The 240145-nt window shown below is 38.6% G+C and overlaps 11 protein-coding genes and 3 long non-coding RNA genes across 32 annotated transcripts; 8 read left to right on the forward strand and 6 right to left on the reverse strand.

Moving 5' to 3' along the window:
- Positions 1–392: 392 nt before the first annotated feature.
- Positions 393–2994, forward strand: LOC112554079. The gene is made up of 4 exons (XR_003097189.1): positions 393–411; positions 860–910; positions 1934–2032; positions 2616–2994. It is a non-coding gene; the product is annotated as an uncharacterized LOC112554079 (long non-coding RNA).
- A 499-nt stretch (positions 2995–3493) lies between these two features.
- On the forward strand, positions 3494–10326 carry LOC112554607. 5 transcript variants are annotated; one of them, XR_003097269.1, is made up of 8 exons: positions 3494–3611; positions 3931–3992; positions 4811–4897; positions 5878–5988; positions 6611–7091; positions 8082–8184; positions 8926–9099; positions 9756–10326. XR_003097269.1 is itself a non-coding variant. In XM_025222494.1 (3 exons), the coding sequence occupies exons 2-3, from the start codon at positions 8979–8981 to the stop codon at positions 9995–9997; spliced, it is 363 nt and encodes a 120-aa protein (XP_025078279.1). In that variant the 5' UTR covers positions 8082–8184; positions 8926–8978; the 3' UTR covers positions 9998–10326. The 5 variants fall into 5 exon arrangements, 1 of the variants encoding a protein (XP_025078279.1); XR_003097268.1 differs by having other exon boundaries at positions 3527–3611; positions 6611–6789; XR_003097271.1 differs by having other exon boundaries at positions 3527–3611; positions 5881–5988; positions 6611–6789.
- Positions 10327–12130: 1804 nt separating this feature from the next.
- On the forward strand, positions 12131–30360 carry LOC112553991 (beta-hexosaminidase subunit alpha-like). 3 transcript variants are annotated; one of them, XM_025221539.1, is made up of 12 exons: positions 12131–12576; positions 24126–24238; positions 25377–25487; positions 25891–25992; positions 26108–26216; positions 26914–27118; positions 27409–27495; positions 27914–27986; positions 28223–28394; positions 28651–28741; positions 29000–29104; positions 29725–30360. In XM_025221539.1, exons 1-12 carry the CDS (start codon positions 12162–12164, stop codon positions 29786–29788), a joined length of 1647 nt encoding a protein of 548 aa, XP_025077324.1. In that variant the 5' UTR covers positions 12131–12161; the 3' UTR covers positions 29789–30360. The 3 variants fall into 3 exon arrangements, with proteins under 3 accessions (XP_025077324.1, XP_025077323.1, XP_025077322.1); XM_025221538.1 differs by lacking the exons at positions 24126–24238; positions 25377–25487; positions 25891–25992; ... (6 more) ...; positions 29000–29104; positions 29725–30360 and adding exons at positions 12937–13049; positions 14462–14572; positions 14978–15079; ... (6 more) ...; positions 17944–18048; positions 18721–19591 and having other exon boundaries at positions 12135–12576; XM_025221537.1 differs by lacking the exon at positions 12131–12576 and adding an exon at positions 22400–22846.
- Positions 30361–32703: 2343 nt separating this feature from the next.
- On the forward strand, positions 32704–35320 carry LOC112553713 (cytochrome c oxidase subunit 5A, mitochondrial-like). Its single transcript, XM_025221111.1, has 5 exons — positions 32704–32864; positions 33217–33347; positions 34239–34343; positions 34588–34739; positions 35135–35320. Exons 1-4 carry the CDS (start codon positions 32786–32788, stop codon positions 34732–34734), a joined length of 462 nt encoding a protein of 153 aa, XP_025076896.1. The 5' UTR covers positions 32704–32785; the 3' UTR covers positions 34735–34739; positions 35135–35320.
- A 275-nt stretch (positions 35321–35595) lies between these two features.
- LOC112553712 (STI1-like protein) lies at positions 35596–39923 on the reverse strand. 2 transcript variants are annotated; one of them, XM_025221109.1, is made up of 8 exons: positions 39776–39923; positions 38848–39057; positions 37863–37931; positions 37614–37698; positions 37243–37343; positions 36820–36890; positions 36576–36634; positions 35596–36235 (listed from the first exon to the last, which is right to left on the reverse strand). In XM_025221109.1, exons 1-8 carry the CDS (start codon positions 39785–39787, stop codon positions 36123–36125), a joined length of 720 nt encoding a protein of 239 aa, XP_025076894.1. In that variant the 5' UTR covers positions 39788–39923; the 3' UTR covers positions 35596–36122. The 2 variants fall into 2 exon arrangements, with proteins under 2 accessions (XP_025076894.1, XP_025076895.1); XM_025221110.1 differs by having other exon boundaries at positions 39662–39787.
- A 513-nt stretch (positions 39924–40436) lies between these two features.
- On the forward strand, positions 40437–45252 carry LOC112553710 (tRNA modification GTPase GTPBP3, mitochondrial-like). The gene is made up of 8 exons (XM_025221106.1): positions 40437–41040; positions 41779–41914; positions 42091–42244; positions 42588–42660; positions 42944–43087; positions 43274–43439; positions 43931–44392; positions 44972–45252. Exons 1-8 carry the CDS (start codon positions 40761–40763, stop codon positions 45204–45206), a joined length of 1650 nt encoding a protein of 549 aa, XP_025076891.1. The 5' UTR covers positions 40437–40760; the 3' UTR covers positions 45207–45252.
- Positions 45253–46408: 1156 nt separating this feature from the next.
- On the reverse strand, positions 46409–58293 carry LOC112553711 (Golgi membrane protein 1-like). Its single transcript, XM_025221108.1, has 6 exons — positions 57792–58293; positions 55438–55492; positions 54846–54906; positions 54556–54684; positions 52329–52984; positions 46409–50105 (listed from the first exon to the last, which is right to left on the reverse strand). Exons 1-5 carry the CDS (start codon positions 58146–58148, stop codon positions 52357–52359), a joined length of 1230 nt encoding a protein of 409 aa, XP_025076893.1. The 5' UTR covers positions 58149–58293; the 3' UTR covers positions 46409–50105; positions 52329–52356.
- Positions 58294–61245: 2952 nt separating this feature from the next.
- LOC112554122 (zinc finger protein 324B-like) lies at positions 61246–71450 on the forward strand. Of its 3 annotated transcripts, XM_025221730.1 has the most exons (7): positions 61246–62600; positions 63136–63243; positions 63513–63675; positions 63994–64187; positions 64611–65554; positions 65939–66179; positions 66455–71450. In XM_025221730.1, exons 2-7 carry the CDS (start codon positions 63214–63216, stop codon positions 67163–67165), a joined length of 2283 nt encoding a protein of 760 aa, XP_025077515.1. In that variant the 5' UTR covers positions 61246–62600; positions 63136–63213; the 3' UTR covers positions 67166–71450. The 3 variants fall into 3 exon arrangements, with proteins under 3 accessions (XP_025077515.1, XP_025077516.1, XP_025077517.1); XM_025221731.1 differs by lacking the exon at positions 63136–63243; XM_025221732.1 differs by lacking the exons at positions 61246–62600; positions 63136–63243 and adding an exon at positions 62626–63093.
- An 885-nt stretch (positions 71451–72335) lies between these two features.
- Positions 72336–155900, reverse strand: LOC112554120 (furin-1-like). Of its 10 annotated transcripts, none has more exons than XM_025221720.1 (18): positions 155400–155900; positions 149090–149188; positions 147395–147484; positions 124695–124823; positions 101303–101379; positions 99153–99241; positions 98802–98974; positions 97470–97682; positions 96782–96882; positions 95589–95692; positions 95261–95378; positions 94567–94901; positions 89808–90317; positions 87351–87485; positions 81545–81601; positions 81261–81293; positions 79753–79889; positions 72336–77994 (listed from the first exon to the last, which is right to left on the reverse strand). In XM_025221720.1, the coding sequence occupies exons 1-18, from the start codon at positions 155562–155564 to the stop codon at positions 77527–77529; spliced, it is 3033 nt and encodes a 1010-aa protein (XP_025077505.1). In that variant the 5' UTR covers positions 155565–155900; the 3' UTR covers positions 72336–77526. The 10 variants fall into 10 exon arrangements, with proteins under 10 accessions (XP_025077505.1, XP_025077506.1, XP_025077510.1 ...); XM_025221721.1 differs by having other exon boundaries at positions 94567–94868; positions 155400–155899; XM_025221725.1 differs by having other exon boundaries at positions 90006–90317; positions 155400–155898.
- A 95-nt stretch (positions 155901–155995) lies between these two features.
- On the forward strand, positions 155996–191047 carry LOC112554125 (ankycorbin-like). The gene is given in 24 exon segments (XM_025221734.1): positions 155996–156221; positions 159283–159445; positions 160298–160428; positions 160944–161032; positions 161515–161579; positions 167156–167284; positions 167619–167725; positions 168999–169093; positions 170370–170471; positions 172302–172363; positions 172666–172758; positions 174524–174628; positions 175360–175479; positions 175920–175955; positions 176504–176632; positions 177029–177098; positions 177525–177637; positions 179888–180181; positions 180626–180808; positions 184484–184840; positions 185124–185773; positions 185776–186160; positions 186598–186663; positions 187091–191047. Coding segments are annotated over 23 exon segments (3525 nt in total). The 5' UTR covers positions 155996–156221; positions 159283–159376; the 3' UTR covers positions 187166–191047.
- Positions 191048–191799: 752 nt separating this feature from the next.
- LOC112554123 (protein RRNAD1-like) lies at positions 191800–197811 on the reverse strand. Its single transcript, XM_025221733.1, has 10 exons — positions 197668–197811; positions 196605–196735; positions 195893–196018; positions 195263–195446; positions 194533–194693; positions 194069–194102; positions 193163–193824; positions 192647–192786; positions 192237–192369; positions 191800–191978 (listed from the first exon to the last, which is right to left on the reverse strand). The coding sequence occupies exons 1-10, from the start codon at positions 197779–197781 to the stop codon at positions 191942–191944; spliced, it is 1722 nt and encodes a 573-aa protein (XP_025077518.1). The 5' UTR covers positions 197782–197811; the 3' UTR covers positions 191800–191941.
- Positions 197812–205949: 8138 nt separating this feature from the next.
- On the forward strand, positions 205950–209985 carry LOC112554627. The gene is made up of 3 exons (XR_003097272.1): positions 205950–207031; positions 207451–207674; positions 208231–209985. It is a non-coding gene; the product is annotated as an uncharacterized LOC112554627 (long non-coding RNA).
- A 2208-nt stretch (positions 209986–212193) lies between these two features.
- LOC112553796 lies at positions 212194–212822 on the reverse strand. The gene is made up of 2 exons (XR_003097109.1): positions 212687–212822; positions 212194–212362 (listed from the first exon to the last, which is right to left on the reverse strand). It is a non-coding gene; the product is annotated as an uncharacterized LOC112553796 (long non-coding RNA).
- A 673-nt stretch (positions 212823–213495) lies between these two features.
- On the reverse strand, positions 213496–236164 carry LOC112554506 (tetratricopeptide repeat protein 37-like). Its single transcript, XM_025222290.1, is given in 43 exon segments — positions 213496–214037; positions 214264–214352; positions 214792–214914; positions 215037–215266; positions 215442–215553; positions 215702–215872; positions 215909–215939; positions 216337–216477; positions 217047–217170; positions 217573–217678; positions 217884–217965; positions 218162–218255; positions 218487–218628; positions 219133–219207; positions 219788–219856; positions 220265–220321; positions 221145–221206; positions 221493–221707; positions 221954–222049; positions 222177–222269; positions 222948–223050; positions 223307–223377; positions 223379–223405; positions 223580–223611; positions 224969–225053; positions 225334–225441; positions 225974–226026; positions 226765–226864; positions 228269–228348; positions 228556–228688; positions 228903–229003; positions 229294–229371; positions 229513–229658; positions 230193–230294; positions 231784–231942; positions 232759–232882; positions 233022–233123; positions 233883–234008; positions 234276–234345; positions 234862–234953; positions 235111–235254; positions 235571–235646; positions 236154–236164. Coding segments are annotated over 43 exon segments (4329 nt in total). The 3' UTR covers positions 213496–213943.
- Between the last annotated feature and the right edge of the window lie 3981 nt (positions 236165–240145).

Here is a 240145-nt window from a genome sequence, read left to right on the forward strand (position 1 = left end):
CAGCCTCTCTTTCACCTGCCGATAGCGGGAAGCGGGATTTTCCACAGTGGATTTCCCGCAACCGATAACCGTGTACAACAAGTCAGAACGGGAACAAAAGGTAAGAAACGATTTAAACATGTGAACATATTTTTTCTCATTTCCTCTTTGTTTTGTGCTTACTTTTGTGGAGGTTTGTATGTCTTAGTGTGCTATGCTGTTTGATCCGTTTTAACTTCCTTGTATTAAATGACATTTCAGACCCACTTTAAATTTTGAAAAAAGGCGCTTGAAATTCTCATGTGTCCAGCAAGAAAATGCAGGCTGACAGGGAATAAGAAAGACACTTGTTGACAATTTAGCAATTCTGTGAGCGTCTAAACTTAAAATCACAATTGGACTGGCTGACTATTTTCTAAACTTTAAATCACAGTAAGACTGGATGACTATTTTCTCTGCGTGTACACGTTCTAGTCAATTATAGTAAGGGGAGTTTATTTGTTTTACGACACAATTGTTATAATTGTACGGCAAGTGAACTTTGGACTTTGATCTTTCGACTTAGCAGCGAGTGTTTCTAATCAGGTTTAAACACACGAATGACGTGATGATGTAGATATGCAAGGAGATATAATTAATAATCACACGAGTTCAAGTTACATAAGCACACGCACGCAACACACACACATAGACACACACATATTTTTGGAAGTGTCTTATTTTCACATTAAGCAATAAAGAGTTCAGAGAACACTACAATCCAGCCTGTTGCCATCTCCTCCATTGACTGAAACTATATAACGACATGAACGTACGCATGTCCATCATAGAATCACGGAGGTGATCTCATTCTGACACCATCCAATGATCTTGTTTTCAGATGGCGTCCAAAAGAAAAAATTCCACCGGCCCAAAAAAACCAGCAAAGAAGGTATATCTCTTCCCCCATCTCTCCTTGTCTATCATTCTTTCCTGTACTTTCAGCATCCTAGTCATTCCTGAAAGCTGTCAATCCCATCAGTTGTGGAGCCCACTTCGTGTCAAAGTCTTAATATCTACTGAGTTGGAGAAAAAGAGCTGAGATGAGGGTAGGCCGACTTGCAGAAGGAATGGACTCACAGACAAAATGTAGCAGTTGGAGAGAAGTATATCCAGCCCCCAGCTCTGGATGAGGCTTACAAAATCCTGGTATACCACCCATTCACATCAAACTAGGTTAATGAAGAACTTCGTGAAAGCCATGGACCAGACTTCACCAGCTTTCTGATACCTGCATGAAAAGTTCCCTCGACTCAGCGAGGCAAAGACTTTTTGTGGGTCATCATATTCAAAAGCTCTTCAAAGATGACCAGTTCAACAACTTGCTGCAGGGTGATAGAAACAAACATGGAATGCTTTTCACCTAATATCTACAAACGTTCTTGGGAATGCTAAGGCGGAAAACTACAAGGAACTAGTAGAAGAAATGTTGATGGAGTATCAGAAACTTGTATGCAATATGTCTCTAAAGATCCAATTCCTTCATTCCCATCTGGATTTCTTTCGTGACAACTGTGGTATGGTTAGGGATGAACGTGGCGAATGTTTTCATCAAGATATCGCAACTATGGAAAAAAGATACTGATGAAATTTGTCGACTACCATGCAGGCTGACCACTGCTGGACATTTCCCAGAGGTGCTCCCAAACAGCTGTACAAGACAGAGGCAAAGAAATTTAACACGTAGTCTATGACTTGATTTTTCTCAGGTAGTAACCATAGGTCAAATGATGTACACAGTAATTATTGCAGATTATAAAACAACTAGAGCCAATTTTGTATTTATTATATTCATGTTGAGCACACAAAAATTGATAAGAAATGACTAATTTTATTTTAGTAACATGACTTCTGTAAAAATGTGTTTAGCAATCTTACATTTAGGTAATATTTAACAGTCTTCTCTTGTTTTCAGAGGGCATCAAAGACCCCAAAGAAAGTTGCCAAACCCAGATCGAAAGCTGTTAAAACCAAGGCTCCTAGACTCAATAGGAGCCAAAAAATAACACTACAAGTAAATATAAATTTTCTCTCACATTATTGATTTATCTTTTGTCTTTTTTATATGGCTTTCTTCATCAACTCTATTCTCTCTCTCTCTCGGAGGGTGAACTATGTTTAAGCCACTGATTACTCGCTGGTAGCTGCAGTTTTATTTCGCCCTAAATTTGTCCTGTTTTTCACATGCTGTGAATTACTGTGGGTACGAGAATTCAGGCTAATGCGTACTGATTATTTATGTGTAGAAACCTTGGACTACTAGAGATTATACCGGCTAATTTAGGAAGTGCATATGTGTAGGTGTGATATATACACGGGTACTTTAGTACACATTAGCCATATATCTTGAAGTATATACATAGTTTTTCAATAGGGGATTCTCTATAGTCACGAATAGTTTTGTACACCATTCCCCTTCAACCCTTGTCTTGATGCCGAAAACTGAGACAATAAACAATGGCGATCTCTTTGTCTCTGTTTCTCTCCTTCTGTTTTAGCTCTCTCTATTTTATAGGGAGCCGGTATAATTTCTTGAGCTCTGTAAGTAGGGATCACCACCTAATTTTGTTTGTTTGTTGTGGTTGTTTTTTTTTCAGGGGACCTTAACTAATAAAAGCCTGACTCTAACTGAGTGGAAAACAAGCAAAAGATCTCTCAAAATTCCCCTTAAATAGCCCCGACGATTATCCCAAGCCATCTGCTATGACCAAAACCATTAGAAATCCGTCAAAAGACTTATCCTAATCAACAGCAAAGAGAATATTTTTATATCGTGCTCGAAACATTTCATGTAAAATACTGATAATCCTTTTTGTACATGTACATTTTATCCAATTTTATTAGTAGAAACAAACCTTTTTATATCACTTTGAAATATTATGAGATTTTAGTGAAAAAGTAATAAAGAATAATTACAAACTTTGCTGATTGCTGATAATCTTAATAAAACATACAAAGTGAATGCTTTGTTTGTGCTTGAATCTTGTCTAATGTAGTCAATGTATTTTGTTGTTGGTGGTGGTGGTGTTGTTGTTGTCCGTAGAAGGTTGTTTTGTGTCCGATACATGCAACGCTCTTGACCAATTTAGAAGGTTAACCTGGGTAATGATGGGCTCTTGAAATTATATGAATACAGTTGCAAAGTGACAATCAGAAGCATTTTATTTTCTAAATTTTGTCTTTTATTTCGTGTGTAGATTCCAATTAAATAATATAGTAGTAACACTTTAAAGAAAAAACGCTTTAACTATAACAGTAAACTCCATAATTTTTTATATAGAGATGCTCCGTCAAAATCATCACAAAAATATGGAAAGTGCACGGGAAATGATCGGAAATGAATTATTTGAACAGCGAGTTATTTTGCCTTTTATCTCTGTCAATATTTTTACAAGAATAAAGGCGAATGTGGTCGAATGTAGGAACTATAACTATTAGCATTTCTCTCGATCGATCTCTCCCACTGCGCTGTCGAGCGCACCAGAAGTTGACCCAGTTGATCAACGGCGTGAAACCGAGTGAGGCGGGTCCTCACAGCACTGGCAGCCCTACTTCCCACCCTTTATTCGCGAATTTGACAAATACTGGAAAAGGTAAGAAATTATTTCGAATCTATGAGCACCTCTCTCTCATTAGCTCGATTATTCAGTGCTGATACATTTATTTTGCGAGGGCACACATGCACTTGATTACACTGTTGAGTTAATATACTTTGCCCCACATAGCATTAAAAAAAAGAAACCTCTGCCTTGCTAGTAAAATTTTGTGAAGTACATTTTGTTGAGGTGAAAAGGAATAGTAAACAAACACTTGCTGTAGATTTTTACAGTCTGAACGTTCACTAAATGTAAATCACAGCTGAATTTTTAATGTCTGCTCTACTTTCGTTTCATCAATGTGTCCGCATTCAAGTCGACTGCAAGCCGTTGAGTCTAGCCGTAGCTGGAGTAGTCAGGCCTTGCATTCATAATCAGGTTTGTACTCGGGTGCTGTGTGTGTGAAAACATCAGGTGTGCTTCAGTGATCGATGTGACTACTATAGGAAGCATGTTAACATTTTCTTCTTTGTTTGTTTATTGATTGCTTGCAACACATTGAAGAATATAAAACCTGAAGAATTTTATAGTGCTGGAATGTGTTATGCATTCGAAACATCTATTAAGAATTCTAATTTCTAATTTAAATAACTGGACTTACATCTCTGTAAAAAATTAGTTCCCATACGTACAAATTAACCCCTTCTATTTGCCAGATATTATTACCAGTTGAAAGAAAGAGGTCAAATCTGTGACGTCATAATAGCCCGGATATGCCTAATTAGTGTTCATTACCAGACGATTATGAATTAACGATTAAAGAAATTCAAGCATAGGATATACAGGGAATAACCGCAATGGTTTTCCCTTAGCTGTGACGCCCTCCCGAAAATCGTGTGCCCTACTCTGTCCTCAGGGCACGCCTCTATCGTCTGTGCCCCAACGGTCCTCTGAATAGTCAGCACCTTGTAAGGGAGGGAATGAAGAAAATGAAGAAAATGATGGCTGGAGATTTCGGGGAATGAATGGTGACTTTCTCTCTTTGGCTGCAGTTTATCATGTTGTAGGTTGATTTTAACCACCTACGCGCTGTCGAGGATGATCAATGTCCTATTTAGAAGATGGGCGTCGGCTACAAGTTTTACCACTTGCTGAAGTCAGAGCGACCTAAACGTGTACAGGCCTAGCTTGATGTCAAAGGTCTGACCTCCTTCTAATGATATTGATGTCCTGTAGTAAACGTCTCTTGTTTGCAGATGTCGCCGAAGAAACGCGAACTTTCAGGCGCCATTTTAAAGCGGAAGGCTCCGATAGTTAAAGTAGAGAAGAAAGAAAAACAGCAGGTATCATTTTCTTTTCTTTCTCCTTACATGCTTTATTAATGCATACTTCTTTGATACGCTCAAAGCGTGAGTCATCTGTTCAGTGTAGTCAAGTTCTTCCTCTGGGCAATCAGCTGCACATTGGAGTTTGAAATTCTGTGATTCGAAAGAGAGGCAGACCTGATGGATGGTCAGCTTCATCTTAGAAATCTAGACAGTGATGACACACGCATATATATATTTGACAATTCCTCTCTCGTATTTGTGCACATTACTTGCCTAACAAACGTTTGGAGAACTACATTATTTTTATGGCAGAGGACGCACAACATACGGAGTGATTATAACACTTTAAGAAATACTCACTTCTGTGTATCATTGGAGGTGGTTACAGATACACACAAATTATTAAACCTTAAAAATAACTTTTATTCTTCCTATTCTTCCATTCTCTCTTTAGACGATTTTCCTTCATTAATTGCATTTTAAAGATCAATTTTATTATCACAAGAAACAAAAAACATTGATGGGAAATGGTACGAGAATTTCAAAATGCTACTTGAGAAAGATGAAGTGGATGCTCCACAAGAAAAAGGCTAATGACTGATTACACGATGACAATACCCTTTTATTCTGTCTTACTGTATACCGCTTTCTTGATGCTTTTATTAGTACCAAGCAAGTACTGCGTAAATAGACCTTTAGGTTGCAAACCGAGCAAGGTAAGTCCGTCTTCTTTGGCCACGTGACCCGGCACGACACCCTGTGGAAGACTATCCTTCCAGGTATCTTGGCGGGTAGTCGATGCCGCGGTGGCCAGAGGAAGAACTGGCTTACGAAGGTCAAAGACTGGACTGGTCGTCCTGTACACGCTCTAAAATTCACCACATCATTTTATATATGTATATAAAACCCTGTCCCATTGCCTAAGCCTTGACTAGCTTACTTTATTTGTCGTGGGCTCATAAGCTGTCCTCTTTCTGTGCAAATTCTGTTTTCAGAAGACGTCGAAGTCAAAAACATCTTCGATCGCGAAAGCCAAACTTTCAGGTGCTATTGTGAAATACAAGGCTCAACGACAACAGTTTGAAAATAAAAATCAAACGCATCAGGTATCTTTTTCCCAATCATTGGTCTAATTTTTTGTTTGTATGTGTTCGTTGTTTTGATGTGTTGGTCTTTCTCGGGTACCTATGACATCTACCGTTTCTCTTTCTCACGGTCGGCCACATCAACCTCTAACTGCCGCGACACTCAGTTTAATTCTCTCAGTCAGCACTGGTGTCCCGTTGGTGGCAAAGAAAACAAAACCAACTGTGTTCGCACGGCCGAGTGTACCGGTCTTTCAATTAACAACCGCACCTGTGAAGTGGTGACTGCGCTATCTCACTAACTTCGCCCCCGACCCCGGGACCGTGACCGTGTCATCAATCAAGGCGGCCTGTCGTGCGTTTCTCCCCCGATCGGCGATCACTCGTCACCCACCTATTGTTTCAACTTGCTCCCACGCCGCCCGTCCATTGTTTCACCCTCACCTTGGCCCCGTTGTTCTGGCCCTCTACACTATTACTCTAGAGGTGCTAATGTTCCCAAACTATAACGTGTCTGTGTAACAACACTTTTCACTGCCATTGGATGAGCTTGACATGACCTGGATAATGATCCACATATATGAAAAATGTCATACACAGCATCTTTTGTTTTCCTTAATTAAATCTTTTTTGTGTGTTGCAGGGTGGGGGAGGAAGGACTGGCTCCAATTAAATGGTGAAAATCCGATTCCGATCAGGCGATGACGAAAGTGTGAATCACGAAATACCAGTGTGTACTACACAATTTGTGGAAAATTCCTGGAAGTGTATGCGGAATCTTTAAAAAAAACCAACACCCCGGCACTAATTAGCGACACTGATGTGAGCAAGTCACGTGTGTGTTGAGAAGAGTCTATTTATATCACTGATAAAGTCTTTGATAAGCTATCCCACGGGTATTTTTTTAATCACATTTTGGCTCGTCATACGAGATAAGCGTTTCAAGTGGATGACAGGATTTTTGTCAGAGGTATTCCTGGAAATAAATTGGGAAGAAACCCTTAAACGTGACATCTTTTATTAACGAGAAGATGAAAATATACCATCAATGCGATTTGAGGCAATGTTCGATCCTGCCAGATATTGTACACTTCATCGAACATACAACAATGATTAGCAATCTGGTGAGTTGTACTGTCCATTTAGAATCTTAGACGAATGTGGTGACAATGGAAAAACCCAGTAAAGGTAAAGAAAAAAGAATGGACAAAACGAAAATAAAAATTGCGTTACGTATTACTTGAGTTCCTGGAGCATACCCTGATAATGCTCGTCAGGAATTTGATGTGAGAACTGCCATATCAAAATACATTGTCTCGAACATCCTTTCTCTCCTGGTATATCGCCACTACTAATAATAATCAGTGTGTATGTGTTTTTAGCGCCTTTAAATCCCCCACCACCAGCCACTTCAGGGCGTCTTACACGCACGCGCACACACACACACACAAAATATTCAAAATTCTTTGTTTACATGTCACCCTCTAAGGGGTATTGAGACATTCGAAATAAATACATATATATTAACACACACTCCTATCGATCTTTCTAGACAGTATATCTCACTCACACACACATTCACTGGTCGGTTTATGACAGTCAGCGCGTGCGGTGATTACTCTGCCCACGAAGGTGTATACCCCATGCTCTGCCACTTACAGACTCCACTCATCCCACGTGACTCATGACACCGCCAGTGTTTGAGCAAGCTATTTGTATCCTGAGAAGAAAAAAAAACACATCTGTATATAGGAATCTCCTGGTTGTTTCACACTTCTGTCAAGTCGGTATGATAAAAAAAAACACAAACATATTTAAATACACCATCTTGTTCTTTTTTCTCTCGCACGTCCATCACGGTTACCATTGAAGGTCTTCCTGAAGTGATGTCCTTTCGCTTTACAGGGAGAGACCTAAGGAAAATAGTTATTTTACCTTTTTTTGTACATTTCAAATGAAAGTGTACTTTTTAATTTTTTTTTCCTTTAGCTTTGATAAGATTAAAAAAAATAATATATGAATTTTTATTCTTCGTATCTCAACATGACGTGGCGAAAATCTTCGACTAACACTCATTTTCGTGCGATTCAGGGTAGTTTCGGTTTCGTTTTCAGCCGCCTGCTGTATAAAAGACGAGGAGCACGCTGATATAGTGTTCACGTGCCATCGTCTTCTGGTTCTTAGAGTTCATCACTTGGTTTCTGCGCGTCACTGCAGGTACTTCATAATTTTCTTTCTTTTCCCTGCAGGAAAGTTTCTAAACTAGTTATATTCTCGTTTGCATTATTAATCTGTTTATCCGTGTGCAAAAATACGAGATGTAGAACTATGTCGCCATTTTTTTCTGTTAATTATTTTTTTTTCCTAATTGAGACACCCGGCACTTTTCGAACTTTAATTCTATATACGACAGGATGTAATGTTAATTTCGATGCTAGTTTTTGTAGGCTATAGAGTTTTATCTCATGTCTCAGAAATCGTGTCTCTGGTTGTCTGAATATTTGTTACAGGCAGGCAAAATGTCACAATATGTAAGGCTGACGCTCATCATTCAAGCTATGATAGACTTTTCCCTACCCCTCTGTTCCTGTCACTTCTCTCCCTCTCCCGACCTATCATCTTCAAAGATCACAATTTTGACTAGGACTAACCTATTAACACCGAATGTTGCCATCGTGAGAGCTGAAGACAATAGTTGTAGTGTCAAAACACAAAACAAACTGCCTCCATCAGCGTCTGGGTGTGTCTGCATGTTGTGACCATGAGAAGTTAGTCACGAGTTAGTAAACTAGTGTTACACTCCACTGACTACAGGGCCTTTGTCACACGTCAGGTTTAGGGTGGCACGCCAGTGAGTCTGTGAGTGGCCTTATAATCGCCTGCACATGCAGTGGTCAAATGTGTTATCCTAATGATCTTAATCAGAAAAGTAATGAGTTGATGCATATCAATGTTTAGGTGTACAATTCGTAGCAACGAAAGCAAGGAGACAGACTCAAGAGACAAATACAATGGCATCGAGACTGGTGGACTTCTATCATTACACTGACGAAAGCAGTGCACAGGAAATTCAGAGAACTGGACATATTTGGCCCAGTCAAGCAAGCGGACCTGATGCAGTGCTTGGAACTGGTAAGAAGGGGAGCTGGGGGAGGTTATTCCGCTACTTCTTGTGTGTTTTGAACATTTTGTTTATTGGCTATAAGCTCTGAGGGCATTTTTAGACATATCATATAATAACAATCAAACAATAACTATCTCGCAACAGATGATGACAATAAGGCAAAGTATATAGATGAATATAGGGTACTAAAAATGTATATTATAGAGATTACTTAAACAGTAATAATGCAATATGAATAAATTTGCTTAAATAAGTTTACCTTTGGATTTAATATTCATCGGTTGGAAAAATTTAAATTCATTTGGATGATGCTCAAAATATACCGGAAGCAGCGCTTTCCATGAAACAACAAAGAGTGATCACACTGAAACATATGAAATTTATCACCTGCCTCACCTAGATTACACAACGGACATGTTCTTAGATATCTAGGTATATCACTATATCTTAAATGCTGAATAGGGAATCTATGGCAGCTTAACCTAAATTTTAAAAGTTTAATTGTATCATGTATCGTTTGTTATTGCTGCTGTACTTCGTGTTACCTTATAATATGTTAAATACTTATCAAAGTGTATAGAAGTCTTCTTCTTTTTCTTCTCCCTAATATACGTGAGTACTGCATTCAGGACTGTATTCTATTAGTTGTCTCTATTCTTTGCAGGTGTGTATGGGACAAAGGTGCCACCTCATGCAGGTAAAGGGCAGATTGCCCGCAACAACTGGGATGGCACTGGCAACTGGCACGCCAGGCGAGCTGGAGGAAGTGTGGACTATGTCTTCCATCTCCGCATTCCCCTGAATAACTTGCGAGAAGTCAAGACGCACAACGGCCGCCAAATGTATTTGCACAGGAATCCAATAAGACTAGCAGATTATGACTACAATATTATTGAAGTTCCATAGTGAAAAGCGCAACTTTTGCCAGAACTATGTGGCTTTAACTTAACTTTTCTTAAAACAGCGTCTTGACTCATCTTTATACTTGCTAAACCATTTTTTTGCCTGCATTCATGGGAAGAGAATCCAGTTGTTTTCTTAACTTTTGCTTCAAAGTTTATTATATAGGTTTTTTTAAAATTGTGTGCAAATGTTTCATTTCCTCCCCCCCCCCAATTGTCTCATGTGAGACTTTTTTTTTTAATTTGACGTCTTCGATCTTTCGTTAGTTGGCATTTGCTGACCACTTTGGTTAGAATTTGGTTAAATTTGATTAAATAAAATTATTACTTTGACTTTTTTTAGTGTCTGCTCAATGAGGCTGGGTGTGCTTGTGCGTTTCCGAGTGAAAAAGTTGCCAACTGCATTGACTCAAAGTTCTGAAAGAGGAAACTCCAAAAATACTTGACTTGAATTCTGTCTTTTGTCGATTGTTTTACTTGATTCAATCGAGCAGCGAAAACCTTCTACGCACTGGTTTGGACTTGTTGGAAGCACTGTATGTCGCTTTGTCGTATATGCATATTTCTTATCCTAATAAATACATTTGCTTCGTGTAATATGAAGGTATAGCCATCGAAAGGTAAGGAAGTAAAGTGTTGGTGATGAGGAATAACTGCGCGGCGGCGAATTCATTTTTTCCAGAACAATGTTTTATGTAGGGACAGTACCCGTACCCTTTGTATATACACACACACATTTCGCCTTCTTTCAGATTGTCGTCTGCTCGATGTGATAAAGACTATATACATACAACAGTTTGTGGTCTGAAAATAAGAAGCTTTAATAAATATTACAAAGAGCATATTTAAAAATAACCCTTTGATTATACAGTGATACCTCGGTTCTCGAACGCCTTGACTTTCGACCAAATCGGTATTCGACCAGGAAATTCGAGAAAATTTTGTCTTGGAATTCGAACAAATATTTGGAACTCGAACATCCGAACGTCCGAGATGAGCCGAGTTGAGCCGAATGGCGTTCATTGGGCCCAGCGCGCCTTGCTTGCGTCATCAGTGACAATAACCATCCCCTTCCCTCCTCCCTCCACATTCATTCCCTCCTGCCATAAAGTTTGGTACAGGTACAGTAAATGAAACACAATTTACTGTACTGTACAGTACATTTTTGTTTGTTTTTTTGTTTTTGTTTTTGTTTTAATAAATACACTTTTATTTCTTATTTCTTGTTGAGACTCATGTTTTTCTATATATTATATACAAATTAGGCCAGTAAATAGGCATTTTCTGGGGCTTGGAACGAATTAATCCAGTTTCCATTATTTCCTATGGGTTTCATTGCTTCGGTTCTCGAACAATTTGGTTCTCGACCGTCCTCCCGGAACGAATTATGTTCGAGAACCGAGGTATCACTGTATATTACAGGCTGTATAACATACTGCGGAAATTTACGGTGATTCATGACAATGTTAAAATGGCTGTAGCAAAAAATTCACAACACCTCGATCATGGACGTGTATTTATGTTCGTGCCTCGATCGTTCCTGTTTCTAAATATTATTGTAGTAAATGAGTTACAAAAAATGTCATTTGCACAATATGAGCAAATCACAGTGGCAGGTAAAATCGTTTTACAAGTTGAAGCATCACATAATTGTGAATGTAATAGTAGTCTATTCCCTATATATATATATCATATTTGATGCTTATATATTCAGTCTATATACTACATTACTATATGCGTCCTATATCTGTGGCTCAGAGATCTAGTGCCTGCATGCATACTTTATCCGCAACAGCGTGGACCATTTATGAAAGAAATTTATGTACGTATAATTGTTCCAAGAAATATATGTATATGTGAAATATGTGATAATTTTAACTCTTTCGATCCGCTCGTTAAACTCTTTTTTTTTTCTTAAGCAGAAGCAAATCTAATGCCAGTTCAAGGATTAAACAAGTATTCTCAGAGCTCCCTATACTTTCTGTTTCATGTTTTTTAGTGTCTTTTTCCATCAAGCGTAAGGGTAAGCTAAGACCGCGGAGGTATACTTATAGTTCGTGCCGAGAGGTAGTGACGTCAAAGATCCGCCCCCAGCAACTATCCTCCCTCTGCTAGCGCCATGAGATCACGTGATCTATTTTCCATCACATGATCTTGTTTTTTTGAAAATGGCGACAGGGTTCAGGAAGGGTGTCTTTATTTTGTCGCTTCTTGTGTGTATTTTCACATATGCTGATTGTAAATCCATTGGTTTTAAAGTGGCATCTACTCAGGGACAGCCATGGCCATATCCAAGAAGTTACAACACAAGTAGCAATGTTAACATCCTCAACAGCGCGTCATTTCAGTTCGTTCCTCAACTGGCCTCTTGTGATATTTTGAGAGATGCGTTTGCTCGCTACCCTCGCCTTATCTTTGGGAAGTATGTCGGCAAAGGGGACAAGAGCCTGAAATTTCAGCCCAAATTACGAAACATATGGGAAAGGAAGAAACATCAGTTCGAAGAAGAAATAAGCGAAGTTGGTGTTGCTGTGCAACAGTCATGTGAGGGTCAATATCCCAGCCTGGAATCAGATGAATCATGTAAGAATGAGCACTAAATGATATTATTATAGATGTCTTCTGTATATATTACTTGCTTTTAGTGGAAAAGTAGTGGGGTTTTTTTCCACACATATATAAATTCGTACAGACAAAAAAAATAAGGGAATTGACAGATGATCCGCTTGATGCATAAATGTTTAACTTTTTAATAACAAAACTCAGCTTGGTGTACATGATCCTAATGCAAACATATTATTTATCGAAAAGTATAGTTTCGTGATGCCGATTATAGTTGAAGCAAAAAAAGCTGAAATTATGCTTTAATAAATTGTTATGTGCTTTACAATGTTTTATGTTTTTTTAAATATATATCATACACTTTTTTTCCACTAATTCCAGATAGATTAACTATAAGTGAAGGAAAGATTTTGATTGAAGCAGCACAAGTATGGGGGGCTGTATGGGGCATTGAAACTTTTAGTCAACTTGTATACCGTCTAGATACAGGAGAGGTAAGTGTTTTAACAGTAATAACATATCCTCATTAGAATGTTTTTATTCCGATGAAATCAAGAATATATTGATTATTTTGAAAAGTAGGCCACCATTTCTTCTTTTACTTTTTTTCTTTTTTATTCTTTACTCAATTTACTGTTCAGAATATCTTGCTTACCCGCTAACATAAAATGTTTCTTGGCTGTTCATGTTCAGCTAAACTATAAAGAGTTAATAAGGTATAATAATTAAAGGTAATTTGCTATAACGCCTCATGGTTGAAGGGGCAGCAGATAGCAAGTGGTTCATTGTATATACAGCATAGCATGTAGGAGGTGGAGCTCAAGTCACTCCCTCTACTTTTGTTAACCTTCCATAATGAAGAGGGTAATCTGCTTACAGTGGACTTGGATACAGCACCACTCTGAATAAAAACCTTTTACAAGGAATCGGTAATACTAACTACAGTCAGGAGAAAGCATCAAGAGATTTTCAAGACTTCTAATAGGAATAAAACATGGTATAATAATATGTAAAATAATGAACTAACACTATAGGTGGCATTATCAGACTGAAATATTTAGGTTTCCTAGTTCACACATTAGACTTTCTGCTAAGAGTCTGCATCTGTATATAATTAATTTTCTGTTATAAGAATGCCAGGTAATTTATAGTGACCTTACACATCTCAATCTGGTACTGCTATGTTACTGTAATTTTAAGAAAATATGTCCCATTCAGAGGTTTCAAAGCTCTTCTTTTTAATTTTCTTGGCTTCACAGTATCCAATCTAAAAATACAAATTCACTGAGAGTACTTCCAAAAAACCCGGCATTTTGACAGCTAAGTTTGTCTATTTTTTTAAGTAGCCTTTTGTCACTTTGCAAGAACATTTATGTACTGTTTTGTGCCTTAGATGAAAGTCACTCTTGTAGCCCCCACTCTTTATCCCAAACAAACCAGAAACAGCACAATCAGATATAACCTTATTCAAATCATCAAGCAGGTCAATTAAGTGTAAAATATTTGCTTTTCATTTTTTCTCAGAGAGTTACTAAGTTCTTGTAAAAGCAGATGCCATGTCATGCTTGGTGTATAATAGCCAGTCTAACTGGTCTCTGTAGCTGCATAATTGTTCTCAGACTTTTTTTCACTATTATTTTAATTTTGAGAAGCTTTTTTCTTCATGCCCAAGGTCCAGACACTGCAGTTTGGAACACATCTGCCTTACAATACACTCTTCTCTCTGCCAGTTAAACATGAGCAGGTGCACTTTACTTTCTCTATGATCCCTCGGTGTTTTGCCATAAACAACAGCCTCGTTTGCCTTATGGTAAAACCATCCCAAGTCATTTGTATAATTTTTATCAGAGAAAGCCTAGTATAAAGGTATAAATACCAGTAAAATCTTCTGGTCTTTCTTGTGCAGTTTGTGGTGAATGATACAAACATATATGATGCTCCTCGATTTGCACATCGTGGACTTCTCCTGGACACATCTCGACATTTCCTTTCAAAAGAGTATTTACTTCGGAACTTAGTAAGTGGTAAATATTTTATCAGTATTGAGATGTTTTAAATATATGGCAGTTTGCATTTAGCTTGTCATCAGTTTTAAAGGGGTGCCTAACATAATTGATACATAGCGATAGACACATGGGCAGCCAGGCAGATAGTGATATAAAAGTCAGACTATAACTTACATTAGTGTGAAAAAAGAAAGTTTTCCAATTGACTAGCGCAAAAAAATTTCAGCCTGTACCTTGAATTCACATAACTTGGAGGTATTCGATTTTCAACATCTTTTCATGTAAGTCTTTAGTGTATCATAAAAGATACCAAAAACTCACATGTCTTCTTGTATTTATGTTCAGCGGTATCAGTTTGCATCATTCTTTTCACTTAATTTTACTTTCAGTAATTGTTTTGCCATCTTGTCCAACAGGATGCAATGGCTCAAAACAAGCTGAATGTGTTCCACTGGCACATTGTAGATGACCAGTCATTTCCATTTCAAAGCAGGAACTTTCCTGACCTGAGTAATAAAGTAAGCTTTTCTCACTTTCCTTTTTTTGGTTTTTTTGTGTGTTTACAAAAATAAGTGATTAAAAAAATCAGAAGTTGGAGGTGATGTTATTGTTTCTATGTCACTTCTTGATGCTAACTACAGTATTCAATGATGTGTAAATACTGTTTTATTGCAGGGTGCATTTTATCCTGATAGTCACATATACACTCCAACAGATGTACAGGAGGTAATTGAGTATGCTAGACTGCGAGCCATCAGAGTGGTAGCAGAGTTTGATTCACCAGGTATGATGAATTTTTGTTGTTTCTCAGATTCGCAAAATTTATATCTTATCCTTAATGATACCACATTAGTTTTTAGTACTTGATGTGTAGGTAAGATAAATCTGTATTCTTAACTTGTTTATGATTTGACATGACATGCACAAAATATCAAGTTCTATTGTGACCAGTAAAAGAATTTTAGAAAAATACAAGACTGATTGGACATTTCCTTTTCTGATTTATTTTATAGCCTGTGTTCAGCTATTGACTTTTTTCTTTATTTGAAAGCCATTCTGTGTATGGCTCATATAAAATATCAGCTTGATATCTACTTTTTTGTTTTTTATATCTTAGGTCACACACAGTCGTGGGGTGCAGGTCAGCCTGGCCTGCTGACAGAGTGTTATAGTGGGGGCAGTCCTGATGGAACATACGGACCAGTTAACCCTGTTCTCAACACAACTTACCCATTCCTTACTCAGTTTTTCACTGAGGTGGCCACAGCATTTCCTGACAAGTACATCCATCTTGGGGGAGATGAAGTTAGCTTTAATTGCTGGTAAAGCTTTCGATACATTTTCACATTATGTTTTGCAGCTTCCTTCTTTTTTGACATAAAAAATTGCAGATGGTTGATAGTGTTCTGGAATGATTGCATTTTCTTTGTATTTGAGGTCATGTATTTTGCACAAGTGTTATCATTCGTATATTTAATAATAATATTTATGGTGAACAAAATGGAAGACTGGTGAATATAAGGTGCTTGACCTACATTTACTTGAGGAAAGTGCAAACTGATAATGTGTCAGATGATTTTGTGAACTGTTAGAACATTACTGTGCTCAGGGCCTCTAATCCAGCTATTCAAGAATTCATGCGAAAGATGTCATTTGGATCTGACTATGCCAAGCTAGAACAATACTACATGCAAAAGTATGTATTATTTTGATGATCACATATTTAGTTTGCATTTTGTTGCAGCACAGGTTTATACTTTGGATTAGCTTTCTTTCAAGAGGTTATTTTGTGATTTTGTTGCAGGGGTTACAGTGATGGCTTGTTTGTAGAAAATGCAGTTGAAATGACAAAAAGGGTTAGAAAAAGGCTGTTTTAGAGGATTTACCATGATCATCAACTAGCATGCTTATTTTCTTCCACAGCTCAAGTCAGATCATATAGTGATTATTCACAGGGATTAATTTTTTTCTCTTTTATTTTTTCTGCAGTTTACTTGATATTATCAACTCTCTAGATCGTGGCTACATCATCTGGCAAGAAGTTATCGACAATGGTGCAAAGGTAGTAGAAATTTTATGGTTCATTTTTTTCAGTAGAAATAGTTTTAGAAGGCATTAAATATCACAAATGCACAAAATACATATAAAAACAAAATTAATTTGGTTTTATCTTTGCTTTTGTTTCTGATAAGAAAAGACTTACGTATAATAGTGACAATTTTATTTTAGCCACTGGGAATAAACTGCAGTGAGACTCCACAATCACACCCACCAGCACTCATGCACATGCACAACAATACTCATTTAAATTTTCAAATGTTCTGATAAAAATGAAGGTGTTCCACATATGTTGATGACTTTGGCATGCTAAACCTTAAGCATTCTTGCTGTTCACTCTGCATGTAAATGGTATGATGAAGCTTGTATTGTAACAAAAGCTGTAATAAAGTTTCATTGGCCATTTTTAGGTTTTTGAATTCATTTTACTATCAAAAATTGTCATAAGCATTAATAAGTTTGGCATGTTGATCAGGTCCGACCAGACACAGTAGTTGAGGTATGGAAGGATTCCTGGGAAGAGGAAATGGCTAAAGTTACCAGCATGGGTTATAAAACTCTGCTTGCTACCTGCTGGTACCTGAATTACATCAGCTATGGAAGTGACTGGGAGAATTACTATGCGTGTGATCCACAAAAATTTAATGGTACCTCTTTTAAAAACAGTAAAAATAGATGTCTGAGAAATGAGCATCAAAAATGTAAAGACAAGTGTGTTTGGTGAAAAGGGTGCATATCCAATGTACTTTTTATTAATAGCTGTTTGCTTACAGCAGAAGTGATCACAGTTTCATCTAACATGCAGAGTACTAATAACAACAAAACTTACTGAGAAAATGGACAGTTGACAAACACTGTATCATTTATATTTCATGTACTATATTTTCTTTCACAGAGCTCAAAATCTGTTGAATTTTTTTAATTTGTTTTTCAGGTACAGCAGATCAAAAAGACCTGGTAATTGGTGGAGAACTTGCTATGTGGGGAGAGTATGTTGACAATACTAATGTTCTTGCAAGACTCTGGTAAGTGGAGATACGTTTATAGCAATAAAAGTTCTTTTGTAATGGTCTTAACAATTTCTTATCATATACCATTTAACAGGTATAACAGGTATATCATCGGTTATATCATTTTTCCACCTGTCACAAGGTCAACAAGTTCCCTACAAAGTTTCCCTTATTGCACATCTTTTACATTGCCATCATTACTCATATCACATCTATAAACCCCAAAATTAACACTTGAATATAAAAAAGACCAGTTACTGTTACCAATACTGTCAGATTAAATGTGTACAGCAAAAATCTTAACATTTTCCTAGGCCACGTTCATCAGCTGTCGCAGAAAGGCTTTGGAGTCCAGCAGAGCTGAACATGCCTGCATTAGCTGCACCCAGATTGGTTGAACACCGCTGTCGGATGATTAGGTATGTTTCTGATTCATGGCTATCAACGTGTAAAATTTGAAAATTATTTTACTATGTCTAAAATTGTTTGAAATCATGTTTTGCAAAAGTTAAATTAACCAAGTTTGCTGGAAGTTGGTTTGGGTGTTTCTTCAAAGAGATTTTTATAAGCAGTTTTCTTCTTTTTGCTTCATGATTCTCTTTTTGTATTAGCAGCCCACATATATGCTTATGAATAACTAAGCTGCCTGAGGCATGGTAATGATTTTGCAGATAACATTTCAAAACACATTCATTCAAAATAAGGGTATTGTATAAAAATTGCCTACTCTTACGGAATATTTTATCCAGTTACTACAAAGTTACTGTCTCTGCTCCCTTTGCCTCTGTTCACCTTTTTTTAAAAAAAGTTTGGATGTGTGTTAAGGGAGTGCTACCTGTATGCATTTTTATATTTTTTTTCATAAACGTTTGCTTTGCTTGTTGCTTTTACAGGGGTGAATGATTCTTACAAGTTTTTTTTTAATTCAGTAGTTCATTCTGAATGGTCATCCACTGGAGCTTTTGCGAATTTGAGATTTTTTTCGCACCACACAGTTCTAGTGTAAAGATGTTCTCTTTACTTTTAGTTTTGTTGCACTTAAGAACGATCATGCAGAAGCTCTTGCCTTGTTAATGTTTGCTTTGTTTTAGGCGTGGTATCCCAGCTGAACCTGTGACTGGACCAGGTGTGTGTAGAGAGGAGTATGAAGGATGATATTTGTGACCTGCGACCTCGTACCTAAACATTCCAGCCTTGTACTTACACTTCAAAGCAAGATTTAAATTTATCTTTTTGTAACCAGACATTTTGGTGTTAATTTCTACTCAGTCCTGTTGATAATGCAATTATAATACAAAATGCTTGCCTGTGGGTTTGTAGCTTGCAGGATCGTGTAGCTTTAACAAAACTCGTTTTCATTTACATGGTCATTTTGGAGTAAGCCAAAATTCAGTGGCTTATTTACATTAATATGGTTATTTTTAGGACCATCTAAAATTGTTTGTATTGACTCGCTTCTAGTGTAAATAGAAATTAACAAAATGACTACAAAAATACATCAAACATCAGAAAGCTATACTGAACTGTTCTTAAGACCTCATTTGTGTATTGAACTAGCATATCTATTTTTTTATTTTGTCACATTGTGAAAGATACTAGACTGTCAAATTAGGTATCTTCTAGCCATGTTTTACATGATGTGAATTGAGTTCATATCATTATCTACATATTTAAACATTGTTGCATTTTTTTATATCAAATTGTACTTCACTGGTTTAATGTGGGGCTGGTATGCTTAAGTTGAAAGTTTAAATGCTGTGCATTTTGTGATGGCATGCATCTCAACCACTAGATTGAAGAATCTAGAATCCACATTCAGAATTTCCCATGAAAAGCTTTGGCTTTGCTAACAAACTTGCAAAATCTGTATGCTATTGACTGTTGGTGTTAAAGGACAGTCCGATTTCTTGCACCCTGTATGTAAGAGATGATATTTAATTAAGCACATGATTCCACTAGCAATTGTTTGTTTTTTGTTTTTAAGTCTTGTGATGGTATGTAAGGTGTGCCAGAGGGAGGGGTGATCTTTCAACACTTTGTGGTCTATCTTAATAGCATCACAATGGCCATCGCCCACCCTTTGTCCAGCGCCCTATAGCCTCCAGCCTTCATGTCAGTTCTTGGTGGTGAATTGTACTCCAATTACAAGGCAGAAGTCCTGGCAATCCTCTTGGCTGCAAAGAGTTTGTAAGCAGGATAAAAAAGCAGTCTTCTTCACAGACTTGCTCTCGGCCTTTTAAGCGCTGATCTGTAGCAATGCCAATCAGACACTGAACATCAACAAGTTGACATACACAATCAAGATTTTTCCACCTCTTCAGTGGAACCAGAGAAGTTGGAAGGGCAAAAAAAACAAACTATAAAAAACAAACTAGCATTGGATGCCAGCACACACAGGAAGCACCAGTCAACATTGTTCCGTTCTATAGCAAAAATGGCAGAAGCAATCTACACCCAGTTGCCCTCCAGCTATTGCCGTGCAATGAAAAAATGCCAGCCTTTTGCCTGGACGCTGTAACCTCTGCAGCCACCTCAAGAAGATTGGCATAAAAGCCTCAGCCCTATGCTCGTGTGGAAAAGCAGACTAACACAACTCTTTCTGCAGTCATGTCTGCTCTACTAGAATGACTAAAGATCTGGCTCCCAATCATACTCCTAGACATCAGGCTCTGGGGATCGGCCGCTAACCTACAGGGACAGCAGAGTTTGCTGCCCATACAAGACAGATGATATGGCACTCAATCATGAAAAAAGAAAACAAATGGATGCATGCAACTCTTTGCCTGAATGAAGTATGAAAGTCATAAGATTTGATTGCATGTTGTAATACAGGTGATCAAAACTGCATAAACACTGTTTACAGCGATAGTAGTGCTTACGCGTGTAATGACAGTGCATGCATATGTGCCAGTGTGTGCGTGTTTGTTCTAATGGGTACTCCGTACACGTACACCCCCTCCTCTCCCTGCTGGGCCGCCAGGCAATAGCAAGACGGTTTAGAGTTGGCTGTAACGTACTCAGTACTCGAAGTGAGGAAAGGACAGTAACGGGCCGTTCGACCTAGTACCAACAAAGATGATATATATATAAAGTCTTTGCTGTACCCTCTACAAAAATAAAGAAAGCCCTAACCTAACTTTGGTAATATTAGTAGGGTGTTACAAACGACTGTGTAGTTGCGGCCCTATGCTCCACTGAGGGCCACTAGGAAGCAAAAAGAAGAAACGGATGGACAGTTAGGTCGAAGGAAAACTAAAACTTTACACTCGAGGAAAGATCCTGTTCGTCTGACTTCCCTATTGGGGCCGATCTAATGCCCACCGCTCTTGCAGGCTGGGACTCTGCTACCAGCACCATAGAAGTCTGTATTAATGAAGTTGAAGACTGGATGAGAAATGCACAGCATTTGCAATCCTGGTAATTCTACCAACAAGAACTGGAAAAATATAGTCGACAAACACGTCTGTTGATGTCAATTAAGCTTTAATTGGTATAGTTGGGTTTTTTGTACCTTGTCAATTAAAGCAGGTGTTAATTACGTGTTGTGTCTTCGTGAATAACAAATCCAGCAAGATTGATGACATATATTCTTAGCGCTGTATGCAAACTAGAAAAAATTAAAGGGGCAGAGCGTGATTTTTAGGGTTCCTTTATCACTGTATATATCGGCATCTTCTACAGCTTCACGATTACATCTTCATTCACATGAGAAGGAGCGAGTTAAACAAAAGAGAAGTTATATCTTTAATTATTAGTTTCACGGTTGCCTGTTCTTGCGAAAATAGTAATTTTATATTGGGTAGAGGAAACAAAGCAAACCGATGCATGAAAGCAGATCGAGCGAGTGACTTATATAATATATATATGGTTAATTAATGCGCGAGAGAGTCCGGTCTTCCTCGAACGTGGCTGGCAGAGAGTTAATTTACGTGTCGGCCGCTACTATAAACACGTTTTATCCTGTGAGGAAAACCACGGTGAAAAACTATATAAACAGATTAAGAAAAAAGTCGATCGTTTTCACACATTTCAACCAAAGATGCACAGACGTAACTTACCCATGAACAGCATATTTATTGGTCAGCACAACTTTAAATTAATGAGTATACTGTACGTGGGCTTTTAATGAAATGGCAATTATAGTTTAAAACAACAATAATAAATGATTATTTAAGGTGTTATGCACAATTTATTTTATATATGATAACAGGCGCTCCTCTTACTGCTAGGAAAATTCTGTTTGACCTCGATCTTTCTTGTGTGGGGGAGGGATAGAGAGAGAGTATATATGTGTCAGTATAGGACGGCCGTACAAAATGTACTGTAACGAAAGTATACATGTGTATATGTATATTAATTAATTACTTCTTAATTATTTTTTTACCTTCTCTCTATATATAGGATTTGGCAAGGACGTACGTAATAGCACTGTGAAATTGTAAGGCAATAGGCAAAACATCACTATGGACACTAAATTTAATTGTTTCTGTAATAATTATAAAGCGGTGTGAATTGAGCGGTATGAATTGATGGATTTATATAGATATTCTTATAAAATGCAACAGTTCTAATTTTAAAAACTTTAAAACGTAATTCCTTTCTCCAGCTGTTATTTCGGAAACAATACTAACGCTACAAACGCATTTTTATCCTACTTTTTTCCAAACCTGTCAAATAAAGAAGTTCGATGGAGCTTATATATTGTAAACAGTTTATTTTAAAAAAATCGTCTGCTAGCAGTCCAGTAGTACAAGTTTGTGATCACATGATCTCCTATCCATCACATGATCTTGTTTTTGAAAATGGCGACAGGGTTCGAGAAGGGAGTCTTTATCTTGTCGCTTCTTGTGTGTATTTTCACATATGCTGATTGTAAATCCATTGGTTATAAAGTGACATCTACTCAGGGACAGCCATGGCCATATCCAAGAAGTTACAACACAAGTAGCAATGTTAACGTCCTCAACAGCGCGTCATTTCAGTTCGTTCCTCAACTGGCCTCTTGTGATATTTTGAGAGATGCGTTTGCTCGCTACCCTCGCCTTATCTTTGGGAAGTATGTCGGCAAAGGGGACACGAGCCTGAAATTTCAGCCCAAATTACGAAACATATGGAAAATGAAGAAACATCAGTTCGAAGAAGAAATAAGCGAAGTTGGTGTTGCTGTGCATCAGTCATGTGAGGGTCAATATCCCAGCCTGGCATCAGATGAATCATGTAAGAATGAGCAGTAAATAATATTCTGTATATATTACTTGCTTAATGAAAAAGTATAGCCATCAAATGATTAAAGCTCTGGCTTCCAAACCGGAGAACGCATCGGTTCACTATTCATGTGGTGCAGCAAACTTGCCCCATTCGACCCAGCTGCCTGGTTACCTGATAGAGTGTTAAGAAAGGTAAGGCTACAATAGAGAGGAGATGGCCACCACCTCACAAAAAACTGGCCCTGAGGAAAGGGAGGTTCCCGATGACCTGTAAAGGTTAGGGGAGTTTTATACCTTACCTTTTCTCATAAATCAACATAGAGTAAAAAATAGGGAATTGAATTTACAGCAGGACAACATCAATTTGACAAGTAAAATCAGTTAACTTTTTGTAACAAAATTCATTTGTACTTGATACCAACGCAGAACATACATTTTATGCAGCTGCATCAAATTATGAATGCAAGCAAAACAAGTTGATTAATGATTGGAAATACTTTACAGGAAACTCTAATTTTATAAGAGCTTAAGGAATTTTTTTGTGATGTTATGGTTCATATAATTACCAAACCTGTGTGTCATGTACGCATGTAGTTCAATGCTGGCACCATAAAAATCCATAGGTAAGCTAGGACATGTTTTATCATACTCAATCACACTTTTATGGCATTTTATTTTGGTTGTAAAGCTCTATAGTATTTTAAAAAATTGCACACAGTGATAAATAATATATTTATAGATACAGTCTAACTTCTGTAAGTCAACCTTCCGTAATGCAAAATTCTCCCCAACTTGAACATTAACGGTTGGTTTCCCATTAAAGAAATGCATATTCAGCTTCTGTAGCTGGAATCAGCCTAGCCAAAAACTTCCACAACTCGAACAATTTTAAGCCGGTCAGCATGTGGCAACCTTTTGAAAATAATCAGAAAGTCTAAAATCATGTACTCCTCCCTCATTGACCTTGCACTCCCATATTCACCTTTCTGTATAGGAAACGTGTGCAATAAGCGTGATTCCATCTCCCCAGGGTGCCAGAGTATCTTTTAAAGAATGACAAGAAATGAACATTTGGTTAAAATTAAATGTCCACAGTGAAAAAAAAAATTTGTTTTTGGACGAACTTCCTTAGCTCAAACCTTTCGTAACTTGAATTCTTTTAATCGGTCCCTTGAAGCTTTGACCTATGGAAGTTCAACTGTACTTGGTGAACAATTTAAGTTTAATTTGTGTGTTTTATAATTGTGTTGTGTTTCTTTCATATGTCATAAAATTTTTACTAATTTCAGATACATTAACTATAAGCAGAGGAAAAATTTTGATCGAAGCAGCACAAGTATGGGGAGCTGTATGGGGCATTGAGACATTTAGTCAACTTGTGTACCGTCTAGATACAGGAGAGGTAAGTGTTTTAAGAGTAATAGGATAGGTCAAATATTTATAAAATTATAACCATCTAGATACAGGAGAGGTAAGTGTTTACTAGTAATAGGGTAGGGTAGATTAGATACTTAAAATTAAAAATGTCCTCATATATTTTTAATAAGATAAAAATAGATTATTGTGAGAAGTGGCCACATTACTCCTTTTTTTTTTTTTTAACTCTTTACTGTTCAGAATTTCTTGCTCAACCAATAAATAAATTTATCTTGACTGCACATATTCAGCTGAACTTTAAAGAGTTAGTAAGGTATACAAGTTAAAGATAATGTGTGGTAATGCCTCCAGGTTGAAATGAGTGTTGATATTACAACAATATTTATCATGATTTAGCTTCCAACCAACCCACATTTTTGACAAATGAATTTCTCCATTTTTTAAGTATCCTTTTGTCACTTTACAAGAACAGTTCTGGGCTATTTGAAGGTCTCCAACCTTCCTTTCTTATCCAAGATCTTGGATCATCAGCTGCTACAGTATTTCGACGTGTTTTATTTCCTGGAACCATTTCAGCTGGCCTACTATTCACCACTTGACTGAGGCTGCTCTTGTTTGGGTGGTGAATAACTTATTGTCTTCTTGTAACCGTGGTCAAGTATCAGTCTTGTCTGTGCTTGATCTGTCCACTGCTTTTGACACTTTAGACCACCACATTCTCCTCCAGTGGCTTCACAATACCTTTGGCCTCTCTGGCACAGTCCTAGGTTGGCTTCACTTCTACCTGTCTGCTCGCACCCAGTCTGTGCTTCATGGAGTGCCTCAGGATTCAGTCCTCACTCCTCTCCTGTTTGCTGATTATGTCCAGCCACTACTTGGCCCTGTGACTTGCACTTTGGCTTGCAGTATCACATGTACACCGACAATACTCAGCTTCTGGCATCTGGCCCAACTTGCCAACTCCCCGCTCTGTTCTCCAGGACTCAGCAAAATACCTGTCTCTGTGATCCTTTAATGCTTGTGGCATTGGCAAATTTCTAGTCTGTCTAATGGTAAAATTAAAAATAAGCCTAGGCCATGTTGTGTCATTTATATCATAGAAAACCTACAGCAAATGTTATCTTCAAATGCCTGTAAAATCTTCATTCTTTCTTTTTATGCAGTTTGTGGTGAATGATACAAGCATATATGATGCTCCTCGATTTGCACACCGTGGAATTCTCCTGGACTCGTCTCGACACTTCCTTTCAAAAAAGTCTTTACTTCAGAACTTAGTAAGTGATAAATACTTTATATACTTTGAGCCGTTTTAAAAGATATGGCAGTTTCCATTTAGCTTGGAATCAGTTTTAAAGGAGCACTTGTTCCCAACTTAAATGGATACGTAAAGATAGATACATGGGCAGCCAGGCAGTAGTGATATCAATTCAGATGACAACTTGCACCAGTATAAAAAAAGAAAATTTTCCAATTGACTATTACAAAAAAAATTTCCATACTGTACCTTGAATTCACATAACTTGGAATACAACTTTCAACATCTTTGCTTGTGCATCTTTAGTATATCATAAAAGATACCAAAAAATCGTGTCTGTTTTCTTATATTAGTGGTATCAGTTTGCATCATTCTTTCACTTAATTTTACTTTGAGTAATTGTTTGCCATTTTGTCCAACAGGATGCAATGGCTCAGAACAAGCTGAATGTGTTCCACTGGCACATTGTAGATGACCAGTCATTTCCATTTCAAAGCAGGAACTTTCCCAACCTGAGCAATAAAGTGAGCTTTTCTCATCCAAAAAGCCATAGAAGTTGGAGGTGATGTTATTGTTTCTATGTCACTTCTTGATGTTAACTACAGTATTCAATGATGTGTAAATACTGTTTTATTGCAGGGTGCATTTTATCCTGATAGTCACATATACACTCCAACAGATGTACAGGAGGTAATTGAGTATGCTAGACTGCGAGCCATCAGAGTGGTAGCAGAGTTTGATTCACCAGGTATGAAACGGATGAATTTTAGTTGTTTCTGAAATTGCATGTGTCAGGGGACAGGAGATGGGTTAAGTACATTGCATCATTTATGTGATATCGTCCCACCTTGGAGGTCAAACTGGCTTTCTGTTTTGTCTTCCGCATGGTGATGGGGTAAAACAAGGAGGACTGGATTAAGTTTGATTCGAACATTGTCAAATGTGCATTGTTTACCTGGTTGAGGGAATGATTAATAAGTGGTGGTGAAAGTAGTGTATTATATCATTGTGTTTTATTTCAGCTTATACATTTGTTGCAATGTTCTTTCTGTATTTCACCTGTATTACTATTTTCATTTGAATGAATGACTGCAGACATGAAGGTTTGTTATGTTTCTTTGAATATTATTTTATGGAAGGTTTTGAAGCAACCATTTGACAGAGTTAACAGTATAATTATGTAAGGCTTTCATCCTAAATGATAACTACATTAGTTTTTTAATGCATTATATTAATTAGATAAGATTAGTTGTGTTTATGACATAACAATACATACACAAAACATCGAGTTCTCTTTTGCCATGCAGAAAAAGGCCAGGAAAATAAAAGATTGATAGACTATTTCATTTTTGCATTTATTTCATATGTTCAGATATTGTTTTTTCCTTGTATTTGAGAAAGCCATTGATATCTACTTTTTGGGGGTTTTTTAATGTCGTACTTAGGTCACACACAGTCGTGGGGTGCAGGTCAGCCCGGCCTGCTGACAGAGTGTTATAGTGGGGGCAGTCCTGATGGAACATACGGACCAGTTAACCCTGTTCCCAACACAACTTACCCGTTCTTGACCCAGTTTTTTGCTGAGGTGGCCACAGTATTTCCTGACAAGTACATTCATCTTGGGGGAGATGAAGTTAGCTTTAACTGCTGGTAAAGCCTTTGATACATTTTCACAGTGTGTTGTGCAGCTTGCTACTTTTTGTCATCATAAAAGATTTCCAGATGGTTGGTAGTGTTCAAGGATGATTGCATTTATATTTACTTTATATTTGAGGGTATGTTTTTTGTACATATCATACATGTATTTCAGAATGGTGGACAAAATTTAAGACTGGTGATTGTATAAGGTGCCTGACCTACATTTACTTGATAAAAGTGAGAAACTAATAATGTCAGATAATTATTATGTACTGTGACTGTGACAACATTACTGTGTACAGGGCCTCTAATCCAGATATTCAAGAGTTCATGAAAAAAATGTCATTTGGATCTGACTATGCCAAGCTAGAACAATACTACATGCAAAAGTATGTATTAGGACTTGATAATTACATGTTTAACTGGTTTGTATTTTGTTACAGCAAAGGTTTTTGTCCTACTAGCTTTCATTCAAGAGTTTGGTTTTTTTTTTTGCAAGAAATGATTTTGCTGTAGCGGTTACAGTGATTATAAAAGTGTTTATAAAAATGCAATTGAAATGACAAAAGACTGTTTCAGAGGATTTACAATATTTATCAACTAGCATGTTTGTTTTCTTCCACAGCTTTTCTTAGATTTCCCCAAATGAAATAGCATATCCTAGAGTTAAGGATTTAAAAAAGGAAAATATACTCATGTGAAAAATGTTTCTTAGTCTTTATAATTTTCTAGTTTCTGATCATAATGTGAATATTCATGGAGATTACTTTTTCTTTCTTTTTTTTTTTTTTTTTACTTTTTCTGCAGTTTGCTTGATATCATCAACTCCCTTAATCGTGGCTACATCATCTGGCAAGAAGTTGTCGACAATGGTGCAAAGGTAGAAGAATTCATTGATGGTGTCATTTTTTAGTAGAACTACTTCTAATAAGCATTAAATATCACCAGTAAGCATTTAATTATCTCTGAATCATCACAGATGCAAAATACAAATCCAGAAGTTCAAAATAAGTTGCATATGGCCTTTTTTATATTTTTATTTCATTTTTGCAATCAGAAATTGTAATAAGCATGAAGGTGTTCCACAAGTGGTGATGAGTTTGGCATGCTTATCAGGTCCGACAAGATACAGTAGTCGAGGTATGGAAGGATTCCTGGGAGGAGGAAATGGCAAAAGTTACCAGCATGGGTTATAAAACTCTGCTGGCTAACTGCTGGTACCTGGATTATATCAGCTATGGAAGTGACTGGGAGACGTATTATACATGTGATCCTCAAAAATTCAATGGTATGCCTTTTGAGAACAATAGAGGAGAAAAATCCTGAATATCCAATATATTTTAACAATAGTCATCTTTTATTTGCTTACTAAAAATGAAAGTGATCACATTTTCATCTGACATGCAGATTACCAATAATGCCAAAAATTATAAAATAACATTTGCAGTGGACATATGCTGTAACATTCATATTTTATATATTATGCTTTTGTTGACAAAGCTTGTCAAAATTCATTGATTTTTTTTTTTTTTTGTTTTTTCCAGGTACAGCAGCACAAAAAGACTTGGTAATTGGTGGAGAACTGGCTTTGTGGGGAGAATTTGTTGACAATACTAATGTTCTTTCAAGGCTTTGGTAAGTGGGAATATGTTTACGGTAATAATTTCTTTATGATTTTGTGTTATCATATTCCACATGACATGCAATCAAGATGTGGATTGTGTCATTTTTCTGCCTGTCACAAGGTCATGAAGTTCTACTTTTACATTGCCATCATTGCTGGTGTCATCTCTAAACCCAAAAATTAACACTTCTATTAAGTATCCAGAAAAAGTTACTGTTATATATTTAATGTGTAAAACAAAAATCTTAAAGATCTTAACATTTTTCTAGGCCACGTGCATCGGCCGGTGCAGAAAGGCTTTGGAGCCCAGCTGAGCTGAACATGCCTGCATTGGCTGCACCCAGATTGGTTGAACACCGCTGTCGTATGATTAGGTATGTTTCTGGTGTACATTTATCAAAATCTAAGATTTGATAATAATTTTACTGTCTCTAATATTGTTTGCAAATATATCTTGCAATAGATGAATGAACCATAGCTCTAAAGTAGAGATTCAGCTTTTGGCTGGAAGGTGGTTTGGGTGTTCAAAGAGATTTGTTTAAAGCTGTTTTTGTTTTGATCCCAGATAGTCTATTGCACGGTTAATTGAAGACCGGATAACCGAGGTTCCACTGTACCTGTTAATGGCATTGTCTAAATTTATCCTACACAAAGCACACACCAACTGTTTTTCTCCCTTTGCCACCTTTCAACTTTTAAGTGTGTATATATTTTATCAAACTTAGTTTTGTTTTGATAAATGTTTGTTTATTTTGTTGCTTTTACTGTTGTGAACAAATCTGAAGAGTTTCTTTAAAGAATTCAATCCTATATAATACAACAAATCTGATTTCTCCTCTTGCATAATATGGTTGTCTGCTGAAGTTAATAGACACGAACATCACATGAACTTTAGATATTTTTTTTTTTAACTCAATTCTTGTGTAGCTTTTTTCCATTTTAGTTTTGTGATACTTGAAGAACTCTTGCCTTATTAATGTCTGCTTTGTTTCAGTCGTGGCATTCCGGCAGAACCTGTGACTGGACCAGGCATGTGTAGAGAGGAGTACGAAGAATGATATTTGCGACCTGCTATCTTGTACCTAAACATTCCAGCCTTTTTGTACTTACATGTCAAAGCATGATTTGAATTTATTGATTAGTAATTTGTAAAAGAACTGAGTATTTATGTTTGAATTCCTCTTGAGTTCTGTTCAAAATAGAATTTATGAGACAGGATCATGTAGTCTTAGCAGAGCTTGTTTTCACCAACATGGTCATTTCAGAGTCTTCCAAATTTCGCTGGCTTCATTATAGCAACTGGTTTGCAGTATCATGTAGCTTTAAAGCTTGTTAGACTATCATGGTCATTTTAGGAGCATTTTAAATTGTTTGCTTCAACTCACCTCTACTGTAAATAGGCACCAAACATTTGAAAATCTTTTCTGAACTGTTCTTAAGACTTCACCTGTATATTGAAACCAGCAGATCTATTTTTCTGTTTTGTCATGCTGTGAAAAATACAAGATTGTTAGATGAGGCATCTTTTGCCCCCACTTCATATGATGTAAATTGAGATTTAACAAATATGACATCATTAACTTCAATCTGCATAAATAAACATGATGTTACATTTTACATGATTCCAAAATGTACTTCACTGGTTTTTAATGTATGGCTGGAATGCACGTTGGCCATAAACAAGCTCAAAGTTGAAATACTGTGCAATTTTTAAAGGAGTGCAGCACAACCACTAGATTGAAGAAGCATATGCATATGTGTGCATAATCCACAGCACTGAGAATCTGCACACAGAAATTTACAATTGTTGACAAATATTTGCATAACTTACCTACTATTGACCATTGGTGTTAAATCACAGTTCGATTTCTAACAGTCTATATCATAAAGAGAGTCATCTGCAGTGATACCAGCAGACATGGGGATTGCAGATCAGGAGACAAAGTTAAGGTAGCACCAAAGATTAAATCTGTCATGCCAGCATACCTGCTGCTAACAAAACTCCGTTCTATAGCAAAAATGGCAGAAGCAGTCCACAAGCAGTTGTCTTGCCATGAAGAATTGCTAGACTGGAGGATTGCACGCTCCTCAACGGCCGCCACAAGAGGATTGGCATAAAAAGCCTCATTCCTATGCCACAACACCTTCTGAATTCAATTGTCTGCTCTACCAGTAGATTCAATGACTTAGACCTGGCTCTTGCCTTATAACTCTTGCCTGAATTAAATTCATATATGTAAAAATAGGATATTTTATTGCATATTTGAAATACGCCATAAACCCTGTTTACAGCGGTAATGGCACATTGCTCCGCAAAATGCAGTTTAGCTTTGTGTAAATAAGTGCTATAGGGGTGGTTGGCAAGACTCGCGCTCCTGGACAACTGAATACAAATCACGGACGTGGATATTAGTTCGTGATACAAATCGTTGCGTCCAGGTATTTATTCCTGTGCCTGTCGATGGCACCGGCAAAGGGAGAAACATTATACCTATCTCACTCACAGGTTGAGACTCAACTCCCACCTCTATGCTCTGACCAGAAGTCGGACCTCGTGTCCCGCTGAATCGGGCGGAACGCCCAATGTCCCGCTTTCTGGAAGTCCATCAAATGTCCCGGTTGTTTTAAAAATCTGAATACCGTACTGATACGCCCCCCCCCCCCCCACTTTTTGGGCGTTTTTTGTCGGTGACGACACCATCTTCTTCCCGCTTTCGCTCCCGAAACGTCTGGTCACCTTACTCTGACCCCGCACCTAGAGGTGATTTCCCACCGTCGGGGGAGAGGGAAGGGAAAGAAACACGAATACCCTTAGACCTCCCTCCCCCCACGATAGCCATCCCCACGAATATGTGCCACATACAGATCACTGGCTATAGTGTCCCTAGATAAGATCTGAACCAAGCACCTCTTATTACAATGGTGACAAGAGTGTTTTAAACTCTACACTGCCAGACGTCACGACCACTTCTTCCCATCCCACTGACCCACTGCCTTTGTCTTCATTTCGTCTGGACCGCCGATAGAACTCCTCTCATTACAGCAAACCCTGTCTCCGGGCAGTCAGCTATGGCAGTTGTTCTCAAAGTGTGGTCCGCGGACGTAAGTCAGGTGGTCCGCGGCTGACAGTCGTTATATGTCAGCAAAGTGATGTTTAAAGTGCTGCATTCCTCGCATTAATATTTTAATTATAAAGAACGAGGTACGTAGTTTTATGTCAACTTATTACTCGGCTACTGTCACAGAAGTACATTTAGTTTTGAATTGTAATAATTGTAATAAAACAAATGCGGCAATTTAAATTTGAAATTCATAGTACAAAGGGATTTTAGGCCTTGGTGGTCCGCCATATTTTTTACTTAAGTAAAGTGGTCCGAACTACTGATCAGGGTCGACCCTCCAATGTAGCATCAACTATTGTCTAAAAGCACGAAATTATCATACTCTCTACATCATTACATTATTTACAGTTTTTCTCATACATCCCCGTGTGCCATGATGCAGATTAGAGATATCTTTGACCAGGGACTGCACGGTCTGCGCTCGACCACGTTCAGTTCACTCGATCTGGCAGCACAAGACGACCACGTACCACTGTTGGTACTGTAACCGGACTGACCACGAACTAATACGTCCATGGACTGACGACGTCCCTCGCTAATGCTGAATACCGTGGATTAAGGGGTGGAAGAGGATGCGGGGTAGAGGGAACAAGCACTGTCAGCGGTACCCGCTGCAGAACTGCTTTTCATACGCAGACTACATTATCCAAGAAAAAAAGTAGAAGAAAAGGAACATTCTGCATTAAGAAGTTTTAAAAACGTCAATGCAATGTTGGGTAGCTCTTTTATTTTTCATTAAGTTAATCTTGCTTAAAATTCCGTCCCCAAATCCACTGAGCTACGTATTTAATCTGATGTCACGGACTTTCGTATCGGGTCCGGTCTGAAACCATTTACCAATCCACGTTTGTAACAGATTGTACTTCCTGTTCCGGTTTATACCGATTGATAGTTCATCGGCAAGGACAAGAGGGTCATAACAGTCTCAAAATCATGCTTCGGCTTACGCAAAGATTGTCGTCCACTTTACAGTGTGTCTCCCGGTGTGCTTTACTGCAAAACCCCGCAGCTGGTAGGTTGTAAAGATTGAACAGTTATTGTTTTGGACTGTATTATAACATATCTTCGCATTGTTGCCGCCATTCCGCACAGCTGAAGGCGTCACGTCGTGTAGAGGTGACAAGTATAGCGAGGTGTTTTGGGAAGATTCAGCATAAAGCCTGGTAACAATGTGGTCGTAAGCCAGCTAGTTTTTTATGGTAAATTTCATGTTACTTCAAGCTTATTGTACCCGGAAATAGTAATAATAATACTGTAAGAGCTCCTCCCCTCTATATCAGTTTGGGTGTTAGGATGCTATTATCACTTGCAGATTTTTAAAAAGATGATATGATATTTTAAAATAATGTTGCTTTTGTCATTAGCTGCTGTGGCAGTGCGTCAGAAGCATGGCAAAGTGGAGAGTGACGAGGCATTTGATGCTAGATATGAAAGTTTTTTCAACCGATCCGATATTGATGGCTGGGAGATCAGGAAAGCCATGAATGACCTACAGGTATACCCGGTGGTGTTTTTTTTTTCCTTTTTTTTTTGTGCAAACAATAATTCTTAGAATCTCAAATTTTTCTGTATGTAGATTAAGTGACTTTTTGTAATGTAACCAATGTTGATATTGCAAACATATCTGGGTATTTTGTTACGGAATGGTTAAAACTGAGAAGGGGTTATAACACTAACATGGTCAGGCATTTCTTAGGAACAAGTATTTTAGTCATTTAAGAGGAAGTAAACATATGTCATTGAGTATAGGAATAGTAAATATTTGTTGTGAGCTGAAAATAACTTTATGAGAGCTCACAACACATTTTCTTAGGTTGTTTTGAATGTGATGACAACCCTCAGCCCTAATTCTATCCCCCCCCCTCCCCTTTTACTTTTTGTAAAAAAGTAGCATGGCATTGTGAGCCCCCCTCAAATTGTACCGTAAGCTGAAAAATTAAGACAACAAACCGAAGTAACAGTATTCATGAAAATGAAACTGCCAGTTGTTTTAATAATTCAGATGCTTTTAATGATTCTTACTGTCATGAAGAAGTCGTCTAACACTTGTATGTTTGAAATTAAATATTAACTTGTGAACTGTGGGAGTGTTTTCATATTACTGTATTTTGTTTGTTTTTTTTAGTTAAGCCTGACCATAAAGTAAAAAATATAATTATATTGTTATTGAAAATATGTTTGTACATAAAGCTCGCCTTGAAGTTCAACAAGAAAACTATTAGCTTTCATGGTTTCCTGGTAGGAAAAAGATATTTTATCTTTGAAAATGGCTCTTTTTAAGAGATACAGAATATTTACATTTGTGAATTTAATATCTTGTGCTGCTATAATTGAAAGTTTGATGTTAGTTCTAAAGTCCATTTCTTTGAATTGGTATCTTAAATAGGGTGAAGATCTGGTGCCAGAACCAAAAATTATCATTGCTGCTATGAAAGCCTGCCGACGTGTGAATGACTATGCCCTTGCTGTCAGGTATCTGGAGGCTATTCAGGTGAGTTCCATTTCCCCAGTCAATATTGTGTTTTGCTTTTGTAAGGTCAGTACTTACAGACATAGCACCTTGCAAAGCAGGATGAGTGCATTTCTTGATTGCTACATTCACAAATCTGCATTTTGCCAGGTATTATTATAATGCTGAAACTTGTGCTCCTTACCAGGTAGCTTCCAGCATGTTTGTCTGGTTGTGATCTGTCTCACCCCTGTGCAACATTGCTGCAGATGTTTCTATTTTCCAGGACAAATGTGGTGGTCGCGTGAAGGAAGTGTGGCCATACATCAAGCAGGAAATCAAACCTACACTAGATGAGCTAGGCATACTCACTCCTGAAGAGATGGGTTATGATAGACCTGAGCTGGCTCTCAAGGATGTATATGATATGTAGACATGGTACTGTTCCTTTCACACAATCTTATTTTCTTAAAGGCAGAACTTCTCTTGGGTGGCTTTTAAAATGGTATGGCTTGGGTGAGGGAAAGTAGGAGCACCCTCGGGATAGTAACTGGAGATATTTGTCCGCAAGTTGTCAGCACCACATGTACTCCAACCTTTCCTCGTACTGGGGAAACTATTCTCTTGCAATGGTCCATAGAAGTTCCACCTTTAATCATCACATTTCAGTATAAATAGCAGATTTTTACAATCTAAGGGGAAGCAGATACAAAAAGTTTGATGCTGGTGTATATTATACGGGTATTTAAAAAAAATCTTGAATTCATAATAAACTACTCGGTTGCCACACAGTCTTTCATATTCCATTTATGTTGATTTCATTTTCTTTCCAGATCTATAATTCCCCAAGATCAAGAAGAGTAGACAACCTAATAGTTGTGAGAAAGCAAGTTTTCTCCTGACCAGTTTGACATCTTAAGATAACAGATATGAATGATAACGAAGTGTTGCAGACTTTTATTTTGTAAATAAGGTCATTGAAATTGAATTGCACATTAAAAGTACCGTGTGAGTTCTTGCATCTGCTTTGTTTTAATTTAATTTGATTGAACAAATTTTATTTATTGATGGGTTTTTTGGTTTTGTTTTTGCAATAACCTGCACAATGCGCCCATTTCTTGACCTGCAAGTGAAAGTGCATTGCTATAGCTATGGGAGTGAGGAAGAAATATGTCCAGCAATGATTATTTTTCATCACAGGAGTTTGTATTTATGCAAGCAGATAGCATGCACCGCAAACAGCTTGACGTTCCTGCCTAGGTCTGCCAAAAGTCACTGCTCACACTTCAATTACAAGTATATATAAAATATTTATTGCTTGCAATTTCTTTCACAATTCATTTCATCCTTTACAAACAGATCAACAGAGCTAGAGATGACCTTCAAACTGTTCAGTTAATCATTTGTTTAAAAATGCCCAAAACACTGCAATGTTTGGAATTCTTTCTGCACTGATTATGCTGTGATGTGCAGCTATTACAAAAAAACAGTACAATTAAAAATTAAGTGCATGAAAGGAAGTTGAGCTAAATTACAAAGTATAAAGACAACACAGCTAGCATGTTGTAATGAAAATGGAGTAAAATTCTGTACATGAGCAGCACATGGTCATGATCTTCCAAACATATCCAATATAATCTTCAGCTTTTTGATAAACACATCTTGATGAAATTCAAATATATTGAAAAGGCAGTAATTTGGACCCACATCATAAGTCTGATTATACAATAATCGAACAATAGCACCATCTGCCTCGCCTAAGCATTAAGGCCACAATAGGGATAATGCAGATCACAGAAAGCACCTTTTTTTGCACCATGATCAGCTCTTCCCCATGCGATAACGTCTTTTCGCAGCTGAACTACCACCCTTTTTGGTGGAGTTTGAACCTGACTGGCTATGGTCCTCTTCATTTTTAGTTCTTGCTCCCATCTCTGGAATGAAAAAGTGAACGTGTTCTTTAACAAAGCTGACATGAAAATTGGTAAAACACTAACAATGAAGTGTTAAGAGTATTAAATGTTGACTGCACGGATCTTTTTTTTTTTTTCTGTGACAAAGTGTAAACTTCCCCAATCCCTCCATGCCATAAGTTGCCAAGGAAACAGTGCAGCGCCACAGATGCTGACATTGTATACTCTGACACCTTCAATCTTGAAAATGCAAGCTGGCCAAGCATTATCATTTATAAGATTCACTTTTTAAAACCACATTACTCCTAATAAGTGTTCGGATTTGTTCTTTTTCAGATTGTTTTCACAAAAAAATACTTACCACCAAGCAAATCAATTGGAGGATCCAGAAGGGATGACCTCTGAGAAGTTATCATGTACCTGATAAAATAAACAAAATCTTGAAACTGGCATTGAGCATAAGAAATAATAAGACAAAATTTACGCTACATCATATGAAGGTTTTAATGAGCTCAGCAATTAGTTTCTAATTTCTTACACATCTCTCGTGCAGTTTCAAGCAGAACTAGTAATGACAAGGTTTGTTAAACTCAAAATACGCTCACCTGTAAGCCTTAAACATACCAAACCCTATAAGGGCAAATGCTGACACCAGGAGACCTTGGACAAAAATGCTCTGCAAACACAAATTATATACTAAAAGTGCTGGTTCATTCTGAAATATCTTACCAACAGATATAAGGTGTCAATGAATTTTACATGATAGTTAATCCTTGATAAAAGCTTGTAAAGGATATAATAAACATGAGACATTGTCAGTTACTAATTAATGTTAAACTGCTTCATTCAATAAACCCTATTTATCATAAATACATAAACACAAGCAGTAGCCCAGACCTTGTCTGTTCTGCCTTCTTTTTATTTACTAAACCTTGCTTTGAAATCAGAGATTTTTGTCTGTAGATTTGTAAAAATTATATCTATAGCTTCTGCGTTCAGTGGTTAAAATCCTCAAAAAAAGACATTACTTGAAGACTAGGCTTTTGTGTCAAGAGCTGATCTGCTAGTACCACCAGCAGTCCGACTCCAACACCACCTGCAGTGAACACAATGGGCCGCCGAGCTGCCTCTGCACAAATCATATTCATTGATGATTTGCTGCATAGGTTTTGTTCCTTTCACTTAATCATTTTAGCAACTTTATTTAAATGTTTGTCCCTTTCATAGTAATTTACGAAAATCCCTTAAGATTTGTTATGTTGCTTTTGGTAACTGATTTTCACAAATCGGTGCAAATTGATGATTAAGGCAAAAAGAAACTCTTGACCGTTCATCAGATTTTCTCACATTATGAACTGGTTTCTTTTACGGTCAAGAATCATTAAGCAATGTATCTCACCTCGCTTTTCTCTAATGATTTCTTTGTTGGTCTTCGAGATAGCTGACTGGATGGATTCATCGGTGGGATCAAGTAGGAGTGCTTGCTGAAAAATGTTAAACATTACTGGCTGCAGAAACTCTAAGCATGTAATCATATTACTGAAATGTTATTCAGTCAGCTGCAAATTCTGAACAGAGGAGAAAAAACCCAGGGGATGTTTATGTAGGTGTACTTTGTACACAGAGAGAAGAAAAAGTATGTACTTACCCTGTAAGACATGAGTGCCATAGAATACTGGCATGCTGCAAATTCAACTTCTCCTTTTCTGTAAAATCCCTAAGGAAATAGAGCAATATTATTCTACTGTTGTAGACAGCATCAATCTTTGGTATGTAAACCACACATAGCTGATAGAAGCAAACTCAGTATATCAATTATACTGATGTCAATAGAATTTATATCACTGATACTTTTTTTAGGCAAACTATTTTAGGTATTCTAAACAGTACTGAGCGGTAAGGTCATTCATTGCAAGAATGCCATAAAGGTTTTCAAGATCATAATTGCTGTTTCTGTAGATGTTCCTAGACATATTATACCTTTAATAAGGTGAAACAATATCAAATCATGCCTGTGAATATAAATGTGATCACAAAACATCTCAGACCAAGAAGCAAGCACAACTAAAATTGTAAACATAACTGTTCCCATATTTGCACTTAACTAAAACTTAAATCCTTACACCCTAATAACTACTTCAATGGTAGTTCTCAAAAACTATATCAACATTCTAGATCTGCAAAAAGAAAAGGCAATGGCAGCTCCTATTCACATTATAACGGCACAGCACAGAGCACTGACAACTTCTATACCAGGCTGTCAGTTTAACATAGTCCTGAAGACTTCTAAATTTTTGTCTCCATTCGGACACATATCTTCTGATGTCAGGTAGCAAATGCTTTCATCCTTGGAGGTAGATGCAACTGTAATGATAACAAGTTTTACCTACAGGTAAGGAGATGTATATTTTGATAACCATTTCTGCATTTGACAGTACCTGATGTAGCCAAAGTGTGGAGTTGACAAATTCCGATTGTCCAGCCTCCCACTATATTTATCCTCTGTGTAGCTATTTCACTTGTGAATAAGAAAGTACAATAACTAATAAACACTTAAATAAGCCAACTAAAACAGGACTTCCATCAAAGTTCTTCGTGTGTGTGTGTGAACAATCAGCACAATGTTTTCTCACCTTTGGCCAGCTTGGCTGGAGTTTGATGGTTTGATTGGCATCTTCAAGAGCCAGGTAGTACTGGTCAAGCTTAAGAAATGCGTACGAGCGGTTGCTGTAAAGAAGGTGGTTACTTGGTTCGAGTTTGATGGCATGTGTGTAGTGAAGAATGGCTTCTGCTGGCACACCTTTCTTCATGGCTGCATTTCCTTGTTCTTTCAGCTGTTCTGCCTGAATGATGAAAAATAATGAATAAATGCCAGTTGGTGGGTTACTGCAGTCTTAATTTTGTTGGACACTTGCAACATGTAAGACATCAACTCATGAAAAAGTCTGTGTATGGTTGTAATGTTTTGTCTTTCAGAAGGTATATGTCTCTGAATGTGTTTATTTGCATGCATATAGAAGTGTATCATAGCCAATAGCAGCTCATAGTTTCCCATAGTGATTGTTAATATATCCTCTGTTAATGTCTAAATTAACTCTCATCCTTTTTTGAGTGAGGCATTACACAGTAATGAGCACTCTCAATTCACCCCACTCTGCTTCGTGCCTACAAACCACCCACATAGCACTACTAAATTTGTTTAATATCTCTCTCCTTAAATGATTATATGAACTGAAGTATCAGTAAATATTAATTGCGTCTATTTAGACATGTGATTCTACAGTGTATCAGGGTCAATAATAATCATTAATTACATATCATTATCCACGTCAACATGTAAAATTGAAATTAACACATTTTAATCAGATTGATTGCGCAACAGCTACTGTGCCAGAGTTTCGTCGGATTGGGCAAGAACTTGATTGTGGTAGAGAATTTATGTATAGCCTGTTTAATGCACTACGGCGCATGACCATATGCTCATGACAGCCCTGAACATTACGAGCATGCTTTTAATGTTTTGTCGCATGCCCTGTATGCTGTTAGCGGCCAAAAACAAACCTGCGATTTCATCGTCGTCAAAGCACAACGGGATGCTACTCTACTACGTAATGACCCCGCTGCGATCGAAGGACTCTGCGGTGGAGTGATGCGTAGGACCGCATCACGGTCTAAGGGATGCTATCCACTGCTCGATTAATCTTCTAAGCGAAGAAGAGTTGTCACCCCATCGTTAAAACATACACGTTTTAAAACTTTATTTTATACTTTATGTGATTAAAATCGTCTGTATTCTCTCCTTTGCCATTTACAGAACTATCTGCATTAATTACTGGCTGATAACGGAGGTAGTAGATATCCACTGTTGTTGCAAAAATAACTGAACAAGTTGACACCCACCCGCGTCTTTTGGAAAGTGTGTAGAGAACACTTTTCTCGAGGCCAGCCTTTTTGTGTCCATCTCCTCTCCTTGTCACTTTTTTAAATACCTTTTCTCAACCCCCATAGAGTATGACAAATGACCAACTTTATTCATCCCATTGGTAAATTATTACATGGGATGTGTGCTCTTAAGAAAAATAAAATTCTCGACTACTTCGACTCGCAAGGGTAGCGAACCAATGTTCTAACACTCGGTTATCTGCTCCCCCATCTCAGGTAGCTGAGACCCTGCAAGTTGCAGTGACATTCACATCAAAGACTTGATTCCTTTTTTTTCTTTCTTTCTTTTTTTTTTTTTTTTAGTCACTGTACATTGACAACAGAGGTTCGACCACAAACTTGTATTACACGTCCGTGGTTCAACGCTACCATGACTTCGTTTGGGTGGTTGGTGCCGCAGTTACATCCCTTCATGTGGGAACCACGAGATCGTCAAAATATAAAGTTTAAAGCGGTGATGGCATAACAAATTATCAGCTTTCTATAATTTTATTCAAAACATTACATTCACTTCTTCGCTCAGCCGAGGAAAATCAGTCATTGTGACAATTAATTTTATTTTCACGTAACAATTTTACTCGGATGTCAACAAAGTCAAACAACGATGATGTTTCGTCAAATAATGAGACTAACATTAAGAAGCAAATCGACCTTATTTCAGTCCTATTCAACTAAGACAGGCTCCACGGTGTTTGCATTGTCGTCTGGACATGGGCGATGCGGTGTTGCCGTTATCCGGGTGTCGGGACCATCCTCATCGGAGGCAGTGAAAACGTTGTGCGGAAAGACGAAGTTACCACATCCACGACTTGCATCGTTGCAGAGATTGATTGATCCGTCAACGAGTGAAGTCATCGACAGAGGCATTGTACTGTGGTTTCCAGGTTAGAGGAGAAGTATTAAGATTAAGTGTGTACTTACGTGTTTGTTCATATTCTCACATTTGTACATATTTTCACAACAGACAAGTGTATAAGTGTGTATATTTCGTGCTTTTTCATATTAAGCTTAACAGAAAATACAATTACTTCATTTGCATCGGACATAAATAAAGTTTGTGCTGAGTAAAGTAAGGCCAGAGATAATTCGAGCACAAAACCAAACAAATAAAATAAACGTAATTTCACAAAACCTGTGCATAGTTATTTTCTTTCATAATTTTCTGAAATTTTTTTAAATTATGAAATTATTTTTGAAAATAAATCAAGTTTAACAAGTTAAAAACTAAATAATTGATAATGAAAATAAAGTTATGATCGAAATTATTGACTTAAAACAATTTTATTTTCATTATCAATTAATTTATATTTTAATGTGTTATATCATTTTTTTTTCCTTCTTAGCTAATTAAGATTATCAGCTTAAATATTTAACAAGACCAGGTCTGGGCTGGAACCCACAGAGAAGGTGCAGGGTTGGGAGACTCAGACAGACATGGAGGAGAGCAGCTGACATGACATGGTCCCAGCTGGAGAGGGACACCCAGAACTGGATCTGATGGCGTGGGGTAGTTGCGGCCCTATGCTCGACTAGAAATATGAAGAAGTTTAATATCATGAAACTTCTAATAAGTCTCATGAAAATATATTTTCATAGTACTCATTGAATTTTTATGTACACAGGACCAGCAAGTTTTACGGGAGAAGACTGTGCAGAGTTTCATGTGCATGGGGGCACAGCAGTAGTTACAGCCATACTGGATGCCCTTGGCTCATTGCCAGGATTACACCATGCAGCTCCAGGAGATTTTGCCAGAAGGTTTTAGGATTTACAAGTTATTTTATGTAAAGTGAAGTCAGCATAATTAAAAGAAGTTAAAAGAAGGAAATTGTTTAAACAAAAATAACTGGGCATTATAGTCCCTTGAGTTTATGTACATAGCAGGACTGCTTTCCTTGACTGTGATGATTTCCCTTTATATTTGACTGTTTCAGAGCCTTCTTGAATGGCAAGATGGGTTTGACAGAAGTAGAAGGACTAGGGGACCTTATCAATGCTGAAACAGAAGCACAGCGAAGACAGGCTATTCGTCAGATGGAGGGTGACCTTGGTAACATTTATTCAGACTGGCGAAATAGAATTCTAAAAGTATGCAATATCTATTTTTATTTTTAGTAGCAATTTTTGTCACAGAAAATTTGTTCTTGCATATGCAATCTGATTTTCCATGTTTTTATGTGATGCTTATACAGCTATAGTCATTTGGATGTTAACTGACACAGAACTAATGTTTGTGATGGTGCCAAGTACTACTTTGTATTTAGAATAAAGTAAAACAAGGTTGGGACTTCAGAAAATGTATTTGGAGATTAAACAGTTTTATTTACATTGAGTTCATTGTATTTGACAGCTTTTAGCATTTATAGATGAAGACAGTTTTCAGTTTTTCACAATTTTTAAGGCTACTTTGGATATTGTACTATTATTTCAGTGTCTTGCTAATGTAGAAGCCTTCATTGATTTTGATGAGGAAGAAAACATTGAAGAAGATGCTATGAAAATAGGTATCTGTTTAAAAGCTCATTGTCTGTTTTATGTGCATGTACTTCTTCATCACTATAGAGAACAGTTTTCAGTCAACATTGTTTCCATTGGGTGTTTATGAATCTCAGGGATGCCCCACCCATTTCTTAACGCAACTACAAGTTTAAATCTTCTGAAGTTATAAAACAGATTTTCTTCGGTGGTCAATTTGATGGTTAAGATCCTAAACAGTATTATCTCCTTTTACAGCATAGAGACCTTATTCTGTGACCTCACTTGAAAAAACAATATTTCATTTTTCAGCAACTGTGGAAGTAGAGAAAGTCAGCAAAGAAGTAGAGCATCATCTGGCAGACAATCGACGTGGAGAACGACTACGAGAAGGGGTTCACGTTGCAATTATTGGAGCACCTAATGTTGGCAAAAGCAGTCTCCTGAACATGCTTTGTTTGTATTAAATCACAACACTTAAGCTTTTCATTTTTTCATATTAGGTATACTCTGTATTTCATCGAAGAAGATTAATTTTAAAGTAAATTGCATGAAGTTCTAGTTTGCTATAAAACTATAAATAAGTTTCAGACAACTGCAAAACTTCAAAAATTTACTGCTTATGCTGTCTTCTGTTGAAAGGCAGACGACCAGCAGCCATTGTATCTCCTATCGCTGGCACAACTCGAGATGTTGTGGAGACAGCAATCAATTTCACTGGCTATCCAGTGCTGCTGAGTGATACAGCTGGGCTAAGGGAGACAACCGATATTATAGAAAAAGAAGGTGTTAAGCGAGCTCTGGACAGGTCACACATTTTTTCCTATGATTTCTTGTTTAAATTATCTGCTTTACCATGCAAAGACACTTATTTGGAACTTCAGGCATTATGTAAAAAATATACCGAGAGAGAGGTTACACCATCTGCTGTCTGAAAATATACCATTTTAGTCATATGGGATAATACTGCAAAAATTTTGAGTCAGTAACAACTTAGCATATCTAATACAGCAGTAAATGCATACAGTAATCACAGAATGTTTTGTTTGTGCACTCACATGTAGCGATAAATTGAATCTTCACAGCAGACTTTTGTTCAAAAACCATGGCTTTAGTCAAGACCAGAACTGATTAATTTCTTGAAATGCTGAAAAATAGATTGCTTTGCATTGTTCATTTTAGACTTTTGGTCGGCTTCTTTTTTCATCTCTTTATCCTGCAGTGAGCATATTTGTTACTAGCATTATTATAAGAGTAGTATGCATCATTCTTATTCATATGACACTCTTTACCTTTCAGAGCACAAAAGGCAGATCTTAAAGTGTTGATGATGGATGCAACAAACGTCATCAACACCAAATCTCCTCACTCAAAATGGTCAGAGTATATACTAGACCATATGGTCTGCCTCGGCATTCCAGCAACCACTTTGCAAAACTTTGATCAAAGCTCACCAAACACAGAATACATGAACAGTGGACAGTTTCTTGAAACAAAGAAAAGTTCATCGCCTCCTGCACAGGACATGCATCCAGACCAGGAATCTGTGTCTAGGGAGGTACTTGACCAAAGTGGGGATGAAGATCCAGCTTTGAACAGTGTGATTGTTGCAATTAACAAGAGTGATTTGTTGTCAGAGAAAGAACGGACACTGCTACCCTCCTCCAAAGACGCTAAATGTCCTGTTTGCATTTTATCCTGTAGCACGTCTGAAGGACTGGATGCATTTACAGCTTTGCTGGCAGATCAAGTAAAAGATTTGTAAGTTTTTTTTTTTTTCATGTTTCTAGCCCTGTTGAGATTCAAAGAAATTAGGAGAAGTGAATTCATTTTAAAATGCAGTGTAGTCTTGACTCTCATAAATTATAATTAAATTATATTGATGGTTGTATCTAAATGTTTACATATTGCTGTTGCCTCGACTTTTATGCTGATGTTGAAAGTTCGTGCTTAACATCTGTTTCATTGCTTTAAGTTTCTTTATATTATTTATATTTATTATTTCCATATGACATACATGTGTGTGTGTGTATTACTCTGAAGTCTGATCAGCTACTTAGTATTATGCCCAGTAAACACTAAGAGATTCTGCAGTATACAAGTTATTTATATTATTATTAGTTGGAGCAGTAGTGTATTAGTAGTACATGAAGAGAACCTACACAAGGCATTCAGAATTATTCATGTGGTCAGAGTAAATTGTCAATACGCTTAACTTAGCTTATTTTGAATCTTCACGAGAAAGTGATGTCGATTGATGACTGAAGCTCGGTCAACGATATCAGTCGATTTGTAGATATGGTGTGTTCACAATTTTTATAAAAGTCTTCCTTCTTCTAGGTGTGGAGATCCTTTAGCTAGTAGCCCTACTCTCACTCAAGTTCGACATCGTGCTCATTTGAAACTGTGTCATCAGCACCTGGTTAGGTACCAGTCACACGTCAGTAGCCAGAACACAGTGCTAGCTGCTGAAGCATTGAGGCGTGCCTTGAGGGAGCTGGGCCAAATAACTGGAACAGTGTCTGTGGAAGATGTTTTGGATGTAATATTTAAAGATTTTTGCATTGGGAAATGATTCAAAATATGTGTGTATTAAAGAATCTCAACAGGACAAACTAGGAGGTTTGATATTTTTACTGTGTTGAGCGACTTATGTTCTGGTTATTAAAAAAAACCTGTATATTGGTTTCATAAAGACTTATAACACATCAGTTTGTTTCACTGCATTTCAAGCATACATGGAATCATTTGTAGTAATCAAACCTGGACAAGACTGTGAAAGATAAAGTCTAGCTACATCAGCCATAGACAAATGAGAATCAATCCAGGCAATTTTCTTAAGTTCCACCACAAATAGAGCTGACATGAAATTGCATAGAGTGTTTGGTCAAGAAGCACACCCAAGTAATTCAAGGAAGATTTCAAGGGTTGGGCCCCAGTTTCTTTAGGAGCAGTGTTTCAACAGCCTGCTTGAGCTGACGAGGTGCTTTGTGAAAGGCAAGTGAATGATTCTGTTTTGGTGATGACGGGCACAAGGCTAAGTAGACATTGTTTAGCTAGTGATATGCAGATTAGATCAACAGTCTTGGAAGGTTGCTTTATTTTCTTATGCTTTACTCCATGCCAGCAACTAAGACCATATCACAAGAAGAGATGCATTTCTGAAATGGCGAAAAAACGAATTCTGAGTGATATAATAATATAATCCACAAAATAAACTAACAGAAAGAAGGGAAAATGAATCATATAAAAGAATAAGCAACATGTTAAAAATATATGGTGGTTGCCATCCACACAAAAAGGTTAAAAGACGGGAAGAGACTGGAGATAGACCGTGAGGATTACACCAGTAACTGCAAATGACCAGGAGACTGGCAAGCAGCCTTTGCAGCCTGGTCCGAGTTGCCAGCATGGCCAGGGGCCTGAATGAAGACAATGTCTTTGTGATGAAAAAGAGCCACATGAACAGCATGGAGTTGGACCACAAGAGGGTGGTGAAAGCAATGAAAAGATGAGCTTGGTCGGTAAAAGAAAGAGAAATGGGTGGGCAAGCTCAGTCACACAGCCAGAAAGGCAGGGTGTTCACCCTGATCACAAGAAGTCATGACCATAGGGAGATCTTCCAGTGATATAGTGCTATGTGAACTGTAAGGGAAGAGATAAACTATTACCAAACACTTAGTTCAAACATTCTTCTATGTTGTCCATACTATCTAAAAAAATACCTATTTTTTATTTATTTCAAAATGTCATGCACACACAGACGAAAAACTTTTATTAAGTACAAAATTTTATTCCCTCTGATTAAGACCTTAAGTAAAAGGCAATCATTCACATCTGCAGGTTTAAAAAAATTTTAAATTGCACACAATTTCCCACTTAAATGTACAAAAATATTCATGGAATGTCACTAATGAATAATTGCAAAGAAATAAATTTTTTGTTCCAATAAGCATAGCAACAGGAAACAAAACAATGGATTTACCGAAGAAAACAGAAATTTGTTCCGACATAAAAAATCATAAAAACAAGAACAGAAGTGTCGTCATCTTAAGAACAATCTTCACATGCTTATTGAATCTAAGCACCTTCTACTGAATATAGTATGAAAAAATCTACTGAATGAAGTACAAAGATGTTCAACAATATAGCTTATGCAAGATGTCCGAGTCGTTGATCACTTTTTGCCAGAACCGGTTCAATGAATGACAAATGCATGTTGCTCTCTAAGGCACCCTAGTCATATGATGAATGGATAAATGTGTATTTCTAACCACCAGTGTACTAGTATGCATGCTAAAATAGTGCATGTAAAATTACTAGCCAGATGAAATGCTTCTGAATGACAACAATGCCAACCAACTTAATGGCTACCATGGGCTGATAAAGCACTTCCTGTGAGACATGAATTACACATAAAAACTGATCTAAATTCGAATTGTGATATGGAAAGACTGGCCAATAGAAAACCCATTAAAGGCTGCCCCAAGTCAAACATGAATTTTAGCATAAACAGGCAATTAATGAAGTAAACAGAACCTAAGCTGTTATTAGTTTGACACAAAACTGTGTGCATGTCTTCTCACTCTGTGTATCTATATGTGGATATAGTGTATCCATAAATTCTAACTTCTGATATCACTGAAGGGTGCAGGATGTAACAGCATTCCACACAAACGTGTTGCCATAAATGCCAGTCTGTTTTGTGATATCACCAAAAAATGAGATCATCTCTCTAAAAGACACCTCTACCAATTAGGATGTTCATAGTCTTTTAAGTTGACATCAAAAGGAGCTATTCACTAAAATCTGAGGAATTTGTATCTTGTAATGAACTTAGTTCAGTTATTTCAAAATAATTTTGCTTTCAGGTTAACTGTCAAACAAGGTACTTAAGACATGCAACTACTAACATTTTGCTAATATCCTATCATGAATGGGGTGTGTGATCTGGTCACCAGTCGTTTCGACCATTTGCCAATTCAACTGTGCACTTAACGATTTCCCCATAGCCCTTAGTTAATTTGACGACTGGCTTCAGTTGATTGACTGAAAAAAAAGACATGTACTATAACATATTCGTTGCTCCTTGTAAACAAAACTACATTTAAAATAAAAATTCTAGTTAGTCAAGTGATATATGCAAAATTAATAATATTTTTACACGTGTATGTACAAAGTCAGTGCACATATGTTCTCTTTCTTACACAAACACACTAACAAACTTGCTCTAATTTTTTTGCAGGGGGTGGGAGAGTTTACATAAGCTAATAAACTTTTTATTTAATTAAGATATGCCTCTGGTGAGTATTGAAAACATACAAGATTTAAAAATAAATCATGTGGTTGAATCGACCAAGACTAGTTGTCTAATTGACTTGTGGCTGTAGTCAAATCAACTGAGGGCTGTGGTCAAACTGACATGTGCTGTTGTCGAACTGGCAAATGTTCAAACTGGCCAATGGTCAAAACGACCAGCCTCCTGTGATCCAACATGGTCGATTTAAACACCCAATAAAGTATGGAGAATAATAAGCCCTGATCAACAAATGATCACAATTTTTTGAATTTGTTTACCACACTGGAACAACATAAACGAAATGTATGTGTTGACTTTAGATACCACCATCTTATAAGGCCTGATTAATTAAAAAAGAAAAATGTTTGCAACAAGGAACATCTGATTTTGTAGTAAACATCCTAGTCTATCACAGGTGCACATGAACACAATTCAATGATCACATGATCATGCTTTTTATCCTGAAAGTCACACTGTATCTGCTACATATGGCTACACAGTTTATTGGCCTCAGAGTGGTTCACACCCTTATCATTAACTGGATTCAATTCAGGGTATGAAAAGGGGAGAGAATTAAGTACAATATAAATGTATCACTCCAATATTTTTTGTCAAAATAGCTGTTATTATGCAGATTTGTAAAAAAATTATTTGTCCAGATGCTTCAGATTTATGCACAGCATGCAAATTATTAAAAAAAATTTTAAAATTACAAAATTAAAGACCACCACTCACTAGCCTTCAAAAATAAATTTTACAATTAGCTTTCATCTTGTAAGATCAAAAATAGCAAAGACACCCTGAAATAAAATGCCTGGATTTGTAATCTCTTGTGGCTTCATGTCAAAACTGTTAAGTACATTTAAGGCACCCCTGTTGAGGACTACCTCATGATAGCTTTTCACATCTGGAAGTACATAATTAGAGAAAAATATTCCAGGACAATGGACAAGTTGAAGACAGCAAAAAAGTACAAGTCACCGATGAAAAACCCAGAAGGTGAAGGTACGTCTTGGACACAAACAGCAGGGCCAATGTGACGTCACTGGCATTACAACTTTTAGTTATTATTTATCTGTGACAATGCACTTGTTCTGCAAATTTGGCCATTGTCCTGGTTTGTATATCTGATGCCTGGTTGCTGTGGCATTTATCAGTACAAAGGTGTCAAATGAAATGATAGTTTAGTCCCTAATCAAGGAACTGCTTCTGCAGTTAAAAACTTCAGCCCCCCACCCAATATTCTAACTACAGTGAAAGAGGTCTCTTCTTAAATCATAAACTGAAAAACCAGTGAGGTCAGTTTTTCATGCTTAGCAAACATCTGGTCTTTCCCTTCTCTTGCTTTATGTAAGGTTAATGTGGATAGATGCTAAAGAATTGGCAAATAAGATCTTACTTCCTGACAAGTACCACAAATATCACAAAGCATGCATAGCAGCAGTAACAACCTCTTGTGTATTCATTTCTCTCACAATGTTCTAGCTTCCACAACACACAGCAGTTTTGGAAACATCAATGATACAGCATGACAATTTTTCATCTATGATATGCAAGGCAAGGCATAAACAACAATAAATCAAGCGTGATTAACCAACATGTGAAAACCAAACAATAGCATCAACAATAACACTGTTATAAATTGATTAAAAGTTAACAAAAAATATGTGATTCATACCCCATCACTTGCTCGTGATAAATTTTATTACCCAATTCATATTTTGCATTTCCACATGTCCTATGTGCAATGATAGGATGGCAAAATGAGGCGAATGTAGTGAATGTTCATGTGAAGAAGAGGGCGGAACACATAAGAAGGGAATGTTAGTCTCAGTACAATTTATTAGCTGTTATCAAAATTAGTAGTCATGGATATGGACTTACAAAAATCCCAGAAAAATCCTGCTGGAACTTTTCAATTTTCTTCTTATATATATTTTTTTAAAAAATCCCAAAACTTCACCCTAAATCTTGTACACAAAGAACTGAACATCCCAACAGAAATGCTTGCATAGGTTTTATGAAAGTGTAAATGTTAGAAATTAATGTTTTAGAAAAAATATCCATAAAAATAAAAATACCACTTTCTGCAAAACAACTAAATAGAGTTAAAAATATTTTAAAGTTCAAAGTGTTGTTCCATGTGCTTGTTCAGTTGTGCTAACACTGTTACTTCTGCAACAAACAAACAGACAAAAAAAGAGATAAGATAAGCGAATAATATTTCAATACTTTTGTTAAATAGCTTTAAGATTTATATCATGATTGTACCACATACTTTTCACTAAAGCTCAATAAATAAAATATGGCAATTTTTGAATAAAAATATCAAAGGCTATACAACAACATATCATGAAGCTCTCCACTCTATATCATATACAGACAATGGACGTCCTCCCTCTTACATATCAAATTCATCACTCTGACTCTAGGGCTACACTTAAATGTTCTCTTAAAACATATCTGTTCACTAAGTACTATCCCTGAATTGCTATCCTTAACTCCTTTTGCAATACTGTCTGTCATTTTAACCATCATGTAACAACTCCATCTCTACACTGTTTATTGTATCATCCCTTCATTCCTTTATCCATTGCTTTACGTTCTACTCTTGTACTTCATATTTATGTTGTTCTGTGTGCCTGTACTTATCTCACCATCCAAAGTCTGTTATCTAATGTTCATTTATCATTACTGGTCTGCACAGAGAGTGCAAACTATCTTAGTCGTGATGTTGTGCATCACAAGTACAGATTATTATTATTATACATGTAGTAGCATCAACAGGGTGGATAATATCTAGTCATGTGCTAGTGTCATCAGATCCACCAAAAGTAGAAGAGAAGTTAATTTTTTGCAAAAGACAAGGCTGACAATGACCAGCATAATGGCAGAAAACTGGACTCGGTTTTCTTTTAACAATTACAGAACCTGAATAAAGGCTAAGAGTTTTTAAAATATCAGCTACCCTAAATGAAGGATTCGTGTGAAAAGTGTATTTGGGAGTAACAGCTGTGCCATAGTGCAAACAGGCAGAAGTGATAACATTACTTAAGAGACAACATATAATAGATCAAATAATAACTGCTTTGAGTTTCATATAATAACAAAGATTTTTTTAAAAACCCATAACTAGAATCCACTACATGACTGGGAGTGGTAAAACATATAATAGATCAAATAATAAATTAAAAGTAACTGCTTTGAGTTTTATATAATATTATAACAAAGATTTAAAAAAATCCCAGAACTAGAATCCACTACATGATTGAGAATGGTAACTCATTAACTGTCAGAAAATTTGCATACATAGAATAATTAGGGTAATTAATTGTTCCAAACAAATCAAGTTCAAGATCAGAACACTATAGTCAGATAAGAAAAATATATATCTCTTATTAGAAATGAAAGCAGTGAGTAAAATGAAAATCCACATGTAACATGCCCTGAACAAACCCCTCAGACTGAAGCACATCTTAATCAGAACAACTACCAGATGTATAATCTTAATTTAAAGAATAAAACCTGTCTCATGAACCAGACAGCAGAATTTAAACAAGCTTTAGGAGATCACATTAAATTCATCAAATAGAAAGGCATACATTATGCATTGATGCACGGAGAGAAATAGTAGTAGTACATTATGTATTATGTACATTTGAACTACTATGTTACTAACAAAAGTAAGACCTATTCAACTATGGGCAGTCTGGTGATGCAACAGTGAGCACCTGTCACCAATACAGTGAGGATTGGCTGTCGTGGGTTCAAAGTTCGTTTTGGGGATGCTGTTCTTTCTCTGCATGTGGCATCTATTAACAGGCCTGGCTGCTTTGCCCTGATATCTCCTTAGTTGCTGGCATGATGTAAAACACCAATCTTTTACCCATTCAAGAAGATGCATTTTGAATGCTTCTCTTTTTTTAGGTTTTTTTAGTGTAAATAACATCACTATCGATTCGCCTCTTTTAAACTGAAGCAAGAAATGCAAGCAAGTAGAATAAAGCAAGGTATCCCTCACTCCATACAATGTCAAGCATGCAGCAGAAATGCAAAGGCAGAAGTGAAGAACTTAAGTGATAAAGACACTCAACTAATTTTTACTTAAAAACTTGTGAAAACAACACATGAACCTTGAGGCAAGATGTTACAATTCCTCAGCTAGCACAAGAAATTTACTGCAAAACATGCTGGGCTAGAAAGAACGTCCCCCCACCCCCAAATCTGAAAAACCTTCTTTTAGGAAAAAAATATGCATCTAAAGCAAGCTTGCAAACGTATGGGTTAAAAGGAACGAAAAACACATTCCAAAGAATAAAAATCACTTCATGCTTATTAAAGAGAAAAGCAATCCATGTACAGAAGCTTGAAGGTTTACATAATCCACAGATTCAATACCTCCATCAGATTTCATCTGCATCAGATATCAGATCAGATCTAGATGATCATTCTTTTTTCCTTCTGCATTCCACCTTTTCAACTCCTGTTTGTTAAAGTCATCCATTCTTTGTTGTGATAGTTCCACCTCATTATTGACCTCCTGATTGCTGGCCCCATTCTGGTTCAAGTCTTGGAAATGTGCTTTCAAGTTGCTGTCTCCTACGTTGCCATCCCTTGCTGCTGCAGATTCTTGAGCAGCCTGGATTGCTGCAGCTTGCTTATCCATCTCATCCTCTGGCAACTGTTCCTGTTTCCCGTTCTCTTCTTCCACCAATTCCTCATTGACATCCATCTGCAAAACTCCCACCTGAGGAACTTCAGGCTTGCCTCTGTCTTGGTGAATCACCTGCACTTTCCTATCTTCAATCTGGTTAAAATTCATCTCTTCATCTTGCACCCTCTGTCCCTGCAAGTGCTCTTCACTACCCATTTTAAGATTGTCACCCCCACCAGGTTCACCACCACCTTGCTCCAATAACCCGCCCCTTTGTGGGACCCTTCCCACTGCAGCCTGCTGCATCTGAATGTTGTTTGCCCGTTGGGCTACTACCTGAGGTGGCTGCTGTTGCTGTTGTTGTCCTTTCCCTCCATCTGCTGGATTCTGGTTCCCTGCACTGTAGAAATATTCACATGTTTAGACATTTCATATCTTCTGTTTGGAACAAGAAATCAGTAGAAAGCAGGCAAGCAAAGAAAAAAAAAGGAAGTAAAACAGAAGATCAAGAAGTAAAAACTGTTAAACAGTAAAATTACTTCACAAATCTATTCACTTCATAAAGGTAAATCCACAAAGATTTCTCCCTGTGCCAAGAAAGACTGCTCTGCCTCCCTCATGCTCTTGCTCTCTGAATCATTTGCCAAACCAGTGTTATCCACCTTAATCATATGCATCAACAATGCCTTTTCTGAATTAGTGTACGAATTCACTTTGTCTTTTCAAGATATCACAAAGATCTAACCTGAGCACCAGTACACATCTAACAGTATCAGCATTAGATTATCTCTTATATTTATTGGCACCATAATGGAGAACTTGCACTTAAAACCATCCCACATCTTCATAATTTATAGGGCTGGCTGCTTAGCCATAACATAGCCTTAGTTGTTGGCTCACTGTAAAAAAAAAAATCCCCCTTTCCCACCCCTTCATAAAGAACAGTCACAAAGATTTGGGTTGATTAAAATAAGTATTTTTATTCTCTTTTTACCATATGTGTTACAAAGTGGGATTGGTAAGACACCTACTGTTGCATAAATGTCAAGTCTTTTGCATTTCTCAAGATTTTGTCATCTGATCTTATGATATATATAAAATTCATACAGAATTTAAAAAAATTTTTATTCAGAAATTTGGATTTTTAAACCTTCTAATTCAATAGAATTTTTGGGGTTTGGGTTAGGATTTCTTTTTTGACTGAATTGCATCTTTATATCAAAATTTACAATATGTATAATCTAAGCTTCAAGAAAACTTCACATCTGTTTCTTTGTTTCTTCACAATTAAAAGCCCTTTGGGTGTTACAAATGTAACTTGAAAGTTATGGTTTGAAGAAGTCAAGAGTTTTAGGACAAGAAGGGAAGGTATTGATATAAAGCCAGAGCTTTAATGGCAATTTAGATGGTGCAGTCTTTTAAGCCAAAAACAAAGAGACTTGTCAGGTTACAAATGGGCACCAAGGCAGATGGGCTGGATGAAGGAAGGACAGGCAGGAGTACAAAAGCTGGCAAACACCCCTCCCCTCCCTACCTATACAAAGGATGTGAGCTGGTGGTATTAGTCATTAGGAGACCAGGACACAACAGATTTCTTTTGAAATTATTAACAAGACTGCCTTGTCTGTCGATGTGGGTCTAGTCTTTCAAACAGTTTCTTACAAATATTAGCTACATAATTATACTTTTTTTCAATTTTTCTTCTTTGCTACTTCTAACATGTCAGAATACCTTTTTTCCCGATTGTAAAAATTTTTTTTTGGTTCAAGTTAAGAGAATACTTACTTAATGATCTCCACTGAAGGTAAGAGGAATATGTGATAGGAGAGCTATTGGATAGACATGTACAAAGTGGGATTGGTAAGTACTTCAGACTTTTTTCTGGGTGAAAAAAAAAAGAACCATCCACCAAGAAAACAACCAGAAAAATAGGCTAATTATATTTATACAAAATTAAGTGAAATAACTAACCTTTCCATCATATCACCCAGAATTGGTTTAAGATCGAATGAGGCTTTGCTCAGTGCCTGCACAACTGTTGGCTGTCCTATAATCCTGTTTAGCTCACCAACTACTTCTCGAATAGGCTCCTTGCAAGCACTGCAAAAATATTTCAAGTAAAATTAAAGATCAACAACTGCAATTAAACTGATTTCTCTCTCTCTCTCACACACACACATACATGCACACCCAAACAAACACAAGCAGATTCTCTAGATTAATTTCAAAGCAAACACAACAAATTTAAAGAATGACCTTACTTTCTGTCACAGGGTGTAGCTCGTGCTTTTTCCACTTCTTGCTTCAGGTTTGTATTTTCCTCTAAAACAGTATGTAAATTATAAATAAGCCCATCAATGACTTCAAAAACATCTTTGTCAAAGCGATCAACAAAAACACTTTTCACACTGGTAGATTAGCAGGGTTAAGTGGGATGGTGGTGGCAGTGATGGTGGTGATGATAATGACAGTGATAATAATGATGAGCAGTTTCCTTCTGCCTGGTAGCACTTTTCTTCGCTCATCAGTTGCTAGAAGTGGTCTTGTCCCTGTAGTACAAGGTGGAGCTGAACTAGATCAGTCAGTTCTGGAATCGCAGATGTTACCTGGGGCCTCTTAAGTTAGTAATCCACTTTTTAACAGGTTCATGATATAACAGTGTCAAAATCCATTAAAGGTTTTCCTGGCAAGGCACAACCCAAACTGGCCATGTAGCCATTTATATAAAGGTTGGAAAATGTGAAGGGCAGAAAGCACAAGGTCACAGACACACAGCATAGTTGCTAACATTAAGTGTGTCTCATTTTGGGCGTCCTTGAAGATTTTTCCCCTTGAAAAACTTCAAAAACTTACGTGCAAGTTTTTCTTTTTCTGTTTGTAAATCTCCCTTTTCTTTGTCACATTTGGCCTGAAACACACGTGAACACACAATTTCTTCATAAAAATACCCGATTTTTTTACCTGACGATACATTGTTTAACAAAGTCCATCTAATCTGAGAGATCATGTACAAAATCTCTGCATGCGTGCATGCACACACATACACGCAGAAAAATGGTGTCACCATGCAGAAATGTACTAAATGACTGTACACATCCTCACATGCACAGGAATGCCTGGCTGAACAATTTTACACAGGAAGATTCCATGTTAAATCCTTATACAGTATGAGATAAACCACTAGAACAAAAGAAACACTGAAACCATACTAAACTTTATGATTATTATTTTAGCTATTTGAAGAAGTAACTTACAATTCCAATAATTAGGGAAGAGAGACTTCAAAGGAACACTCATTTTTACATGATCCCTATCTGAGCCAAAAGTGTATCGACCAGGCTGAACAGAATCTAACAGCTGTAGGCAACATGTGGGTGATAAGACCCCAGTCTGATCGAAAAGAGATTAAGAACTTTCAAAAAGAAGCAGGACACTAGACATAGTAGCCTTCGCCTGCCAGCTGTTTCAAAATCAATAATGGATCCTATAAAACAAAAGTGTTGAAACATATCTAGGAGCTCTGCAGGTATCCATCACATCAACAGTTTCATTTCATTTTTTTTTTTTTTAAACTTCAAGTCAATTTTAAGGAAAATATTTAGAGACCTAACAGCAAAGACTAATGCTGGATATTATTTAAATTACTAACTTCAGAAACCAATAAAAATTTAAGCAGGGGTGAAAAGTGACTCTCTTTTTTCTTCTAAGCCACATAACAAACTAAACCATGGTGTCAGTATTCGAAGATTTAGTTAGATGCCATATTTTCTTTCTCTGTGAATACTGGGCAAAGCTCAGGGCAACATTCATCTCTTTACTGGTACCCCCAAACAATGGCTATGCTGGTCCACTGATTACTGGAAGGAATGACTGAAAAGAAGTAATGGTGGACAAGGTTTGCCACTTAGTTCTGAGCAGCAGTAAACAAGTCATGCATGGTTGGTAAGGCCAGTCCATTCTTTTTACCATGTACCGTGAGGCTCTCTTAAAATACTCCTGGGTTCAGATCTTGTCTTGGTCATGCTGGTCTTAGTTTGCATGTGACATTTGTTTACAGGGCAGGTTGCTTTGCCTTGATATAGCCTTAGTTGCTGGCTTCACATAAAACAATTCCCTCCCTCCACCTCTTAAAATACACCGTACAACACTATTTCTGCAAAATGTCACAATAAAGAACAAACAACCAGTCCCAAAAATCTTATTTTAAAAAAACACATGACTTCTGAAAAGGTCAGAATGAAGTACAGTTGACTGATTTGCACTGGTAAACAAAGGCACAACGATGAACAAGCTGTCTCTTTCAAACATAATTTATTTTACATTATTTCTGCAGAAAGTTGTAATACAGGACAAATGGTCTGCCAGAAACAGTCCATTATATACGGTACTTGAATTTTTATTTTCAACACATAACTTCTGCAAACAAAGTTGTAAGAGCACAAACTGTCAGTCATAAGTTGTGCTGGGGATTTAGTTGTAATAGAGATGACATTCATATAGTGAAATGCATTTGTGAAAATTTAGATGTATCTAAGAAGGGAAGGTCTTAATGAGGAGGTTTTACTGTTAATCATGTGCTCAATCATGATGTTATAAGTCTGACCTCTTTTTATGCATGGTGATATTGTAGGCATGTATTTCAAGAACATAAAGGGATTGGGGGAGGTGGTATTCACCCACATTTTGGGGGGTAGTATTATGTACTAAGCTTTACATGAAAAAAAAAATGCACCCTGCTAGATTTTAAAAAAATAGGTAAGCTGGGTTTGCAATATGCAGACTTTGTATAAGTTATGATGACACAGTCACTGTCATCAACTCAGACTGTTAAAGTTAACAGACAATTTTTAAAACCTGTTCCTCTATGTGCATTACATGTTTTTAGCACAACTGTGCCATGAACTGTTAGTAAAATACACCATCATTCTCAGAATCATACTAATATATATATCACTGCTTTTTCTTATAGACATTCCACTTGGTCTGAAGTATTTGCATTTATTCCATTTTTATTATTATTATCTAGCACAAGGGCAGCAGGTACATATACACCAGGCTTTCTAGATCAGCTGTTTATTTGGGAAAAAAGCAACAATTAATTAATGTTATATATATGGCAAACGATATGCAAATGCAATGTAAGGTGATGTAATCTGCACAAGAATATAAAGTTATTCATGAAATCATTTGTGCAAAGCTATATTTACCATCGACTCCTTAATTGTTGTGGCTTCCTTGTTCAGTTGCTCAATCTGCTGTTGCTGCTCTGCAACTTTTTTGTCTCTTTCTCCTACGGTCTTTTTCAAGTTGTCTACGTTCTGTTTTTCTTGGGTTAGCTCTCCTGTCAAGTCTGTGGATTTTTTCTCGGCTGTAATTTGTTTTTCGTACACTACTCGTAACTCTGACTGGGCCTTCTCCCACTGAGCCGACAGGTCTCCATGTTGACCCAACAAACTCCAGTATTTGTAACCAAGCGCACACATCAAAACCAAGAGTCCGACAACGACGAAAGGGGGAGATCTGCTTGCAGGCCTCATGATGCCGGTTTTACCGTTGCCACTCATGTCGTCACAGATGTGCAAGAAAAGCCTGGACACCTAAATGTTGTAGCCACGTAGGACGCTGTGCGAAGTGGGGCTGGGGGGACAGCTACGATCGTTACAGCGTTACAGCACGTCTGACGTCAAAAACATGGATGCGACCACAGGAACGTACGTCGAGGCAACAATTATGACGAAAAGCGATGATGTCATTTTAAAGGCATAATTTTATCGTGGGAGAGAACTTTGGGGTTAAAAACTTGATTTATAGATGTCCACTTGGTGAGTTATTCCTGCATAATGAAAACAAACGCCTTAAATAATCGCAACGATTATTAATAGGTTGTCAGTAAGTTAAAAAAAAAAAGAAAAAAGAAAAATCAACCCAACGCACTGTACACGGTGTTTCGTACGTGACTTGTCTGTACGAACGTGATCTTACGCAGCTCTGTTTTTATGCGTTTAAAAGTATCCGCAGGGTCTACCTTTCTTATCAGATCGATTCGATTGCGATAACTGGTGGCATGACGAGTCCCGCCGAGAGCCAGCACGGGCCCTGGGTCAGAGAACTCTCCGGGCCCCTTGTAATTGTAATGGGAAATTAGTTGTACAGTATATAATAATATATGTTTATAATTCGATTGTCAGTATCTACATTTCATTCAATAACGTAATATAGGACAAGTGCAAGGATTTATACATCACTATACATGAACATAGAATTGTTTACACGTGAGAGGTTATCGTAATTCGTAAATGAGGAAAACTGTAGTACCCCGCTCAACAGAAAAAAAAATCCCCATAGTGAGGAATATTACGTCAACAGCGATGTCAAAACCTCGACAGATTAGATAAACGGCTAGAACCTAAAGACAGTACAATGTTCATTTCCAACAGCCTATTGCAGGTGTAGGAAAGGTGGCTATCTGCAGCTGTATATACAGTCGAACAAGGAACAGTGTCGGGCATTACACAAATATAACACTCTCCGCTCTACACATCACCCGACCAGGGCTCGGGCCCCCCCAGTATATAATGTATGTTTACAATTCGAATCTCAATAGCTACACTCAAACTCAACTTCTGCATGTGTATTGCTTTCTTTAAAAGAAAAAGAAAAGGAGAAGAAGAAAAAAAATCCACTGACCAAGGCCGGGCCCCCTTGACAGCCGCGGGCCCGGGTACACCAGACCCCCGTCCCCCCCTATCGTCAGGCCTGCACCCGACTTAACTGTTTCATGCATGAACGCTTTCGTCTCTCCGCCACTTCAGCAGTTCAGCTATATGTGGCAAAGAACGCGAAGGAGATTTCGCTGTTTAATTGTCTCATGAAGGCATTATGTGAAAGTCGCAGTATTCACTGAGGTTTTATAATTTATGAAGCACACGCCCTGCAATCGAGAAGTTATTTGACGGAGATCGAGTGCGCACACAGCACGTACGACTTATTTCAGTGGATTATTGTGTTCACTGCTACACATAATTTGTCTCTGATGTGTCTTTGTCTGGTGGGATCATCTAGACTATTTTGATCCGTCTCCCTAAAAATATAACTAGAATATATTTTTTTAATCGTTATAAGCAGGTTGATACTAGAATCTTTATTTCTCAGCAATCACTCGCTATATATTTCACGTACTTGGCGCACTCTACAATCCACATCGCATATCAACGGTCTCATACAAGAGACCCATAAAAGGTCTTCCCATCTTTTCAGTTCGTTAGGGAGTGAGATGTTAGAGGGCAGGGGCAGTCAACCCTGCCGGTACCCGCGGCCCGCGGGCACGTGTATATATATTGTCGCCCGCATGGACCATGTATGTGTCACGCGCAGTGCATGTTCATACCTGACCTGTCTATACTATCGTGTATGCTACTATGTAAGTTTGTATCAAACAAGCATATAGTTTCTCGTGTCGTATTACTCAGTGCCCTTGAATTAAGTAGCTCTCAGTGTCAAAAAGGTTGCCTCTGTGGAGTCAGGTAATCACAGTGGCGTAGGAACCAGGGATCGAGGCAGCCGTCCCCTGTTTGCTGGGGAGTTTGTCCCCAACCCCCAAGCTGAGCATCTTCCCACGTCAACGACCCGTTCTCGTTAGTGGGGGGAAGGATACTCAACACGGGTATCGGTCGATACGCGGCCAGCACTTCGACCACGCGTCTATTCACAACAATTAACCTGTAACAGCGCTGTTAATAAATTCAGCTTACGAAAGTTACGGTTAAAATGATTACACTTCCCTGTCTCCATGCAACACTCTTAGTTATCAAATTGAGATCTGACAATTATTTTACTCTTACAATGAAAAAAAGGAAACAAAACACAGTGAAAAAAAGTGCCAACTAAAATATTCGCGGGAAAGATTTTTTTTTTCTTCCCTATAACCGAAGACTCATATGATCCGCCCGTCCAGTCCGACTTTTAAATGCCTATAACAACCGCGTGTGACTACTCTAAGCCATCAACAGCGTGTCAACAGAATGTATAGTGGAAATGTGACGCCATTTTCCAACCAGTTTATGTTAGGGAAGATTAGTGTGTTTATATCTGTGTAACCAGTTCTTGTGGCCATCAAGAAAGTTGTGCATAGACAGTCCATTGTCAAAATTTATAATTAAAATGCAAGAACAAAGATGAACATTAATTTATTTTCATTAATTTAAACCCACGAGGAATCAATTCGTAAATGCAATGATTGCTACTTACTATAAATTAAGTACAAATGCCTACATTAGAGACGGGAGCTTAATTTTAAATTTACTTCCCCTGCCTACGAACTCTCTAGTACATAGAGAATTCGAAGGAAAAAAAATACAGCTTTTGTCGGGAGCAGAAAGTGGAGTGGAACGATTAAGGTGATTTTGAGAAATCATGTTGGCTTTGCTTTAAGACAAAAGTGATTTTTTAAACACAATTTGCATACCAATGATTATTAAACATTGATAAGCATGGCAATCATCGGACCACTTATTGTAGTCTACTGTCTTTTCCAATACGATTACCTAAATTACTGACATTAAAGACTATCCAGCTTTTTCTTTCGTGATCGTGTAAAGAATAATTGGTTCAGGGAAGGAAATTGGCTCCACTGCATACCTGTGGACACTCGTAGAGGTGTCATAAGATGGGTTATAAATATTATAAGTCGGCTCTTAAATTGAGTGATCAGACAGTAAACTAGGAGACAAATTTGAAATTATTAATCAAACTGCGATAGGCAAAAACCAAAATCAAAGGCACGGGGGTGAATCAGTGTATGATAATCAGATTTTTAAATACAAGCGGGACATTGATCGACTTTTTAGATGAAAGCATGACATTGGGTTTCCCGCCGGAACATCTTACCCTCGAAACTCCTTATTTTCAAATTTTGGTGGCAATTACAACTCGTGAACTTATCATCCAAACACAAACCTTTGTCAAAATGAATAAAATAGCGCTTGATCTTATTAAAATTCACAAAAATGAAATTGAATTAGCAGGCTTTATTTCAAACAGAACACATCCCACTGAATGAAGATTATGACAATTATAAACTACTGCTCATGTACCAAGGCATTGTTGTGAACTAATATAGGTTATACAGTACTGTTTGAGTTACAGCATGCTATTTGTTGAGCAAGAGAAGAAATAATTATAGAATAGTGAAGTATAAAAATATGTATATTTATATGATATAAATAACTAATTGTGTAAGGATTTTTCTGATTTTTTCTAGCAGCTGCTGGAGTTTAGACAGTTTCAGAGGTTATAACTAATGAGGCCCTAACATTTGCAAAATAGAGCATACTTTTAATGATCTTGTTGCTATGTATTGAAATAGGTAATACACTTTGAGAGTAAAATTCTATTTCAAAATTCATTTAAGTTTTATTTAATCCTCTGAAAGTGTTTTCAAATTACTGGGGGTTTTTTGTTTGCATTTTATGTTAATATTAATTTGTTGTTAGTCAACACAGTTGTCACAATTGAAAATTCAGAGTAGATATTTGCTTTTATTTTTATTTTTAAAATATGAACGCATTGGTCTTTAAAACACCAGTTAAGCACGCACTCAGAAAAGCTACAGGTGGAAATTCCACTTTGAAAATAATAAGTTCTGCCTTGTTGCTATATAGTTACGCATAGCATTTAGTTGTTTCCCTTGGTTCAAAGGGAGTACAGTATTTGGTTGCTGAACCAACCTTAAAATAACACAAATAAAGTATGCTTTAAAATTGGACAGGAAAAAAAAAAGACAACAGAAATCTTTTTCTTTCAGAAAGGCTATAATGTGTAGTTTAAGCTGCGTTTCACTAGACATGGCAAGATACTTGGTCTGTTTTGTCTGTAATAACCCTGAGAGAGTTGGGAAAAACCCACTTTTGTAATTTGTAAAGAATGGAGAATGGTTCCTTATGTTACCTGCATCCTCTTATCCACATTGAAGGGGGAAATATATATGAGGATAATGCTTGTAGTAGAATAATTATCAGGTATGTCTCACTGCACCAAAAGCATGTTCATCCAAAACACTTTTAATGTACTTACTCTTTAGAAATCATTTCAAAACTTACTAGCATTAAATGGTTCATAATCTCAATCATATAAAAAGGATAACATAAAAACATAAGATCTTTGATTTAAAAACATCACATTTTAGGACGTTTTCTAGTCTCTGAGCTTTGTGAGTTTGCTTAAGTATAACATGACATTGTCCTCAAAGCTGCTGAAAGCATAGATAAACAAAGTGCTGCTGTTAATTTGTCATGAAAATGTGTTTTCCAGAAATTATTGTTTCATTCTGGGGACAAATAAACTGGATGGGCCTGAATATTAGTAACACAGTCCCACAGCAAACTGGGTTAAGTAGGAGGGAAATGTAGGTGGTTCATCATGTCTAGGGAATGAGCCCAAACTTCCTGCTCTTATTTACTTTATTTTTCCTGATATCAGGGGATAAAGGGCATTTTTCAGTTACACTTTTTGGTGAGCTTAAGATTCTATATTAACATTATGTCATCATTAAAGGCTACAGCCAAACGGAGCTTTGAGCATATGTTAATGAAGCATGACCATACAGGTCCATCTAGTCTTGAGACATAGCTAATGAGTTTTATCCTTACTTCCAAAATGCAGGTGAAAATTTTAATGTTCAAAAAATTGTGTCATACTAAAATTGCCATGTTATTTGGGGAGTTATTATTTTGTTTTAAAATAGACCCAGTCATTTGAAAATAATGATGCAACCAGGTTAGTCTTTGAAAAAAAGGAAACAATGGAGAGATTAGTGACAAATAATACAACATTTAGAGCAATATTTGACTGATGTCGATAATGATTTTCCTACCTGCAGGGGCTTTCTTGCGGAACACAACTCTTAAATGGTTTAGTGAAATGTTTTTCAGATGAATGCTGACCAAGGTATCAGGAGTGACCTTTCAGAAGGAAATGAAAATAGATTACAAATCAATAATAATGATAAAGATCTACAAACACTCCAAGTAGTCATGGCCAATGTACCTTGTTCTTCTGAAACATCTGTAATTATGGTCACCTCTTCTAGTCAAGGTTTGAATTTTTCTTTCTCTTTTTTTCAGCACATTATAATTGTTTCACTCTGCCAAAAATTATGAATAATCTCATTGATCAGGACTACTTTAGCCTTTTTAAAAAAAAAATGGGACAGTAAACTGTTAGAGCAGAAAAATTATTTACAACTGTGTGCTTTTTTAAAGTGGAGAGGAGAGTTATTTTCCAAGAAAATTATTATTAATTAAGTTATTAATTTTTTCAAAATTTAGCAGTAATGTTTGGTCAAAAACATAACCAGTTCATATTACATTGTCATTAAACAATTTTTTTCTATCAAAACATTTACTTCTGCAGCTTCAGTGGCTAGCGACAAGGTTGTTGAGAATGTAAATGTAAATGCCAGCACCAGTGGAGAAGAACAGACTGAAGGAAGTGTTGCGAAGCACTCCATAGTGGAGTCCTATGTCAAGATGATCGTGTGTCGCAAGACCACAGTGAAATTAGTTAATGTCAGCACAGGAGAAGTACTGCAAACATCCTGCATGACAGTATGTTTCAATCCTTCTAATCACCCTTGAAAATCAGCTCTAGCTGTTTAAGATGAACTTTTCAAAGTTTTTGTTTTCTTCATTGTGCTAAGAAACATAGGCATATTCATTATAATACAAATTCTGCCTAAGAGTATTAGACTTTAGCTGCTTAAGTTGTTTTCCTCAGATTTTCAGCGTTAAAGCATGTACATGATTTCTTAGCACACCTGATCCTCACTTTCATTATTAACATTTGGTTTCTTCCTCTGAGGCAAGAATGTTCTTAATTTCTTGGAGAAAATACCACCTGTGGCATGAAAACAAGTTTCCTGTATTCATTAACATTAGCCTTACCATCAAAATATCAGGACTATGAAGAATTAGAAATGACAACTGCATTTTGATGCTGCCATTGACCCACACTTTTTAAATTCTCATCAGGAGGAAGACGAGCCTGTGGTATTGCAAGTGGATCGTGTGGAGAGTTCAGAGACCATTGATAGTGAGAAGTACAAGTCAAATAATAATAATAACACATTATCCGAAGGATGTGCTCAGGTACTGAAGCCATTGACAGGTCAAAATGAGGAAAAACCCATGACTAAAAGACCCGTTAGGAGACCAAGACTGATAAAAGCAAAGGTTTCTGCTGTTAATAAAGACAATGACCTGGTCTTATCAGAAGGAGAGATGAATTGTGACTCTAAGAGTTCAACACCAGATAAAGAAGACTGTCTGGAACATGACAGAGCAGGACAGGCAGAAAAAAATCACATAGTCTTAGAAAATAGAAATGAGGCAAATTCAGTTGCTGAATCTGATTCCGCTCTTACAAGGAGCATTGAAGCAGCATCTTCATTTATCAAGAAAGAGACATCAGTGAAGCTTATGAGGCAATCCATCATTACAACACGCAAACAAGCTGCTGCAGCTGCTGGCAGAGTGGCTCCGGCACCATCAATACTGCATGATCAGGCACCTGCCAGCAATGTACAGCTTCCTATAAAGCGAGGAAGGGGAAGACCTCCCAAGAGACCTCGCCTTGTAGAATGTAAACCAGAACCCAAAGAAACTGAGGTGGAGAATAAAGAACTACCAAATGAACCATCTGGAGCTGAAGTCAAAGAAAGAAAAGAAACAAAAGATGATTATGTTGATGAAGAAGGTGGTGGTGGTGGTGAAGAAGAGGGAAATGATGATGATGATGAGGACTGGAGTAGTGAAATGGAAAGAACACAAAAACAAGATAAAATAAGAAAGGCAACTGCTCATTCATGTGAGAACTGCAAAAAGCACTTTTCTTCTGTGGCTACTTATTTGAAACACATCAAGAGGAGGAATTGTGAAGCTACCTTTTACTGCAAAATGTGCACCAAAATTTTCAGGTGATTGTATTTTGTTTTATTAATTCTTCTGATTTATTATTCTCATGCATTTTTTTGTCCTGATTTAACAAAGTACACAAAAGGTATAGTGTCACTGAAAGAATGCTTCAAGTATGGCTTATATTAATTGTCATTAGATGCCATCTTGGTATCCCTACCACCCTAACACAAAAATAAATAAGCCCAGCAATTGAATGTAATTTTTAAGATTGTTAATATCCTACTACTTAATCAATAGCCTTCAGGTATCGTCATTTCATTTTTTAGAATTTCATGAGTTGATGATATTTTTCAAAAATAGCATTTTTATACTGTGCCTGCTGTAGTAAAAGACACTTTCCACACAACACAAACGCTTACAAAATTTTTTTGGTGCATTTTTAGTTCCCATGATCAGCTGGACAGACATATGGAAGGTCACCGTGACCAAGCAGAAAATGGCAATTACCACTGTCGTGACTGCAACCGCAGATATGCAACTCGAGGTGGCTACATGAAGCACAAGCGCCAGGGAACTTGCTTCAAGCGAGATGATTTTGAAGATGGAGTCAAAGGAGAGTTTGAGTGTGAAATCTGCAAGACACATTTCCGAACTGAGTCATTCCTCAGGCTGCACAAATACAAGGTGAATGTTAGTTGCTGTTGTCTCAGATTTTTTTTATAAGTCTGAACCCCAAAAATTGCAAAACTTTAAAAAAGGTGTTCTTAGGATTTTTGTTGCTGATGCCAAAACAAAATCTTTTTTTTTTCTCACAGGGCCTAATCAGTTTAATTCTTATTTTTATTTTAGAGTTACCTTGATAGCTGTTCTTATCATAGCTTTATATTGTTAATACTTACAGTTCTGTCTCATAATAGCAATTAAAAGTGATACAGCCCTTGAAAACAATTTTTTTTTAGGTTCACGAGAACCCTGATAATGTGTATGAGTGCCATCAGTGTGGACGCAAGTTCTACAGTCGGCAAGGGTATCTGAAGCACGAGGCAGCAAAGAGCTGTACCACACCATTTACCTGTCCTGTTTGTGGGAAAACTTACTCAAACAAAGCCCGGGAGAGCTTCAAACTTCACATGAAACACCACAGAGCAGAGGCTGATGGCATTCAATTTCAATGTGAGGAATGTGGACGTACCTACCTCACAGAAGAGGCACTGAAAAAGCATAGAATAAAGCACACAGGTCTTAGGCCTTACAAGTGTAGTGTTTGTGACAAGACATTTCCAATGCGATACATGGTTAAGGATCATGAGAGGACACATTCTGGGGACAAGCCGTTCTTGTGCAGCATGTGTGGATCATCTTTCAGTAATCGTGGGCATCTCTACAGGCACATCCGTTCACATGAATTTGGCACGCTTCACAAGCGAGGTCGTCCAAAAAAGAATACTCTGATTCATTTGAGACTGCCAAGTAATGATGGTGGTGATGGCACTGAAGGAATTGTGGATGATGGCACCATACGTGTGATGGAGATAAAAACAGACCCTACACAAGATCAGCATGACTTAGGTTCCTCCACTGTGATGAGTCCTACCTACATTACTGTGCACACAGCACCTGGGCAGGTTATGCTGGACAGCCAGGTGGCACAAGAAAAACACAGGAAGTGACGATGACTGAAGGGCAGTTGCAGCATGTCGTCATGCAGGCCGAAGGAATGTCAGACCCCATGGTCATCCAGGTAATCCGAGACTGGACTGGATCTACCACTTACCACCAGGTTTCTGAATCACATGCAGTTGCAGAAACACATGAAATCTTGCAGACACATAGGGTGGTACCTGCTGTATCAAGTGCACATCATGTTACTGTAGAAGAGAAAGTCCTGACTCATCAGCAGCCGCAGCATCATGTGGTGGTCACGGCAAGTCAGCAGCAGTCCCATGCATTGATTGCAAATCAGCCTGCCAACTACTAAACCTATTTTTAGTACCATCATTGTTTGTGCAATTACCAATCATCAGATAGTTAATTCCATTTATTGTATATTTGTTTTGTCAAAGCTTGAATTTGTCATGAGTTATTAGTACATTGCTATTAAAACCTTCATAAATTCTAACCATACTTTGTAAAGATTAAGCCCCCAATGGCCTGGCTCCTAGTGCTGGGGGTGGACACCTTTTTACAAGCCACAGATATTTTCTCCTGTAAAGGTTTTCAGATATTCTGAAAGGCCTCTGCAAATGACTCACATGCTGGCGAAGTAGCCCTTTAGTTCATTCAGAATTTCTCATTACAACAAAAAGCACAGAGAATAGCTTTTTGATCTCCCACCCCTGAAAATATTCTTAATTGCAAATGCCTCTGGGCACAGGTGCGCCACATCTGTAAACATCAAAGAAGGATCTCATGGGAATGTTTCGTTTCCTCGCTGACAAGCCGTGTTCCTTCCTGGTTGGTTTGGTCAACCATAAAAAAACTTAAAGGAAAGAGTAGCAATAGAGCGGTAGGAATTACTTACAGATCTTCAAGAAATTGCGAATTAGCTAGGAACTACTTTTGAAATGACTGTACATCTTCATCACAATATTTTGCGGCTTTTCAACATGTGAAAGCTTGCAAAGAATCAACACAATGCAACTTCCAGTCCAATAACTTGGAAGCCAAAACACTGATTTCTCGATGTCTGAGCTTAAACAAGCACTTTCAAAGTGCTCTCACTCGGCCCCAGGACCAGACAGTATTTCATACCAAATCGTAACTAAACTCCCAGACTCAGCATTGAGGACATTACTAGTGATTTTCAATCATATATAGAGCTCAGGAAACTTTCCTATGGCTTAGCATGAGGCTATAATAGTCCTAATACTTGCTTTCATGTGTGCTACAAAACCCACAGAAATTTCATGACCTCTTTTTGCTTGAGCCTATTCTGCTGACAATTACAGATGTTGTAAATACTTTTCTTTTGTCTAGAACTCTGTACGTTAGTTAAGACCCCTTAAAGAACAACCTGAATTCTGAAATTTGACAATCTCTCTAATCTTACCAATCTTATTTTTTCACAGAGGAGAGTCAGTTTGTTCTGTACTGCCTGTCATTGTTCGGGTAGGCAAAGCTGATGTTCCTTTTGTACCTTGAGCTTTAGCTAACTTTAGGTTACATAATGTCTACTGACATGTCCCTTATTTCTAACATCTCCTATGTTGTGTATTATGAACTCCGGAAGATGGGCTCCATTTGCCATAATGCTCTGTCCATCTCAACCAACAAAATTCAATCTGCTCATTTGTTCTGTCTAAAGTAGACTATTGCATCTGCCTTCTTGCTGGCTGTCCACAGTACCTCGTTCAGAAAGTCCAGAACTCAGTTGCTCATCTCATTTTCCAGACTCATAAATCTGAACATGTCACACCTCTTCTTCGCTCACTTTATTGGCTACCAGTTAAAGCTAGAATAGACTACAAGCTCCCAATCCTAGGCTATGGATTTTTTGAAGGCTTCCACACAGACACACTACTTTACTGAAATCTTGGCTGTCCACATTCCTGCTCGAAACCTTCACTTCTCATCAGACTTCCACATTCTATCCTCCCTCCCACAAAGACAGTCACATACAGACAACGGACGTCCTCCCTCTGTGCTGCTAAACAGTGGAATCCTCTCCCACATCACATTTGCCACTCTGACTCCAAGGCTACATTCAAACGCTCTCTGAAAACATATTTGTCCACTAAGTACAATCCCTAAATAACTATTCTTAACTCTTTTTGTACTGTTGTCTGTCATGTGAACCATTATGTAACTACTCCATCTCTACACTGTTTATAGTACCTTTATCCGTTGCATTATGTTCTACTCGTGTACTTCTTCTTTATGTTGTTCAGTGTGCCTACACGTATCTTATGTTCACTGTCTGCTACCTAATGTTCATTTATCATCACTGATGAGTGCAGAGGGTGTGACCTATCTTGGTCATGATGCTGTGTTACATAAGTATGCATATGATTATTATTATTAATCTCAATCTAACTTCTCTCTTCTTTCCAAAATTGATGTATTGTCCCGCAGCACAGCAGTTCATATATCGTGTGGATGCTAATAAGCCTTAGCAGTGTATTGCAAGTCCTGTAGCACTGATGCAGCTTTGGTTTGAGTGATTAATGATCTTCTGTATCTGACCATAGTCGTGTCCCATTTTTATCTCTTCTGCACTCACTTGTAACAGTGGTTCTCAAAGTATTTCAGACCGTGGACTACTTTACTAAAGTAAAAAATATGGTAGACCACCAAGGCCTAAAATCACTCTGTATCATGAATTTCAGATTTAAATTGTTTCATTACTAAATGTACTTTTGTGACAGTAGTAAAGTAATAAGTCTACATAAAATTATATACTTTGCAAAGGAGGCATAAACATTAAAAATAAGGAAGTGCACTGTGTTAATAAGGGGTAACAGATGATGTTATTAAAGAGTGACAATGCTCGCATTGTGACATAAAGACTTTGTTGATAAGCAAGCAGTTGGACATCAATAAAAATTAAAACTCATGTGAAATCAATGCTGGACTAATTGGCGTATCTAGCGATTTAAGCGTCACTTTGCTGATATGATGACTGTCAGCCATGGACTACCTGACTCATGTGTATGGCCCACAAATGATCCGTAAACCACACTTTGAGAACCACTGATTTATAATGTTCAGTACCATCACTTTCATTCACTTTTAGGATTTGGGAACTGTGAAGTTTTCCTGACCACCTATCTTATTAACAAGTATAAATCATCATAGGCACATGCCTATAATAATAATAATAAAAAAACCAAGACCAAAGTTCTACTATTTTTCCTCTAGCAAGCAATCTTTTTGAAGTTTTTGGATCTATAGTTTGGAAATCCATGCTAGTGCTTCTAAGGCATACACAGACATATGAAACCTTGAGAAAACATTTTAAACCCCATCCTTTCCGGAAATACTTAACAAATTTCAAGAGCCCTCAACAAAGATGAATGGATTTCATTTCTTAACATAAAAATCGTACTTTATCTGAAGTATAAGCATTAATGGCAAAAACATTGTTGGTAATACTGCTGAAACAGTTTTGAAGTTCAAGATAAACATCAAGTGCCTGACATTGAAAGGGACAGTCAGAAATGGAAGATAAAGAGACCAAAGACTATCTGTTTAAACAACTAGGTGAACATTCTATAAAGAATAAAGGGGGCAAAAATGGAGCATTCAAATAAATCATAATTGAAAAGCTAGCAACTGCTAAACAAGCTGTTCTTGTTACAAACTGTAAAAATTTAATTCACTATTTTAATAATCTTTAATTAATAGAAGCATTCATTTGCTGAACAGCTGGACATACTTATACTTCAGAGCCAAATAGGTAGGATATTAGCAATATTTTAAGGAGCATGCTGTAGTAGGTACATTGATATTTCATTGCATATATGCATATATATATTAAAGACTTTGGGACTATGAAAAATCAGTGTAGAATGGGGTGGGTTTACAAAAAAAAAAAAAATTATATGCAAGCAGAATGTACATTTCACATCTGTTAAGCAGGAGCTATACTACAAGGACTAGTATGGCTGGACTGGTATCAGTCAATGAATGAATAATAAACACAAAGCACAGATCTAAACAATCCATAGATGGATACCACAGTAGGTCCAAAAATGCCAAGAGAAGTGTCAAACCTCTTGCCCATTAGGCAAGGAGATATAACTTTTTATTATATTATCTAACATGGATTCCTCAAAGATTCATGTGTATAGGTGCGTTGCTGTCTGTCTGCCAAGACCAAGGCTTAGCCCCTTGCAAAGTTCTCCTCTGTCAGTATTGACGAGCCTAAACAATGAATGTGACTAAACCGGAAGCTTTGTATAAACCTGCCTCGTTTCAGTAGTTAATCTGAAATGTGAATAAACCGAAAGCTTGATACACAACTGCCTTGCTTTAGTAGTTAAAAGGAAAAAAATCGTCTGCCAGCAGTCCAGTAATACAAGTTCTGGTTCGCTAAGTAATGGGTTAGCCATATTATAGCTTTCTTTCATTGACATGGGAACAAGTATAGCGAAACAGATAACACAAAATTTAAAGGAAATTCTGGCTGCTGATCTTTATACAATAGTCTCATAAGAAACATGTTAAGCAAAGAAAGATTGCTACAACCCAAATTTGTTAATTGTTCAGCTAAGTAAGCATTTTATAGATTGTATTCAAAGTGGTGTTTTAAATGCTGTTTCTCAACATTGTCTGCAAACACACTTATCTAAGGGTCTGTAATAGTGTAGCAGCCACCTTGAATTTTTTTAAAAAATCCTATAAAGATCATTTTCTTTTGTAATCCTTCAAGTAAAGTTAAAAACTATGTGTAGAACATCTCTCCACTTAAGAAGCAGGTTCTACATGTTTACAAAAATTACAGGGATAAACCTCTCTTCTCTCACACACAAGAGAAAGTATAAGAAACACAACAGGATACACAAAAGGACATGTAAGAGTTATCCAGGTCATCCTGAAGAAAGTATGCCAGAATCAATAATCAACATTTATATTTTGCATCCAATTTTACTTTAAAAAAAAAAGAATTACTTATATGGATATTAAGCACTCGGTGAATGTCACTCTAAAATTATTTTTGCAGAAATAGTCACCTGTTGACTGAGTGAAACGAAAATTACATCACAACACACTTTAAACAAGATAATCCTAATTACACTTTTATTTACTAGTCCACCAGCTGCTCAGATCATTTTTACTCCTGAATGCTTGCATGCCGACGTGGACACAATCACCCACAAAAAAAGTCACAGAACAGAATCATAATTGTAGAATTGTGATTGTTTTTTATTTTCATTGCTGGCTATACATCTATGAAAGAGGTAAAAGCTGATTGGCCTGTAACCCTATGGGATACAGAGATGCACATACTGGTGACATAATACAAATAACAATGTTGAGAACAAAAATGGTTGAGACTGCAAAGGTGGGTGGGGTGAGCAGCTATGAGTGCACCAGTCTGGTGCAGAGTACAGTGTTCATGTTCTACTGAATGGACAGTTCTGTCGTTTGCAAGACAGCCCAGCTGACAAGTTTCTTTCTAGGGTCTATACAAAACCTAAATCCACAAAAAAAGGTAAAAATATGTGCTGTAAATATGAAATATTGCACTAAGAAATATGCTTAACATTATTTGATTTGTAGATGAGGCCAACTGCAGAAATCACTCGGAGCTCACAAAGTTTTTTAGCCTATCAGCTAGGATGTTTGAAGTCTCCTAGAGGAAATTTCTCTTATTCTAACTGGAACACTTGAGCATTATGATGTTTGGATTGGAGACCTTAATACTGCCTTATGTCATCTGAGCATTCCTACAAAACAAAATTTAAAAAGTGGAACATGCTGCACAACTTCTTCCCCCTAAAAAGCAAGCGTTGGCATGGAAACAATTGTTTTCGCCATTCCAACTGCTTCAGTGCACAACTGAAAATACAAAGGGAGAAACAATGTGCACAACTGAAAAGGCAGAGGGAAAGAGAAACATCTGTGACATCTAACTCGGCCTTAGAGAAACGCAGAAGGTAGACTTGCAGGTAAACTATGGACCAGTGGTGAAACCGAAAAGCTGCTCACATAAAATTGGAAAACAACTAAGAAGTGCAAAATAATTTCACATTTTCTAGAAATTATTGTCTTTGGTAGTATCAACACTTAAGGCTTCCACAACAATACACTGCTGTAACTTATTTTACTACTGGACAATACATTTAACACCCCCTCCTCTCCCCCCTAAAAAAAGGAAACAACCATAACCCATTAAGAATAAGAAAAAAGTTGCATAGATCATTTGTTAAGGATGCAGTTCATTTGACGGTAAATAATACAAATTATTCAAAGTACAAATGAAGTAAAATAAAACATATTTTGTGCCAAATTGGTTTAAGTATATAGCAAATGTATATGAAAATCAAAGTACATGGATTAACAAAAATCATCATATACAAAAGTACCAGCCAACTTTTTGAAGACTGCAACATGGTTTACACAATGACAAACTTAAGACATGCCGATTCTTTAAAAATCCTGCAACATATTACTACCACAAATATAATGTTACGTTTGGAAATAAGCCATCTGCTTTGGTCCAAATGTTATTAATATGATAGTCTATGATATTTTAATATGCTTACAGAAAAATCTTTTTTGATTTCTACTCAGATAAATTATTATTTTTGATTTTTAGAAATTGTGATTATTTTATAAATTGCAAAGCTGCTTTATTTCATCTTTGTAGAGTAGCCATTTAGTCAAGAGTTTGTGATTAACAACTACTGTAATATGAAGTATCTGAGCTGCAGAAAAATCCAGTTAAAACTATGGCTTATTTTTTTATCAAAATAAACTTATATTCAATAGCAAGTGTATACTTTTCTGGAAGAGAGATGGAATCATGTATAAAATACTAATTTTTATATTAATCTATTTAATTCCAAGGTAAATGCATACATTTTTCATGAAAAAGAAGACGATACTGACCACAATTTCATCATTTCAAATTTGAATCTAAAATTCAAAGGCATAAGAAATTATGGCCCAAAGCAGAAGATGCTTTCATGCTAAAATAATGTGGAAAATTGATCACAAAGAGAATGCCGAAAAAGACCCTGAAAAAGTAACCAATCAGCCACAGCAAACCAAAATCATTAAACTATTTAATAACTTCTGGTGTTGATTGTTGTGCAAAACACTACTAATATAAGGAATATTATAATCATAATGAGGTCTGATGAACAACTATAATGCCTGAGATTTTACCAGATGTTAACGAAGTATATTTTATCGTGGTGGAGGACCCCTTTATGCTAGTTATGAACAAAATTTAAAAAAAAATCACTTTGTGGTAGAAAGCAATTAAAATTTGAGAAGAAAGGCATCGAATTCGCCCCAGTCATGCGCACATTCATAATGCTGTTGAATGTACAACAAGCCTTTTACTTATACAAATGACTTAACAACACACAGGTCTCTCTATTCAACATACTTCCATCATGAGTTCAGACAGTTTACAGAAACAAGATTCAAACACAAACAGGGGCCAACCTGAGAACAAGACATCATGCAAGTCAATTGCTGGTGAACTTTTTGGCAAAATCGGTCATTTTAATTTTCAGAAAAGGAGTCTTTAGTGCTACTGATACGTTTAAAGAGTTCTCTTACCCTCCTTCCCTGACCTCAGCCTAGCAAATGAACTAATTTCTGACTTGGAAATGAACTGGATTCTAGGTTTGTGGACCACTATTCAATGTCAGTTTCCCATCAGATCTCAACTGTCCTTGAACTATGCAGCAGCATTTTTACAACCATGCAGAAAGATTGTAAAAAATACTAAAGGTTATCTAAAGCAGCATTAGATCAATGTCAGCAAAGAAAGTTTTTTGGGTTTTTTGATTCTGAGCTTCATCATGGTCTGAAAAGATAAAGTCATGAAAGAGGACTTATTATCTGACACAGTGAGGATGTTCTGCTGAACTAAGAACAAATCCTTTAGAAAAGTTATTGTGGTTTGGCTGGATGCAAATGTAAGTGGAAGAATTTGATGAGAAAATCCTGCTTCAGCATTTAAATGGTTGTCTACAAAAATCATTCTACAGACATGTATTCCATGCCATGTCCAAAAACCAATTTAACGGCAAATCTTTAAAAATGTAACAACAATGCCCTAAATGCCAAACTTCCGGGAAGGAAAGCTCACAGCTAGTCACTGCACTTGCATCATAGACAAAAGGCAACCTGATGTATAATGAACTGGCAGGAAATGGGAATAATGACATGATACTACTGACACAAATTCAGGACTGATTCAACAGGAATTTTAAATACCAATCACATAGTTATGCAAGACAACATTTGCCCTACTAGTATGCTATAAACAAGCTGCTAATCTCACCACAGAGATGCAGACAGGTATTGGCCAGAAAACAACTGTTGGGGACAGGAGCAACATATAAGCCAACTCCATGCAAAACCTGGATTCTGCAGGTTATTCAGAGTGCAGATTTTTGTTTTTGTTCTTTTTTAGTTTTATTGTTCCAATACTTGAAGGACAATCACAATAAAGAAGGCCAATAGCTGCATCAACTGCAGTCCCCAATAAGCTTCACATTTGATGCATAATAATTGCTGTCATGACTGCAGTTAAGCAACTGCAAGTACATCTAACATTTTGGCAAGTTTTGTTTTGATGGCTTGTTAACAAAAAAATTTTCACAGATAAGACAACCATAAAACTTCCGGGCAAAGGAATTCAAAACATCATGATTACATTTACAAGGAACTCAGTGTAACAACATGACAATGGTGAGCACTCAAAATCAAATGCAATCAATGAGACACTAGATACAAAACATGTCAAATATATTTTTGGCAAATATGAGGTAAATTACACAATCTAAAATGAGTAAATAACTTAAATGCTGAACTACAGAAGAGTCATTCCAAGATAAAAACTAAATACAGCATAATTTACGACCCCTGTAAATTAAATGGGAATTCATAAACAATAGCAATATACAGAAATATAATATGCCGAGTTAATCATTGGCATAGGTGGAAGAGGGGTGGAACAGGAACTGTGAACAAGAAGAAAGCATCTAATTTTAGCATATTGCTTATTTCCTAAATTTCTCTTTCATGTCTCCTCCTCCTCCTCCTGCACTTAACAGGGTCAATTAACCCTCTTCAAAACCTCAGCCAACAAATTAAATCAGCACAACAGATCTCTGTGTCAACAGGCTTCATCAGTACCACTTCATTAGCATTCATGCACATGATATACATATCACTGCCGCTTGCCCAGCTCCACAAAACCAGATTTGTCAGAGAGAGTGGGGCTCCTTAGACTCCTTTAGCAGGTTTCTGGAGCACTTATGTAACATGCAGTGTTTCTTTATAGACCGACACAGATGCAAGTGCAATTAAGAAGAAATATGGGAAAGTGTTTAAAATGTAAAGGAAATTTTACCCAATTTGTCAACAATATAATTTTTTTCCATGAAAAAACGCTTTCTTTAAAAATATTCCCACCAAAATATTGTAGGCAAAAAGTAAATTGGTCAGGGCACAATCACTGTTCTTGTAGGTTTTCCAAAGTAACAATAATGCGACCATGTGAAGAGGCTGTGCTGTGAGAGTCCTAACTTATTAGGCATGTGTTCTCTCTCTCACTGACAAACCTGCTTTTCTACACTACAGCCTTGGTATCATCATCACTGATAATCTTAGCTACAAGTTACTTAGTGTAACTGTTTCCGGCACTAAGAACAGACAAGCTGGCGCAGACACAAGTATGTGTATACATGTGTATGCACACCAAGAAAATACACCCACGCCCATTCAACTGCCTGCTCATTTAAAAGATTGCAACATGTACCATAGCCATTTCCTTATGCCTGAGCTGATATTGCAAAACTGTTTCTCACACCCCTCAAAACAAGCATTCACAGATCTAACAAAGTAACAGCAACAATACAAAATCTATAGTTCACCTCCTTGAATGGACAGGCTGGCACAGTGATGCACCCAAACAACCATCAAAGATCTTCACCTCACAAACCACTTGCTGGTAAGTTATCTTCCACTTTAATTGTAAATTCCACTTGCGGTTGGTAGCAAGCTAGACAAAACTAGGAGTTACTCTTCACACTGGCCATTCATCAAGTCTTTCAGTAGGTTTACACATACAATTTTGCGTTAACTAATACATTACTGCACAAGATCAAAACACAATATACTGGCCAGAAAGCACAATGTTTTTTTTTTTAAAATAAATTCCACAGATGCTTACTTTTCTCTTGAGAAATCTTTCTCCCTTCAATAATACTACTTTAAGTTCATCCTTGCACCTGTCACTCTGACATTCATTAGTCTTTTTAGTCTTCTTTATCTCCTTCTTGCATGTGCTGCGGCTTCCTGCACCTTCTGCTAAATTCCATCCTTCTCTAGGGATTGGAAGAGGTTAAGCTTTGGACTCCGCTGGCTCTAGCCGTCCACCAACAACCATTCCTGCCCTAAAGCCATGAATATTTGGATAAGTACTAGAAATCCTGAATACTGATGGTTTTCCACGGAGGTCATGGCTGTTAGACAAACTTGTGTCGACTTCTGGGTCATCCAGGACTGAGACACCATTATAAGCACCCTTGGTCCAATCTGGAATATAGTTCTGCTTTACACTCCAGCATAGACGCCCTCGCTCCCGTGCCTGCATGATAACGAATCCAACAAAGAAAATTATGATGGCACCTATGCACAATATTATAGCCCAAGCCAGATGCTTTAGGATTTCTGGGTCTAGCAAGTCCCAGATCATTGTTTTTTCACAAGCATCAGCCTGTCGCTCATATCCTGATGCACACTGGAAGCAATCCATGAGCGATGGTCCACGGCAGGTAAGACAGGAGGTGTGACATGGTTTGCAAACCCCCTGTGGTAATAAGAATGAAGAATATTTCCATACAATTAAAACTTTATCAGTCACCATAATAATTGTGCATTGCATAATTATGATTTATACTCAGTATTCATTAACAGATGTACTGCTATCATTAAAAAACTCTAAAATTTCTGTAGTTTGATAGGAAAGCTTAGACTTACTGACAATTCTTTGAAATTTTTTTTAAATTTAGGTACTGGTTTTAAGGGTGTTTTTAAGTAGACAAATATGGATAAGTGTTTGGCTAAGTTTGGCAAAATTTTTATGCAACCGGCAAACCTAAACTTTGCAACTTGGTCAAATGTTCACATTTGCTCAGTTAAAAACAGCCTCTATACCTCTGTAAAGAGTCTTCCTCCCATTAACAAAAATATTTAAAAAATAATAAGTAGATTTATAATGCATTTTCCTACTTTAATGTAGGATCAGTGCAATTACAAATGCAAAACATAAAAATATACAAATATAGATTCAAAACGAATTTAGTATGCATAGTCAAAAACATATCCAGAGACACAACAGTACAGCATCTAAGTAAAAGGAGCATGATCTTGCGATCAAGGGGTGTTTAGGTACATGTAGTTGGAACATTTGGTCTGAAGTTGTTTTGAATAACTTCACTTCCTGTGGCACATCAATTACTGGCACTGAGGATCAAAGCATTTGTGAACAGAATAGTAGTCAAGGAAGTTTATGCAGCACAATGACACAAAACAAATATTTCATTGGGAGTTTAGTAGATGTTGTTGGCATGCATAGACCCGCAATCTAATCACTGCAAAATGCAGTGAGGAAATACATGGCTCATAGATTCAAAAAAGTGAATATGTCATGGTTCACAGATCAGAGAAAACTGAAAAAAAATTGAAACAAACTGGCGAAGACAAAAAATAGTCAGCAGAGATTGTAAGTGAATGAAAATATTAATAGGTGGAAAACACCTGCCATACATATATATCTATAATAATCCAGAACATAGGTAAGAGGCGCAACAAAAAGTACAGATCAACAGGGGTGTCAAAATCTATTTCACTCCACAGAGGAGACAACATGACAGAGAGCAGTCCACTCAAGCCAGTTAAGACATCACACTCACAAAATTTTCACGGGCTATACAAACACTGACATTGTAACTTTTAGTCTGGGCCGCCCACCTGAGTCCATAATTTTGAGTCCATAAAGCTACTCAAACAAAAAGGGACAAAATCCAGCCACTGAGCTAGGTGAATCGCATCTGAAAAGAGTTATATCCCTTAACATAGAAATGTTAATTTGCAATTTGAATTTTTCTGGAAGTACCTTTCCAGTGACAGGAGAACACAGGCGAACACTTTTGAGCTTATTTCTGATGCTAAACTTGTTCTTCATCACATCTTCTACATGGTGTGTAACCATTAAAATCCACTAAATACAGGACTAAGGTTCATAGTGATCATCAATAATGCATTAGTGGATTAGCCTGTATCAACATTTTCTTTTCTTGAAATATTATTTGAGATACTTGAATTTCCTTTGGATTCACAATTTCACATTGGAATAAAGTCAGAATAGTTTTTTACTTTAAACTCTAATTATAATTTTTATGTATCTTCCTTTCATGTTTGATTTTTTTATGATTTTATACATAAAACACTTCGGATTCGTGCATACCTGGGGATTAAATTTCAGAGTCAAAGGTGAAGGCCCAGACTCAAAGTGTTAAGGCTATTGGCCATTACCTCCATGCACAACTGCAGATATACAACTTACCTGAGTGTGAAGAAGTGGCTTTGAAGAATTAATCTGGACAGGACCAGCAAGGTGGACAGCCTGCACACTGCCAAAGTAATGCTCAGGGCAATGGGCAACACAGTGTTCCTCCATCTTGAAAAAACCAGGCTTGCACTCTGCACACAAAGCAAGAATGACTGGTCAAACAAATGTCACCTGTCAATTATTATTTAAAAATGTGCTTTAAAACATGTTTCAAGGCAAAAGAAATATGGATTATTATAAGATAATGTGCATTCAATTGTTGCTCAGTGAAACAAGAATGAAGGTGTTTCCTTGCAGTGAGATGTGGTAGTCTGGAAAACTGATAGCTGAAAGTGCTTCATTCAAAATATATAAGCAACAGAAAAACTTAATGACACATTTTTCCTTTATATTATACACTCAAATGCCTGTAGTTGGCAATTATTATAAACACAATGACATGATTAGGCATATATGGAAAATACCTATTAATAGCATAATTCAAATTACAATACCTTCTATACATTTCTTTCATAAATCAGTGTTCAACGTTAGATCCAATAGCTTACACAGAAGACTACAGGGAGTTAATTAATTTGTTCTATATGGCAAATACCTTCTACACATTGAAAACAAAACGGTTAGATCTGGTTATCACAAAATAGAACAAGACTCTCGCAGTGCTGCAACAGTTTCAAGATCTAATGCAAGACAGCATAGACAGCAGTATCCAACACCTTCTTTGTCTTACATTACCAAAGTTGGAGAAATATCATGTACAAACACCCAAATCTGCAATTTGGAGAGAGAAGGAAGATCCTTCATGCCTTCATCCAAGTGAACCCATGCTCAGTGTACTAAATAGCCTATTCAAAACTGTCTATGCTAAACTCCAAGGGGATCTGAGGAAAGTTGTGTGTCTACACAACAATCTTTAAAGGCTGTAGCAGAGTAGTGGGGATGGATGCCGATAACAGACATACTTTTGTGAGAGGGCTGCTACAAGCATGAACAATAAATAAAGAACTACTCCAAAAAAATCGAACAAATCTTTTAAAGTAACATACTTTTTCAGTCCAATAAATAATGTATACTCGTACATTCTTGAGGCTTACAGTTATATTGTCCCTCCCAGCCCCCATCCTGGTAGTTGTTTTGTCCTTATTTCTTCTAACCTCTTTTCTGATTTGATCTTAGAACAGCTGTTTGTTCCGCCTACAATTTAATGAGTGCCTAACTTTAAAAGGTAAAAATACATCACATTCAGTCCCTATCCTCACTTCGGCTGAAGCTTTAAATCCCTTATGAAAACTACAAAAATATCTGATTTTGTCACATTTTTTATTCTTCTCTTTCATTACACTTGCTTGTGAGTGTAAAAAAAAATCTGTACATACACTGTCCTTAATAGGCAATTAGCTCCCTAAATTTCATGACCTTCATGCATATGCAAAGTCATCTGCAAGATGCAAATTGCAATATATCTCACAAATATTTAATGGAATAACTTTCATAGAAGCTACCTGAAGAGTGTGATGAAGTGTGAGGAACATCCACTGAAAGACAAAAAGGGAAAAAACCATCCATAGTTGAAAAATCTGTTTAGGCATGTCACTTAGTATAATAGGATAGTACAAATAAATAAAAAAAAATACACAGATGTTTTGTTAGTAGCTGATGACAAGAGTTATGAATCAACAGAAAATGCTGGAATCTGGGTGCAAGTTCTTGAATAATGCATCTATGGAAACAGTCAAATGTAACAGTTGCACGCATACACTGGATGCAAAGACAAAAATCCACTTACCATTAGTCATGAAAGAGGGGATGTGAACTAAGTGCACATTGCCCTGTTGCCTTCTGCCTATGAATGAATGATATTCTGACTGACAGGATTGTGTAGACATGATGGAGTAGGTGGTCAACATTAAGCAGCAGAAAGCAAAAATGAAAATCATGGTGTCCAGGTATCTGTGCGTATATGCACGCCTGCAGCGTATGGTGCATGTATAAGTATGAGAGTGAAAGAAACAGACTGACAGGACATTTATGGAAAAAAGGTTCTGTTTTCATTTCATGATTTTATATTCATTGTTTAGTGCACTTGGATGGCAAATAATGAAAATAAAGCAAATAAGACTGTACGCAGAAATATGACTATATGGGAATTTTATTGATGAGTACTTTGAACTTACACAAGAAAGGCTCTGTGGTGTGCTAAGCCTTAGTTTTAATGAGATTTTTCCCATAAATAAAGATCTGCTTTTTTATTGGTTGGTTTTCCCACCCTTTGTTATCAAAGTAGAGCCAAGAAGCTGGTTCAAAAAAGGTTTTAGCTGTCTGCATGATACATGCATAAGTCTGCCACAAAATGTATGGTATATTCTGCAGTCTATCAGTGAATGAGTGCATAGTACCTAAAAGGCTCCTTCTAAACACTGATCATTATTAACAGTATACCTATATCTCTTTCAATCTACATCCAACAACATTTGTCTGATCATATTGTTAAACACTACTTTGGAAACCAAAGAGACAGACTGTAACCTTGATGGTAGTGCTCACATATAACTGCATGTGCTGGATTGCAAATTCCAATCAGCTGTTGCTTACACAAACATTATTTGTTTACTTCTTCTGCACAACACCATGTGAAAAAGTACCTCTTCCCACCACCTCACCCAACTTCTCCAATAAAAAGGTCTTGATTAGCTGATATTTTGAATTGTATGACTTGGTTCATTACTTGTTCATTATTTTGCAATAAACATGATAAAATTAGCTTGCAGTAGTGTGTTAATTACAAGATATTTTAAACACATATTTGTAAGATAAGATAATTTGTACAAATAAAGAGTTAGAATATATGCAAAATGCATATGCAAATCTAAATACAATCAATGAACACAATAAGAAGAGACATGCGGAATAAAGAGATGCTAAGCTATAGGAATGATAGACACTGTGGTTCTTATTGGCTCATACTAATTAAAGTTCGTTGAAAGCGTTGTACTTTAAGTAATGGACATTAAGTTGCTGAGTACCAGAGTGCAGAATGCTTTTCAAATAACTGAGATGAGTTCCAGATTGATGCAATTTGCCAAAATCAGAATGAAGTCTGCTTCTGTTACTGTGATGTATATATATACATGTTCTAATATGTTCTGAAACTATGCTAAATAATTTTTCTGAAATTTTGTCAGAGTAAGATGACACAAACATGGTAATGATACATTAGCTTTCTGTAGACTTGAAACACTTATTACTGTCTCTCTCTCTACCTCAATGTTTTCCCCAAAAGAATAAAATAAGAGGAAAGAGTGTGGACAGAGACCAAAACACATAGGAACACAATATCTCCAGATTAGAATGAAAATAAAACAAATTCTTGAATACTAATACTATTTCTTACAGAAATATTAAAAAAACAGCACAAACAGAAGATGCCTCTGGTAGTCATGGAACTAAATTGTGTGAAACTAAAATAGTATTAATGTATAGCTGTAACTTCCAGAATGTATGACCACAAGAGCTGTAGGTACAGACAAACACTGTATACTGTTTCCATGAGATATTAGTTTATGGTTAAACAATTTTTAAATTAGCAATCGTTTAAGTAAGGTCAAAATAAAAAGTGGCCACAAGTTTAAAAATATAAGAGGTGGTATGGTGTATTGCATAGTGACATCAAACTCCAAAATCAAAATACTATCTGAATCTGGCCCATGTTTTAAATATAATTACTGTCAAAATGATTATAAATACTACCTGATCTTCTTTTTGATTTGGTCAGACAGTAAATTTAATGAATAATTTATCGATCTTGTGAACAAAGGCCAAGGTTTGCCTCTGATTCCAACAGTCTGATTCAATGACCTCTCATGTAAAATATGTCATTTTTTAAATGCAAGTCTTTTTTTTTTTAAGTTAGCGGGCAAAGCCTTTCAGGAATGTATTTTTATGTACAGTAAATATACAGCCAGCAAAGAATTGATAAAAGGTGCTTTCGGGGTCTGTAGGAGCCACAATTACCTAAGGCCATTAATATGAATGTTAAACAAAGGCAAAAAGTGTACTGAATGTTTATTTCTATAACAATACCTTCATCAGAAAATGAACATACAGAAAACTGAAGGAGGTAAATTAAGTTTAAAAATAACTAAAAAAACCATAACGTATATTAATTCAAATACAGAAAGTCAACAAGATATGCCCTCAAGTATCGGTGACTGTGACAAATAAATATGAGCTACAACAACACGCATTACCCATTCCAAAAATTCAAATCTCATTTGAGTTATTTAACAAAAATTCAAAGGGAAGAAATCCCCACAGGACCATACAATAAAACTAAAAATAGAAAAATCATCAGTCCAGAAGAAAGAGTGTGGTACTGATATTTTTAATGTATACATTTATGAATGCTGTTTTATACAGCAAGAATATGGAAAAAAATCAACACTTCTTTAGTGCTACAGTGACTAGCTATTAGCTTCAAGCCATTAGCTTCAAAAACTTGTTACTGTTTCAAGAGTTCCATAAAACAGAATACTCTGAATGAATGAAAAAGGCAAAATACTGAAAATGCTGAAATGTATAAAATCATTACACAGGATATAAATGAGTTTGCTTTTGTTCAAATAATCAAATATTACCCAACTGTACCAGGCTGACAGGCCTGAGGGGAAAGAGGGGAAGGAGAAAGTGGCTGTATATCTTCATCTTTACATGTACATTTGCACATTGAACTCTACTGAGGTAGACAATAAATTGAACACCATAGTGAAGCTGCAAATAGTTGATTGTACTTCTTCATTATGAGCGACACTTTATCAACAAGGATAGTTGCTTTCAAGGCTTGTGATCAACAATCCTCAAACAGCATGTTTCAAAAAAAAAAAAAAAAAGCCACTGATCAATAGCTGCCCCAGTTTGCTCTCTGGGATAAATAAAGTGTTATCTTCTTTGTTCTGAAAGAGTTGTGAAAGTCACATAACAAATCAAGAAACCAATTACTAACTGCAAGAAATACCTTTTTTGGTATGATCAGCTGGTTACTGAAAACTTGTATGCCAGACAGCTCCATGAACACAATGGTGATGACAGTGAGCCAATATAATAAATGATAATTTTAATGGTAATGTCAACACATATGATATTCTGATGTACTGGCCCCTGAGACTTTCTGGCAATGGTTGCTGCTACTTGGCAATGCCCAGGAACAAATCAAAGGACTGTTTTTTTGTTTTTTTCTAGCATCCTCCTTACCACAGGACCAAAATACCAGCATAAAAAATGTTGAGTTATGATGTAGGTGTAAGATGAGTGTCAGGACAGAGCAAAACAAGAAATCTCAGCTTTCTGATGCAATCTCCCATCACACTCACAGCAAAAATCCTTTTAACGTTATTTAAATGAAAAATTTTATGACAATATATCTGCCAGTGAATAATCAGATTAAAAAATTTTCAATCTAGTAGTAAATTCAATAAAATTTCCAATCATTAAAGGCTAAACTTCTTCCAAGGAGGAAAGAGGTGAGGAATGTTGTACCATCTACAATAGCTGGAAGATTTCACTTAAATGGCTTTAAGTCTTCTTGGAGAAATGTAAACAGCTTGCAAGGGCAAGATTTAGTGATGTAGAAACCAAAAAAAGGGGGCAGCACCCCCTCAAAAAGATACTAAGGAGGCAAGAATGTAAATGTCGTTCACCGTCAGCATGGAGTTTGCCATCCCAAAGCCTGGCATCTTTCTATGCCACTGAGATAGTGGAAATGATAACCAGCATGCCAATTTCTGCAATTGGTGCTGGGCTATTTAATATTAGATAATTGGTTCACCTTTACTTTTGCATTTCATTCATTCTAAGAAGCCCAGTCTTTCAATAATTTACTACTTAAAAAAAAGCAAAAACTTGATACACTTTTATGACAAGCATATATGCTTCCACTGTTCTTTTTATGATATTAATGTGCAGGCTACACATTTCCCCAAATGTATTTATCATTTGAAATTTTTTAAGGGAAAAAATCCCATTAAAATGTATGATTACTGGTATGACCACTTAACTGTTTTAGGAGCTAAATCATTGCATCAGACAATTCCTTTCATTGACACTTTTTAAAGCCCTATAGTACATTGTGTAAATGTAAATTGTCAACATATTGGAAAAATATTTGCACATTACTGAATTACACAAAATCAGATTCAATATTAATGATGATTATTTATATGTGAAAATGACTCATTAAGTGATTACTTATATTTACTAACACTACAAAACTTTATATAAACTGCAGCCTACACGCAAACTCTCAACTTTATCAAAAAAACTCTATCTAGATCAGAGATCACAGGTGATATAGCTGCAATTTATAGACTAGACATAATAAGAAGAGTTTATCAGTAGCATCTGGAAACATTTGCTATAAAAATCTTTTCAGTAATTACCACTTCAGCATGTTTGAGTATCAGAACCATGTGACTTTTTCTGCCCAAGACAAATTCTCAACCAATTGTGACAAGAAAGAGAAAAGGGGTTAGCAATCCAAGGGGTACATTATAAAAAATCCTCAAAAGACCTGAATGTACTCTGAATATGATGTAGTATTGCACAATTACTTAAACACCAATTGGTGATTATAAAAAAATACCAGTGCCACTTAAAAAAAAATTGAACAGAAACAATATCCTGTCTCTAAAGACACAACAATAAACAAAGTAAACTAGAGCTCTAGAAAAGCTGATTTCTGAAGATCAAGCACAAATTTTTAAAGGTATAACTATACATACATGATTTAAATAACTAAACAGAATGAACCAAACATTCTAATTCTTAACCTCTGTAATGTAGAATAAATTAAAAATGAGGTTAGCAATTAAAAAAAATGATGCGCAATTGAATGCATGCACATGTGTGTGTTAGTCATGGAGAGAGTATCTATATTTAAATGACAAGATTTATTATGTCTTATGAATTAATGAAATCAAGAGCAAATGTTGTATGGTCAAAATGGACATATTGCACAAAATAGAGATGATGTAGCAAGCAAGAATGTATTATTTCCATATTTCAACCATCCTAGGAATTATGTACACCATCAAAATAGTGCAGATAAATAATTTTCAATTATGCAAAAATTAAATGAGCACCCATTTAAATTTATATACTTTGAATACAATCCACAGAAAATACTTTCATTGTCTCCATTTATTTCACCTAGGATGTAACCACAAAAGTTTTTAAAAACCCACTAAATTGATTGCCTCTTTGTTGTTGTGAACAGATATCAAAAGATATCACACACTGCTCACAATCCAACCTTACATGAACAAAAGGCTCCAACAGACTTCAAGCTAAGATTTTCCAACATATTTTTAAATATATACATATCTTCTCTTGCAGTTATGGTGCACATATATGTGACTGCATGCATATATATGCATTTCATGTTCTAATGCTGTTCTCACATATATGCTGCAAGCAGAAAAGTACAGTATATAATCATACCCACCCATTCCCGTGCTGTGTGCAAAGAGTGTGCAAATATCACCAGAAATAAGACTGGAATGTGAAGGTAATGGAGGCAAGAAGAGGCAGGAAGCACAGACCTATGCAGATGCCATTGGAGGTCACGCCTGCGCAGGTGAAAGTGTTGCTTGCTGCTGAGGATGGTGTGGAGACATTCTGCTTGAGAGGGTGCTTCTCTGTTCCCATGACAACCAGAGTCCACTCCTTCAGCTCCGCTGGAATAGTGAAGAAAACAGATGGTATGACTTGAATATAAAAAAGATTAAAAAAAAAACAACAAAAAAAAGACTAATTGAAACTGCACCAACAGCACATCACCTTGCAACTCATTCTGTATTTTCTAAAATAGTTCTGTCTCTGGCTTTTAGTGTTTCTTATCTGCTGAATGAGTGAGAGCAATACAGATCAACAGATACATAAAATATCTGATGAAGGTGTGAGCTAAAACAATGATGCTTAAACCAACTGATGACACTTTTTGATAACATTTTTTAAAAGGCTCAGTTAATGTGCAGAGATCTACAATTTTTACATTAGTGCCCTCTCTGAGCAAAAGAAAAGGCTAGCATAAGTGAAAAGCAGGTGGTTCCTAATTAACAATTTCAGTATTACTGAAACCTTCACAAAATTATAAAGATTGCTACCCTTTTCTGAGAGAGAAAAATGAAAATGATGAACAATGATTTGCTTCTATTCTTACCCTGCCTTCAACACACTATGCTCACTCATGGGCAAAAAACTTAAACATATTACACTAAAATATAAAAATATGATTAAAAAAGTTACATGCTATGAACTAGAAGTCATACTGACAAATGTATCTTTAAAGAATATGTTTTCATTACCCTGGTATACTTCCCAACCTATACAAAGTGGTATGACAAATCTTTCGTCTGGAAAGACAGCAATTGAAAATAAGAAACTGTGTACAACAGTACATTAACAGAAGTGAGAGTGAGTTACAGCTGAAGTTTGAATTCATGCTAAAAAATGTTAAATAAGAGCATTACAAGTAGTTCACTAAGCTTTCACATCACCATAAAGTAAAACTGTGAAGTAGGGACTTAAAGGTTATCATGTATACTGCACAGTTATCCTTATAATTTAATAATTTGATATTAAAAAAGACAATATTTCTATCATCATTCCTGAATAAGAGCAAATAGCTATTTTCGAGGTTTATCACTGGTGCACACTACTACTTAGACAAGGAAAGATAATCTACACAAATAACAAAACACACGGCGACTGCAATGATTTATTTCCTGAGCCAAGATCATGCATATTTGTCATAAATCGCAAAAGTTTTGTACATGCGCAACATTCACAATTTTAACTGCTCTTTATCACATGCATGTTGGTATTCCATACAATGTCTTTAAAAAGTTATGTTAGACTATTACTAAAAAAGTACACATCCATATTGAAACATGCAAGGGATTTCTTAACACAGCATGAGTTTTTTTTCCAATGTATTTCACACTGCTAGGTCCACACAGCATCAGATTTGAAAAATTTGTATGATGTTAAAATAAAAACAGAAAAGAGAAAACAGGCTGATAGTACACTTACCCCACCCCACCCTAACATTGTGAAAACTTCTACTTCTCAATGAATGGCTAATGCACATCTTGAAATAATTTTGGCTAGAAAGAGAGAGACAGATCAACAGTTGCAGCATTCTTTTGTCCTTTATGCCAATTACTAGTGTTTTCTTTTCTTTCCCCAATACATTCTTTGATGATGCCTTGTAGCTATTCCTGTACTTTTAAGGGTGCTTTCCCTCTCTTCAGATTATCACATGATTGCTGCTATTTTTGAAATAATCTTTCATGCATGCATCATCTAATCTGTAGTTTCATATAGGTAGAACTAGAGCAAAAAAAAAAAAAAAAAAAAAAAGGAGAGAAAGCACAGCACAGATCTCTCCATGTTTATATGGCTCCTGGGCTAACAATTACAACAGTAGTAATTGTTTCAATTTTGGAGAATTTCATAAAAATACAAGTACTATAAATCAGTGGTAAAGCAAATGAGATTATACAAATTATAGAGACAATAAATTATCAAATGCATAAGGAAGCATCTCAAAGATCCTACTGAAGGATTGGGGAGGAGGGAGATAGAGAAATAAAAACAGTTAAAATGGAATGAAGCAAATGACTGAACATAAAAAGAAAGAAAAAAAAACAACAGAAAAACTTATGTTTGTTTAGGAAAGAATAAAAGCCATAAACTGATAAGTTCCTGTGAGAAAATACTGTCGACACTCTGAAGTGGTACCAAAGGAAAACAACGAGCGTTGGATGTACAACAGCCATTACAAAAGTTTCTAACAGAAGCAGCACAGGATAAAGACCACCTGAAGGTCAACACAAAACACACATGCACACACAGCATGGGATTACCCTCAATGGGATCACCACACATTGGACTTGCAACACCGAAGGATGCTTTGGTGCTGGGATACGAGTGAAGAACAGCACAGCACAACAGCAAAAGGCAGGAGTAAAAGGATAGGATATTAATAAGCTTGCCTGCTGTTAGTTTTGGGCGGATGTTTCGCGGGTACTGTTGATTGGATGAAAGGTTGGACTTTTTGGCTAGCGTTTCATACACACAGGTATGGGCGGCGGGGTTCAATTGCTGACTTTTGCGACGTGCATACGCTGGAGACTTAGATGCAAAAGCTTCGTTCATAGAATCCCCAAAGATAAAGGATTCCCAGTTCTTACGGTGGTGGTTGGTGCGATGACGCCCATTTCCTTTTCTACTCCATTCACTTCCACCATGATCCACCATGTGGGTGGTAGCGGTGGTGGTGGTAGTGGAGGTGGTTGTGGTGGTGGTAGTGGTGGTAGTGGTTGGAGGTGGTGGTCTGACAGTGTGGTTAAAATTACTAAAGAATGGGTAGTAGTGGGGGCGAGTCCAATCGTCATAGCGCCTGTAGTCGTTATTGGCGCTACGGACTGAAGTGGGGCTCTTCCTTGGGTGACTATCTGTGCCATACAATACAAGTACCCAGTCGCGCAATCTAACAGTCCGAGCTGCAAACAGAAAGGGACACAGGCATCAGTGCAAGCACCTCATACACACATACAGACAAACAAGTATTTTAAAGGAGGCTTCTGCTGTCGAGATCAAAGCTGCTTTAAGACATCTGAAGTCAGAAACATTTTCATCGAAATATCTCAATATTACTCCATGAGTTCATCTTGTTAAAATCACAATCAACTTTTTTCCAATGAAAATCTCATAAACATGAGAAATTTTAATGAATTTAATAAAGAACTGGAGCATTACTGGTGGAAATGCTTATTTGACATGTTTGCAAAACTTACCTAATCTTTTACAAGGCTGATATGAAGTAATTAAAAAAACTAAATTAATATGTATCCAAAAAAGCAGCTGTGATCTGGACTTGTATGCAGGCTAACAGACAAAACATGACATCAAAGAAGCCTTGTTTACTGATTGCACACAACAGAGGTTAGTGGTAAGCTGGAAGAGAGTTGGACACAAGGCATGAACACTTTATTTTGAGATACAGATGATACAAAAAAAACTAAGCTGTACCTTTAGAAATGACAATTTAGAGTGAAAAAAATATATATGTACAGCATTTGAGCAAAACACTTCAGTAAAAGAATGTCATTCTAAATTTTTATCTGGTTACAGAGGTTCAATTTTAAAAGAATCACATCTCAAGAAACAATCTGAGGGTATGGATGCAAACCAGACTTACGCCTGGGGAGAAAAAAATTCAAGAAAAAATCCATTCAAAATTTATTTAGTTCGTCTGAAGGACTTCTGTGATATGAGAAATGGGTTTACAGCATGTTAATTTAAATGGCAGCTGCAAAATTATAAAAAATCAAAGATTGTGAAATCAGCGGAAAGATATGCAATTTTAAAAATAAACAATATTTAAAACATACTGAAGACCTGCTTTTTAGGTCTGAAAATGTGAAAATACAAACTTCAAAAAGACACACTTCTATGCTTTTGCATATGTGTAGCCCTTTACAAGACATAAGTAATGCTATTTTCAAAACAAAAATTTCAGACCTGTCAATCTATTTCCCTTTTACAAATAATAAACTAATAAAGCCATATAGTTTGCTATTAAAAGAGTGTGATGCAGACAACATGCAACATTTCAGATATTAAAATGAATATATAATGAATATATTAACTATATTAAAAACATAGAGACAGACATAGATTGAGACATTTTGAGCAAAGAAATGGTTGCTGAACAGGCAATTCCTGATATATTTCATGAGATTTTTTTTTGTTTTGTCAATGTGTATCTGCTAATATGCACACATGCTTATTTTTATCTCCTTTTCGCTCTCTCACCAACTGAAATACATTTTTAGGTATCAGAAAACTACTACAAATATTTTTACTATATGTTTAAGTTTTGGGGGAAAAAAACCTTTAAAGGTTCTGTTTCTCTCATGAACAACTAATATCAAAGCTCAATTCTTTACATTTTTAGTGAAAAGGTTTACTAGTAAACATTTCCTTTGTGTGAAAAGTTCTTGTCTGACCTGTTGCATATTTATTACATCTTACACTAAATTCTTTTCCAGTCATGCAGCAGCTAAGCTGCAGTTTAAAAACAAAAACTGGCTTTTGATAAGAACTGCTACATCCACTGTTCTGTCACTGGAAACTTAAACAAGGAAATTAAAAAGCTTGAATCTAGGAGCTGAAGCTGCATGCACAAAAAAGCACCTGTTTCTGCTACTGATCTGATAAAAAAATTCAATGAGGTGGCAACAAAGTTTCACATACCTACACACTGTAATGATGCAGTAATGTATCAGACTGTACACCTCTTTTACAGCATGCCATATGATTGGTAAATGAGTTTAACCACCTTCTACCGTAGAACTGTTTTACTTGTTTTCATCACAAATTGCAGTTCAGCAAGAAATAGTGGCTCATGATTCAGATAAATAGAAACAAAAATGTAGACTTAAATGACAGAAATATATTACACACAGTAACTCACCATAGAAGAGGGTCATCAAGAAGAACACTAACAAGGCAGCTGCTGGTGAAGGTAAAGTAAACGGCAAGCTGCTATAGCAAGGACAACATCAAAGCATGCTGGCACATGCATGCCATGCAGGGCGAACTGAAAGGTGGGGCTGACTGCTCTGACAGGCCTACTGAGACACAGGGGATTTTGTGCTAGAAGTTCATGGTCAAACAGGGATCACTGGCAGTAACAATGTCCAGAGACATTAACTGATGATCATCAGACATTAGGTATCCTAAACTTTAAAAAAAAAAAAAAAAAAAAAAATTGCTTCATTCCATTAAAAAAACAGGCACATGCAATAGGCTGAGAATGAAGTTATTGTTGTTACTTGATGTTCATTAATATGTGGCATGATGGTGTTGTGTGCATGTGAATTATCAAGTATCAAGAACAAGTTGGAAGATCCTATGGCCTACACATTTTGCTAACAGGAAAGCAAAGGAAAACTAAAGACTTATGAGACCAGAAGCTGGATGACCCTGTGGCACTACTATATGTATCTGTCTCCTTTTCTCTTTATCCAATGACCATCTTGATACTCCATACAAGATGCTTATGTAAATGTTAGGACATGGTACATAGGTGAGTCTTGAGAGGCAAATAAACTTTTAACACAGAGACTCTTTTGGACTATTCTGAACTTATCCTGCATGTGGCCAGGATAAAAACAAAGGAAATACTCTCTTGGCTTAATATAACACAGCTTTCCATAAACAGCTGGCAATAGAGACTTTTTCCTTGTAAAAGCTGGAACAAAATCTGACTTGCAAAATAATATCTACAGATCAATAATCTGAGTAACCTGATGTCTTCCTGTGTTTGTACCTGTGTATACAGATATAATTTTATGGTGATTAATAAGTAACTGTGTATACATTACTGTATGGAGGCTGATGACTTAGTTTATACCTGTGTTTACTCAGTACACATGCATGAGTGAAAGTCTAATTATGAGCATGTTAATTATATGCATTATAAACTTTGTATTATCATGTCGTACTCTCCCTTGAAATTGGGCCAGAAGCCTGAGTCATTAAACACCTCTTTCTCAAACACACTCTCTTGTTCACTCGCGCAGAGAGAAGAGAGAACAAGATATTTATAGTTTATTTAAATAATAGGTTTAAAATTTTTAAATTGCACCAGAAATGACTCTTCAGAATATAACAAATGATCAGAGCAGCATATTTTTTAAAAAAGCTGTGTGTCTGATATGTAAATACATATGTATAACAAACTAACATCTTTATCTCACATGTCAACATTTACATTAAGAAATTATCTATTGTTATGACACATAATAACTATTTTCCTTTAGATATTAAAATAATTCTTGTTAGTATTCGTCAATAATGGTTATTTTTATAATGAACATTAGCAACATGTAACCATGGGAGAGAAGGACAGTAGTACAGTGATGGAAAAATTGAATTGTTATGGTTTACTGGTGTAGGAGCTAAAACTTCATAAAGGGAGATAACCAAAAGGGGCACCAAAAAAGCGATCAATAACATCTAATGGATATTCATGGAATAATGATAAAAGATTAGAATTTAAGATGTGGTTGTGAAATTATGCTTGTATATGTAACAATATTTAAAAACAAAAAAGACCTCTTTTACTAGTCTTCCTTAATCCTGATCACTACCACTGCAGTCTAATAATTATTTGGAGCCATGTCCCTTCACTATATTGACGATGAAACAACATTTGACACTAACAGCTTTCCAGTGCTTAAAAGAACATGAAACAAACTCAGAGCTAAGCTGGTTGTGGTGATGATATATTTATTAAGAAATGAGATTCAAGAAAGAGAAGGAGAATGTTCACAGCATATATCTTCTTTGACAGATGCATCCACAAGAAGCCAAAAATGGCTGAATGAAAGCCAATGAATAATTAAAAAATTCAAATTTTCACTAAATTTTTTAAACTATGCATGCTATACCAGGCTGGCATTTATTCCAAGCTAAGATTTATTAGCTTATGAGTGGTTATGGGTTATTTATGTTAGAACTTTAGGTCCAATTACAGTTTTTACTATGCTCTCAAAGTCTAAACTGACATGCTTTGCAGAAAAGAGGAACATATTTGCCCAACACCTCCCAGTCTTTGTATCATAGATTTGATATGGCTCATGTTCATATGCAAAAGTCCAGAAGGATCTGGTAAGGCAGATGGAAGAGAGACAACATGCCGAAAATAAACAAGACAGTGTGATTCATGGATCAGGTACTCACTTTGAGAGCCCCCATTTTCAATTTCAAGTGTCCACTGGCCCTTGGCAGGCTCCCCCCAGTTGTGTGTGGTCATGAAGGCCCAGTTGTTAAAGCCTTCACGAGAGAGATCTCTAGTGCGCTTGGCCAGGAGCGTAGAGCGTGTAAGGGAGGGTGATGTGAGGAAGATCTGAATCTCCCCACGTCGTGAGGATGTCATGGTGATCCTGGCCTGAACATGCTCTAAATACTTGACATGGTTTACGGTGCCCTCACACCCATCTGTATAGAGGGGCACAGTGAGCTTGCCATTCATTGGCACTACCCTGTTCCCAAAGAGGTGATCAGGCTGATGAAAGCTGATGACGGTAAAGGTGTAATGAACAATTCATAAATGTAATTTTTCCACCAAAACAAATAAAAATGTCAACAAATGCAATTGGAGAAGGAAGTTTTCGAAAAAAACAGCTGTCATTCCATTTACTAAAGTATAAATGTCAACTTTCACATGTGGAACTACAACTATTTGTGTAAATTTTACAGCAGACTGAACTTTACAGCATCAAGGATGAGTCAAAAACAGATAACTAACAAGACCAAACTTGAAAACTTCTTTTTCTCACTGGTGACAGTAACTAATATATTACATCGCTTTCTTTTGTAGCAGGTGGTGATCATGTGTGAACACTGATATGGTGAGAATTTGTCATATGCTTACCTGTTGTGATCTAATGAGCGTATTTCACAAATATGCTGGGGTGGTACTGTGGTCCAATTTCGAGCAAGTGATACCATGGCAGAAGCATCCATCAATCCAAAACCAAATGAGTGGCTCACTGTTCATTTTGAAAAATTGAACTATTCTTAACATGATGTGAAATTACAGCATTACAGCAACCTCCAAGAAACTATGTATTTTACATAATGTAATGTGATCTTTCAAAGTTTTGTTTTACTTTAACTCAGTCTCTAGTCCCTCCTGTATCATATCTTCAACTTTTAATACAAAAGTTTCCTCAACAAAATTAATACAATTTCAACATCACCTTTCTTGCCAACACCATTGCTGACCCAATCAGCAGCATTGAGGTTGTCAGGTTTGGCTGTTTCTACCACAATATGCTGCATATCCCGCCACGTCATAGAAGGGCTGTCATAGTGAAAATCTAACATGAATTAGGTTCTTTGAAACAATAAAAAAATGTATACTCAGAATGCTGTGAAGAAAGTTAAAGGTTAGTTCCCCTGGTGATACTCTCTAAAACATCTAGAATAAGATGACTGCTTTTGCTTTGTATTTCTTAAGCAGCCGAGAAATCTTCACTAATCTAAACATCCACCTCCCATAAAACTATTAACAAGAATATTCTCAATATAGTGAATTTGTATATTACAAGAAGACTCAATGCCCTTGACAAAACTGATAACTCTCTCTTTTCTTAATAAATGTATATACTCTCAGGTGTAAGGGTCATGTCAGTCAAAATGTTTTTAATGCATTTTATACTTTTTTAAAAAAGTGTACGATTCCTCATAAACATCAGCTGCCATAGAATACCCAAAAGAATTTATAATAGAGTTACCCCTACTTCTGAAAAAAAAAGAAATGACAAGCAGAAGAATAACCAGCAAACTAGATATATAGCCTTTTTCTCTTGCCTTATTATCTTGTGAACAACATAAATTCTATCCTTAATGTTTGTATCCACCATAGTATAATTTGTACTTTGTATATCGTCTTTTAATTTTAAAAGATTTTTCCAACTTACTGAAGTTGCACCTTGTGATGCTGAAAGGTTCTTCCTACAATTTTAAATTACTGCGGACAATATAATCTGTACCTAGAACTTGTCTTATAATCCTAAAAGATGTTTCCTATAGTTCTAAATTATTGAATTGAACCCTAACAGCACAATATACTTCTGGTTTGAACATTAACTGTATATCAAAACATTTTCCTATGTCATTAAATTCATGGCACAATAAAGTTGTTGCATTATGGTGTAATGCACTGCTTGTGTTTAGTGCGATAAAAAAAAAAACTGCTTAAACATCTGAAAAAAAAAACCCCAACAATATGCTACAAGCAGTAAGGAGCTGATAACAAAAACTTCATTTATTACAATGCAGAAACAAAAATTGATCAGACAGAACTAGGTTATGCAAGTTGTTCTTTTCTTGCTACTTCAAGTCATTAACGTTTATTTAAATAATATTTCCCAAAGAATGTTCCTCTTACTTTGCTTGCAAGGCCAAAGCAATAAGACCTGCTGCTAAAGGTGCACTGGCAGAAGTACCCGTATGTGTCTCAGTGCATTCTTTGCGAAGATCTGTGGTCACCTACAATGTACAAGTAATATTATTATGAGCATCACCAAGAGAACATAATATTAAATATCCAGTCAAATATTCATGAGCAAAAGAGGCTCTAAAACAACATTTAGAAGAAGAATTCGAAGTAAGCTCATGCCAAAACTAAAAAAAAAAAAAATCGTAAAAAACTTCTGTAATCTTCTATACAAGATACACAAACAAACAAGCAAATTGTATGCCATTTACACTGCAAATGATCCCAATCAATATCCTTAGAAACACTATCAGTAAATTATGTTTAGGTTTTGTTCATGAGACCATACAGCTCGAAAATGTTTCTTTGTGTCAGTCAAAGAAAGTAATGACTTTTCTACTTGATTTTGATGGTCTACCTCAAATGATAAATTTAATAGTAGAAATTCAATTCTGAAAGAAAGTGTTGCTCATTTGACACCATGTGATTTTTCTTCCTAGACATAATAAGAACGACTAGTACATCAAATTTATGATGGTACAAATGGTTTACCACAAGACTATTTATCCAAGACGACAATTGATGATTCCAATACAACACACAACAACACTATTGAAACAAAACAAAAATAAATGCTCACAATTTGTTTTTCCCCACCAGAACCACTGCTGTATGTGGTTGCAAGTGTGGATGAGCAGGCTTCAGAATACCAGGGAACATTTCCATTCTCTGTGCTGCTTGAGATGGATAGGGTGTAGATGCTGTTAGTATAACCATCGCAGTTGCAGTTGTCACCATCACGACCACCATTGCCTGAGGCCCAGACAAAGATGGAGCCAAGACCACCTCGACCCTACAATGAACAGGAAACCATGTTTCATGATCCATGCCTGCCTTAAAGCCATAGAAGGCAAACACATTAAAGATGGTGGATAGCAGAAAGATAAAAATAAAATTTATAGTTTTTACCCCTCTTACCAATGCTTATTTAATTCCTGGAAAACTGTTAAGCCTCAAAAATCAACATCTATTAATACTAGAACACCACAAAATTAACACTCTAATTTAAATTGTTAACAGTAAATGTTGTAATTTAAGCTTCTAAGAATTTTTCCTATAATGTGGCTGTTTTACCATTCTTGTTAAGCACCTTTTTTATATTTTACACATTATACAGTGCAAGTACAAATACAAGCAGTGCACACCATATGTTTGCTATATTGTCTTTCATCAACACACTTCATCACATCTAGTTTCATGCTTATGGGCAAGACATTTGCTTTGATCTTTCCTGACACCGTAAAATGTTTTTGGGGTTTTGGACATTTTGATTTTATGGAATGCGATTGCTAGGACTGTCAATGTCCCAAACTAGAAACTCGTGTGCACTCAGATAAAAAAAAATCTGCACCTAACACAAAGCAAGAGAAAAATGATGCCCACCTCTCCCTTTTCTGAGCCTTACAACACAAGACAGCTACAAAATTCCAATTCTCTTTTCTCAGGAGCTAAAGAAATTGCGTTTAGGTTTTTGATGGCTGCCAGGCAAAAACTGTTAACTTAGGACCTTATAATTATTGCTGTCTTGGTGTCAAGAAAGGATTTTACCACTGCACTATTGAAAAGTCCCTTGGTGAACACCTGCCATACAACCAGCCTGAAAAGCTAGCCAAGATAAAAACAGTAACTATCTGGTGATGTTTACAGTAAAACTAATGCATATTACAGCAATCTCTTGCTACACAGACCTTAGAAAAAGACTGTAAATAGCTCTTGTAAGGGAAAATAAATGCCAAAGGTAAGTACAGGTATTAAAATGAAAATCCTTATAATGCACAGGCTTTCATAGGTGTGTTTTATCCGTTGACCTTTGGATTGTTTGAATTTAACTTATTAGTTTATAAGTGAAGAAAGTAAACATCTAAATACAAAGCTAGTTTGCATGCAGATGCACAACTATACTCCCTCTCACCTTAGTAATCCCATCATAGAAAGCTTTGCGTGCAAGTGTTGCTGGGCCATCTACAGTGCGGCCATCATCATCAGGGCCCCAGGAAGCACTATAAACATGAATGTGCTGAGGGTTTAACCCCAAAGACTGAGCTTCCACAGAGTCTGTCACATCCCCATCCAGCATCCGGACACCTTCACAAAATGATCAAAGGCTGATAATAACATTCTTTTTATTAAGGTTTGTGAAAATTAGTGCTGCTTAACAGAAAAAAAATCCTCATTCTCCTCCTTTCCCCCCAAAATATAAAAATAACATGAAAAGAATAACAAGTGAAAGCACAAAACATCTGTGCAAATAGTATAATAATACCTCCTATCCAAGCATTGTAGGCCACCCCAACGCTACAGATATGGTTATCAGCCTGCGCTGCCACCTCTCCAGCACACCGTGTACCATGTCTGCAAACATCACCACCAATTTTCAAATAAACTACGATGTCAATATTATGAACATGAGATCATGTGGATTTAAAATTGACTATGGTAGTATTTTATAGAAATGCTGCCTAATTAAAACATACCTTTGAATTCAAGAATCTACCACTCTACCCAATAACTTCGTGACTTCTCTCCCTTAAAAAAACTAGCCTACCAGAAAGCTAGTTTTTAGTCTGGTTTATGGAACATGGGGAAGAGCTGGGGTTGACAATTGACAACAAAAGCAATGAACGGGTAATAACTGTTACACTAGAAAAGAAGATAAGGCTATGTATTTTTCTTGTGACTCTTAACAGTGACTGTGAATCTAAGAATTAGTGACAGCTGATAGCAGTGCCAGGCATGTATCTGTAGCATTCATTAACTTGTCAGCAGCCAAGGTGTATTTGACCACTCTCAGTTTAGGAAAGAGCAACCTTTAATCAGGTGATATCTGTGAAAGTTCTACTAAAATCTCCACAAATAAATGTGTGTAAAAAGATTTTTTACACAAAAATTATTTCAAGAAAAGTGCAATAGGTGAATGGCAGTGAATGACTAGTTAAAACTGTACATATTATTGGCACCTTATTTTTCTCCATGATAGTGAAGGATGTGGAACATGAATTTGTTGATAAAAATGAAGGTCTAATGCTCTTTAAAATATCTGTAGCTAATAGAAGCTGCTTAGCATGCACCTTAAATATATGTGTTACAGAAGATTTTTCACAAACAAATGTGATACTGAACTTATGCAACACTGCAATGATTATAAACACTAAATTCTAATACAGCACTGAATCTAAATATATGCTTTCTGCTGTGAGTAGCTGCAAGGATTCTTTAATGCAAGACAAGTCAGTAAAGTGTGATGTTTACTTCTAAAGTGTTGCATTGCATGTGTACAGCAAACAATGATTCTTTCTTCAGTTGCTGAAGGACTTAGTGTGTGAATAAGCTTTCTACAGGCCACCCAAATTTGGTGTCTTACATTCTGTTTTATTCAATACTTCATTATAAATTAATTTCTGTTTACCATCTTTTATATATCTTAGAGTGTCTTATTAGTCAAATGCATTCTTGTACAGTTAAAAGTCTTACTTTAACTTTTATTACTTGTGTACTCTTTAACCTTTGTTATAAAAAGTGTATGCGTTATTTAGGAAGAGTTTCACGTATGTTGCAATGAGGGAGGGACAGAAATTTAGCTTCCATTTTTCAATTATTGGAATACTCATTACAGAAATTCACTAGCTGGAGGTACATTCCAATGCTGAGGTATTGCTCTGTATAGATACAGAGAGAGAAAGCATATGTGAATGCACGTATTTGTGTGCACAGACTTCATGATCAAACTGAAAGAAACAGTTTGCTTTTAAACAAGACTACTAATCCTCAAAACCACCAGAGAATGTTACCATACTATCATTTTCTAAGAATAAACAAATGTAAGATGCATTTGATTTCTTTCTCTAAGTCATTAATCTTTTATAAACAAAAGTTCTGTTTACATTCTACTCCCACTTCTGGTGGGAATTCCTGGAATCCCAGAATCTGATTGTTTCCTTTTGGTTGCTTTTATCACTCCATCCTGCCAATATTTCATGTAAGTTTGTAACACACTTCTTACAGGCAACCTGACCTTATTGTGTTGATGTGTAATGGTGGGGAATGTGGAATAGTAGTGATAATGTGCATACAGTGGTATAAAATGCTATACATGTAGTTTAAATAGTGGTAAAATATGGCAGCATATGATGGTGAAATTCCACTTTTCTTCATAACCAAGTAGACTCTAAAGACCAAGACATGGAAAACTGCATGCTTAGAAGTACAGTATTTACACAGTGTCGGCACTCGTTGCCAAGTTCATGACTACATCTAGACTTTAAGCATGATAGACGTTCAAAAGATGTGATTCTCAGGATCAGCTTTTTGAGTGAACAGTACAAAAAAATCTCTATTATTTAGTGTAAGAAACTGTTCCATAGGTCAAAGTGATGAACATCTATTTACGATGAAGACAACTTTAGACATTCTTACCTGTTCTCGTTAGAATAGTCATATCTGGGCTGTGGATCTGGGTCATGGCCATTCACATCATAGCTAGCTTGTTCATCCTGAAACATATCATTTTAGGTTGTTGTGAACACAGATATCATTGTTTAAGATATCATCATCAATTTCCAAAATATTTTGAACTGTTTACAGTTTAAGTGATGGTCATTCTCTAACATCAAATAAACATGCTTCAACTCATACCATAACTGATTTTCACTTTATGAAAGGGAAACCTTTCTTAAATAGTCTAATCCAGATTGGTTACTTAAGCAAGGAGTATCATCATGACTCACACAGGTATTACATAAGCTTAATACGACAGGTAGACTGGAATATGGGGGCTGGGGGATGTCTGGTCCTAAGATTATCCTTCACAGTTCATGGTATTACAATGGTTCCATCTTGCCCACCGGCGCCTTGCAAACGAAAAGCTTTGAGAACGCATGGGTGCGTGCTCTCTTAAACGTCTGTGGAAACGTGCGTTGATACTCAATCCACTAATGTTGCTGGGCTTAGGGAACAAATTGTTTATCCCTGTTACCAACATTATCACAAGACCTTGCGATCTTCACTTCAGCAGGATGTGAAGATGACGGGCTGTCTAGACATAAGATTGGCTTCTCCACCGGTGGGCGCGCTCGTCCTCGTGTCCATGCGTACGCGCACGTGTGTTAAGGGAGTGGAGGAAGGGAGAAGGTATGTAAACAAAAACAAACTGAGGTTAAAATTGACACAATATGATACCAGGCTATGACATTTTCCTTATTTATGGATAGGACTGGTCTGAGCGTGTTGCAAAAACACGATGCACGGGAGTATTCAGCTGTTTTCTCCAACACTCCAGAGGTAGGGGAGAGGGGAGGACCAAGAAGGTAAACAAAGGGAAAGAGTTACGGCTACAGCAACGCCGCTTCGGCGGACCCGGCGAACCAGACGATGATGAGACAACTACAAGCATCAATATACCTAGCTGCACACGTGCACAAATGAGAGGCACAGGTGTTCAGGTGGTCACCCGCAATGCTACCACACCGCCCTTGACAACGTCATCCATCATCTTTTCTTGACCTCTACTTGGAAAGTGCGTGTGTGTGTCTGTGTGTGTGTGTGGGTGGGGGGGGGGACGGACTAGTTTCTAAAAGCTGGCGCAGGCGTCCCAGTGTGTCACTAGCCCTGGGAAACTTGCAGGTGCTTTCGTCGCCGACCTGTACTACTGCTGTGGCGGAGCCGTCGGGCTCTACTCAAAACCCCAGTCTTGAAAAGACGATGATGGCTGTTTGGGCCGATTCCTTCAACATGCAGCCCACCTCGCTGATAATACGCGAAGCGATCAGGTAAATTGCAGGCTGCAAGTCTGAGGAAGTTTATCAATGCCTGCCTCCTTCACCGCTATCAGTGATGTCAAACCCCTGATAAATCCACGCGCACTGGTGGAGATAGACTGGCTTCCAGACACACCCGAGGTAGGCGCACGCGTCCCTAGTAGTACAGGAACTAAGATCGGTGCAGCCTCGGTGCTCTGAGCTCCGTGGTGCAGATGCTGAAACAGATGGGTGCTTTGAAGATGGTTCACTTCCTGGACAGTACTGCCGCCACCCAGGTCACGCGAGAACCTCAGATTCACCGGCACTGGGAGACCGATCTGATTTGACATTCAGTACTTCATGAGACCCGAAGTATGGACAAAAGTTATGACTTTCCTTCCCATAAGTTACCTCTTTAAACACCACATTTTTAAAAAATGGACAACAGAATTATTGCAGAATTGACATACGTGAATGAGACAATCCAAGGTAAAATCATTTGACATTACTTTGAAAACATTCCGATATACCATGTTTACAAGCTACATCGTCTTTTCCCCCCATCCCACCCCGAAAAAAACACTTTTCGACACACACACACACACGCACCTCAATTTCCCCCCCCCCCCAAATCTATATATCTATACACACGCACAGACAGCCTGCCCTCCAAAGAGATGTGGGCTTGTGGATGGCCTACGCAAACGCCTGCACACGAGACTGACAAAGATTGGCAAGCAGCCACAGCGAAGCACAGTTTGTCAGGGGAAGGAGGGTTAGATGGGGTGAGTCGCTATGGCGCAATTGGTGGTCTGTGTGGTGCCGATTTCAGTGGATTCAAGGCAGACAAGCCAGTCCGGAAGTGCGCCTCATGCTTCATGGTGTTAAGTGGCCCGACACGTTGGCAGTGGCCTGCTGCTGAGCAAGGTCTCCTATTCGGCGCGTTTTAAAACGCCAGGGTCATTATCATCCGTGCTTACAGCGGGCAGCCTCATTTTCAAGCCTGCCAGAGCACCGCATCATCCCGTTCAATTTATCTGGGATAAATTCCTGTATACGAGAGAACGAAAAATTTCGTAGTTCTATCAACTATTTAATACAAACGGTTCATCTCCTAAATAATTTACTTTGTTCGAGCGAGATATTTTTTGCACAACGGATCTGCAGTTGCAAAACTCTTCACGATAGTGGTAAAGGGATGGAAATTAGGGAGGGAGAGCTTGTGTGCTTGTGTGCACGCATACCGAGGGAGTTTGAGAACCAGACACAAAGCACAGAAAGACCGCCTTGCCTGAGCGAAGTTCAACACAAAAGCACTGCAATGCCAAATTTAACAAAATAACGGGAGCGAGAAAAAAAAAAAGTCTCAAGGGACCTCAGGTACGTGACACTAGTTCAACAGACAGGATAAAAGTCAGCGGAAGCCGGCGCTCAGACCAAAATAAAAAACAAAACAAAACACAAAACAAAAACCGAGCACACGTCGGGAGCAGTTGGACAAGAACAAGATCAAAAGGCTGCTGGGGCTCGCACCCCGCCCACAGCATTTACAGAACTGCAGAACGCCATTGTACAATTGGATCAAAACACGCTCAGCTCTCGCCGATGCAAACCAGATGAGGCAAAGGAAGCCTAGCATGACGCTGATTCGAACAACATCAAGGGCTGCTCCCCATTCCCCTATAACCGATGCCGCTTACGAAGTACTTCTGGCGGTGTGCCTTTCTCACAATCAAAGACAGCATCAATAGAGGATCAAGAGCATGGGGGAGAGGGGAAGGATTCGAATGTAACCTGTAAAGCAACATACTTGACCTCATCGTCCTCAAACCGAGTTAATCGAAGTTTTATGTCTAAACTGTACAATAACTGACATAGAACCTGCATCAGCTCGCTCTACTGGACATCATCCAAGTTGGATGCACAATGTGAAGTACACTACTCTCTAATTCTTCCAACAAGACTGGGTAGAAGGACTGGACCAACATGTCAACATGTCGTGACTAATACGTCAAGGCGCTCCTCCTTTCCTGGATGGATTCTCCAGCACGGACCTCGGGTATCTAAAAACTCTTACGCATGCAAGATAGTTCTCATTTCAGTCCAGCTCGAGCACCGGGATTTACGACAGCAGAATACAACCACCCTGAAGTAGCTGCACACGTAATGACTGATTACCATAGTGGCGAAATGAAACAAAGTGTTACCTCCAACGAACGGTCAGATCAATTAGAAATTAAAGGGAAGTATTTCTGTGTAAATGACTGAGTGGGGTTTAGCTGCAATCCTGTACTGAATTTCGGTAGGAAAAGCAAACTGGGAATCGACCGATATTTTTGCCTGCAGAGGTTACGCGAGACACCGAGAGACAGACAGAAGAACAGATAGCAATAAACCGATATAAAATTGTTTTAATAAAAACTCCATCTTCTATGTAGGTGTAAGGAACTAATGATAGCGAATGGGTCAGCTGTAAAGAAGTTGAAACGACAAAACAGAAGAAAAACTAGGTCTACCAAAAAGAGGGAACTACTCTCATAGAAAAAAATATTACATAGTAGGATGCTGGAAGTCAACTCTTTGGTCGAAGCAAACGATCAATGGACGTTCAGCGATTTGTCCTACTAAGCCGTTCTTTACTCTAGTAAATATACTAGGTAGATGACGCCCAGCGATTGTATGTATATTACAAAACAATACCTGAAAAAATTGAGAAACACACACACAGCTTCGCTGACGCTGCAGCCGATCTCTAATCACGATTGTAGATTGCGTGCCGCTATCGTGGAGGAAGCCAACGCGGGGTGGTACTGCAATCAGCAGCGCCCCCTACGCTACCTTCAAGCAACCTTTCATTTTCTGTCCAGTCTCCTACGTCACCCAGCGGGGTCTGGCGTGTTATCACACACGAAGAGCACTTCAGAAAGCCGTTCATGGCCAGATCGTGTGGCGGCGCTCTCCGTCTGAACGCCCCCATGGTCGCAGCAGTTAATCTCTCCAGTAGGACTAGCCTACAAGGCAGCCCTCTGAGCCTCACGAGCTGTAACAGACATGCTCGACAGCACAAGAGGAAGCTGGACACACATCGTCGAACATGTATTATGGAATTTTCCTGACAGCTATAATAAACTTGCTAAAATGGTCATATATTCCACGATATAAGTGTGCTTAAGAAGACCCCTGATGTACCATAAGAAACAGTGGACACGTCATGGCTACTAAGTGTAAAAACTGTTTTTTTCGTTCTGAACCTCTTACAACCCTCGTGAACACGTTTTCTTTAGCCCGCTCTTCTCCCTCCATGTGTTCACCTCATCACTGTCATGTACGTGTTTGGAGTGTTTTGCTGTCCTACCTCTGGCTCACCCTTTGCTAGTCTCGCTTATCGTACCAAGGACTTCCTATTAGGCTCCTTGATGAGTTCCTCCACCTGTGTTTGTCATCAGAAGTATTGTTCTTGCACATCCACCACATTATTCTCTCGTTAGCCTCCAGTCCACACGCAGTTCTCCTCTCCGGCAACTGCCGAGTAATTCCACCCGCATACCGACGCCTGCGAAGGAGCCGTAAAGCCACCTTAACCCTGCCGTGTCAACTTGTATACCACCTTCCCGCTGGGCTTGTTTTCTCAAAGACGATCTTTTCCTGCAATAAAAGGGACCACAAGCTTGCTTTGCATCTCGGCGGCATGGCACGCTTAAAGTAATGAGCGTCTCGTTTTTTTCCCCCGTCACAACTAGTATCAACTTGTTTCCCCCTTTCAGTTGCAACAGGCAGCCGCAACCCTTCGCCTTCTTGTTTGTTTTCAAACACTCCAGCTCCGATCTAGGCAGCTTTAACGCGAGAGAAACAAGATGCCGAAGGATTCTGATTGAAGACAATTATTTCTTCAACAAAGGATCTGTGCGCTCTGCGAGTCTTGCCTGGTTAATAGAAACGGATACAAAAACATCATCACTGCGTCAGTTGACACGAATGTATTCTTCAAGTATGCAAACTGTTTTCTTTGGGTACTTCGCCAAAGCGCTATGGCTCATCAGTGTTAAGGAGGTAAATACAGGCTCGCACTCGTGCGAAAGAGACCGAGGCAGTCGTAAGTTAATCGCTGATAAGAAATAATAAGAATGGGACAGACTAATATTTTTTAAAGCTTTATCCAGCCAATTTATCCAGATGCACACACGCACAAACGCTTTCTCAGCCCCTTGACCTCTCGACTGCATCCTACAGATTTTTGAATTAACAATCTTCTCTCATCCACCATGTCCTGTGTACAAGCTCTCTCTCCTCTCCTTTCCAACGCATAAAAAATCACAGTATGGTGGACACAGGTGTTTTTATTCTTTCTTACAGAAAATAAGTCGGCATCCTGCGCGCTGTTGCCTTCTAACGAGGGTTTGATTGATGCTAGACTGCTGTCAACAAGAGAAAGCCGCTCGTCGCGATGGAAATATGCGTTTACTGTGCGCAACAGGACGGGGATTTTATTGCCACTACCACTGAGCGCCTTTAGTAACGGATTCCATTCAGTTTTGCTTACACGCCAGAGATCAAACAGGACAATTTGTCTGTGAGAAGACGAGGAAGACGATAAAGTTCATTATGTTTCAGATCGGGCGTAGAACCAGCAGCTGAGCATGGCTCCCATCAAATGAACGCATACTGCGAGATTCCGGCACCGTCAAAAAAACAACAAAACACAGGACAAGGAAAAGCAATTCTTCATGCTGACTCAAAACACAGCAGGTAAATATGTATTAAGCTCGGTGTCCAGGCATTTTCAACACTGATGCCAAGGACTTTATGACTAGAATGCATTTCGCTATGACACCTGAACTCGCCAACTCGGACGGGTGGACGGGGAGGGAGAGTCGCGCGCATGCCGGGTGGGACCCGAATGCTGTCAAAGCAGGACAAGTGCATTAGTGTTCTCCCTCTGTACTTAATTTCAAACGGCAGGTCAGCGAGGACAATCGATTTGAATGCGATCCGGTGCTGACTGGAAGCCTTTAAAAGCAGGCCACGGCTGACAGATGGAAGTATGCCACTCAGTTCCGTGCGGGACTTGAGTTTTTGGAGGTTGCTGCGACTCGCCGGCTTCAGTTGAAATGTTTATTTACTGATATGGTAAACGCTGGTCTCCGATTCGAGAAGTTAACCGTAAATGAAACTGTGGATCACAACCACAAAGAGCACGCGCATGCGTGCTGATGAAAAAGCGTAATACTCGAAAGAGGGAGCGTTTGGCTGACGACAAACGGGCAAGAAGGAACGACAGAAGGAATGAATGAAAGCTTTAACATAGAATAAGAGACGAAGAGACAGTTCTGAGACGCATCCTCGTTGTAAAGATTTGCTTAGCTGATACAAAAAGTGCCTACCATGTAGTGAGCTAATGGATTAACTTGTCGCAGAACACACAGAGATCAATATCTGAACTTTCCGCTCTTCCCCTCCCTACACACACTCACCCCTTTCTCCCCTACCCTCGATCTCCAGCGAGTACTTATCGCGGACATAGAAGAAGCACGAAGTTGGGCCTCCGGCAGATTCCTGCAGTTTATTAAACTCCTTTCCAGCTCGGACCTCTCGGGCTTTGAACTGCCAAACCATGTCGAGAACGCAAACGTAAATCTTCCTGTGGCGTAGACAGGGCTGCAAGCACGTCTGCTGCCTTTCGATTCACGCCATGTTGCGTCTCCACGTGAGCGCCGTGTCGGAGCGCTGCAGGAAGTACAAGCCCCTCAATGACGCACATCCCGCTAAACCATAAGAACCTGATACTATGTCTCTAAATTTGGTCCACAAACCAACTTAACGATCAAGCAAAAAAAAAAACATTGCCTAAGTGCACGAGGTCTACGGTACTGTCATTGTTCTCCCAGAATGCAGCCAGCGGTAGGCATCCTAAAGAAGCGTGTACACCCGAATAACGCTATGCATGCTTTCCAGGAGTTCTTACATCACCAACAGCATCGCGTGCTCGGAATAATGTTGGTTAGGGAATGATAATAACTCCGACTCTGCTAGAAACCCTAACAAGAACACTTAGAACGCATCGTGCAGTTCATCGAACAAGTTCTCGACAGGACAATAATGCCGTGCAGGAAGATTTCCGCAGAAGCTACCAAGCAAGTCTGACCGCAGGGAATGTGGGAATAGCCGATGTCGACCCAGTGATGGGAGCACAGAAACAAGCCAAGCTATAGCCACGGCCCCCGACGTAGCGCACAATCTGACAACGTATTCGTTTCAACTGAACGGTTTCAGAGCGGCTGTCCCTGACACTCACAAATACAACAACGCAGGAGGTCGCTCAGCTGGGGGTGAGGGGAGGAGGATTCGGTGATGGTTGCCAGCAGAGACCGGGTGAATAGTGACAGTGACGTAGCACATTAAAGGTGCAAATTTTCACAGGACACATCCACGCTTTGGTGCTGCCGCAGCAAATAATAAAAACAAAAGCAAAAACAAAACATGCAGCGAACTAGGGAGCTGGGTCCAGATCCCGATTATCTTCACAGCAAACACTTGACGCGATTGTTTTCCATCTCTCAGATTAATCGGAAATGGGAGAATGGGAGTGCTGCACCCATCAAAAGACCGAATCGATGACGTCAAGAACCGTTCGGTTTCCAATGAAGGTCATTCCATGCTGTGTTTTTCCCAAACAAAGTAAATAAATCACTCATTTCTGTCGCAAGCCTCTGGCTTCGTTATGTTATTAGTCAGCCATCAGCGTAACGCTTAACTTTGTGTTCAGGCTGGCTTTACCTTCAAGGAATCAACACTTTACACAATGATGACTTCATCTACATAACAGACATGTGTCTACCGTGTTCGTGTTTATACAAATAGAATGAACATGAAAATCGTTTCCAGAGGTACTAAACAGCAAAAATATGGAAGTGATATACATGTAGCGAAAAGTATTATTTAAAATACTGTTTTTGCAGTAAGCATAAAACACACGTGCCGAGGCTACAGCTTTAAAGTAACAACCTATGCAAAGCGCTGCTGCCGCTAAGAACAAGCCTCATATCTCGTGTACAAGACACCCCGATGATGATCCTCCCCTCCCTACTTTTAAATTGTGATGATTAGTGAACATAAAACGGTATTACTTAACGTTGTATAGAAAGTACGTCCAGTAATGAAACATATCAAATCTTTACAGCCAAAACTTCAAAAGATGGAGGAGATGGGAATAATTATGATTCTGCATTTGACTTGGGGTGGAGATGCTAAGATGCCTCTGTTCTTCTTCAGCCCTCTGACCTTTTCCTTCCCCGAAGAAAGTGACTGGCCTCGATCTGCTGGGAACACAAGGGATCATCCTGAACATCTTCCTCTTGCTTGGTTTACATGGAACCCATACTGGCATGACAAATAATGCTCGCAAGGCTTGCCGCCTGGAAACCTTATTTGGGGCCTTGGGGATTTATCACATGGCACCAGAAATAAAGTGGATGCATTCGAAGAAACAGCTGCCACCCAGTAAACAGTGCTCACGCACGCACGCATACACGTGTGTGACCTTAGCCTTTCAGCCACTAGTTTTTCATGAAGCTTTTCCACAAACGTGTCGTCGAAAGTGTTACTTATCCCGATGACAGACAAATGCTTACCCTTTCTACACTAGACCTCCGATGTGAAAAATTATAGCGGTATTAGTTTTATTTTAACTTTTATTTCCCAAAACAGTTCACAACATCAATTCTGTTTATTTGCAAATATAAGTAGTAATTAACAAAGAAAACACTATAATCAACGGGCTCTAAAGAAAAAAAAAGCGCACTCGCATACACCAACGGATAAATGAACTTAACGATTAGTTGTTGTTTGTTGTTGTTGCAAAGTGCGCGTTTCTAAAATGCGGATACTCTACGGTTCTAACATTTTCGCAACAACTGAATCAAATAAAAACTATAGTTTAAAAAGCAACACAATATGCTTGTTAATCGGTAACATCCTTAGCCAATGGAAATGGCAATATTTGCACCAGATGACTGGACAGAGATACAATCGGACACAGCAATGGAAAATAAAAATGTGAAACAAAGAATGGAAAATACCCATTCATACTTATGAGCTAAAAGGCAGTTATAAGTTACAGTTTTACAATAATGGATATTAGAACATCATTAAGACTCTTACAGAACTGTTACAAAAAACGCACAAAGCCAGAGAAAATCGTTGTCGACTAAGTTTTCAATGACAGTGTAGGTGGGCCAAGAATATCACACCACACTCCCCACCCTCTGAAAAAAATGAGGGTAGGAAAAGATGGCACTGATTGGAGGATTTCTCCGCAGTGACGTTATGGACTGCCAAAACCTGATATTTAGTTTTCATATTTCACTTGCTGATGCCCTTTCATCCGAACAATGGTTCTAAATGGCCAGCATGGAGGTTAGTAACAAGTGGCCGCCCTTTGATTCAGCGATGTGCCTATGCCACTCGATACTCGCTCGGCAGGGGTTCATTTCGTCAGCACTTATCAAGCAGCGAATGAGACCGACAATCGATGTTCATACAGAAACAGATCTGAAGGCACTTGTGATGTAACAAATGTAACTAATAATCGTGAATACACGGCACAGTACGGCAAACCATCTTGTGATTACTTCCTGGTGAATTCTCCTCTCTGCAATAAGGAGTCTATGTTGAGCTATTCTCTCCTAGAACCACGAAAAGCCAGGAAAAAAGACAAGAAAAAGATATTTTGTACATCATTCCACCAACAGAAATGCAGTCACTGCAGAAATTCCCAGCTAGGTTGTTGTTCAATAAATTAAAAAGTTATTTCAAGGACCGAAAAAAGAGTGCAATATGTCAACGGGGGATGGTGTGTGTGTGGAAGGGAGGGGGAGAGACGTACTACAAGAATAAAACGAGACAGCGATGGCATAATTCGTCCTCAGTTCGGGCAAGCTAATGTCGTTCCAAAGACCTGTCGATAGATCCCAGCTACTTCTCGAGTCCCCGTATAGGCGTCGCCACATGAATATCCCCAAGTTCAAGGCAGTTGATTCACAAGCCCCCAGGGATGGTCGGAAATCGATGTTGCGAGATGGAACCGTGGGCACCGAAAAACTGGTACGAAGGAAAGACACGACGAGAAAGTGTGTGTGTATATGATGGAAGTGGTGGTGACAGGAGAAATGTGGAATAAGTGAAAGATAGAGGTTTGGTGAGGGGGAAGAGAAAAATATCCCCACAAAGTGCGGTACCAAACCCCCCCTTCCCGGCTGTGTAATGCGGTCCAAATTTCGGACAACATGCATGCACAATGTTGTAAGGAGAAGATCCGTGGTGCCCAGCGAACGGCGTCTGGTGCGGTTGCCAGCGTCCTGGCTGCGTGCGTCACAAATATGTCGGTGTGATCGCCTGCCGATGAAATCAAGTTCTCGCCAAGAGTTGATGCTCTCCACAGCGCTGATGATGCAAGTCGAAAGAACAAGCGAGCGAGAGAAAGAGGGGGAGGAGGAAAGACCGACAGTGAGAGACGGAGAGACTTTGATAGCTGAATGACTGGATTCATCCTGCAGTTTTTCATGTATACATCAGTGTGCAAGTGACAGAATCTCATTAAAGTCGCGAAATGGCTTACATGGGTGATGAAGCTGCGGCGTGCTGTCAGAGCTCATTAGCAATACATCTCTCTGGCCAACAGTAATCCCTCAACTCCAGCGTAAGCAGCTCCAGAAGATAAACAGACCACGTTGCCATCCGTCCTCTCTCAACTCATCTTGTTTTACCTTTATTCTGTAGGACGAAAACTTAATTAAGGGTCTGGAAAAGCAACTCAAAGCAACTAATGTTATGTGTGATGCATCATTCATTTATTCATTTTGCAAGACTTGTCATCCTGAAGGTGGGATCCTCTCAGCTGACATGAGCTCTTGTCGTCTCCCTTGTACCAGCAAGCTTTGTCATGCCGGGTATTCTCCAAGGTGCCAGGTTTCTAGACAACAGAGACGTTTATGGCAGCGGCCGGGAACCGGAAGTACCAAATGTGAGTGATCAAGCGGGAGGCGAACCTGACAGGCTCCGGAAGAAACACTCGCACTTTACGAGCTGCCGCTTCGCTGACTGGCAAGGCTGGAAGCTTCCATTAGAGCCGGGGTCTACACCAGGTCACGCAGTTAAGAGACAGGAAGACTGGCAGGCCTCTGAGCTATGCGGTCATCAGCAAGGCTGGCTTGCATTCACGGTATGTGTGTATGCAGACGAGATGTGAACCGGCGCTAGCGCAGCCTCCTACCTGCAAGTCGTCATTCACTCCAGACTGTCACCTGAACAATATTCGCCTTTGCACCCTCACTCCTAATGCAAAAAGGGAGCTTCATTTCAAGCTCTGCCTGTCTTAGCAATGCCTTTGATATTGCCACTTTCTTCCGAGTACGGTCCGTCTCTGTTGTCTCCAATCCTATCAGCTCATATCTTATTATGCATTTTCGGCACAACTCCTCTTCCCACCTATGCGTTCTGTGCAATTTTCAACATTGCTTCACCAAGTCCGCTGCAACACTTACGAACACAGCTATCGGGAAGGAGGTTCGATGGAACCCGTCTATCGAAGATGCAAACGCACATCCGGAGAGGACTAGAGGACTAGGCTGGGTTCATTTTCAAGATGATGGGTCGCTCATTTCTAATTACTCCCAAAGCGTGTCACGTTTCTTGGTGTGAGCAAGTCGAGAGCGACTTTTTTTTTCCTCCTTCCTCCGAAAAGTTTCCTGCATCTTTGGAGCTGTACTAATTAAAAACAAGCCACTTGCTTTTATCTCTTTCGCAGCAAACGCCATCAGCGCAAACTTGTTGTGGCAGAATTTATGATGTTTTCTTTATCTGATTAAGTACGCAAGCGTGCCAGGGCGGCGCACAACGCTTCACACCCACCCTTTCTCTTCAGTGAATTCCTGCCAAGTCAGCCTTTCTGTTCTCTACAATGTTGCTGATAACATCTCTTCTGGTGAAACCACAATACTGAGTAGGATCATTAAAAACCTTTTCAACTATTTTCCTCCTTCGTAAGTTTGACTACAAAAATGAAAACATAAGAAAAGGTGTCAGAAATATCAGAGCATGAGTTACGCTCATTAAGAAAACCTCGATTGTTTAAAAAAAGGTCATTTTGTCTTTCTACCCCAACAGTGGTTGTATTCATACGAGATATATAGACCTACGAGCTCGATACACTTTACAGTCAGCTTCAAATGTAAAAACACATCACTGGCATCGCACAAAATCCTGTTAAGCTTGACCTTTCCCTTGATCTTGAAATTCAGCTAATCTTCAAATTAGGAAAAAAAACCCTCACCTTTCTCAGGTAAAGGCTAAATGCAAGCATATTACACAACGAATTGTCAAAGTAGAAAGAACATAAACCGTCCACTCTGACATACCAATACCGTAGTAACATTCTCTAAAGTCTGAACTACTCCCTGATATGTATAGTATACATGTATGATATAAATCTGACGCTTTCCCCCCTCCTAAACTCATCTTTGCAAATGCCCAGCACAGATATGTAATGTGAAATCGACTCAATCTTTCTGCCGTACTTTCAACTTGTCCCTCCACCCCGCCCCTCTCCTGCCTAGGGTACGCATCTTCCCGCTTCATCCCAGCCATGTTTATTATTTCTTTATATCGACTTTCTTATGATTTATCTTCTTCGACTGCGGATTGCATGCTTTGACGGCAAATGCACTCGGCGGCTGTTCAGAAGCCGGTCGCGCGGTGCAGGTTTCAAAATGCGAGAAAGTCAATCATGTATACTTTCTGATGAGCACCACACCATGCCACTGGGGTTATGCACTGGTATCTGTGACATCGGGTTAATTTATAGGATAAAGTTTTCATTTATAATTCATCTCGCTTCAGAGATTTCGTGCCTGATTAACTAAGGATAATTGTCTTTCTCCCATAAAAAACAAAATCGGTTGTGAAATCCTATCTCTATCAAAATGTATAATGATATTAAGCAAGAATAGTTTTAAAAAAAGACCTACGCATACTTTAGAATGAAAATAAAAGAAAAATACATTCACGGGAATCGTTATTCGCAATCCCCAGTAGCTCCCATTGCTTCTTACTATGTCCAGATACGGTAGACGATGAAGTGCATGTTTTATAACATGTCCTGACAGGAAAATACTGCAGTATATTAAAGGACGTTGCGTTTATAATCAATTATACTAAAGCACTGAGTAAGTAATTAGACAGATTAAACTTTTATATTCTTGATGTTGGAACAACGTAGTTTGTCAACGAGTTGTGCGGCCGCTGGTGGGTGGGAATGTGTTGGTGTGTATGTGTGGAGGTGAATGTGTGTATATGGAAGGCAAAGATGGTAGGGATGAGAATGAAGGGTGTGGTGGGGTGTGGAAGTGGGTGTCTAGCCTTGCAACCTTTATGTCTTTGTATAATTATGCGTGTGCATGAGTGTGTAGGAATATGTGATCATGTTTATGCCAAGGTTTCTGACACGTTTGCAATCTGATAGACCCAGACACTCTAAAAAGTTCCACCTCCTCCAGTTTTATTGGTAATAATTCTGCCAAGCCACACTATATGACATACAGGGTTAGTCAAAATTATATAAACACTTAAATTGTAAAAAAAAATCCCTTTGTGTTAACATAATTTTGACTAACCATATGTGTGTATATATACATCCGTATATATAGGTTCTTCCCCATTTGCTGCAGCTAATGTGCTTGAAGAAATAAAAGATGTCACGTGTCTTTCTCGCTCTCTCTCTCTCTTACACACACAATCACACACTTGTCGACTTGAAGTGAATAAAAATATTACTAGAAGTTAACTAGAAGCCAACCATCCATGGATCAATCAGCGGACTCTCCCCTCGCTCAAAACCCAAGGGTCTCTTAACCCCACTCCCCACCCAACTCGCCAAAAAATCTCAGCGAGGCCAAACGCTTGGCGAGCAGAAAATTCTAGAATACTTCTAAACAACACTGGACTAAGTACGCATATGATCGTGCTTTGCCGGCTGATCATGTAGCGGCAAAGGTAGAGAGCAAATCCTTCGGCGGTGACAGATCTGCTGTCCAGACGTATACATGTGCAGCACAGGTGACAATGCCTATTAGTCAGGTGTTGACGGCAGCATAGATACTATATATCACTTTTTGCCGATTCTTCCTTCCTAATGTGTGTGTCTCTCTCTTTCTGTGTGTGCGCGCGTGTGGTTAGGCCGGAAGACCAAATTTACGTCGCTGCATCCAGAAAAATAAAGGCTGAAAAATGAAGCCAACTATAAAAAAAATTAAAACTCACTTTTAAACTGCCTCGCTGTAAACAGTTATTTGCAATGCAAGTGATAAATAGCTTCGCATACTGAATTTCGCTGGTAAATGTCTCATTACTAGGAAATTGACTTCTCTTTCGGGGCGGAAAAAAAAAAAAACACCACTCACGCACGCATTACCCCCACGCACAATCAAGCATGCACACACACACACAGAGGCATACTTCGGTGACCAATAACTTTTTATTAGCAGATAAAAGCTCTGCAGGCTAACAACAAACGTATGGCGCAGGTTTCGCTATAATGAGTGCAGAAAAATAGTGGCCTTTGTGCTGTTGGCGTGCAGCTGACCCTCGGCCGTGGAACTGGCACTGTCAAGGGAAAACCCTCACGCCATAAAATCGTTGAAAACAAAATACCGACGATGCGGGAAGACCGGTAGGATGATGGGGGAGGGGGTAAAAAGGCAATTTGCTGATGGGTTGGAGACACACTGCAAACGATGTCGGTAACCTGGGCAGAGAGACAAAGACTTGGCCAAAACCATCATCATCACCTTCAACAACAACAGCAAACTCTCACGACATCCACAGAATGCTTAACACAATGTGACATCAAAGCAATCTTGAAAGAGAAAATCTTTAATGAAGCAAACGATGGAAGATAGTCTCGCCCGCTGATGTGTCGTTACTCCATCTTGTCAGTACATTTTGCAGGCTACAATAGTGGCAAAGGAAGATCAGAAGCGAAACTGGAATTCCCAAATCGTCGCCCTGGAAACAGTTCGGACAAGCGCGCGTGATTTACTTCATTAGGATATTGATTGCCCGCGCCCACTGCAGCCCACGTCTGGCCTGCCCCAGGCTGCCGGCGGCCCAAGAGCGCATGATAAGCGATTCTCGGACGATGGGACCAAAAGAAATGGTGTGTGTGGGGATGAGGGGGAGATGGGGTTAGGCTTGTTTGTAACACTACGAGGCACAGCAAAAACGTTCTATATACTGATTGCCAGTGCACCAACCACCCAAGTCGCAGTTTATTTTCCTTTTCAATCCCACACCGCCGCACGCAAAATCTGAGCGAAATCTGCGGTTCACAGATCCGACCATCAGTGGCACGGCACGGGCCATGACAGCCTACGAGAGCTCATGTTCCATGGGAACATGTAACATGTTATGAGTGTTCACCCACAAACTGATAAGCTTGGCTACTTGACAAGGCCCTGTGAGGGAAAAATAAAAAAAGCAAACAAACAAAACCCGCCAACATCAGCGGTCGTCTTATTGTTCTTGTGTTGTTATTTGCACACAACCGTTGTCGGCGCTGATACCGGCGACTTGATTGCACAACACACATCACGTAACGGCAACTCTTGCGCCATCTTGTGGTTGGGGAGAGAGCACGCGGCGTCTTGTAGTGCAAGTTTGTACGCCGCCCTTCGCTGCTTGTCATGAAAGCTTCCTTGAACAAGGATGCTAACTCACTTTGTCTTGAATGGCAGGTGCGTAAAGAGGCCAGCGTGCCGATGAGGATGCAAAGCGGCACCAGGACAAGAAGCGGGTCAGGTTGGGATCACTGCCTAGCAAAACAGGTAGCACATCCTCCCTTTTGCACGCTTCCACCGGCAGCTGTTTTCTTCCCCACCCCTCCTCCCATAGCCCCAAAGTTTTCACTGCTCGCGTCGCGTGCTCTCTCTGGTGCTATCAAACAAGACAGACGAGCACCCCCACCTTTTTATGTCTGGCCCGCACGTACAACACACACACGCCTGGTTGAACTGGCGCTTTCATCTTGCCTGTGCGTACATGCCTCAGTTCACAAAAGTCTTGAGGAGGACGCGGCGTATCTGATTTATTGATTCAAACTTGACGAAACCTGAGTCCGAGGGAAGGTAACGCGTTGGTTGGAGGCTGACATCAAAGATGCACGCGACACGAACAACACGCTTGCCGTAACTCTTGAGGTAAGAAAACAGCGTGAAACACTACCGTCAAGAATAAAAATGGAGAACTATGTCGGTCACTCACATACAACGATCTCGTGTACAGTCTAACGGCCTGTTACAGCCACAGGAGACAAAAGGTGACGATATCTTCTGGCTATAAGTGAACCACAAGAAGCGAACATTTTACTTATGCACGTGGCGTTTCTGAAGACGATTGGGCAGTCTGAGAGGGTGGGATGAAAGATGCCAAACTGGGAATGAGGGAGGAAAGGGGGAGACATGATAGAAGTAAACAGGAGAACAGAAAAAGCCTACCTTCATACGCGTAATCTAGAAAAAAAATTGTTTTTTTAAACCAAAAAACTCAGTTTTATATATGTAATATATCTACCTAAAATTAGCTTTCGCGACTGAAAACAAAACCCTACCCATACCCTAACCCCCCCCCCCCAAAAAAAAAGGGGTCTACGTTCACACACATACACACAGAAGTGAGGGGGTGATGATGGAGAAATGATAAACGTTAGCAAATGTCTTTACTTCATAAGCTCTTAAAGACTACTGCGGTGAGTCTGTCACAAGATGAAGTGTACCTTTATCGCGGTGCGAATAGGTGTCAATGAACATGGGATGCAGACAAGTCCGTGTTTGCTTTTCCTTCACCTTCCCCTCCCTTATCCGAAATACACACCTACCTACGCCTGCTGACTGGCGGTGGAAAGACTTAACAGAAACACGCCAAAGCCAAACAAATAAATCCACAAGAGAGCAATGGAAATTCTTTTCACTGGATGCTACACTCACCTCAGCACCTTTTGTGATGCGTAACTGGTAGAGTCTTCTCCTATAATTAAGAAAGCCGAAAAAAAGTAAAAGCATCAGGAAGGGTGTGTGTGGAGGGGGGAGGAGGGAGTGTTTGGCAGAACTACATTTAGCGTTAGCAGCGTGTACATGCGGGAAATGGACACCATGGTCTGTGCGAGATGCCCGTGATAAGAAGACAAAACTCGAGGTACTACTGGTAATGCAAGGAGAAATGAAAGCAAACATGAAGGTCTGCAAACCTTGCAATCTTTCACCGTCTCAACAGCATTTGGTAATCCCACTTTTTACTTCTGTGCAACTTGCAAGGAAAGAAAGGGAATGGTGAAAACAAAGAATAAGGCTTCTGCATGGGCAGGCGATCAGAAAAAATGCCCCCCCCCCACTTTCTCCCTAGAGCATGCAGACTTGAAATCTGTGTGCTCGGGTGCTTGCTCTGTACAAAACCTACCTGTCTTTTGGACTGTGCCGGGCAGATTCCTGTATCTCACATTCACGATCTTGCCCAACATTGAGGGGAAGTTTACGCGATTCCATCGGACGTGCACGATCCGACATTCTCCTGCGTGCATGCTATGTAAACAAGCGAGCCTCCCAAACATGCTCCGCTCACAAAAATAAACGCTATCGCTTTTCATGAACCCAATTTTAGATGAGGCGTTGGGGGTGATACGGCGAGGTCTAAGGCAGCGAGAGGCTGCTGTTATTTCATGATACACACAGCACCGCGGACACTCTTCGTGCCCCTTTCAGTGTCTGCCACCTTCAATCACCTGCGGCCTTGCCAGGGCCCACTCTCTTGCACAAACGATCTCCCTACACCAGCTACCTGTTTTGCACGACCGTTGAGAAGTTCCTAATGGGACTAGTGCTCTCTGCGCTCATTAGATGACTGACGGTCTGTGGCTGACTGGAAACTATGGCGACAAATTTTGAGTTTGTACAGTCACCACCCTTGGTGTGTGGCCTTAAAGCCGGCTCTCTCGAGACCATCAGCCAGCTTTTACACATTAACAGGGGTCTGGCCTTGATGCTGAATAATAATGTGGACTGGGTGAGAGAAACAATGGTTCGGTAGGGTAGGTCGCTTGTAAATTTGTGAGAGGCAATCGTGGGATGAAAACCAGTTTTAGCTTTGCTCAGCCTGGCAGCCTGCCATCCGTGCACTGTATGACATTCCTGTAGGAGACAGCATTCCGCGCGTTTCTTATCAGATTAATAATGTCTTTCTCGGTGCCAAGCATCAGTCAAGTCTACCCGAGTTCGCATGCCACCCACTGCTTCTGTTGTGTGCAGAAATCATCAAATGCCCAACAAAGTAGAGGAGGGGTATGTGTATTTTGGGGACGAGGTAGTGGGTTAGAGATAAAGGAAAACAATTTACTATTATGTTTTCCTGTTGGGATTTTCAGCTGTGCTTACAGAGTGTATGTACTTTGCACATCAAAAGAGCGCACGTTTGCTCCTTGTTTATTGTAAAGTGAAGTGAGAGTACACTGAGAAAAGAAACAATGAACTGTTTTGTTTTCCTATAATACTACAGCCAGCCACCTGTTTGATGGCTGGTCTTTGTCGTAACAGCACATAATGCTTTCTCCACACAAATTTTATTTTAAAACAAGCCGGCCCAAAGCAGTCGACAGCACGTTTCTATGATGGCTCCTCGGAATTGTAAAAAAAAAAGAATCGCAAGAGATTTACATCTTGTCACCAGCTCTGACGTACAAAAACGGTCAGTTATGGGTGTTATCGCTCTTGCAGAAGCAGCACTAGTAGTAGAAGTGGCACTTGTAGAAGTACCGTAAATTTCTGTCTATTGAGCAAACCTGTATATACGCCGCACCCACTAAATTAAAAAAAAAAAAAACTCTACTTTTTCACAAATATGCTGCACTGGTTTACAAGCCGCAAATATATGCAGTTTGAAAGCTGTATCGTAATCATTTCGTCTCGTGTTCGGCATGAAGAGGGTGTGCATTTCAGCAACTGATCTGAATGCTTCAATTGTATGCAGGTTTGATTTCAAAATGTGAACAGTCAACACTAAGAACGTGAATAGTTAACACTGAGACATTGAGCTCATCGAAAAATTAATCGGAATCTGAACAATTCAGGAAAAAATCCGCAAACAAGCAGCAGGGTTTAAAGCTGGGAGGTGAGGGTGTGGGAAAATCGCGGCTTATAGTCCGAAATGTACGGTAGTTCTTTCCACGCATGTTCCTTCATGCAGCAAGCATACTGTTCAGACAACAAAGTCTTCTATCGCTATATAAATCAACAAATTTTTCCCTGAAAATGTCAGAATCTAGCTGCAGACTGCCCTACATACATGTGTTACCACTTTCCTGTACCACAAACAAGATAGCAATAGTGTACTTTTTTGCTTTACAAATTATACAGATTATGCAAACATTACCGAAAATCCTAAACTGTTTTATCGAGATAAAGGGCGCGGTTCAGTATCATAAAACCGTCTTCTTAACTGTCTGTTGCCACACCAAGCTTGTGTGCGTGTGGAAGAGAAAGCAGAAGACTGACTACAGGGGCCGTTTTTAAGCAAGGCATCAAAACAGATCCACAAGTATGCTTAAACTCCCGATGTCTGTTAATAAGCTTGCAACTTTGTGGGATGACTGCCCGATTCCCTGGTCGTCAATCTACAAGTGTTGCACTAACAGTAGCACGAGTCCACTGTGGTGAAAACCGAAACAAGTCTGGCTGGAGTTACTGATAAACAAATCATAAAATCATTACACAATAACTCACTTAAATTTACGCTGTTACATTATATTTATCTTTTGTTTTTCCCGCCCATGGACATTCTAACATCAGAAGCACTGGCTTACAAAATTGCAGGCATAATACAGGAAACTCACCCACATTTACAAACACACGCACGCACGCGAGTGTAACGGAGATTTCTGCATGCGTGGAAAGAATTAAGTGGCCTGTACATTCACAAGGAATAACTTATATTACTGGAACAAGGGATAAAGTGTGCCCACCCATAAGAACCTACATGATCGAAGCCAGATGACATCGGCCTAACAAGACCAGCCACCCATCAAGCAACTGAACTTGATGCCAAAGAGCTCCCTAAATTTACGACCATTCAGTTTACTTGAGAAAGTTTCAGCCTCATGCCTCTGACATTTCTAAGTAGGCATGGTACCGGCTCCACTCTTATTAAGGGCCACACACAACTAGAAGGGTGAGGAAGGAAATACAAGTTAACGAGAGAGAACAGTATAGTTAGAAAACAAATTTAACGACAAGGCCACTGCCTAGGAAGCACGGCAGCATACCGGAGCGAGCAACGGTAAGTGAGAAAGAGGGAAGAGGGAAGAGGGACAAGGTAAGCCCGCTTGGGTCTCAGAATCGTTGAACAAAAACTAGTTAACGATATCTGATGATAGTTAACGATGTAGAATGAAAACAACCTAAAAGTGGCCTGAAAGCTATGGCCGTTCTGTAAAGGGACGCAACTTGGTCCGGGGCAAAGATGAAGATGGAAAGCATGGTGGCGGCCAACAGCGGCAGACAGCCTGACTCCGCTTGAACTGGCTGACGCACTAGGTGTGTAATAATTCAGCTTAGCGCCATGACGCACTGGTATCAAGCCGCGCGGCCTTCCGATAGACTCTTACCATACCTTCGTTCCTCCCTAATCAAAGCTGTGAAAAGGAGTATCGCGAACTGCCACAGACAAACTCACATTACACCCGATTTTAAGAAAGGGAATAAATCCTGTCCCAGCAGCTAGATACGTTGCCGTGAGAACTCGCTTGTTCTTCTCCACACGGGAAGTTGTTACCTGTAGCCGGGTCTCTAAGAGGTCTTACAGACTTGGTGTTTATTCCTGTGCTGTTTTATATGAGGTGTCACAAAGAATGTTCTAGAGAATCACATCTGCTGCTGCGCAGTACTGCAGCGTGCATTCTCTTCAAGCCGCCCAGTCATCAGTTCTCTTGCAAGATAGCAAAGGCTCGTCTTCTCTCGAGTTTTGAAGTGTCCTATTTATCAGGTAAAGCAGAATTTCCAAGATAGTCGCTACAGGTGAGCTGAGGCCTCGCGAGAGGAGAGCGTCAGTGGAGCTTGTCCTCACAATGAGCAACAACACGTGCTTAAATTGTCCTGTAAACCAGGGAGCCTGGATAGGCCAAGAGTCGGATAAGTAGTCTTGTGAAAAGCATCTGCACCGGAACAGATGCCCGATTTCCGCAGGTGTTACCACCTTGGCTTTAAAGTGCCTTCACTGGGGGAGAATGTATTTTATGCCGAACCAACAGCTAAGACTATAACGGCAAAAGAAGCCGGCCCTGTAATCAGGTGCCATATACAGAGAAAGAACAACGTGACCGAGACGAGATCTGAACCCAGGACAGCCAATGCTCACTGTACTAGTGACAGGCGCTAACCGTTGCGCCACCGAACCGCCCGAAGAGAGGAAGAACTTTCTGACAAACGTCAAGGAATGGACTAACATGCAGGTCTTGCTAGCTATCGCCCAAGAAAGGCATTTGTGGCCAGCACTGTCAGCTGCCGCATCTATCCAATGCCTTCGACGACCTGTAGGGACTGACCAGCGTAAAGTCAGCCGATTCCGGTCCACGGGATGAATGAATCATGAACGAATGCCCTCTTATTTGTGACCGTGACCGTGACAAAAAGTTTTGCATCCCATACAGCTAGATGGGAATCTACTCCTCTCTTTCCTTTCCTGGTGTCTTGAGGCAAAAGCCATTTCTTTGGCAAGCTTCTGTTTGTTCGTCGAACATGTTGGGCAGACAGACCGGCAGGCGTCGCAATGTTTTGTTAGGTCGAGTCCGGCGGCTTAATGTCCGCTGTTTCCGCGATAGTGCAGCAAGCACTAGGAGACTCCGGGAAAGCAGGGCGCCAGTGACATATACTCACCCTCTCCACTTCCACCCCAACCCAACTGCCAGACCATGACTAAGAACAAAGTAGGCCAAGTTATAACAGTGCAAGCTATCTGTGCGCGCAAAATGCCGACGAAATTCAGTAATATTTAAACAATCCATTTACCTGCCATACCTAAATAACATGTGGAGAATAATAATTGACGGATAGCGTTCAAACAAGAACATTCTACGAGTGAAGACAAAAGTAGGAACATTTCTCCACCTACTCTCGAGATGTTACACCTGTATTTTTATCTTCACTCTTTTTCCTCTTTCTGTCTGTGTGCGTGTGAGCGCGCGCGCGTGTGCCTAAGAGTTCAAGATTACCATGGAACCCAGGGTCAACCTATACGAAACAAGACATATGGCAAAGGAATCTTCGCTGGTGTTTGCTTTCGCCCAGTCGTTGCTGACGCAGTCCAAGTGCGAAGCCGCAAGGTTCCGACGGGTGAAGCCGCTACCCCCTACTTCTTCCCCGCAGAAGCCACGCGGACTGGAGGCGAGGAAGAGGAGGGAAGAGGAAAAGGAAAGACAGGTGGTTAAAGCTTTCTCTATGGCTTGACCGCCTGTCTTTCTCATCATAGATCTGATAACATCTCCCTCTACCCTTCCTCCTCAATCTGAAGAGGAAAGGGCAGTTTACCCTAACCACCCATACATCGTGGACCGTCATCTTTTGTCCGTCAAATATGAGAAAAACGATTAGGCTGATTAACATCTGCATATTTCGGCTGCTATCTAATATTATAAATGTAGCGTCTGAATAAGGATTAGCAAAAACAGAAAAACTATTCCAGCATAAAAAGTAACTTCACCATGACTGACTTTTTTCACGCATAAAGACAACGAAAAAAAAATCCTGCCTCCAGAAGTAATTGATGAAAACGAAAATAAAATCTTAAAAGTGCATTTAACTAGCGCCTTTCCTCACCACCAGCCGGTCATAAAACGTTTTACATACAGATGCACGACCACACATCAAATGAACCTTCACGAGCACGCAGACAACACACGCTTACCACTACTATACAGTGTATCTTCCCGTGTGGAGAAGAGCTCAGTGCAGTGTGAATAATAATAATAAAATAAATCAACTTACGTAGTTTTTCTTGAGATCTGGATGATCCTTCTCGATACCATCATCCAGGATGGTGACGACGACGCCCTTGCCGGTGTAGCCCTGCTGCCATGCCTGCTTCACGTTCATGTCCAGACCCCCGCCACGATTCTGAAACACACAGACACTTTGTTCATTGCACGCACTGTTTCACTTGTGTACTGATGATCTTACTGGGCTGAACGTGAATTATTCAACAGCATCTGTAGTGAGGTCTTTCTCCACATGCACTACACCTGTGCTTAAAATCGCGATATTTTGCAAAATTCTCAACAGCAAATAATTTAATATGCTGCAGATATACCTTTATACAAGTTATTTAGTTCTTTTCTCGATGAAGAGATTAATGTAAATAAAAATTTTGATTCTCTCCTTCCTTCCCACTATCCACAAAATGCTGTATACTATTTAACGGAAAAAGTCCTGTTCTGCGAAGGAAATAATCATAGTAAAGATGAAATATGTGTGGAAACACGAGACCGCCAGTACTGTGAACCACTGTACTCTCCAGTCTTTTTTTATGTTTAGAAACAAGATGGGAGATGAAGGTGAGGTAGGAGTTTAGCAGGAAGTGGAATGAAGAGAGTGCCGGTCTAATAGGGGTCAAAGCTGACATAGGCAAGAAGCCTCCTGAAGGTCGGTGGCGGTTTTATCGAAAGTCTGACACAGGATGAGCAGCCCTTTATCTGTCTCCTCCCTTAGGCACTTTCCACTCCCATACTCCAGCATGAATGCCAGTCAAAAAAAAAAAAAAAAAAAAAAAATTGCAGGAGGGGGGGGCGAGAGAGATGGAGGGGGGGGAGAACACAAACACTTAGTACTGATAAAACTGAAGTGCGCAAGGCGGGTGGAGTTAGAGGTAGGTAAGAGGGCGCATGTGTACAAGCTGTGTAAGATTTTCTCGCTTGTTCGCAAAATCAGCACGTTCTCATCATTTCAACACCGCCTCTGGATCACAGCTACACTTTTTTGATTAAGCAAATCTCTGGTAGACAGGCATGTTTAAGAGGAGGATAGCTGCTGGACTACTAATGGTAACACTAAATGTACCAGCAATGACTATCAACTAGCCACAACAATCACATTCGGGTGGCTTCGTATAATCCACGGAGATAAACCTCAGTTTATGCACATATATTTTTCAAGCAATAACATAAAGTGTATTTTTTATGGTTGGTGAGTGTTCACTCCTATATATTTTTAACCACGCTATACATAAAACTGAGAAGAACTTAAGACCTGGAGGAATTAGTTTACTGGGTGATCCTGCAAATATATCTGCGTGCAATGCGTTCAGTTGCTGACCCGGTAAGAGGGTCAAGCTTGCTTCGTTCCTATCGAGAGAAGCAACTGTTCACATGGTTCCAGCTTGTTCGCGAAGAAAAAATTAATCTCTCCTTTTAAATATTGCAGCAGTCAAGGCTGACTTACGAATAGATGCCCTACCACAGGGTGTCGGTTGCTTGGGATGAGGGGCAAGTGAAATGGAGCGCGAGCTCTTGTTTTCTCGCAACCTGTCGAGGGCGGGGGAGTGCGGGTGGAGTAGGCGTTATCGCTTGATTTTAGACTTCTCGACAGGAGGGCTTGGTTGTCTTCAACAAGCCTCGTGACAAACGTCTATGACAAGTATGGTAACAAATATCGTTCGGTTTCGTGACAAGCGTCAACGACTAGAATTGAGAGAAATGGCCGAGTGAGAAGAGCATCGCGACAGCGGCTGAGAACAGCACAGCCCACGCCACATGCTACAGGTCCTGAGAAACGCACACCCCAGGCTCACCAGTGTCAACAAGCAAGCCAGCGACCTTCGCACCATAGCAAGCATCATCAGCTGGTAGACAGGAACAATGCCGAGGTCAAAGGTCTCCCCACCAGCAGCATAGTGAGGGGGACGAGGGCGGAACGGTTTGAGTCACTTGTTTCTGCAGCGTTCCCCCACTGAGCAGGCGACATCTGTCGTTGCTTTGGGCGAAGCGCTTTGTACACACCTGCTGATATTTCATCGCATTAGTCGGGGCACGATCTGGTGACCAAGGGCACCGGAAACGCACGTCTTGTGACAAGGGTCAGCTGTGACAGTCGGGTAGGGGAGCTCTCTGATAACCCATGGGAAGGGCGGCAGTAATACTTCAGCATTGCGTGCAAACAAAAGGCTGGCCGATGTTTCGTTGCCTAATAATGCCACCATAACCCACGCATTGTGCAGGAAATGTGTCGCTCAGTCAATTTATTACTCCCGTTTTCTTCCTCAACGAAGGTGGCACGCCAGAAGTCGTGCTTGAAGGGTGGGAAGAGAACTCAAATACACTTGCTCTTTGACACAGGTCCATTTCCTACAAAATGACAAGATCACACCGCTCTTGAGATATGAACATGTTTGATGTGTATGTGGTAAATATTTCCTTGAGGGTGTTTCCGATGGGAAAATGCACACTTGTGTGATTCATAGCAGTATTCCCCTGACGGTATTTCTGTCGAGGGGAAAAATAAACCCACACACCAAAACAAATCAAGTCTCTTCGTACCCTGTTGAACCTGTCGGTGAAGAATTCTTTTCTTTGTGCCTTATGGTCAATGTGCTTTCTGAACCTATGCCTCTCTACTTCCATTAGCAATTCTCTGCTATCCGCATGTACCAGTCCACTATTCCCCAGATATCTTCTACCGGCATGAAGCACACATCACATAAGAAATTGTGTGTAGGTCCGGATAATGCTTACACCGTTCTGAAAACTTAACGAAATAACTCGCCAGCAATTCTCCTACGGCAGAATGCTCAGCTCATGACCCGATTGAGATTTGGGGAAAAAATGCGACTCCCTATAGTCGTCTCGATATTTGTCTAACTAGGCGTTGGTGACTAGCTCCACGGCGACTAATGCCGACATGGCGTACAACCCACACGCTGTGTGTCTGTATCCCGGACAAGACCTGTAGTTCCATATGAGAAACAACAGGTACGCAGACGGCTAAATTTACTGCGGCGACTAAGTCCCGTTGCATTGCGAGGCACTGCTCAGCATCAGCCGCTCGGTTGTTGCACCACATGATGCCTTGCTGTGCGCTTACATACGACAGCACCTGGCGTGTGCTGAGCATCACGTAAATAACGCAATCCTCTCCACATACCGACATCATAAGTGCAATGGTCTCAATTTCTAATGCAAACTTTTTTTAAAATCCAACATTCCTACCACACGGGAATGAATTAACAATATTTTCAGTGCAAAAGTACACTTTTTAACTAAATGTTGAATAATGAAGTTCTCAAACAGATCTGAAAGTTGTGTAAGTATTTTAGTAGAGTGAACTTACAACCGATGTTTTCATCGATATTTTTATGATAACTAGCAGTTCTTTCATTTCGCCTGACTCGTTGATTACGCAATGTGATGAAATATTTTTTATCACTAATGACCACACAAAATCAAACAAAAAGGTATAAACATATACAGTTTTTATAATGTAAAATCTTCAAACCTTTGCACGTTTTTATGCAAAACCGAAAACTAGCCTATTATAAAACCGTGTTTTAATCTGGCGATCCTTTCTACTTTGAACCTGGTTCAGGAGGATCGACAATCATCGTCAATCCCAGTTTCAGGAAGAACGAAAGCAGTTATCCCTAAAAAGTCGGCCATAAGGTAAAATAGTAATGGAACTAAGATCACCATCAACACAAACAACAATAATCATTCACTTACACAGCACATTTTCTCCCTCTTCAGTAAACTCAATGCGCTTAAAAAAAAAAGCAGAACGTGAAACAAACACAGGACAGTAAACTAGGAAAACAAAGTGGTGAATGGGAGGGGGATAGGAGATGGAGGGAGGAAAAGGCGATGAGAAAAGGGCAAACTTTTTTGGCGGGTGAGCATGTATGCACTTTTGACTGCCTAAACCAGGTTCAGAGGGGAAAGGATCGCCCAATTAAGACATCGTGCGCACTGAAAAGTGAGGACCAAACTGCTTCACAGAGACGATAGAATTGTTTTACTTCGGAAATTCTTATTCTCCCGCGAAGGAGATCGTGGGAGGGAGAAGAGAAGAATGGGGAGGGAGGGTGGAGGGAAGAATATTTCAGTGGAAGTTTCGCCAGATAATTTCTTTGTGCTCACTATTATCTTCCCCACGCAGGTGTCGCATTCATAGCTTCCTCTGGCAAACATATTATACCCTATCCAGCCTGCGATTGAATTTCCTTCGCAATCGGTGTAAACAGAAACGGCGTGTCAACTCGGTCTCGGCTGTAAACCAGACTGAACATTATCTCCAGCCGGACGTGACGTCAGGTTGGTGTCCGTGTTTTGCTAACAAGGTTAGGAAGCGCCAGTGGCGTTGCTGGTCATACTAATAAAACTTTCCATTCCTCTGGTTTTTGCTTTAAAAGTCTACTTATCTGGGAAGAAGTGTGGGAAATAGTAAATCAGATTGAACTGCGTATAGGGGATCAGATTTTCGATTTGACCAAATACAATTTCTTACTCCTTTATGAGTTTCTTTCAGAACATTTTGCACGAGGTTGTTTGAAAAACTCTTTCTCGCTACAGAATTCGTTAATCTCCTGTGGTATGCAACTTGGTAAATGCTAATGGTCCAGTGGAATGTCTTAAATCACAAAGGCTTTAACAAAACATCTTCAAACACTTTTATGTAACTAAAGATGAAACAAGTTGCATAAATAAACTACGAAGAGCTTACTTCTCTCTTTCACTAACTCCTTCTCAAGTAAGCATAAAAAACATGTAATGCTTTAAGACCAACCCCTTAACTCCTTCCTCAGCCGTATAGCATATTTACCTTTGATGCAAAGCAACTGGCAAAGAGGCATTGCAGATATCATACCTTTTTTGCAGACTACAGCTAACAATGGTTGTTAATTACGTACGGTAGGTTTAAAGCAAAGCCAGCAAGTGCGTACATGCGCCCGAAAGCACACAGACAGGCACTTTAAGAGTGGTATTATCACTGTGGTGCACTAGAGATAGCTTAGGGGGTTGAACGCACTTGTATTTGCGACAGTAACAAGGCAGTTGGAAGTGATGATATTATCCGCTCTGACGTTTAGTTGTAACAGAAATAGAATTACACTTACTAGCTGCAGACACTCTATCTCACACACACACACACACGCGCGTGCGCAGAAAGACAGCGCTTTACACACAGGTTCAGAGCTTGTTCCAAATAAGTGCAACACGAAATGGTAGGTAAAGGGGTTTAAAAGCAGGTGGAATGAACATTAGATATATCCGGGGCTAAGATGAGGACGATCTGCTATCGCAGTTATAATCTCTTCCACAAGCGATAACGTAGCTAAGCAATGCTATATATCCGCTGCTAGCAAAATGATGCACTGCCAGGCCCTGTCAGGCTTTAGCGGCACGCCGGAGCGTCTTTTCATCATGCTGCAGGCGTGTCCGGGGTGCCCTGCTGAATCGAAGACTTGATTCATCTCGAGCTTGCGTGTAGGCTGGACTGTAAAGCTGTCTTCCGAACACTTCAAGTGTGTCCATGATCCACTCACTCTCCTCCCTGCTCTCTCCGTCGGATGCGCCTTCCTGTTCTCGGAAGCACTACGGCAGCCTTCAGTAGCAGACTGATGTCACGCGGCTTTGTCCACTGCTGTAAAACTACTGGACATACCCTGGGTACGCGCTGTTACAGAACTTGATGAAGCCACCACGTAGCCATCTTACAAATCGTGATGTCATATACACGAGCATGAAACGTGAGCAGATTGCCACCTACCTCGTCAGTTTTAAAATAAAAAAAAATAAGCATTCAAAAAACAAACAAGTAAGCAACTTTCACAGTTTGTGAAACATGAAAATACCATGTCAGGGCATTCCATATCTGTATCGTCTTAAAAGTAGAGTGCCAACGTGTTGGCTTCGAGCACAGCCAGCCAGGGTCTAACCATTAGTTTCAGATCAGTAGGTCTTCATCGCTCCATGCTGCTCACAGATTCGTCATCGCCACTCACGTGCAGGTAGCGTGGTGAACATGAAAGCAGCACTTCACAATGAAGTAGTGTAAGTGTTTACCCCGAACACCATCTCGATTTGTTTCCTCTGATGATCCGGAGCCGGTCCGCAGCTAGACAGTGTTATGTATGGCTCCCGTGACTGAGGCGGAGGCATCTGCCATGTGTTCCATTTACTACCTGAGGCATCTCAGACGGATGAGCCCCCGAGTTCTCCCGACTCAGCAGCCGCGTATTTCCGCATGTGCACTGTCTGCTTTCTCACTACCTCAACTGCCGCCTGCGACAACGTCTGAAAAGCTTTGTGGGAGGTGGTGGGGTTGCGGGTGATGGGGAGATGCAGAAGAAGCCTTGGTGGGATAAGTGATACGTTTGTCACTATCCTTCTATCGCCCTCATCAATGGAAAAAGTGATTGTACCTAGTTTACATATTGCTTTCTCTGCAACACCATCCGTTAACGCACTTTATAAGTGACTTTCGTTATAGAACATCCACTCAAAGTCACGATACCAGTATATTCCGAAGTACGAATATCAACGTTACTTATACCAGCAAGAGTCTGGACTCTAGCGCGTGAAACAGGGTGGTGAACACAAATAACTTCACTACCTCCACTTCCTGCTTGCAAGATCATGAAACACGCATTTTTAAGCGAGATGGTAACAAAACCCGTCTAGGTCCTTGCAAGTCTTTATCACAACGGTGCGAAGGAGGGAAAAAAAAGCCAAACTACTAGTGAATCGAGCGAGTAAGGGAAACCAAGTATTCCCCTCCCAATGAACGTCACCTCATTTTTCAAACAGACCCTCCTCTGCGGTGGCTGAAGCAGGTGGTCATGCGTCACCAACAGCGATCAGTCTTTTCACAAATATTTGTCTTGCGGGAGGGAGGAACTATGGGATGCAGGTGGGCTGAGACTGCTGATGGCATGCAATGATATCAACATTGTGTAACCGTTGAAAACACAGGTAGCGGCTGCAGACAACTCTTTGTCTTCTTGACAATGCGCAGGCGCACAATGCTGAGTATATGCTCAGCAAAACTCACACTAAGGTCCTACATTGTGCACTATAAATATGATCACTACGCTATTATTATAAGTAGAAATATAATATCATTGTAATGCTAAATAAATCTGTAATCCGATAATTCCATAGAAAGCCTGCGTTGTGTCAACATTTTGATCCGCTGCAGTTCATTACACAAAGGACCTTTCTCCAAACACAAGAGAACTACAAATTATCTTCCCCTCTTCATTCCCTCTCATCAATCTTCTTTTTTTTAAAAAAAAAAACAACGCTTATTCCAAAGACTGACGCTCTCTGCTCTTCACGTCAACACCTAGCACTTGAGCTTTAAATTCTTGTAAGTGCAGACTACAGCCCTGATATTTCCACATCTGAGACACGTTACTGAAGCGACCAACAATTTTTTTCCCAGGTCACGCAGACAGATGAGGTTCACCTCCAACCCCATTCAATAACCGCCTACGCTGTGTCCCTTCCCTACACCCCCAGCTGCATCCTAGGTAGCTGTGCCAAAATTCGGGACAGGGGATACCCACTTTTATCTTACGAAAAGGAACCTCCTGGGACTAGGATAGTGGATCATTTGGCTGCTCCCATTTTCCTACAGCCAGCTTGCCCGTCCCATTCGGGGTAATGCAGAAATACACTGGTCTAACACAGGTAGAGGTGGGGCTGGGCTGGGAGGGCCGGTCAGGACGGCTACCCGTTACAACGCTCATCCTAACATATGCAGTACAGTGACATCCTTTTCGAGGACAACAGTGCAACGAGGCAAGTATGGACTTGTTCGCCCATTGCTAACAACGTTAATAGATGGGCCCTCCTGTGGTTCTTCCACTTCTTTAATCGCTCAAAGAAGCCACCATACTTAAGGATCGATGCTAATCATTATATCTTTCAATTCTGCAGCCTGCGGATGAGACGTACTCTCGAAAGAAATGGCCAGAGTTTATGTAACACTTAGAGGAAGGAAAGGCTTTTACAGAATGCAGAAGAAACGGCCATATATCTGCCGTCCGGCAAATACTTGGCCCTGATTATACGAGAATGATTATCGATCGGCTGAACAGATCCGATTTGTTCTCCATTGACTGCGAGCAAGAAAAAGAGGCCAAGAATTGCATTACATGCCATTCAAACCCGGTCTATGCGACAATGCCTCAAGAAGGGCGGGAGCAGAATGTTTATCCTAATCCCAGTAGGGGGGAAAGTTACTCTTCACACTGTTAGTAGAAAGATTTCTAAGAACATTACAAAATTGCAATAGGATAGTAATAGTGCACTATACTCCTTATTCGCTATGTGTATCTTCCAGGAACTAGAGATATGAAAGTTCATCGTCCAAGTCCAGGGAATCCTTGCAGGAGTGTCCTAGGGTCGACTACACAGTACGACACAAAATGCCAGATAACAAGCGAACAAATGGCCTTGCAAACGAGGAAAGGTTACGAGATGGACTAAGAAAGACCACGATCTGCTGCTTTTGTTAGGGAAGAACTGTAACCGTACGACAAATGAACACATGGTCTCGGAGATTCTATGTCGTCTCTAGTTTTCGATCACTGTCTCCCCCCACCCCTTCTGCCTGAAGCTGTGTTAAGCAGCGGAACGAACACATAGACGTACACACATGCATGCACACAAGCACAAATGTTGAATTATCCTGGAACTGTTGTCACAGGCAAAGTAGGTGGGAAATGAAGATGGGGATGGGTGAAGGTCAGTTAACACAAAGAGTTGTGCTGTAAAACAGCGCCTAGGAATGAGTCCGCCGGCAAGTCATTAACAGAGGGCTATCGAGCATCAAAGTCCATAACCTTCGTTAACTCGCATTTAACCCACGAAATATGAATGCCAATCTTTCTCTGAGATTTTCAAACTGCAGCTTCATATTAAATCTTGCTAAGAAGTCATTTCAAGTTGATTCCATTAAGTTAGTACAGAACATCTTCAGAAAACAGTTATCGTATGTTCGTGAAACCTAAAATTTCTTCTTTTTTTTTAAGCCAACTACCGATCAGTTGATATTTAAAACAGCCTGGTTGTAGTATTGTCCTAAAACTGATACGCAGTACATGTAGTATCCCGTAGCGCAAAGGTTTCGTCTCTCGGCGGAGCGAAGGAGGAGACAAAACCTGCAGTAAACCAATCACTTGAACACACTGATGGCTGTCGTGACGTACAGTGTCACCAGGGTTGTTCCCACAGCTAACGAAACCCGCAGTAATGTATTCCGAGCCAACGACATGAGAAAGATCACTTTCCACTATGTGTCTGGCTGAACTCTGGTGAAACTATTGAAGAATACGACACACACAACGCAAGCAGCCTGGCTGGATTTACTGAGAACCGAGGACAGAACAGCCTGAGATCTGAGGGCTTACTGCTTCAATTCTGAAAGTGTTTCTTCGTAATATTTTTAGTCAGAAAAACTCTAAACCACCAAAAAGATACACTCAAATGTTGGCATAGGCTTCTTATCCTCTCTCATCAAGTACATCAACTAAAAATACCTTCTACGTCCAAAGGACACGATTATTTAAAAAAAAAAAAAAGCTTTCACATGAGCGGTTGTTAGATCGCGACAGAACCTAACTGGGCTCGATATGAAACAGCCATTCCTCTTCTCTTCCCCTTCTCCTCCTCTGTCTTTGTTTTGTAGTAACGCAGTTACATCCCCCTCCCCACCTATTTAGATCGAGGGCTAGATGTAAAAAAAAACCTTTGCCTATTCTGTTACCCTCTTGAGTAAAACGTATGTGAATTCTCTCTCTCTCTATTCCCCCGCTCTTCCCATCTCTCTCTCTCACATATCCAGACAAAAAGTCGACTCTTGAATACTTTACGATCGCTGTCATTCCAAGCGACCTCTTCTACAGAATGCTATCTTCCCTTCACAATATAAATTACCGGAACTCCTACAGTAGAGTAGGTTTCCTGAGACTACGGGTAACATTCCCGGCGAGACAAGTTGAGGGGGTGAGGGAGGACGTGAAGGACGCAGACAAATGCGAGTGAACCGCACCACTGAGTGGTACCTAATGAGCTAGCTTTCTGCCCTCGACAGACACCTGCGGCAAGTGCAACTCCAATAACCTAGTTTTCCATTTTCTAGACGAACCGCGAGAATCTCTTTAAAGCATACTTCGCTCAAAGCCATCTAGATGTAGTAGCACTACGCCTGAAAACATTCCAACGGTAGGCGACACATTTTGCTCCAGTCCAATCACATGTAGCAGCGAGTGACTCGGGCTCACCCCCGTGTAACGCTGTCCTTCACTTTCAGTTTATCGCTTTCGACAGCGAATGGTCCGGCTTTCTGTAGAGGAAACGTGGAGGATACTTCCTGTTGAAGATTTGTCAGTTAATCCCAAGATATATTTTCAATTTCCAAAGGTGTTTGCACTTCATGTCATTAACCTGCTTTTCCCAACCTCTTCCCCTCTAGTGCAGACACGCGTTCTCTCCTCCTAGGGGTAGGGGTGTTGATGGCATGATACTTGTTTTCTCATTGTGTCCTGCTTATTTTCCTATTCCTGTTTTTTATACACACCCAGCACACCTGTACAGCTAAATACGACAACGTGACATTTAAAATCTTGTTCACTCAATGCAAACTTGCAACAAGAACGAATGATGAATAAGGGGAGCTTAACAGACTAGCTTCCAAAATTTTAAAAAAAAATGCTGAATTTATTTCCCTCGGCATCACATGAGAGTTCCTAAAATAAATAACAGGACATGCTCAAAGCCATGCTCCATGAAAAACATTAGAGGAAATGACGACATCATTGACGCAAACAATGAAGTTTTTTCCCCTCTCCTTCAAAATAGAACTATTTCTCGCGCAATACTTCCTTGCTCTCCGTTATTTCATGTGACTGCTGAAACTTTTCTAATGCATGTACTGTCATTTCTGAAATGCATGGAGCACTAGACGGCCTTAGCTTCCTAACGCAGTTCCAGCTTGAATGTTAAAGGAACTACGATGTCGGTCTGAAATGACTTCTTATCAGGTCGGGAACGCGAGCTGAGTACATCTGACAAGCCTCAATGAAAATCTAAATCAGAAAAGATCAAGTTTTAATACTAGCATGCGCGCAAAACAAATGGGCGCGTATACAACAGAGGCACACATAAATGCACATATAACCTGTTTTAATTACGATGTAGAGTGGAAGATTCCCAGTAGGCCAGCATATGAAGGCCCAGCTGTGAGCTGAGAAACCAACAAATGTATTTCCTTAATTCTCTCATTCCTCCCCTTTATTTTAATGGGAACCCATCACTGACTAGACCACACCTCAACCCAAACAACCCTTGAGATAAACTGAATGCAGTCTACACGATAGGCTGCAGAGGCAGATAGTGAAAATCCTAGGGATATGTATGAAGTATATGAAAATGTGCATGTTCCGTGTAACCTCTTACATTAAGTTCATTATCGTTAGTGATCAATGCTCAACAGACTTACTACACTCTCTTTGAACAATTACTGCTTTCTAACATAAATACTGAAACTTCAGCTCAAACGACAGCCACAGATTCACTTAGTATAAGAAACTTATGCCTTTTAAGAAACCTACGCTTGATTTTTTTTTTTTTTTAAGCTACGTGGTTGTCTCACACCATCTGCATCTAGCTCATGCGTAAATCAGCTGACCATAAGAAGCTGACCGCAATGCCGAAAAGTACCCTCGGGATCTCTCTCTGAAAGGTTCCCATTTAAATAAATGTACAGTATTTATTATTAACAACATGGTGTGCACGTGAAATTTGATATTTGAGAGAAAAGACCAGCTACAATCGCTCTGTACACCTGGCGACTCTCAACACGTCTTAGTGAAGTCGCTGGTACAGCACCTCTCCAACACTGGTGCCTGTGTGCAGCGGCCTCTTTCTTCCTCTGATCTGACCTCTGCGCGTGTGCAGCTGTTCATTAGCAGCCACTGTTATCTGCATGTGTCAAGAGGCTTGCTTTCCGCAAGCTATGATTTACGACATTTTGAACTTTACAGGATGTCTGATGGGAAGGGGTGGGTTCAGAAATACGCTGCTACCATAGAATCAATATCCGACATTTTAAAATGGCATTTTATCTAAAAATAAAGCTCATCGTTAAGCTCTGGTTAAGCTTCTGCGAACGTGCACCATCCACCCCATTTCCTTTCTCCATCGTGCAAAAATTGATGAAAAACTGGAGTGCTCTTCTGTTTTTCTCCAGACAGCATGTCTTCGAATGTGCTGGCGGCCCAGTGCCGCCGGGCCACCCACGTGTCCTCGCAGTCCATTTCAATGATCCTCGCCTTCTTTTAAGAGAAGGGCATACATGCACGTCCCTTCAACTCAAGAAAAGGTCATGGTGTGGTGGTTGTGCCCTCGAGGTACGACACATGGATTGGAGGCTGGAGGTTTTGGAGGGGAAAGAATAGGGGAGGTGAACAGAAGAACGAGTGAGAAAGGAGAAAGAAAGCACTTCTCACCATCATTACTAAGCTGTGATCAAAAGGACACCGTGAAACTGCCAGCAATTAGGCACCTAGTCCTTTACCTCTGGCTACCCCATCGCACAACGTCTATTGCCCCGGCTGTTTGCAAGGTCAGCCAGGGCAGATTTCTGTGATGGCTGGCCGGCACCCCGGTACCTAAGTCGGCCTGACACCCTGGACCACTCCTGTGAGTTTGGGGAGTGAGACTTTCCATCTGAATCTGTGGACAGCGGGAGATGGGTGAAATGGAGTTTGGGGGGGGTGGGGGCTAGCGCTGCTGTTTGTTATCCCCACATACGATCTTGCGTTATAAACGTCACACAGCTGTCAGGCCTCTATCTGACGAGCATGACCAAAAGAAAAAAAACCCCAACAACAACAAATAAACAACGAAAAAAATCAACCAACCAAACAAAAACAGAGAAGCTATGATGCAACCAGCGGTAACAACTGCTATTGATACACGTTTATTCATAAAAAGGTTTTCACTACAGAAGATAAACGGTAACTGCAAATCTTTAAATGTGACCAATATGATGACTGTGAATGTCACCGTCAAAACTGCAGAGTTTGTGGGAAAATAACAGAGCTTACATGAAAGTTCCTGACTGAAATCCAACAATGATTGAAAAGGTAACGCTCATAAATGTACTGGCCATCCTTTTATTCGTTCATAACGAAATTAGAATTCACTTTCCGAAAAGAAATATTTTTAATAACACTACAGTAATGGATCCTCCACTGAAACTAAGACTTTTTTTTAAAAATATAATTTTAAATAATTTTGAAAAATGACCGACGTTAATAGCAGATGCTTCAGATTATGTTCTCCGCTGTACCACTTCCCAGGACATTTTCTAACCAGCCCATAGCTAAAGGGCATTACACTGTCACGTGGGAAAAATCTTGATTGCATCCCTCGGTAAATGAAATCTGAACAGCATTAGAGCTGTTGTCTAAAGTTCGGACAAAAATTCATAGTCGACGCTTTCAATGTGGATTGCAAGAACTGATGTCACACCTTAGACCTTGCAAGTCTTAGGAGCGTCTGTAATACACAAAGCGACAAAAACAAGACCCAAGTGCATCCTATGCATTTGCTAAATCAATGCTTCTCCATGCGAGCTGAAATATGATGATCTGATGACACCTTTCCGAGCACAAAGCAGCCACCTGACTGACTGGCTACGTTTGTACTTTCTGTTCCGGGTGTGAACGTTTACAGCCTGCAAGTTGCCAGTCCAACAAGACAAATGGGGATGAATGAAGCAGGGATGTTGGGGAAACACATTCTGTTATCAGAGCTGACGAAAGATGAAAGCGTGCACTGGTAATTTGAATCCTAGCGTTAAATAAGATCAATGCAATGAAAGCAAAGATCGTTGCTGAAAGTAAGCTGCAGACGGAAATGAAAATGCTATTTTTCGCATGAGACTACTTCCCAAATCCCACTTGGCGGGTAAAAGGTAAAGGTCGACCCTAATCTATTTTAGGTTGTTGGCGGGTGAGGTGTTGGAGTCCACACTTTTCTCGAGGACTGTTTTTTTGTGAGGGTGGAGCCCACCTTCTCTAACTGCTTTGGAGTAAGGTACTCATTTCCGACAGCTGGGTTGAATGGATGCAGTGGAAGCTGACGTCGCTGCGCCACACTGGGTATCGAACCGGCAAATCTTCGGACGCCAATCCTCTGTTATTCACGGTAGGAAATGTTACAGACTAAACTGAAATTCTGAGAAGAGGGGGAGAAACACAGAGAAAGGTGTAGTGGTGGTGGTAGTGGTGGTTGTGGAGAAGAGAGGCGTTTGTTGGCGTGCAGTCTCAAGGAAAATATTTTGCTGGTCAGGCGCTGTTCAGATAATGTTAAGAAATCCAGGATTAAATAAACTGCGCGCTGTAAGCGTCACAAAAATAAATAATGAATACAATCTTATAAAAACACCATTATACTTTTTTAAGTCAAAACGAAGAACGCTTTGTCACAACTTAAAAACTGCATCTAACGGCAAGGGTAAAAACACAGACACATAAATATCGTTATAATCCTGAAAAATGAACCCATGAACGATAGACGGTGCGTTTAGAGATACATGAACTGGCAGAAGAATCATGGTATGTACATGTTTGCATCTCTCTCTCTCACACACGTGTGTGTGAGAGAGAATGTGTGTGTGTGCGCGCGCGCGCGCGGATAGCACGAAGGTAGAGGACATTTTATCATATGCGTAGAGCAATAAAGTTTCCAAAGCGGTATCTACAGTAGACTGATAACACACACACCTCTTTTACGGTCTAACCTGGTGGCTACGTATTGCCGAATGCCTCATGCCGTGCCAGAAAGCTTCCAGATCATAGTCTACCAGTGCCCCTGTGCTGGCAATGAGGCTTCCAACACTACAGCACCTGCATGTTCTCCTGTCATATCTGATCTGTGTCCATTAAAAGGCCATTGATTTTCCTGTGCAGTATAGCTGTGCCAGAGGTAAATCCAACAAGAATCCTCATGGATAATGAACAAAGTGGGTAATGTCTTGGCCAAAACATTGGTGATAGGTAACTCACACCAAATTCAATTTTGGAAGTGAATATTGCAGTTGTAGAAACAACCAGGTCCTATTTCAAGTTTCTAGCTAATCTGTTTTGCAAAAGATTAAGAACACAAAGAAAAAAGCATATGAACAGGTAAACGAAATTTGTCCTTTAACAGGTTGGATAGATTAGAAGATTCGACATACTAGATGCTGTGAAAAGTTGTATACGTCAGCTCCTTTCGCTCACCCCATTCTTATCGCCTCGTTACAAATAATTCACTCTGCACATGTCAGTGATTACAAAGGTTAAAGTATCAATGGGTGTCACAGTATTCACAGCGAATTCAAAGACCTGTTAATACAGCTAATACGCAAAAACGTTACTCCGGGAATACTTTTTTTCCTTCCGCCATTGTTATGTTTTGAAGAAATGGAACAACCGAACATTCAATGCCTATATTGACCAATTTGACCAACCGTAAACGGAACTAAATTTGCTGATCAGCGCCCTCAGCTGTTGTACGTCCTGTAGTACAGTACTGCATTGATCTAATGCACACGAAATACTCTGAATTTGTCTACTACGCTCAAAATACATTCTTCAAAATGAAGGTTCTTTCCTCTTATCCTTTACATAGCTGTGATTGCAAATGGTCAGAACACATTTGAAATTATCTTTCCAAATGGGAAATAGGCCAGATATCTGCTGCGTAAAAAATAACGAATATCATACATGCTGATACACAGTGTGATGCTCCCCACGCACCATGCATTCTCTATGGACGTCTGCTTCTAGGAAGGGTGGGGTTCGTGAACAGATACAAATACATTGTCCTCACATGCATCGTGTGATTTAGAAATATTAAAATGACCGCCACCTATTATTTTCAGGACCACTGCAGAATTCCAAAGAACTGAGCTATTTCCTAAGTCACTGTGTTGGGAAAAGAATTTACATAAAACTGAATCACCGTTCACACACACACGCGTAGGCTCTACTAGCTTTTTTTCTTTCTCCTCGCCTGAATGATATGCGCCTCGCTTTATGTGCAATAAATTCTGTATTATCTGTTACAGATTTTATAAAAATCAATATAGGACTTCAACCGACGGCTCATCTGTTGTTCCTCCCTTCTTCTTCCGAATACTGTACTTGGTTAAGATTGTCATCCTCAAAATAAAGAAGCTGATTTCAGCCGTAACAGGCCACTGGCAAGTTCCTCCATTCGTTGATCGTTGTGGAGCAGTTCAAAAGCAGCCAGCTTGCATTTTTGGCTCACAAGGCTATATGAGAATTTCTTTGCTACCAGAATTCTCTTGAGATCACTGAAATGTTGCATTTTCCACCGAATAAATCTCTCTGCGTTGCACACACTTCGCATGGCACGTAATCCATTCAAGTAATGTTCCTCTGGGACCTGGAAGAAGCTCCTCCCTGTGAGCACTGAAGGACGGCGAGACTACCCATGTTCTCAATGCTTCCCCGTACCTTTCCTTCTAACTTAACCCTCTCACATTCTAAAGACGAAGAAGAAAAAGCGGAAACCTCTCACAATGCATTGGTGGAGAGACTCTGGGGCACCAAACGAACATGTTCATGCGGCCATTAACAAGACATTGACAACAAGACAGAAGTAACAGGACAAATGTAACTCCAGGACGCATGTTCAGTCACATCACCAACACTAACCCAGACAAAGGAGCGCAACTACTTGAAGGATGTGGGAAGAGGGGAGGAGAACTGATAACGTTTCATGAAGGCTGTTCAATCTCTCAGACTTCGCAGTAAAGGTAAGGATTCAAATGTGGAAAACAGCTGGGCAGAAAAAGTGATCCCGACTAAACAGCAATGAGACGATAACAAAGAAAACGAAGAGCTAAAATGCACCTGATCACACTGATCTCAAAGGCGAGACAGGTGCCGACAAAAGGCAAGTAGCCTGGGCTCCAGACAAATAAAGGTGATGGTCAGAAGGGCTGGGCTGAGGCCATATATTTATCCCCATTCTCTTCGTTTAGAATCAAAACGACAACTGTTTATTTTATCTAAAAATAAACCAAGCCTCTTTAATATCCATATGCTGACCTTGAACTAATACGCAATTTCCGGAAATTTAGAAATAAAGTCAGTAAATAGGTCCAGGGAAGAACAGGCGCGTGTGTGCATGTGTCGCAGCGGAGGATGTTTGTACATGCTATCCAATGATAATTACAACAAACGAAACAAGACGAACGTGCAAAAAAGTCAGACATGCTCAAAACCAAATATCCCAGGAAGTCACACCAAGCCCTGACCAAGTTTTGCCATCTCAGCAAACGGCCGCTCTATCCTGCCATCGACACTCCCAGCGGCCCATGCGAGGCAGATTCATTACTCCAACGAAGCTCTCCGGTTGAGGAAGAGTGGGGGGAGGAAGAACACCACTGATCAATCTGCGGGCTTGTCTAATCAGGATCGATATGCGATCGTGCCTCTTGGCGCGGCCCGGTCTGTGGCGCCTCCAGACCCGACGTTTGTCTGCTGCTGCCTACAGGCTGTTTCAGGTGCGACTTGATGCCCACTGCCAGTCCTGCGTAATTTACTGTTTTATGATAATCGAATTGCCGGCTTCGAGAATCCTCGGATGCTGGAAAGGGGTACCATGGTACACGTTGTCTTGGCGGCTCCCGTGAGATTCCCGCAATCGACCATCGAGTGCTATTGCTTGGTGCTTACTCGCCAGGCCAGCTCCCCACCCCAACCCCACCTCCCATGATCTCCGACAACGCTTGACGCTACTCGCTGGAAACTAGTTAAGTAACGGTCACGATTGCTGCAGAGTAAATGCGATGCAAGAATGTGATCCATATCTCTTAGCCGAAGTTCGGCCTACGTGCGGGCAAGGGATGATACCCTTCCTGTATTGTCGGTTGTGATGATGGAGCATTGGTGACGACACTTCGTTTTACATGTGTGCGAAATACGCTTTTATGAGCCAAGATCAGGCAGTTCTTGCCAACCAACCATCTCACAGCGTGGATGAAGATTTACAGGAATAACAACTGACATAGCAATGTCCTTCACACTGGCCATTCAGTCTGACCTCGTAAGCTGTCAGCCCAGTTTGCCGGCAGGCAATTTCTGACGATTCGTGGCGATCTTCAGACCGTCCCTTGCTCTGCCAAGGTTGCAGGTGCACTCGTTAATGATGAAGGAATTATAAAAAAGGCCAAAATTCGAATGCTAAAAGATTATTTCTGTCGAGTATCTTTCCTGCAATTCTAAATGTATTGCTTTTCAACTGTTTAAACCATTAACAGGCTTAAGAGCATGCAGTTTTTCAGATTAATTTTTTTCGTCGTCGATACTTCTTCCTTTCTATCTGAAATCACATTTGAAAATACAGAGGCTTAAACGGTACCAAGAAAAATTAGCACACTCACACACCTATAAAGGAAGCTCGCAAAGAAAGAAGGGAAAACCAGCAAGGACTATATTTACAAAAAGGTATGCTCTCTTCCTCTACTTGAATATTATATACATGTGTAAACCTAAGTATATCAGGAAATAATACTGACAAGAAAGGCATATTAAAGCTCTAGATACCTGCCCATTTAGGACTCGTACTTCTCGTAAAAAAAAAAATGTTCAACCTTATTCTCCGATGAACTCACTAACCCCAGAAAATTTAAAAAAAAAAAATCTTAGCACTACGGAATGCACCTGTGTAAACATGCACATCCTCCACACTTTTCGAGCACAACAATCCTTGGATCGAGTGAAAACCTGACAATAACGATGTTTCCTGTTTACGCGTGAAACCTGGGTCTCGTCTGAAATAGGATTTTAACATTGGCAAACCTTGCTGATTCGTGAGCGCCGTGCACAGACTATGCTCGGCAACACAATGCCATGGTCGGAATCTCCTAACCAAATTTCGGATTCAAGATCTTTAATAAACAGGAACTAAATTTAAAGCAAACTTCCTGGCAGCACTGCAAAGCCGACATGACGATAAACATCTCATGAACGGTGCAGGGCAAGTGGCGTGATAGCTCTGGCAGGAATGATAAATTTAGTACCCAAGCCGTCTGCTCACTCTGTTACCAAAAAGCATGACATTTCCTCTGCTTAATTAAAGGACAGCAAGGGTAATGCAATATATAGCCTACAAGCCTTATATCCATGAACATCTTCCCAAGAAACCCAAAGACCTGATTGAAAGGTGAAAAAGGAAGATACTCCTAGTGCTCGTTTTTTCCCGCTAAAGGACTTGCAGTGAAAAATGACTGAAAACAGAAAAATGACCTAAATCCTAATTTATTCTGCGGGTTTCTAACTGAATGTCACCATAATGCTTGATTCTGGACTCTGGTTCAAACAGAAAAATATGCAGATGATCTTCCTTTTTGCTAATGCGTAATACAGAAGCAATACATAAATTAATGTTTTAACCCATCGTCGGACTTTACAAGTTACAAAAGAAATACAAGAAATTTCCGAGCTGTTAGCCTCCTGAAAACGTATCATATGTTCTCGAGAGCCTTTTAGCAAACTGTCCGTTCACGACTGCCACTTACACTGGACATAAGGCGTTTGGCCGAACAACTCGTACATGGTACACAAGAGTGAACAGGAGTGCAAGATGATCTGATGAATTGTTTCTTTCGAATTCAGCAGATGAAATACAAGGCACATTAGGGTTGGTACAAATGCACATGGGCCGACAATGTTTTTCTTAACGCTAGAGCAATAGAAAAGAAAGTAGTGGTTAGGAATGTCGTCTAGAGATACATTAGCAATCCATCACTAGGGCTGATCACCTGTCATTAATTTCATTCCGAAGATGCATTCAATTACATGCAAGCGACATCCACACATTTTTCATAGGAAATTTAAAAATCTGCTTCCGCAAACTGCAGAAAGACAACCATTTACATCAAAACAAATATATGTTGAATTTTAAAATGTGTTCTCGTCTTAAAATTGCCAGTTATATCATGCTGAACGGAAACTTGGTGAATGGCTTAAAAAAACAAAAACGGTGCTTACTTTGTTACAGACGGCAGACTTCAATTTTAAAAAAGTACTTACAAAGTGCAATGATACCCATAGATACCCACAAAACGAAAATATCTGCTTGGGAGGGAAAAAACCCACGAGGAATCACAGGCAAGCAGCTGCTCACTGGAGCAAAGGGCCAAGTTTCCGGCTGCTGCAATTTCGTGTAAGAACTCACTGGAGAGACTGTGCAAGCCCTTGGCCATTATCAGTAGGCAGGATGTGACTCGTCTTGTATCGATGTCAACCAACGCCGAGTGCCAAACCGCGGCCCTTTGGGGACGCCGCTTATTTCATCAGCAATTCTTCCTGCGCAAGGATCACGTGAAGAACATAACTGCAGAATGGCTATGGTGCCATCGCGTGATGCGGCTGTCGGGGGATGAGGGGGAGGGGGAAATGCCCAAATAATCCCACAAGGCTGGGCAGGAATGGATGAAGCATCTAAATTAACTGTTATCAGATGAAGAGGGATATCTTTTATGATTTCTGGAAGTTGTCTGCCTGGGGCTTCTTTATCCCGATTATGTACGCACAATGCCCCCCTCCCGCTCTTTTCACATTACTAGCGTAGGAGCGGAGGAGGTTTTTAGCAAAGCTTAGGGCTGGCAAAACTGTCTGGGAGCGGTTTGATATAGCGATAACATACCGAAGGCGATATTTATGGATCTTCAGCGTACAATGGCACAGTAGCAGATCCGTGCCCCCCAAAATAATAGTACCTACACCATCGCTGTAGCCCAACGACACTTTACGCTATAGTTCTAAGCCGATTTGGGGCAACTCAGTGCAGCATAAGACGGACCTACCTTGACCCTACATCAGGTGGAAATCAGGTTTACAAGAAAAACACAGGTCGGCACGCGTTTTACTGATATTCGCGTGTTTTCAAGTACATGCGAAGGCAGTTGCGTCTGAACACTTCGCGCTAAAGTTGTACTCGGTCTACCTCCGACTTAAAATTGTCCTTCCCCTCCCCACTTTCCCTCCTTGATTTTCTCCCCTTCCTTGAAGACAGCTTTGGTCTGGTTTCGCTTACTTAGCAATCACAACACATGGTTTACATGTTTTCCACACACGAAAACATCAGAAGAACGTATTCTTGGACCATATGTGTGGCACAGGCGCACAAAGGTTAGAGGTTGTACTGGTGGTCTTTGCCACACAAAAGCCTTGCGCGTGAAGTTAAAGCACAAGGGATGATTTCCTGTACGGGCTTTTCTCCTTTTCATCTTTAACTGCATGTGCCTACAGTTTGTTTTTGTGCTGTGCCGAATCGTGTTTCTTCTTGTAGGAGTTCTGAAAGGCTTGTGGTAGAGGTCGCCAGCCTTGCCCACATTTTAAAACCAAAGCGCTCAACCTGTAACAACTTGCGTGCTGTACGTTTTCCTCAAATTTTATTATTTAGTTACCAACAACATCACCCCTTGACTTGGCTTTATTGTTGGATAAAAGGACTGAAGCGCAGAAAGAACGGTAAAGATGTTTCACTGAAAGGAAAAAAATCGACATCTGCTCTAACCATCTGCGACTAGGGCATTTCTGATATAGAAATTACCGTCATGATCAACCAAACCACAAAAACAACATATCACGCAAAAGTACAAACCTCTCTGTGTGTGTGTGCGCGCGCGCGCGCGCCTGTTCTTAACGAAGGCTTTAGCTCTGACGCCAAACTCTAGACAGAGAGCTAAGAGAAGATATGACAAATACAATGAAGGAAAGCATTAACCTTAACAGCCTGCGTGTTATGCTGACGTTACAACGCTCACTATTTCTCTCCTTCCATGCTGTTTCCCTCTCTTTGGTGCGTGTGTGCGCGCGTCTGTAAGTGTACATTTGCGTGCGTCTTCCTTGCCTGCCTCCTGCGCATAATGCGATGCTCCCTGACTGACCACGAAAGGCCATCAAATCGGCCCCTGCTGCACATCCTCCCATCTACAAGCCCCTAGTGTTTGTTCTAGCGGGCCAGGCAGTGATGCAATCCCGGCAGATAGGAGGAAGTTCAAGCTCTTTCGCTTAGCGTCGGTGAGGATTGATTTTCTGTACAGGGAGCAAGACTGCCGCCACTCAAGTCAATGAAAGGATGAAAGATAAATGGAGCAACATCGCCGCAGCACTTTCCGCAGCACTTTAGTTTTATTCGCAATACTTGACTGAGCTAGCCACTGACACCTACGGACGCGGCTTGAAGTTGCATTCCACTCAAAGAAAACCCTGATGATAGCAATGAAAAGGTTTACAGGAATCGGCGAAATAGTTAATTCTGTGGCTTAGGAGTTTCTGAGCATTTTTTTATGCGTTTGCTAAAAGCTTTTTAAACTGTTTAGTAGTACCGTCTCCTGGATAGTGACAGAAGTCGACATGCGTCATGCACTTGACCTCAGACACCACATTCCTGAGTTATCAGTTATACATACAATTTAGTGGTCGACATAGAAATATCATTTAACTGATAAATAAAAAGCAGAGAGTACAAAATACTTGTACAACCATCAAACACCATTTTAAATACTTTAAATTCTTTTTTTTTTTTTTTGGGTGCCTAAAACTCTTCAACAAGAACAACAAAAACAAAACCAGAAAGAATTTACAAGGTAAAACGACTTACCAAATACCACATTATTGGCCATTTGGGATCGTTGAATATTATTTCCCTTTTTACTCGTTTCTTGGCTACTTGCTGTTCTAACCATCTTACCTGCAAGTACAGAAGTTACACAAAACTTTCATAAATAGGCCACACCATACATTAGTAAGTACCCACATAGAAAAGGGTCTGAAGGTGGCGTGATCTCCCTAGGTGGTCCATCTCACCAGCTGTCACTGTTGAGAAAAGACATGAGTTTAGCCATAGCTTCCAATAATGAACAGCTCCACCATCACAGGCTCTCTAACTTTGCAAGTTGTGAACAACTAATAAAATAAGTGTTATAAGATCTTATAAGACAAAAAAATTTTACATAACATAATGATATCAGTAACTGTATAGTCATTAGGGAAACATTATCTGTTAAATAAATAAAATGCCAACAATGAATATCTTCAAAGCATTCCATAATTAATGCTGTATGCTGTTTACTGTGACAACAACATAAAGAAAAAAAACAAAATCTCAAATGGCAGTTAAAATTAAAACAGAAAAAACAGGATAAATCCCAAGAATGATGAGATAAAGCCCATGTAAACAAGATTGTTATATGCAAGATTATGATTTTAGCAATATTCCCTCACAGACAACAGCATTATCCCAGTGTCAATGTATCTGCTGTGGTCTATGCTGAACTGCAACAGAAAGTCTGCTTTTCCATCCTCTATTGATCTTTTCCCCTTTTATGGTCAAGGAAACTTTCTTCCTATTCATACACATAAATATAAATTACAGCATGTAAGATCAGCTGCGCGGCCTTCTAGGCTCTGATGGTCTATCTGTCCTATCCACATATACGCACAAGGAAAAACACGCACACACGCACGCACAGCGGCTAGAACGGTGTGTTCATTCATTTTTCTTTTTGACAGCAGGCACAGGTGGGACAAAAGGCGAGTGCAGCAAGCGTTCCCCACCCACTTGACACTACGTGAAAGGAATCATTGGATCGTTTTCCACATGAAGACGGCCCCACCACGACGCTGAATTAAGTCTACGGCTGAAGTCTTAAGCCGCACACATGCGTTGTGTCAAAGCTGTAGAGACCTTACTCTACACTCTGTCAAAGGATCGACTGAAAGACCAAAATACTGGGGAAAGGAAAACTCTTGCTTCTTTTGAGTTTGTTTATATACCCCACAAAACTTGAAAGCACACTTTCTACCCTGAAACAGTTACAAATATGAATGATGTACCTGTGCTTTCATCCGTGTTAGTTTTGGTAGTTTTCATGCTTCATCTCAAAAGTGAAATGGATTTCACTGATGGTAATAATAATAATAATGATGATGATGATGATGATGATTTCTACAGCGCCTTTCCAAAGATTTGCTCAAAGTGCTTTACATTGCAGGAAAAGAATACTATAATGAAATTTATTCAAATAAAACAGAACTGTGTTTTGTCACTTTAGAAAGAGAATCCATTACAATACAAAAAATCCTTTCATTAACAGGTTGGTACACATTGAGAAAACAAGTATGCAGAAATGGGATTTTACTATGACAATACTGTGCTGCAACTACACACTAACGAAATCTATTTTTTTCAAAAATCAACATAAATGCTTCCACAGCACAATACAAATACTGAAAGCAGTTGAGAAATTAAGACTACCAAGGTTGTTATAATAAAAATTATTGGGAAGAAACTTACACTTGGGTCATATGCAAGATTGCGATGGTAATGGGAACTGGGGTATGTTGACCGCTTGGATACCTTTCTATGCTGAAAATGGTAATAATCTGGCAATATCTGCAAAAATAGAAAAAAAAAGAAAAAACGAAATGCACCAAAATGAAGATTAAAATATTAACAGCCAAAAAGTCATTAAAAAGAAGTGTACATGCAGGTTATACCAGTTGCTTGAATCTCCAATTCACTTATGTCGCAATTATACTGCAATAGTAAAAGATGAATCAGTTATGCTACTTGAGCAGTGGATGTTCCTTAGCACACATTCAAACATATTCTTCATGCAAACACATCTGTTCCTAATAATATAAACCTTGTGCATTAAGCAACAAAAACATAAAGCAATGAAAAATATACCCACTGCTCCTACTGCTGGTGATATATGCTATACCAAAAGCCTTTTTAATAGTTTTGGTTACATGTCAAAAGAGTGCAGTTTTTTTTAAAGTGCTAAGAGTTTACTTTCACAAAAATGTGTATTATATAATGATATCCAAGACTTTAAACTGAAGCTAAGGATACCTTCAAGAAATGAAGAAACCTACAAAAGTGTTGTTTTCCATAAAAAGAAACATGTCACTGTGTAGAATCTACTGCATTTTAGAATGAACTGAATTTACTGGTGTAAATAATTAAAAAGTCATTTTACTCCTTATAGCTGTTTCTGCACAAGTGATCTTACATGCTTCACCTTGAGATCTCCATGGTCATCTGGGACAGACTCAAATCAAAGTTTGTGCTATCAACTACCAACACTGACTTCACAACAGCTAACACGATCCCCCATTGTATCCTCTTCCAATCCTTACTCACTGTACCTATTTCACTGCTTTGCTGTCCTGTTTTAGTGTCAGCCACATGACAATACTTGCTTTCCTTGCCTCTCCCTGTGAGAACCAAGCTCTTTCCAACAAAACGCTCTGGGAATATCTCACTGAGATGGGGTGAGGGAGGGTAAGTGAGAAGGGGGAGGAGGTGTCTGGTCGGGGTAAATAGGTGAGGGAATGTCAAAGAATGTAGTCAAAATGGACGGAAGCGCTGTTGGCTGTGAAAGGTGACTGTAACCATGTGCCCTTTTCAAGTGGTACACTAACCACTAGAACATATCAAAATGTCTCTGTTTGCAGAGGCATCTGAATCTGCATTTATGTATTTTAAATAAACTACCAAGCAAGAGATCTACATGGTGGTTAAAAAAGAGATTTTTTAAAGCACATTATCATTCATCATACTAAGTCAAAAAGCCAAAATGCATTCACCTCCTCCTTTAAGCTACCATCCTGCCAAAAATGATGAATGCGTTAAGATGTAATCATAGTAAGAGAATGTTTCCGATTCTTTTATAAAAGCCTGTGATGACATGGATTTTCCAGCTTATGGCATGAATGCTGAAAGCCTCCATTATGGTTTTTTCGCACCCTTTTGACTGCACCATATCAACGCTGACTGCCACCATTATACTCCACCCGTCCATCATTTGGAGTATAACACTGCAGCGTCAGATATCAAGCGTACAGAGTACCATGACCTGCTGTTTCTGAGGATAACCCAAACACTGATCAGCATTGCAACAGACTGCGCATGTGTGTGCATAAGGCAAGGGACAAAAAATGGGGAGGGGAATATATTAACATGCATGCCTGAACTGTGACATTTTATGATTTTATGTCTGATCATAGCTTTAAAAACAGTAATGTTTTTGCCAGTTATCCAGACAATCCAGATCTGATTGGCTCCACTTAATATTTCCCAGTTTCAATCAGATTTCATTACCTTTGCAAATTATGTGCAGGACTAGGAGGCATTGGAGTAAGAAGCAACATGATATTTACAGTTTGGGGAACTTTGCTGAGGTGTGGACACAAAGACTGTCAAAAGTATATTTATAATAGGTATATTATATACAATATATATATTGGTCTAGATAATCGGAGTAAGTGAATGAAAGAACCATAACTGGGGGGACAGAATCTAACAAGGAATAGGAACTGGCTTGCCTGCTTCTGTGAAAACAGTTTAAGTTTGGTTTACTAATCTGGTTGATGTTACAAAAGGCAAGAACAAACATGACTTTATAAAAGTCTGTCATTCATAAAGACTGCTTCTATAGATGTCATTTTTTGCCATTGATTAATGCAGCCTTCATTAAAAAGCAGAGATATTTAAGACCTTGCAAAAGCTTTCAATAAAATTGTGGAGTTTTGACATGTTTGCATTTCCACAAAAGTTCTTTGGTGTTCATACATTTTATTTTCCAAATTTTGTAAGGTATAGTTAATATTACAGCAACAAACTTTCCTTTAAAATCTTACAAATATCAACCAAAAAAAAATCTTGAAAAGAACTCTAGTACATTAAATGTCTATTCTATAAATGTATAACTACACCAAAGACCATTTTACAGAATTTCTATTGGCATCAATGTACATGAAATTAACACCTTTCAGTCTGACAGCAATACAATAATACCCTTGTAAACCAAGTAAATTAAAAGGTAATTTCCTGTTTGAAAGTGACCCTTGTCTTCCTCTCCTAACAAGTTACAAATGTATGCTGATCATAATTTTCTTTTCCTTGAGGTTAACTGTGTTTTATGGTTTTTGCAGCTGCTTCATAATGACTTGCACAGGAGAGGCCTGGATATCCAGGATATGCACCTGTTTCATCAATTGCTTTCTTGCTTTGTGTGAACATGCCTATGTTATTAACAATGTAAACAAGTCAGTCACACCCTGGAAGTGTCTCTTTAAAAAAAGGGGGGTTACAAACAAAAAGAAATAGGTGTAACTAGAAATCTGTAAAAACAAACTTTAAAAAAACTTAAATAGTTACCAATGATCTTAAACCAAAATCTCTAGTGACCTTTCTAACTTCAGCCTTTATCAAATGGAATAGAAAGTAGTAAGACTTCAACAGGTCTTTCCCTCTTTCCATTCCAGAAAAAAAAAATAAAGAGAATTAAAAACATTAAAACTGTTATATATGACTATATACATCTTGCACAATCCAGCCCATTAATTTTGCTTTCTGCTTCTGCGTGCATGAATTTGAGAGAAAGAACATTTATTTAGTACTGCCGTTGATTTTTTACTCCAATTTTCCAGTCAATCCAAAATAAAAATAGGAGAACTGAGCACAGTGAGAAATTTTACCCTCAAGTCATTCACATGACTGACAATATACCTACAAAATCTCCATGAAAGGTGAGACATGTTGAGAAGACTAAGCAATACAGCATGTAGGAAGATTATGTACAAAAAAAAGACTGACTACATTACTCTGTCAATATCCAGATCCCTTTTTATATTAGGGATCTTCAAATGAACAAATTCAAGTCTTCTGTTAATCTTACTTATGATGTAACTAAGAAGACTAATAATATTTTTAAAAACTATACTAACCTTTGCAAGGAGTAGTAATTGTTAGTCGTTTCTAATTCAGCAATGCATAAAAGTACCATCTCATTTGGAACAAAAGCAAAAAAAGCACAAACCAGTAACTCAACACCATTCAACAACTATTATTTTTTAATTTCTCTTTATTTTCTTGTTCAATATATATAGTCTAGATTTAATATGTTTCCTTCTGATTATATTAGATTTTGAACCGGGGTTTCTATCAATAAAATTCAGTTACAATTGTTAAGGGTTTTGGGACGTTTCTACATGATGGGAAGCACTGAGAGCTATCATTACCTATGGTTCAAGCATTTTACCTAAAGTTTAAGTCTGCATGCTGATATTTAAAGAAAGTTTAAATGTGCATATTAATTATATCTATATATATATTAACAGTAAATACTTAAAAAAAGACTGGTATTTAGAAAAATAAAGAACCAATTCTACTGTGGATCAACAGATGTTACAGCTTGAGGAATGTTGCACTTCTGTAAACAGTTTAGTAATACACTGGTATTCAGACCAAAATATAATGGTTAGGTTGGGTGCATTTTGGGGTTGATAGGACATACCCATGCCAGACTCAAATCTGAGACTGTTTCAGCTTCAAAGTTGAGCACCCTACCTAGCATCCCTGGTCTAATTTTCACCACACTTTTATTTAAATATTTTTAAACATATCTCTTCAATAATGAGTACTAAGCGCATCAAACACGTTTATTATTATAATTATTATTTATACAGAGTATTAATGTACACACTCAACAAAACCAACAGTACAAAAAGTTTCTGATGACATATTTATGTCCGGAAATACGAAGTCTCGGCCGTTGTCGAACAAGACGTAAACGATGTCTCGATTCATTGACAGGCCTCTCCGTCACAGATTCGTTTGAGTCCCAGGTCCTTTGTTGGGTGGGAGGGGGCGGATGGTGGAGATCGCTTGTGTTTGCTGGGCAGGCTGTCTGGAGACAGCAACTAGTCGTACGTCAACCAAGTCGAATAACCTGCCCACTTCTCTCCCCATGCCATCTTATTTGATCGCAGTCAGATCGGGCTGAGGTATTGTGACCCTTTTGTACGCTCGCTGATGTGGTAGGGGAAAGTCTCGGTTCTTCATCTTCCCCTCTTCATTTCGCTCCTTTAAGTGGCAATACCGCACTGTCGCCAGGCTTCAGACGGGTACATAAAACAAAATGCTCAAGGTAAAAGGGAAAACGCCTCGATGACCCCTTGGACCGCCCAGGTTTAACCAAAATCCATTGCAGCCATAAATGAAAATACGTCTGGAGGTGGTACTCCGGGTCTATACAAGCCGCCCTTCTCAGCACATTAAAATGCCAGCGTTCGACTACACGATTAAAAAGATTTAGAGGATTGGTGTCTTTTCTGAGGGCCTTTATATAGTATGTATTGAAAAAGAAAAAAATACAGCCTAAAGTTAAAAAAAAACACCATTTGAATCTGCTTTTCAGAGCAGCACTTCATATTTCAAATAAGCTGCGCTTTTAGTGTACTTATGTTGCAATTACTCAACACTTAGAATGACATGCGCTGATCTTCAAGCATGTATCTATCTAATTTTAATATTAAACCACAGTAAACAGCAGCAAGAACAGAAACCTAGACCAGACAGCCTGTTCCATTTCTCAATTTTCATTTACATCTTTCTTGCTTTTTTATCCTCTAAACAGCCATTAATGTTAGAGTATGTTTAAAGCATTAGTGCTTGATTTTATAACTTTAAATGAGCAGAGATGTTGCAACATAAAATACAATGAGAAACTGATTTACTTGTGTCATTCTTTTACTGAAATGAGGAACATATAGTGTCCCATAAAATATGCCATCTGCCTGCAAGATGAAAGTTCCTGATAAAATGCCAATGATCAATAATATCTATAGCTCTTGATAATTTATCCATCAATAGTGGTATTGCTGGTTTTTCTTTTCAAGAAAGAAAAGGGGCTGTTTCATTTTGTCTAAATTGTGAATGTGTGCGTGCATGCACAAGTGTGAACATGAAAGGGAGTGAAAGAATATGAAAGAGGAGAAAGTTGAAAGAGTAAAACACTAGAAGAATTGAGATTCATTATAATAGTACTGTGTTTCAATATCAAAAGCATAAAGATTAGCAGAGGTTACAGAGATTGAGAAATATAAACAACAATCTTAAATACAGATAAAATTATATGATTTAAATGTTCTCATCTGTGCATCTAAGAAAGGAGGAAGAAAAAAATAAAATCATATGTTCTTCTATGAAAAGTCATGTATTTATGAGGCTGCTATTGTAAGGAGAGGCCAAATTATCCCATTAAAACACATTTTTATTCAATCATTAAAAAGATTCTAAGCCATAACTTCTTAAAAGTAAATTTAATAGCTTTACACTATTTTAGTTTTTTTTTTCTTTTTTTTACGATCTGCCATTTAATGAAAGACCTAAAGATATTCCAGATATTCTAGAGCTTAATTGTTTCAATTCTCATAAAGCTAAAAGTGGTATGGGAAAATCGTTTGTGCGTAACAAGATGCTGTTACTAACCAACTGTAACAAGTTTTTATTAAGTACTGATATTCTTATTTATTGGAATTCTAAAGCCAACATACAGATCTTCTATGCAAAGGCTCTTTAGCATATACATATTTTAAGGCCTACTCATAATCTTAACATCCAAAATTGCATGACCCTCAATTTTTTTCAGACATTCGCGTGCATAAGATATATGTACTTACCAGGTTTTTTTATAATTCCTGCTTTTAAAACTATTTCTTTGCATTTTTTTAAAATCACAAACTGGACACCAAAATTAAAAAAAAAACAATCCTCCCGCCCCCCCAAAAAAAAACAAAAAACGCTCCATCCTCACCTGACCGCGGAAGACAAATCCGTGTTTAGCTGCGACGTTGCGGGCCACATCTTCGCCACCTTCCACATGAACTGCCCATAGATCCGTGTAGTGATCGCCTAAGATGATATCAGACAGAATTAATCCTATGAATGACACCCGTAACGCACGATTAAAGCCATGCATTGTGTTGGCCGGAGCTCGTATGGGTCAGTGGAGGCAGAAACACGACGGTTCTACCCCCCACCCCCTGTCCGCGCAGACGACTGGACGTGCACAGCTCCGCGGAACGGCTCCCCCCACCGATTGTCAATCGATAAATAAATCCATTAAAAATGTATGGAAAAGTGAGTTCCACGTATCAGCTTCATCGCTCACACAGCAGAAAATACAGCGTTCAACCATTCTCCATCTTTTTCAGTCAAAAGTTTGTCGCTAGCTGCCGTTTTCCATGGTAAAAGCGCTCATCATAGTAGAGCCGTCTGCCGAGCGTCTGCTAACCACCTTGGCCTCTAAGCCTCTGCTAGCTTCTCGCGGTTGCTGCGGCTAATGCTAACAAATGCCGCAAGATGGCGCGCATAGACGGATAGGGAAATGACGTATGTGTGGTCATGCGCTTGTTGACCCAATGCGTTACGGTCCGCTGGGTCTTCGTGCTAAGTTCGGTGATTATTGTTTATTTGTTAAGCCATGTTGAATACCTGTTCACCAGTAAGTTCTGAAACGCGCACGTACTCTAAACAAACGTCATTCTGAGAGACTCGTGGAATTTTTATTCGGGTGTTGCGACTAGGGTGGATAACTCTTACGACTCTCACGGATTTTGTAAAGCCGAACGACAAGGTAGGACTAGTTCATTATTTTGAGAGTGATTGTGCGGTATTGGTAAAATAATTTGGTAAATATTAAATTAGCTTAGTTATCAGAATATTAATGTATTGGTTTTTTTTTTGTAGAAGTAAGGCTCTGCAGAGTTAAGCGCTTTTAATCTCGAGTAGGCTAAACTTATAAAACTAGGTGAGGTCTGTATTCACTTTGATGTTGACTGTAACAAGTGGAAAGTGTTACTAAATTAGTCCTGATGTGATATAAAAACTTTACAAAAATCAAAGACTGCTGTCTACTGGCCCCCGAAACCGTGTCAAGTTTCCATTGTAAAAACGAAGTTAAGATAATCAAGTGCAGCTTGTCACATCGCGGCAGAATTTGACATTATTTGCCTATTTTAGTGCTCGTCTTATCGTTCAGTCGGTGTTTACCCCCATGAGAAGTCAAGCACCGAACTTAAGGTAAATCTCCCAAACCTAATTCCTATGAGCGCAGTGTTTAGATGTGTTTGTACCCACACGCTGCATTTCGTTATTACCACTATCACATGAAGGTATGTGTATACAAGATTCAGTTTCTTATACAATTTAATGTCAGTTATTATAAAGCATTTTAGTTAATTTTATTCTGACTTTGTTGCTTATTTAAAACATCACTTAAGCTGTAATATTGCTTCTATGCATAACAACATAATGCATATAGCTATTTTGAACCATGAGTACCAGTCAGTGAGGCCATATTATTGGTTTTATAAAAATTCAGTAGTGGTATCATTAACTTACTAGAGTTGTTGTGCATATATGACCTATTCTCTGTGCCTACACTGTGGCTGTTTAACTTGCATGTGTATGCATTGGTATTATATTTTTATGCAGATATTAGGGATATGAAATGCAAAAAAAAAAAAAAGTCACTATAGCTGAAGCATGATTTTATCGCTTAGACCAGTGGTTCTCAAAGTATTTCAGACCGCGGACCACTTTACTTAAGTAAAAAATATGGCGGACCACCAAGGCCTAAAAATCAGTCTGTACTATGAATTTCAAATTTAAATTGCCGCATTTGTTTTATTACAATTCAAAACTAAATGTCCTTTTGTGACAGTAGTATAGTAATAAGTTGACATAAAACTACGTACCTCGTTCTTTGTAATTAAAATGTTAATGCGAGGAATGCTTCACTTTAAACATAAAGTTGATGACATATGACGACTGTCAGTCGCGGACCACCTGACTTAGGCCCGGACCACACTTTGAGAACCACTGGCTTAGACAATGAAGAAAGCAACAGGAAGTTTTTGAAATTTCCCATCATAGCTCTCATTTCACTGCAAAAATGGCATCAAGTAAGACAACACATGCCAGGTACTATAAAGCAAAAGAAGCTTTTGAGCTCTTCAGGATGGTTGATTCACCTGTTTAGATGTAAACTGAAGAAGGCTGCACGATTGCGAAATCTTTATTAGAAGATTTAGATTGGTGAATAAGGGGCAAATGGTTGATGGCAAAAAAGGTAGGAAAATAAAATAGAAAAACAATCATCTTGCTTCTTACATGAACAGTAACACTGAAATCAAAGAGCATGAAAATATTCCATACTCAGTAGATAGACCTGTAGCTTTCAACAGACGCTGGGGTAAAAATCACCCAAGATTTCCTTCTCAGAAAAATTTTGTTTCTTTACCAAGTCTGAAGCTATCACCGTAAGAGGAGTGCAAATCTGTTGATATGTAACAACAATTAATTTTTATAGACATTAAAACAGTTAAATTTACAGAATGAGAGACTACTATATACATATAAGGCATACAAATCTTCCATTAATATTTGACAGAGATCCTAAATCATCATTTTGGAAACCTGTCATCCTTAGTGAACTAATAAACTTTCTGACAGTCACAGCATACATGTGTGTTGTGCATGAGTGAAAACTTGAGAACTATTACATATTTCACTTATAACAACTGATGCATAATACAGAATCATTTCTTCACCATTTATGTTCAGAAGGATTTCTATAAGGACTAGATTTTTAATGTGAATAATGGGCATTCATTTCTGCTTGATATGGGACCATTAAAATCTATTTGCTGTGAGACAAGGATGACATAGTCTGTATTCCTGCCTGTAAAAGATTTCTTCGAAATTCCATTGGAGTTATCTTATTCCTTTTGGATTAACTAAGTAGGTGTACTTTCAGGACAGTTTAAGATAGGAACAATTGATTTCTGTTAAGTATACATCATAAGAATGATGCAACCTTCCCTACCTAGCAGTAAGTAGGATGCACTTTGACAAAAAGAGTAGCTTAAGTAACAAATACAGCTGCTTGCAAAATATGAAAGCATAGGATAGGAGAAAGGAGTGAGACTACTAAATTCTAGAAGTACTTGTATTCACAAAGGAGAAGAGTATTAAGTCTTCAAAGTCTCAGAGATGGCCACTATGCAAAGTTATATATGTATATATCAGTACAAAATGATCATTGTTTATTCAGCATCATGCTTTATAAGAGATTTTCAGCACTGGTTACAATAGAGCTAAAAATCAATACAAATGTGAACAATAAAATAGACCCATGAATGCAGAAAATCTGTATCAGATGAATCAGATGAAGTCAGGTCTTTGTATTAACATGTAACAATACAAGGAGATATGTTGCAGAACTGGTTTTCATGGTTCCATGGCAGAGAATGTTCAACATGTTCATAAAGATTATATGCAAAAAAAATCAGTATTTTTATTTAAATTTAATTTTTGGTACAATTTCCTAATAACTGTTTGTGTTTTTTAAAATGACTGGAGAGCTACAGCAATGTATGATATAAAGCAGTTATGACACATTGACAGCAAGACACTATTTTGCATAATTTGATCTCATTACAAATCTTTTCCAAAGTTGTGAGTGAATAAATTTACGTTACATTTTTTTTAAAGTGAAGTACTCATTATATCATTCCATTTCCATTTGTTATTTCAATATTTGTCCAGATAGTATAGAATGGCCTTTACACATTTTTTTGGTGCTTCTTCAGTTGAGATTTTGTTCCTATGGTGTTTCTTCTTTTCATTTGCAGAGAGATGGCATTAAGAATCACTTCGTGCTTAATGTACATCAGACTTTGGTAATAATCATTTACTGTTGATGTCCTGAAAAGTAACAATCTAGCCATGACATCCAAACGCGTCCGTAACCTTTTCAGCAAGTTTGGCCGCACCAAAAGTCAGAGCACAACTGATGTAAGTTGAACTTAAAGATTGAAAGTTCATTCAAGAAATTTAAGATGACTAACATTTGAGTGTGTACTCACAAAAACTGCATTTGTGTTTTAATAACAGTCTTAGTAATTTATTCTTTTGGTCCTTTATGTACATTATGACTTGTAAGGCACCCACTAAATATGCGAACAAATATCTGCTCTGTCTGCTCTGTGGTAGAAAGAGAGCCTTCTCTATTTCTGATGTGAATTTCTACTCTATTCTATAAAATAAAGGAAGAAGCTAATAAAAACAAACAAAAAAGGGAGGATGTGCTCTTGAAGGGATATAAGAAATGGTTCATCATTAGCTTGGAGTGAATGCTGTCTTTCTGGGCAAATGTCCCAGAACATGCCAAAAGGCAACAGGCTGCACTTCCTTGATTAAGTTGCTCATGCTAGATTAATTTTGAACCATGACTGCACGGTCACTTGCTACATCTTGCAACCACTAATTTATCACAGGTACGTTGCTTTCCATGCAAACTTTAAGAAGGGGGAGTTAACAGGGTTCTTTACTTCAGTCAGTACTTCCTACTGAGGTTGGCCAACAAAGCTTTACTAATGTTTGTTAATACATTTAAAATGTGTTTTTACTATGTTATTGTCATTGCATGTATGCATACCATATTTGTATCTGTATGTTGCACAAATATGAGTGTGTGAAAATTGTTGGGGTTTTGTAAATTCATGAATGAGTGTTTGTACCATCATGCTTATGAGGATTCCCCCACCCCACCCCACCCCATTTTTAAATAGAGTGATTATCTCGTTTATTGTAAGTATAAATGCATGTAACAATGAATGGGGTTCTGTAGAGTGGTTTCTTGTGTAGTTGTCAGAATGGAGCAAAACTGATGAAAAGTTGATGAAGGCTGTAGAAGCCACAGACATAAAGAAAGTCTCCAGCATCTTATCCAGAAAGTCCATGGTTCCCACTAAGCTTGGACCACGAGGTCATTCTATGTGAGTATATATTTCTTGTAGGTTCATATGAAATTTCCACAACCTTATACAAAAACAGTTTGCATTGTTTCTGTTACAAAGTGCTGTTCAGCATTTTGAAAAACAAGTATTCAGCACTCACAGTGATCTCACTTTTCTGAAACAGAAAGGGCAAGCAAGAATAGAGTGGGATATATACGCACACAGATGGTAGGAATTTTTCAGAGTGTGTGGCACAAAGTAGACCTATTGCCTGAGGTGTTTTCTTACTTTCAAAGTGTAGCTTACTCATCACTATTCGATGTGGATTATAAATTGTACTAAGCCATCCATGGACCACAGTATAATTTGATAACAATGTTACATGCCTTATGGGAAACTCATCCTTAACCAGCTTGCACCTTTCTCATTTCTGAGGAGTGTATTTGATGTCTAAAATGCATGTAAACGTTAAACAGTAAAATTGCAAGCTTTTAGTGTTTGCTTTTGCTTTGGCAAGAAACAATAAAGTTTCTTGTATTTCATGCTGATTTTAGCTTCCATGTGGCATGTGCTATTGGGAATATGCAGATTGTGGAAATGCTTCTTAAAGAAACAGATGATGTCAACGACTGTACAATTCAAGGTGACTAAAAGAAAAATAAACTTGGTTGTTGGAGTTGGTTTGAATTAAACATTATACGACAAAGCCTACACTCTCTGTGGCTTGTAGTATGTATTGTCTTTTGCTACCTATATGATCTCTTGATCTCTCAAAGAGAAAGTTGCATAGAAATAATGATTTTTAACCTATAAATGTGTGCTATGTTAGGTTGTGTAGAATTTGTGTGGGTGTGGAGTGGAGATATAATTGATGCTGTGCTGCAATGACAAATTCTGGTGGCATTTAATTTCCCAAGGATGAATAAAGTATTGTCATTGTTTTTGTCAGTGTAACAGTTTATTGTATTTTCTAACTGTCCCCTTGGCTTTGGTCTTGCATGTCCATGTACTTTTGAAATGTCACAGCAGTAATCTTAAATCTAAATGCAGTCATATGAAGTGTGAAGTCTTTTTAACCAGACTTTAAAAGAACTCATTAAATTAACGTTTTTTTGTGGTTTACAGGCAACACATGTTTACAGCTTGCAGCTGCTAAAGGACATGCTCAGATTGCACAGTGTTTGATACAGGTACATGTTTTTTTTTTAACTCTGTGTTATTTATTTGTTTAATCACGCCAGATTATGGTCTTAACGCTTCATATGGAAATGTGTCATGCAAATGGTAATATGTGATCCTTAGTATTAACTTTCTTGCATATGATTTATTTAAAATTTCTTGATGAAGTGTGGCAAGATACTATTATAACAAATCAGTAAGTTAAGCTTATTTCTTTCATCAAATAAGGTGTCGTTCTTTCAGGCATCTGTAAATCATGTTAGTGTTTTTAGTGGTTAGAACATAGCAATTATGATGATAATAAGTAGCATGGTGATTTTATTCTGTGTACACATACATCTGATTATTTTTCCAATTTTAATTTTGTAGGGATAGGGGCATTCTAGTAGTCACCAACATAGTGAACGTTGTATGCCATGTGTTCAAATCTCAGTGTGACACCTCATTGTTGGGTTTATTAAGATTCCAAGTATTTGCATCAGTGGTGTATTCATTACATTTTGCCCTCACTTTCCAAATGGTAATCACCATAAGGTGCTAACATTGTCCCTGTCAACTAATCTGCTGAATAAAAAATATGCACCAGACACAAAATAGGATGCAACTGATGAGTGTAATACAAAACTTTGTGACATTAAAGGCTTGCGCATGCTTTATATGACGTGCTTTATTATAAATGATCTTTTAGAAGAAAAAAACAGTGCTTATTAAAGTGTCACACTCTGAGCTAAGCCTTGTTTTTTAAAGCTGTGTTAGCAGAGAAAAAGTAGAAGTTGGGATAGGCTGATAAATATTTATGTGGAAATAGCTCTTGCCCTTTACAATTTTTTCAAAATCTGTATGCAAGATACTGTCTAGAAGACATATGACTATTTACCCCTTTGAGGGTATTGAGAAATTAAATTATACACAATGAGCAATTTGCCCATTTACAGTTTCCTCATATAAAGCTTAATTAAATGCACACAGAATTTGAATAAAAGTGAATTTAAGACTTTGCTATAGAAGAAAGGAAAACTTAATAATGATAGTAAGGATGGCAAAAGATGTTTGTAATTGTTTGTACTGCATTAACATGACAAACTAGTGATGTTACTTACCAAAGCTATTACAAATAATCTGTATAAATTGGATATGTTTTTATTTCAGTACATGATTTTTTTGTGAAGCATAAGAGACTATTAAATTTAACTGCATTTGGGTGTTTAAAATAAAATTTCAAAATTAATTTTTTCTTTCTTTCTTGAATTAATCACATTCTAGATTGGAGTGAAATTTGTCTCCAATATCACAGTATAGTACAAAACTTTGAGTGGATTTTCATTCTGTATTTTTATGTTTCTAAGACTTTTAGCTTTTCACAAGTTCGTTAAAGATTCTTAAAGTTGTCAGCATGAATGCAAGTACAAAGAATAAAGTAGGCATAGAACATTGAGTAATATAAATTTCTTATGAAGTCATACTCGTGGATGTAAAATGAATTCAGTTCTTTCTTATGCCTGCCGCATATCACAGAACCTTGCTTTTCAATAGTTAAACCTCCTGCTGGAATACAAAGGCTAAAATTGAAGCACCTTTGAAGGTCATAGTGTCAGATGTATGTAAAACTTCTGTTGATTTACGTTATAACATAGATGGGTTATTGGAAGGATGGGTCCTGGAAGGCAAGCACTTGTGTGTGTAAGAATGTTGTGCTTTATATATTAGGCAGTCTCAGATGAAGATGTCTTAGTAACAAAGAAGAGGGTTTTATGGTTAGGCTTATAGTCAAAAGATGTCTTGAAGATAACAAAAAATCATCTACTGATAACTGGATAACTTTTTATCAACCTCACATCACAGTAAAAATGTGGAGTGTGGCAATTGATAAAATTTGAGTAACATTAAAAAAGAAGTGCATGGAAAGGTGCTTAGATGATTTAAAGAACCAGTAAGGTTCAGATATTTTTTCTTATGGTTGGGTAAAGCTGAGTACAGTGTACTGTTTCTTCTAATCTGGATAAATATCCTTCTTCCATTCTCAAGATGTATGCCTTTAAACATCATCCTGCACAAGAAGAGGTCTAAATCATGATGCCAGGAAATGCTTAATTAATATATGGTCCCAACTGCCCGGTGGCACAATCGGTTAGCGCCTGTCACCAATACAGTGAAGGTTGGCTGCGCATGGAGTTCATTTCTCGTCTCGGGCACGCTGTTCTTTCTCTGCACGTGGCATCTGTTTACAGGGTTGGCTGCCTTGCCGTAATGTGAGTAGTATTCATGCGCTTGGAAGCAGCAGATTGTCTCTCACAATTGTGGTCCTTCATCCATCAATTCGTTTCTGTGCATTGAGCGTTATCTTTGTGATACGGAAGCTGCGCGTTATAAAACTCCATCATCATCATCAACTGTTCCATAGGCTGAGGTCTGTTCATGCACTACTCAGATGTTTGTGTTTTTGACTTCTTTGAGCACATGGTGATGTTTGTGGACATACAGATATCAAGTACAGATGGAGTGGGGGGCAAGGGATATTTAGTCAGATTAGGAAAAATAACATCTTGTACTCTGAGCTTTACCCATTTATTAGAAAACAATTTTGCACTCCACTAGTCCTTTAATTCTAGGGGAAAATGCAGACTGTTAGGCAGCCTTTTGCTTAATCAAAATCAGTTTTCAGGGATTTTACCTAATACAGAATTTTGGTTATTCGGGATGCTTCTAAAAATTCTCATCCCTTAAGATTTATTTTCACCAGTGGCTATGATTATCATTATTGAACATGGGTTACATCCAAAGGGTCAGGGTTGATTTGTTTTATTATTGCTTCCTCCTCCTTGCAGCTACTTCAATCTCATCAGCAAAAGTAAAGTAACTTTGAATGAAAGACACATGTCCTACAATAAATTGCAGTTCCATGTTAGGAGCCAAAAGCCTTAGAAGTAGTTTTCAGATTCTGTGGAAGAACACTTGGAATAATGCTGAACTGGCAAATATCTGTAAAGAAAGAAAAATGATGCCTTGTATCACCACAGGTCAGAAGGAATAGGGAGTTGGTGCCAGAATTACAGCTGCAGCAAAAGCTATGGACAAGAGTTCTGTAAAGAATCATTGGGAAGATTTCAGCATTGGCACTTGAGCTCTAAGTTTCTTGCTGTTATTGATTTTTCCGCTAGTTCTTGCAATAATATTATGAGAGGTAGGTTAGCAATCCCTCCCCATGGTTGTGTGGAAAATTTGGCACAGAAAGGGAAAGCTAAAGAATTATCTTACAAGCAGGAAAGAAACTAATAAATCATAAGGTTACAACATTTGTATTTTTTGGGGGGAGGAGGGTTTTATATCTGCTCAGGGACTGTTTGTCTTCATTGAGCTAAAATACAGCTGATGCATATTTTTCTATGATGCTCTTGATTTTGGTTGATAGGGTTTGCATGTTGTAAATTGTGCTCATTTCTATTATAAAAGAAATCTGAACTTTTCATAGGCATGTAGGATCGAAGGTGTTCAATCCGTGGGTGATATATGGATAGAAACAGAGTTTTGAATTTGGATCTCTCTTGCAGAAATACACAAGTTCATCTGAAAAACATTTGAATTTGCCACATAGACAATTTATGTTTCTCATAACTTAGTGCATGAAAGGTGAGATCAACTTGCTACAAGACCTTACAATGAAAAGCAGACATCAGCCTTATTAAAATATCCATACTATATATCTAATGAAGTCTGTACACATGGAAACAGTGCTAAAAATTTATTTGTATTCTGTAGTGGCAGAATTCTTAGGTTTAGCATGGAGGCATGGAATGGCCCACAGCAAGTATGATGCCAGTGTCACAAAATAATTGTCAGGTGCCCAGCAGTTTTTAAGATAGTGAATTGCACTGCTGGTTGTAAACCAGAAAAGGAATATCAAAGCTAAATTACACAGCAACTTGAGTTTCTGCACCAGGAAATGAAAGCAATCTGTGCACTAACTAGTGTGTTTTTATCATGTGGCACAACTTCATGGGGGGACAAAGTATTGGGTGTGCTTCCGTGTCTTTATCATGTAGTACAATGTTATGGAGTGGACAACAAAGCATTGTGTGGACTAACTAATGTGTTTTTATCATGTGGTGCAACTTTATGGAGGAGACAACAAAGATAACGGAAAAGCTACTTATCTTATGGCTTGACCTAACAGATACTGATTGTCTCTGCATTATCGTCCAAGGTGATTTCAGAAGCCATAGGCAAAACTGCAATTACAGTTAACCTGACAGGAAAGATGGAGAAGCAGAAATTTGTTTCATAATTAGGCTTAATGAGTTAATTTTAATGAGCCACTAAGATTACCTAGAGGCCTTCTAACCTAATGTCTAGAGTGCAAGAACAACTCAAGCATCACCTTTGCCATAATTAACATGCAGACTTCCAGCAGCAGAGCTCTCTGCTGACAGCTAGTAGACGACAGGTATCAGTGTAAGTGCATTTCTCAAAGTGGCTTTGATCACCCAGCCACAAATGGCCAGTGATCATCCAGTTCAGGCAGGAGTCATCCAGGAAAGTCCAAACTAGATCAGGTTAGGACTGTAGAACTGACTGGGTTCTGATTTGAACCAGGATGGATAAAGACTATTATTTAAAATACTAGTAAAAATAAGGAGCAGAGTATGGGCTGTTTAGCTAGGTAATCTTTGGCACGTGAACAACCCATGCAACTGCTGAGGAATGAAGAGAAAATACAGCCTCTAACAGCTTTTGTCTCTGAAAGGTTGGAGGAATATAGTGATACAAAGGACAGGATGGAAGCGCAGACCTAATCTAAACACTGCAGCCAGGGGTCACCTTTCAGTTAGGGCTTAAAGCACAGCTTGTGGTATCCCCTTTAATTTCAAGAAACTGCTTGAATTGCTTTTCAGTGGGAGTTGAGAGGCAATCAGGGGAGGATTCAGTAGTCTGGGTGGGCTAAGCAGTTTTTAAATAGCCCATCAGTCAAGAAAATGAGATTTCAGTAATATAAGACCACAAGAAGACATGATGAAATCAGTTTGTTATTGGTATGGCAAGTGTCTTCCTTTTGTTGGGAACTATATGTAAAAATTCTGTATGTTAAAGCATAAATAATAATTCATTCAATTTCCTTGTTTATATTGATGACACTATAAAATAACTGCCTCTCTCTGCACATTTCTTATGCAGCTCCATTCAGCTGTTTGATTTATTTAGTTTAAAAGCCAAAGGACAGAAAAGATTGTATGGGCACACATGTAGTAGGGTTTCAGGTTTTGTGTTCACGAGAATGTAATTTCTTTGAATGTACTTTGATATAATAAATAACTATAAATAGTGGGAGATAAGTGAGTGAAATCAGCAGTGTACATGGGTTTTGGCATGATGGGCAAGTAAAGCAAAATATGTATCTGGAAATTTTTTTAAAGAGCTATATTATTGAGGATATCTGAAAATGTCGTAGGACTTGTGGGTCTGTTGATAATAAAAGCATTCAGGATACAGAGGGACATATATAGATATTTGCGTATGTAAACATCTATGTGTGCACATAAATAATGTGTGTTGGTGTCCAGCTTTAGCATCCATTGTTTTTTGTTGGCTGCAGTCTGCAGCAGAGGTGGATATGCGGGACAGCAATGAAATGACAGCATTGCACCATGCATGTGCAGGGCTTCACCATGGATGTGTTCAGGTTTTGTTGCAAGGTGGGGCTGACCCACACAGCACCGATAAAGTAAGAGTCCTACACCCCTATAAAGTGCTCTTGTGGATGCATGCAGGAGAGTTGCTAGAAGATGAGATAGATTTAATTTATCCCAGAGGGCAATTATGAAGCAGCATTTTGTATCGATGGACTGTGAGTGCTGTTGTTTGCAGTGATGTATGCTGTCTTTTTGTATTGGCTTCAAGGGGTGATGCTTTGTATTGATAGCCACAGTTGTTTTGTACTGATGACAGTAAGTCCTGCTGTTTTTTGACAGATATTTGTTTTCTTTGCCTTCTTCCAGTTTTTGAGTGAAATGTGAAGTCTTGAAATGTCCTTTTTCATTATGGTCTATTCTATTTAGAGCGGGAAGACACCCCTCTTCTATGCTGCCCATCGTGGGGATGTAAATATTTGCAAGCTGCTAATAGACAAAGGAGCAGATGTTAATGCTGGTGACAAAATCCAAATGTGAGTGTCATGAAATGTTGTGAATGTTTGCAGTTAAGGTCTCAGTATTGCAAATTAGATATCTCTTGGTATCAGCAGTTTATATTGTGTGAAAATTTGGCTTGTTGTGTGTTCACAGTCTTGTTCTGAACATCAGTCTGCTTGTTGACAAGATCTTGTCTTGACTGCTTGTGAAGATGGCTTGTTTTACAGCATTCTGGGAAGCTAGGCACACGTTGTCTCATGCATTGCCTTGTACGAGCTTGGTCATCTATTTATATTTTTAACTGCAGCTGCATTTACTACAAGGCTCTGTCTGCATAGACTGTTTACATGATGTTTTGAGACTGAAAAAACTGCATTACATAATATCTGCTGACATGTTTCTTGATAATAGTGTTTCTCACATCTGTCATTCTGCATATTATGAGCTCTGGAAGATCAGCTCTATTCGCCATACTCTGTCCATCTCAGCCGCCAGAATTCTCATCTCCTCATTTGTTTTGTCTAAACTAAACTACTGCAACTCTTTTCTTGCTTGTTGTCCACATTACCTTATTGATAAGCTGCAGAAAGCCCAGAACTCAGCTGCTTGTCTCATTTTCTGGACTCACAGATCTGAACATGTCACACATGTCTTCACTCTCTTCATTGGCTACCAGTTAAAGGTAGAATAGATTACAAGCTCTCAATGCTATGCTATGGATTCTTTGAAGGCATCCCCCTACCCACTATTTTATGGAAAGCTTGTCTGTACACACTCTTTCCCAAAACCTTGGCTCCTCATCAGACTCCCATCTTCTATCCCTCCCTCCCACAAAGACAGTCACATACGAACAACGGACGTTCTCCCTCTATGCTGCTAAGCAGTGGAACTCTCTTCCACATCACATTCGTCACTCTAAGGCTACATTCAAGCTGTCTCTGAAAACATATCTGTTCACAAAGTACTATCCCTGAATTACTATTCTTAACTTGTAAAAACCATCATGTAACGACTTCTATTTTACACTGTTTATAGTATCTACATCCCTTCATACCTTCGTCCATTGCTTTATGTTGTGCTCTTGTACCTCATCTTTATTTTGTTCAGTCTACCTCACTGTCCACTGGCTTTTATCTTTCATTTATCATTATTGGTCTGCACAGAGAATGCGATCTATCTTGGTCATGATGCTGCGCGCTGTAAGGTCCCATTACTATTATTAGTGTTACAGTGGTCTAAGATTTACATTCCATGACAAACTTTTTCGTGTTGTATCATTATTGTCTTTTTACTTCAAAATGGTTTCAGGACACCATTGGTGATAGCAGCAAGGGAAGGCAACCGTGATGTTTGTGAGTTTCTTTTAAAAAGAGGGGCCAATGCAAACCACACTGATAGAGAAGGTATGTGATGCTCACTTAAGTATATTTGTGAGAAAAGAAGCATGCAAAACCAGTTTGTTTCTAACATGAAATGGAAAAGTCTTCTGCATGCAAATATTGAAATTGAAGTGTGAGTGGAATTGTTTGGTCATGCATGCACATTCACATCTTCTACACTAATAAAGCAAATTCTGTTATAGCAGTTTATTACTGAAACCAGGCTGAAAGCGCATTGCATACATGAACATGCACACAACACTCATAAAATACAACCATACACAGGATGGAAGAAATCGGAGTATCTGGAGGAAATCACTTCATAGGTTTTGTTTTTTTTGTGTTTTTTTTTTTTTTTTTTTTTTTTTTTTGGGGGGGGGGGGTCATTGGTAGTAGTAGAAAAACTGTTTTTCTGTGTTGATTTCACATTTTTGCTGCATTGTAAATAAAAGGCAAAAAATAAAATAAAAGTTCCAGAGTTCCAACAATGGGATGTGTTTCAGATTTGATTTGATTTTAGCTGAGATTTTGAAGAAGGGCTTGTTACCAGCAGATAACTGATGTGTATTGTAGGTTTTTGGAGCTCTGATCAAGTGTAGTTTTTTTAGTAGACACTTCTGCATAACACCATGGGATTAAATTTAAATTTTCCTTCAAGTAGAAATAAAACACTTTATCCAGATGAATGGGGTGCTTGAATATGTAATAACAAAAACAAGAAGGGGGTTTTGTGTGCACTAATATACATGAGTGAGTGTGTGTGTACATGCAGATGTGGTTGCATGGTCGAGCAAGTGTTAGTATTTGGATGAGGCACTAAAGGAGTCAGACTTGTCTGGTTGCAAGCTCAAAGGCTGCATGTGATAGGAATATCACTAAGACGAATCACAGAAATATCACTAAGATAAGAAGGGAAGAGATTAAAAAGCTTTGGTCCATAGCAAGCTTGCATGGCTGCATATTGTGTGGTCTTGCAGGAAAAACCTTTTCAGATCAGTATTATATGTGTTGGAGTTTATTAGATGCTCATCTTAGTTTCTGGTTCTGTTTTTCATGGACTTTTGATTTCTAACAAACTGCTCTGAAAAGTTGGAAATTTTGCTCATGAGATTGAGGAATTTGGGAATGAGATAGGAATAGATTTCATCATTATGTGTAATCCTCATTCATGATAAATTACTTATCTGGAAGAGTTGAATATTGGCAAAGAAAGGCAGTTAAATGCCATTTTCTTGTAAACATCTAAACAGGATTCATTCTGGATATTTTTATTCAGCAAATACATGTATTATAATTTAAGGTCGCACAGCACTGCAGCATGCTCTCAAAGCAGGACACACTGAACTTAAAGAAGTTTTTGCTAGTGCTCCTGCTCAGGCATCGTGGAATCTGAACAATACAGGTAACATTCTCTAACATTACACATTTAGTGTGTGTGTCCCTCTCTTACATTCACAAAATCATAGAAGGAATTTGTCCTAAGTAATCATGGTCTTTTGGCAGAAGAATGCTGCTTTATTTGCATTAATGGATATTAGCCTGATGCTAGAATAGCTGAACCATTTTAACATTGGTATAAACGGCAAAATTGACAGATAAAGTGACTCTTCGGCCAGCAAACAGCACCTAGATTTAAGGCAGGAGGCAAGGGTTTTGTAGAATGAGAGTAAAAAAGGTAAACAGCTGAAGTATCATGTCTACCTCAGCTATCGATTCCCGATATATGTGCAGCACCATAACTGCAGTGTAGGCTTTGCCCTGGGTTGAGGTAAACTTAGCTAGGTCATAGAGACCCAGAATCAGCAAGGGGTAGGGGGTGGAGGATAGGAACAAGCATAATCTGCTTAGCTTCAGAGAGTTATTCTTAGGGATCCCTTCCCCCTTCCATAAAAATAAACCCAAACAGGCTTGCAGGTGTCCACCTGTGCTTTGTTTCTTGTGCAAGCACACTGTGTATGTGAGAGAAGTTAGAGGATTTTAAGATGAGTTTTGAAGGAGAAGTGAACTTAAAATCCTCAGATTGCATCAATAAAATGATGTATCTTTATTTTCCCTCGTACTTTGTCCCTCACCCAGTTTCCTCTTCTATTTTAGCACCTCAAAGCCTTGGGGGAAAAAAATTGAGAAGTAAGTGAAAAGAATATGTCCTCATGGTAGAAGATGAAAGAGAAATAAAATGAGTGAGAAGCAGTGACTGAAAAAGTGGTAAGAGAGGAAACAGATCTGGCACCTGCAGATAACTGGCAGAAGAGGATGCAGATAGCCTAAGGGCTTATGGGTTTTTAGGGAAAACTCTTTGATTTGGGAGCCGCTGTTGTCACTGATAGGCACCACTAGCACCAGCGTTCTTATCTTAGTTAAAATGCCTTAAAAGAGTTTTGTGTAAAACACAGAATTGAGCATAAGTTTTAGGAACATTGTTTCTAAACTGCAGATAAAGATTTAATGATGGAGTGACCTAGGGAGTGGGGAGGGTTGAAGCTGGGTGGGGGTCAGGTTTATAGGTCACATAGTTGCTGCAAGGTCCAAAGCAGTCTGGTGACTTTCTGCTGGAAGCTCTATTCTGATGTTGTAAAGCATTGATCATTAAAGAAATTTTCTATTGTCGTTGAAACAAAAAGGAGAATTAGTGAATAGCGCTGTTGTCAGGGACCTATATATCAAGCTGTAGGAAAAGGATAGATTCTTATCCAGTGGTGTCTAGTTGGGGTAATGCTTGATCAAATACTGATCCAAGAGTTATTTTTTATGGCTTTCAGCAAATGAAGAATTTCACTACTGTAAAGATGTTTGCATATGAAAAAAAAAATTAAAGAAATGGGAGGTGAATGTGTGGTATTGGCTGTAGGAGTCACTGATCACTTTCAGCAGTAAGTGCCATTTTCCAAAAGATAACAGGATTTTAGAGAAGCATTTTGCGTTGATGGCAGGCTGCGCGTCAAAGTCAGACTCAAAAAGAGTCCATTAAGATAGTGCACAGTTCTCTGTGGCAGAACATATCCCCAATATTTCAAGGTAGTTAATAAAGATGGATGGATGAATTGACTGATCCTTTTTTCTTTTTTCAGCACTTTTCTGGCTGCTGGATATAATAGCACGATAGAAATCACATAGTTTTTTAAAGTAATAATAATAAGGTATACAGCTGATGGTGATTTGTGCAAAAATACAGCAGAAGCATTGAAGCTGTAAGAAAAATAAAAACTGTCCTCTATGTTTTTGTTCTGTACAGTAGAAGCTGTGAGTACCACCCATCAAGAACCTGTCCCTTTGCGCTCATATTCCTCACCCCAGGTGAGACAATTCGATCTTAATGGTCATTAGCCCTTGTCTTTTTTAGTTTTTATATCATTAACTTTACCTTCCAGTCCATATCTTTTGCTGCCACAAACAAGCAAGATTATCGGGTAGCCATCTAGTATAATAGGAGCTCCAGGTTGTATGATGTGTAGTCAGCAGTCTACCATGTAGACTTGTCCTTCTATATAATTGATGCTAACAGTGTTAAAGAGTTTGTATTTTCTTTTTAAATAATATGTGAGCATATTCAATAATCTGTTAATATATAATAATCAAACCTGCTGTGTTTAAAACAGGAAGACATTGTGACAAGGTTCACACACAATGACTCGCCTGCACCTCAGGGCACAGCAGATAAAGTACAGCCTCTAGCAGGGAGTGACACAGAGGTACATCCTGTATAGCTCTGTGATTAGGTTTATAAAACTCTTGAAGAAAAATTGTAATCATGTTTATTTATTTGGAAGGGGTGTAGCCTAATTAAAAATGTGTGAAAAATCAAATTGTGAAAGAAAAGTATTCAATGTCATATCTACAACAAGGTTTTGTGGACTGAGCAACGAATTTCATGCAAAGCTCATGTGTATTTTTTTATAACAGTTGCCACTTTAGTAGCAAAATTTTTCCCAACCCCCAACAAAAATTTCTTTTATGAGTTTCCTTTTTGTCGAGCACTAGATGGGTTAAATGTCTTAGCCACATGCATATGTGTGTGTGTGCATGTTCTAATATAACCTTAAATTTTATAACCTAGTTTTTGATGAATAACGGGTGAAATGGAGGAACAAACTTTGCTTAACCAGGGCCAACAGGAAAAGGCCAATTTAACCAGTGTGAGCACAGGCTTTCAAGCCTGGTAGGTTAGTGGATGGCACTATAAAAATAAATCACAAAGTTTAGAATTAGGGTATCCACTGGGTGAAGCTAATGATACATCGCACAATTTGTGTAACTCTACTCCCTGCTCCTTCATTTGTGTCTAGCATAGTGGAGGTAAAATTGTCCTTCCTTTTCTGGCTCTGGTGTGTGTTGAGTTATGAGGAAAACAAAAAACCAAATGCTACATTTAAAAAACTAAAATCTATTGTCTAGTTGATTGTTGTAAAGCACTCTGTAGACACTCTATCTCATTATCCCAGAAACATCAGGTCTGTTGATTCAAAAACTGGTTTTAATTCTTTTTTTTTTTTCCTTACTCTCCTTTAGATCTGAAAAAAAGATTTCTGATCCTCTTGCCAGCTAGATGCATTTTCTTTTGAATGTAGAGAAAGCAAGATTAAAATAATTATACAAATTACATGTGGACAATGTCATCTACAAACTTGAATATGCTGTAGAAAAATTGTGTGTGAGTGAGAGGAAGGAGGATGAGAAAGTAGACCACTCTTAGCCGCTGTTACCAATTTTTTAAGTCTCAGTAGAAAAAATAAAAAATTGAGTGAATTCAGAATGTTCTATAGCAGCAGTCTTGTTAAAGATGTTGTGACATGAATTTATAAAATGAAGGCACTCTGACTTCACGCAGAGTTGCTCTACAAACCTCAGAAACATTGATTTTTTTTTCTCTGCTATGTGCCAGAGGCTTACAGCACTTCTGTTAACAAAAGACGTTTGGCAGAAATAAAGCTTCACCTCTCTGTACCCCACCCCACCCCTTTTGCCCCACCAACCTTCTCATTCCTGTCTTAAAAAAATCTTTTTCAAAGACAAGCGATCTATCGTGTGCTTGCTGTCCTTTTATCTCAGATCTGGCTAGTTTAAAATTGACAGAGATGAGTTTGGCTGATACAGGTCAGAATTACTTGTACATCAGGAAACACAATTTGCATGTGGGTGGTCGCCAACCTAACTGGCAGTAATGAAATTGCAAATCACAGCTTGATATGATAGACATGTCTCTTTTTACAAAATAATGAGTTATATCTGTTAATAAATAAACTATTAAGTTTTCCTAAAGTTGAGAGCACTTTCTATTTCTCAGATTTTGCTCTGACTGTAGAAACCTCAACATTTTTTCATGCCATGCAAGAAAATTTTCTACTACAAAAGAGAAATGACTTATGCTTAACATGGCTACTTCCACTTATGCATGCATGCATGGTAATTGACGTTACTTTTTTCCCTCCTAAAACATAATTTTGTAATTCTTTTTAGAAGGCAAATCATTCTGACAGCATGACACTTCAGCATGACAAAGGCAGTGTGAGCATCCCAGCAGAGCAGTTAGCTCTTCTGACAAAGGAGACCAAAATATACAAGGTCAGACAATTTCATTCATTGCCATTTAAAAGCAGTGAGCAAGTTCATAATGAAAGAGGATGAAGAAAGAGGTGGTTGATTGTATTATTTGATCTTTTCAAGATTGCATGAGTATTATACTTGGATGCTGTATGCTGAGCAACCCAAACAACCTAAATAATTCTCCACAATGCTGTAGTCAACACTTCAAACCTATGTAGACTGTGTTAGGCCCATTGCATCTCATTATTGAGTAGGCCAATTCCTTCATTACCCAGCAGTGACGCCCTATATAGGGTGAATAATTTTGATTGTCCTAGAAAACTTTACTCAGTCAATTTAGAGGAACTTCAGGCCTAGAAGGAATAAATGGCAACCAAAGAGAAAAAAGATCCCAAAAGACTAAATTTGATCTGCATCTCTGTCCTAACACTATTAGTTTGTGTGTCCTAATGGTCCTGGTTAGGTCTGTCAGCCTGAATGTGCTTCTTGGCAAACTAATGTTTGTGGGATCATCATTCTTTTCAGACACCAGGTTTCTGATGCTTATGGCAAAATGAAACAATTTTTCATAGGAATTTAAAAATGTGAAATGTACATATTAGCTTACTTCCTCTTGAAGCCACAAACGCAGATGTGAGGAGAGTGAATTTATGAGTAAATTATTTAAAGTAAGCCAGACTAGTTTTTGTTTTTGGTGGAGTCATCAGTTTTACAATTTCTTGTTTATATGCAAATATCATATCTATTAGGAACTTAAGGCAGAACATGAGCAGCTCAGTGAAGAGTACCACACGCTGTCCATTGAAAATTTACGTCTGCGTGATAGGGTGGAATATCTACAGCATCAATCCAATGTCAAAAATGAGCAGGTAAGAACAACTGAGCTTCCCTATCTCAAGTTTTTTTTCTGGAGAACAAATGTTAACTAATTTTTCGTGAATGCACTTTTTCACCACCATTTCACCTGCATTTCCACATGTTTAAGTGTAAGCATTTTATATGATTTTAAAGCTGTTATTACTAACGTTGACCAGTTTTAACAATTAAGTTTCAACACTTTTTCACAGCAAATGTTGGATTATATTTTTGTAACAATGAATCAAATCTTTTTCCTTGACTACCTTATTTTCCAAGCCATTCAAATCACAAAGATTTTTATTTTAGTACTAGAATTACCAATTTACCAATTCAACACTTAAACTGCATCAGTTTTTGTTGAAGATTTAAAGGCTTTGCTTACTATCCCTCCTTTATGAATGTTAAACACTAACACCTTAATAGTCCATCAACATAAACTTATTTCTCACAGGAAATCAAGCTTTTACCACAGGAAGTTCAAGATGAGGTATGCATTTCATTCTCTTAGTCTTAGGTGATATCGTGTTTGAATATAAATCACAATTTTCCTGTATGTGTTTGTGTATGTGCATATGAGAGAGTTTGTATGTTTTGTGAACAGCTTAGATATCCATTTGTGCCATAATTGCCTTAGGGCTAATACACAAAGAGAACACTTTTTTTATGTAAGTAAAGTTTGTGAATTCATTTTTCCAAAAGGGATTCAATCAGAGTAATAATTGAGAAGTTTTAATTGTTAACCTTTGACAATCAGTTTTTATAGGCTTGATTATTTTAATAGAAATGTATGTAATGTAGCATATGTGTGCTTTCGTGCACTTGCATAATATTAGTTTACCATCTCCAACTCTTCTTCTTGTTTCTAATCACCGCCAGTGGAGCCTAGAGCCCCATCTCCAAATCTAGGTATCTTTATTTAAACATGCTAAACTTTATTAAAGATTTGCAATATATGTGAAATGGTGTACAACTCCACCCCTCAACCCACAACCCAGGAGTTTTGTTTTAATCCCATCCCATGTTGTAATGCTGTAGATTAAGAATTTGAAAAACCTCCTGGATGAAGAGAAAGAGCGGCGGCAGGAGCTAGAGGGAAAGCTGCTGGCCAAGCACACAGATGAGGTAGAGGGGAAACTGTTGGTCAGGCAGGCAGATGAAGCTGAGGTAAGGAAGGGCATGTTTGCTGTTATGACCAGCTGTTCACTGACTGCAATAGGGAAATAAGCATATGGATCATTCTGCAGAGTATTTTAAAGTCCCACTACATGCAGTTCTTCACAGAATGAATTGGTATTGATCTGTGTAATGCTAATACAATGACAGCAGGTCAACTTGATTAACATTTGGCATTAACCTTCAGGATATTGATTTCCTGCCTTTACCACCCTTTCACCCGCCCCATTCCCCACCATTATTAAGATTCAGATCACAAGTGCCCTTGGAATTAAAAAAAAAAGACAGTGTTTGTTGAGATATGGTGTAAGAAGCTCTTGCAATCTGATGATTTTTTTTTTTGGTGGCAAAAAGCAGTGGCTTGTTATGGTGTTTGTTAAATAACAGGCAACAGTGAAAGAAAGTCATGACACAGACAGCTGGCAGGAAAGTGATGAGGAGTTGTATGAGTCTTCTGGTAAGCTTCTCAGTAGCCTCAGGAAGTTGATGCTCTGGCAAGATCGTAGGTTGTGCTTTAAGGTTAATCTGGGCAATGAAGATGAAATAAATTCTTTTCTAAAATATCTACCGAAGTGAATTTTAATGAGGAAGAGGGGTGATTGATTCTTGGAATGGAGTAATGTGGGTTACTGAAGTCAGCAAAGTATGTTCAGTTCGTGCCATTTGTTAAGATGTTGCACTATTTTCTGTGGGTAACAAACCTAAAGAGTTTGGTTTGGCGAATGGCATTGCACCCTTAAAGAAAATTTGTGTAATTTTCTTCAAACAAAAGAGGGCTTAAGATAAAGGCTTATCCCTCAAAATTGTCTTTAGCAGCTTGTGAAAAAAGCTAGCAATGAATGAGAGACAAACATTAAAACATGCCTTGTTCTTGAACTTGCAGACAAAAAAACAAAAAGTGGAAACAACGTAGAAGACAAACAGATGGTAGCTTTACTTCGCAGTCAGATCTTAGCACTCCGTCAGGAAAACGATCAGCTGAAAGAAAAGTTACAGGTCAGTTGAGTGTTAAGCATTATTTCCATAGCTGCTATAATTGGCTTTTTTTGGTAGGGTTTTTTTTTTCCATCTGTAACCTTTAGAGTAATTTAAGAAAATTTTCAGCCCCTGACACTTTAAAACTTTTGAAATACAAAAGAACATTGCATATGAGAAATGTACTGGACAAAGTCTGTTTTCGATGATGTGTATGCTAAATATCTTTAGTAAGTTTATTCTTATTATTATTATGTTTTGTTCTCTTTTATTTTGGAGGGGAGATTATTGAAAGTCATTGCAGTAGTTTCTTGGGTTTGTAGAAAGAAATTACTGTCACTGACCTCCAAAATCATCAGTGGCTATCATGGAATACCAGCAACTGGTATAGGTAGTATTCATCCCCATGATATTTATATCTCCTAAGTTCAGTGAAATGTTCGTGTCCTCCACATATGATACACAAAGTTCTGTTAGATGTATAATAGTTTTAGGTTGGTTAAAATGCTCAATTTTTTTTTTTTCTTCTGCTGCTTACCAGTGGTGTAAATTCTTGAAGATGATTCCAGCAGTGCAGTACACCACAGAACAGTGCTGTAGTTGTTTATGGCCACACAGGTGACAGTGACAACATCTTGCATGAGTTCTTGTGTTTGCCTTTGAGGCAGCTGTTATGGCTTTCGTGATGAATCATGTATTACACAGCTGTTGTGACATTGTTTCTGATCTTATTCATCCTCTTTGTAATAGTAAGCATGGCAGAGTTACTGCATGTATGATGTATACCTGTGACCAAACAGCATGCAAGATGTGTTTCTTTCACATTTGGTGTCTACCAGCTGAAGAGAATAAAGACCAACATAGCTGACATTACGTGACACCTAAATGGGTGCAACGCTAACATAAAGACAGCTAATGGACCAGCTCCGTGGATTTTTGTTGAACTTTAATGGCATTGGAATGTTTCGTACCATTTGTTTGAGGAGGTTCCTTAGCCTTGTGGGCAGTCCGGAGGTGCAATGGTTAGTGCCTGTCACCCATACAGTGAGGATTGGGTGTCCTGGGCTCAGTTCTTGTCTTGGGTATGCTGTTGTTTCTCTGCATGTGGCATCTGTTTACAGGGCTGGCTGCCTTGCCATGATATGGCCGTAGTTGCTGGCTCACCACAAAACACCAATTTTTCCCTTACCTTGGCCTTGTGGTTGGTGTGCTAAACCTTGGAGCAGGTGATTGCATGTTTGAGGCTTGATGAAGCTAGACTGAAAAGTTCCTTACACCCACCCACCTAACACCTGTGATTTGTCAGGGATGGTTAAAAATAGCAGAAGTAACAAGCTGGGCTCCACTCTGCTCACTAAGCACAGTGAACACCATAGTTCACTGCCACTACAGGTGTTAGGCTACAGAATCTTTATCAGTATTTTTGGATGATTTGTTTGCCACCAGTGTAATTTATAATACAAAAACATCTTTAGTACTGTAGTCTTTCTCTGTTTTTGAACAAAACGATCCAGCACCTTTCCTTTCCAGTAGAATACAATTGTGAGCATGCTCTACTGCTCTTGTGCATGCATTTGCATAAGTGCACATATGCAAAATGTTCTTTTATCATATAAATATATGCATGCATTTCTACACTTCATGTAAATATGTACATGCAAAGGCAATTCTTGTGTTTAAAGTTGTTAAGATTCAGTGTACATAAATGTACTAGTGTAGGCAGTATGCAGACTTTTTGTGTATAACTCTTGCCACTGCCACAGAATTCTTTCTTAGTTGATGAATAATTTCAGTTAGCTCAGACTTATTTCTGATTTTAAAAGTATAATGTTGTTAACAGATAAGTTAGCATATGAATAATTGAGAACACAAGATCACTTTTTCGTAAGATACAACATATAAGATGTGTACCGCAATTTTATATTAATGGTAATAATTAAAGCAGGCATATATCAGGTCAAGATCACAAGGAATATTAATACCTACTCTTTTTGCAAATGTCATTAATTTTATCTGGGTGTCTTAAAACCCCCAGCATCTTCACTAAAAGACTGAAAACTCTCAACATTTAAAATTAATGATCTGAAAACCACATTCGTTTATATAACTAGGAAACACTTTTAATATTTGTCTTTCAAATATAAGCTGTAAAAGTATAATTACTGAATTTTTCAATTAAAAGCATGGACTAGATTTAAAACAATCTCAGCAAATAGAAGGGGAAAAATATAGAAAATGAAACAAAAGAATTTTTTTTTACATTGATCTCAGCCAAGGGAAGCTGCTGATGACCAGAAGGTTGCTAGAGTTGTGAGCAATGAGGAGCTGGTCAGGACAAATATGACTCTTAAGACTGAGCTCCAGTCACTGCAGAGAACAATTACAGCTTTAGAAGAGGAGAAGTCGGCTCTGCAAAACAAAGTAGACATGTTGGAGGAAGAGAAGGCATCCATACCATCAGATAAAGTGGCTGTGATGCGTTCACACAAGCTTATGGAGGAGGTGAAGTTTGATGAAGAAGGATTTGTAGATGGCCAGGATCTGACCAAGGAAGAGTTTTTGCAGGTAAGGTGTGAATTGCACAGGAAAATAAACTGCATGCTTAAATGGGATACTTGATGTATAGTGTTTTCTTTACAGACATGCACTGTCTTGTAAATTTTTTTTGCTTGGATTGTCATGTCTGGATGGGTTTAAGTGAAGGCTATTCAATCTGTCCACTGAACAAATGCAGTGAAATTGCTTATTAAGGACTAAAAATATGACTATAATAAAAGCTTATGATGGTGAAAAACTGAAGGAGAAAATTTTTCACCTGATAAATTTAGAAAAATAATAGACCTGTTTGTATGATGATATTAGTTTTAGTTTATTCCTTGTTACTCCTCAAGGAGCATAGGGCCGTAACAATGATATTGATATGCATCACACATTTAATGAAAAATTTGCTTTTGAATGCCTTGCTATCATTCTTGTTATCGAGTATTTGGATCAATGGCTGTTGTACAGGCCCAGAATGAACATTTAAAAGACCACTGTAGTGTATTAACGGAGGAGCTTGTGAAATTGCGGGGGACATTCGATGCAATCCTGAAGGCTGGTGATAACCTGCAGGTAGACTACGATCAGCTGCAAGCAGAAAAAGAAAAAATACATGACCGCTTGGAAGCTGTAATTAGAGAAAAGGAAGAGGTGAGCACCACTTGAGTACACATGCGCTCCCATGTTATAAGGCAAAGATCATCTTAATATTTTTCAAGAAAAATTAGGACGAGAGAGGGAATTTGAGATTCTATCTATCTATTCCTCTTCGTGCATCAGGTTGCACATAAGGCCTCAACCAGAGTCCGCCACCGATGTCGATCGGCTGAAACACGCTCTAGGTGACCCCATGTCCAGCCCTTTCCTTTCATCTCCCTTTCCACTGTTCTTCTCCAAGTTTCCTTTGGGCGGCCTCGTTTTCTTCGGCCGTCTGGAGTCCATCGTAGGGCGACTCTGGAAAGGTCTGCTGTCTGCTGGCGGAGCACATGTCCAATCCATCGCCAACGCCTTCGTTGAACCTGCGTGGTGATGGACTCGGTTTCAGTTCTTCGGTGGAGTTCTTCGTTGGTGATGGTGTTTGGCCAAAAGATGTTAAGTATGCGCCTGAGGCATCTGTTTTGGAAGACGTCAAGCTTGTTAACTGATGGTTTTGGTCATCTTCCAAGATTCTGATCCGTAAAGGAGGGTGCTGATCACATTTGACTTGAAGATTCTCAGCTTGATCTTCTGGCTGATGTTTTTTGCCTTCCATGTGCTCCTGAGTGAGGCAAGGCCTGACTGGCTTTTGCCAGTCGGGCTCGAATCTCCACCTCCGCATCCCCAGTGTTTGACATTTTGGACCCCAAGATAGGTGAAACTGTCAACTTCCTCAATCTCTTCTCCATTTAGTTTGATTCTGTCTTGGACTCTGGCGTTCACTCTCATACTGTTAGTCTTTTTTTGTGCTGACCTTCAAGCCAAGGTTTCCAGCTGTTTCTGAGAAGGCCTTTGTTTTTTCCTGCATGTCTTGGTGGCGGTGTGACAGCAGGGCAATGTCATCAGCAAAGTCCAAGTCTTCCAGTGCTGTTGTTGCTGTCATAGTCATGGTCCATCTGAGCCTCTCCTCTCGCTGTCGGTGGAAGTCTTCATGATCCAGTCCATGGCCAGGATGAAGAGGAATGGCGACAGAATGCAGCCCTGCTTCACCCCAGTACTGACGTTGAAGGGGTCTGTGAGCTCTGTGTCACAGACAACCTGGGATTTGAAATCGCTGTACAGCATTGCAATGACTGAACAAGTTTTTTGCAGGGACTCCGTAATGCCTCAGGATCTTCCATAAGGATTCGCGGTGGATGCTGTCAAAAGCCTTCTCCAGGTCGATGAAATTGATGTACAGCGGTGTGTTCCATTCGTTGCTCTGCTCCAGAATCTGTCGCAGAATGAAGATGTGCTCGGAGCAGGATCGCCCAGGGCGAAATCCTGCTTGCTGTGGTCGGAGGTCTTTCTCAGAGTTGCCGTCAGTCTTGACAAAACAATCTTGCTGAAGACCTTGCTGGTGAGGGAAAGAAGTGTTATGCCCCTCCAATTATTGCAGTCTCCAAGATCTCCTTTCTTGGGTACTTGAAGATGAGCCCTGTCTTCCACGCAACAGGGACCTGCCCTGATTCCCAAATTTGCCTGAAGATTTCAGTCAGCTTGGGAGCTGTCACATTCACGTCTGCTTTCAACATCTCTGCTGTTATTCCATCTGCCCCTGGTGCTTTGCCGCTCTTCATTGTCTTGACTGCTGCTGTCACTTCTTCCAGGCTTGGTGGGTCTGTGCAGATGTCGAGGTCTATAGCTGCTGGCTGGATGTCTTGCAAGCTGAGGGGGATCTGGTCTGTTCAAACTGACTCAAAATGCTCCCTCCAGCGCTGTAGTTTTCCTGCCTCTCCCTCGACGACATTACCGTTCACGTCTTTCACTGGCACATCACTGTTCTTAAACCCGTTGTTTAGCTGTTTGTTTATCTTGTACAGTGTCTTCAGGTCATTTTTACTTGCTGCATTTCTGCTTCATCTGCCAGTTTCTCTATGTGATATCTTTTGTCGGTTCTTGTCATCCTCTTTACCTCTTTGTTCAGTTTGCATATCTTTGTCTGTGTTGTTCCTTCAGGCGTTCAGATCTGGTGCTGTTGATTCTTTGTTTGGCTGACTTTCTCTCTTCTATCTTCTTCCATGTCTCTTCTCTGATCCACTGTTCTTTCTTTTTCCGTTGGAAGCCCAGTATTTTCTCTCCTGATTCCTGTAAGACTCGATTGAAGTCGTCTAAGGTCATCTCTTGTTGGTCTCCTAGTGCCTGGAACCTGTTCTTTACTTCCATAGCAAAGGCCCTTTCGGTGGCTGGATTTTTTTGTTTGCCGGAGTCACTCTCTGCTGACGTGCCTGTTTTCCTCGTGATCGACGCAGCTTCAGAGAAACTGTGGCTATCACAAGAGTGTGGTCACTGGCAATGTCTGCTCCTCTGTAGGCTCTAACATCTTGAAGTGAGCTCCTCCATTTTCGGTTGATGATGACATGGTCTATCTGGTTCTTTGTGATCCCATCTGGTGATGTCCATGTTGCCTTGTGGATGTCTTTGTGTGGGAAGAGTGTGCCTCCAATCAGTAGGTTGTTTTCTTCACAAAAGTCTGCCAGTCTCTCTCCGTTGTCATTGATGGTTCCGATTCCATGTTTGCCCATGACATGCTCCCTGCAGGTGTTGTCACTTCCCACCTTGGCATTGAGATCGCCGATGATAAGCAACATGTCGTGGGCTGGAACGCTCTCTGAGGCTGCTTGGAGCTGATCGTAAAAAGCATCCTTGTCTTCTGCCTCAGAGTCATTTGTTGGTGCATAGCAGGCTAGCACTGTCAGCTTGGTGTACTTGGAATGGAATCTTGCTCTCAAAAGCCTGGGTCCATAAGGCTTCCATTCCAGCAGTGCCTTTTCCGTTTTCTTGTTGAGGAGTAGAGCTACTCCTTCAGAGTGTGAGCGTCTGATCTTCCTGAGAACAAGATGGTATGTCCTGACGCTAGTTCTCCTCTTTCCCGTGCCGGTCCATCTGACCTCACTGACTCCAGGATGTCCAAGTTGTAGTTGTCAAACTCCTTGACTAATTGGAGCATCCTGCCAGTCTGGTACAAGGTCTGGACGTTCCAGCACCCCACCCTCAACTTTTGCCTCGGCTTCAGTAAATCCGCTGTCGGGGCGCCAGCTCCCTTTCGGGTTTGGCTGTCGTCCGTCATTAGTCCAGTCTCCTGGTGTGCTTCATTACCTTCGCCATCTGTGACGAGTTCTCTGGTTTTAGTTTCTGTAACATGATTTTTTTTACATGGTGGGGTTGTTAGCCCTACCACAACCTATTTTACCTCTAGGTGAGGTGTCCACCTTAGTCGCCTCTTACGACATGCCTGGCTGGATGGCAGGGACCCTATTCTTACAATGCTTGCTAGGCAAGCATACCCCGGGGTCCCACAGGGGGAATTTGAGATTAAATGTGGTATAATGTTCAACACTAAGAGTATGAAGTCAGGTAGCTGGAGTGTCAGTTTAGAAATGACACTGATGTTTTAAAAGGGATCAGCAGTAAGCACATGTATAAATGAATACCATTCCAAACTGTTTCAGTTATCAAATTGAGTATGGTTGTGATTACAGTTGTAAATCAGGATTGTCATCGCTAAGGCTCAGTGATAGGTTGTGTCTTTTTTTTTTTTAAATTCAATTTTCATTGAGATTTGCATGAGCTGATGTCAACAAGGAGATGAGTGAAGATGGTGTGAATAAATAAACATTTATTGGTGATTAATTTGTTTTTCCTGCACAGGTGGTGAAGGAGAACGAGTTTTTGCTGTCAGATGGTAATGCACTCCATGAAGACCTCAAAAAACTTATTCAAGAACTGGAAAAAATGCAGGACAAATATAATAAAGTCTGTGCTGAAAAAGAAGAATTAGAACGGCAGGCTACAGCCATCACAATTGCTAGCAAAGTTGGGGAAGTGGCTAGACTTTTGGAAGAGAGAGAAAAAATGCAACAGAGGCTAAGAGACGCAGAGAAGACACTTGAGAAACTGACACATGACCAAGCTATTCTGCTTGAAGAAGTGCAGAGTCTTCAAGAACGTAATGCAGCAGCATCTCAGGAAATTGAAGCTCTACAGGCAGAACTGGAAGAGGCTGAGGTATGGTCACATCTGTTCCTATGAATATTCTTTATGTGTGTTAGAAAGGAGTGAGCATGTGAGAGATGAAGGTATTATAAGGAATGCATTGTGATCAGAATCCTTTTACACTGTTTCATAGTTTTCACTAAAAGTTGTTATAGAAGTATTGATTACCTATGACCTGTGCATTTTTCTTCAGCTAATCTCTACTTATTTTTTGAGGTCTGAATAGGGTCACTAGATTCTGTCTTGAAATGTTTCTCCTAGAACAAAAGCAACCAATGAAGTGTTTCATTTTCAGAATATGGCAGCTCAGCACGAGGCCCTGACCAAGGACTATAACCAGCTGGAGATCGACTTCAACGAATTACTCAAGGACAAAGAAAGGCTTGAACAGGATCTACTTAACCAGGCAGGTAGCACCAGCCCAACTCCCAAGCACCGGCTGCCTAGCCACACAGTAGAAACAGAGCTGTGGCTGGAAGAGCGAGATCTTCTGGTTGCTGAACGAGACCAGCTGGAGCTCACCATTAAAGAGCTAGCAACAGAAAATGCTCTGTTGGAGAAAAAACTGGAGCTGGCGCAGAGGAAAATTCTGGAAAGTGAGTCTGGGGGAGTAGAGAAAGCTCCAGGGAGCTTTCCAAGAACCAATCAAGGTCAGTCACATCTGGAGCGCATGCTAGAAGAAGTGACCAGAGAGAATGGAGAGTTGGAAGAGGAGCTGGCCCATGCTCAGGATCAAATTGCAGACTTGGAGGCAAGGCTAGAATCTAGTCAACGTGAAGAGGATGAGGGAGAGGATATAGAGGCACTGAGGGCAAGCGTCACTCAGCTAGAACTAACAGTAGCAGAACTGTCAAGGGAAAACGTCCAGCTGGAGAATGACCTTCTCAACTCTCGGAACAGCTCGAAGCTGCACGAGAAGCACTGGACAGCAAATGGGTGTTAGAGGGCACAGCAAATTCCACCAGGGAAGAAACAATAGAAAAACTTAAGAAACAAAATGGTGCCTTAGTTGAGCAAGCATCTGCCTTACAAAAAGAGATTGCAGATTTGAAGCAGAATGTAAATATGCAGAGCAAAGCAGGAAAAACTTTGGATGTTAATATCCGTGAAAATCACTTGTTAGAAGCGATAGCTCAGCTTCAAAATGAGAAGGGAAAGCTGGAACAAGAACTGCAACAACTGAAAGCCAAGCATCAAACTGTGATACTCGAATCAAGGGGAAGAAGTGCTACAGTAACAGAAAGTCATCAGTTTGATGAAGAGAAAAAATACCAGATGGAGGAGGTCCAATCCCTGAGGGCCCAGTTAGACAAGCTTCATTTACATATGGCTGTAAGTTTTTTACTTTGATATATATTCTTTCTTGTGGATATTATGAGTGTAATGGCTTGTTTTGGGTCATTTGTATATTTCTTTTGTTGTTCGTGGATTAGTCCCTTTTTGCAGTTTCTTGTTTGGTTTCACTCCTGTTTAATTGGGTCACTGGTCGTTGTCATTTTATTTTTATTGGAAGACAAAGGTAGTTTGAATTTGAAGTCTTTTGGTTTTAGTCAGACTATAGTGTTTCTTGAGTAAGAAGAAATAAAGGAAATATTCTGCATGTTAAAACCAAAATATCTTGCCATCTTGGCCAGACTGTATTCCTGAGCAGCCATCGTGCTGAGCATGCCTTTACAAGCAGGTTCATCAATTGCTTTCTGCTGTGACGTTTTCGCAGTGATAACTGTTTAATGTGTTCTTCTATATAGTGGCATTCATTATGTTTGCAGGAACTGGAGCAGAGTTATCAAGATAAAGTCAATACTTACAGGACACACCTACTTAGTGCTGTCCAGGTGAGGCAGTTACTTAAGAACTTTGACTTTTAGACCACATTGTCATCCTTAATGATTAACACCTCTAACTGTAGGTGTGACACCAGGACAGATCACATTACATTGATTCCTCTGTTATGAACCAACAGTTCTCTTTGCATCAGTGTCAAAAATTCGCCCTTTACATTAGTTTTCAGAATGTCTGCACTGCTTTTATTTGGACCATTTCCTACATTTTAATATTTAAACTGTAACAGTCATTTATTGTCCAAGTGGAGCAAATGTGCTTTACAAGGGATCTTTATTATTATTACTGCTGCTTTGGAAGTCTTTGGGTGTGCTTTGATAGTTTGAGTTGGTTTTTTCAGAAGGCCATTCTGAAGACATTTCCTGACAGTGATAGTATAACAGAGGCCTTATTTTTATCTTCCGATTATCTTCTGTCCAGGGTCATATGGATCCAGATGTAAAGGAGGCACTGCACAGCATCATTGAGATGCGAAGCATGGAACAGTTTTGTTGACCGCAAACTCCAGGTTCTTGTAAACTGGAGACATTTAGCTCAGGGCATGGAGCTGGTGTGACACTTTCAGATATTACCCTGTGATCTACCTGTTAACTATTCACTTGACTTGTGGATATACTCTTTTAAGTTAAGATAAACTATGGTGCTTGTGAAAAATAAATGCCTTTTATGGATATTTTTTAAAAAAGGCGTACAATAATATGCTGCATTTTATTAGTACCATAAATGTAAATTTTGAATAAGGTTTCTGCTTAGTTGTTTCTGATTCTAGTATTTATGTTAATGGTATTTTGAAATCGTTCCTGCAGTTGTGATCCGAAAACAGTTGTCCTTTGTTGGGGAAATAGTGGATAGCAAAGACAAATCAGAAATTTACTGTTTACTAACTTATGGTGTTCTGACTGTTCAAGTCAAAGTATGTTTACAATTCGTAGCCATTCTTTTCATCACTCCCCCATGTTGTCTTCCATGTTTGCCTTTTTTAAATCAGTTTTCAAGACATCTTTCACATCTGTCTGCAAAGATTTTCCGCTATTTGTGCTCCTGAACAAAGTACAAATGTGCAAACAGAAGCCAATCAAGATGTTTTGGAGGTGGGGAGGGTGGAACCGCAGGTGGTATTTTTTTATATGTTCAAAGTCTTTTGTACACGCACTTTGAGCAACATCAGTATTGAGTACTTGCTGCTTTGATTCACTTGTTCCTATGCAATATTTTACATTTTAAAAGATTTTTATAGAGCTGTTTAGACAATGCTGTATGCTATTAGTTATGGAAGTGTCACCTGCTAGTCTCCACATTTAATAGAAAGAGGGTTTTTTCCTTCTCCTCTATCTGGTTCATTAGTTGTTCAAGCTTGGCCGACTGATTTATTTGTATATGTCTATTCACATTTTTATCATTTTGGTTTCTGTGAATCCTTTCTAACCTCAAGCCTTTCTCCTAATCGAAAATGTAAAAACAATAAGGATCATATGTTCTCTACTTACAAAAAAAGAACTGTTTGAATCTACAGCAACAGATAAAATACCATGAATGAAAAAAATCATGGTTTTCCCACTTTGATGACTTCATAGTGTTTAGTTCTTGTCAGCTTATGCAATTTTTCTTTTAAATGCTTCTAATTAATGAACAGACACATTTTTAGTTTTATTCCTCTAGCTAAAGGTAAAACTTACAGCTAATGTTGGAGAAAGAATGGTTTGACCCGAGAAGGGCAGTGAAGAACACATGGCACTGGCCATCCTAGTAGTCATTCTTCTCAACCTGCTTCTATCTGGCCCAACAAGTACCTTCACTTTCCTGAACCAGATCAAACCCATTCTTTCCTGCTAAAGGGACATATCAGCCTTTATAGCAGGTGACACATCTACAACTGAAAGCAAATAAAATGGTGTTGCTTTGTTCATTATGTCTTTGTTTTCAAGAAGACAATGTTTTCTTAAGTAATTTTTTACCTCATTCTTCATAGACCAAAGAGAGTTAAATGCTTTGCTTATACCTTTATTTAGCTACATGCATTCGGACACAATCACATTCTTTCTTATGGTTAAAACATTTAGTTTCTAAAATAATTTTGAAGATTTTTAAAAAGATTTAATCTGTATTCCATTTGTATGTCTCTTATAAAAATGTAGGGGATGGGACAAAAGTTTTGACATTTTTTTATGTAAACAAATATTTTCCCCATCTTAAAACTTGACTTAAAAACATAAATAAAACAGGACAGCCTTGTGAAATGTGATAACATTTAGTGATATATACTTTTTACTGATCATTTGACTATTCAACAGAAACTTAAAATGCAGCCAAATACTATTGAATATACTTAAGAATAATACAGCTTCTGCTAGCCATTTCTTGAAAAAATGTTGCTACAAATTTTATAAGATTTTTATGTTTATTTAGTTGGTACAATTGCACAACAGATGTGCAGCATTCTGGTCTTGATGAAGTTTTCTTTTTTCTTGAGGAGTGTCTATATCCATTGTTCTAAGAGTGATGAATAAAACATTTACAGTTAGCACTAATTGTATGTAAAATATACCTTTTAGAACTCATAATTATTTTACTGTTACTAGTTAATGTGACTAAAATTTTGTGCAGATAATAAAAACTTGCATAAACTTTTGTAAAAACTAATGTCATCGAGGCATCTATCTGCAGTTATCTATCAAACCTTTTAAACCATTTTGAAATGGAATATTTGTGATATCAATTTTCTATGAATAGTCATAAAACTGTTTATCTGGTATCTTGTATGGCATAATTATTTAGGTTTGTGATCTTAAAAAATGTATAGGGAAGATTTAATTATGCAAAGCAGTGAGATTTTTTTCCTCTTCAGCAAATAATGAAGAAAACAATTTTCTCAAAGTCACAAGATTTGGGTGAAGGAATTGCTTTTGATGATAAAGTGTCTTAATTGTTTAGTTAGGTCTATTGATGCTGCTGTAACATTCAAGACCTGCTTTAAAATCAGATGGTATGCGGATGTAAGCAGCGTCAAATAGCTTTTTAAGAGCCAACAGAAGCTGTGGCATTCTGAAGGTCACTATGGTTTTGTCAAATTTCCAGCATTCCCACTTTGCTGTTGTATTATTGTGGACCAGTATTTTTATGGGTTCTCCCTTTCCCCCAAATTCCAAACTTCCGGACAGATTAGTAGTGACTGATGAATGGTAGCGTAGATATTGAAAAAAACAATATGGTGGTATCCAGAAGGCACTGTAAAAACATTGTTTTTAGAACTTGTAGGACTTGTTTATTTTGTTACTTTCAGATGATTTACTAAAGTAAAATGTTTCATACTTGAGAACTGGTTTTATGAAACATCAAATATGCAGGGCTGCTAAGTACATGCCCATGTAGGCACATGTAGTTTGTGGGTTGGCAGTATGAGGAGGGCAAGAGAAGAGAACAAAGACTGGGCACATAAAATGGTGCAAAAAGGAAAATAAAGTTTTTTGTTTTTTGTTTTTGTAATTTTAATTTTCCTTCAGATCTTTTTCATTCTATGTGTACAATCACTGAAGTTTTTTCACTGATTAGTGTGCAGCTGGCAAACAAAACCACTGTTGCCAAAGCCCACATCACTGGAAAAACAGACTATCAGCAAATAAATGAGAATCTCAGAGTTATTAGTAAATAGGAAAGAGTAGTTTTGTTTCAATATGTTGTGTGTAAATAAGGATTTGCAAGCAGCTGAAAACGTTAACTGTCAAATCAAATTGATCAGTAAGTGCATGGATTTTGAAATAAAGTGTTAAGACATTTTTGATTGTGTATATAAATGGAAGCTTAAGCATGTAAATCTTGTACTTTAAAGCTTTTTAATTTTGTGTTTTATCTGGAGAAACTTTTGAAATATTTTGTTGACATGCCACACCATTTTTTAAAATATGTTATTCAGTTTTATTCTTCTCTTGCCAAACATATGTTTCCCACCAAGAGGCATTGCCTCTAGGCATTACAAAGAAGAAAAGCTCAGCATTTTGTGCAGTCAAAATGCAAAACAAAAAGATAAAAGAATGAGTTAAAAAATGTGTACTTCCAAATATGTTCTGACGATGTACCAAAAGGAAAACTAGCTGTGACAAATGTATTTTGAATTGTTCAATTTGTTTATTTTTTACTCAATTGTAGCACATTTATACAAAATAATTATGCAAGAGCTGAAATATCTACTCTATATCTACTGTGTGCCTTTTCTTCTTGCTTTGCTTTTATCATTTTATATACAGGACATAGCTGTTATTAAGCTGAAAAAAAACCATTTAGGCAAAGGTCTGTTGTTCCGCATTGTTTTTTCTTCCAAGTGTTTACAATTCTCATGGAAATATATGTATGGAATTGAAATAAATTATTTTATAAAATTTATGTAATATTCTACTTTATATTTATTTAGCCTAGTTATACATGTCTATTGTAGAGATCTGCACGTTTGAGTCACTTTTACATGTGGAGGTGAAATGGTGAACAAGTCCTTTTCATATCACCAAGCTTTTGTCATCTCATTTCTTCTTAGTATCACCATGCTTGAGGGCAAGCAGTACAAAGTTCCTTGGAGATAGACTGCTGTTGAAAACTGGCATAAGAACACTTGATATTCCTGCCACATAGAACAATTGGTAAGCTTTTTACTGAAAACATTCTTTTACCTCCACTATGTGCTGGCATGCAGCCTACCAGATATGGCATATGAGATATTTTCTCACAAAAAAAAAATGCTACAAGTAAAACGAGTTCTATATGGTGAAAACAATAGATATGCTGGTACATTTTAGACCAGGGTTGCCCAATCTATGGCCCATTAAGGTGCCTCATCCAGCCCGCTCATTTTAACCCGACACAACACAACACTTCATTTTTAATGTGATTCTGGCAAAACTGCCATGTTCTGGCCAGCGAGATTTTATATCATGTCCAGTTCAGCCCTCAGATGAGAAAATGTTGGGCACCACTGTTTTAGAACATTTGATAATTACCACAAAGAAATTTAGCATCTCACTAGAAAATGTGCCTGTCATGGTGAAAAGTTCCCGCTGCCAGCTGAATTTTTATCTTTTAAATTATACCATAAAGAGAAATGTGAAATGTAGAAGGCATGCAGACCTACCATGTTCATATAGGAACAGCATGCGATCAAGCAGTATAGCCGTTTCTATAAGGGGGGCGAGGCTGAGACGAAGTGTGTAGAATGCTACGACAAGGCGCCATTGTGTGGTCAACAATTCCCCTTCTAACAAAAGATCTTTTGGCACTTGCAGCAAGTCAATACCCACTTTCCTTAAACATCGAGCAAGCGTATCTGAAAGAAAAACATGCATTTCAATATTTTTTTAAATTAAACAGATGATATGCAGATTGCCAAAATTTCTCCACAGGATGCACATAACTTCTGTGATCACTCATTTTATGCAAGCATAAACAGTCCATTTACAAAGCCTTCTGTGACTACTTTGGCAGTTATTTTCATATATGCCTTAAAATTAAGAGAGGCAAAATAGTGTTATTTTCTCTGAAATGTTTTGTTAAAAGTCAGCAGCAAAATGAAAAGTACCCATACTCAAAGAAGGAAAGCTCAGCTCCAGCTTTAATAACCAGACGTATATCTCCGGTCTTAAACTCAGGCTTCATCTGCATGATCACATGCTGCATTGCTGCTCTGTATGCATGAACTTTAAGATGAGGAGGGTTGTCTGTAAATGTACATAATGACAATGTTCTTATTTCTTGCAGTTTCTGCTGTAGATACTTTTGTGAATCTGTAAATAAAGTACTGATCAAGGACGTTTTTGTTTTTTTTTTATAAAATCAAAATAAGTAAATCTATGTACTATAAGCTGCAAATGGTGCATTTCAATCTGCAATGCACAGTTTAAGAGCAAGAAAACAAGCATGGAGATGTCAAAACATAAGTGCACTGCCACCCATAAAAGCCTGCTGCAGAACAGAGGGAAGGCAGAGTTAACTCACCAAGAAGTCTTTGTGCATATGTGTCTGCAAAATGACAAGCTAATTCTCGAGTCTCATAAGTCAGGGAATTATTTGCTAGACCCTGCAGGTACTGACTCAAAGGATATCCATGTTCCAGCTGTTCAACCTGTGTTTGTTTGCTGTAAGACATATCAACAATTCACTAGAAGTATCACTCGTGTATCAGAAGATGTAAATTATTTTTTTTAATTTTCATGTCCATTACAAGATATTCCAACCAAATACATAACCCTTCCATCACCACAAGCTTTAAAGCCTACACATTGTTACAGGTGCACAGAAAGAGGTTGAATGTAACACTGAAAAAGGGAGACTGCAGATGGTCCCAGCTCTCCCGCAAACTGTAGCCTTCAAATTTTATGGCTTTTCATGTTGTTCCTAAATCTTCTATTTTTCAAGACAGAAAATATGAAAGATAAAAGCTGAATTTATGAGATCTCTTTAAATTAACTCTCAACACTTACAAGTGAAAGCAGCTATTAAATGCATTTTTACCTCTGACAGGATAGTTTCATATAACAGCAAGCAACAGAAGCCAGTGCAACTACAGCATCACAGGTTGCAAACACTCTCAGCAGGACTGCAGTCAAATCACCACAGGCATGCAAGCCTGCTAGCACAAGCCTGTTGTCCCCATCTGTCCTCTCAAGATCAGTCTTTTCGTGTTTTGATAAAGTCTGCTTATACTCTATCTCTGGTATTGTTGGTCTGTTTAAATGTTTATACATGGTTGTGTGTGAAACTACATTCTCTTGATGAATACTACAAGTTTCTTCATTATTAATGCCTGTTGTTACAGAGTGTTCTTCCACACTCTGTACAACTGCTGAAGAGGCCTGTAAAACTTGAATGACAGTGCCATCACTGTCCTCACACCTGTCTGTACTCAATTTAAACTGATGTCCTGCATCAACATTCATGCACTCTACCTGCTGCCTCTCTCTCTTTGCTTGACTTCCAGAGGCAATGTTCTCAAGTTCTGTGCTTGAGGCAGATAAACCAGTGGATCCATTTTCTGTGAATAACTGTGTACTGCAGCTGCTAACTAGATGCAAAAATTCCTCTGTTGAGATACTAGGTTGTACAGTACAGGAAATATGTTCAGGCAAAGCAGATGAGACAAAGACTTCTTTGGAGTTTGCAATGTGGTTAGTGCGCTGAAACAAATGTTTTTAAAAAAGGATTAAAAATATATGTTCTCTAAAACATTAAAAAGGACTTTTATGCAGGGTGCTACAGCAATTAACAATGTTTAAATATTTAGATTAGGTGGTCTGCCTTTTTGACAGACATACTTGACTTTTGTGGACTTAAAGATGAATAGGCATTTACAGTTTTTGATGCAATTTGTATTTAAAAATGTAACCACCCAACATAACCATCCAAAATTTGACAGCCTACCTTTATGTTTTTTAGAATGTCTTTCTCAAGTTCCCTGAAATAAAAGCACATAAACTGCTGTTTAAATTTTAAAAAGCAAAACATTTCCATGTATATAAACTGTACATCAATAGCTCACTCTCTAATTTTGATGTATTGTTGAAGAAAGGCTATAGACACTAGACAGTCCAGCACGTCATTCTTTACTGTCTTAGGGTGAGAAATTTTACCTTGTTCTTTCCATGACCATAAAAGTACAGATTTTCATATGGAATAACAGTCATGTAGCATGTTTATAGATGTTTATACAAGACAACATCAAAGTGAAAATAGTCCATGATATATGAGGTGGATATCTATTATCCAGTTCCTGGGCATGAATTTCAATTGTGATCTCACTCAATTACCCACTCAAATCTATGAAGACTATGTGGACACATTCATTAGCTTATTAATGGTTTGTTGAAGTGAAACAGCTATCTTACCAGTCAAATTTACTAGCTTTGGACTTGAATCCATCAGCTGCTTCTAAAGTTGTGACTTTTAAGTTATAGCCAAAGGTCAAAAGACGAGAAAGATGACCCAGCCCAGCTCCAACATCAACTACATGGTGACTATGGCTCTGACCACACAACCATTTTATGACCTACAGTAAGGTAAAGCAGCAAATTTATCATGATTAATAAGAGAAATTATTTGAAACACCAAAGTATTTATCTCATACAAGTCTAACTTTGGGCTGTTTTAATACAAACTGGTTGTCTTAAAGTTTTAAATTCCCAAACTGAATAAAAAGGAAATACCCACAGATACTTGTAAATACACCTGTCAAATGGAGCAATTGTTCACTCTTCTTATACTAGTCATACTTTTGCTTTTATGTGCCAACCATCTATTGCTTAAGACAATAACTCATCCATAGAAAATAGTCTGAAAGAACTGTCTCACTATAGATATGCTACCTGGACCATTTTATGGTCATTCGCAAATATTAACAGCACAACATTTATGAATACAAAGTTGTTCACAAATTTGAATAAAAAATACTCTAACAGTAAAAGTTTTATCATCTTGTATCATCATTTCTATATCCTCGATGCTTTGAACTTCTTGGGATAGGTCAGATGTGTAGGACATAAATTTGATTATAACTATTGGTAGGCTGAACAGGTGCAGAACATAAGCAATCGTTAAAAAGACATGAGCTGAACTCACTTTGCTTAGATTTTGGATTTCATGTTGCTTCTTAGGCTTCACATGTTTCCTAAAAATGTGCTTCATTTCCATCAGCTGTCCATTTTTAAACTTTGGTGTTCTCTCCAAATACATATCTGTTGATGCAGAAGAACACGCAGCCCCTGAAGAAACTGCACTATCTTTTGACATGGAACTGGTGTAGCTAAAGAGAAATTTAAAACATTTGTGTTCATTTATCTTCTGAAGAGAGACAATGAAGGATTTATTTCACAAATGATCCTATGTACATAAATACTTGAATGTAATTTTTTTGTTACATGAAACTTTAAGAGTCACTAGAAAACCTTTTTAAATGGAAATAAGATTATCATATGACTTGTAAAATAAACAATAATGACTACAACAGTCAAACGGAGATATTTTGCTATCATTTTTCATATTTCCCAAAACTGCAACTAAGCTAACGAATTGGGTTTTTTCATTATTTTATCCAGTCATTCCTGATTTTTATTGTGAAGAATTGTTCACTGAAACCTGCAACTCAAAGGTTTCGAAAATTTGAAAATTATCTGGACATCATCATAAAAATGAGAAAATCAAAATCAAGTCACTGACATATTGCTACAATTTCTTAAGATATGGAATTACCATTGTTCTTTAAAAGCAGATGCCAAGGATGACAAAACATAAGGATTCTCCACATCTACATAGTGTCGGTCTAGTGAATATCTGTGTATGCAGACTTTCAGAGCCAACAGCGAAAGGGGACATACCCTGTTACAAACAAACATACAAGCAATTAAAATAACAGAAACTGCTTTTGGTCCCTGTTCAGTCAAGAAAACAAGAAAACATTAATTGGAACCCCCAAAAATGTGAGCTAATTGAAACACAAGAAAATGCAAGTTAATTTTAAAGGGAAAGGTCATTCTCCCCCCAACCTTTCTTAGGTCATTGGGGAGTGTGGTGTTAGAGGCCTCACTTTTCTCAGGGTCAGCTTTTCGTAAGGGTGGCGCCCATTTCCTCTCCCTCGTTGCCTTATCTTACCCATCCCTTTATGGAGTCAGGTAACCATTCCAGACAGCTGGGTCAACTGAAGGAACTTTGCTAGCTACACAGGTGATAAATCCACATTTACTCTTATATGTATGACAAAAAGACAAAATGCCATGCAGCACAGTCAAGGACCACACTAAAAACTTACAAAATTACTTTACTTTTAGACTAGAATAAAGTCTTCATGGTTGACCTTGCTGGCAGATTTTATGCCTGAAGAGGATCTGCAAAACAGTATTTTTACACATACGCTATGAACATTTTTATTGAGCCAAACTGAGATTTTATATATATATATCTTCACCTGTGAAATGGTGGAAAGCAATGCCAGGGTTTCCCTGTAAGCAGACAGGAGAGTTGGGAGAATTCAATGTTCTGTAGGTACTGCTGCCAAAGGAGTGGAAGTCTATCCCAATGCCGTTCTACAAAAAAATCCTGCAATGTTACAGATACTAACATTTAATCACTACAAAGTAATAAAAATACCACATACATTTCAATTATGGCCAGTCGGGCTATGGGACCTATTATCATTTAATTAGTGTACATTTTGCACTATCTCTCCTGCCCTTGGAATAGTCTTTTACTTTCTTTTATGGCAAATTCCAGCAACAGAATAGACACAATTACACAAAGAAGATCCCGAAGGACTTACAAATTTTGATGTTCTGGAATAATTTATAAAACTGCAATAAACTGGTGGGTGGGTGGGTTGTCATGCCTACGTAATCTGGCTGATCCATTAAGATATGCTTCAAAGCACAAGATACCTTTTCTATGCCCCATAAAATATATATTACAGATGTAAAATATAAATATTTGTTTCAATCAAATAAATGATCAGTCTAACGCTCGAACTGAAATTAGAAGGGGCAAAACATAAGAGGATGATATTCTAAGAAAAATAAGTTTCTGATGTCAGATCTAAGAATTTTTTTATCCAATTAACAGCTAGCACGGTAAGAGCACAGCATTTATAATTACTCTAATGGTGCCTCCTAGCGCATCCCGTTCACAAAACCAAGGGACTTGCTGATTTTGTCCTCTGTCGCAATAAAGCCCTAACGTGCTACGAATGAGTCTGATTCACTCCAACAACAAGATACGGCCAATTGTCTGCTCAAACGAAACAACTACATGTATGAGTGCGTGTGTGCGCACGTTTGCATAACTTTTCAACATAAGAAGGCATCCTTGATTTGTTTATATGTGGCCCTATGCAGGCCGAGGGCTTGTGCATGAAAATCAAAATAAAAACTAATGATCATAATTGTCACGAGCACATGCGACTTCAAAAATCAAGGTACCACAGCAGATTATGGTGTTTATAGACTATATTTTTGATTAAAAGCTAACATCACCAGTACCGAAACATATGCCTCGATGATCCACCGATACTCATTTATTATTCGCAAAACATGATTCAGGTGAAGCTTCAACTGCAGAACAGTGTTAGCGTTGCTGGTCACAAGGGACGCCATCTTAGCCGCCGGTGTGGACACTGAGAGTACCGTCCCCTTAGCGGCCCCCCTCACCTTCCCCCCTACCCCTCCTCCCACTCACTTGTGAGTTACGATTAGTGAGGACATGAAATACTATAAATATCTGTATTCATAATCACTTACACCAGTTAACCCCCTGACCAGGGTATTTTCAGTTGCTTTTGAGTCAAAACAGGAGCAATCAATATATATTAAGCTTAGTTTAGACTATATATATATTAATTTATTGCGATAAAAAATGTACACACTTGAAGTAAGGTTACCAGACGTCCCGCTTTTGACCTCGTATCCCGCCTGCTCATGAAATGTCCGGACTGGACGCCCAATGTCCCGCTTTCTGGCAAGTCTATCAATGTCTTTACAAATCTGATTACCGTACACTGATTCGCATCCGCTCCTTTGGTTTTGGCGTTGTCTTGTTGATCCCGATTTATTTGTTGTTGCTCTGTGGGCTCCGGCGTTTGACCCGTGACGATAATGACCTGCCGGCCGATATCTTATTGCACGCGCCGCTGGTACATCACCGGTGGTCGTCTCGTCTGATCGTCCTTCTGAAGGTGATAATGGAATGGACAACAAATGAGTACATAATAGCTTTCACCTGCCGACTTTATTGTGTAAAGTGAAGCTGTTTGAAGTCGCTCACTTTCCTTCGAAGGCAGCCACCGGGCCGTTGCCCTCTAATGACTCCATCAGATATGTCTCAGGTGACCAGACGTTTCTGGGGCGAAAGCGGGACACGTGACGATGATGGTGTCGTCACCGTCAAAGAACGCCGAAAAAAGTGATTTTTAAAGACAACTGGGACATTTGATGGAGTTGCTAGAAAGCCAGAAAGCGGAACATTGGGCGTCCCGCCCGATGAGCAGGCGGGACAAGAGGTCAAAAGCGGGACTGTCCCGCCTAAAGCGGGACGTCTGGTCACCTTAGATATGTCAGCCTGTTATTATTTTTTATCTTTTCACTTTCTCTGTGTTAGAATGCTGCAGACTGCCGATTTCTAACTCTGTTATACTTGATATAATAAATTTTTTGCAACTGAACCTAGGCTGATGTTAAAAACATGAAAACAAGTGCATTTTACATTTTGGCAAACGATGCCGATCCAAAGACATCCACAGGCCGTACTTAACATCTGCAGGTGTAATGCTTGGGTGTTCCTTCTTGAGACCAGAAAAAGAAGAAGGAAAACAATCCACTGACCAAAGCTGTGCCCCATTCACAACCGTGGGCCCGGGTACACCAGACCCTCCTGCCATCTCATCAAGCCTGCGTCAGCACATTTCTCCTCGCCTCTCGCATTTCGTCCTCCCGCGTGTTTTCCGCTGCCCGGCAGTTAAAGGTGGAAACACTGAAAGGACTTTTCATTGTGAAGTGCAACTTTAACAGCGAAAATTCAGGAAATCCTTGTGAAAAATTTTTTTACACTATCTTGCAAGAACCGAAACTTTACAAAGAGATTCACGCGTCAATGAAGTACGGTTTGGGAGCAACAGCCTGGCAAGATGACGAAGGTGCAGATCGTCGATAATTTGTTGCAGCACCTCACCTTCACGTCAAAGTTGGTTAAGTGGGAGATCAGGTAGGAATATTTATATTTAAATTTTAAAAAACCGTTTTTCTGTTTAAAATGGAATACATGTACTGTAGTGGCGTGGACAGATCTGCCGTTGAAAACATCACTACTCGGCAAGTCAGAGGAAAGGTCCCCCACCCCACTCCACTGTTTTTCGCCTCTCTTTGTCGGTGGCGACACCATCATCGGCACGCGTCCCGGTTTCGCTCCCGAAACGTCTGGTCACCTGACTATACCTGAACATGTACTAACGAGAGAATTTGTACTAAGCTCAGGTAAACGCTATTCCATGCCAATATGCAAAAGTAACAAACACCTGAAACCGTTTGTGCCATCTGCGGTCCACCAGCTCAACCTCAGATGAAGTGTCAGTGGTGTGTGTGATGTTGTAGATGCACAATTATTATTCTTGATGCAAGTTTGTTGTTTGTTTTATAGTATATTATATATAATTGTCACTTGCCTACCTGTCACGTGCTAATGTACATCTTAACGCTGCACGTTGCTGCAACTTGTTCTACTTTTATTTTTAACTTTACTGTAACTAGAGCACCTTCCCATGTTTAAATCTCAAATAAAGTTGATCATCTCATCTTAATTATATTAATTGGCTCTTTTTTGAGTGTCAGTCACAGTGTGGTAACTCGTATTTATGGGAGCACGCACAAATTTGATAATTTCCCAAAACAAATGTTTTGTGCACACATTTTATATTTCCGTTTATTATTTCGCAAGACCGAGCTCTAGTGGGTCTACGCATATTTGTGTATATAAAGTTAAAAGCTCGATCATTTTTCTTGTTCTTGGCACCTTCCTCCTCGTGCTGCAAGCGGCGCACGTGAGCGTCACTCAGTGATGGAGGCGTTTAGAGGATTTGCAAGCGGCGAGACGTGGCGCTAGCCTCAAAAACAGACAGCTTAATTTTCGGTCCATGACAAGATGTCGATAGAAACATAGCCATAAATTTAGTTTGTAAGTCGTGTTTGGACCAAACAGGGGGATAAGGTTGCTGCGAATCGGCGGCTTTTGGTTACTCCAGTTTTGAAAGGAAAGTTATGACTTATAATCACATGAATTATCGTGATTCAGCCCTGATGACTGGAATAAATTGAATAAATAAAAATATAGTAGTGCTCTTCAAGCATAAAATTAGTTTCAACAAAGTTGAAAAAGTAGGAAAGCTAAACAGAGTTGAACATGAAATTAAAATTCAAATTGCTGACAAGGAGACAGAACATACACAGTGCTATCATTGGTGTGTTACAAAATACTTTGTGAGTTCTTATTTTGTACGTAATTTAATTTTTAATTTGTTACTTACCTGAAAGGTGTATGCTAATGAGCATAACTCAGCACCAAACTACATCTGTAACTTCACGGGAAGTGAGATGTCACCTCTTTTTAAGAGCCAGCAATATTCAGAGAAAAGTGTTAAAAGGCTCATGTCTTGCGAATGAAATACAGCTTTTTGTTTAGATATTGCTGACTAGTGTCTTATAGTGAGTCAAACACCCGTTTTAAATAATTGTGCTCTCCGGTTAGCCGGCTTTCACCAGTCAACCTACAACATTTGGGTGGAAAAACTGAGTGACATGGCGAAAGAGAACTTGGAAGCGAAGTGCCTTGTCAGTCAATGTTCCTCTATCTCGTTGTATTTGATTTGAGAAAATAAAATTGAAAATAAATTTTACAATTAGTTTCGTACGTATATATCCATACCAAGCCTAACCTTTAATCGGAAAATTTGGTAAGCCGAGAAAAACGACTATTGAATATGAAAATGGATTACACCTTGGCATCATCAACCATTTTTACAGATGAGAGCTGTCTAAACCAAACTAGTATCTAACAAATAGTCAGGCTGCCTCCTGTAATTGCAGGAAGCACCGTGTAGGGAGTGCATGTGGATTGTTTCAAAGTGTAAAGTTCAGGGCCAGAGCAGCGACAGGGGGACTAGTTGATCTCTTTCAGAACACAGCCCTACACACGAGGGTAAACTTGCAATGTCCTCCATCTGCTTATTGGAACTCAGCTGCCAGCCTGGATGTTGGGACTGTGCCACATACAACTGTGAGTCGGAACACACAGATAAAGAGCTGGAAAAAGTGGAAAAGCACTGTTATGGGAGAAGGGGGAGGGATAGATTACAATATTTGGACCCTATATACAGTGCTAAACCCTACATACAGCATCAGACCCTTCATACAATGTCAGACCCTTATACGATGTCACACCCGATATACAGACCCTACAATGTCACCGAGGCATCTGCGTATTCGATTTGATATGTTCTCTTGCTAAACACATTATTTGTTGCACTGCATGGTAGAACATCCCTTCTTCAGTGCCAATGTGCTGAATACTGTAATACTGACATTATCATTCGAAATGTTCTTTCCATCAAAGACATCTCCTCTCGCGGTTTATCAAAGGCGTGTGGTGTAGTCAAACTCCGTAACAATTATTGTAGTTGTTTTGACAAGCTTTATAAACGATGAAGCACAAAGAAAGTAGAGAAAAGTAATCGACCCCCCAGGAAATTTCGAGAAATGGAACCGGAGCCTATATAGCTGATGTCAGACTGAGAATTTCTCACCTCCCTCACACAAGCACAGAAAGACACGATGGAGGGGCCATCCTATGTCTTTACGGACACATATCCTGCAAGTGTCCCTCAAGTCTCTGCTAGCTTCTAGTCACAAAGCAATTATAACGTGTCTCCAACGTTCGGATATCACAGAAGAGCTCTCACAGTGAATGGATGTTCTGTATTCTCAGCTGGAGGACAGGAATTCACTGTATATGTATATGTGTACATAATCTTCACAGGAAGAACTGTCATAGAGTGAGTTTCTTACCGCCAACCCTAGCTCTCACGACAGAGCAATAGACTGACAAACTCAAACCAGGTATTTGTATTCACAGAACAATAGATTGACGAATTGACAACACAAACCAGGCTCAGCTAGGGTGCCTCTCATACCCCATTCCTAAACCCCAGAAAGTACAAACCTCCGCTGCACCTCCGGTGCTTAGAGCCAGGAAACAGGACCATGTCCCTCCTCTCCTTCCTTTTCTGCACTTGCTACCTTCTCGCACCCAGTACAAACTGTCCGTGTTGTGTTTTAATCTTTGCAGGCCCCTATCCTATTTCTCTGAGCTTCTCTTCCCTACATCCCGGCCAGACAACTACGCTTTTCTTCTGATGACCGTATCTTTACTATTTCTGTCACCAGAACAACCAAATATGGTCACAGGATTCTTAGTTACTGTGCAGCAAAACAATGGAAGTCTCTCCCTTTTCATATCCGCCACATATTTAAATCTTTTAAATGTGCACTAAGACACACCTCTTCCTTCAGCATCACTCCTAACAACAGTCCACAGAATGCTACTCCTTTTTCAAACCATCCTTTTCCACTTTTTTGCTACTTTCCTGTTCGTCTTCCGCTGAATCACGATATTCTTATTCTTATTCTTATTATTATTTCTATTATTATTATTTTTGTTGTTGTTGTTGTTGTTGTTGTTGTTGTTGTTGTTGTTGTTGTTGTTGTTGTTGTTTGAACTCACGATGTGACAAAGGCAGGTACTAGCTAACAAAATCAATTTGCCTCTTCATCCAGTTCACTACTGCGGTCTTGAGAGTCCCCACACAAAAAAAAGCGCTTTTCTTGCATATGTTGACCATTTGACCACAACAGAATTATTGACGATTGTATTGTCCAGAGAAGGAAACAGGCAAGACCTATAGACAACCAGCAGCAAGGGTAAAGAAACTATAAGAAACCAACTTGATTAATGAAAATCTAGCAAACACGGAAAGCCAAGTTTTGCCAGCCAAAACAGTTTTTCATCATATATTTTTATGAGGATGAAAAGCATGAACAAAGGTAATGTGAAAACTGAATTTTTATAGCAGAAATGGGCATGTTTATTTGCTTGGTCCAGGGAGTGTATTTACCTTATTCACCTCGCAAAATCCAAAAAAGACTTTCTTCAGACCAGTGTCGATGTCTAGTGCACAGAGCAAAATGAAACAAGTAACTCAACTCTTCAGGAGTCGAATATGTCAAATGTTTTATATCTTTCCATGGTGAATAAAAGCAGTTTTCCTGCTGTATTAAAAGAATTTGTATAGCCCAAAGACTATCACCAAATTAGAGATGTTTCTCCAGGAACATTCTTTAGCAATCAACTATGTACCTGGAGGGCATTGATGGTGGTTTGGACCGTTTGACTGGCGACACCTGAGTGGGGAGGCCGCAATGTTTTTTGTTTTCATCCACACCGCCAGCCCACGTGTTCTTGTCATATGCAAACTCTCATCCTTCTGCACATCAGATGACCATATCATGCCATGGTGGGTAGTTTCTGAATCACGCTGTATAAAAATTTGTCGAAATTTTGTTTGAAATGCGCTTATGATGGAGGTCGGGGAGTGACCAGCCAAAGCAACAGCCACTTTAGTACATTCTGTTTGTCTGTCATATATATTATGAATTACTGAACACTGGCTGGTTTTCCAGAAGTTGATAAATTCTTCTCTACAACTGTTGCTGCTACAAAAAAGTTGTCAAAATCTTAATGGTTTGACCCCCAGAACGGCTTAAAAGACTTTTCATAAGGCGGGATGGGCTTAAATTACAGCAACGAGGCGGGTGAAGACAGCCCATCCTCCATCTAAACATTACCGACGCAAACAGAGACGGGGACATCGGCAGAAAGAGTAAATAATGTCGATGTTTTGTTGAAAACAGAGGAAAAGGAGCGTTATCTGCACTGACACATACCAGAAGCCCACTGACCTCTGATAAAGAATACGGCGGTTGGGGAGACATTTTTTGTATTTTCTGATTTCTCATGTTTGTTTTTCTCATCAAAAATTGCTTTGGGATTAAATCCGTTTTCTTTGAACAAAGATGTAACTTTTTTTTACATTGCTCCAGGAATAGGGTCAATATTCTTGATGTTGAGTTGTCCTGCCCTCCAATGTTAACATTAAACTGTTTACTTCGTTGTAAGCTTAGAGAGATTAATTTTTTATTGGGTGTTGTCTGACTTTTTATATTCACGGACACACTGTTTCTTATGTTGATGTGTGAAGACATCGAAGAGGAGATGCTAAAGCTCACGTTGGCCGTCATTGTTTGCTGCAGGTTGTTCTGGTTGTGTTTATCGTGAAAAAGCCTCTTATAAACTATCGTCACCTTCCGTATATTAGTTTTACCACAATTTTTGTGTTTTTAAGTGTGCATACGAGTGTTAAGGTGTTAAAGATTCAGACAAAAAGTTCGAAACATTTTTCTGAAAATATATACAGCGAATTTATTTTGTTATGTTTACTTATGTTTACCCCCTTCCCAACAATGTATGAACGGCACGTTCTGAGACAAGAAGTTGTATACATTATATTTTAAAAAAACCCACTTCTTGGAGTCAAGAAGTCAAGACTGGTTTGATCAAGGTAACCTGGCATCCAACAACAAAATCCACAAACAAGAAAAGTCAGTTGGCGAAAAAAACAGACCCAGAGCAACAGAGAGAAAAGTTAGCCAAACGACGAACATCGGATGGAAATTTTATGAAAGGCAGATATTACTGTATAGAGAAAAATGTCAAAAGACATCCAGAGGTTGCCAGGATGGGAAACTTAGAAGAAGAATCACAAATGGCTGTAAAGATCAAACGACAGACAGAGGAACGACAATACAAAAATCAGCTCAAGGAAAAATAACATGGAAGATTTTTCTTGTTGCCCAAACACAGTAAAGAGTGCAGATAATTTATAAAATATAATGCACTGACTTTCGTTCTTTTTTCCCAGACAAGATTATGCAATGCGTGAAACGTTTAAAGATATGAAGGGCTATCTACAGACTTCTTAAATCTTCCACAAACATTGAAATCTCTTAAGTAAATTACACGTGAATCATGCTGTTTGCAAAGTGACTGATGAAGGATATATTCGACAGTAAAAACGATGTTTCTTTGAATACATTCTAATTATTCAAGGTGTCAAGTGTGGCAGTGATCGCAAGATAGCTAAAAGTGCCAGTGTGGAGCTCACCTGTAGTTACAAATACTCTCGACAGCCAAGTTATAAATTGGCTACACCTGGTAAAACAAGATTTTAACTTCTTGAGTGTTTACGGGTATCAGAGGAAAGTGTAAATAGCAAGTATCGTCCTCTGACCCAGAAGTGGTAAACATGGAATTTTACACTGTCTTGATTTTTTTCCCTGATCGTTTCATCTTTTTGTGGGTTTTTCCTTATTTTTGAGAACTTTGTGTAGCAAGCTTGGTATTTCTTTGATGCAGGACATTTATTTTCGCGCCAGTAAGGGGAAGGAACACTCGTGCAACCGAACGACTGCATGTGTGCGTTCGTGTGTGCGTGTGCATAGAGGCTAAGGTTTTTCATTCGATACTTTTATTGTAGAACTGCAGCTAGTGACAATACTACATAAAACCCACACAACATAACTTTCCAACATATCGTGAGAGACCTACAGTCATTAATCGTGACAAACGACCAGCTAAACAATCACAGATTTAACGGTTCCGGCAGCCCTATGTGACAGCACCCCATGATAGTTTGTTCTTAGACGGAAGATTTGGCCTATGAAAGTGATTCGCGCCACCCGGACAGCCACCCCGACCCTGTTTCTCCGTCGGTAATTCTTATCGGCTGCACTCCTACACTGGGAAGCCCATCACTCAGCCTCTGCATTCGCTCCACCCCTTTCTGAGAAGTATATAAACACAAATCCCTACGTTTATCTGTCAGTAATCCTTGTGGCCTGCTGTGTGGTTATCATTTCTATTAAGAGAGCATTGTAACAAAAAGTTTACAAACTTCGGCTTATACATTATTATTAAAACATTTGTTACTAAGCTGCGAAGATCTTGCTAGGTGAGCTGCTTGGTGTCGAGAAGAAATATAAACTGTTTCAGAAATATTTCTTCAAAGACAAGTCTCATAAAGGACATAGGACCTTGAGAATTACTTTACAGAATCATTTAGTCTTTATCTGAACCAACAACAAACAAGAGAAAAAGAGTTCGTTCTTTCGTCAATAATTTAAAATCACAAATGGCTGCTTGTGTCTACCCAAAGCTTATCACAGTCTCGCTGGCATTTCTTGTCGTCTTCTTCTGGACCTTCCGATGCCCAGCAGCTGAGGTCTCCGGGAGGGCGAGAACTCTGCACCTACCAGCTCGCCATCCCAGTCGGCGGCAACTGCGTGACAGACGGGCCTGCCGTACAGCAAAAGCTAGAAGCCTTGCAGCAAGACATCCAACACGCCAAGCTGCAGGCTCTGTCGGAGACCAATGCCCTTCAGGACCAGATCCACGTCATAGAGACCAAGGAATCAAGGGTAGACAACCGCCTGACGGCGCTGGCGAGCGATGTTTCCAGTGTCCAGGGAGCGGTGACAGGCTCTCGCAAAGAGCATTGCACAGCTAGCCACTCCAACCACCCGCCGCAACGATAATAACGGCAATGGCAACGGCAATGGCAACGGCAACCTTCCAAACAATGAAATGCTGTTACAGCAGGTGACTGTCATGAAGATGCAGCTCACGTCGGCCGTGGAAAAACTGGAAACCGAAATATCCAACCTGAAGAACCAACAACAGCAATCGGTGGTAAATATACAATCTTCCCGCAGTAAAACACGTTAGGTCATAATATATATATACACCGTCATCGTGGCACTAAAAAATCTGTTTAGAACTAAAAGTATAGCAAAAAAGAGAGAAACAATAACAACAATTAAATTAAAAGCAAACATTTCCACGTATGAGAGATTCACGTGTAACTGTTTATATTACAAGCAAGTAACCATTCCACTAGCCTGAATAATAGTGTGGCGATACTCTGGCTTTGCAATATCCACTTTGCCTGACAACGTGTTTTGACGGAAAGAGAAGAAATTCCAAAAATGAAAAGACTTAGGAACTCGGATCGTACGAGGCATTATTATTCAGAAAGAAAGATTATTACAGTTTTTTCGCGTTAATCGGTCTTTCTTTGTTTATTAAAAACAGATGTTTATGTCTTTCAGGATGCCTCGCAAGTCAACTCCCAGCTTAAGCAGCAACAGAAGGATATCGAGATGCTCATCCAAAAAGTGTCCAACCTGCAAAGTCTGTCGACTCAGGTGCAGCAACCAGACAGAGCCAGTTCTCACAGCTTGGTGCACTCATGGGAAACATGCAGAAAGATCTGTCTGGCATTCAGTCTCGCGTAGCCTCTCTCGAAGACAAGAACAAAGAAATTCATCAAACGGTGAGTCAGTACACCTGCTCAGGTGTGATTGCTTACTGTGAATCGCTGAAACACACTTTCACAAACTCGCACCTGTATTTAAATTTTAACCCTGTACTAAAAAAACCTTTTTTTAAAATATATTTAAAAAAAAAACTTTTGACGCTTCATAATAGCATCCACCTTATCTCTCTACCTGCGGGTGAAGCTAGACCTCAATAACGCATGGCATTGGTTCAAAGGCCATTATTTTAAATAGGCATATAACTTTGGAACTTTTAATTGGCTATAAAGTAATTAAAAACGAGGGAAAGTGTATCCGTGTGGCGATTTCATTGAGAAGCAGATGTGAGCTGAAGTGGGTGTCAATTTATAAGACAGCGTCTCGAATAGTCTCGAGTACTTCATGATGGTCAACAAATACATGATCCACCCACCTTCTCCACCACAGACTCCACTCCAAGTTAATCCACATGCATGCAAAAGATCGTTGCTTTGAAAATCATAAACACTTGCAAAACTATTGGCTGTGCCACTCAGTCTGAAGAACGTTTTGCATTATCATCATCCCTGACAGATGAGCAACCACAGCTTAGCGATCAGCGATGCTGCGGCGCAGCTGCAGTTCCTCGCCAACCAGCAGCAAGTCCTGCAGACAAAAATCACCACCACGTCCACAGAAGTGCAGAACCCTGCTCAGCCTACAATCTCAGGTTTGAAAGTTAAAGACTTTTTCCCACAAAAATGTACAAAACGGAGAAGATACGATACGAGTATATATGCTGCTGGGGAGCTTTTCGTGCTTTTCTATTGTTTTTAGACATGATCAACGGATAACAACGAATACGTTAATAAGTCTAATGCTTGTGTCTCACCACAGGTTCAACGTATCGCCCAGAGCGTCAGTTCACTGGACAGCAAGGTGAAAACATTGGCACCACCAGCATGAACACCGTTACACAACACTCGGTGCAAATAGCGGACCTCAAAACCCAGATGCAGCTCTTGTCCACCAGGATCACCAGGCTCAGTGGTGCCATGCCCACCAATTTCACCGACGCCCTCTCGTCTCAACCCCGTCGACATTCCCGTCCCTACCCCTCGACCAAGGGCTGGGCGTTAAACCACTTTTTAACCGGACAAATATGGACAGACATTTGAACAATTTTGTCTTACATAAAAGCAGCTCTTAACTGAACAAAGTGTCCGACCTGCCCCAAAGTCCTTGGCAAACAAATTGAAGATGGTTCAGCATATTGACCAAAATTCCTTTATCCCGAGTGTCCACCTCAACACCACGGGTTTCTTGTGACCTTAGTCAAACTTAAGTCCATATTTGTCGGGTTAATAATGGTTCTTAAACGACAGAAATTTTCATTCTGATCCACGAGTACAATAACCAAGAGCTTCAAAGTTCCATGAAGTGTAGCAACAGTTCTGTCAGTAATCATACACTTGCGAAACTACATGTTCTACTCGTTTCATTCTGAATGTAACACGTGCTAAAGAAATTGTATTTCTCACATATTTTTAATCACCGCAAAGTTTACATGTAAACAAATGTTCGTTTTCTTAAGATCAACGCAATAGGGGTTTTGGAAATGCGAGGGAAGAATGATAGAGTTAATAATTGATAATTTTTATTATTTACATTGGAAGGTTGTATTAACTGCTTTTGATACCTTTGCTTAAACCAGAAATAATTTGAATACTTAATTATAGTATTTTATGGCGCGTTTCGCTTTGCCAAACGCAAATTTTTCGTCTTCTGGGCCACCTAAGTGAAGATTACAATGTCAACTTTAAAAGGAACATTACGAAACACGATATTTTGCTTTTATAACAACAAAAGACCACAAATATTTAAAAGCACCAAATAACTTTTTAACTTACGGCTGTGACAAAATTCTTGGGAAAAAACGTTAATATTTGGCAAAGTACTAGTGTTTTCATGAATTGACTATAATTTTATTTTAATGGGGCTTATTTATAACAAAATGAATTTTTTCTGAAGCCTTTTGTTCTGTAAATATGTAACGACTACAGATTTACTTGAATCATAAAGTACAAAATCGCTCATCTGTAGTCGGCAATGGTTTAATGTGCAGCAATGATATCTTCACCCTCAGGTTCCGATATGTTGTGATTTTTATTTAAACCCCACTATTTCATGAAATGATGTTTGTAGATTTCTAGTCAAAAGAATGTGACAGTCAATGTTATAGACTGAAATAATTATTTTTAAAATATTACCACTGTACGCAGACTTGTTATAATCACTGATTTTACAAAAAAAATCACTGGATCGGAATAAATGCACCTATGAAATTAATGACACAAGTTTTTTGTTGAAAACCTGCGCAGGTGGTGGTATCGTCAAAGATTAAAGCTCACATTCCGATTACATGTGGAAAAAAGTGTGTGTGGAGTAAGGAGGAACAAGGAAATGTAGTCACAGGTACCCACCAACCCTCCATCCCTCGTTTGATGTAAATATCCTTTTTCGATTACATTATCAAGTTAGCGCACCCACACCTCCTTTCTTCCATAGTTCCACTCGGACATCTACCATCAAGTCTTCAACATCTGCCAGCTACCCACACTTTTATCCTAAAAGATTCTTATCGTCAGGCATAAAACTAAAAATGTTTGACATAAAAATCAGTTTAAGAGCTAGTGACTGTGTGGGATTATCATCTCCAGGGCATGGCCTGTAGAGGGTTAATCCTAGCTCTCTCTGAGTGGCATTTATTCACAGGGTGCTTTGACCCGAGTGAGCCTTGAACTTACATACATACATTCTTTGACTGTGCCAACTGATGAGCGGTTATACTGGTCCATTAGAACTGGTCATCGAGGAAACAATTGGATAGCGTCAATGGTTGACAATGATCGTCACTGAAGCCAGTCTTGAGCGGTGATGAGCAGGTCCTTCATGGAACGACGTCCATTCCTTCAGGTTGACAAACCAATTTTTCCTCTTTCCACATCGGCATCGAACAACCTTCAAGGCCAGTCTTAAAATCCGATCAGCTTGCACCACTCCACTGTTGTAATAAGGGTTCCTAGTGGCCCACGTGGGTGGCGACCTACTCCATACAAAGCCACTGCTTCTGTGTAGGAGACTTGAAGCAGCCTCCGGCGTTGGTCTCAGTGCTTGACCTCTTCTCTCCGGTAAGAGTCCACGTCTCACCTAGCTACACCAGCATGGGAACCACGAGGGACTTGTAATATTTGGTAGCAAACCTGTCGGTGTTACATTGCCTAATCCTGTCCATTGCTGTTGCGACCCTGATGTAGATACGTGGTGTAGTGGATACTACATGTACTTAAAGCCATTCACCTCCTTGTACTCCATTCACGTAAATCTTTGCTTTGCCGTTGCAGTTGGTGTCGACCAAGACTTTGCACTTGTCATCGATGGTCTCCATTCCATATGCATTCGCCGTCTGTCAGTAAGGTCTTGCAATTCGCTGTTGGTGCCTGCCATCAGATTGATGTCTTCAAGCGTGGGTTGTACGTGGTTATAACCGATTGAAACGGAGGTGTGGATGGCCGTTAAGGGTTTTCGCAACACGTTTTCATTCGATGATACAACTAACGACGATACAAGTATCCCCTAACAATATAAATGACGACGATAGTATCACTGAAATGCAACTATCTATAACAAGTACTAATCTTAGAGACGAAAATCAGATCTTTTGGACAACCGATTCTTTTATTACTTATTTTATGTCTTCGTCTGAGTTTTCGCTTTGTTATAACTTTGGGATAGGGAAGCCAGTAGGAAAAAAATAGTTCCATAAAACTCTTTTATATATAGTTTTAAATAATAGTTTGTAGTATTTTGTTTAATAAATGGCAAGAGCTCTTTATTCAACTTATCCAAACATAGCACGAATACAGCTCTGCACTGACTCACACCTTAGGTGTACACATTTTCTCACCTCAGTTTGTTTTCGGTGAAGGAAAATGAGGGATGGACTGACGTCATCACCGATGCTCCCATTTACGTGCCTGTGAAATCGTAACTTGCTTGGCCACATCCTATCCTTTCCATGATCCATTAGCAACCCAACTGACAGTAAACAAGAACCAAAAAAAAAAAAACCTGGGGATGATTGGACCATCCTATAATCCACATCTTTCGATTCCGATTTGTAAGAAACGGGGAGGAAAACTAGCGGTCTATCCCAAACTCTCCTTTTCAGCTTTTGCGGCCGAATTATACTGCACACACCCACTAACGGTGGATTCATGTTTACCTGGCCACCCATTAAAAAGAAAGGGGTAGAAAGGCAATTCTTTTAAAGTCAACTCTAGTTATGACACCTTGAAATCTCCCACGCATTTGAGGGGGTGTGGAGACGCAAAACGCAAAGAAAACTATAGATAGCCACCAAAAAAAATAAATAAAAAATAAATAAAAATCCATCGTACAGACACATTTGCTTTAGACCTTTTCTGCATCTGAAGCTGAAAGGTGCAACTGAAGCTGCAACCCTAAAGCTGACCCTTTAAAACAAACACAGGCTGTCCTTTAAAACATTTTAATTTTTTTACAAGAATAGAAGACAAAAACCACTGTCTTTTTATAACATTCTACCTCTTCTTTACACAGTTCATTATCATCATCCATGTATTAACTTTTCATAGAATGTCATTGTATCTCTGTCTCCTGTTTCTTCTGCCTCCAACAAGAGTTCCTGAAAACAAGGACAAAATTAGCTAAAGACTATTCTTATCAAGTCTGGCAAAGTGGTTTTTTTTTTTTTTTACATTACTGTTAAATAAAAAAATTGGTCATTATTTGTCCCATTATTTGTCTTAAAAATTCAAAACAACAAATCTACTGGATGTATAAAGAAAGCCATTGCCACACAAAAAACAAGAACAAAAATGGAGATCATCAAAGTAAGCAATGACATAAGTGAAGTTACCCGAGTGCGTAACAATAGACCAGGAACATGAAGCTTGTTGATAAAACAAATGATAAAGAAGACTGAAAGATAACGTGAAAAGGATCTGACCTGGAGGAGCTCTGGATCTTTCCGTGTTGTATGAAGAAAGTAGATAACACCCCGTCGAGCAAGTGAGACTTCTATCTCTAGATTTGATAATGGGAGTCCTGGCTGGAGCACATTGGCAAAGTGATGCTTTTGCTTTTCTAAATAAAAAACAGATTTTACTGTGTAAGATGATATTCTTCCATCATACATCACAAAGTGCCAAGGTACCTGGATATTTTTTTAGTTGATGTGAATGAGTGAGGCAACAGTCAAAGGTTTAGAACAATGGCATCTAAACCTGAAGGCACACACCACTAGCTGGTTTGACAACTGTGTGATGCAGGTACCAGACTTCAAAACAGGTTGGGGAAGGTAAGGCAACCAGAGAGAGAAATGGGCACTGTCCTCACCAAATCTAGCAATGAGATAAGTAAAAGCTTCACTCACCTACAACCATAAAGTCATGGGACTACCTCTAAAGGACTATCAGGGTGAAATTCCTTTTCTGATAAATAGGTAAAGTTCAGCGCAAGATACTGTTGCCCCAAATCTGGTTGAATACACTACTTCTATTCTTAAGGTACATCTACAAACATCACCATGCACAGAAAGAGGTAAACAACACAGATGTCCTGATTGTACAATTAAACTGTGAAGCCCTTAGCTGATGGGAAAGCTGGGATTGTCTGTTAATTATGTATATCTGTACAAACATTATGTACTTTAAGTTCATTAATTAAGGTAACTGATCCAAGCAAACAAAACATTACACTAAAATATTCCTGCCCAGCTCTGTAGCTAATATCCACTATAAAACACTTTTTCCTTGCCTCTGGTTGTCTGTAATGTGGACTAAAGCTTGGAGCAGCTGCATTGCAGTGTATGGCTGATCGGACAGCTGGGCTATAGTCTGCACAGCTTCCTCAAGCTCTGCATTTAGGGCTTCTTCATCAATGTGCCCTTTTTTTCCTGAGTCCACCTGGCATTGGAGATATAATAATGATATCAGTAAAGCTCATTTCTTCATGTGGACAAGATCTCAATGTGCTCCACGTAAAAGACAACAAAATAAATGACAGTCAACCATACAGAAACACAAGCATATGCAAACACTATGATTGGTTGAAGAATTGAGAAATAGACAGAACTGTAAAAACTGTTGGCATACTTGAATAATATTTTCCTATGTGACTTAGATATAGAAAATTTGAATAGATATTTGTAGAACACAGGGTGTTCTCTATTTTCTTATTACCTGAGGTACACAGATATTACAAGTCATGCTACCATTAGCTGTTTGAGACTTACCAGTAACTGCTGGGCTGCCAGCCATGCTATGTAAGCCACACACACCTGCTTGACCTGTAAATTACTGTTAACAAAGTGCATATATTGTCCCCATGCACGCACATGTATATATCAGACATTTTGTACATAACCAGATTAAATGTCTGTAATGAAAAACGATGTATTTTGCTTCTTATGTAATTGCAGACAAACCCTAACCCTAACCCTTTTTTAATGGTAAATTCAAATCTAAAGACTTGATGAGCATTACATACTATTGTGATATATAGTGTTTGAATGACAAACTTTACCTCTCCCCTCTAGCTTTCTGCAGAGCCTGCCTCATCAAAATTCCAGCTTCTGAATATTTTTCTTCATTCACAAGTCCTTTCAGCAAAATCTGTAAATAAGAGCAAAATAATATCAACAAGTCAATTTTTATTAAATACACTCCCTTCCATCTCACACAAACCTCTGTCCTTCTCAAAGTTCATCCCAAACCTCTTTCCTTCACATTTACTCCTTTGTCCTCTCTCACCCCCTTCATAGATTCACAGAAACATGGAGACAGGGACAAAGATAAGATACATTAACAGAGAGACAGATGGTTCCCCTATGACTATATGGTCATGGGACTACCATTTCCTTTTTTCTGTATCTCCATCAATATTAGAAGATACTGTTCCAGCCTTACAAAAAAGTTTTAAAATGTGACATTCAGATAATGCACAAGCGGGTTATTTTTAGGAGACATCACAGTACACTTTGTAAACAATCTTAAACTGTGATAGCAATAATTGCAGACTTCTTTAAATAAAATATATCTGATTATATCTAACCTGCCAGAAGAAGAAGTCTGAATCATTTCTAAGGACCAAGGCCTCCAGCTCATTGTGTTTGTTGTTCACAACACACTCCAATACTGAAGAATAAAGCTGTTCTTCTGGAAAGTTCTCAGAAATCTACAAAGAATGCAATAATAAAATATAACCATGAAAACAACTTGATGGTAAACATGATAAGAGATGGAACAAGAAAGTCTAGCAACAAGCAAGCTGCACAGTGCTTTTTTCCATTTAATTACCTTTCTGATTGTTTCCAAAACACCAGACATGTCCATCGTCAGAATCTGTGCTACTGATTTTTGCTTGAGACACCAACACATCAAAGCAGGACTCAGGTCTGGGGAAGTCAGTACTTGATCCAGAAGCCGACGTTCATAGTCAATCAGAGTTGTTTCCCCTCTCATAACATGTTGGATGACTGCCTTACCATGAAGGGCACTCACCAGCAGACAGGTATTAGACACACTGTCTGGAAAAGTCAGAAAATGGCTTCATTTGTTTCATGAGATGCGACAGAGGCTCAACACTATTACTGAAAAACCATAGGCAGTGAATTAATGACTCAAAAGATAAACATTTATCAGGACCATCATGTACACATTCAAAATAGATCAATGAAGAGGAGCTAGGGAAAGTCAAGATACCTGGATTGATATGATAAGCCTTTTGCGCTGCACTTAAAGCATTTTCATGGGCTTTTCTGATGTTGTGCTTTCCTAACTGTAGCTGAGCCATGGAGAGACACTGCAATGCATCCTGTAATATGATAAACTGAGAATGAAATACGTTGTATGTCAATATGAGTTCACTGACACAGATGCTTACATATCAAGAAATTCTTCTCTTTCTAATAAACGAACATGCATTGACCATCAAATGCCTTTTTCAAGTCTCTAAATGTCACCTGATGATTTGGTGATCCACGACTAACGGCCTCCTTTGTAAAGGTCAAAGCCAGAGCTCCATCCTTTAAATGCTGAAATGCCACCCGTGCTGCCAACAGCCACAGGCCTGCAAGGCCCTGATGCTGCTGCAGTAACTGCTGCACATAAGCAACAGCCTCACCTGCACCATCCTGAGAGAGATAATAATTTGGTGTAAATGATCAAACAGGAAGTGTCTTCTGTAATGTAAGAGTGATGCTTCAGTCATGTCCATTACAGAAATTATATTCAGCATGATATAATATTATTATTCCAGCCATAGAAATGTGGCCCACTTCCACAGAATGAGTCTTAAGTTGGAAATTTAAGATATTTTTATATTTTTAAAATGTACAGGTTTTGACATTTCTTTTGATACTAAAGTTGTTTTCTTAGTCCTCAAATTGATTGAGTTGTAATTGATGTGTGCAAGTCTTATGGCACAAAGTTGACCTAATCACCTTTCTGGAGGAAACTGTGCGGCTTGAGACTTATTTTGTGGTGGTGGGTCACATATTCATTATCATTACAATCATGCACCTACTTTATAAAACCATTCTACAGCTACTAAAATCTCATTTACCTGCCCCACTTTAAAAGCGACTTTCAAAGTTGCTACATCAACAAGACTCTCGCCCCTTGCACAAGGTCAGACAGCTCTTTCAGGGTAGCTTCTATGAGATCCAAATCCATCTGGACCATTCCAAGTGCACACAATGCTAAGAGGCCACGGACAGATGATGGACAGATCTGGTAACTGAGAGAAGGATGACAGCCTACACATAATTTGGGTTTCATCATCATAATCATAATTTTTGTTTTGTGTTCTCTATGTCTCTGGAGGTATGATCAATGTTCTGTGCATGTGTACTGTAGCCCTTGAATTTGAAAAAAACAAAACCTGATGTATTCTCCTCACAGAGCTATATGTTAAATAGCAGTTCATGGTGGATGCACCTGGGTACTGCAGCCAGGACTGCTTGCCCTAAAGACCAGGGGCAGCAATTTGTGTGGTTAACTCTTCCCACATGGACAAGCAAAACAATTCATTGCTTAGAATCAGAGTGGTGGCAAGAAGTGCAATGTGTTCCAATATTTACACCTAATAACCAACAACAAATAAAATTATCATTGACACACCATTTTAAGAGCATTTTTGAAATGTTTAAGTGATGCCATTTGCAGGAAATATAGTTAAACTACATTTAAATGAAAGATGGTAACTGTATGGAATGGAGAGCTCCTGTCATGAAAGTCCGCTACGAGGTTATTAAGTTTCTAACAGTCAGGTCATTGGGTAAAATAAATGAAGGAAATTCCACATACCCAGTAAAAAGAGCGGTCTTTGCTCCATTAAGATCCTGACACTTAAATGCTACCATTCCCAAAGCAGCATAGACATCAGACTTGTCTGTATCACTGGTAGCCATTGAAAGGGCAAGCTGATACACTGTAGAAGACATAGACAATGGTCACTTATAAGGCCCCCATGCATTTACAGAAACGGTAAACAGCTGGACTGTTGCTTATTTTGAGTTAGTATCCTGAAAGCAATAGATTATTAAAATGTTTATGAAAGGGCAGGTTGGGCAAAACCTGTGCAGAAGAACTTGGATCAAAGAGAAGTTAACTTGTGCAAAGACAACTAAGTCTGATCAAAGTCATGACTTACCAAGAAATAGAACTTTATGTGTGAAATATAAAAAATATATAAAATACATAAAAATCAAAAGTCACAGCAAAAATATTCCAAAACTAAAAGAACACATTCAAGTATATCCAGATTTTTAAAAAAAAGAAAGAAAAGGCGCTCAAATGTTGGAAAAAGAATACAAAGCACATCCGGATTTACCTCTGTAACTGTCTGTCAGTTTACCAGCACAGTATAATAATAAACCAAACTGACACAGATCAGTGAACGTGGCACTTTTCTCACATTCCTGAACACAGCAATTGCTTCATCATATTTCTTGTTTTTGCTGCAAAAATGGAACAATTTCCATAAACACTAAAATTTATATTAAATGATTTTTGATGTTTTCTTATTGTTGATACTTGTACACTACTCAAAAAACAGTGGATTTTCATTTAGATAAGAAAATATTGAAAATGCACTTTAGAATAAGTGACATAATGCTGATTTATCAACATAGTTATCATTACCTTAGCAACCTGGCTAAATTCAGTCTGACTTTGATGGCACTTCACTTCAGCAATCCCAGATTCCTTCAGAAGTTCTACAGCTCTGAAAAGAGTAAAAGTCTCAAATATTGAGTTTATGTAAGAGTACATAACATCAGCAAAATTAGAAATTAGAGAACACAAATATTAAGGTAAAAAGAACATCAATCGGTAAGCTATAAAGTGGTTTGTTATCAATATCTAAGACAATTAAAACCTAAGTAAAATTGTAATGCAGATTTGTCCTGCTCAGAGCTCACTTGTGCAGGCTATCCTCTGCGGAAACCAGAAGGCCCTGGTGCTCAAGCAGCAAAGCAAGCATGTTGTGAGCCCATGGGTCTGACTCATTAAGCCCTGTGAATATAACCTAAAGATAACTAGCAGCAAATCTTCAGTACATGCAGCTACATACATAATTAGAAGTTTTCATTTTAATCTTCCTTAAGGAATTATTCTGCATAAAATGAACAAAAAAGCAATTAAACAGAAGACAGTTTAAAAGGACTATCAAGAAGATTAATTACAGCCTACTGCAGGGTTATAACTGTTTTAAGCACATGCAGATATCTGTTTTGGTTTGCTTACGTGTAAATCTAGTAAGAGCTGTCACTGCAACAGGAATGGCAGCCATCTGTTTGATACAGTACTGGAATGCAGGTGTGTGCTGGTTGGTGACATCCAGAAGAGTTGTAATCACCCAGTGACCATAGCCAATACAACTCTCCATCTGCATGTGTTCATTTCAGCAAACATATATAATCAAAGCACCTGACCTGACATATAATTTAGTATCACACTTAGTGCTCACCACGCATTTAACAATTTAATAATCTAACAAGAAAAAAAAAATTAGTGACAAATGTATGTTAATATTAGAAATTAAAAATAAACTGCATATCAACATCAGACAGCTACAGAAGATCAGTCAAATCAGACAACCATGTCTTAAATATGAAAATAATTATAAATAATGTATAGGAAAGATATTTAAATGAATTCCATCTCTCCTCCCATCTCATTTTCTCTCTCCAATGCACTGACTGAAAATGGAAGACAATTTCAAATAATATATACCTACCTTAAAAAATACAAAATAATGTTGCAATCTTTTTAAAAATAGTAAATGTTTCTAAAGGACTGATGAAATTATGATCACCAGTTAATTTGCTTTGGTGCTTAATATGTACAGGCTAAAGATAAAAAAAGCTTGTGTGTGCATCTCAGCACTCACATGAACACCAATGTCAGTGGTGTGCCGGAAAAGGTCCATTGCATCTTCATGTGCAACAATTTCCCCTATCAGGCCCTGTACATAAGATAAAACCATGGACAAATCTTAGGATATTATCTTCATATGTAACAATCTCAGCTATCAGGTCCTGTGCATGTTACCAAAGACCAGAGATTCTCAACCTTTTTCGTGACTGTACCCCAAAGGGTGAAAGTATGTTTTGCAGGTATCCGTCGTGTGTAAGTTCGCGCATAAAAGTACTTATTTTCATAATGACATGTGCTTATTTATGTTGCTGCATACCCCTGCATAACCCCTGCCTTACCCCTAGGGGTATGTGTACCACCGGTTGAGATCTGCGGCCATAGATGAAACTTAGCAATCTGTAAGACTACTGTTGCTGGTACAGTCTCAACTAATTTCTCAAATGTTCTTTCAAAGATTACCATAAAAAAGCTGTCAAAACAAAGCTCTAACCAAAATATTCCAATCTCTATCTATAAATTAAAAATATAATACAAAAGTAGTTCAAGGAAGAAAATATTAAAAGCCTTGTGCCTGCCACTATTCATGCTTGCAAACATTCACTCATAAGTAACAAAATTTTGTTGGTGAGAAAGAATATTATAGTTATTTGAGATGATCTGCCCCTGACCTGCCCAATCCAGCTGGTAATGTACTCAGGATTCTGGTTTTGTGCCACTTTGAAAGCTTCGTGGGCTAGCTTTAAAGAACATAAGCAAATGAGAGATTAATTCCCATCTACTGTGAGGCATTTTTTTAGATAATCAAAAATCATTTGTTAACATGCCAACAAAATATGCATAATGCAGAAAAAATGTAATGAAACATAACAGCACAGGAATATAATGGCACATATTCAGATGACAGAGTTCCACTGTCATTTATCTAGATCATCCCTTTTTTGGGAGGTGGGGGGGGAGTGAAAAAATAATACAAAGTAAAAATATTCTCTCCATATCATCCAATGTTTTGCGGTTTCATATTACATTTATCTCAGTTAGGTACTTGTTAATGAACTCAAAAGTAATATTTCATGTCACACCAAGTGATTCTGTCCATCTTGGAGGCAGCAATGCTGGAATGATTAAGGGAAGGCATGTACACTTACTTTGAAGTTATCATTCTGGAGATACACAGTACCAAGGTTTGTCCAGGCCACAGCATTCTAAAGTGAGAGAAACCAAAACATTCATTAGCATTCCAGTGTCGCTTTAACAGAAAAACATCTTATCACAGATTGGTAAAACACTTCTAGCTGTCATGTCATCATGTAAGCACAAAACTGACAAAGTGAAATAGAGATCCATGGCACACAAAAAAATAAAATATTTGGTAGTATAATACTTTTTTTTTTTGAGTCTTTACCAGATGACATGACTATGTGGAATTCATGCTGCTAGCCACTTAATTCCAGCTGTCTGCTTCCTATTGATCAAAGTTGACCAATAAACAGGGAGCACACATACTCAACCCCATCAGGCCATGTCTAGCTAGTGAGTTCACCTCTCCAGTTTTTCCTCCAGCTTTGACCATGTAAGTTGTGTTTTCGCTACCATTATTTACTTTATTTTGGTTTTGCGGTGACAAGAAACCTTACACACATGCGGTGGAGTCTGTCTTCTGCCAACCTTTTCTTTGCTGTCTCAAATTGTGGCCATGCTGATATTTGCCACTCTTGGTCCGTGCACAGATGGGTGCAGGTGGTAAAGACAAACCATGTCAAGAGATGACATTTTGTCCTGTTTACAAATGTTTACCTTATCTTTTATCAGGCTTAAAGGTAAGACTAGACTGCCAGAAACACTTTGTCCAACCCTGGCATGCTAAAGCTGGTTGTTACACTGCCACAGATTCAAGAGGGACTGGACATGTCTGTATGACCAGTCAGGAGCGGACTGCTGAGATTGGGTAGCAAGTAGGGAGAACTCTACATTATCGTGTCATCTGGTACAGTATAAAGAAGACTGAATTATGGGTTAAAAACTCACATTGCTTTCACATTCTATAGACTTGATGAAGCAGTGCTGAGCAAGGGAATAGTTCTTGGCATCTGTAAAAGAAATTTAAATCAAGGCAATAACAAAATTTTAGTTATTAAAGTATTAGCTCTGAGTAAATTGGACAATGTTATTTGACTTATGGATCCAGAAAATATTTATTGGTTAGCAAATAATTTTTAAGATTTATTTTATTTTATTTATTTTGGATTATAACTTCTAAGGAATTCAGAGGAAAGTCTGGTGCCCTTTCCACTGTTTAAACTTGTAGAAAGTTCTTCAGAAGCTGAGCTGAGGCTGAAAAAAACTGTGACAATGTTGTAATATAACATTACTTACAGCGGCTGGCTGCAACAACACCTAATGCTGTCCAATGTGTGGGATCAGTTGGCTCCAGGCTAACTGCCTTTTTCAGAACACTGATAGATTTTTCAACAAGAAGCTTTGCTTCAGAACTGCTCTTCAACTGACAGCACTGGTAGTAGAAGCTGATACCAAAGTCGTGCCAAAGAGAAGAATTTTCAGGAAGAATTTTGAGGGCCTTTCCGTAGCACCTGCCAAATTCAGCCTAAATTCTTATTGCTGGTGATGATGTTTGGAGGAATATTGTTCTTTCAAATAAATCTTTGATTTATGCTAGGTGGGTGAGAAGTCCACTGTACTCATATAAAAAAACAAAATAAATTTTGCCCAGCACACACTTAATATTTATAATAGTATGGCAACTTTTATGGTAAAAGTGTTCAGCAGCTGCTTGGAAACAATCTTAGAGATAATGCAGACTGAGGTATAGAACTTACTTTGTTGCAAGCTCCAACATTTCCAGTTTGCCAATGGAGATAACATCTTTGTCATCTGCAGAAGTTGCTTGACAAAGACGCCTTGGAACACAAATGCTGCAGACAGTATTGTGTAAACATTGTTTTAGTATCTAAAAATTACAGATAAATATATCTAATTTATTTTTATTTAAATGGAATCTTAAAACTTGATTTTGATCTTTTTCTGGTTATTTTCTCCTACCTAAAAGTTCTGGAGTTCACCCCTTGCAAAAGAGTACAACAATCCCCAAGTAGTTTCCACAGACAGGAAAGGTCAGGTCGCTGAGTTGCTGCCCTTAACAACACAGAAGACAACAGATAATATTATCACCAATCACTAACCAAACAAAGCTAAGAGATTTATTTTCTTAAAGCTTCTACTGACGTGCTTCTAGTGAAGAGAAATGATTTGAAATGACATTATAAATCGGCAACTAAGGCAACATGGCTTTAGTGCCTTATATATGATTAAAATACTTCAAGTACTTTGAATGACTGATTTCAACATTTCACACAGCCTCAGTACTATGCTGGCGTAGTAAGAAATTCCCTTATCTGTCAACAGCACCAGCCATTAACATTCACAAATGGTTGATGATGTGTTCTCTTCCTTAGACTTTTCATGACATATTTTTTCTAAAGTGCAAAAAAGAGATATGCATCATTAACCACAAGTAGATGTGAATGGTATGCATGAGGTGGGTGACAGGTAAGCTTGCACATTTTGTCAATGCATACTTAAAATCTTCTCTCTACATGAACTTGACTAAAGAGAGAGTGATGTCCCTTGGCATAACTGGCTTAAGAGGATTGCTCTGCAAAGATATTGTGAGTCGATTGTTTATGTCAGAGTGCTTTGAGCTTGCTGCCAGCAGGAAAGTGCACTAAAGAAATGTTTTTCTTATTATTACTTACACATGATGTGTAATACTTATTAAAATCTCCAAAATAATGAATGTCAGTAATATTTCACCGAGTGAGGCAAGTGATGGCTTGCTGACAATGATCCAAAGCAAGGCCTGTCAGGCACTGATCCAGAAAACGACGTGACATAAGCAGATAGGTTTCTCCAAGGCCTGTAAAAAAAATGAAACAAACAAACAAAAGCCAGCCAACGAGGGACAGCTTATTACAGTCACAACAACTCTGTAACTCTTTCTCTGGAGGTTTAAATACCTTTTAAGCATGTAAAATTACTTTGAACTTTATTCTGAATGTATGAGGAAAAGAGAGAAGAAAACCCAACTGAAATGAATTAGATGAAAAGGTGTATCAACATTTAGTCATATATATAAATATTAAAAAATTATCAGGCAGCACAAATGCACTTACCTTTGAGTGCTGGCACATAGTGAGAAGATTTGCTAAGGACTAGTTTGTATTCATCAGCTGCTTCTGTCAGCACCTAATTGCTGTTTGATACTAGCAATTCTGACAAGAAATAATCCTGGCATTAGTTAAGTTTATTTTTTAAAATAGGTTTAAAACTGTAACTTTTCCAGATCTTCCTAAAGCATAAATCATTAAGATCACTTCCATAAATTTGCAAACTCTTAGATAAGCAATTCCCTGCATTAAAAACAAAGTAAATGACAAGAAACTTACTGACAAAGACTGTAAGTAGAGTCTGGATGAAGCTGAAAGGAAGAAATGATAGGAAATGGTCTAAACTCACACCAACATTCTGTTTCTTTAAATAAATAGAATTTCGAAAGTAAATTCTCTTTCTTTGAGACTTATAAGACATAACCATAGGAGGTAAAGGGTACACTAGCTCTTTAACCATTGAAAAGTTTTCACCCTGACAGTGAGCTATCACATGCCTGGTGTATAGCGCATTCCATTAGTCAGATGAGTAACTCCCCTCTAACAGCATAAAAGGCCAAACTCAAGGCCAACACACCAGTTTTTTTTTTCCTACGGTTAATGTGGTGTTCCTGCAAACAGAAAAAAGAAAAAAGGGGAGGGAGTGGGGTTGGGGCATTATCGACATAAAAAACCCGGAGATACAAACTCCAAATCAAAAGGCAGCCACATCGGGAAAGTGGGACCGCTAGTACCTTATCTGCAGCCGATGGAAACCTTCCACCGCAACTTAGATCCCACCTGAGGTAGCTCATCTTGCCACACTTGTGTCCATGCTGCTCAGACCAAAAGGGCACTTACGTCACAAGGCTGGTATGAAAAACATACTAAGCACTGCAAACCCAGAGAAGGAGTTATATCCAAAGACTTTTAGTCGTAGCACAGTTGGAACCAAGGTCAAATCTTTTCTTAAGGAAAAGAAGTTTGGTGTCAATAAGAACTGTGACAAGACAAGCTGAATTCTCAGTTATGTCGCACGCTATAAAACCTGCAACATTGCTGAAATGCACATCTTTTCTCAAAGAAAAGAAGTCTGGCAGTCTCTGTCCTTGTCACAAAAAAAAAAAAAAAAAGAACAATGAAGTGAGCGTCATGTTTCGAAAGAGCAGAAGCTAGTGAACATCACAGAAACCATAAGAAAAAAACTGGTGTTGGCCTTGAGTTTCGCCTTTTACGTTGTTAGAGGACAGTTACTCATCCTGACTAGTGGAATGCACTGCACGCCAAAAACAGGCTAACTCACTGTCAGGGAGACAACTTTTCGATAGTTAAAGAGATAGTGTAATCATTTACCTTCTATAATCAGGTCATGTGGTGCAGTCAACACAGAAATCATTTTTCTTCACAGATGCCAGTAATTTGTGATATTAAACATTTCTCACTAGAAACCAGCCTTTGAATAAAATTGCTTTCAAGCTGTTCTCTTTGTGTAAACTGGTATATAAATTATATACTGTATTTTGATGTTATTTATATTATTTGGAAGTTTCAGATTTCAAAAACTTTTCACTTAATGTTTAACAAGTATGCAGAAAAATGCTACTGGCAACAGTTTATACTATATACAACATATTTTTGCTTTTCATCTTTTTGATAAAATATGTGATAATGAATGCAAAAGACAGTTACCTCTGCTGCCTTTGTAAATGCTTTGAGAGCTGCTGTGTAGCTTCCTCTGTGCAGGTAAGCTTCTGCTAGACACTCCCATACATGTCTGACAAAAAACACAGCACACTCAGATTTACAGTAACACTTACAGTCTGAACAATGTATAAAAGACTAATTTCACTGGACTGTGAGCATGCTCAAGCCATGCCCATGTTATTCCTGTTTCCAGATGCAGCAAGCTACAAACGCTAACCAAAAATAACCTCTTATAGCTGTGAAAAGTTGCTCATACTTTAAGTAACAAAAGATGGGCTTATTCATTAGAGTATTTATAACTAGCAAAAAAACAATACGCATAACTTTAAAAAAAAACAAAAAAAACTTACTCATCAGAGGGATCAGCCCGCAATGCTGACTGGAAGGAAGCGATTGCATTAGTTGAGTCCCCTGTTCGGACCTGGGAAAGGCCAAGCCGCAACCATGCCCATTTGGAACTAAAGGTTTGAGGGGAAAAAAACAAAAAAAAAAATGTGACAAGATTTTTTAAAAGTTTTTCTTTTCATAAATCTACAAGACAGACTTCTAAAAAGCTGTGACATTAGAACTAATGCAGATAAAATTTCCGCTAACAGCAATGATGCCAGTAATACAGTAATATTTATTCTACATTGTTTAAAAAGGGATAATAAATACCTAGTTAACTTTAAAACAGGGAAAACATTTACATGTACCCTAGGGTCAAATTCTCATGCCTCAATGAATTTTTGTTCACTTGTAACTTGAATGAAACAGGTTTCTCCTTTCAGAAAAACATTATCATTATTTAATCATTTCTTTCAAAAGAGAGGAAAGCAGGATAGTAAAACTTCCCTTAAGCCTGGTCAACAGAGTGAAAAGAATGGAGCATCATTCTGAATCTTCAGAGGCTTCAAAACTGACACCATTGACAACAATATGAAGAATTATTGGACGGCTTGCTTTTACTGAAATGTACTCATCTGCCATTGTGCATGCATGTACACTCACCAACCAGCAGCAGCAGTGGCTGTTACATTTTCCAGAAGAGTCTTCACATTGTCCTGAATCAAAAAACATAACAAAAAATGCCAGAGATTCATTTTAGGAAGTCTAATGATGCTTAGAGAAAATGTAGCAATTATTTTAACTCATACTACCAGAGTCACCGAGAGCCAGCATGGGGCCGGGGCAGACAACCTCTCTGGGCCCATAGTAATTGTAATTGTAAATTATTTTCTTAGCATATAGTAATACACTTACAATTTGATTGTCAGTATCTACATTTCATTCACCAAAGTAGTATAGACTGCAAACATTAGGAAAAGTGCATTAGGATTTATATCACTTCATGAACATAAAACTGTTTACATGTGAGTGGTTAGTAAATGAGGAAAATAATGTTAAAGGATAAAACTTGTAGTACCCCACTCCATAGATGTTTGTTTGTTGGTGTTTAATGCCGTGCCAGCAACTAGGGCTATATCACAGCAACCACTCCATAGAAAAAAATCGTCAGAGTGAGGAATGCTACATTATCCTTTCTTTAAAAGAAAAAGTAAAGGGAAAGAAAAATGAAAAAAAATCCACTAACCAAGGCCATGCCCCCATCACAGTGGTGGGCCTGGATACACCAGACCCCCTGTCCCCCCATCTCATCAGGCCTGCATACTTCCAGAATATATTTTTTTCTAAGGGAGAGGGTGGTGGTTGGGTTGGTCAAATCAGGGATTCTTCATCTGTAATTTTACTGAAATCTTTTTTCTTCACTAAGCAATTATTTAAATAAGAAAACAAATTACCTCCTCCCCAGACTCAGCCATCATATCACAGAGGGCAGCACCTGCTTCTTCATTGTTTGAATTTAAAGCAAAGGCTTTCTGGTAGCATTTTCTGGCACGCCTACACAACAAACATTTTCAGTAAGATTTTTTTGGAACAGATACAAAATACAGATTTCTAAAAACATTTTAAAACAACTTATACACAAAAACAAATGTGACAAAAACAAAATGCATTTTCAACATGGAGATGTCTCAAAAATGCTGAGGGGATCATTAATGCTGATGTTTTCAGACAATACACAACACACCATTATTCAAGCACACAATACATTATGCGTGACCTGTCCAAGAAACATGAGGTGTCTTTGTCGAAGACAGATTACATAAAGAAATCTTTCGGTTAAATATTGAGTTTTTTTAAAACAAGAAATCTAGAAATTTATTGGTGATAAAATGAAATGTCATCTTGTTTAAATTTTACTATGAGCATTTGTTAAAAAGAAAATCCTTTTTCCGCAGAAGCTTTTCCCTTTTTGATTTTCTACTGAAATTTTACACAGAATTGACTAATGAGAAGTATGGGCAATCAACTGCAGAAAATGACATGCTTCTGTCGATGGGTCTGCTTAAAGTCTGAAGCAGTTCTAGGAGGGAAGATAGTGTTAATGATGATGTAGGCCCAGGTACTAATGTCATCATCAATGACTCACGAGTCCTTAAAAGTACAGTGCCAAACTTTCCATCAACTGAAGGTATCTGGAAGGACAGTCTTTGATGAGGCATTGTACCAAGTCCCATGACCAAACCAGACCAGCTTACACCACTTGACTCTTGAAAGTAGAGGTTCCATGGTGTTCAAGCAGGCTTTATCTAGTTAGTGATAAAGTTAGATTGGGGGTCTTATGATGCTGTACAATAAGACTTCAGACCCCTTGTAGTTATAAGTCGTGTGTGTGCGTAAAAGTATTTGGGGAACAAGTGGATGTGACAGCAAGAATGTAGTACAGTTGTATTATTAAAATTAGACAGGACCTATAGTGGCAGATCTGTTTTTTGTTGATGTTGGATGAAAGGACATGTGCATGTTTTGTGCGTGTGTGATTGATGTGTGACACACAAACAGCAAAGACATATGCTGGTGAAAGGTAACAAGGCTCATAATTCATCTCTGTGTACTCTCCAATATCTCTCTCTGCGCTTATGTACAGCATTTATTGAGAAAATGTAAAAGCCAGTTAACATTCATGCACTTCTTCCACCTAACATTCTAGGCTGTGAGACTTGTCAGTAACATGCAAATGTTCAACTACTAGAAAGATTTAGAACTGTAGTTAGATCTAGGGCTAGACTGTAGCAACATGACAGATGCTAGCTGCAATGGGTGTGAGAGATATATGAACATGATGGCATTGCTGACCAGAAAAAAATTTAATTTGTAACATGCAGTCTTGTTTGTAATGGTGTAAGGTAACATTCAAATAGTACACTGGTGAAACAAGCAAAGGTTCTGTTTGCAACTTACTGCTGATCATTTTTAAGCTCTCTGTAGAAATGACCAAGGTACAAGAAAGTATGGCTCTGGTAAGGATCCAACTTTGCTGCCTACATGGGAAAAAATAACAGTACTAATATAGCAGACACAGTGCATAGCTACCAGTATTACCTAGTTCATAAACATCATATTTAACAAAATACTGAAGCACATCTTATACATAGCCATGATGAGCATCACAGCCAATTCTTGGCTGGTTTACTTTATCAAGAAAAGGGAATGCTCAAAGGTGTCATAAAAAATGACTCAAATCTCACCTTTAGCAGTAAATTGAAGCACCGATCCTGAAGTCTGTCAGTTTGACTGGTGTTCCTTAGTTCCCAAAGAGCACAGCCCAATCTCAACAGATACAGTGCATTATTGGGATCTTCAGCTACACATTTCTCTAGGCTGAAACAAAACAATTATCTAGGACTAAAAAGAAAGATTATGGATAAATACTTTCGCACAACAGTTGTCTGATGACAATATAAACACTAATCGCTGATCTGAGAACATTATCAGGAAGCAAATAGAGCCTCAGACAGTAATAATAAAACTAACCTGAATAAAGACAGAGCTTCAGACTGTAATAATTAATGAAAACTGAGCTAATAAAACTTACCCCGTCACAGCAGCTGTGTATTCTTTATTTTTAAAAGCTATCCAAGATTGAAGAGCTCGGACTTCTGTACTGTTGCTTGTTTCTAATTTTTCTATGCATGCCTTTACACAAACCAGATATGGAGATAAAATTAAATGACAACATTACCTTAAAATTAACTACAAAAAGTACATGAAGACAATAATCTTAAATGGCACTTAATAATCCAAAATTACATTAAGACAGTATCCAAAATTAAGGAATAATACTGCAGAAAACACACAACCCAAAATCCTTTCTCTGAAATAAAGGCAATAGCCAATTTTTACTTTTTTTTCTTCTGTCATTCGACATTATAACAGAACACTCATATTTCAATAATAAAAGATAGTAACTGAGTTTTTTTCTTCACCTTTAGCTCATCTGAATCTCCAAGGCTAAGCATAATGTATGCTCTCAGAACAAGGGTTTCCTCTGTATCTTCTGTAAGCTGCAAGTATACCAAACAGCCTTTACTCCTAAGGTGTATTCCACAGTCAGCAAGATACATCCAAACAAGCACAAAAATGTACACATTTAGAAATGTATATATCCTCTAAAGGAAAGGATCCATATAATTATTTACACTAACCTTATCTAAATATTCAAGAGACTGTGCCAAAGAGTACTTTGTTCCTTGCTGATAGCAACAATGTGCAGCCAGTAGAAAAAGATGTTGAACGGCATCATTTATGTTTGTAGTCACAATTCTACTCTTTTTTGACAGGAGTGTCAGAGCTGAAAAAGTCATCATTGATATATTTTTTAAAAAAAACAAAAACAAAAACAGCCTAACAGATTTTCAACTCAAGCTGGCTTTCACAAGCAAAATCTTCTACTTATCTCTAGACAATATTGTTCTTTCCAAGCATCTGTGGTCAGAAGTTACCTGTTGCATCCATCCAACCCCCACAAAGGATGACCATCAAAGGTTAGCCCATGAAGGCCAAGGTAATTAATAAATCTACAATCTGTCCAATAATCATAAAAGAGGTATTGGAGACCAGGAATTTCTGCTTCAAAAATGGAATTGTGTACAGCTTAAAACTAAAACTGTCATTGAAGGTGAACATATCTTTCTTTTTAAAAAGTTCATCTTATAAATCAACAACCCTTTTCGAAACTAATCCCATTAAAATGTACTTATTGTCAATAATTATATGAAATCTTGACAGGACAAAAAAATGTCATTGAAGAATTCACAAAACCTAAATAGCAGCCTAAGAATGACAGTGACTTTAAAGAAAGATTGTAAATAGTTTATTAACTAACCATCATTGCATGTCTTTAAACAGGAAACATCTTCATGAAGTTTGTGAAGGCACTGTGCCAAGTAGAAGTGACCACAAAACAGGTCAGGCTTCACATTTACACCTGTAATTATTAAAGTTTTAATTACAATTTTTTTATTCTTACTTAGAAAGGGCCTAGTGAGGATTGGTTCTTGTAACATTATCCTGTCATGATATTGCCAATCTGTGCAACATAGTCTTCAGCTTCTCAACACATGACATATAACTTACACACAACATTAATCCTAAGACTTCATCGAAGCTGTAATGAAAGCCATTTATGACGTACTAGGTTTATATATGCCAAGCAATGAAGAATGCAGATAATATACAATATTTATGTAATCATTCTGGCATTTTAATGATAATTTATAAACTATATCCTTCTTCTTGTTCCTATTCGCCTCCAGTGGAGCATAGGGCTGCAACCACACCCCGCCATCGGACCCAGTTCAGGGCGTCCCTTTCCAGTTGGGACCATGTCATGCCAGCTGTCTCTGCCTCTCTGTGGACTGATCTCCTCCACGTCTGTCTGGGTCTCCCAACCTTGCGCCTCCCCTGTGGGTTCCAGCCCAGAGCTTGTCTTGTTAAATTGTCGGCTGGCTTTCATAAGGTGTGACCAATCCAGCCCCACTTCCGTTTCTTGATGTCTTGGCTGGCAGGTTTTTGGTTGGTTCTCTCCCACAGGTCTCGGTGAGAGCATACAACCTTGCCTCACTCCAGTTTATAGACTATATAACAATAATAATTTATAAGGAATCTAACCTAAGAATCTAACTACAGCAACACAACCAGCCGCAGGAAACAAAATATATAAATATGCAAAAACATAAAAGAAGAAAACTAGCATTTTCTTGATGTCCCAAGTGAATGTAGAACTGCAATGCAACCCAAAGTTACAAACACAATGTATTACAAAATTAAGGAGCAAAGTGCATTCATATGTGCAGGCACAGTGAAGTCCGCTCTATGCACACAAACAAGGTTGAACCACTGTCTTCTCAATGATGAATGCAGTGGCGCAGCAGGGGAAAGATACTCAGAAGGCAATGGAGTTTGCTTCCCCAAAGCCAAGCTTCTTCCTACTATGGATCCTCTGGGAATGTATAAACACTTATTCCATCATCGGTGTTGCATTTAGCAATGTCACAATAGTTTTGACATCTGCACTTGGGGCATTTGAGATTTTGTATTTTCTGGGCAGCTTTTATCAGCCATGATGCCACTGGTATGGATATTATACACAGCTTTGAGCCCAAATAGAGATTGAACAGGTGAGGAAATAATTTTTATTTAATTGCTTGAGGTTTGTGTTTCTATTTGCAATTTTATGTTTGAGGCATAAGTGATATGAAAGGACTCTTTTGAGCATAATGTTTCTCAACAATCCAGCAGGTCTTTAAAGAAATTCAAAAGACAATGTCATATTTTCTTTTTTATCACATTTTACCTAAATGGTAAAATCTCTTACAAATCATTAACTTATTACAGCAAACTTTAATTTTTTTATAATGTAACTTAACAAAAAGAAATCATAATGTATTCTTAATCTCAACAATTTCACAAATTACCTTTTTTTAGGTAGTCCAGAGCAATGGTTGCAGAATCCTTGTTCAGTGCCAAGTATCCTTGTGCCAAAATCAATTCTGCACTATTTAGGCTCTTTCTTTGTTCTGTCAGAGTGGAGATTAAATCTTCTATTTCTTCCATCTTCTTGGTCTTTTCATTGTCTGGAAAATTTATGGAAAATTTATTTATGCTCGAGAAGAAAAAATCAACCTACACTCATTTGTCCACCAAATCACATCAAGGTGGGCGAAACCAAGATCATTTCTGTGTCAGACGTCAGGAATATACACAGGATCAGCGCCATCTATCACATTCTCTCTCTATGCATGCTACCAACATTCCTGTCTGTGTAATGACTGTCTCCTAACTATTCCTGTCACCAGAACAACAACATGGTCAAAATATTTTTAGTTACAGTGCAACGAAACAATGGAACTCTCTCCCTTTCCACATCTGCCACCTAACCTCTATTGAATCCTTTAAATGTGCACTGAAAATAGACCTCTTCCATAAGCTAAGCATCACTCCTAACAACAGTCCACACAATCCTAGTCTTTTTCCCACCCTTCCCCCTTTTCCCTCTTATTGCTACTTCCCTATTTGTCTTCCTTAGCAAAATCATGGTACTCTCAGTCCTTGTTAATTGGTTCCTTTTTGCATTTTCTCTATTTGTTTATCCTTCCATCGTTCAAATGTTGTTTGATTGTTCTTCTGTCCTAATAGGCTACCCATGTCTTGTTCTTGTTCGTAAGTGCTAAGAGCATATATGCTCCTTATGAGTGTGAGTATGCACCAAACAAATTTTGCATTTATTATTATCATTAAAATAAACAAGTCTAAATTTAGGAAGCATTAAACTGCAGTTTAGAGGCTTTGTCAAGATGTATTATGAATATTGTGGCTAAATTTAAGAATTAACATAATGGCTGTCCGTGCTGCAGAAGAAAAGAAATGCCGAGAAGTAATTTTAATCATACCCTTTTGCACTTTTCCCATCTGCTGGTCCAACAACAACAGTAATTTGACTTCTCTTGGTGCAGACAAAGTTGGAAAGTGCTTTATAAGTTGTGAACATTCACTGTCAAGCTGCTCTTGTTTGTTCTGAAATACAAGACAGACTCCTAAACTGTTTTTTATACTGATCTTCCAATTTTAAAACAAACTTTATAAAGGTTCTTAACAATCCATTAGTTCATAAAGTGTTTCATCTATGATTCAACATAAGAATACAACAAAATACCTTTCGAACGAGTTTCAAGTAATTGTTTGTCAACTCCTCAAGCTCTGTATCTGAAGCATCAATGTTGTCTGCATGCAACAACTCTTGAAGTCCAGACAGAAGCTGCAAACATAATTCATATTGTCAAAATAATTTAGAAGCACATTACAGGCGATTTGCAAATTTATATCTTTTCCAAACTCTAGTATTTCTGAATTACACAAATAAGGAAACATAAAGTCTAATTAAAGTTGCAGAAATCTACAAAAATACATGTACACTGAATGGAAAATATTCACTGATCAGTTACACAGTTACAACTTCATCTATCCCAGAGGGCAATTAATAGAGCTCTATAATAAAGGAAAGAGTTAGAGCCCCAGCCTATCATCACACAGAATTGCAGACACCTTTAAAAATGTCGATGTGAGGTTTATAAAATAGGTGGAGAAATCTCTCAGAGACTGAGAAAGACTTTAGCTTGCAGAAAAGGAAGAGATCCTACTAAGTCTTCTTCATGGTAGCCCGAGTGAAAGTATTTCAGCAAAAGCTCCTGTTGAAGAAAGTGCTCAGGTCCAGGCTCTTAAATGAGTCAACAATGTCTACCTCCTTCTCATGGACGGCATAGGATAATTCCAACAGAAATGTAAGACAATCTCTTTGGTTTTACTGACATCAAGTTCTAAGATATTGTCATTTTACCAGGTAATAAATTCATAAAAGGCTTCACCATGGGTGTCTACTGGTTGCTAAGATGAGAACTGAACCTACCTATACAAATTCTCCGTTTGCAGACACACGGAGCATACTTTTAATCTTTCCATATTTATCTCCTTTCCTGCAAATCTCAATCATTCTATTTGTTAACTTTTTTTCTCTTACTAATTCTTGTTGATCAGGTGTTAGCAGCTGCTGACTCTTAAGTAAAATGACCATCTGTTGTATTGTTTCTGTTCTTTTAGTACCTGGGTCCAACTCTTTCATCAGTGTCTGGTACATAGACAGAGCCTGCAACATAGATATTTCAACACTTTTGACTGTGACTTTTCCAAAACAGCTACATGTTAAAGTAACATTCTTCTTCTTTTTCCTATTCACCCCCAGTGGAGCATAGGGCCGCGTAACAGTAACATATAGCTATTTAATTTTTTCATGAGATTTCCATTGCTTGTAATGTGTTAATAATTTTTTTCAGGTGGGAGTGGGTGGGGGATTGAAATGATTGATCTTAAAAGCTTCTGAATGTTTCCTACAGAATGAGCATTAATTAAGAACCTTCTCTAGATCTGAGTCTTTCCACAAAGAAATAAGCTTGAGCACAGCATCATGCCTCTTCTCCTTTTCACTGGTGAGAAACCAAACAAAAGAACAAAAAAATTAGCAGAATGTATCTCAAAAATCTAAAGCTAGAATGCACATTTATATCCATCAACAGTGTAATTTCTTGTCTACAATTCTGCCTCCTATTCATTTTGTTTACTTCTTGATGCAGCCACAAGACAGATAACTATCCATTTGTAAGATGACCAGACATCCCGATTTAGGTGGAACAGTCCTGCCTTTAACTGTGTGTCATGCCTGCTTACAAAATGTCCTGGTGGGATGCCCAATGTCCTGCTTTCATCTAAAAAGTCAATGTCCTGCTTGTATTAAAAAATCTGATTACCGTACATTGACTTGCATTCGTGTCTTTGATTTTGGCTTTTGCCCATTGCTGTTTGATTAATAATTTGTTTCCTAGATTACTGCATTTCGGCTTTTTTTCAGTGCTCTTTGTCAATGATGACACCATTATCGGCACGTATAGTGGGGAAAGGTGCTATACAGATCATCATCATTATCTTTGATATGAGATACTTACTTTGAGTAGAGATCCACTAGTTTTTCATAAACTCCTATTATTTCTTCTTGACCAATGATTCCTGGATTTTTGGCATATAAGCTGCTCAAACCCTATTGGACACGTGAGACAGTAATGTTACAAACTCTGCATGCACTGATAAATAATATAGTGCTACAAATAGTGTACACCCACACAGCTTATTAATGTAAAGTTTCCTTTGAGTAAGTTATTTTTCAAAACTTAAAATAAAAGAAAATAATTCCATACCTGCCATGCAAGAATTTGTTCAGGACAAATTTCTACTGCACGTCGATATGCCTTCAAGGCCTGATCATATTGTTCTAGACCTTCAGCAGCCACCCCAACAAATACCAAGGCATTATAATTGTTCTTATCTTCTCCTAAAATGATCTGCATGCCAAAAAATACAAATTTAAGAACTCCATGGAACAAAAAACAAAACATGAATTTATAGCACCAAGTCTATGGTTATAGCAGCCGCACTGGCCATAGATGCAAGGCCCAGCAAAGTATTTTATTTCCAAAATATACTTGTATCAAAAACTTCATAAACAAAAGAATCTGATCATATCATGTTTATCTACTGTTTATACTTAAGACAGCATAGAGTGCTTTAAAGATTGCTAGAATCTATGAAAATCAAAGGAGAGGAAAAAAATAATGGTTAATCCTTTTCAGAATATTTCTCCATTCAAAGCTAAAGTACCTTGCACAGCTTGATAGTTTCCTTGAAGTCCTTGTTTTTGATTGCCTCCCTTGCTGCCTTCAATGCACCTTTATTTCTTTACTTGCCATCCTTCCCTTTCAGTAACTGACAATTTTAAAAAATATGAGTCAAAACAAAAACAGTTTTACATCTGAACAAGTCTAAAAATGCCAGTGTTTCATTTTTTAACAACTTCTCTGAGTAGCTATCTACCTTACCACTGATATGTGTCATCATTTTAATTGCTAATTCTATAGTTCAGCTATATAGGACCAGTATTATGTTTACTTTGTGGTTCAACATTTTAATTGTTCTTCTCACTCAGCCAGTTTAATTCAAATCATATTTAGTATATGTAAATCATCTAGTATTAACTTTAAAAATTTGAAAAATAAAAAAAATGTAAAAGCATCTTTTATCAGTAAATTAGTTACAGTATCCAGTGTTACATGCTAACTGCTTTCAATGTGAATTTAAGTATTTCATATATTATTTCATGTCTCAGTTTTATTTTTAACACCTCTAAGGAAAATAAAGAGGCTATTCACATATGTATTGTGAAAGTGAGAAGAAGAAAACTTACAGAAAAGACATGTTGGATCTGTTCGTGCAAATTTGGCTGAAACTGTTCAAGTGGTGTAGTAGTAGGACTGGATATCATTTGCCTAGGGCTCATGGCCTATTTAACATCTACTCTTAAAAATCATGTGAATATTGTCTGCCTGTGTTTTCAACAGATGACAATATATATTGCTAACCATTAAAACTGTACAATAGTTTGGATTAAAGATTTCTTGAAGCTGTTCAAATCTGGTGCATATTTAAGGTTAGTAGGCTATGAGTCCAATTTGCAGCAACTCTTTTAAAAAGAAACTTGCATTTAATAGTGATCTTGTCTTAGCCTGAGGTGACTTAAGGTCACCAACTATATCATACTGTTGCTGGGAGTAAGTGTATATGTGTGTGTATCTACATGTAGTGTGTGTGAGAGAGGAATAATTTCAACACGTATATTGCATATATATTGCTAGTATGAGCACTGTCTGGAATTGCTCTTGGATTGTGTTTTCCTACATGAATAATATCACACTTTGATATATTTAACTATATATAAATTTCATTGTTCATACCATTGCTGCAACTTGTTTATATCCATTTGAATCAATATACTGTTCTCTGGTTTGTTTTATATCTTTGTATCATCAGCAAACAGCTTACTGGACAGCGTGTCTGGTAAATCAATTCTACACTGTAAATAATACTGGTCCTAAAATAATTCCCCGAGAAATTCCACCCAAGACTTCGGCTTTACATGCCATATCCTTCCCTTATAAGTTGTTATCTACTCATTAGAAAGCTTCTAATCCAATATCCATTTAAGTTACCACAAACTCCATATGCAGCTCACTTAATCAGAAATCTTTCATGCGGAACGAAATCAAAAGTCCTTTTAAAATCAGAGTGCAATATGCCCAAATCTTTATCATCTAATAGTGAAGTTTTGTTTTCCATGACTTCAAGCAAACGGTTGAGCAGAGGATTGCAAATAATATTAAACATGCTTAACACGTTATCCTCTACATATATTTAAACTTTTTAGTTTTAAATAGATTAATATAAACACGTTTTAACATATGTTAACATGCATGCGATCTTTCAAAGCAATTCGACTCGTATACTTAATTCTGCACACGCAGATATCCAACGAGAGCTAATTAGGTTGCAGAACCGTGTCAAAAAACAATGAGACGTGTGTATGGAATGCTCTCTCAGCTTGTATTCAGTAGATAGTGCGAATGGGATACATAATACAGTGTAAAGTATTAATTAGGATACTCATAAAAAAGAAAGGGAAATATAAACTACCCTCTCGATGTCGGGATAGAGGATAACTCTTTTTGTAAAGGAAGAGTTAAATACCTTGACAACGATACTGTGGCGGGGAAGGATGGTGGCGATGATACACACGAGGTCTGTGCACGGACTTATATCACTGGACCGCTTGCAGACGAACTTTCTCAGTAAACTACCAGAACCAGAGACTTCATAGAAATCTGTGACCAGAAACACTAATGTATATTGATTTACGTCCGTGTCCAGAGGGAGACCATTATCGAAATACAGTTTCCGGTTTCTGGAAAGATATACATAATGTCTATGATAGCCGAGTCGGCGAAATTCACAAAAATATTTAAAAAAATCAAGAGGTGTTTCATACTGTTGTGTAGCAGGATGCCACTGTACAAGAGACAAATGTTTCGGGTTAGGGTTTTTTGCTATTCCGCGGGAAGGTGTGTCGAAAGACCAAGACAAATGGCGAGCAGGTCTCATTTGTTCTATAGGCCACTCAGACAAAAACTTCAATCCATTGAAAGCCAAGATTTGCTCAAGACATTTTGAAGAAAAGTGCATAAAAAAGGGTAATGATCATTGTTTGCTCACTTCCTCACCTCTTACTCTCCTCGTATTCCTTGGACATACTTTTAGTTTGCTAACAAAGTTTAGAAATTTTTCATTTCCACCGAGAAAAAACAAAATTAAATATTAATCACAATCAAGATTGACACTCATTGCATTATCTGATCAGTCTGCTTCTTCTTAAAAACAAACTCAGCCTATAAATGTATAGGCCAGGATCAACACCAGTAATCGCCATGCTTTGAGCCCACACCCTTCCGTCAACATACACTATATTTCAGACGTTTCTTATGCTATAAACCAGTGACAGAGTTTTCGCCCAAGAACAGAAAATATCTGCATGAATCAAATTGTATTTATGTTCCATTTTCTTTTGGATTCTTTGTTTCTTGAGTATATGAGCTCCTGCATTTTAAAGACCAACCTGGGTGGTTTGCGTTTATTTCAGATTTCAGTAGATATAGGCGAAATAAACCTAACCATGTAAATTTCAGCCTCCAAAACCGTTAATTAATTATCCGCTACGATTCGCACCTGCAATCAACGAGCGCTGATAACAGTGTACTACGTTACGTTGGTACATCATTCACAACATTGCCAGCCTTCAATACCAATCAGAGAGAATGAGCGACAGTACGGATTATTCGGACGGTGACAGTCTGCATTTCTCGTGGTTCTGAAAAACTGCTACTTTAGCACGAGAAATGCAGACTTTCAACGTCCGAATAACCTGAACTGTCGCTATTATTGGTGCTGAAGGCTGGCAATGTTGTGAATGGTGTACCAACGTGACGCAATATACACTGTTAGCGGCACTCGTTGATCGCAGATACGGTTCGCATACTTTGCTAGAGAATAATTAATTAACGATGCGTTTTGGAAGCTGAAATGTACATGTTAGGTTTATATCGCCTATATCTACCGATATCTGCAAACAACAACAACAACAACAAACAAGTGAACAAACAAACAAAAACCCAACCGCAAACCATTCAGGTTGGTCTTTAATATATATTTTATGTTTCATTCTTGATTCACTTCGGTTCCTTAAACAGGTCTTTCTGGAAAATTTATAGGACTAATCCCTGGGAGCATGCCAACTAGATGGATGCCTGAAAAATCATTAGTTATTCCTAAGACAGCCAGACCCGAGCCTGTAAGTGTACTTTTTTTTTTCTTAAGTTGTTGAAATCTTACAGTTGAGAAGATAGTAGTAACCCATGCCCAGTACATCGAAACACAGTCCTTTCCAAAGTACCTTTCCAAAGACGGTTGCTGTGCGGCGGACTTACGTCTCAGGGTCACACAGCAACGCAAATGGTTAAGCAAAATTTGAGACACCAAATTCAGGCTCCACAAGTCTCTCGTTGTGCCAGTCGTGCTGTACGGTTGTGAGACATAGACCTTGCTCGTGGAATAAAAGCGACGGATCCAAGCGTTCGAAATGAAGTGCTTCATGAGACTCCTCTGGATCTCCTACAGAGAGCAAAAGACGAAAAATTTCGTAGTCATTGATAGCAGTATCTCCAAAACTAATAGGCATAGAGATTCGGTTTTTATTTTGTTTTTCTTAATATTTTTTGTACTTTAATGCGACTATAAAAACACCCACTAAAAAATTTAATTTTGTGCGTACCTAGGATATTGTAGATTGTGTTACCATCTAACATGATATCTTGGTCAATCAGCAAGTCTGCAAAGAGATTCTGCGGAGTTTGCTTTGCTCAGTGCGCGAGAAGAAGCTAGAGTGGTGGCAAAACAAATCGTGGCACCTGCTCACAACGCCCTGAGTATACGGCAGTTCATGGCCGAGAAGAACATCGCTGTGCTGTTCATCGGAGCTTGCTCCAAGTGACTTGTTCTTTTCACCCAAGTTCAATGGGATAATTAAGATGACCCGTTTTAAGGGCGTGGAGGCCGACATGAGGGGTCCGTAGTAACAATTTGAGGGGCATCCCAGAAGAATCCTTCCAGCAGGGAATAGAACATGGCAGAAGTCGAAGGATGGAAAAGTGCTTTAGAGATGACTTTGAAGGAGAAAAAAAAAAGGTTGGAATTGAAATAGATTGTTTGTGACACTAGTCCCGTTACTTTTCAGACAGACCTCGTAAAGAAATATTTTCCAGCGATGAGTGCCGAGAAGATTGCGAGAGCTCG

This window comes from Pomacea canaliculata, linkage group LG13 (assembly GCF_003073045.1).
Source record: "Pomacea canaliculata isolate SZHN2017 linkage group LG13, ASM307304v1, whole genome shotgun sequence".
Lineage (NCBI taxonomy): Eukaryota > Metazoa > Mollusca > Gastropoda > Architaenioglossa > Ampullariidae > Pomacea > Pomacea canaliculata.

Bases quoted from the DNA above. Each gene is read 5' to 3' on its own strand.
- LOC112553712 (XM_025221109.1), bottom strand. The intron at 36,891-37,242 runs GTAATGTCTTTT...TTGTGTTTGCAG, and splicing joins CACAAAAGCCTAGTCTTCAA to AGCATTTTTGTCCAAGGTCT. The intron at 36,635-36,819 runs GTGAGCGTATTT...TTATTTTATCAG, and splicing joins GGTATGTTTAAGGCTTACAG to GTACATGATAACTTCTCAGA.
- LOC112553710 (XM_025221106.1), top strand. From the start codon at position 40,761: ATGATGTTTCGTCAAATAATGAGACTAACATTAAGAAGCAAATCGACC. The intron at 42,245-42,587 runs GTATGCAATATC...CTATTATTTCAG, and splicing joins GGCGAAATAGAATTCTAAAA to TGTCTTGCTAATGTAGAAGC. The intron at 44,393-44,971 runs GTAAGTTTTTTT...TCCTTCTTCTAG, and splicing joins GCAGATCAAGTAAAAGATTT to GTGTGGAGATCCTTTAGCTA.
- LOC112554123 (XM_025221733.1), bottom strand. From the start codon at position 197,781: ATGGCGTCCCTTGTGACCAGCAACGCTAACACTGTTCTGCAGTTGAAG. The intron at 194,694-195,262 runs GTGAGTTCAGCT...ACCTTACTGTAG, and splicing joins AAATCCAAAATCTAAGCAAA to GTCATAAAATGGTTGTGTGG. The intron at 192,787-193,162 runs GTAAAAATGCAT...TATGTCTTACAG, and splicing joins ATGAAACTATCCTGTCAGAG to CAAACAAACACAGGTTGAAC.
- LOC112553991 (XM_025221537.1), top strand. From the start codon at position 22,414: ATGATCTTGTTTTTGAAAATGGCGACAGGGTTCGAGAAGGGAGTCTTT. The intron at 22,847-24,125 runs GTAAGAATGAGC...TACTAATTTCAG, and splicing joins CCTGGCATCAGATGAATCAT to ATACATTAACTATAAGCAGA. The intron at 27,119-27,408 runs GTAAAGCCTTTG...TACTGTGTACAG, and splicing joins GAAGTTAGCTTTAACTGCTG to GGCCTCTAATCCAGATATTC.
- LOC112553713 (XM_025221111.1), top strand. From the start codon at position 32,786: ATGCTTCGGCTTACGCAAAGATTGTCGTCCACTTTACAGTGTGTCTCC. The intron at 33,348-34,238 runs GTATACCCGGTG...TATCTTAAATAG, and splicing joins AAGCCATGAATGACCTACAG to GGTGAAGATCTGGTGCCAGA. The intron at 34,344-34,587 runs GTGAGTTCCATT...TCTATTTTCCAG, and splicing joins GGTATCTGGAGGCTATTCAG to GACAAATGTGGTGGTCGCGT.
- LOC112554120 (XM_025221720.1), bottom strand. From the start codon at position 155,564: ATGCATGGCTTTAATCGTGCGTTACGGGTGTCATTCATAGGATTAATT. The intron at 99,242-101,302 runs GTAAGAATGTCT...TGATGTTTGCAG, and splicing joins GACTATTCTAACGAGAACAG to ACATGGTACACGGTGTGCTG. The intron at 81,294-81,544 runs GTAAGTGGATTT...TTTGTCTTTCAG, and splicing joins CCCCTCTTTCATGACTAATG to TGGATGTTCCTCACACTTCA.
- LOC112554122 (XM_025221730.1), top strand. From the start codon at position 63,214: ATGAGTTTTATCCTTACTTCCAAAATGCAG. The intron at 63,244-63,512 runs GTGAAAATTTTA...AATGTTTTTCAG, and splicing joins TCCTTACTTCCAAAATGCAG to ATGAATGCTGACCAAGGTAT. The intron at 65,555-65,938 runs GTGATTGTATTT...GTGCATTTTTAG, and splicing joins ATGTGCACCAAAATTTTCAG to TTCCCATGATCAGCTGGACA.
- LOC112554607 (XM_025222494.1), top strand. From the start codon at position 8,979: ATGGCATCGAGACTGGTGGACTTCTATCATTACACTGACGAAAGCAGT. The intron at 9,100-9,755 runs GTAAGAAGGGGA...TATTCTTTGCAG, and splicing joins TGATGCAGTGCTTGGAACTG to GTGTGTATGGGACAAAGGTG.
- LOC112553711 (XM_025221108.1), bottom strand. From the start codon at position 58,148: ATGAGTGGCAACGGTAAAACCGGCATCATGAGGCCTGCAAGCAGATCT. The intron at 54,907-55,437 runs GTAAGTTTTTGA...ATACTGTTTTAG, and splicing joins AGAAAAAGAAAAACTTGCAC to AGGAAAATACAAACCTGAAG. The intron at 54,685-54,845 runs GTAAGGTCATTC...ATATTTTTGCAG, and splicing joins GCTACACCCTGTGACAGAAA to TGCTTGCAAGGAGCCTATTC.